Genomic DNA, 288,358 nt, shown 5'->3' with positions numbered 1-288,358 from the left:
TAAGAAGTCAAATTTTCAGCTATTTATTTTTCAACATGTTAACTACTAAACCAAAATGAGGGGAAAGCATTGACTGGAATTTCTAATCTGCCCTTTCCTTTCTGTTTGCATGGTTTAGTTCAACGTCCTTCTGGATGCTTTAATTCAAAATCCAGTGACTAATACATAAGCTAGAACTTCTGGGATGCTAATGGAATATATTATGTACACCTAGACTTAAATAAAATCAGTATACTATTTTAAGATGTGTCCCATGTGAAGTTAAAATGGAGGCTAGTATGAAATAGGGATGTAATGGGAGACAGACATTGCAGAATTGAGGAATGTGTCCAGGCCTAGAAGTTTCCTTTGAAGATATTCCCAGAGTCCTGAGTTTGGCTTTCAGGGGAGAAAAGGTGATGTCACCTAAAAGAGACTGAGGGTTTTGTTTACACTTTTGTCACAATGGTATTTTCTATCCCCCATCCCTCTAACACACACACACACACACACACATACAACATTTCATCCAGATTCATCTCATCTGATAAGCCTTTCCCCACCCATTAAGGGGTTGAATTCACCACTTTCTTCTGGGGTCTCACAAGATTGGGCTTAGCTGGACTACAGTATCATATAGTAAGCAAGTGCTAGAAATATCACTGTTTGTCTTCACAGAGGTACTTTCTTTTCAATCGAGGCACTTACAAAAATGTACCAGTATCACCCGGTCTGTGGTTTATATTGAGATTCAACCTTGATGAATGTTTTGTTGGTTTGGGTATGAGTTGTACTTTCCAGTGTGGGATCTGGTGCTCCAAATCTCTCAGAATCAATGACCTTTTCTGCTTTTTCATAGTTTTCCCTTTTCTAGGATGTCTTATGCTTGAAATCACACAATTTTCATATTGCTTACTTTCCTTAGTAATATACATTTAAGACTCTTATGTGCCTTTTCAAGATGTGACAACCCATTTCTTTTTAGTGCTGAATAATATTTTGCTTTCTGCAAGTGACACAATATGCTTATTTTTTCATTTACATATTGATTATTTCTAAGCTTGGGTATTTATGAATAAAGATTTCGTAAATATTTGTGTACACTTTTTTGAGATGGACATAGGGAATCATCTAGCTTAGATAAGTTCCAAGGGATATAATTGTTTATTAAGAGTATATCATATGGTATACTATGATGGTATGTATATTAAGAGTATGCTTGGCAAACTATCTTTCATACATTATATTCATTTACCCAGCAATGTTAGAGAATCCTCTTCATATCCTCACAGGCCATTTAGTGCTCATTTTCAAGTTAAATTTTGGAGAGAACCAGAAGAAAGCAGATGATAATGAAAATTGGTCTGGCAACTTCTGTAGATATTGTTTATATTGAAGGAACATGTTGAATATTGAAAGATTTTGAGGTTCTGATGTGGAGGGCAATGTAGGTTCCCTGCAGGATAATGAAATATCAACCTGAATATTTGAGAGAAGTAATATGGTGTTTCATGAGGAGCCATGCTCAGAGCCTGTGAGTTGTTGAGATTCCAGGTTGGGTGTAACAAAATCAATGTTACTGATGTCAGAATCGTAGTTGAATTCACAAAATGTGTATGAGAGTTCACAGGAAAGGATTAACTTCTGCATTTGTCTCTAAATGCTAGGCTTAAAGGTATATATCACCACACCCAGCCTTATATCTAGATCTTTTTGTGTGTATATGTGTATATTTGTATGTATGTATATGGGCATGTGTTGTACATATGGGTGTGCATGTACAGGTGTGTTTACACATGCATATAGAAGCCTGAAGTTGATATTGAGTGTTCCCCTCGCCCTTCATAGCTGTCTGACTTTTTGAGATACAGTCTCTCACTGAACCTGAAGGTAATTAATTAGCTTGTCTGGATGGCCAATGGGATCCAGGAATCCACATATATCCATGTCCTCTATCTGGAAGCTTGAAGTAATAGACACAAGCTGCCATGCTTGACTTCTTATTTAGGTTCTTGGAATATGAATTCTGAGCCTCTGATTGTGTGAGGGGCACTGTATTAAGTGAGCCAGCTTCCCAGATTATGTCTAGACTCTTAATGAACTCACTATTTTACATTTATGGTAGAAGTGGAATTGTAGAAATAGAGTGCTGTCATTGAGTCACAGTTACGGGCTAGTTTCTGACCTTTTATTTGACATGTCTCACATGTCCCTCATGAAATGTGACATAGAGGGTATCATTTTTCTCATTTGATGAGATAGAATGAGAAGCTCAGAGAGTCCATCGCTTGCAGATGGACACACAATTTGGCAAATGATAGAACTGCAATGTGTATTATTGCAGATTCAGAGTCCATACTTTTGTCTCAGCTACTCACATTACCCTCCACAAATGGTCCGGGCAACACCATCAGCTGTATTCACAGAGCAGATTAAGCTTCCTTCGTGCTGCCAAGAAGGAATTGAGGCTATATTTGTTTTCTGTTGACCAGCTGGCTTTTTACAATGAATTTGCAAATCTCAGATAAAAATCACTGAATCTATTTAAAGTTTAGCTTGAGACTCACTGATACCATCAAATAAAACATGGGGTACTGGTCTTTATATATCGTGCATAGCAAATATGTCCCAGAGCACCCTTTGTAGAGGTCTCTAGAGATGGCTTATATTTGAAGGGCTCATTCTGTTTATATTTTATGTGCACTCACATAACGATTGGCTGAATTAAAATAGTAAAATCACAATTTGATGGAAACGTTTTCTTTCTTATATCAGTGCATTAAAATTTATGTGAACATGATTATCAGTTGGTCAGTAATATTTTTCTCCCTTATTTTGTCATTGTATATAAGTCCCTCTGGTGACAGGCTGATCTCTGGTAGCCTTTTGATGAGGTTGCAATATGTTATTCTTTGAGGCATCAAAGAGCTACCCTTGGCATCCAGATCGGCTTAAAGAACATGCTTTAAGAGATGCTGGTCAGAATCTGTCTGGAACATTTTAAGAAGGTTCATCTCCTCAAAAACAGAAGTGAGATGGCCACTGGAATTTAGAACTTCTCAAGGTATAGCCATGAGGTTTGTGATGGAAATACCAGGGCATTTATGTAGCTGAAAACACCAGAAGATACTATTGCTGGCACTGTGTATCTCAGGAGGATAACCAGCAAGAAACTTTTAGATTATACTTGGCATGTCCTGTAGATGCCTGGGTGTTCCTATGGGCTGAGCTGGACTGGGCTGGATGTTTGGTCAGTTCTGATGCTTAGTTTTAGGTCTCCCTTCTGTATCCAGCTGTCTGTCAAGAGCAGAGCTAGTCATGCAATCATCATACTCCTAGATGGAGCAAAAGGTGGAAGTGGTTTGAGTTTGAGGAGAATTTACCTGATCACTTTATTCCTGTGTTTCCAGAATGTGCTCATTCTAAGCTAAGAGTTGTGCTTCTGAGTATAGTTCATACTGTCTGTGTGTTCTGCCCAATGTAGGGCTTAAACAGGTTCCATTTATAATAAGCCATGTTCCCTTTGTCTTAGCAAGCCAGGCAGGTGGCTCTCTGGCTGCTCTAAAGCGGCATGAGCTGCTGAGGAAGGCATACCTCTACCCACTGCCTCCTCCAATGCTGTCAGCTAAAATCCATAGTCTTTCTATTATAAACTCATCATCATTCTTAATGTTGCCTTAAAACCTCTATAAACTGCTCTCAATTTCCCTTTTAAGAACCCAGGCTCTGCCACTTCATATCCCTATCCTCACACATGTTCTTTTCACAGCTACCTTGGTAAAATAGGATTCCCACTGAGGCCAGCCCCTCCTTGTATCTACTGGTTCTGCCTTAGAAAATAGCATAGAGGACATCTATCTATTGCTTATGACTTTATTTGTTTCTTCAAGGCAGACAAAGCTTCTTGACCCTGGTCTACAACTCAATAGTGTCTCCAAAGGATAGAAATTACTCTCCCTTTTCAAGAGACATGGCCCTGTGGTCATTCCTGGTGTGGAGTCTATGCTCTCATCTCAGCCAGTTTGTCTAAAGTGGCTATCCCCATCTCCTTACTTTTCATTACTCTTGTCTCACTAATACATGTCTAGTTTCTCCTTCATGGGGGACAGTTTGTTCTCTCTGTTTTTGGAAGGACTTGTCTTTGGGTGACTAAACTGAGCATTCTTTTCTTCTGTGAACTTCTTCATATATATATCCCTCCCAGATTTCATTCTTCCATCAATTGCTTCTGTCTGTCATGCAATAATTCTGTTTATCCTTATAAGCTGTCCTTTCTGATTCTGTGGTTAATTCCCAGATGCCATGTTCTTTTCTAGCATGTGAGCTGGCCCTTTGATATTTTAATGTGAATTAAAAAATCCTGAGGTCCTGATCCTTTCCAAAGGCTTTAATTACTGCAAACAATATTTTGACTCCCAAGTTCGGCTCAATTCCTATGCAGCCATACCAGTCTTCGCCAGGATGGTTTCTAAAACCATTTGAACTCAGTAAGGCCCAATCTTGCTCTTGATTTTCATGGCCCTTTTGCATTTCTGGATATCTGTTTGGTCAATGCACTTTGGCTTTGTCGATCTATTTCCATAAAGCAAATATGGGATCATCCTTCCCATATTTGACTCTCACACCATTCAACGTTTATCTTAAGTCCCTATAATTCTTCATCATAGCCCAGGAAAGGCCAGCATCCTCTTGCAGTTCTTTGAGGTTATAGTCTTCTATCTACCCATGTTGATGAATCTGTATATGTGGAATGCTGGCTGCAGTCGTGCTGAAATCCAAGGTAAAACTCACTGCCTTCTCCACAGTACCATAGGTATAATTAGTGTGATGCTTGACATAGGCTGCACATGCTCCTTTTGATGGCATAGTTGTTTTCCCATGAAACTTTGTCCAAAGACATGCAGCTTCCATGCTTGATTAAAGGGCCTCTGGCACTTTAAGTCCTTGGCCTTGGGGCTCTATGTCTATCTCTTGATGAAGTCCATTCTGTAGTTGCAACCTGTAGTTCTAATGATTTCTACATCCTTGAGCCTTTCCTTAGTACATGAACTTCCATAGTTTAAGTTCAGTACGTGATCCCTCCGGGCAGTCTTTATGTAAATTCTCTGAGCCCGAAGGCACTTGTGTCTGCTTAGAGAAAGACCAAGTCACAAGTTGCCTTGTAAAAAGTCCGTTATTTTCCCTGGGTCAAAAGTCATGTGGGTCAGACATAAGAGAAGCCAGGTGTCTCATATTTGATGGGCCAGCACGCAAATATCACATGTAAATTCCAACAGCCTGCCTGGAAAGTAAAAAGAAGGAAAAGCAAGAAGAGAGTAAAGACATTAGGTCCAGAGGGATTATAACAACAGTGAATGTTTCACTGTTGTGAGATGTGCAGGCTTTCTTCTGTCTGTGAATACGGAGTCACCGATAGCTAAAGGCTGATGGGTCATGAGACATCATTCTCTCTGTTTCCCTCTCATACACACGTATAAATAAGACAGTGTCAGAGGAATTGAAATATTACCTCACCAGGCCTGGCAAGCACAGGGGCTTTCACATACAAATGGGAGTTTTGACACTTATCAGCTCTGTAAATTCCACTGGGATGCTATGTCACAAAGATTTTCAAAGGAAAATTTTCAATCATGTAAAAAAAAAAAAAGCAACAGAAAGGTGGAATGAATTCCCAATTTTTTTTTCTACCCAGGTATTACAATTGTAAGCATTCTGTAATATTTTCTTTAGAAGAATAATAATATATTTATACTTTCTAGATTACTTAATAATAAATTAGTTGTCTGTCATGGCATATACCTGTTGTCTGAACATTCCAGATGCTAAGATAGTAAGTTTAAGCCCAGTACAGGCTATAAAGAAACAGAAATAGATAAAAAAGACTGTCTCAAAATAAATATGTAAATAAAAGAGGGAGGGGAGGAGAGAGAGTTGAGAAGTTATAGACTTCAGGGCATGACAACCCAAATTCTTCAGCAGACTTATCCTAAAAATTAAGTTTTCTTCAATAACAATCTAACAATATTCAGCATTAAAACAAATAAGCAATATTCTATGACATGTAACTATGTCAAAATCATGTGTATCATGTGTATCAACTAAAAGAGGTTGACTATAATAAATATGCCTTTGAAGTATTTTAAAGTATTACTCAACCAGTGTTAACATGGATTTTGATATGTTTATATTCTTTTCAGCTCTAGAATTATTTCCAAATTTCCCCCTTTAAAATCTTACCTGTGACCTTCACTCCTGCTTGATTTTAAAAAATCCTATTGGAATCTCCTGATTATATATTTTTTTTTTTGGTACAATTTACATTGACCTTCCTCCCCTGTATTTCAGAAACACTAGAAGTTAGGTCCAAGGGAATTCTGTCCCAAAGAACATTTTATATTGGTAAAAGTGTTCCTTCCATATACAAATCACTGTATGATAACAGTAGTTCCTGAGCTCTTAGAATGTGGCAAATATGAATTAGAAGATATTTGTAAAAAGAGTCTACCTAAATAATTCAAATGTAAGTAGCCACCAGTGGCCAGTGACTATCAATCTACCATGTAGGTCCAAGATTTTGATTAAATTTTGGTCAAATATTGCAGTGATTATGTCTCTGGTTGATTTACTCTTGGTTCCCTGATTTAGCAGGCTATAGCTCTGGCCACCCTCAGATAGACTTGCAGCAATCCCTCTAAAGTGGCAGGCTGTGAACTGTGAACTCCAGACTTTGTTTCCAATTCCCTTCTGCACATTCATAGAGCAGACTGGAAGTAATGTAGTCAACAACACTGGGGGAAGACAGTGATGGCAAGGAGTCTTGACTATCCTAATGATTCTTTGGAAAAGGCAATCAAATTGTGGGGAAGCAACCAGGAAGATGGTGATCACCATTAGCTCTGGGATCTGCTACTGTCTCTCCCACTTTGCTTCACTTCCTTAATAGACATTTGCATGCGACCATAAGCCTTTCAGTGGCAGCCCTGATGTCTGATCCTAAATCATCAAAGTGAAGTTAATGCAAATTTGCCACACCACTCTCATTAGGAAAAGAAAATCTTTAAGTGACTGGGGTGATACAAACCCATCATCTCCTGAAGGAGACATGAAATAAATTAAACAGAGCCCTGCTGCCTGACATATAGTTAACTAAAAGCTTTGAGAGTAGGGAAGTTTCCGATAAGCCATTCTCGCTGCAGTCTGCAGATATATTAATTTGCTTTTACCACTCATCTTGTAACAGGCTACATTATTCTTTCTTAGATTCTGCAGTTCAGTCATTAGTTCTGTCAGCAACTGCTGGTGAGCCAGCTCCTGTGCAGCCACTCTTCTATGCAGCCTCCTTTCCCGAACGCCATATTTTCTCTGCCCTGTGGACTCACCTGCCCATCCAGTCACCAGACCATACATTGAATCCTGTCCTTCCTACTTGTCTGCCATGATTCCCTTTCCATTATTGTCTCCAGGTTCTTGTCATGTTCATCCTCATGCTGACCTATTTCTCCCTCCTGATTGAGATTCTAACCCATCCTCTTTAACTGGGTCACAGGGCGTCTCTCTCACTTACACTATCCTGTCTCAATATCAGCACTACGCAAGCTGTGTCAGAAACAGACCCGTTTAGTCATTCACTGGTTGTCCAGGGGCTCAACTTGACCTTCTATTGTAGGTTTCTTTCCAGGCCCTCCGCCTATGGGGGCAAGGTTTGTCACTTATCCAACTAAAGGGAAAATAAACTTGGTCCTGGCTGACACTGATGGTCAAATTTAAGAGATCAAATGACTCATGTACCAAGCTGTGCACTTAGAAGTTGGCAGTGTGACATTAACACACTGAGCAGGAAGCTTGGAACCAGAGCAGGTTCAGGTGAGGAGAAGCTGTTGGCAGAGCAGCCTCCTGCAGCTCCCATTTGCTGCCTGCTGTACATTGGGAAGTGTAGGCTGCACTCAGGCTCCAGGTTAAAGCATGACCCCCCCCCCCCATCCCCTCCTCATGCTGAAGAATGGAGACTGAATTTGTTTGGGATTAGGAGAGATCTGTGGGCATCAGTGGGGTTGGGCAAGGCCCTTTGAACATGAAATAACCTGATATTTAGGAATGTACATCCCTCAGTCTCCCTTGTAGTACTACAGAACTTACTGTGTGATTTTAGGACAAAATAAGTGATTGACAACCAGGGTTGAATACTTCATCTGTACATTGGAGAGCACTGTTCATCTGCTGCTGAACCTGAGTTGGCTTGAGATGGTAAAATTACAGGATCTTACGCTTAGACTAGCACGAGGAGCACTCACACACCCACTAGGAAAGGATGATGGAGAGCATTTCACATATGGACCTGGTATGTAAAACATCCTACACACACAACTTCAGCACACACTGCTTCTGCCCCTCCCTCTACAACTGAGCTGTGTTTTGCTGTGGACTTGGAGACTGTAGGAAGATAGGGATCAGTTTATATTTGTTTTTCTCCTGCTTTTGACTTGACAGTTTGTCTCTTGAAACTGCAGCCTCTAATTTTCTTAATTGCTAAATTGTCCTGCAGCCTGGGATTCCAGCTTGTTGCTGTTTCCTCATTAATTGTTCTTTAAACAATGAATCCAGCCTGTCGATATCGATATCCCCACATATATTCTTTTCTTCTGTGGCCTCAAAGGTTCTAATACAGAGGTATAAGTTCTCTATGCCCAGGTATATAGGAAGGGAGGCTCTGTTGTTCTGACTGCTGGCCTTGGGGATGGTAGAGGGGGCATTACAGCAACTCTGCAGAGTATTAGATGCATCTCTCTGAGGATATACACTGCCTTGTTTTCAGTTCTGAGGATCTGGGCAGTGGGCCCACTGTCTTCCAGCAGGCATCTCTGCTGGGATCATGGCCGAGTATCCTGAAATCCTTCCATTCTGTTTTTTTCCATCTTGGAATTTCACTGTGGCTTCAGTAAACCTGTGTCTGCTTTATTTAAATATATGGTTAGCTCATCATCTGTTTGGAAGTCATGTAAGGGAGCTTATCTTGTGTACAATCTCTGAAGCCAGAGGGATCAGAGAAGCAAATTGAACTCTGCCCCAAGGACCATGTACTGATTTACTCTCTTTGAATATCTGGTCCACCACAGGAGTCATTAGAGATATGAAATAAGTTCAGGATCTCAGTGGAATATTATTTGGTGGGTGCTACCTTGAGATCAATATACAGACAAGAAAGGGCCCATCCTATCTCAGAAGGAGAAAGAATCAACCCTGATCACCTATCCACTGCAAAAACCATTTTTTGTAAACCTTCTTACAAAATATCTGTCATCTTTCCCTGATCCAGGCTGGATCATAACCAACTTGAAGTCAAGGTTGGCATCCACCTAAAGCTTTTCTCCAGATTTGATGTATAACAGTACCATGACCCGATGCCATGTTTTTAGTGTAAGAATGGGGGAATATGGTGGGTTATGTCTCTAACCCACAGTTTCTCTTTTCCTTAAAACAGGTGACAGTGTTTAGGTCACATGTTTAAAAGCTTGTTAAATAAGATCATACAATCATATAACTCAGAGACAAGGCAGATATTTAAGTGTCCTGTGACTGTTCAATATTTTAAAAGTTTGATGATGATGATGAGGATGATGATGGTGATGATGATGATGATTATCCCAAAATGAATTTGTCTGCCTGCCCTCCTTTATCTTAAAAGCATCATTCTAATGGTTCCTTAGTGGTACTCAGGTATCAGGCTTGAGTCTCCTCCTGAGTATGACTTGTGTTGCCTTGTGAATGTCCATCTTTCTGTTTGTCTTCACCGAGACTCTATTTTTATGAGTTTGTCTAAGTTGTCACTTGGTTTATGGATCTCAGTAATTTTATAATCCCTTGTATAGTCAGTCACTCAGGAAATCTGTGGCGAGAACCACGCTATGACTTCCTTAAAGCATCCTAAAAGACATTTTCATGCATTTACTGAGGTCTGACCATAAGGTAAGGAATCTCTCCCTTGTGTTTTCTTGTTTCACTATGGCTCACAAATTGTTTTTTTTTAAGTGTGTGTGTGTGTCCGTCCATATATGAGAGTGCTATGGAGTCCAGAGAGGGTATCAGATTCTCTCGAGCTGGAGTTAAAGCAGTTTTGAGTCACTGAACTGCTGGGAACTTAACTTGGATTCTTTAGAAGAGCAACAAACTCTTAGCCATCTTTCTGGTCCCAAAAGCCCATCTTGCAGTGGGCTTTTGATCTATGACAAAGCCAAATCCTGCTAGCTGTTGTGTCCTCTCTTATTTTGTTCAATTGCTTGGACAGAGTGGACTATCCCTGCTCTACCTACTAGCTGACTCCATTTTTTATAGTGAACTGACCCTGACACAGTTGTCCTGTCTTGAATTGTGTCTAGCTGATAGTTTTTTGCATGGTAAGGCAAAAAGGGTTTTTGGTTTTCCCATCTTTTTTACTAGTCTACTTAGCAAGAGAACCCGATGAAGCAACTACTCACACATGCTTTGTCACCAAAAATTCAGTTACAGAAACTATCTTTTCAGGGCTGAGAATTTTGATATCTTTTAGATTACTTATTGCCCTAGAGATGTTGGTGAACTGACAGTGCAGAACATTTGAGTTATGGTGTTCTCTTATTTTTTCTGTTTCAAAAACATTTCTAGCTTAATAGCTCTAAATAATATAAACAGAATCACAGAATTGTCCCCACTACCTAGAAAAAAAAAAAAACCAAACCATTTTCTGGGATTAAATTAGTGTTTCTAGATAAACAGGGATACACACACACACACAAACACACACACACACACACACACACACACACACACACAACTTCTCTCACTTCAGCATCCAGCATCCATATGATACTTACCTTGCATCTTTGCTTCCTAAGCTAGTTTTGTCTAATGGAAAACTCTTTACAGTTTTCTTGTTCTTATTTTTGAAAAGTCATCAGAAACTCGATGTATTTACAATGAAGTTGAGCTGAAACACCTTTTACAGGAGAAGAGAGGAGAGTAACTTGGGCTGTGTCATGGACTGGGGTCTTGAAGCTCAGATGAGTATCAAGCTTTCTCTTGAGTGCCTTCAGGCAGCTGCCAAAGGCCATCCTACTCTCAGGAGGAGGGTTGGAACCCCGCAGATTTGGGTCTCTCTTCTGACTTTCAATACAAATAGCTACTCAGCAGTAAAACTGCCTCCCTAGGAGCTTACTTTGTTTCCATCAGACCAATAAGGCCTTGATCCTGCCCTCTTACATCCTTGAAAAAAAACTTAGCTGTGTCTTGCTCTACTTGGAAAGATTCTTCTTCACCTTGGCAAAGCTACAGAAACAAAACTAAATGAAAAAACTGATGAAATAAAATATAAATAAAAGTAAGATCCACAGTGACCTTGGTGGAAGAAAAGGAAAACAAAATAATGCAAATGCCTATATATGTATAGAAACATATACTCATAGATATTTTCTTTTTGTGGTTTGAGTGTGAATCAGGAGGATTTGGTAATTATCGTCATCATCAGCGTCTTCGTTTATCAAGCCAACCTTGGATTAGTCATTCCGTTGATCATAACCTTGATTTGGGCTTCATGGGGGTTAGGGTGTGGGGGCTGACAGCTCCACAATGGCCTATACATCACTGAGCAAGATGACATACACATGAGTCATGGTACTGTACGTGGGTGGATATTAGCAACCCTCCCTTACCTTGGCAGGTTAGGTATAATGAACAGAATGTATCTTTGTTCATGACCTACTGTTTTTAAGAAGACATGGAGGTACTTCCAGTGTGGTCATGGATGGTGGAGAAAGCCAAGTCTGGGGTTAGATCCCAACAGTCACAGTTGGAGATGAGTTCCTATGGTGACTTATGTTGGCTCTGAGCTCTGGGCATTGGGCTCTTTTGTTAAATGGAATTCCATCTCACTCTATACTTTTCTTACAAGGCTTTAATGAGTTATGTCCTAAAAAATCTTGGTCATAAAAGGGTATCCATAAGGAATTTGTGTGTCCATTTAAAGTGCTTTGGCAAACTTCAATCTGAATTTGAAAATCAGGAGAAATTACATGCCAACACTGAGACCATGATTTTTTTTTAAAATTCTTGCATGTGTGTTGTCGGTATAATCTTCACAGTATTGCTCAGATACTTTGCAGAATTGATATCACAGATAGTGATTTTGCCCCTTAGGGTTCACTGCCTGATTGTCTCAGTAAGAAACTGATACCCCTGCAGATTTTGCAGTTTGGCCTTGTCAGTCAACTTTGCAATCAGCTCTAAAGAACAGTAAACTTCACTGATTATAGCTTTGACTGTTCACTAAATAATTCAGATATAGAGTTGCCAAGACTAGAAAAGTGAAGGACTTGCCTTTGTTCTTTGTTTTATGCTTATATAAAGGAACTGATCTCTGACTTATCAACTATAGCTGTCCCTTGTCATCCATTTGTTTGTAGCTCTTGATTGTCGTTTAATGACCAATACTATGATATCACCAAGCTAAGAAATGCTGAGAGGAGAATATGTGTCTTCTTTTCTCCAGTCTTTGCAGTCAGAACCTTGCACAAAAGGAAGAATTGAGAATGAATAGTCCCTGGGTTAGGCAGTAGCAGCCTACAGCAGCATCTGCCATGCCTAGATTAATATCTTCCAGGTTTGAACTGCCTTCAAAACTTCTGCCTTGACTCTTTTTCTCCTCTCCAAAGGATGACATGGGTGAGGTTCAGTCAAGGCTGGTGTTTGAGGTATGGGAGAAAGCTGAGACTGTGGTCTGTGGCTGTTTCAAGTGCTACAGCTTAGCACAGGGTTCCCTCTCTGCCTCCAATGCAAGTACTCCATGGAATCTTCCATTCCTGCCTCCTTTATCTGCTATGGGCAAATTATTTCCCTACAGGCATGGCTCTCAACATCCTAATCTGCAAAACCAGGATACTTAATCTCTTTTATAAGAACCAATGTGTCAGTGAATGGAAAGAACACGAATAATGAATGAAGTAGATTTGGTAAGGAATGGGTAATGAGCAGAAATCTTAGCACAAAGCATCACTTGCAGTAAGAGTTTGCACTGCAAGTTGAGCAAATGAACGGTTACACTCATTGCCTGACTCCATTAAAAGTGCTTGTGCATATATTACATCAGTTCCTACGAAAAGCTTAAGAGGAAACTTCTATTGTTATATTCATTCTGCAGTTGAAGGAACCCAGCAATGGCTTTCCAGGTCATTCACACTCATATGAAGACAGTCTGGACCCAGCAACCATGTCTAATCACGATAGAAAAACAAATTTTATATATTTCAAAGGGAGCATAGCTGTTATCCCTTTGTCTCCATTTCCTCTTGATTAGAAGGCAGCGAACCTGACATTTCAAAATGTGCAAGCTTTGGAGGCAGTATATTCCAAGATCTTGTTCTCGTCCTTAGTCTAAAAGCAAAATCTCTGAGATTGGTTTATGAACTGAGATTCAAGGTGGCGCTTTCTTTCAGGAGGGTGGGATAAGACTGAGCACTTGATTTATATTTCCCACCTGCAAATCAATGGATTCATTCTGTGTTTCATGACCTTTCTGATCCTCAATGATACTCTCAGTAAGGCAGTACATTCCCATGATGGTGTGGGTAGGTGATCATAACCCTCGCTCCACTAGACTGAGTAGGACTATTCTCATAGTCTCTGATTTTCTTGTCCAATTGTATGACTAAAATATCCTGAAGTTCAAGAAGTTTATTACCAACTCAGACACTGTTGCTCATCTCTCCTCCCAACCCCATCTTCAATTTCTGCCTCATTTACCTGGTTTTCATGTTGTGATGTTTTGGCAAGCAAGAGCAGGGGCTCTGGGTTAGTATATGTGGACTCCCTTGTGCCTAAGGATTGGCCCATATGGAGCCTTGGTGTTAGTGGCAACATGGTCCATGTCTTGTACCATCCCCCCTTTTCTCCATCATCAATGCCTCCTGCAGAATAATTATCCCTTCTGAGATAGATATCTTTGTCCATCTCTTCCCTGCCTCCAGGCAAATTCAGAATCATAGTCTCTACAACCTGGGCTTGTCTATGAAAGGAATATTTTACCCAGGCATGTTACCACTCAAACAAGCAATAAGTTTTATGTATCAGAAATTTCATGGCTCACTTTTCTTTGCTTAATGAACTATGTACCAGTTGAGAATCACTGTTTGTTCAATGTTATTGAACTTGCTCAATGTTATTGTTTAAACAGCACAAAAGTAAATGAGCCCCCAAATCAGGGGGATATGAAGATAATTCATATTTTAGGTTTTGCTGCCCATATGGCTTCTGTCACAACTCCTTAACTCTGCTTCTGGAGTGAGACATTGGTAGTCAACACATAAACAAACATCTATGAATATATTCCAATAAAGCTTTATGTACACAGATAGGCAAGGGGCCAGCTTTGCTGTAAGTTTGGTGCCAAAAAGCAAATAGGATATTCTCTGGCCACACCCAAATACTTTTTGCTTAATAGTTATCCCTTCCCTATCCAGACAGCCTTTTGAGGACTTTTCCCCCCTGTTCTTTTCTCTCTATACTAAAACTTGGCCATCTTTGCATTTGTTCATTTGGCTTATCCAAGAATTTGATGATTTTCCATAGATTTAACTCCAATTTAAAATTTTTTAATTTTCTTTCATTTTCCTTTAACTTGCCATTCAGACTCCCATATGCATCTTAACTTGAATCACTCAGCAAACGTTGGGTTCCTGTCACGTGGCAGGTATTTTTGTGTTGACTATGGATGCTGTGCAGAGGAATAGGTAGATGGCAACAACAACAGCAACAACACTTTCCTCCACCAGAGAGCTTAAACTTTAGTAATACAGAAACTAAACCATGGCAACTTACATATGAGATAGATGATTGATATAAATCCTATAATGCATGAAGGATATGGAATGCTTTGTAGTATTCAACTTAGGTAGCAAACTCCTTCTGAAAACACTTCCATATTTTTCTTGTGCCTGATGGAGGTTGCCTGTATCAGGCAGACAGAATCTCCTGGAGTAGCCCATACATGCAGTGTTGTGTCTATTGACTTAACCATGGGGATGCTCTATTTTCAGCAACCATCTGTGGTGGTGTTACGGCCATTGGCTTGGATACTGTGGTGTGAGAAACTCAGTTCTGGAAACCAGAAGGTTATGCCCTTGTTCTGAGTTTAAGTAACTTCCAGGATATGGTGAGTTATTCCCAGCTTTCCTTCTGCAACCTTCATGTTGGTTCAGTGATGGAGAAGTCCCGTGCCCTTCACCATCCCCATGTTGCCTAGCTTTTCTCTCCTTATGTTAGCAAACATAGATTCTGTATTCATGGCTTTTGTATGTGGTGCTCACAGGAAGATTTACCTAGAATGGCCTGTGTTTTATCTTTCCATGTCAGACATGAGAGAAATGGAGAACTCAAGGAAGGAAGGAAGGAAGGAAGGAAGGAAGGAAGGAAAGAAGGAAGGAAAGGAGTGTGAATTAGGTCTCTACTGTCCTGCCTCTCTCTATCTGTGAAGAAAGCATGCAGGACACAATGCTGAATTATTTTGCTTTCTCTACTGAGGCAGGAATATAATTTGATATGGAAAATACACTTCCAAAGAGCTACACGGGAACTTGGAAGATCCACAATTTGTCCTACATTCTAAAGACGAAGGCTAGAAATGCTTACAATGATTTTACTGGATACAGATTTATCATTAAGTGTAGCGGTAAACTGTTAATCTGATCTTTACTTCCCAGCTGGGGAAGGGCCAAGATTCCTTTTCCTCAATGCTCTGGACTCCTGAATGAAAAACACAAACTCACACAGTGTTATTTTTAATATGCCTTAGCTAGCTCAATGGTTGGGCCACTCCTGAACCTCTATGTGGCCAACACACTCCTCCAATATTCTTGAGTTATTGCTTTCTTTTGTTTCCTTTTTTATTAGATATTTTCTTTATTTACATTTCAAATGTCATCCCCTTTCCACATTTTCCCTCCAAAAAGCCCCTATCTCATGCTTTGTAGTATTCAACTTAGGTAGCAAACTCCTTCTGAAAACACTTCCATATTTTTCTTGTGCCTGATGGAGGTTGCCTGTATCAGGCAGACAAAAATCTCCTGGAGTAAGTAATCTCCTCACTAACACACCCACGCTGGCTTCCCTGACCTGGCATTCCACTACACTGGGGCAATGAGCCTTCACAGGTCCAAGGGCCTCTCTTCTCACTGATGTCTGACCAGGCCATCCTCTGCTACCCATACAGCTAGAGTCATGGGTCTTTCCATGCCTTCCATGTGTATTCTTTGGTTGGTGGTTACTTTCTAAAATCTGTACTTTATCTCAATTACCCTAGACTGCCACTTTTCCTGGTCTCTTACATGGTTGGTTCTCTGTATCCTCTTCCTTCTGCCCTGGCAATTCCTTTCTCCCCGTCCTGTGTTTCGTTTCTGGGAATCCTCAAAGTCCTGCATCTCTCCGTCTACCCAGCTATTGGCGGCTGGCTCTTTCTTGACTAGTCCAAAAGCCAACTGTTGGCAGGGACCTGCAGCAGACATGTGAATTCCCATGTAAACACAGATCAAATCCACAATAATTAGGAATTGGTGAAACTGTACATTGCAGACTGGGAGAGAATCACTACTCATCAGGGTTCATCAGCTCTTGAACTTGAGGGCAAGGACTTCCCACTAAAGCTAGGAGAAAGCCTCTTCCCCATATTGAACCTAAGCATTAACTATAAAAGGCAAACAAGGAAGCTGATAGGTTGTCTATATTTCTATACTTGCAATCTCCAGGTGACAAAAAAAAAAAAAAAAAAAAAAAAGAAAGAAAGAAAAAGAAAAAGAAAAAAGAAAACCTTGCCTAACTCCTCTTAACCTTTTCAGACATTCACTTGTTTTTAGAAAATTGTGAATCTCTAGTTCAAAGACAACCACAGATTAGGGAAATTATCTGGCTTTGTGGATCACAAAGTTCTTAATTTGGCTTGATGACTCCAATGTATGAGAGGGAGACTATTTCTACTATGCATTCAATAATATGTATGAGGGCTTAAAATGTGTCTGGGGATTTTGTAGTTAGGTCCTAGGGTGATTTTATAAAACACCCCAAATCCTGGCTTCTTTAGAGGTTACTTTCATGAGAGGAACAACATTTTGTTGTTGAGTCACTATTATTATTTCACCATATACTTGCTGAGCACCTACTGTGTGGCACTATACGATTGGATCCTCACATACTCTTATGACTATGTAATAGATATCTCTAATTTTTAATAGAAATTGAGACTTAAAGAAACTATTCAACAAGGCACATAGCTTCTGGGTAGAGATGGTTTTGGGAGTTCAGAGATTACCTACATAACCACCATTCCTGGCCTATCTTGAGATTAGTGTTACTGCATGCCAATCATGGGTATCTAGATTGTAGATTATGGGTTAAGCTTGATGCTTGTAGGCCAATTTTCCACACTAGACTCACTTCTTTAGTTAGCTCTGGTCTCTTTCAGTAACCCTTCTGTTTATTTGTCCATCTGCTCATACATACATCTACTTGCCCATTCACAAGGACAATAATTATAGCTAGTATAAGGAGAGCTGAGATTTTGTCACTGGGCCACCTCATCTGTACAAAGCATATTGAAGTAATAGTAGATACCTAAAAATTAAGTTATTATGATGATTAAATGAGATAACATATAATTTCCCAATATTATGTATTATTTTACCTACATTAATTATACATAGATGACTAGAATCATTTCTTTCGATGTTGGAGATTAAATCCAGGGTCTTGTGCAAAGAAAGTTCTCTAGGATGGGAGCAATCTTATTTCTACATTGGCATAGATATCCCAAGGAATTTTTTCACTTTCTGAAGGACATAAAATTACTTCAGGTGCTACATTTGTATCTGCCTAGGCTCTGAGAAAATCACTGAAGGCATCAGATCTTTTGTTTTCTGATTTGTAACTCAATACTCAGTAGTTATCTCAAATTTGGGTGAGATTTCCTGAGTTATTCAACATATTCATTGATTTCTGCTACGTGCCCAGCTGTGGGTTGCAGTGAGCAGAGTCTATACAGTCAGAGTCAGCAGTCTTGAGGAGAGTACAAAGGAGGGCAACAGACACAAGTATAGCACTCCATGGTCATCCTTCAATCCTGTCCCTTCTCAGTTCTGTGGTGCGCTCTGTGTGGAGTCAGAAAACACTGAAGGGACACTTCTCCATAGGAACTTAATATAATGTTGTGGTTACAGATGCCTGTCTGTCTTATTTAGTCCTGAGAGATAGGGGGAGTAAAGACCTGAAGCTTTACTCTAGCTCCTGTCCTGGTGTGGCAGTTACCTACTTTGTATTAAGGACAGCAATAGAGTTTGCTTGGCCTCAGTTTCTCCTTCTATTCAGTAGGTAGGTCAAACAGATAAACACCTGCTCTCTGTCAGAGAAGATGCTGGGATTTGGCAGCCATTTATAATCCCTGCCAGAGGCACTAAAACTCTAAATCTTTTAAAAGCCACCATAAAAGGGGGAGGATTTAGGACAGCTGTTTTACTTTTGATGCAAGGAGAACAAAATGGGCCATGGAAATGTGGCTATGGTCCAATAATCTGCTTACCTGTACCTGTGCCAGGATTTAGGCTTGAAGGATTGACCATTGGGAAGAACCTTAGCCAACTCAGTGGCTTAAACACTTAGGCTGTCTGCCAAAAAGACATTTTCAAAATTAAGTCTTTCAATTTTAAGAGCACTGGTCTTGAAGTTTTTGCCCAATGTCCATCCCTCTTTCCTGCATAATTCACTAGATGCCTTTCTGGACCAGTCAAGCACCCACACAGTCTTGGGAGTCAAAATACCAGAGATACAAACAGGACTACAATGTTTGCATAATCACAGGTTTCCTCACAGCTGTCCTGGGAATCAGATTCTACTTTAGAGATAGTAACAGCATGCAGCTGACTAGTATGTTGCAAAGATCCTAAAACCCCAGATAAAGTTAGTAGCTATTTAATATTATTGATAAGCTATATAGCCTTTGAAAGGCAGCACCGAGCAGAAATTATGTGACTGAGATATGCCTAAAATGGCATTATTGATGCCTTTCTGAGACTGGCTCTCTTTTTTGGCTACCATACAATGGGCAGCTTCTCCTGCCACATGTTTCTGCCATGATATAATATGCTGTCATAGCCATCCTCCCAAATAAGATGGTCAGTCACTTACAGACTAAGCCCCCCCCGAAGCTATGATGCAAATAAACACTTCCTTTCTTTAAATGGATTTGTTTCAAGTGTTTGCTATAATAATGGAAAGCTGATATCACAGTATCTAATTTACACCCTGCGTGATAGAACCAGAACAATTTTCTGTGTTAAACAGATTAACAAGTTGGAGGGTATGAAGGTTAAATATATTGTAAGAAGTCACAAGGATAACACTTGGTTCACGTGAACCAAGTGAGTGAATGTGAGTGGCTAAGTTCAGCGTTCTTTCAAGGACCACCACACTCTGTTGCTCCAGAAAGTGCTGAGAATAGCAAATGAGAATAGCGAGAGACCTTGGCGCTGGGCTCCATCCCTTACCCACAAGCTTCCTGGCTTTCTGTTCCTTCTATGCTCTGACTTCTCACCATTCTGCTCATTGAGCTGGGACACCTGCTCTTCCACAGTGAGGATCATGATTCTGCTGGAATGGTTTAATTGCTGTTTTTGTTTCTTTTGAACCTAAGTGGGATATGTTGAGGGTGTTAGACTAATCACAGCCTGTATAAGATCCCATGTGAGGGAGCAGCATTTGTCAATGTCTTCTTAACACTATCCCGAAGAAACACCTGTTCCTACGATGGGCTTTGTACATGACTGATTTCAAAAGAAGACTGGTATGCTGCAGTGGAGATAAAAGTAAGTGAAGTTTGACAGTTATTGCATATGACATATATGTAATCAGAGCAAATGTAGGGTCTTGAGACATGGCTTTAACCTTGCAAACTATTTATTTATTTATTTATTTATTTATTTATTTATTTATTTAATTTATATTCCCTTTATATCCTGATCGCTGACCCCACTCCTGGTCACCCCCTCCTATAACCTTCTTCCCTCCCCTTCTCCTCTGGTAATCCCCTCAACTTGGCACTTCAAGTTTCTACATGGCTAGGCACTCTCCCACTCAGTCCTCTCCCACTGAGGCCAGACAAGCTAGGAGAACATATGCCACCAACAGGCAACAGCTTTTGAGATAGCTCTTGCTCTAGTTGTTTGGTCTCCACATGGAGACCAAGCTGCACATCTTTGACTAAAGTGCTGTGGGTCGAGGTCCAGCCCAAGTATGCTCTTTGGTTGGGGGCTCAGTCTGTGAGACCCCCCAAGCAAGGATCCAGGCTAGTTGACTCTGTTGTATTTTCTGTTCCCTTCAGGGCACTCAATCCTTCCCCCTAACTTTTCCGTATGTATAAATCCTCCTCAAGCTACATCCACTGTTTGCTTGTGAATCTCTGAGTCAGCTGCTGAGTGGAGACTCGCAGAGGACAGCCCTGCTAGACTCCTATCTGCAAGCATAACAGAGAATCCTTAATAGTGTCACAGATTGGTGCTTGCCCATGGGATGGGGGATGTATCTCTAGTTGGGTCAGTAATTGCTTAGCTATTCCCTCATCTCTGCCCTAATTCCCATCCCTGTATTTCTTGTAAACAGGACAGCTTTGGGGTAGAAAGTTTTGTGGATAGGTTGGGATCCCTATATCTCCACTGGGGTTCCTGCCTGGCCATAGGGGTTGGCCTCTTCAAGTTCTATATCTCCAGTGCTCTGAGTCACAGATAAGGTCACCCCCACTGATTCTTGGGCACCTACCCTCTCCCAGGTCTCTGGGACATCCTCTAGATGCTCCCTTTCTCCACTTTCACCAGTTGCAGATTTTCATTCATTCTCATGGCCATTTGCCCATCCCTCTTGTCCTCCCCACACCTGATCCTGACCCCGCCCCCATTTCTCTCCCCGGTTCCCTCTTCCACCCGGTTCCCTCCCTCCTCTCCCTCCTATGACTATTTTATTCCCTCTTCAAAGTGAGATTCAAGCATCTACACTTGGGCTTTCCTTCTGTTTTAGCTTATTTTAAAAACATGTTCATTTGAATCTTATTGCTACTGTTTTTACAGGATATGGTGGTGAACAGGTGAATGCTTGAGTCTTTATTCTTTTCTTCTTTAGACTGAGGATATGACTGATGCCTTCCTTCAGAATTATAGAGAAGAGGACAAGGTTTTACAGACTGTTGTTAATGCTGTCTGTTTCTCAAGGCCCTTGCTGTTCGGTTCTCATATATCAATGCCCATGTATCACCTTTGCCTTTTTCTCTTCTTCATATTTTACTTTGAATCACTAGATCCTGTCAAATAGTCCATAAAATTTCATAAAATTCCAATTGATGTCCATTTGTTGCTACTAATATCTCTACTGTCATTTCATCCAGTTGCCTCCCATTGTAGGGTAAGCCACCATGATTTATCTTCTGAATTGCAAAGAAATCTTGCAAATGGGACTTCTAATACTCATTTTTGCTATCAACAAGTACCTTTGGCATATTATACCCAGAAGTAATCGTTTAGGATGCAATCTTGTACATTAGAGTTGAAACTTATAAGATTTATATATGAAGATCATGTTTTTTCCTATATACTAGTAGTGGAAAAATTGAAGTGAAAATTAAATATACATTAGCAATTATATTATCACATTTGAAAATCAAAAAATATATATGTAATATATATAAAAAGTATATATAAAATATCAAGATAAAAACATTGCAAACACAGGTGAAATCAAATAACTAATTAATGGAGAATTATTACATATTTATGGGCAAGAGGATTCAATATTGTTAGTATAATACTACATTCTCACATTGACTAAATACATTGCTAATAAAATGTCAGCAATGTGTTTAGTGAACACTTGCAAGGAGATCCTGTAGTTTATATGGAGAGACAAATAACTCAGTATAATCAACAAAACACCAAAGTTGAAGGACTGACATTAATAAATTTCAAGACTTGTTTAAAAACCTGTAATGATTATGACATGATTGTGATGAGTAAAGAACAGACAAATTGATTAATGTCATAGAATAGAGATACCAGGTGTAAGTCATATATAATATAGTCAATTAATATTTGATGTAAGAGCAAAGGTAGCACAGTGCAGGAAAGATAGTCAATAACAAATGATCCTCCAACAACTGGACGACCAACCACATGCAAAGAATGAAACTATAACAGACTATGCTGAGCAGTTCTGTCAAGGTGACCCAATCGATAATCACTTAGGAAGGGAGTTTCAATGCAAGATTGTCTAGGTCAGGATGGCCTGTGTATATGTTTGTGGGTGATTGCCTTGATTATATTAATCAAAATGGAAAAACCCAACTCCCTGTGAGTAGCATCTCCCCATGAGTTTGGGCCCTGAATTGGAGTAGAAAAAAGATTTGAGCAGTAAACATGCATTCATGCATTTTATTTGTTCTTGACTGTATGTGAATATATAATGTGGCTAGCTGCTTCAAGGTCCTGCCTTGACTTGCCCACAATGATAACCTGAAATTGAAATTTGGAAGACCAATAAATCATTTAACCCCTTGCTTTTGTCACAATAGTTCATCATAGAAATAGAGATAAAGCCAGAGCACAGCGCTTACATGCTCATAAAAATGAACTCAAAACAAATTATATGCCTAAATATTATATGAACAGAAGTAAAACTTTAAGAAAACAAGGGGAGAAAATTGGGATGACCTTGTGTCTAGATAAAGCATTTAGTTTGATACTAACAGAGAAGGAATAAGAAGCTGAAGTTGACTGAAATTAGAAACTTGGGTTCAATCAAAGGCACTTAACACTGTAAAAACAACGCAAAGACAGACACAACATGAAGGAAATATTTGAAGTGACACAGTTACCAAATGACTAGTACCTAAAATATGTCTAGAATTCTTACAGAATAATAACATTGATAAATAATGAAATTAAAAAGTACCACCATCTTTGCAGACATTTTACCAAGATAGTACTTATCTGGAGAATGAGTGAGGAGATACTCCAAGTTACCTGTTACTAGAGAATCACAAATAGGAAGTAAGTGCAATGTCCCCACAGTATAAAGGCTGGCAGCCATGGTATCTGGAAGGATCAGTGCTTCAGGCTGAATATGAATCTGGAGTAACCAACATCCCAGGTTGAAAGTCACAAAGGAGTGGCTCATCCTTACTCTGGGAAGAATTGGTCTTTCCTTCTATTCTGGTCTTTAACTGATTAGATTATTCCCACCCACATTAGTGAACTCAAATCAAAGTCTATCAAACTTAAATGTTAACCTCTCAAGGAATGGCTTCAGAGAAACCTTAACAATATGTTTAATGGCATATGCAGATACCCTATGACCCATGATAAGTTACTTTCCACTGTCTGTGAAATGAGTCAATTTAAGCAAGATTAGATTATATTAAAGGCAGGTTTATTGAGAAGTAGCACTCCAGTGGGTGAGTTCACTGGCTCCAAGGACTAAGGCTAGTAAAGCCATGGGGGAAGGGGATGGGTAGGGGAAGGAGAGGGAAAGAAAGAAGGGGAAGAGAAGAGAAGAAGAGAAGAGAAGAGAAGAGAAGAGAAGAGAAGAGAAGAGAAGAGAAGAGAAGAGAAGAGAAGAGAAGAGAGGAGAGAGTAGGTGAGAATGGGAGAGGAAGACGGAGGGGGGAGGGGGAGGGGGAGGGGCAAACTGTTTGGATTATATAGGAAAGATCCCCTGGAGAAGGGCAGCCCAGCCTCTGGACTGAAAAGTTCAGGGTTGGGGGCAGGGTATGCCAGGTACATACTAAGGGATATTGGGAGAACCTGGAATGCAGGTCTGCTTTGGTGTGAAAAAACATGTACCTCAGTCCCTTGTCCTGGGTCTGAAACCAAACAACCCGGTCAAGATAATTCTGAAAATTGTTCAACAAAAATCTATCTTAAGTATTTTCAATGTATTTCAGTCCTCTCTTCCCTCACTCTGGTCTGTGATATGTAGCTGTGATGGCTCATATTGGTGGTGGCACACTCAGGAAGAGGGAACCCTCAATTCAAGAATTGTTTCCATCAGATTGTTTAGTCAGGTTGTCTGGGGGGGGGGGTTCTTTTGATTGTTGTGTAATGAGTGGGAGGCCTCAGCAGTGTCAACCCTAGATAGGTAAACAGTACCAAGCCTAGATAGGTAGGCTAAGGCTGTATAAGAAAGTGTATATGAACCTGGCAATAAACAAGTGAAGTCCCTGTTTCAGTTTCCATCTCCAGGCCTTGAGTTCCTGACGTGACTTCTCTCAGTATATACTTTTTTTTAACTTCTTTTTTATTAGATTTTTCTTTATTTACATTTCAAATGTTATCATCCTCTTTCCTCATTTCCCCTCCGAAGATCCTCTGTCCCATACCCTCTACCCCTGCTCACCAACCCACCCACTTCCCCACTTCTGTGTCTTGGCATTCCCCTATACTGGGGCATAGAGCCTTCACAGGACCAAGGGCCTCTCCTCTCATTGATGTCCAACAAGGCCATTCTCTGCTACATATGGTACTGGAGACATGGGTCCCTCCGTATGTACTCTTTGGTTGATAGTTTAATCCCTGGGATCTCTGGGGGTACTGGTTGGTTCATATTGTTGTTCCTCCCATGAGAGGCTGAAAACCCCTTCAGCTCCTTGGTCCTTTGTCTAGCTCATCCATTGGGGACTCTGTGCTCAGTCCAATGGTTGGTTGAGAGCATCCACCTCTGTGTTTGTCATGCACTGGCAGATCCTCTCAGGAGATAGCTGTATCAGGCTCCTGTCAGCAAAGACTTGGTGTTATCTACACCAGTGTCTGGGTTTGGTGTCTGTATATGGGATGGATCCCCATGTGGGGCAGTCTCTGGATGGCCTTTCCTTCAGTCTCTGCTCCACACTTTGTATCTACTCCCATGGTTCCTCCTTCTAAGGAGGACTGAAATATCCACACTTTGGTCTTCCTTCTTCTTGAGCTTCAGTGTAAACTCTTAACTGAGGGTACAAGATGAGATAACCTCTTTCTACCCCAAGTTGATTTTGATTTGTGATACTGCTTATCACAGCAAAAGAAAAGTAGTCCAGAGAGCAGCTTTTCTTCTTTCTCATTTTTATCTTGGATTACCTTGAGACCTTGGTTCAGCTCACCAAACTGGAACACAGGAAGAAACCCTTTTCCTTTAGGTGTGAAGATAGATTATTTAAGTTTCAAAGACTGCAGTCAGTTGTGTTCCCTGGCTAATAACAATCAGAGGTGCATCTTCAGCTCTGTGTCTGATTAACTTGCATTCCTACTTAGGACCTGAATATTATGTGTAATGAGTATTTTTTGGTTTTATTTTGTCTCTCTAACAAAAGGCCATTAGGCCCCTGTGTTACCGGCATTCTCTCTCTATCTCCTCCCCTCAGTTTCTTGAGCACTGTTTAGTAAATACTAGCTGAATTAAGTAATTAATTAATGATAATTATGGAAGTAAAGCATGCCCTGGAATGCTAATTAGCAATTCTATTTGTGAATGCTGGCTTCTAGGTTTGATGCAAGATTTCAAAAGGCTTCGTACTGTCTTTGTTAGCTCTTCTATTTTCTGCTCTTATCTCTTATTGTTTAAGGCTGAGGTATCTAAGTGTAATATGTTTAATACCGAGGAAAGGTACTGAGCTTATGTTTTGTGCCTCCTTTTCAGGGAAGTTATTTAGAACCATAAAAGAAAAGGGGGCATTTGAATTGGATGGACAAGATTTCAATTTCTTTCTCAATCACTTATTTCTGGGACATTAGTTTCTCATTCTATTTTTGGTGTTTGACAAAATCTCCTTCACTCAGATGTGAAGAAAAATGAAGCTATTCCTGCTTGGCATTAGTGTAGATAATGGACCATATCACCTCACCACACAAGACTCCGTACACTGCCCTGGCTGGAGGTAGGACCTCATGGGGACCTCACCTGCTATTTAATTCAAGTCTTTGTGTGAACCCTAACTCCTCAGCAGGGAAAACTGCAGCGGTCTGTAATCCACTAACACAATGGGATGCAAACGGAACCAGGAGCCCTCTTAAGTAGGGACAAGGTGACTTAGCCCCATCCTCCCTGAGAAACACTATATAATTCTTTCAGACTGGTCAGTGTACTGCATTAAAATCAATGTATTTCCCAAACTCCATTGCTGTTCATGTCTTACTGAATTACAGACCCAGGCAGAGTACACCAGCTTCTTCCTCTGGGAGTGGGGACTTCCAGCACAGCAAGGCTTTTTGATGCAGCATTATGTGCTTGGAATTCATTACCCTGGGGACTTGTCGAATTGAAGATCTATTACTTTTTTACATTCCACTTGCTGTAGAGTGCCTGGCATAATGTGCTGGCTACTCTCCAGAATCTTTGATTGTTTTTATGTTTTTGTCTGCCTCTCCTCTTTGTTTTATTTTGCTTTGTGTTTGGTGGTTGAGACTAGCTAGAGATAATAGGGTGGCAAAATAACAACTTTAGAATGGGAAAGATAGAACTTAAATCATTTACATCCAGTGACTTGGCACTTTAAATATATTGACAGTGGATCATAAATGGTAAATAGCGTCTACGTAAAAGGATGTTCTATTGTCTTTAACAAAGTCTAAGTGCTCAATAAATATGCACTGAGAAAAAAATTAAACAAACAGAGTCATATAAATGAATTGTGATAATAAAGAGATGATCAAGTACTCTCTCCTGGTCCTCCCTCCTCTTCCCATTCTTTGCCACCTTGCTCTTCCTCCTCTTTCCCCCTCTTTCTTCTTCTGTTTTTCTTCTTCATTTTCTTTTCTTTGAGGTAAGACTAAAAGTGCTGAGAAGACAGATATGCACTATCACATTCAGTCAAGGTTTTTCTCATTGTTTAATTACCATTAGACTTCTATTTTCACAGTTTCCTAATCTATTGCTTTATCTAATTAGATGACAAATATATGAAAACAAAATTACTGGTCTGTATAAACCTGCATAGATCTTTTATTGTCTTAAATATTATGCTGTAACAAAAGCAAACGGTATTTATAGTATACTACATGCTATAAGCAATTCAGAGATGTTTTGAAATATTTAAGGGGAAGTGTGTATGTTATATTCAAATACTATATAATGTTGCATCAGACTCAAGTATCTCAGGCATTGGTACCCAAGGAAGGCCTTTAATGAATTTTCCAGTTACCAAGTAATAACTATATTTCTAAGCTGATGCCACTATATTAGGAAAATCTTGATTCTAGTCCTCTATTCATACTCCTTACAGAAGGCATGCAACATCTTAAGGCATGCAACCTCCTGGTTGGTTTTTTGTTTGTTTGTTTGTTTTGTTTGTTTGTTTTGTGTGTGTGTTAAATTGAGAGAGGAGTATGATAAGTAAATGAATTTTGGAGAAGTAAAATAATTGCTCTCTGCCCTCTGGAGGATACCTAGAAAATAGATTGCCCTGAATGAACGTTTACATTCTTTCTCTACAGCCTAACATCTTATCAGTTTAACTGGTTATAAAAAACTTTAACATATCTGTGTCAGTGTTTACATATATGCATATTTAGATATATACATTTAAATGTTTTATTGCCTGAGAATTTCATATAAGCATATAATATATTCTGATCAAATATGCTTCTCAATAACCTTCTCTAATTCCTCCACTCTTTCCCCTTCCCAATTAATACACCATTTTTAAAACTCAGTGAGTCCACTTATAGCTAGCTGTAGATCCATCTATTCAAACATGGGTAGCCTCTCAGTGGCTGCACCCCCAAAGAAAACTAACTTTCTTTTCCCTGGAAATATGTATTTTAAATAATGAAAGACCATAATTGTTGAACACTTCCTATTATACCCAGAAAAATTATTAAATTGATGGAGAGATAAAGATTAAACACAGTTTAAGGGAATTTATGATGATTAATTTGGCACTACAGAGAATCTTAGGAGTACTTAGGTCAGAAGAGAAATAGATAGTCCACATACATACATACAAAAATACATACATACATACATACATACATACATACATACAATCTCTCTCTTCTCTCTCTCTCTCGCTCTCTTGCTCTTTCTCTCTCTCTCTCTCTATCTCTCTCTCTCTCTCTCTCTCTCTCTCTCTCTCTCTCTCTCTCTCTGTGTATGTGCATGTGTGTGTATGTGTGTGTTATGTTACTGCCCAGGTGAGTGTGGTAGGACTACTAAGCTAATCAGGAACATCTCCTGATGCTTTATCCTAAGCCTGTCTCCACCTGTTTTCTCCTATCTACAGGTTTTCTCTTGCTGCCCTTCTGCTTTGTGGGGAAGCGTCATTATTCTATATTTCAAGAGCTGCAACCCAGAAATAGCACCTGGAGTGATCAAAAAGGTTGGTTGGATAGAGTCAAGAAAAACTAAGTTCTTTAAGCTCAGCTCTGCCATTTTAACTTAGAGTGTGATGATGAACAGTCTTATTTTCTGAGGGCCTGTTTCCTCCTTTGCCATCTGAGGTACACCACAGCATACTGAGGATTGCATTTGAGACTGTCTGTGAAGCACCACAGATGAACATCTGACTCAAGCAGAAAATGCTCTACCCCTTGGTTATTATGAGACATTACCATTCAGAAAAGCCTGGGATCCTTTAATTATTCTAGCATGCTCTCTCCTGTAGTGTTATATGGGTTAGTATATAATGTACTTCCCAAGCAGAGAGACAGCCTTGCTTGTGATTCAACATAGACTATTAGGTCACTTGGCTGTGGCTGAATTTAGAAGTTATTATCATGTACTCATTATTCAGAGTGATCTCTCATGTATCCTATCTTCTCTATCTCCATCCTCTCGTCTCCCTTCTCTCATCTTTCTTACCACCATTCTCCTCCCCCACTAGAATCTTTTCTTCTTGAGCCTGCTCCTGCTTCTGTGTACACGTATGTCTTTATGTATCTATATACACTAGAGGATTCACAAATGAAAGAAAAGTTGATATTTATCATTTGGAGTCTCTGCTATATTTCTATTACTATGATGACCTCCAGTTCTAGATTTTTTTTTCCCAGAGCATGCATTGTTTTGGTGGCTAACTAGTACTCCATTTTCTACATTTCTCTTTATCAATTTGTCTGTTGTTGGACACTTAGATCAATTCCATGTCCTGACTCTGTCAATATGAGAGCAATGAACATGATGTGCAAATGTCTCTGTGGTAGTTTGGTGTAGCATCCTGAGGTGAATCAGCAATGGACTAGTTGGCTCACAGGGTAATTATATTTTTAGTTTGCGAAGAAGTTGCATACTGATTTCCATAGTGGTTTGAATGGTTTACATCCCTAACAGCAGTGCATAAATGTTTTCTTTCTCTGCATTCTTATAAGTATTTATTGTTCCTTTTTCCTTTCCTTCCCTTCCCCCTTCCATTCCCTCCTCTTCCCTCCCCTCCCCTCCCTTCCCCTCCTTTCCCCTCCCATTCCCCTCCCTTCCCCTCCCTTCCCCTTCCTTCTTTTCCCTTCCTTTTTCCCTTCCCCCTTCCCTTCTCCCTTCCCTTTCCTTTCCCTTTCCTTCCCTTTCCAATTTGCTTTTTATAATTTTTTATTTCATCTTTTAAAAATTTTATAAATGTATAAAATATATCGATTATTAAGTACATCCCACAATTCTCTAACACCTCCTAATCCCTCCTCAACATATCTTCCTAACTTGTTCACATGGGTATACAGAACCCACTGAATCTGACTGATGCTGCAGCTGCAAATATGTGTACTGTTTTTCTGATGGTTGTCACTTTGACTAGGGCAAAATAAAATCTTAATCTAGCTTTATTTTCCCTTTCTTTGATTACTGGTAAAGCTGAACATTTTTTTATATATATATTTATGGTGTTTGCCCTTCTTTTTTTTTTTTTTTTTTTTTTTTTTTTTTTTTTTTTGAGACAGGTCTGTTCATCCTTAGCCTATTTGTTGGTTGTATTTTGTGGATTTGGGATATGTAGTTTGTTTGTTTGTTTTTTTATCTTGAGCATGGGATTTGGGACTCAGAATGTTGGGACTTGTGCATGATTAACTGTTTAGCCCTCGGTGTTCAGTCATTGCTTGATGTACTGTGATTTTTCCTTGTACCAACCATGTTGCCTCACTGTGAGATAATAGATCATTTGTGCACAGGTCTATAACTTGGAAAAACACTGTCTTTGTTGTGGGACCTTAGCAGAGATTTTCAAGTGTGTGCATACTAGAGCATGTGCCCTTATAAACTTCCCCATGGATAAATGGAGGCTTTAACTGGGCAGGAAACAATGCAATTTCCATGGACGTTAATTGCGATCTGTGTTTCCTTGGGGGCTAATGGCCTGGAGAGAGCTGTCCTGAGCCATGCTAATGGGATGACCCAGGCATTTGTTCAGGTACCAATTATGAATAGAAGTAACATCTGTCACTGTCAACCTGTTTGGAGAGTGGCCCATCTCACCCCACCCACAAAGTTACCATGGTAATTGCAGGGCAAGAAATTATGCCATGAAAAGACAAGAAACAGGAGTGAAATGCAGCCAGAGAAGTCCAGCTTTCAACACTGCGCACTGTGCCAACAACTGGAGAGGGTTTGTTTGAGGTGATTTTGTCCCAAGCACACAGGCTAGAGGGAAAGAAGCTATGGACCTTAGGCTCAAAAGACAGCCTGTCATAGCTTATAAAACAGGCTTCTTCATGGGAGAAAATGCTCAAACACTGAGCAGCTCATAACAATAAGACTGAGTTGGTGATAGCTGTTGGTGGTGTTAGAAGAATCTTTCAGTTTCTTCTGAGCCTTATCTCCTGTTTCTTGAGAATGCAGAACTCTAAGTATGGCATATTATATGTAACTGTCACAACAAAAAGTATTTATTTATTTGCTTATCTATTTATTTATGGTTTTGAGAAATATGACAAGATTCTTTGTAATTTAAAAATAAATAAATTTGTTCTCCAATGACTTCATACATGTATGGAAACTATTCTGACTGCTCTCACACCCCAGTTCCCTACCACCCCTTCTCAAGCCCTCTCTTAGGCTCTGTATTTTCTACGTGATTCTTTTCATCTTAAATGCATATGGCTCTTTTGTTTTCTGCTTCATGGACAAGACCTTACATTTCTTGTTCTTTGACTCTTGTTCTTGAGGCCACACTTCTGGCTGTCAAGTTTTTGGGCATTTATCTACGTATAATCACCTCCTACTCCTTATTCCAGTTTTACCTTTAACTTCAGACCTGTGTGTGTTCAGTATCCTTTTGTTTCAGGGTCTAGCATCACCTCATGATAGCATACCCCACACTCCCTGCTTGTTTTCCCTCTACTACATCTCTGATCACGATTCCAATTTTAGTGGATGACAATGGCCAAGAAATTTAGAAATAATCTCCATTCACCTTCCTCATCTGAATCCTCAGGAAGGGTAATGGCTTGGTCCTCAGAGCAACCTGCCCTCTGCATTGATACTTCACACAGACCCCCTGGTCCAAGCCACCTGCACTCTCTTGTTTTATTGTAATAGCCTTTTAGTGAGTTTTCTTCACTCCATAAGTACTCTGTTACCTGACAAGTAGTATAAGGCATCTCTCTCTCTTTTTTTAATTAGGTATATTCTTTATTTACATTTCAAATGTGGTCCCCTTTCCTGGTTCCCCCCTCACCCAAAAATCCCATAAGCCATCTCTCCTTCCCCAAGCAACCCTCCCCCGCTTCCCTGTCCTGGTATTCCTCTACACAAAGGCATCAAGTCTTTCCATAACCAATGGCCTCTCCTCCTTTCAGTGTCTAACAAGACCATCCTCTGCTGCCCATATGTCTGGAGCCGTGGGTAACTCCATGTGTGCTCTTTGGTTGATGGTTTTATCCCTGGGAGCTCTGGGAGTACTGGGTGATTCATTGTTGTTCCTTCTCCATCTCTTAAAATGTAAATGAGATCAAGTTGTGTCTGCTCAGAACCTTCCAGGGCTCATCCTTGAACCTAACTAGGTTTCATTCCCTGCCAAACCCCTTGTACTCTACACGGTCTAAATGGGTTGGAGTCTCTGTTTCTCAGATCCCCGTTTCCCACCTCTCTGTTACCTTCAGTCTGCTGGTTCTAGCCATTCTTGCCCTATGAGTAATTCTTTTTTAAAATGTCCTGCTAATCTAGGGCTTTATTGTTTTCTCTGTCTTTTCCCTACCAATCTCCGTAGATAACAGAAGGACTCATTCTTATTGATTCTATTCACTACTCAGATGACTTAGTTCTTCCTGACCTTTTCTCTAAAATTCCCTCCTCTCCCCTACACCTTACTTCCATTATCCAGTGTCCTACTTGTTTCCTTAAAACTCTCATAGTGGGGAGAAAGAAAGACTGTGAGTGTGTGTGTGTGTGTGTGTGTTGTGCACTGTGTTCAACAGATAATATTACATGAGAGAAATATGGGCAAGGTACAATGAGATATGTGTATGCAAATATAATTAAAATGCCTAACACATTCTGCAGTGGTATTTCCTTGTTTCATTGGACAGGAAACTTTGAGGGCTGAAAGTATGTCTAGTTCAGTCTATGGTTAAAGATGGTGCTGTTGTATGGTAAATGCCCCAGGCATATGTATTAAATGTGCAGTGCTTCTGCCAGCTTTCATGTTGCTGTTCTACGGTCTGAAATGTTACACCCAATCCACAGACTGGAGTTCTAGTATGTTCTTCATGACCTATCTCTTATGTTGCCTGATTCAGTAGCATTTTCAGACCTACTCAGAGTGGTAGAGAGAATGTGGCCTGACCTGCTCCCTTAATATCACTTGCCATTCTCCCATGTTATATAATAATATGCTTGATGTTCTCATGTATTTGGCCCTGAATTCCACAGGGGAGGACATAAATATTCTTATTTGTATAATCTTAGTATCTAGGACAGAACTTTACAAGTGTTCAATATGTGTATGGTGAAAAATAGCAGAGATTTTTCTCACATATACATGTTTTATATGATGTAACTTCTTAATATTACTATCAATAAATTAGAATTAGGGGGGAATTCCCAGTCTCTTTTGGAAAAATGTAAGGAGATGAAATAGGAAATCAAGCAATAAAAGATTTCAATAAAATGTCTTCATTGTCAAATATATAATATAAACTAATTTTGTTACCCGGGCGATTATAATTGAAGTTGAATGTAGAAAAAAACCAGTGATTTATTTGAGCCTATGTTCCTGAAATTAGCACAATGCTTGGAAGATGTGCAGTTGATACTTACTTGCTAATTTTTAATAACTATAATGAATCATTTTATTGGCTCCAAGTAGCTGGTTCATGACCAGATAAATTTAACATTTTAAACAGTAGAATCATGTTCTGATTAAAAAAAGCTTTTCAAAACTTTGTTTCTTTCTTATTTCCATTTTGAAACTGAGGGATACCAAGAGAGTATAGCTTGTTTTTATTTATTGTGATTTTATTATGAGTATATTTGTCATTATGTGATTGAATGCAGTTGCATATAATATAAATCTAGATCAGTGTAGTCTCATTTTGCATTAACACTTTTTACAGAGTCAAATTCTTCTAACGTTAAGCAATTTTGAATTGTATCCTAGATTCTGTGAATATTTTGCTTTGAGACTGTTTTATTTTTCTCATGTAATTAGAACTATAGTTTATTGCCGTTGCTTGCTCGTGTTATTTCTGGCCTTTGTTATAGTGGACAATTAACATAGCTGAAGTCAAAGACTGCCAGCGATACAAGTTTTCTTTTGGTTGTTTGTCTTTTACATAAGCAATGAAACTTCCTTGCATGAATCACAAAGTCACTAAGATCTTGGAAATGTTTGTCATAATAGGTTAATGTATTCTAGTGACTATATGGGAAGGGTTTTGTAGCCCATGGGTTTAAGCAGTGTATCACCTTTACCTTTGTATTCACCTAGTTCAATCCTAGTTGTCCTTCAACATCCTCAACATCTTTTCTTCCCTATGCTATAGCGAGGCTTATCTCTCATCTCTCCCAGGATGCTACTGAGTTCTGATCTTTCATCTTTAGGCCATGTAATTGGAATTTGCCCTCATACATGCAGTCTGGATTCAAGAGGTGTGCTTAGAATTTGTAAAAGAACACGCCCTCTCTTTTTGAAGTCTTTGTTGCATTTCTCCTTCATTTCGAAATCATCCTGAACCCTTGCTCTGGTGTTTGGGGTTTTTTCTTTTCTATCAATTGTCCCTGGCCTTGTGATAAACCCACACAAACAGTAACTTGTTCTATTACTTTTCTGAATCTGAAAAAGTCAGTTTTTCTTAAGAGCCTGTTTACTCTCAGCTATATTGCTTCACCTTCAAAGGAGTGTTTTGAGTTGTTTACTATTTGCACTGGAAGGTGAGCCTGACAAAAGCCCACCCAGTCACACTGGAAGTTAATTTCCATAGAACAATGCTGGTCATCCTTGAGCCTAATAAGGGTCAATTCTTCTACTTGTAATCTATAAACATGCTTTAAACAGTCTAGAATCAAGAATACAGTCATAAATACCTGCAGTTATTTTGCTATGGTTTAGAAAAAAATCATTCTTTACTCATGACAACCAATGGTGAAGATGCTAATATTAATAACTGACCCTCTCTGAGGTCCTATGTGCTGCCAATAAAATGGATACTTAGACTGAGAGGTGTGGTTTGATAGGAATTTCTGTGGATATAAAGACTTGAACCCAGGAGGATTTATAAATGAAATATTTAGCTACTTAAGACTTGTGGGCTCTCTCCAATGCTTGATTTATTTATAGTGTAGGAGGCAAGAGGGCTGGTGATGAGGGATGGGGTTGGTGGAATGATAAGATGGGAGTGAGGAGGGGCTGGGAAGCACATCATGGTAGCGAAGACCACAGAAATGCTTCAGCACAGTAGGACTTTACTTTGTGTATAAATTATGTACAATTTTTTTGTACATATTTATTTTGTGTTTGTGGAACTACCAAATTGTTTTCCTTGGCTAAGCTATAGTCAATTTTGGAATTTTCTCCTGGCCCTTGAGTATTGGCTTTTATAAAATATAGTTTTATTAAAATGCCCCAAGCTCTGCTAGTAGCATGCATATAATTTATTATTCTAAATTTTTAGTTTTTTAAAAATTAAAATATAATTATATAATGTTTTCCCCCTTTCTTCTTTTTAACCACCCCACATACTTCCCCTAGCTCTCTCAAATTCATGACCTCTTTTTCTTTGAATATATATATTTTCATAACTTGACTGCCCATGTTCTCCTTAATAGTCATAGAATATCTAACAAAGGGCCAACTCCAGGCATGATAAGCCCCGTTTTGAATTTGAAGGGCACCTCAGACTTTGCTATTGCTGTTACTCTTGCTTACCCATGAGAGGTGGAAGTTAAGTCCCTGTTGCTGAAGACCTAATGCATTTCAAACACTGGACCCAAAGGACCAAAGCAGGAGATGATCTGAAAAACTCACTCTCGAGATCTGCCTTTTCGTTTTCTGTCTTCTCTCAGTTATTTCTGTTCTCCATGATCTGTATTCAGCATGAAGTCTGCTAGGTCTGTTTATGTGGCAAACCCTATTCTTTTTTTTTTTTGACCATTTTTTTTAATTTATTGATATATTTATTTACATTTCAAATGATTTCCCCTTTTCTGGACCCCCGCAAACCCTATTCTTAATGGACATTCTCAGTAAATAGCTCTCTTCTTCCTGACTCTGTTCCTACAACATAGATAACATAGATCCCTGTTTGTTCATATTGTATTCAGAATGGAATTCAATTTATTTTGTATTATCCTTTCTCCTGTCAGCAATGGTTCAGAAAATATTTTTAAATTAATTTATTATTTCTTTCTGTTTTTTTCCTGATAACTCTTATAAATGTATCCAAATGTGATGTGCAGTTTTAGAAGAACCCATCATTTAGCTGATATTTGAAGGGCAAGAATTCTATCTCCACTTAATCTTAACTGTTTTATTAAAATATCTAATAATATCTTTCTGTGAAGAAGTGGTACCTTATCCTTAAGTGGGCACCACAGGGCAGCCTCCTGATGAGAAGCAAGAAACTCCAGAGACTCTGCATTGCTCAAGAGCTCCTTGAGGAATAACTGTAAAAATGCTGTTGTAATAAAACTTCATATTCAAATTGCCTCTTATTCTTAGGGTGTCAAAGTGCTTTATCAACATGAATTGCTAGAAACCTTTTAGGTTAATTAAAATGAACAGGTTTCCTAGACACAGAAGGTGACTGCTTTTATACTTGGGGATGTTTCTCCATGTGAACAACTTTAAGTACAAATAAGTCCTTTGACTAATCCGAGACATTTTAAGAACCAGTGAATTCAACATTACCATGCAAACAAATTGCCAAATCTCCTTGCTCTTCAGAATAATGATAATAATTCTGTGGTTTATAAGTAGAGGCATTCATAGGCTTATTTGTACTACTATATACTCAGTGGTTGCAGGCAGTCCTGTGTTGTGGTTGGCACCTTACTTGAAACAGTGCATTGTTTGCTTACAAGAACACTGCAATGCAGGTTTTATGCTACAGCAGTATAGGTTTTATCTACACTTGGCAGCCCAGGAAAACAAGGTTTAAGGAAGTTGAGTAGCTTACCACCTTCATGGCTTAAACAAGTGCTGGAGTTAGGATGGTAATCTAAGTTTGTGAGCTAGTTGTCCATATTATTCTCTACCAACTGCATTGTGAATTCCTTCATTTCTATACTCCAGGACAATATAACACATCTCCACCAGAAATAGAAGTGTATTGTCGAGAGGATTTAGAATTGGAGTTATACAATGGCAGGAAGAGGAGGTGAAGCCAGACTGCTGGTAGAAGTCAGAACATGGAGTGGAGGTGGGGCCTTGCCAAACAAGCCAAGGCATTTGGACTTTTTCTCCATATGTCACCCTGCTTATCAATATTCATGCAGCACTCAAAGATCCAATTAGCAAGGGAAGGAAATTTTGCTCTCTAAGGATATAATGTGACTGTCACTACAGCAAAGACATTACCAAATTGTATTCTCATAGAAACCCTCTGAGGTAAATCCTCATGTTCTTTTCACAGAGCTTGAAATTAAGACCCAGAAAGGTTAAAGGATATGTGTAAGGTTGTACAGCCCTTAAAATACCACCAGTTCATTAAACCCCAATGGTTTGTCTTATCATTTCCACAATGTTTGACGGTTCTACACTACTCGTATTTAATGGTCACGTTAGACTGCACATATTGTGTCCTTTACTGGACTGCTATACATAGATTTCACATCACATCCTGGCCCTTTGGCTAAGTCGGGTGTAGGATTCCTGTTCATAGAGAGCATACCATTGGTAAATTTGCATTTACAGACAATTGTAATTTTTCCAAATGGTCAGATACCCAGCATACAAGATCATTAAAAAATAGCAGTATTCGGTGTCTGTAACTTTTGTTACAAACAGGCTTGCTCAGATTTAAGTCCAAGCAGGGGCACTCCATTCATGTTGTGATTTGTGTTGTGTTCACAGAATTGGTTATGATGCTCAGATTCCCCTTAGGTACCTAGGATTGATTATCAGGTCTGCAGGATATGGGCTATCGCTGCATCATGCAGCAGGCTGTGCCCTGTGCCCTGTGACTGTCCACTGCCAAAGCAAGCAGGCATGTTAATGGAAGCTGTGTGTCTAGAATGAATACAATTCCCTACAGAATCAGGCACTTCTATACCATGAAGGAATTCTCTTGTAGCATACTTTATATTTAAGTATTTTGGTAGTGTTTTCCAGCGAAATGGGATATATCGGCATGAAAATATGACCTTTGCACTCATTTATGGGTCTTGGCGCTACAAAGTTATTTCCTAATTATTACCTCCTTTTCTAAGTTCAGGTTCTCTTAGTACTGATTTACCATGCATGTTGCTTATTTCTGTTTTCCCTCTGCTGCAAAAGATAAACATTGTCTATTGTGCTCCCTGAATGTCACTTTGCATGAAGGAAAAGAAACCATGTCTTTAATGACACTATTGAAAAATGAGTGTATATGAACCCTCAGCACCCAGGTCATCATGGAGAGTGAAAGGGACGAGTCAGGGAATGAAACATTGTAGAAAACTAGAATATCCCTGATCAGCTGGGAGAGCACAGCAAGCTAGTTTCTAAGTGCATGCTGAATCTAGATCGCTAATCTTTAGCTTAATTTATTTAGTTCTATTGAGCAATCAGATTTGAAATCTCCACAAAATTTTTAATCAAAATGAGCATGTGATTTAAAAAAAACTATACTTCAGAGCTATCACATGCACAACAGGATAGAAGGTTAATTGTATATTTGTTAATTTTAAAAGCCTTTTTATTTAAATTTTACAGACAACATTTCTCTGTCCTGGAACTGCTCTGCAGACTATGCTGGTCTAGAACTCATAGAGATCTGCCTGCCTCTGCCTTCCAAGTGTTGGGATTAGAAGTGTGCACCACCATGCTACAGCATTTGAAAAGCTTATTTGTGACATAAGTTTTAAAATATTTTGAGCCCCAATGATGCTGTCATTGAAAATACATAGAGTTTTTAAAACTCTGCAATAGAGTATTTATAGATATTACTGCTGTATTTGAAAATGTTGAGAGAAATATTATTATGTTATTGATAAGAAGTATGGTTTAGTGTAATGAAATTATTCCTGTAATACAGTAGTAATAAAGGGGAACTCAGCAGTTGTCTATGGACAGTGCAAGTTTCAGAGCTTTGGTTTCCTTGTCAGAAAGATGAAGAAAATACTCTAGGCTTCTTCTGTGCTTAGGGGTTTCAGAGACAGGACATTTGGTGAGTTGTCCTGAGTAGAAGCTGGTATGTAGCTTTAGTTCCACTGGGAAGACTGAAAGTGAAGGCGAAGTATACCAAAGGGGAAGTGTAAATATACCATAAGTTGTTTGTGACTGGTGCCAGAAAGGTGGTTCTTTTCTGCCCATGTCTGACTTGTGTTGAACAACACTAGCTAGCACCAGTACCTATGCCCCTGGACCATATCCTTCAGATCAACCAGATTGATATTTATTGATTTCTCACATAGATTCAAAAGAAGCAGAGCAATTAAGACAAGGATCCTAAGATGTTGGTAGACAAGAAACAACACGGACTAGTGGAGAGAGTAGAAAGCCATCTCTAAATGAGATTTTAAAAAAAATTACTCATTTGGTCTTTGTCTGTCTGCTTTCATCTCTTACTCTAGAAGCAAGAAAGGCAAGCAGTGCTGATGACAGCAAAGGATTTTGTGTATAGCACAATTAAGTGGAATCCTAGCTCCATCTGACTGTGACACTCTGGATCAATAAACTGGTCGCATGAGTCTCAGGTTCCTGTTCTACAAAATGGAAATACTTACATCTACCTCACCTTTAAACTGTAAAGTAGAATCCTGGATGGAATACATAAAAAAGTCACCTTTTTCTTTTTAAAACTTTGCTAATTATTCTCAGTCTTTCCCAAAAGGAAGGTTCGAAATTGAATAAATCAACAAGATTCAGAGACAACAGTAGAGTCATATTTAGGCAGCAATTGATTTTTTTCCGTGGATAAGAAAAATTATACATCTGCTTCTAAAATATGAAGAGCGGTGGCTGTGATTCATGCACACATGATTCACGGAGAAATCTGGAGCTGAAACACAGCGAAACTAATAATATTCCACCCTTGTGACTACAGCTTGCCTAAGCTTAGAATGTGTACCCAGAGTCAGGGCTGTCATCTCCAGGACAAGTATGGTGCTTTCTTGATTTAGCAACAGCGGTACAAGCAGAAAAGATTGTGATTTCCCCATAGCATACTTCCCAAAGACGGGTGCATCTACAGCAGCTGCAGGACCTCTTTCCTCCACTTGTTCAGTTCTTATTTATACTGACATCTGGTCCTTTTGCAGAACCAGAATAGCAGCTTCTTATTGGTGTCTACATCTTTATTTTCAAGAAATCCATTCTTTCTCTTCTCCCTGGAATGAATTTATTTGTTGGTTAGAGGTCTACTGTAAGGCTGGTAATACAATCATCAATTCAAGTATCAGTGAAATACAGGGTGAGTCCTACAACTATCATCTTCTCACCACCTCATCTTTACTTGGTCTTATCTTTACATAAATTTGCCCACCAACAAAATAATTTACCACTATTTTATGATATTTTGAGGATTATATGCACATACATATAGTATACATTCCATGAGATAAAACTGCCATTGATAATTGTTCTTAGGTTGCTTTTTTTTTTTTTTTTTTAAACAGGGCTGAGGACCGAACCCAGGGCCTTGCGCTTGCTAGGCAAGCGCTCTACCCCTGAGCTAAATCCCCAACCCCTTAGGTTGCTTTTTATTGTTGGAATATCATAAGTAATTTTTGTTGGCACCTGCTATGAACTCTTTGTGTTTATCATTCATCTTTTATTACAATGTATGTTTCCCTTTTCCTTCTGACACTATCTTTTTCCCATCAGAATCTTCTAAGAACCAATTACTTCATAGATCCATAATACAGGGTCACTCTTGGTCATGCATACTTCTGTTGGATAGCTTAATTATTGCAGGAAATAGGAAGGTTTTCTAGGAAATCATCACCCTGAATACACTGAAGATGTATAACTCTGGCTACCATGCTGAAATCAGTGGGTCTGTATACTCTGCACATTGCTTCAGTAGAGCAGTATTGCACTGTGCATACACTGTGCTTGATAATGCCACTGTAAATGTGCGTGTGACCTCTCCTCTCATTGAACTAGTAGAGTTCATATCCTAATCCACCTACACATACATACTTAGCAGAATTAGAAAAGTACAAAGTCAGGCTGGGATAGAAAGTCTTCATGAATTAGGAAAGGTACATCTTAGACTGGAAAACACCAGGACACCAACCTGGCAGCCTCAAGGTTTTACCTAGTGAAGTGCCTGAGGAACTGAGTGAACCTCTGAATTTGTTTAATTTTCAAGGTCTAACATAAGTATCATCAGAAGGTGAACACAAATCCCTATATAACCGCATTCTCATAGTTAAATTACACCACACGATGGCTTCTGTTCCCCTCTTTCAGCGCTCTCCAGATTTGGATAACACATTGCAAGAACACTACAATGACAGCAGCTTTGTAGGGTATTTTTCAGTGTAGAGCAAGTTGTCTCATAATGGGTTCTGTGAGGTAGCTGCTATATTAGATCCTCTTTAGGAGAAGGAATGAGGCTCAGAGAAAGAAATCATCCTGTCTACGGACACATGGTTGATGGCAACACAGACATGTCAGAGTTATGAAAACACAGTCCTCACAAATGTACTCTAGTAGCTGTTGTTTCTAAAGGTATCTGAAATAATATTGGCAGCATTGTCCCACATAGTGGGACACCATAGAGTGGTGTGACCTCTCACTGAGGGGCAGAACCTTTCTCCACTTCCTAGAAGTTGAGCCAGCTCTGTCACATGACTTGAAGAGCAGAGCATGGCCAGAGGGATGCTGTTTGCTTGTCAAAGTAAAGGCTTAAAAGAGCCAGTGCATCTGCTCTTTGTCCTGGCTTTTGTTCTCCTGGAGACCAATGAGATCAGGAACTCTGACTTCAGAGAGAAATAGGGTGGGGGTGGGGGACCTTGTCAATGGAATTTTACCCATTCACTCACATTCTAAAGCTGACCTTGGGCTGGGCTGTGGTGGTGCATGCCTTTAATCCCTGCACTTGGGAGGCAGAGGCAGGCAGATTTCTGAGTTCAAGGCCAGCCTGGTCTACAGAGTGAGTTCTAGGACTACAGAGAAACCCTGTTTCAAAAAACAAAACAAAAACAAAACAAACAAACAAAAAACAAACAAAGCTGACCTAGAGTTGACAGATGAGTTCTTAAATAATTTTGTTTTTGTTTGTTTTTTTTAGTTAGCAATAATTTTATTAATTATTTGAGAATTTCGTATAGTGAAATCCATATATTTCAATCAGTTTCTGCTTTCAGCTACCTAGTTTCAGGGTAAATGCATGCATTATTTGATATTTGGGCTGCATACTAAATATCTTAAGTAGCCATGCCATCTTTTTCTGGAAGAATTGTAAACCAAGGAGCCTGCTGGGTGTAGCTCATAGTAAATGATCAATAAATAGGGACACATGTTATCAGATGAAAAAGTAGACAAAGTTCAGGAAGCTGGCTGCCAAGCAGCTAAGAGCATCAGTTCATTGCAGAGCCAGCTACCTAGAGTGATGTGGACTGGAAGGACTGAAGGCATCAAGTGCTATGCTAGGATGAAAATCCACACTAATTAATCCATACTGAATCCACACTAACCAGGTACCTGGCTAGGAGCTAGGGGTGGGGGGTCGCTTCTAATGCTGAAGATTCCACCTTGGTTTGAAACTCATGATTTCCTTTGTCCTATCAAAATCACTGAGTATATTTCAAGCAGTCTTTTACCTCTCCCCTGTTCCCCTCCCAAACACACACAAATACATACACAGAGCTAAACACACCCACATATACAAACACACACACACACACACACACACACACACACACATCACCACAGGACCAAGATGCTGGGAACCAGAATTTCAATTTTGTTTCAATCTTCCTGCATCACCTGACATTTATCTTCTCAGGCTTGGGGTTTGTCTCAGTTTCTTCTCCACTGTGGTGGTTTGGCAGGGTTTCTGAAGGAGAACTTGAACAGATGGCACAAACACAAACACCACTCCTTCAAACACACACACACACACACACACACACACACACACACACACACACACAGAAAAATGGCTCTAAGACATTAACTCTTAAGGATGGATTTCTTTTGCCAAGACAGCTTATTTGATCTCTGCTCTGGACTGGCTAGTAACACTCTTTTCTCTGCTCCTATTTGCAAGCTGCTGTTTTAACCAGGCTTAGTACAAAACATAATCATCAAATTGGATTTGCAGGCACTCATTAGCATAAGCCACCAGCTTTTGTAATTGCCATCAAAGAACCAGAGAGAGGCTGTGAACAAAGTCGCTTGCTTTGCAGCGCATGGGGTCCTCAGCTTACTTATTTCTTTTGTCATCAGCAAATGGTTGTTTTTGTCCTTGAAGTACCAGGGTGCAGCAAGAACACAGGTTGTCATGTGCATCTTGCTTTTGTGTAGACATCTTTGCTATTTTTCTCTAGTAGTAATGATGTACTACTTCTAGTCCACAAGAATGGCAGGAATAAATGTGGTGCTAATAAAAGACACTTTAAGAAAGATCTATCAGCCTCCTATAATATGCCACCTTGTCAGTTTTCTAGGGCAGGAGATCAAGGTGTTGATAAAGCATGGTCCTGTCCTTATGTCACACATGACTAGAGAAATAAATACTACATACAATGCAATAAGTTCTAGCATAGAACACAGGCAGTGCCAAGCTAATTACCAGTACCTGAGCACTAGGCAACCTTCCCTGACCTCAATAACTGGTTCCAATGTCCCGATATACTTTTGAAAGCCCAAGTACTCTGCATTTGTAGCATTTACCACAGCTGGAAATTGCATTTGCAAGTGATGCATGTGCTTCCTACCATGCAATCTTTAGAAGAGCCAAGAGCAAGAGTTTAATCACCACTGAGTCCTGGAGCCTTTCTATCTGCCTCCTACCTATTAGTAGGTCCTTAGCTGGTTGAATGAAACAGTGGATGTAAGGTTTACGAAATCTTCCCAGAAAAGAGAATTGGGTTTTGAAAGATGAATGGAAAACTGCCTTCAAAATAGCAAAGAAAAAAAAAACAAGCTTAAAAATAATAACTTTAGGGGGCTGGTGAGTTGGCTCAGTAGTTAAGAGCACTGACTGCTCTTCCGAAGGTCCTGAGTTCAAATTCCAGCAACCACATGGTAGCTCACAACTGTCCGTAATGAGATCTCATGCCCTCTTCTGGTGTGTCTGAAGATAGCTACAGAGTAGCTAAATATATTAATAAATAAATCTTAAAAAAATAACAAAAGGAAAGGATGCTTTCATTGGACATTGGTTCAGGCATCTGGATCTTTAAGAAGCTAAGTTTTTCAGTATAAAGAGCCTGGCATAAAAGCACAAAGGGTCTGTGGATTTTAAGAGCAGTGCAGTTCCTATCACTCTCTGATGTCTTTGAATACATTGCTTGACTTCTTTGGGTACATTAGATAGCAATTGCAGATGTCATCCTGAGTTACATGCCTCTTTTATGATTCCCATATAGCATACACAGGATCTCCCCAGTTATTGACATAGACCTCTCTGTCTTGGTCCCCTACACCCCACTGTAAATATACACCATGTCAATCATGTACCCTACTGTTGGTCCATGATTTAGAATGCCTGGTTTGCTTGCAAGCCATTTAATTCCCAACAGTGTGGGTAGACCTAAGCCACACTTAATTGTTTTCTAGGGTCTATTTGAAAATAAGGTATTACTGTGAAACTCATGGCTCTTGCGCGTATGTTTCCTTACTTGGGTATTAAAAAGTCAAAGGCACATCCATCCATACTGTTTTAGAAATTACGGGATCTCAAATTTTCATAAAATATTTATCTCAGAGCTTTGCACATGATTGACACCTACATGATGGGAAGGGTCTTACAATGGTGCTATTAAAGCTCCTGGAAAAGCTGACAAAACATAAAGGAATCTTAGAGGATTCTAAGGGGGTTGCATGTATTGCAGGTTTGTAGAAAAATAGGTATTTTGGACAGATCTTTAGGGAGATTAAGTATGCAAGACATCCTGGGTTAACAGACACAGAAAAGTATAGAGTGTTTCAGGTGAGTTGAGCTGCTTCTGATAGGCAGAAAGTGGATGTCATGAATACAATATAGGTGGAAATATGGGAAATTGTCAGAGCAGGATGTAATATCTATTTTGATACAATGATTTCTAGAGCTAAATGAATAGGATACATGTGTACACATCTGGATTTAATGGGTATTGCCACGCTATTTAATGGACGGTAGATTGATGTATTAAAGTAAAAACACTGATCTGACTTATTTACTTATTAAATTCATTCACTTAGACTCACTACTCACTCACTAACTCACTCACTCACTCACTCACTCACTCACTCACTGTCATACACTCACTAACTCATTCACAAAACTCACTGTCACTTATTCAAACCTCTCTCTCTCTCTCTCTCTCTCTCTCTCTCAATGAATTAATTTATTTTATGTGTATGAGTACACTCTGGCTGCCTTCAGACATTTCAGAAGCAGGCATTGGATCTCATTACAGATAGTTGTGAACCTCCATGTGGTTTCTGGGAATTCAATTCAGGAGCTCTGGAAGAACAGTCAGTGCTCTTAACTGCTGAGCCATCTCTCCAGCCCTAGACTTACCCTCTCTCACTCATTCATCAACATGTTGAAGGTTAAGTTTTCCACCATTATTTCCATAACTGTTTTGTCAAAATGAACCTCATACTTCTCATTTCACAAATAGAAGATTAAGTATTTATTATTTATTAGATTTTAAATTATATTATACTGAGCTACATGCAAGTATATAATGAGTACTCAAAATAAAGTATGTATCCTCACTCCTCGCTGACCTTTGCCCCATCTTTTCCTAACCCATTATTCCTTCTGTCTACCTAGGAAGTTTCGATTTTATGTTTGCATCTTATATACACATATGCTTTGATGAGGCTCTAAAGGCTAGAATCCTAAAATGAGGGTAAATAAGACCCTTTTTTGAGACTTAATGATAATAGCTTAATAGATAATATTCACATAATATGATCATGTCCAGTTGCATGTATTTTTCTTCAAATGATATAATGACATCTTCTTTAGGAATGAGAACTATTCTGCTGTGTATATATACAACCTTTTCTGTACTCATTACTCTACTGGCAGATACCTAGGTTGGGTTCCATAATTTATTGATCATGACTAGTATTGGCATAAACTATGACAGAGAAGCATCTCTGTGATATATTGACTTAGAGTCATTTGGGTAAATATCCAGGGGTAGTATTGCAGGGTCATAGGGTGTTTTTTTTAAATTATCATTTTGAGGATCCTTCATGACTTACTGAGCTCCATGATGACTGGACTAGTTTCCACCAGCAGTATGTAAAGTGTCTGTTTGTCAATGTTCTTAACAGTATTTGTTTGTTTTTTTCCCTTGATGGCTGTCATTCTGACTGGGGTGAAATGGAAACTCAATGTAGTTTCTATTTGCATGTCTCTAATGTCTCCTGATGTTGAGGGTTTTCATGTTTATTAGACATTTGTGTGTCATCAATTAAGAACTACCTACTCATCATATTAGCCCATGTACTGACTGCACTATTTGTTTGTTTTCATTGTGTAGTTTTTGAGTGATTATGTGCTAGATAGTAATCCTCTGTCAGATATGTAGTTAGAAAGATTCTCTCCCATTTCATAGGCTGTATCTTCCCTTGATTCTTTTTCCTTTGATACAAAGAAGTCTTTTAGTATTATGAAATGTTTTAGTCAACTATTGGCCCTGTTTGCTTAGTATCTGGAGTCCCATCTGAAGTATTTTCTCTCTATTGGTTTAGAGTTCCAGGTCTTATATTAATGGATTTTAAATATCATTCAAATTCAGTTTGTTTCAAGACAATAGTTTTGTAAAAATCAAACTGAAAGACATACGTTAGCCAATATATCATTAATACTATGAACTAAACTTATGTTTTATTATGGTAATTATAATAAAATGCATATTCATGACCTGTATTTGCTGACTCATGCCTATAATTCCAGCACTTAGGAGGTTGAGAAAGTAAGACTGATATAAGTTTCAAACTAGTCTGAGCTAAATAAGTTCCTGGTTCGCCTGGGCTACAGAGTGATATCTTGTTTCAAAAATGAAACAAACTAACAAACTCGAAATGTGTATACATGTATATGATCTTTTTTTTTTTCCTGAGACAGGGTTTCTCTGTATATCCCTGGTTGTCCTGGCACTCACTTTGTAGACCTGGCTGGCCTTGAACTCAGAAATCCACCTGCCTCTATACATGTATATGATCTTGAAAAAGTTTCCCAAACACAGACTAATTTAACCAGTCCCTAGATCCAGATTCAGAAAACCATTCCCAGGAATGGACCCTGCTCCTTGCTAGTCATTTTCACAAATTAATAGTTACTCTGTTGATACCCAACAGCATAGATTACTTTTACTTGGTTTTGAATAGATTTATGCCAATATCATCAGGAATTATGGTTCTTTCATGACTGACTTTTAATTTTACCTAAACATAATATGCACATTTGCAAATTAGGCATATTGCTATGTAGAAAGAGCCCAGAGAAGTGCTTCATATTCTGCCATATTGTATCCAAAGCATGGATATGCCACAATTCATTTATACCTTTTGATGAGATCTTCCATCAGTGGAACACTGCAAGAAATGATGGTGGCACCAAGTCCATATATGTACAAAGGGCTCAGCTGTGGTCCTTTCCCAAAGTGGCCCCATCAATGTAGACTGAAATGCATATATGCTCTCACTTAGTGTTGTCTGCATCTTTTCTTGGAATTCTAGTCATTGTGACATCACATGTTATGATTGTAATTTGCATTTACTTGATGACAAGTAATACTGATTTGGCACCATAACTTGGTGTGTGATCTGAGGTTTCAATGCTTCTCTTACCATGTTCATCTTCTAATACTTTCCAGTTCTCATGAAAAGCAGCTGTTAGGACTCAGGTTCTGAGTCCACACCAAGGAAGAATGGGTTGAAGCTCTGGGAGATAGGGATCTCTATGCTCCATCTGTTTTCTCTCTACCTTGGAGGTTGGCTTAGGCTGATCTCACACTGCAGTCTTTATTGTGCACAAACAATTCCCAACAGAATGTTTGATGCAGCCAATGAGTGAGAGTATTGTGAACAATGAACATTCTAATAAGGCCTCTCTGGAGAACATACCAACAAGGACTAGAACTGTACTTTCTCTGGATGCCTTTATGGATACCTGAAGATGTTCTGCTCCTACCTGCCTCCTACCCACCTCTTATGGATGAGACACCCTCCCCGGATACTAACCTTGTCGGTGGTAATTAATGTTTCCAAGTAAGTGTTCATGATTGAAATATAGTACCAAAAGTAAGTGCTTTGGGATTAAGCCCTGCTTCTCATTAATCACGTTTGAATCTTGGTCAAACTGTTTTTCATGTGAGTACTTTCCTGGTAGAGAAATATCATCCACCTTCAAGGACATCAGAAGGATCGGGTGTATACAGGTAAAATTCTGTGACATGCTCTTAGATATTACTAGAGCAGTTATTCTGTGCTGGCTCTTGAGTTCTTCATCAGTTCTTGAAGGGTAGAGTTTTGAAATTAGTAAAATAATAATAATTACAATATTATTGGCTCAGTATGACTTTGGGATACCTTTGTGACAGCTAGAGTTTGATAAGAGACTAATAAGCGAAGTAGAAGATATTATCTGAACCCTGCAGAGATTTTATTGTATATATGCACTCTTTGTTACTATGAAAACAACCTGAGTAAGTGGCTCACCATGATGCATGTCTTACAGGTTAGTGGAGGGTCCAATTATAAAGCACTTTTGAAATGGAGTGCTAAAAACTCCTTTCCATATTTTACTTTACATTATTTATTTATTTGGTCACTAAGTAGCCAATAAATCAAAGCACTGAAGTCAAGGGAAGGATTTTGAAGTCCACAAATTTAAATATGAATATTGATGCCTTAATTCTTATCTGAGAATACTTTTACACATTATTTAATCCAACAGAGCTAGATTTTCCAATATAGAAATCATAAATGTTTGTAAACAGTGTACAGAAATTGTTTAGTGTAATACTTAAATGTAAGAAATTATTTCCTAAAGGTATATCTTGTAAAAATAACCATTTTGTGTAGGCCGATGAGGTAGACTTGACAATAGAATTGAAGATAAGGATGCCTACATGACTGTCTCTGCAGATATGAAGTGTGATTGCTAAGAGTAGAAATCACGTTTGACAGTTCACTATCTTCAGTGCCTAAGGCAATATCTGCCATATATTGGTGTTTAATAATTTATGAATGTGTAAGCAAACAAGACTTATGTATGAAACATGTAGCTTACTTCATGAGGAGAAAAGGGAAAGACAGACAAAATAAAAGACAATAGGAGATTCAAATATAACCATGCATACTCTTGTATTAACCAGCATGGAATAACAAGGACCAGCCATGGTCAAATCATATTATAGGTATTGTGTGCTATGTAGTCAGTTATCCTTAGAAGATAGACTGCTTGCATGTCTTATTTTGAAAGTTAAACATTCAGGACTTCTAAGGAACTTGCCCAGGATCACACATCTATCATGCATCATGTCTGTTTTGACCTAAGTTCAAAGGCTCTCACCTTTCTACTTTTCCACCACATGCTTTTTAGTTATTTACTCTAGAATTATAAGGGGCAAAGAAGGGCTATGTTATGGCTATTCTGATCTTACAAGCTAAGGTGAACTTGAGGAGTGAGGGAATGGAAACATTGCAGCCTGGGTAAAAGGTTGAAGACATGGGTGTCTCAGGAGAAAGGAGAGGAGGATGGGACATTCAGTGAAGCCACATGGAGGGACTTTGAATGTCATATTTGGGAACTGGACTTCAGTTTCTAAACATGGGGATGCCAGTGGAAATGTCTGATGAGAGATAAAGATGGAGGCAGTCATATTTCAAATGAGGAATCTACTAAAAGACTTGTGATCAGAGCAAATAAAGTTACTATTTCCACTACCTTCACTTAGGTATGAAAGATGTCTTATGAATGAAACAAATAGCTTACTTCATGAAGAGAAAGGGGAAAGACAGACAAAAAGTCAGACAGACAAAGAGAGGGAAGGAGAGAAGGAGAGAGGTAGAGAGAGCATGGGGGAGAGAGATTTTCAAATATAACCCTAGGAGCCATAGCCCCTGGAAAGGTACACAATGCTAACCAACTATCTCTTGCCTCTCTGTCTTCAACTACTTTCATCACTTGAGATATAAAATAACAGTGCATGGTTCTTTTTAGGAGGATGACGGGGAGGCAGAGGAAGGATGCTATGTATCCAATAAGATTTACATAGGCTATGACGTATTCAGGGCTGTCATTTTACTCCCAGCATCTCAGCTACCAAACTAAATTGAGAGAGCTGCCCTGCAAAGTTCCCTCTTTGGCAAAGATTCCATAATTAAATCTTTCATCATTGTCACTAGCAGCAGCTAAATTTGGATCTAAAGGAGCACTTTGTGACAGCCAACATCAGTTCTGCATCAGAGAGGGCGAGTTTACTCATTCAACACCTGTAGCACACTGGGTACTGAGGCAGATTCCTTTGCTCATGGTGACACAGCTCAGTAATCTAGAACTAGAAAAATGTAGTTCCTTACTTGTAGGGAACCGTCACTTCCATTCTAACCACCCAACCTGGCATGAAAACAGCAAAATCAAGTTTCTCCTTATTTTTTTCTATGAGTTTAAGGTAAAGATGAGGTTAAAAAAACGAGAGTGTGTGTCCTGTCCCTGAGCATCTATAGCTTTAGAAGTATTCTTAAATTTCTTCACTGTTTTTGCAATGACCAATAAAGATTGAGTCCAATGCCTTATATATGTTAGAGAAAACTTCTTCCACCCCAGAGCCATGCCCTGCTCCATCTCATATTTTCTCATGGAACATTGACCATTAGTTTCTCAGTCCTTATCCTGTGGTTTCTGTTTCCAGCTCCATGAAAACTTGAAGATCCTTTGATAGGGCACCAGTTGGTGCTGCTGGGAGTCTGAAGACCTCACGTTCCCCAAACATGATTCTGGGAGAAAGATACAGTATTGTTTGCACAGCGATTCCTTTAAGCCATTTCATTCGTTAAATGTGTCATACAGGACAGGTGGGAGGTGGCCAGAGAGCTGAGTACCTCAATACTAATAAATAAAAATTCCCTTTACTCATCTTGGCGAATTTTCATAATATTGCTCTAATCTAATAAAAATGTCCTCATTTTAAGGTTAACATAGTGGCCAGTTTTACCTGTCAGCTTGACACAAGCTAGAATCATTGGTGAAGAGAGTATTAATAAGAAATTAGCTAGGTAAACTTGGCCAATGAACATGTCTGTAGTGATCATCATAATCACTGAGGCGTGAAGAACTACCACGAACATAGGTAGCATCATTTTATAGGCTGAGCCCTGAACTGAAGAGGAGTGAAGAGAGCTAGCTAAACATAGGTATCATGCAGGCAAGTATAGAAGGATGTATTGTCTCTTAGCTCTTAATTGTGGGGTGTGACATGAGCAACTGCTTGAATTTTTTGCCTTGGCTTCTCTTGAAGAATAAACTGTACCTTGGAATTGTAATCCAAATCTTTCTCCCTACCATTACCTTTGGCCAGGATATTTTTATCAGAGCCACAAGAGTGAATGTAGAACAGGCGTGTCTAGGTAATGTACTAGTTGTTTAGGGAGATGATGAAATTGGTATTCGCGCTCACATCCGAACACCGTGAAGCTCTAATCTAAATGACTTGCTATTAAGTAGTTTTCATCCAATTCAAAAGTTCATTTTAAAGTTTGAAATCAAGGACCACCTCTTGTTTTTTTAATGTCTTAATTCTAGCATGCCAGATGTCCTGGTGACATGGGAGATTAAAGTGCCTGTTTATTCCATGAACTAGAGTATAGAAATAAAAAAGTCTGCATTGGAAAAACTAATCACCTCTTACTCAGGAATTTCCATTGCATACTAATTCTCTACCAGTGTTACTACCACCTTTCCCATGAGACCTGGAGGCCCTACTGTGGTTTCAGTTTTGCATATGAGAAAACTTTGAGTCAAGAACATTAGATTCTCTCTCTACTAGGTAGCTGGAAAATTACTAAGCCATCTCAGATAATAATGTGGTTTTCATATATTTTGTGTGCCTATGTGTATCTTCATGTGTGTATGTGAGTATGTGTGTATGCACATGTGTATGTGTGTTGATGTGCGTATATGTGTACATAGTATGTATATGTGTGTGTGCCTAACCAAGGTTTATCAGTGCCTTGCATTATCAAATATCCTAGATATCCTTCACTCTATTGAGGTCATTGATCACTAGAGTTTTCTAAAATTATAGAATATTGAGTTCATTGTGTTCTTGCTTTTGAAAGTAGAGTCAGCAATATTAGTGGGGGATTTGGCGGGTGAAAGGGAGGTGAAACACAGTTGCTAGCAGGTTTTCCCAGGTTCGCTCTCTTTGATTTACTTTGCCACTCTCATAAGCTCTTTGAAAGCTTCATGAGGATGGCTAGATGGCTTGCTGTACTGCACCAATGACACCAAACTCAGGGCTCGTTGGGGACCCTGTAGAATGAGTATGTGAGATTTTTCTCTGACCACTTCCTCTTCCAATACAGAAGTGAATGGGTGTCAGATTTAGATAGAAATTGTTAGCATTATATTCATAGAGAATTATTTTACCATTGTTCTTCCTTTATTGGGTTTACTCATTCAGTCAGGGAGATTAACTCAGCTCTTTGGAAGAAGGATGAACACAGTGTGGGCCCTGTCCTAGGTGTGTTCAGTCTTCTAAAGAAAAATAAATCAGTTAAAAGCTCTTATAGGTCTAAGGACCTTCATAAGAGACAGAAAGCATGGGTGCCTACATCAATGGGGGGTGGTCATAGGGAAGATTTTTTTCTATTGCTAGATAACATATGACACGTTTAAGATATGACATCTTAAATAAACATGATACTTAACCAGATGGTGGGGAGTTTGTCAAATCAAGGGCACAAATAAGCAAATACTTAGAAGCATGAAATAATTGATGAGACAGGGAGACTATGAGGTGGAAAGGAGAAATAGAAGACACCATGAATGTGGGGAAGGGGAGAGACAGAGAAAAAGAAAGGAAAAGAGAGAAATGTCTCTTAATGTAATTCAAAACATGTTAAATGAGCAACTGCTTTGTGTTCTCAATTTTGTTATATTCTCAGATGAAAATGAGAGGCTATTAAAAGAAATTATATATTTATGTGCTTTCAGACTAACAAAAGACATTGTAGTGGTCTCCCAGTCCAAGAGAGCAAGAGCTGGGTCCCCTGGGAATCCTCCCATCCTAGTTGCCATTGATGAGTGCCTCTGATGTCTTAGACATGTATTCTGAAGCCCATAGACTGTCTAGGAAGCATAGTTAGATATGAAGCTTTGTATGAATAATCCTGGATATTGTGTTCTTAGGGAGCAGGAGCCAGAGTCAAGGAGCAGAGATCCAAAAAAATTTTTTTGTTTTTAATTTCTATCTATCTATCTATCTATCTATCTGTCTATCTATCTATCTATCTATCATCTATCTATCTGTCTATCTGTCTATCTATCTATCTATCTATCTATCTATCTATCTATCTATCTATCTATCTATCTATCTACATCCCAGATGCTGCCCACACACTCACAGATCTGCTCTCTCCTCCCTTCCCCTTCTTTTCTGAGAGGGTGGGTCCCCTGGGTATCCTCCCACCCTAGTGTATCAAGATTAGGCACATCTTCTCCTACTGAGACTAGAAAAAGCAGCCCTGGTGGGGAATGGAGCCTAACAGTGGAGACATGGAAGCAGAAGAGGCCACCTCCTATAGCCAGGCAGGAACCCTAGTGGAGAGATAAAGACACCAACCCACCCACAAAACATTCCACCCAAAATGTGTCTTATCTATAAGAAATGCAGGGACAAAGATGGAGCAAAGGAGAAAATGTTAACGCAGGTATCACCCTGGTGGGGGCCACCTGGAAGGCTTTTGGCCACACTCCGTACGTGGAGCAGTCCCTGGTGAGTGGGATCTCAGGACAGTATTTCCAGATAGCATAGAGAAGGAGAGTATATATTCTTTCTTTCTCCTTATGGCCTGAGATTTGTTTTACAATAACTTGACTGCTTTGTATGCCCTGGCATTGGGGCAGGGGTAGGGGAGGTGTGTTAGGGAGGGGAATCAGTGTGGAGGAGGGGCCTGTGGGCTGAAACAGAGGCACCTTTATGAGGTGACTGGAACCCAAGAGCACTCACAGTGAAAACTAGGATCAGAACCAGGAAAAGACATGGGCTATGATACAATTGTGCCTCAGAGACATCTGCTATGCTGAGTTCTAATTATCTCTGTATTTGAGCAAACTACCAGTGTGGTTAGCAGCTCCAGAGAAGGAACATCTTTGATTGAGGACTCTGGTTTTTGGTTGGTTAAGTCAGATGATCTGGCCTGTCTGACATTAAGGAGTTGCTTTGGCTGTCATCTTCTTGAGGATGCTCCATGTCCAGGTTCTCTCAGTCATTAGGATTCAGTTAAAGCAGGCTGTTATCCCAAACCTTTCCTTGTCTCCTTTCCATAGCACAGTTTGCAAAATGGAACCCGATTTCTTTCCTTTTAACATCAGGACCAGTAAGAAGCAGCAAGCAAAGCAGAAGCAGAAAGCTTATATGGTGTCTTATCTCAGGAGAGGATTACACAAGGGCTTCTCTACAGGGTTAGGGTCACTGGAGTTATCTCAGCATCAGCTTATCACAGTACACTTTGCATTCAGTAATCACTCAAGTCCTAGGGCGGGATCCTCTTGTGCTACTAAGATCAGCTCTTTTAAACTTTCTTTTTTCCTGGAGCACTTCCAGGTAGCATCTGAGCCCCACATACAGAGAAGGGCTTGGTTCTTGCTCTTTCCTTCTGCTATGCACTTTGAGATAGCTCTGTGTAGTACCCAGGAGCTTCTGGCCATGGTTCTTGTACCATAGAGATGCCCATGCCCACCACCAGCATAAAATACCATACAGCACTACTAAGCTGTTGAGGGCAGACTTTCATGTCAGCTGGGCTATGAAGGCTTATGTGAACTCTGCTGTTGGGGTTTTCATTGAGAGCACTTGGGAACAGCATCTTGGGACATCAAGCTTCAAGTGTGGAGTTTTAACCCTGTCTTTTCCTGCCATGGGGTCTAGGACACATGTCTGAGGTTCCTTGTGTCTTGGTTTCCTCATCTTTGATAAAGAATATTTTCTTCCTTTGTGAAGGGTACTTAAGGAGGGTATGGCTGATAAGCAACAAGATGTGCTCTGTGGTGAGTGTCCTGAACATGCTCACTATCATTGTTACTTGAAGATATTTCATCTTCTAAGAAAAAAAAAACAAGGTATTCCTTATTGCTAAGTATCATGACTTTGTAAGACCGAGTTGAGTACCACAAATCTCTGTGTTGAGTACCACAAATCTCTGTGTTCCTAGGAATACCAGTTCGGGTCTAACTGGCAGCAGGTATTTAAGACTCCAGCAATTTAGCTGTGGAGACTTGGTTCTTTGTTTCCCTCATTTTCTATTGTCTGTACAGAAGAACGCTATTGCTGGAAGAAGAATGCTACACTCCCCTCCTCTTTCCTGGAGACAGGGACAACGAATACAATTGGCAACTGTTAGTGACTAGATATCTTGGGTACCTTATGCAGGTCTGTGGGGGGGCATATCTCCAAGTCAACACAGCAAAAATTCCCACAGTGCAGGCTTGCCTTGAGGAAATCCACCACTGAAGCCCCACAATTCTCAGAATGGATGTTGTGACATGGTGGCTCTGCCTTGAGATATATTATCCACAGTGGCATCTTTTACTTGTCAATTTTATTCATCACATGGCTCCAAAGAAAGGAGATATGCTGCTTCCTGTCTCTACTGGAAAACACTGGATTAAACAGTAGACCCATCCTTTGCTGTCCCAGACCAGGCTGTGTCAGTATGGGGCCAAAGGCTGTTTTTCTCTCCACTGTTAAAGAGTAAAAAGAACAAATGGCAAACATACCTGAGACTGGCATTTGGCTTAGAGCCTGAGCCAGTCAATATAGGGGATCCTCCTAGGCTTGTAGGTATCTATCTCTCTTGGGAGATGAATAAAGAACTGTGTAGCTCTTAGGTAGTTACACTTCTACTGTTATTAGCTATGGCATATGCTTGTGGTGCAGGCAGCTAAGACTCAGAACATTTTAATTATTTTCTTTCAAAGTCACAGAGCTGTCCCATCAGTCTTTTTCAGGGTGTAATATGGACAGGTGATATCCTGCATAATAGTTCCACTATCCCAGAAGACAATAGTGGATTCTGCTCTATGTCTGCTTTGTAGTGTCTTATAGGAAAATACCATGCCAAAAGTTTTGAGAAGCCCTGAAATCCAGAACTGGATTCAATCCAATATCCCCCAAGTCTAGCTGAGCACAGCAGCCCTTTAATTTTTATCTGCTAAACTGTATTTTAGTTTACAATATATCAGATTGACAGCAGTATAAATGAGTACTCAGTTAGGGGATCCTTGGGGCTCTGCTTGGGCCCCGTTTTATGAACTTCCAAGTTGTTCATTAACATACTGTCTATAGAATTCTGTCAGAGGTTGTTGGCTCAGCTCCTGTAAAGTCACCATCAATAGAAAATAAACTGAAAAATAGAAAGTTGGCCCTTATGCTAGTACTTCTCATACATTGTGGAAGTTTGGAATAAGACACAGGACTGTGAGAATTATTTGTTTAAAATTAGGGGGAGTATGCCCCTTCCTTTGAGACTGGAATAAGTCTTGATATAGCCCAGGGATGCCAGCCTCCTGAAGGTCGGAAGCTCCCATACTTAGGCAGGCTTATATAAAGACTGGGTAGCATGAATGAAGAAACTAAAGGGGTTTCCACACAGGCAGCTAGCTCCCTCTCCCCATCTATCTGGAGTGGGTGTCTGACCTACTTGCTCTTCACCCATCTCCTCCTTTTCTCCCATTCTTCCTTTCCTCCCACTTGCTTCCAGTAGAGGTGGGAGGGGGGTGAGGTTGGGATAAACTAGGCAGGTACTGAGGCCTAGCCTAGGGGAATGACACTCAATCTCTGTTCTTAAGCTGACTCTGGGTGCTTCACTCTCCTGTTGTCAGCACATAGAAGTCTGCAGCACTCCACCCCAGTAAGGCTCCAGGTCAGTGTAGGACTGTCTGCTCTGTGGTTCCTTTCCTTGGACATTGACTTTCCCCACCCAGTTTGCCTTTGTCCATTTAGCATGGCTATAATTAAATATACAAACCATAGGAATGATAAACAAAAGGGCTCTATTTAGTTCACAGTTCCATAGCCTGTAAAAGTCAGTATTGAGGTGCAATATTTTTCAAGAGTCTTCCTGTTGTGTTACAATATGGTAGAAGACCTCACATAGTGAAACAGAAAGAAACTTGCATTTGTAGAAACTTGCATTTCTTGTCTTCCAAAATGCTCTAATTTCATTTTAGTCTCCACTTCCACTAATATATCCAATCCTAATTACTCCAAAGGCTCCATCTCCAAATGCCCCTGCAAGCAATTTTGTGGATTAGGCTTCCAACACGTGAACTTTGGGGGACATATTCAAGCCATGGCTTCCCTGCGAGTCAGGAATAAGCCTAGCCAAGTACTGCTTTTTTTTTTTTTCTGGTATTAAGTCCAGCATTGAGATCCCCACTCCCTCAGAACCTGTGCATCCACTTGAGATGTACTGGGCTGTTACACAGTGCTAAACATGCTGCAGGAACTCTAGAACATAGATTTGTATGGAAGCTATCAACTGAAGGCTGACTCTGCTTAGAACAGTGCTAATGGAGGCACTCAGGCTTTGGGGAAGTAATTGAAACTGTACTTGTGATTGACAGATTCACTTTGAGGGGAAATTAAAAGTTCATGTTTACCTAGACAATTTCAGATGATGGTGATATGTGTTGGCATCTATTTACAACCTTCCAAGACTATGTCTTTGACTCCAAGGAGACCAACGGACTTCTTGTGAGAGGATAGGCTTGCCTTCTATTTCCATGTGATGTGTTCTGGAGTTGGGGTTGGTTTGATCTGACATGGATATTTTGGTTATGAATTTTGACACGAATGGAATTGTACACCAGAAAACTGAGTCAGTTAATTGCAAATTATTTGTCATCCTAGGGAGTTCGTAAGTGCTGAAGAGAGCCTATTCTTTTATCCAAGAGGCATTCACTGTAGACTCTGTATTGGCATTGCTCTAGACATTTCTATAACAGAAGGAAACTTATTTTGTTCAGGATTTTAGACACTGGTATTTTTCCCCCAAGCAAACTATTACAGAGGTCTCTGCTTGTAATCTGTGGAATCCACAGAGAGGATTTGGTGGTGAAAACTTAATACTCTATCCTCCTAATGAACCATACCACAAAGCAACTTTTATAAGGTCAAGTTTCTCAACCTGTGGGTCCTGACCTCTTTGGTAGTTGAAAGACTATCCCTGTGAATACAGGGGTTACCTAAGATCATCAAAACCACAATTATTTACAGTATGATTCATAGCAGGGGCAATATTATAGTTAAGAAGTAACAATGAAAATAATTTTATGGTTGGGATGGTAACCACAATGTGAGAAACTGTGTTAAATGGTTGCAGCATTTGGAAGGGTAAGAAACACTGCCCTTAGGGAAGCCACTGATTTATGTGTCCTGGGCCTCAAGAAGGAATTTAAGCATTCTATGTTTTGCAAGGAGTGGTTGGATAGTGAAGGTAGCTTAGTCCTACTTTATATGGATTGGATTTGAACACTACTCTAGTGCTCTAATAACTAAATTCCCTGTCAGAGCTTTTATTGTCTTGTTTGTTAAAGGAGATCAACAATAGTGTACTCCTCATAGTGCAAAGTATAAGAGGATCATGTGCCAAAATGCTTCTGAAACAGAAGGAGGATGGGATGTACAAATCTGCTGGAATCTAGACCTTGACTAACACTATGATAGGGCAATAAGGACATATACTCCATTTAAAATGATGCTCTACAACAAGAATTACAACTCCTGTTATTAGTTGGGAGATTGGGGGTTGATAGTCACAAGCAACATATGACTATGGAACATGTTTTGATTTAGAATCCTGAACATCTGTTACTCAAGTTCAACTGACAATGTTCTTCCAGTTAATCTTTGAGCAACAAGCTGTCAGAGAATGTACCGATTACACAGTAGAGGAAAGAGAGGCTCAGATTGGAGATGCATAAGTATGGGTGCTAAACACTTCTAAAAAGCAAAGCAAAGTGACCCATTACTTTCTCTAACGGTCACTCATGTGACAGTGGTCACTCCTGTGCTATTGGATACTGCAAGCATCTTTCTGTCAGAGGTTTAAAACCAGGATGTAAACATGCTGCCTTGAAAGAAATGAAAAATGTCCCTCAGTGTGCAGAATGTATTTTACACATTTTGTGCTCCCCATCAGCCTCTTCCTTTGCCTTCAGGAGCTTCTGGCTACATTTTGCTCATATCTGATCTGTCCTAGATAACATTTATTGACTACTTGACACTACCTAAACTCACTTGGGATGAGGGAAACTCCATAGAAGAATTGCCTTGATTAGATTGTCCTGTAGCTCCATTCGTCAGATATTATCATGACTGATGACTGATGTGGAAAGGTCTAGATCACTGTGGGGGGCATCATATACAAAAGTTATGTGAGCAAGCCAATGATCCCACAATCATCTTCCCTCTATGGTATCTGTTCCAGGTCCTTGTCTTGAGTTCTTATCTTCACATAGCTCAGTGATGGATTGTGACCTTGAAGGGTAAGATGTAATAAACCCTTTTCTCCAGGTTGCATTTATTTACTTATTTATTTAATGTTTGAGTGCTGTGCTACATGTATACATACCCACATGTCAGGAGAGGGCTTCAGATCCCCCTATGATCCACCATGTAGTTGCTGGCAATTGAACTCTGGAAAAGCAGCCAGTGTTCTTAACTGCTGAGCAATCTTACTAGCCCTCCAGGCTACTTTTGGTCACAGGGCTTATCACAGCTTCAGAATGACAAGAACAAAATTTGTGTTCCACTCTCAGGTTGAATTGAGGTGGATAAACCCTAACCTTTTTCTCTGGGGTTACTGAGTAGGGATGATCTTTGTTCATGTCTGTGTCTCACCCATATGAGCACCTGCATACTCTGTTTTCTGGGGCTTGCAGAACAGAGAAGGGAGGTAAGTTTTTGATTTTTTAAATTGAGCAGATTTGTATGACATCACCCATAGAAACCCTGCTATTTTTAACAGCATCCTTTTGACTACAGACACACATAAAAATCCTTGAAAATCCATTCAGTCCTTGCTTTCTCCATGTGGTTGTTTCTTGAATAGGGTCAGAAGGGGACCTGCCAAGTGTTAGATGCCAGGCTCAGAGCTCATATATTGGGCCATGATCCACTGGCCTCTGATGAGCTCATTGTAGTACAAAATCCCATTTCACAGATGCCATGAAACAAACTGTCACAGGGTCAGTGGGCCATGAATTGAAAAGTAAAGATGAAGAACTGCTGTTCCCCTCTGAGTTTGCATTACTGGGGGAAGAGGGAGAGAAGCCAGCTGAAATTGACATCTGGTGAACTCTAGTGCCCTGTCCAAAGAGTGTTCAGGGTCTTGGGGCAGCTATCGCTTCTTCAGGCCATAAGGATAGATCTCATTTTCTAAGGGTGTGGTTGCCACCGTGGCTAAACAGAAGAACTTGTGCAGGGGGACGGGATCCTTTCTTCCAAGCATAACAAATTGTGAAAGGTCAGGAATCCCAGAATCGTATTTTTCTGAGATTAGAAGATGCGTGTCTGGTCTGTATATAGACAAAAATGCATGGACATTAACTTTGAACTTCAAACCCTTGGAGTTCCATCAATGGAAAAGATGTTTGATTTGTGAAGTTTTAGCCAGGCCAAAGAACACAACACCAGGTAGTCCCGAATTCAGGGCCAAGTAATCATATGAAATGATGGTAACTTGTTCTCTGAGGAATTAGTAGCCATATACTCATTTTTACTGGGCTTTGAGTTATGAGTACTTGTTAGTTTTATTTTTTTTTCTGTCTGTTGTAATAAAGCACTCAGGCAAAAGCAACTCAATGAAAAAGGTTTACCTGCTTCATTTCCACCATGGTGGGAAAGTCAAAACAGCAGGAGCTTAAGGCAGCTGATCAGATCATAGCCACAGTCAGAAGGTGGAAACTGATAAATGCAGGCTTCTGTTCAGCTCTGTTGGTTCACTTATACCATGCAGGATTCCAGCCAGAAAAAAAAGGGCTATGTGACAGTGGATGGGTCTTTCCACTTCAAATAACAGATCAAGACAATTCCCCATGGTATGCCCATGCCATTCCAGATTCTGTTAATCACTGCAGTGTACAATAGGCCACGCAAACATGATGATCCATATTGCATTTTAAGTTGAGAGAAAAATCATGAAGCTATAGTAACCATGTCTAACTGCATAATGTATTGACATTGAGCATAGCTGCATGGTTGTGCATTCATGTCCTCTGGCTTCCAGTCATTTTCATTGTTTCACGTAGAATCTCACAGCCATGAAGTGATGTCTTTGTTTGCTTTACTTTTTCTATGATCAAACATTGACCAAAAACAACTTGGAGAGGAAAGGGTTTTTGTATCTTACATAGCCCAGGTCACACTCACTGAAGGAAGCCAATGTGGGACAAGAACTGTGCCCAAGTCTTATCCCAAGGCCAGGAAGCAGAGTAAGCCTAAACCCTTTCCTTGCATGGATCAGTAAACTGAGACACCTATAGAGAAAACATGATATTATTCATTGCAAGAAATTCTAAGGTTTAGGATTACATCTCCATTATCTTTTGAAAGGCATCAACAAATAATTGCTTGAATTTGTTGAACTCGAGTGTCCCAGTTTCCTTTCTTGTCTGTGTGATAAAAATGTCCTGACAAAAGCAACTTTAATGTAGGAACTTTAATTTTACTTGGCTCACAGCTCCAGCTTACAGTCTGTCCTTGCAGGCAAGTCAAGTCCCGATTAAAAGGAACCAGTCACATGTATGGTAAAGAGTAGAAAGTGAATACATGCATGCACACTCGTACTTCTAGGCTCTTTCTCTTTATACATTTCTGGAACCAAGCCCAGAGAATGATTCTATATGCTTTTAGTCTGGGTCTTTCCAAATCAATTAACAAAGTCAAACAATCCCCATAGACATGTCCCAATGCCTACTTGATCCATACAATTCCTCATTGAGACTTTCTTCCCAGGTGATTCTAGGTTGTCAAGTTGACAAAGCTAACTGTTACAAAGGACTAAAACTGTTACAAAAGACTAAGAGACTTTTTTTTTTTTTTTTTTTTTTTTACATTATGGTAGTTAGCACAGATATAGAGAAAGCAACTCAGTTTCATTTTTCAGGCAATCAAAGTAAAGGACTACAGTGGTTGGTTACTGTTCTGCCTGACATCATATCTGTTAAGCAACAGTGAAGTGCTTCAAGCTAGACTTTAGGAGTACAGACCTTTTCTGCTTTCTCTTCCCATAGTGCAGGTAGAACTTTTTCTTTCATATGTAAAGACCCAGAGTGAAGCATTTCATTTGGTTCATATTATGTGTTCAAGAAACAGTTGCTACATGGGACAGACTCCTAGAGATGCTAACCTGGGACTTGAAATGGTCAAAACTATCCAATTTGGGTCTAACCTCTATAGTTCTGAGAGTTTGGATGAAGGAACCCAGGTGGTCAGTAGCAGAGCATAGGTGTAAGCCAAGTATTCCTGACCCTCATTTTCCCCCTTCCCCAGAGTTCTTTTGGCTTTCCAACATTCTATGTTGGCTCAGGGATGAGGGCATTTGCAATGCAAAAGAGGAGAAGACCTTCGGGCTACCCAGGCAGGTGCATATCTGAGCTGTGTTCCTTCTATTTTGGGGCTGGCACATCTGCTAGAAATTTCTCAGAGATGCACATGCTGTGAAAGGGCCTAGAGAGCAGCGATAATGGCAGGGCTGTGCAGGCAAATTTATTGTGTAAGTGGAAACATTAAATATAATTAATGTAACTGCCATCTCATTAGGTAAATCACTCTTGGGTTCAGGACATATTTTTTCATATAGGCTAAAGCTACAAGGAGGAAGGTGAAACATTAACTCAATGTCCTGGCAACATGCCACAGGGCCAGTCAGGGGTTAGCTTAAAAAGAGCAGTGTGGAAAGGGGTAGAAGCAGAGGTCAAGAGGAAGTGCAGGAAGCAAGTGGCCTAATTGTATCTGAAAAATAATTGGCTTTGATTGGCTATGTGTTCTCCAACCCCTTTCCTTTTAATGTTTCAAGGTATATCCTGATATGAATGCTTCCTTGTATGTATAATGTCGGAGTCCGGGCTTCCAGCACTGCTAAGTTTCCTAGACAAATCTATGTTGAAGTTAATTTACCATGGTCAGTAGCAATGAGTTCTAGGACATCGTGGCTAATCTGAGTCTCTATCTCTCTGTCCTTTATTCTCTCCAGGACTCCGATATACCCATCTCAAACCAGTCAGATGGTTCCCAGCTGAGAAATCAGATGCTCATCAAACGTTGGTTACTTGTCCAAGGTCACAAAGCTGAAAGTGGAGAGGAGTGGGTCTATTTCTAAAATATTTGATTCCTGTGGATTCAGAAATACCCCACAGGAGTAGCAAGGCTTTGTGTTATACAGGAGAAACTTTGGGGACTGTGAGGAAAATAGGCAGCCTGACTAGCAGTGCTCACCTCATGGTTCAAAAAGAACTCCAATGATATTGGGTACATGCAATTTATTCAGCAACTGTGCAGAATTGCCGCCTTCCTTCTTCCTGTTCAATTACTGTCTTCATTCTCACTTTAGTGTGAATTACTCTAATTAGCTAATATCTTCACAGGTAGCAAAGTACCACTTATACTTACAGCCTGCAGAGTTCCTTCATGCAGGCCCAGAGAAACAAGTAGGGAGAGAGAACTCTTAACTTCATGGGAGGGGCTCCTGGGCCAGGGGCCAGGAGATTGATGAACAGTTCTGTAAAGGCAATCATTATTCAAACGAGATGGATCAATTCCAAGCCTGATTTAAATGTGTGACTTTCAACATACTAGGTGTTTTTCTCGTATTACTATATTCTATTCAGTTAAGGATTTAATGTTGAATTCCAGTGATTTCCTTTGGCTGTGTCCTTCAGGGATAGGCACCACTGTGGAGACCTGAAGTAAAAGTGCTAACTTGGAGACGTCTCCTAGTTTCAGGAAGAACCAAGGTCATAGGCAGACTGTCCCAGATCTGTGCTTTGTGAGACTTTTTCTGGGGAATTTGGAGTAAAGTCTATTTTCTCCAGATAGGGATTCCACAAAAGTATTAAGTACACCAGTATCCATCTAGCCTGGGGTAGCAATCAATGACTTACTTGATTGGTGTTACTTTCAGGAGCGTGAGCAACTCAAAGGCAGCTGCATCAGTGAAAAACCCTTGTCAGCATTGGTGATGGCTCAGTAAAACTGCATCCCTAGAGCTCGTCACAAGCCAGAACTTCTCTTTCAGGAAACTTGGCTGGTCAGAGAATTACTCCTTGTCCTAGGATTTGTTTACTGTTTCCATAACCTTGCAGAGGAGCCCAAATGAATCTCGTTAGTTTCTGCTTCCAGTGTTTGTGAGGTTTGCTTATTTCCTACATCTCCTTTCTTCCTCCTGTCATGAAAGAATATTTCTATTCAGATGAGAAGATCACTACACAATGGCTCCAATCTAGCTTTTCTTCTGATTTAGTAAGTGACATTCAAGCAAATGGCTCAACTTGTATACATCAGTAAAAGGTATAATGACAACATCTGCTGCTGCCAGACAGTTGGAGGGTAACAGAATCATAGAAAAATCTTTAGACTTCCTCTGTTCAAATATACCTCAGACAATGGGTTCTTTCTTTATAATGGGAACGACTTAACTGATGGTTGGCAGTCCTGAAATTGATGTTCTACCAATTCATCTCCGTAGTCTCAAGGGTAGATTGACAAAAGAAGCTGGAGGGAAAAGTGGGTCCTTTCCATGATAGAGATGTTAGATCCAATCAGCAGATGCTATATCCAGCGTTGGGAAGATGAGAGTTATATCTGGGCTAAAAATTGACTCCAGTGTGCTCTGACCAGTAGAGGTTTTGTGAGTTAGCCAGTGACTAGAAGACAATAAAGGGGATATAGAAGAAATGGTACTGCAGAGGGTAGAGGAGAACTTGTCCTGGAGGCTTCAAAATTCTCACATGTGGTGTAGGAATCATAGTGTGCATAGACAGCTGTGCTACCTGTGAGATAAGCTAACAATTCATCAACCCATAAGGTCTAAGAGCAAAAATAGAGATCCCAGCATTGAAAGGAAGGGACTTCAGCTACAAGGAGAGAGAGACTGGAGAGAAGGTGGACCAGCAGCTTGGGGGAAGGATTACTCTTAGGTTTGGGAGTCTACTGCTGCTACTAAACTCCTACCCCACATGTGTCCTTCTCAAGCACTTGGAAGGTCAAAGGGAAACAGAACAAACACATTAATGTTGTATGCTGCTTCATATGTTCTTCTGTCTTCTTCATGGTCTGTCCACATGGCCTGTTTTCATGTCTATGAAAAATAGAGAGTCATTCTGAAACATTTACCGAATGACTAGTCACTTATTAGTGAGCCCTAAGATATTGTATTGGTTGTCCTTTATCCATGAAATTTCCCATAAATATTTATAATGCACCTACTCTCATCTTATGGAATAAGGTTTATGATGGGTGGATAGATAAACTACACCATGTCCACTTAAATTTGATTTTCATGCAGGAATATTGAATATACTTTGCTACAAATATGTCTCTGAATTTGCATTATTAGATTTCTTTTTGTTGGGTCTTGTAATGTTACTGGTCAGCAAGTGAACTAGGGGTCAGTTTAGCTGCATATATCTTGGTCTTGAGGGGAATGAATGGCAACACAGAGCTGCCAGGAACAGTGAAAGTAATTACAGACATGATCATACCAGCAGCTGCTTGATAGGTCCCAACAAGGGTCTAGTTGTTGATTTGTCTAAGAGGAGAACTTTCAGATTAGTACAGAAGGAAGGGCTTTGGGCTTTTCTTTTTCTTCGAGAGTAAATACGTATGTGACAAAATTCACATAGTCCAACAGATTCAGATATTTTCATAATCATGGCAGTGGCCACAACTCTCTAGCTCAAAGAAACTTCTGGAACATCAAAAGAAAATCTCATATCCATTAGCAGTCACTGCCATCATTGTTTCTGCAGACTTTGGCTTCAACTGTGTGTTTTGTTTTGTTTTTCTGTGCAGATTTGTCCCAGTCTACATTTTTCTTATAAATGGTACCATACAACATATTTTACAATTGTGTATGGGTGTATGGTTTCCTTCACGCATCATTGTGTTGCATGTACTTGCACATATTTGCAGCATAAAGTATAGCTAAATGAGCTAGAGAGAGGGGGGGGAAGGGAGAGGAGAGACTACATGAAGAGTTGGGAAGGAAAGGCAGCGTGAGGATAAAGGATGAATTGGAAGAATGGGAAGCAATAGAAGTGTATTTAATCACAACATACTGTATGTATCTATGAAATTCAAAATTCTCAAACAATAAATAATTATGAGAGTATGGAAACAAAGGGAAAATGATACTCCCTTGTGTGTACCTGCTGTGCATATTCTAGCACAGCTAATGAATATCAGTTACTTTTTTTTTTTAAATTTATTATATGTAAGTACACTGTAGCTATCTTCAGACACCAGAAGAGGGTGTCAAATCTCTTTACGAGATGGTTGTGAGTTACCATGTGGGTGCTGGGATTTGAACTCATGACCTTCAGAAGAACAGTCAGTGCTCTTACCCACTGAGCCATCTCTACAGCCCAAATATCAGTTTCTTTCATCCTTTGTATGTTGTGTACAATGTGTTGCTGAACATTCACACATGAAATTTTGTTTGATCAACTGTTTTCATTTCTCTTCAGTAAATACCAGGTTTGGAATTGCCGGGTCATGTGCAAATTCTGTGTCTAAGTCATTGGATCTTTTAAATGCTTTGTGTCACTTTACATTTCCATGATCAATGGATAAAAGCCCCAGTTTTCTCTACTTCCTTGTTAGAAATTATTGGTTTTCAAATTTTCTAAAGTACATAGGTATCCTTGTTGCTGAAAGTCAGGTACTGTATCATTTTTATATATATATGTTAACAGGAGAGTGTTTTGTTCAGATTATGACATAATGGAAGGGATAAAGATTTTCCATTTCTACTTTGACAAAACACATGCCTAATTTCCCTCTTCATTAATAACTCCCCACATAGTAGTATGCTGTTTTTAAATTATGGCTATATATTGTCGCTGCTATAACATAAATTCCATGGTTTACATTAGGGCTCATCTTTGATGCTGTATACTGAATGGATCTAGACAGATGTCTAATGATACCCACCTACAATTGGTGTATTACTACCCTAAAAAATATCTTTCACATTCCATATGTTCATGGCTTACTATTCCAAACCTATGACAACTACAGGTTTTATTTTTCAGCTTCGACAATTTTACCTGTTACAGAATGCAATAGTTAAAATTTTATAGTAAGTACCCATGCATCTCAGTGTCATTCACACCTTCAACATGTAAGGTTCTCCCATAAACTTTCATGGGATATGAAAGCGTTAAATACCATCCCACTATCTACATACATATATGCTCATTTAGTTTTTCCCTGGTTGAAGTATATCTTACTTGCTTCCATATTTTGTTTAATTATGATCAGCATGCTTTAACCATCTGTGTGAGGGTTTTTGTGAGGACACTAGTTCTAGACCTCTTTTTATATTTACTTAAGAAATATAATTCCAGTATCTTGTGTTAAGGATATGTTTAATTTTGTATCAAAATTCAAACCCTTTTCCAAAGTGACCAAATTATTTACATTCCTACCAGGAATGAATAAGAGTTTCTGCCTCTCTTGCTCCTCTTTGCCATTTGGTACTTTGGTGTTGTGGCTTTGAGCCATTGTGGTAGATGTGCAGTGGTGTGTCTTTGTCTTACTTTGTATTTCCTTGATAACACATGGTAAGGGGTATGTTCTCCTCTGTATCTGTCTCTTCTGGGTGTCTTCTTTGTTGAGGTATCTGTTGAGGCTGTTGGCCCATATTTAATTGGTGTGGTTCACTTTGGTTTGAGTTGGCATCTCTCTAATGAGTAAGGATCTTGAATCTCTTTTCATGGATGTGTTGGCCATCTGTGTTTCCTCTTTTGAGGGTTTTTAATATGTTTGAAGTGTCATAAAGAGCCAACAAGATTAGATATCTAGGGAATTCTGTGACTTGATTTTTGTATTAAAAGACCCTCTGACCTTCTAGATGGAGAAGTAAAAAAATCATGGAGTACATGCAGGCATATTTTAGGAGTGGGGGAAGATGACTGGGCTTTGGGCTTTGGGAAACAGTATTTCATAACTCTGTCAATTTCTTTTGGGTACTGTTTCTACATACACATTGCATCCCCGAGTCTAAATTAGCACTGCTAACAGCAGCACCATTCTATCAGAAGTAGATAGAGACTAAGTGGAAAGCTGAGCTGGAGAACTCACCCTGGGATGATCATGTATAAGGAGCCCTCAGAAGTGAAAACCTTCCCAGAAGCATCCAGATTGACTACCAAGACCTGCAGGTCTATAACAGAAATCTGAAATGTTGTTTTCTTGTTTGACTCTGTAGTATTTTATTTTTTCTAAGTTTTCATAAGGTAAATGAAAAATTATAAATAAGTTGGGTTGAGAGAGATATATTTATCAGAGACAAAACTATAGCTCCTGGAATTTACATAGGGATATAAATAGGGGGTTTGGGTAGTAGAAGCAAGAGATGCTTATCCCTGGTGGGTAATAAGTCAATTCAGATGTGATATTTCTGACTCATGACTTAGCAAAGTTGGTCTACTTTCACATTTTCTCTACCCATTCAAGTATCCATAGATATATGTATCTGTAATGCTAATTATCATAATTTAGCTGATTGTTTATCAGTTTTAATCCTCAGAAGTTTAAATAACACTATATATACATATATATGCATATATAGTGTGTGTATGTGTGTGTGTTCATGTTCATACATGTGTGTGAGTGTGCCCAGGTGTGTGTGTGTGTGTGTGTGTGTGTGTGTTTGTTAGGTTAAGTAGATGATAAGATTGATTTGTACTCTGCTTTGGAACAAGTCTTGGAGGGCAATCTTCATTCCTTTAACCTCTTCACTTGATTGTATCACAGGATACAGAGAGATGATCATGTTAATCTCTTAAGATGCAATGAAATGGCTGGGTGACATCTGCCATCTTGATACAGGATTCCTGAATGCCCTGCATAGTCCTTCCTTCTACCTCTCATCCATCCCATGGTCTTATGATTATCTGATGCAATTCCTCCAAGTTTTGAGATTCTGTTGTCTCCCTTACATCTCTGATACCAAGCTTAGTTGCTGATATAACATAGGCTTTAATTAATATGAATGTTTGCTAAATGAGTGTACTAACTGGTTTTGTGTGTCAACTTGACACAGGCTGGAATTATCACAGAGAAAGGAGCTTCAGTTAGGGAAGTGCCTCCATGAGATCCAGCTGTGGGGCATTTTCTCAATTAGTGATCAAGGGGGGGATCACAGTGAATTGTGGGTGATGCCATCCCTGGGCTGGTAGTCTTGGGTTCTATAAGAGAGCAGGCTGAGCAAGACAGGGGAAGCAAACCAGTAAGAAACATCCCATTCTGGCCTCTGCATTAGCTCCTGCTTCCTGACTTGCTTGAGTTCCAGTCCTGCCTTCTTTAGTGATGAACAGCAATGTGGAAGTGTAAGCTCAATAAACTCGTTCCTTCATAACTTACTTCTTGGTCATGATGTTTGTGCAGAAATAGAAACCCTGACTAAGACAATGAGTGAGCAGATTCATCATCTCTTCATGCCTAGGCAAGAGGTCTACATAGTCTTTGTGGGGACATATATTAAAGAAGATTGTCTTTAAAAAGTAATAAGGCCATAATTAATTAATGCCAAAAATAGATTGACCATTGTCATATAATGATTAATAGCTAAGTCAGTATGAAGTTCTTAACTTTAAGTACATCTGATTCACAGTTGAAGGAAGCTACCAAGATCTTTAAGGTTGGCATTTTTTAAATACTGACCTTATCTTTTCTTTTCCTCTGAATGCTTCTTACCTTATCCCTAGGTCCCTTGCACACTTCTGACTCCTGTCTTCTGGGATGTTCATCATCTTCTTTCTTCTTTGCCTAAAAAAAATTGTGACTCAGTCAATCCATTTGAATACCATGAAGCCATTTATTAGCTGGTTTGTCTTGAGCAGCTGTGGCTGCCTGCCTCTACTTAAATATCCTTTCATAAAGACATGAACGTGTTCATAGTGATCTGTTAGATTGTATTTTGAGCTGGGCTGAAGTAAAATTCGAACTGCATAGTATTATAGGGATTGGTGGTTCCTTTTGCTAAAAATATAGCCTTTCTTAGCATCTGAGTTATCTGTGTTTTCAGACTGTTCTTCCTTTAGTGCACCCAGTGTTTATGGAATGCATTGTCTGTCCTGAGCTTTATGCTCTCCTCTTGGGACACAGCAGTTCAGGAACAAAGGGAATTGCTCTTTTCCAGGAATGGCATTTCCTGACATGACTTAGGAAACAAGCCAATGGTTAATTTTATAGAAGCATTGTTCCTCCAAAAAAAAAAAAAAGCCAAAAAACCCCAACCAATCAAGGTGACTTACTAGAAGAGAAGAACTGGAAACAGGCAAAATTTGGGGGAAATTGGCCCTGGATTAAGACCAGAAGACACTTGAGAGCCACCTTGGAGAGAACATCAGAGATATAAGAAAGGTTCAGTTTAAAAGCCTTGGTTACATCTGGTACAGGCACAGTTCCTGTCCAGCAACATTAGGGTCATCATTCTAGGAAGGTATTATCTACAGTAGAGCTAGGTGGTGATCATTTAGACCATTCTGGCCAAGGTAAGGTTATAGACCTTCATGACCAAGGGAGTAGGAAGTCAACAAGGAGTTGCTCTTAATTGTTAAAGTGATTAAAATCACTTCTTAGAAAGGGTGTTTGTTACTTACTTAAAAGGGGACCATAGATTGAGGGTTAAGGAAAACAGATGATCAATACACCTTACATAAAACCTTATGATGACAGAGGGAAGTGGGTGATGAGTTGCCTGTCTCTAAATAGAAGTTTTAAAATATTTTTGTGTAGGAGGATTTTTCTGTTTGTAGGTCTATGCATCACAGGTCTTCCTGCTGCTGAAAGAGGCCAGAAGATGGCATTCTATCCGCTGGAATTGACTGGAGCTATAGAGCATTGTGACCTGCCATATGGGTGCTAGGAATCAAGCATTAGGTCTTCTATACTGGTAGTCAGTGTTTTAGCTAATGAATCCTTCTACCCAGCTCTAGGAATTATGGAGTCTGAAAACCTCTTGTCTCTGTTCTCTTCATTTACCCATTATTCTAATACCATAACATCTATAGAGAAATTAATAATGTGCCTAAATGATGTTACCATTGAGGAAATGAAAACACAGGTGGAATTTTAGGATCCTACTATGTCGGTCCATAGCTGATATGAAAGTTCTCTGGGTAAGGACTCAGTCTATCTACACAGAGCACTTTTTAGTAGTGCCTTGATATTTCAAACAGGGACAAGTCACTGAAGTAAGCTGGAGTGGTCAGGCTTTATAGATTTCTATTTAATATTCACTCTAAAATAAAAACAGAATGAAAAGTTGACTCAAGTCAACTTTTGGACTTGGAAGTTTGAATTCAAGTCCTTTGAAGATGTAGGTTCACTACCTAGCACACACATGGTGGTTTTAAAACATCTATATCTTCTGTTCCAGGAGATCTGACCTCCTCTTCTGACTTCTGTTGGCATTAGGCACATATGTGGTACATATACATACATGAGGGCAAAACATTCATATAAGTAAATAAAAATAAATAAAATGTAAATTTTAAAGAATACAGCTAAACCCTTCCATTTACTGTCGGAGTCCAGTATCTCTAACCCTGACTGTAAAGTTTGTTACTTTTTTAAATCACTATTGTCTTTGGTCACAAATATAATGCTAACAATGACTATGTCAAGTGTTTTCTGTCTATGAGATCCTAAGCTGTTTATTTTAAATAAAAGTTATTTGGCTTTTCTCACAGTCATGGATAGAGAGTGTTAGCACCTATGCACAGATGAGAATATTGAGAAGCACATCTACCTTTACATATTTCACTAGGTAGTAAGGAGTGAGATTTGTGGTCTTGGCAGTTTGGCACTAAACTCTTTCTCCCTCTATACCAAGCTGCTCTTCAAACCAACAATTGCTGAAGTTTTCCTTCTGAGAAGCAGAGTTGGGTTTGCTTCTGTCCAAAGTCCCACAAACATTGTTACCCTGTGAGTCAACAACTGAAGCCCCAAGGGATACCTGGACATCTGTATAAATGAAATGTGTGTTCCAGAAATAGGATACCTGGTGCACACATGATATCAACTACAGTGATCCCAGTAAAGACTTATCCTATATTCTGTTTGGATCCCAGGAACTTCCAGAAAACATCCCTGGGGAACCCCTGTCTATGATATCTATCCTTTGATTCAGTTTCTTCTTGAGTGGAGCCTACCTAAAAGTGTGTGAGAAGGCTGGGATCAAAGCCCAGGAATCTTGTGGGTGGTCAGCGTGGGAATGAGATGATGCCAGCTGAGTCATGGTGCACTTACAAAGCTGTGGCAGATGCTAAATGAAATGAAAGTGCAAATCACTAAATCCAGGGCACAACCAGAGCTCAACGAAACCATTAACCTCATCTCATCAGCAATGTGTAGGTTCTGGTTTTTTTTTTTTTTTTTTTTTTTTTTTTTTTTTTTTTTTTTTTTTTTTTTTTGGTCAGGTACTCTAATGTTCACAGTGCACCACTGGAGCAAGATGTATGACCCTCTCTGGAGCATGCGCACAGTATCCTCTACATCCCTCCTCTAGGCAGACTGTGCAATGAGGTGTTCCCAGGCACAATGGATTGTATTTGCCTTCCCATCTACTCATAGACATATGCACAGGACAAAATAATCCAAAGGTTGAGTTCTTATGGTCTCTCTAAGACCTGCATGGATACAGGTTCTAAGTGAACAGGGACAAGCTGTATGTAATGGCCAAGAACAACAGCAAACTGGCTCATTCATTCACCAGCACATTTGTTTTGTTCTCTATTCATTCCTTCTCTTGCTTACCCCAAGTACTATTCTAAGATCATACTTTCCCATGATTCTGGTAAATTTGGTTATAGTCCTCTTTTCATAGTTCTATGGTTCCAGGTGGATGTGACTTCACTTTATGCAATAGGCAGAAGCTTGTGTTGGGGAGAGTGGTCTATAGGCAGTCTAGGAAGCAGGGGAGGGCTCCCAAAGATAGGTAGCCTATGAGTTAGAGAGGTGAGAGTTAGCCTTACATTGCTGTCATTGATGCCTTGGGCAAAAACACAGAAATGTTCTGAGGAGGTAGAATGCTCAAGTGAAAGGGATTGGAGGGGATTTTTTTTTTTTTGTAGTATTGATACTGAGGTAGTGAGAGAATAAGAGAGTAAGACTGAAGTCCTGGTTTTTATGATAAGGATTCATGTGTTACTTGGAATAGATGCCCAGCAGTGCTAGGAATGGCCCAGTAGCATAGATGAGAATGTCTTCACATCCTAATATAACACACAATCTGAAGACCAAGATATTAAAATTACATTCATGATTTTTCTCTGAGTCTGTCTATGTGATAGATCCTCAAGACACCCAGCAGGAAGGGGCCAATCTCTCTTCTCCTTGAATTTTCTAGAGTCTCTAAAAATCCTTAGTTCCTGATACAGTTCACTTCATCTGCTTCTTGTCCTGTTAGCAGTGTGGATTTGGGGCTGTTTTTTATTCTTGATTTGATCTTTTTGAGTTCTTTCTCTAGCCAAATGAAGTTGTGTATCTGAAAACTTTGGCTACCAAGAATGATAACATTCTGGAATGAAAATTAAGAGTCAGGATCCCTGAGGGAGCCTGGACATAGTTCATGTGTCTCTATATAAGATGGGATGGAAACATGAACCAAAGTCCACTGAATCTCCATATTTAGTGTATGATGAATTAGTGACTGTAAAGTGAAGGTGAACTCAAAGGGTTAAATAAAGAAGCAACAATTCTAAGCCCACTGACGTCTTCCCGTGATTCAACTTGAATTGGGTGTGCTGTGGTTATGCAAAGGAAATGCTTCTGAAACATTTATAGCCATTAATGAATGCAGAACCTTAAAATTAGATGGTGTGATATTCATAGACTCTCAAAGCTGTCAGGAAGTGTAGAGGATGTCGACTTGAGACTCTGTCCTATACAAGGAATCCCCTCTTTAGCTTCTGGGCAGACAACATCTGCTGATATTCTTCTGGAGAGTGCAAATCTGTGTCTTCTGAGCAGGCGTGTCTGTGCTTTTCTCTCCAACCTGGGTCATTTTTATCATTGCTTTGAGACATTCCCCCCTTCTTACATATTAACTATAATGATGTGGGTCTTACCACCTCACTGTCCCAAGTTCCTTCAGAAAAATGGAAGAAACTTCTATCTTCTTTAAGACTCAGAGAGACAGGAAGTCAAAGCAGACCAAGTCCCTGTTTGTTACTTGAATACCCAGTATGCCTTTCCCTGGTTTAGGGTCCTAAGATCCTCTCCAAGCACCTCAGCTCTGCCCAGCACTCCTGGTGCTTTAGACAACCCTCCAGCCAGATCGGTTTGGAGACTGACGCTTACCTTTCATTATGTTTAAATGTTATTGCATAAAGCATGCATAATTAACTTTTCTAATAATATAATTATTAACGGCTATTATATACTATTACTAAAATATGCATTAATCTTAATTTTCAGAGCTAAATCACTGCCACATACATATTATTATTTGTATGATTTTAGATGAGAAAATATGGGAGATCTGAAGCATCATTTAGGTAGCTTGTGAAGTCAGAACATGATCATCAGATTTGGAAAATGTATAACCACTTCTATTTCCATGAACCGAGATTCTTTGTGGGTAGGGGTTCATTCATGGGGAGCTTTGGGTATGTGTGAATCCACACTTAGGTACCTTGGTGTGTATTTCTTTTTGTTGGTATCAGGAGCAATGACTTGTGCCTACTGCAGTTCAAACTCGGAAGTGAGTGCCTCTGAATTATCTAGCATTATCTGAGGAGAAGCTCTGTGAATGTGTCAGTATAGGTTCCATCTCGTGGTGTGGGCCTTACATCCTATTAAAAAGTGAATGTTTACTTGCATTATATTTGTGCCGCTACTGCAGCAGAGGTTATATCTTACATCTTGCAGGCAGGTCCTTATTGTAGTTCTAAATATTAGTAGCTGAGTGAGATTGATGATTACTTTTTGTTCTCTAGTAGTATGTATAGAAAAGTCATGGAAGTAGTTTCTTTCACAATAACTTCACAAATATCTTGGGATATCTTTGAACAATAAAAGGCAGTTGCATTCAAAACAAAGATATTGAAGAAAGAAACTTGTGAAGACACCAGAACATGGTAAGACTTCCCATACTCATGGATTTGCAGAATTAATAATGTGAAATTGTATATATATCCTATCAAAAAACAAGGTACAAAATTCAGCTAAATCCACATCAAAGTTTCAACATAAATTTTCAGAATAATTTTAAATTTTAAGAATAACAATCTTAAACTTCATATCGAAACACACATACACACCAAGAAAGAAAATCATGATGTGGACAAATCTGAATAATAAAAGAACTGTTGGAGGTATTACCTCCCAGATTTCAAGTTGTATTACAGAGCTTTAGTAACAAAAACAATATGATACCAGCATAATAACAGACACATTGATCAATGGGAATATCTTTAAAGATCTGAACATAATTGCATATGCCTACAGACACTTGATTTTTTTTTTTAATAAGAAGTAAAAAATACATTCTGGAGAAAATTCAGCATCTCAACAAATGGTGCATCTCAACTTTCATTCTCAGTAAGATTGTTTGTTGGGGTATTAAGCCAATTCTCTCACAGCACCCATGAAATCTGGTAAGTTGTCATAGAATACTTCATTACAGTGATTACTTAGAATAATTCTCTAGGGTAGGTTGAAAAGCATAGACCTCAAGGTTGGGTAGCTGCCAACCATCTTTTCCTGGAGTGTAGGGACAGGTGGATAGCACCTATGTTTGTTTGGAGTATTGAGTCAGATGTCAGGAAATCATTTCTGCATGGAGTACAGGTACTGGTCCCCCAGAACAATCTTTTCATGAAATGCAAGTGTAGATGTCTGTGAAGCATTTCCCTGTGGAATGCAGGTGCACATATTTTAGAACCATCTTTTCATGAAGTACAGGTGCATATGTGTAAATGTTGCTTTTATTTTCACAGATGATGGGATGAGACGAGAGCCATACTCAAGCTGTATGAATACATGGTTTGGACTAAGCCCAGAGTGTTTCTTTCTCTGTTCCTATTGTCCCCCAGCCTAGGCCTGGAAGCTTCTAGCCTTCATACAATCTAATCTTCCAAGCCGACTGATTCTAACATTTTTGTTTCCTGATTGAATTGCTATGCCTGGCCTCATTCTAAATCTGATAATATGTTATAATCTTCTGGCCCCTTCTTATTCTCTGGCTCATTCTATCTTCACTGTGTCTATCTTGTTCTCTCTGCAACCTGTCTCTGTAAAACTGTGCCATAAACCCTCCATACACATCCATTACCCACTACTTTTTCTCTCTCTTGTTGCTCTTGAGAGTAGCCTCTCTTTTGCAAGCTTTTTTCATGTGAATTGGGTGCATCCTATTTCTGACTCACCCTGACAAATCTTTCTTTGATTCATCACTTTGTCTGCCCCTCAATTAGATGTCACTTTTAAACATGGCTACTTCTTTCTATAAGAAAACCTTGCTTTTATTGTTAGGGATTAAAGGGTGTATACTAAGGAAGTGTCTGTATTACAGCCAGATCATATAGACCTAGAACATCTTGTATGTGATCCTTTGCCAGAGCAGCCATGTTGCTGGATTAAAATTCCTCTCTCTCTATGTCAGAGTTCCATTTCTGCATGTGGTACATAAGCAGGTTTCAGGGAGGCAGCTGCACATGTAGCAGAGGGGCAGATGTCAGGGAACCATCTTTCTCATTAATCTCAGTGATGGCAGCTTATACTGACACTGTGTTCCTTGTCTTAGTACTTGGCTCTCCATTGCAGTTGCTACATTGTCCTCAGGTGACTCTCCCTGTCCTCACTCTTTCTTGATGTTTGCCCACCTTCCTTTTTCAGCTACTGTCTTTTTAGCACACTGATTCTCTGTGCCCTTTTCATAAAGTAAATGTATATAAAGGTCAACATGCTTTTGTGTTAGTTTAAAAATATCAAAGGCTTCACAAATTACATATTGAGATTTTGGATAAAAACCATACTTTAATGGAATGTATGCTTGTTAAAGAAGTCTTCCCTAGGTAATATCTAGTAAGATGCTGGAATCATAATACTTTAATGTGCGTATGTGTGTATTTTTAAGTCAGATTTCCCCAGAAGGTAACTGAGAACATTTTAAAACTTTTTAGAAAATGTAAATTGATAATTATGCAGTTTAGACAGATTGTAAAAGTCCAAACAATCATGAACATTTAACTGACATGCACCTCTGTATTCCAGGCGTTCCAGAACCTCTAAGCTAAGGCAATCTGGTTATTTTGGAATAGATTAGCTGACAGACTTTTGAGATCTTGCTGAAGAAAGGAATCCTACTGAACTTCCTTTCTTCATGTTGAAGAAAGAAATAAAAACAGTAATTTCTATGTCTGATTGGATGCAATTTGGTAGCAATAGATGAAACCCTTGAATGTATGACATCATTAGTCATGAGCACTAACCTTCTGGGCTAAGATTTCATTCCCAGAGCCTGTATAAAAATATAATGCTCAGAAGAGCTCACACTGTAGAACTTAGGAGAGAGATTAAAGTCAGATACAGCATGGGAATGAAGGTAAGAATCACTGTGTGTTAAGAATAAGAAATCTGCAGCTATAAAGTATATCTTATGTCACACTGAGGAGTCACTTTACAGCTTTGGAAACTGTTGTTTGTTTTAGAAAGATCGTCACTGTAGTGTGAGTGTGAGTGTGTCCTAATAGAAGCATAGATTGGGCCAGATGCCTGTGCCCAGGAAGCAGGCCTAATGTAGGAAGACGATGGTGACCATATTCCCATGGCAGTGCTATAGAAATGAAGATTAGGGATTGTATGTGAAGAACTAAAGGTGGTGAGAACTGAAAACTAAGTTTGAGTGGATGAAAGACCAATATCCAGTTGATCTGGACACCTTTGTGGGGAGTGACAATCTTACATAACTTATGTAACTTACAAACTTACATCCTTCTGATACCTCTGCTGGAATATTCTCTTGGCATCATCTTTGGAGGAGGGAGTTGTTGACCACAGTTGTAGAGGGAAATGAGCTCATTCTTCCTCCCCCTCCATGTTGCTCAGTTTCAATACCTTTGACTACACCCTCCTGGATAATGATGACAAAACCAACCAACAAACCAGTCAACTAACCAACCAACCCACCAATCAACCAAACAAGCAAGCAAACAAACAAATGAACAAACAACTTAAGGAGACTTACACACACAAATGGATCTAAAGATGAGTATAAAAGGAAAGCTCAGATGAAGCATCATGAGGAGGCTTAGATTAGCATGTGCCAACAACCTTCTTCTTCATGTTAGGCTAACTATCTTCTTTATACCTAGAAGGAGACCAAGGCTTGAAAGTTAAGTCAAATGGTAAAAGTAGGTATGTACATCCACGATCATTTATTTACAAACTTTAGACACGCATACTTATTATATTCACATACACACACATGCACATACACTCTCTCACACACACCTCTTAACACTCACATGCCTTACTTGCCTTTCAACTACAAAGACCCCTGATTGCTGCCCAAACTGTCTGCTTTTTACACAACAGTGCATAAATGGAGCTTGACTTGAGCTTGCAAAGAGAAAGGTTTAGTAATTTTTCCTGCTGCCACTTTTTTTTTTTTTTTGTCTTTCTTTGGTTGTACAAATAGGAAACTGATGCTGTCATCTGGGCTCTAGCTTCTCTCTTAGCTCCAGTGTTCCCTTGTCCCAGTTGGATTTTGAATCAGGTACAGTGGCTGCAAACTTTACCATGAAAATGTTATTAGATATCTTCTAGTGTTAAGGAAATCTGGAAGTTTGACCCAATAATCTGTTTTTTGTTTGTTGGTTAGATTTGTTTGTACATTTATAGATGGTTCTTTTGTGGGAGGGACTGGGACCAATGATGATGAAAAAACTGTATTGGAAAGACCAGGTCTGCTCTCCTGAACAATGAAACCTCTCTGAAACCTTGCATTACATCTTGAGGATTTTCCCTCTCCTAGTAGACTCTGTAAGGCCAAACTGACTTCATGCAGCTGAAAGCTTTTAGTAACCAGGCAGGGAATGAAGCTATATGCCAGAAGCCTCACATATAGTGGAATTATGTATCAAGGATAAGTGTGCCTACTCCAAGTGAGCTCAGATGGGCAAATACCTAATGATCCTCTGCACTTTAAAAAGAGAGTTTGTCATTGATTACCCTGGACAAATGCTTAGCAAAGACTTCTCACTCAAAGGTTATCTCTTTAGAGAAATTTTGGGTCTTAAGGGAAAATACTTTTCTTCCTTTTGAACTCCCTGAGTCAGTGTTATGGTCACTAGAACACTCTTGTTCAGTCTGAACATTTTGGGGGAACAGAATTCCTTTAAGCTCAGTAATTTTAGGATATAGCTTCTATGAAATGTGGTTTTAGAGACAAATGTGGTAAAAATCAAATCTAAAAGGATGTTTGCAGCTATCAGTTATGGATAGCAATTGGTTGCATCAGGCAGCACAATGACTTTGTGTTGTGTACAAGGTAAGTTTTGTGAGTGTGTGATTCATGGTGACTTTGGTGTTTTGCTATGGGCATCTTTTATGTGTATGTTGAGTGTGAGTGGCTGTGTCATCGTTAGTGTGTGTACTAGATGTTGTAGGCATCATATAAGTGCCATGGATTTTTTTTACATGTAGCTATGACATGGTTTATATATTGCATGTATTTGTGTGATTGGTGAGTATTGGATTAGGTGAAGTTGGTTGTGTTGGGCATGTGCCTTGTAACTGCCATGTGTACATATAATTCATGTATATATTTTACAGTCTACCTAACAATGTATTAAACTGTTAACATACTTTAATCCAAACCAGTCATTAAGGATGTCTTTTAGGGTAAATGTAAGCTATGTGGGAAACAGTGAACAGGAAGTTCAAACATGATCCAGAATTACATGACTCACAATGTACTGGGTCAACTCAAGTCTAGTCAACTCCAAACATAGTATCCGGGGCAGTGGTTCTGAAATGAGTGTGTACATCAGAATTCCCAGAGGATGGGTGAGTAAGGCCTTACTCAGTAGATCTAGGTTAGGACTTAAAGTTGTTGCTTTCATCACTGAAGCTGCTAGTCTGAGAACCACATTCAAAAGCCACCAGTCTAAGATCCTCATTAATTTTCAAATGGGAAGATCTAGAGAGAAGGTTGGGAATCAATGTAGATAGTGTTGAATTATTGAGCATAAATTTCATATCATGACCAAAATGGAAATTTAACATGGATTTTGTAAAATTTGAACTTAGCGTCTTTATTTAATGATATCTGCTGGTTATAATTAAACACATGATATTAAAGAAAAAGGCCCCAGTGTTTGTGTTTCCAAATTCCAGAACTCTGACTTCTTAATATGTTGTAAATCATGGGATGGTAAAATTTCCACAGAGAAAATGATAGCATCACATTTCCATCTAGTAAACTTTTTTTCCTTCTTGATATTTGTTTCATAGTGCCTTACTGCCTCAGAAAACATGCATATAAGTACAAGAGCTGTAAAAGCAAGGTCTTTGGAATCCTGGGTCACTACTGTTTCCAAAACAGGAGCAGTGTTTTATGTAAATCAGAATGTCTAAAACCCTTGGCTGCATTTAACATGTGCCAATCAATACTAGCATGCTCCCTACCTCTTGCTCTCCCTCCTCCTCCCTCCTCCTTTTTCTTACCTACCTTCCTTCCTTTCCTCCTCCTTTCCTCTCTCTGTTTTTTTCTGTCTCTGTGTCTATGTATGTCTGTCTGTCTGTCTGTCTGTCTGTCTGTCTGTCTATATTTCTCTCCCTCTGTGTCTATCTGTCTCTGTCTCTGTGTGTCTGTGTCTCTGTGTCTGTGTCTATTCCACCCCCCCTCTGTACATATTCTAGCTCCCAGGGATAATAGGTTAGGGGAGACAACAGAGTAATTAAAGGCTGGCACACACAGTCAAATAGTCAGATGGTTGAACCAGTGCTACAGATTTTTGATCATTGCAACTGTGGGATGGTAAGAAAATAGGGACCATGCAGTGCTTCTTTCAATATGATAAAGTGAATCACAGAGAGAGCTTTTTGGCCTTTCCTGGACACATCTTGAGACTGGTTTTAAGAGGGTAGGTTTTTACCTAAGCTGGTTCTATTGTGTTGGTCAAGACCATAGCTCATTATGGAGTGCCTAGCACAATTAAAAATAGTCTAGTTGGTTTTGTTTAGTTTCGTTTGTTTTTGTAAGTGAATTCTGAGTTTCAGCCTTTATATAGATGGGTTAAAAGATGTGCAGCACTCTCATTTGATATGTAGCCTTCTATATTATCAGAAGTATTCCCTGGGAAGGAGCACTTATCAGTACTGAAACACAGGATGAAAGCTTACTTAATCCTGTGCAGTGTATTCCTGTTCTTGGGAGATGGCCTAGCATTAAGCTGGATAGTTGACTCTGGACCAGCAGGTCTAGGGGAGACCTTCAGAGAAGAACCACAGGTCCATCACCTTTGCCAGCTATGAAAGTCTACATATCCTCTGATTTTATTTCTTCTCCTCTCAATCTCTCTCAGGACATACCAGCTACCAAGGACACTAGTTGGGCCACAGGTACATTACAAGAAATACATTCTATATTACCCAGAATCCTACTGGGTAGCTGACATTGTCATCATGATACATAGTAGTAAACTGGCCCTTGGAAAATGAGACTTTCCAAAGAGTGCAATATTTTATTGTAGGATGCAAGGAAGAACTTCCTTTATCTTTTTTGTTCATCTGAAAAAAATAAGAATCTTTATCACAAAACTATCATTGTCAAAAAACAGGTAGTATGTATAATATGATATACAGGACTGTGAGTACACCAGGTGTTCTATTAATTCATTTTCTCTTCTTTGTTCAAATATCTCATATCTAGTTGATTTCACATACTCAAAAGATTTAGTCTGTCTGGGGTCCTTTTCCTGATTTGCTTGCAATATGAGATTGTAATTCTATTTCTTTCCATGTGTCTCACCCACCTTCTTATCAGCTTTTGCATCCATCTGTCAAGTTGGATAGCATCTGTCTGTCACAACACCCATGTGTTCTGTTGCTACTTTAGTCACCTGACCCTTCAATATTGATAATAGAGTGACATTCTGTGATTAATATTCATTGTCATCACCACTGGCTAGCATTTATTGAGATTTGCTACATGCCAGGGTGTGTGCAAAATGATCAATGGGGAATGTTCATATCATCCTCTTATAATTTAGCCAAACCAAATGCAGTTACCAGTCCACACTCACAGATGACACAGCATCAAAGAACAGGGGAGTTAAGTGAGTTGCCTAAGGTCTCCTGTAAGAAAACAGGTGAGCTCCTGGTAGTAATGGGATATGTGGCCTCCATATTGTAGATGGATGAAAGGACCATAGACCAGAACTTAGTTTCAGCCATAAGGTCTCTCTCTCTCTCTCTCTCTCTCTCTCTCTCTCTCTCTCTCTCTCTCTCTCTCCCACACACTCCCTCCCCCTCCCTCTCCTCTCTTTCTCACCTTCTCTTTCTTTCCTTCTCTCCTTCCTTCCTTCCTTCTCTCTGTCCTTCCTCTCTCTCTCTCTCTCTCTCTCTCTCTCTCTCTCTCCCACACTCCCTCCCCCTCCCTCTCCTCTCTTTCTCACCTTCTCTTTCTTTCCTTCTCTCCTTCCTTCCTTCCTTCTCTCTGTCCTTCCTCTCTCTCTCTCTCTCTCTCTCTCTCTCTCTCTCTCTCAGAAGAAGAACCTTTTAACAGACCATGAAGCAGATATATGGTCTTGTCCATCTAATCTTTGCAAAGTTGCTGGCTTTTGAAACCATCATATGTTTGACTAAAGTCATCTTATACAAGTAACTTATTTCTTTGTTTTTCAGGTAATGAACCAAAAAGATCATGTCTGAAGTACAAGGAACAGTTGAGTTTTCTGTGGAGCTACATAAATTTTATAATGTGGATCTCTTTCAGAGGGGGTAAGTATAATTCACTTTGTGAATGAGTGTAGTATGTCTGTGTGTGTCTGTGTGGTCAGATAATAAGACATTTTGGATTAATGAAGAACGTTCATTATTTTCCTGTCCAATGGAAAATTCAAACTGTTAGTTCATTTGAGAGTAAATGATGCGTTGACTAAGAACTAATTTAGTTCATCCTTCCCACATTTTTTTCTACATTTCCTCTTCTCTGTTGATATTTTCATTGCATTTTAAAGGAATCGAGTTTGGGGATGTAAGGATTATATGCACATGTTCTTTGTATCAGCTCCTGCCTTCAGGTTCCTGCCATGTCTGAGGTCCTGCCTGACTTCCTTTTTATGATGAACTGTGAAGTAGAAGAGTAAGCCAAATAAACCCTTTCTTTTGCAAGTTGTTTTTGGTCATGGCATTTTACCATAGCAATAGCAACCCTAAGATAGTGCTGTTCTCTCTTTCTATACAATTATCATTTTCACTCTTATAAAACAGAAGCAATATGTAGCATTTATCATTATATGATTAATTTAACCAAATACAATATCCTCCCACATGAAAAAAGATATATTACATGCAAACACACAGACATATAATATGGTCATGTAACATATGGTGATGTATATATCACCATACCACTATCACCAACATACTGGTGATTTTTCCTTTGTATACACACACACACATACACACACACACACACACACACACACACACACTCAGGGTGGGTTTGCAAGATCATTCTGTCATTTTTTTGTAACCTCTAATCAGATTTCCATAATTGTTGTTCTATCTTATAATACTGTCTACATGTGTGAGAGTTCTCTTTCTGAAAATCCTTGCCAACATTTATTTGTTATTTTGATAATAGCTTTTCTAATTAAGGCTACATGAGATTTCCTTGTAGTCTTAATGATCATTTACTTACTAATTAGTAATATTAGGCTGGTTTTTCAAATGTTTGCTGGTCATTTGGGTATCTTCCTTTGAGAAACGTGTAATTAGGTCATTGGACTAAACCTCTTGGTGCCCATTCTTGACACTGCATAGCCTATTTTTAATGACTCTGCTTGATAAAGTAAATTATAAGGCCAGCATAGTCTCAGAGCAGAGACATAGATAGAAGCTGTCTTTGGGTGGAAGAACCTATGCACAATTTCAACCACTGAAGCAATACTCCACTTTTAGAAGCCTGCATATGAAATTAATGCTATTTTGTATACCATGACTGCCCCTTTTTTATAATGTTTTCTGTACAATATTTCCATTATTTACACCCTAATCTTTACTTTCTCTAAATTCTCTTCTCTTCTCCTCTCTCTCTCTCTCTCTCTCTCTCTCTCTCTCTCTCTCTCTCTCTCTCTCTCTGTGTGTGTGTGTGTGTGTGTGTGTGTTTAGGGCCCACTACTTGGGATTGGCTAATCAGGGATTTCATCCATGGAGAAGGCTTAATTTCCCTCTAAGCAGTCATTGCCTATTACCCTTCAACTAGGAGTGGGGCCTTGTGATATTTCCCACATCCTTGCTGGCATGTCAGCTAGTGTTGTCATTGTACATGTCTTGTTTAGGTGACTGCACAGTTAAGATTTCAGGGACACAACTTCCTTTCATATAGGGAAGATACTATCTCATAGCAGACATTGTTGTTTTCTGGCTCTTCCAATATTTCCACCTCTTGTTCAACAATGTTCTTTGAACCTTAGGTGTAGAGATTCTATTGTATATTTGTCAGCTAGGGATGGACACCTCATGATCAGTTTTCTCAGTATTTTGACCAAATGTGGCTTGGATGTAATGTTCTGTGTATGCTGAAAGAGGAAGCATTCTTTGATGAGGGTAAGAGCTATATTGGACTAATACTAAATACATAAGTATTTAGACTGCAGTTAGAAATTATAATATTTTATGAAGTGGCAGAGGTAGGTTTTTAGGGGCCACAAATTCACCAACCACGCTAGGGTTACAGTATAAGGTATATATCTCATAATGAGTAAGCCTTAAATCCAATCAGATAACTGCTTGTTACTCCCAAGATAAAAGTGTCATTATTATACCATGTGGGAACATGTGGGGACATCTTGTCATGCTAGTCATTATTGTGATTTATGGGATTTGCAAGTGTTTAGGATCACTGATTGTTTATCTCCATTCCACTCCCTTATTACTTAGAATGAAATACAGTAGGTTTGGCAGGCTTCATTTGTGCTGCTGATGCTTTATTCATACTCAGATCTTCAAATTTCACATTTGTTAGAAAAGGAAGCAGTTTTGCTAATTTCACCCCCCATTAGACACTTTTGTATTTGTTACCAATCTCTAGAAAAGTAGCGCCTTGTGAACTTTTTAATATAGGCCTCTTTGGAGCTGGGAATATAAATAGCATAGTCTTAGCATAGCTACGGGGACTGGGGAATTTAAAACTCTCTGACTCACAATCCTGAATTCCTTTTTTATTGATTAAGCTTGTTGTCTAAGTGGTCTACGTTCTTTCCAAAGTACACTGGATAAGATGATATTACTTGTTCAATTTGCAGTGATTTTATTCAAGGGGTATAAATACAGCAAGGTACTCTAATAATTAAGGTCTACATTAACTCTGAAGCACTTGCTTTGTTCGTATATCTAACAGTCCCGAGTCTTGTTCAGCAGCTCAGATGTCAGTAATAAGGAGGGCTCCACAGAATAGTAAGGCTCCTGGCACGTGATACTCTAGTTTATGGTTAGATACAGTTATAAACGTCATTCTAGTTTTAACTCTCTGAACTCTTAAAGAATTCTAGCATTATGAATGTAGGATGATACTGATAGTTGAATAATAGCACCACCAGGAAATGCTTGAACATTACTTACCCGACTCCTACTAAAAGTTAGTTGATGTCCACAGTGGAATATAAAATGACAGTTTAATCAGGTCCATAAATAAATAGACTTGAGTTTATTTTAAACATGATTTGATCTATAGACCCATGAGGAATATTCATCACACAGCTTATCCTAACAGTAAATTTCGCTGGAGGTATTGAGAGTTTTATATGAACAACACAGAGAGTTCACCTTAACCAAGTCTTGTAGAACCACACGTGCCAGGTATGAGCAGATTTTTGTGAAGTTGTTCAAGGGCTTGAAAAATAAGTGTGAAAAATCATAACTTCTTTAGCTTGTCTGGAATGTTCCTCTTATATATGAATGTTTGGGATCCATTGTGTAGACAAGCTCATCAATAGAGGGTAGCATAAAATGAGGCTAAATTAAAACCAAAATATGTAGGAGACATAACTTATAGGATTCATAAGAAGAAAATAATATTAGAAGAAAAATCTATTTTAAATGATGGGTTATTGCTACCTCATTTTGTGTTTACACATTCCTTTTCTACATTCTGGTTTATGATCTATGCCATATAGGAATACTTATTTAAGATTATATAGATGTATATATATGTGTGTGTGTGTATGTATATATATGTATATATATGCATGCTTGGTACCAGAAGAGCATTTTCTTTTACAGACTTTCAATTCTGTTATTAAAATTTTAATACATACATAATACAGATACGTAGTGGATTTTGATTACATATACCACCCATTGCCCCTTCTCAGTCTTTATAAACTTGTTCTTTCTCCCAACATATTGACTTATTAATTTTCTGTTTTCTTTCTTTGAATTATAGTCTGTATTCCTGGGGTTTTCTAGAGAAATAGAATTGATAGAACATATTAATATATCTATTGCTTTTATGTATTTACCTGTACGAATCTGTAACATCTCTATATAATTATAAGAATGGCTTAAAACCTGTGGTCCAACTATTCCAACAATAATTGTGTCTTGACAAAAAGTTTCAAGGATCCAATAGTTGTTCAGTCTACCTGTCTTAGGTTCAGTCTACCAGTCTTAGCTGGTCTTCAGTATATTACAGAATCCTGAAGTAGTAGGCTCTAATACCAGGAAAGAAATGAACTGGCCAGTGAGAGTAAGAGCGTTCAGGCAAAGAGAAAGAGCTTCTTTCTTCCATGCTCTTCATATAGGCTGCCAGGTTTAGGGTGGATCATTCCACTTCAAATGATCCAATCAAGAAAAAAAAAAATCTCTCACAGGTGTTCCCAGAAGCTTGGATTTTAGCTAATTTTAGGTGCAGTCATGGTGCTAACCAAGAATAGCCATTACAAACACTAAGTTTGATTAGTGTTACTTGCACGGGTGCTGGAGAGGTATATTAACTGGGGAGTAAGCAATTAAACAGTGTCTACACCACTGAAGAAAAGTAATTCCCCTTTTCTAGTACAGTTAACTCTCAGTGAAACCTTGGGCCTCATGAGCTCCAAGCCCCACATTCATGATTAAATGTTGATGCTATACAAGTTCCTTGCAGATAAGTATGACCACTGTGATTTCATTTTATGTACAGAAGGCAAATCACAATACTTCTACCTACTCTTTGTATCTTACATTTTATTTTCTGCAGTTTCTTCAACAGTATTGTCTCAGTCTTGGGCGGTGTGATATAGATGTCTCATATAGGACTGGTCACACTGAATAGTCACTTAATCTCAACTCTTTCACCTCTCATCAGTTTCTTATTTAAGTAGCAACAAAAGTATGAGAAGAAGTACTCTGAAGTGAGGTGGGTCCCAGAAGTCATATCTTCTTAAAAGAAAATCCCAAGGCCAAGTGTGGGTACATCTCTGAGTTGTCGGTCTTAGGGAAGAAGGAGGCTTCCAGACAATAGAGACCCTTGCTGTGCTCTTAGTTACCCACCAGAGTTGAGCACAAAGTTTCTACTTCTTAATGCTAGAATATTTTGGTTAATGGCTCCACTCTTCATATATGGATAATGACAGTAAAGTCTAAAGGAAAGGAATTATACCTCTTGCAAAAATGAGCTCTAGAATCCCATAGTGTTAAATCAGCAGTAAAACTCTACAATAATGCCCTGGAGTCCCCTGAATTCTTGCCTTCAGTAAGTTACAGATGGGCTGGGCATGATGCCAACCAGAATTCTGCATCTGTCAGGAGATGGGTACAGTCCCCCAAGGCTCAATAGGTGAGGATGCTTTCAGTGTGAATCTCAAAGGAGCCACACTTCCAGTGAAGCTTCATGGAAGATGGATGACTTGCATCTCAAACATAGTGGGCAAGATAAGGCCCTTGGGTACCCTCAGATAAAAAAAAGTTAATGGATTTCTGCTGTCAGTGAAGAGAACAAAATGTTTCCCAAACTTGGTGGTTTAGGGAAATGAAAAGATTGATGACTATATGATACAACAAATCCTCCATACATGGTCACTGGGAAGGCCTGCCAGTCAGAGCTCCATCAGTTAAGCAACTTACAAAATTTTTAGAAAAGTTTGATCTTGGTGAACTTGTTTGGAAGATTCTGTCCAAGATATGTTAGCTCCAGTGCCTTGGATCTAGGACAAAGTGGCACATGACAGATGTGTGTATAGTGGAGCAAAATCAGCTTTATTAAGGTGAAAAATAAAGAATAAAGATAGAGATTAGATCGTTAGCTGGATGATAGATAGATAGATAGATAGATAGATAGATAGATAGATAGATAGATAGATAAGTATGTGGGTGGATGGGGAGAGAGAGAGAGAGAGAGAGAGAGAGAGAGAGAGAGAGAGAGAGAGAGAGAGAAGATATGGAGGGGGAGAGAGAAATGGAGAAGAGTGATGGAGAGGGGGTCAGATAGACAGTTTTAAGAATCTCCCAAAGTATTCTCCCAATGATATGACAATGGCCCAAGAGTTTCTGTGTCTCAATCATATATACCCAAGCATTAACATGCAATTATTAAGTAAACATACCTAATATAAATCCTCCTCTGACCACAAAAGGTGAGGAGTGTGTGTGTGTGTGTGTGTTTATGTGTGTATTCACTTTACCACTAAAGTCCCATAGTCTTACTTGCCCCATTATTGCTAAGAATTCTTGTTTTAAAGCCTTCTTTGAGATTCAAGGCAAAATTGAAATTCAAAGGAATTTGAATGTTTATTCTATAGTTGTGCCAGCCTGACAGTTTCTGATTAGTGAAAATAGGAAGAATGAAGGGATTAGCACAGCAAATATTCCTATTTAAAGGTAGATGAATAAGGAGATGAATAACATAGGCTGTTGTGGTACTAGTCCTATCATCATTGATTTGTAGTGTCCTGTTGCTAAAGATATCACATACGTTGGTTGCAGGACACAGACAGCTCACTCTTGAACTGACTAGGAAACTCTTCTCACTGATTAGTTTTCATTGTGCTGGAAGATGCCATCCAGGTTGCTAGATAAGAAAAAGCACTAATGGTCTTAAACAGAGCTGGATTCGGCATGTTATTATACCAACCTCCCTGAAAAAGTGTCCCAAGTGGTGCAATAGTGAAGACTGTTCTGGAGTAGCCAATAACTTTCCTGATTGGATTTCAAGCTGTTCCACAGGAGTACAGTATTGCCCTGTCCTTGAAAGAGACAAGTAGGAGATGATAAGGATGTGATGACGGAGGGCTTATTGTTGTTTTAATAAATTGTCATGTTGTGAAACTGTCTTCTAAAAGTTTACATTTATATCCATAGAACCATGTTGCTTCCAACTTTGATCAGAGATGTTTTTTTTTTTTAAAAAAAGTGGGTAATGGTTAATGCAAACACTCACTTTTTATCTATGTATGAGACATCTATATCAATCCTTCTCTCCTAAGACTCAAGCAATATTTAGGAAGAGGGGGGCTGAGAGAGTATAAGAGTGAGAAGATGGTAGGGGAAAACAGAAATGCAGCAGGTTGTCTGAGGACTGTTCCTACTAACTTGCTTTCAGCACATTCATGTTTGAGGATGGCTTTTGCAGTTCCAGGAGACAGGATGTCTTCTGATGATGTTTGTTTTGAGCAAACAGTCAGCTTGCATTTATTCAAAGTCTATATTGACTGAGGCAAATTCTCAAAGGGGAACATGTCTTCGCCATAGTAAACAAATGTCACAAGGTGCCACACCCACATTCATCACTAAGACACGTGGAAGGGAGACAGAGTCTACTGGGAACCCTGAGTTTGGAAGTTAGAGCTTGATTTGGACTCCTGTTCTGCCATGCACGAATGTAGAGGATTTTGGATGATCTTTAATTAAGCAAACAAAACAAGGCAAATAAAAATGCATGAATCAGGAAGAGGACTTGCTGGTGAGAACAGATTTGTCAAGAGTGAGAGAAGGATAAGAGAGGAAGGAGGGTATGAAAACGATCAGTATACATTTTATAAATGTCTGAATTGTCCGACGATCAAAAACACATAAAGAATCACATCAACTGGAGAAGCTTCATGGTTAAGAACAATGGAAGACTCAATTTTGATTTCTAGTACCCTCATGGTAGCACACAAGTGTCTGCAATTCCAAATTCAGGAGATCTAATGCCCTCTACTGGTCTTAGTGGGCACCATACTTATATGTGGTTAGTAGACATTCTTATAGATAAGACATTACTACACACTCATGACAGAGTTTATAAGATAAAAGTGGGAGGGGAAAAAGGTGTGGTGATGGAACACATGTGACATTAAAGCAGTCAAAGGACCATCTCTAGAGAAGAAGGTCACTTCAGGCAGGAACAGGGTGGTGGTGGTGGGGGGGCTTTAAGGGCAGTGGAGGCTGGGTAAGAACAAAGTATATTGACAGAAGTGTATATAAAATCTTCATAAGGAAACATATAACTGTGCTAATTAAAAACAAAAATCAACAATATAGAATATATTTATGGAGCCAATATCTTATAGTCTGTAATAGCTAACCTTCTAACAGTGACAAGCTAAAAATGACAGCAAAACAAGTAAACAAACAAACAAAAAACATGTGGGGGGCCAGCATGGTGGCCAGTGTCAGATGTGGTTTACACATTTGTTTCCAGTCTGTTAGTAATAACATTCAGGAAGTAACAAACCACAGGGTTATCATAACCCTTTCTCTTTCTGCTGAGAACCCTCTGTTCCTTTTCCTTTTATGCTCTAGTTTTCAAATCTTGTATAATTTAATCTTAAACTTCTTGCTTCTCTGATGCCTAGTATTGCCTTGAAAATTCTACCCTAGGCAAGTTCTAGCTGAAATATTTTCCTCAAACTAATTTTTAATGTCTGATAAAGGTTGTAATTTTCTCTTGAAGCTGATGTTTTAGCAAATGATGTATAAATGCTTCTTTTTCGTTTTTTACCCTTTGAAATTTTCATATATGAATAGGATATATCTTGATCCTATGAACTCAGACTTCAGTTCCACTTCATTGCCCTTCTAACAACCCCAGGAACTTAACAATGTTTCCTTTCCAACTTATGTCTTCTCTATCTATCTATCTATCTATCTATCTATCTATCTATCTATCTATCTATCTAAATGTTGGGTATTTGTTTTTAACTCACTGAGTTCAATTTGTTTTTCTCCCTATTACCTGAGTGTGTGAATGGAGAACCAAGTTCACAATCAAAGAGTAATGATTCTCCAGCAGAAGCCATCAGCTAACGATTGCTCTTCAGCTAGCAATGAGGAATTGGAATATTCCAAACCTCCAATGCTGGCTTGATCTTTGAAAGATCTTGTGCAGATGACATAGCTGCTTTGAATTCATGTATGCAATAGACATTTCATATATAGAATACAGCATTTCACAGTGTTTCCCATAATATTTCAGCTCTTATATTCTTTCCTTCCCTTTCCCCAGATGTCTCCTTAGCACTGGGGATGGGCGTGGGGTTGGGGTGGGGTTGGGAATGATACTGATGTCCCATTTATTATTGTTGAGCACTCATAGTTGTTTATTCTCAGAACTTTGAACAGCAATGCCTCTCTATATTAAGCCTTACCCACTACAATAAAAAGCATTTCTTACCAAAGTTAGGAGAAGACTAAATCTATTAGTTTAAATACAAATGTTTATAAGGCATCTTGATGACATGACATTTTAGAAAAAGAAACTACTAGAAGCTTCTTCTTTGGGGCCCATGAATTCTATAGCCATGAGTTTTGACTCACTTTGTAGAACCAGGCTTGGACGTAGAGGTCTCAATTTCTTTTTCTTTCTTTCTTTTTTTTTTTTGTCTTTTTTTTTATTTGATATATTTTTTATTTACATTTCAAATGATTTCCCCTTTTTTAGCCCCCCACTTCCCGAAAGTCCCATGAGCCCCCTTTTCTCCCCCTGTCATCCCACCCACCCCTTCCCACTTCCCCGTTCTGGTTTTGCCCTATACTTCTTCACTGAGTCTTTCTAGAACAAGGGGCCACTCCTCCTTTCTTCTTGTACCTCATTTGATGTATGGATTATGTTTGGGGTATTCCAGTTTTCTAGGTTAATATCCACTTATTAGTGAGTGCATACCATGAGTCACCTTTTGAGTCTGGGTTACCTCACTTAGTATGATGTTTTCTAGCTCCATCCATTTGCCTAAGAATTTCATGAATTCATTGTTTCTAATGGCTGAATAGTACTCCATTGTGTAGATATACCACATTTTTTGCATCCACTCTTCTGTTGAGGGATACCTGGGTTCTTTCCAGCATCTGGCAATTATAAATAGGGCTGCTATGAACATAGTAGAGCATGTATCCTTATTACATGGTGGGGAATCCTCTGGGTATATGCCCAGGAGTGGTATAGCAGGATCTTCTGGAAGTGAGGTGCCCAGTTTTCGGAGGAACCGCCAGACTGATTTCCAGAGTGGTTGTACCAATTTGCAACCCCACCAGCAGTGGAGGAGTGTTCCTCTTTCTCCACATCCTCTCCAACACCTGCTGTCTCCTGAATTTTTAATCTTAGCCATTCTGACTGGTGTAAGGTGAAATCTCAGGGTTGTTTTGATTTGCATTTCCCTAATGACTAATGAAGTTGAGCATTTTTTAAGATGCTTCTCCGCCATCCGAAGTTCTTCAGGTGAGAATTCCCTGTTTAACTCTGTACCCCATTTTTTAATAGGGTTGTTTGGTTTTCTGGAGTCTAACTTCTTAAGTTCTTTATATATATTGGATATTAGCCCTCTATCTGATGTAGGATTGGTGAAGATCTTTTCCCAATTTGTTGGTTGCCGATTTGTCCTTTTGATGGTGTCCTTTGCCATACAGAAACTTTGTAATTTTATGAGGTCCCATTTGTCAATTCTTGATCTTAGAGCATACGCTATTGGTGTTCTGTTCAGAAATTTTCTCCCTGTACCAATGTCCTCAAGGATCTTCCCCAGTTTCTTTTCTATTAGCTTCAGAGTGTCTGGCTTTATGTGGAGGTCCTTGATCCATTTGGATTTGAGCTTAGTACAAGGCGATAAAGATGGATCAATTCGCATTCTTCTGCATGCTGGAGGTCTCAATTTCTTAATCCATTTTGGTGGATCAATACTACAGTATTTAATCATGTTTTTATAACTTATACCATTCCCACATTCCTATCACTTAGCTCATTTGTAAGATATCTTTTGAGGACCTAGACTCAGACACTGTTATATTTACTATGACACATGTGGAAACACTATCAATCAAATTTTCTATGCTTGACCTTAGGTTGTTTTCCACCTAAAGAGACAAATACATATATGATATGTGATAAGTTATCAACAAAACAGACAGGTTGGGTACTAGGAAGGGATGCAAAAAGGGTAATCTAATCTGTATGCAGAGAGAAACCAGCGTGAAGTAAATTATATCAGACTGTCACTTGAGGCGTGACTGGGGTTAGTATCAAAGAGGATCTAACAAGGCAGGAGCAGATCGGCTCTGATGTCAAGTGGATGAGCCAGCCCAAGACTAATGATGACAATTTCTGAAGAAGGAAAACAGGGAATGACCTATGGAGGAGGTGAAAGGAGTTTCTACTTCCTCCTTTTCCTCCTTCTCCTCCTCTTCATCTTCTTCCTCCTCCTCCTTTCTTTCTTCTTCCTTCCCTTCTCCTCTTCCTCCATTTTCATCTTTGCCTTCATCTTCTTCTTCAACTTAGGATATAGGGAACAGGTAGTAGGTATGAGTAGCTTCTCTTATCTGATAATTGTAAAATTTTAAACAGTGAGGATCTGATTTTGCAATCTTTAAGTATCCCATTTTCCAGGAATGCCTGATGGCACAGGAGGAATGAAGTTCTAGCTTATGCTTAATGAGTTTGAACTTCATGTTGCTCCTTTTTTTTTTCTCCTTCAATTATAGACAGAGTCTTTTGGATCTTCATTAAATAATGCTAATATAGGGAGGATGATCCTTATTTCTCTCCTGCTGTTTTAATCACTGGCACCCAAAGTGTGGCTTTTGGGCTGCAGTGCCACCTACCTCTGAGCACTTCTTTAAAAATGCATTTCATAACTGTTGTCTTAGACCTCCTGAGCCTAAATCACAGGTAACCACAATACAGCCTGAGTGGTTTTGCTTGGAACGGGCAGGGGGTACTGTTAATAGCCTATTAATGAAAAATCTTTGCCCTGGACATTGACCCAGGAATAGAATTGCCCGAGGAGCTTAAAGTGACCCCTCCCAAGGCTAACTAAACCCAACATTTCCACAGTAGTACTGAGCAGTTCACAGTTTTTAAAGGTCCCCAGATAAATCCTTGGTTTTCAGATGGTTGATTGGATTCGAAGGAAGAATCTACTTACCTTTCTTGCTATACTCTGTGCTCTAAAGACTATGATGCTTCATCTTCCAAATGTCTTTTCATATCCCTTGGCTGTAGAAACCACAGAGACTCTTCCGCTTGCTTTCAGAATGGTGCTGGGTTGAGCAGTGGTGGCGCATGCCTTTAATCCCAGCACTTAGGAGGCAGAGGCAGGTGGATTTCTGAGTTCAAGGCCAGCCTGGTTTGCAGAGTAAGTTTCAGGACAGCCAGGGCTACACAGAGAAACCCTGTCTTGAAAAAAACAAAAACAATAACAACAACAACAACAAAAAACCAGATACAAACAAAAAGAGCACATCCTGGCACTTCCATTAAATCCTAAACAAAACAAAACAGAAAACAAAAAACAGAATTGTGCTGGGCACAAGAAGGCAGTGGGCAAGCTCTCATTTTATAGAGAGGAGCAATGTTCTCCTAAGGAAATAATTTATATAGATAATAGCAAAGGAATGGTTAATTACAAGACCCACCCTCTTCATATCTGCTTATCATGTAGGTACGTTTCTAGCCCATTTGTACCTGAAAGAGAGCAAAACATTCACTATTTTTATTTTAATGTTTCAAAATACTTATTTTCAAAACAGATCATAACACTTAAGCCTTTGGACACTCTGTTGTTGGATGAACCTCAAATGCTTGCTCAGCGTCTCAGACACACTTAAATATCCTGTTTGAAAGGTGAAGAAAGTGCATATGAAACAAATATACAAAGTTTCCATAGAAACACAGATAAGCATGACCACTATTGTCTTGCCTTCCATATGGTTGCATTTGTGCCAAAGTTATTCTAACAGACATTTTCAAAACTAGTAGTAATTAAGTTAAAAGTCTCCATATCGTGCTTCCCTAATGCAAGATAAACTTGCATGTAAGAGTTGCAACAAATGCAAACCCTCATTTAGAATATTGACAATTGAGATGGAGCTAACATTTACTATTTCAAAGAAATTCAAACATCATTTCTAAGTCTCATTTCTCAAAGGTTTTAAGCCAGACTGGTTTTCCTTCTGAGTGATGTTTTTCATCATTTGATGTTCAGGTTCATCTCTTGTCTTTCCTCAACCCCTTTGCTTTATCTTATTTTAAAGATATCTCTTCAGAGGTTTTAGATGAATAACTTCACACAAAAGATATATAATCAGTTTTGTCAGATCTGGCATAGATGTTCAATTGCTCCTAGCCTATTAGGATAGAAATCCCCTTTGAACAAAGACACCTGCCACTTTTATTCTGAACTCAAATGTTTGAGTTTATAGGTCTAGTGATCCTAGGAAGAAAATGCCATCTTGTGTTTCTGCCCGATGTTTCTCACTGCTGCCTAATGCCCAGCGACAGCCAGTTCCCCTGTGAAATTAGCTAACTGGCCTTGATGTGCTTTAATAGACTTTGAAATACAATTATCTTTGCTTGCCAGAGATCATCTAATTGATTTGTCTGGTTCTGTCAGAAACAATCTTGTTTTAACTTCCTTTATTAATCTGTATTGAGATTCTTTTCATTGTGTCCCACACTTTTGAGAGGGTATGAGGATTATTCAGATTTGAAAATCCCTTGAATACCCATGTCTTTTTAGGAAACAGGGCAGTGCTAGGAGCATAGTGGAGGTAACCCAGAGTAAAGTTCCCAGGCTTCCTCACAGTAAGACACTGCAGAAGCTTGGAAGCTCCTGCACAAGGTCAGACAATCTGCAGAAGTGATGGACTTAATACCTCATTCCAGTTGAGTCTGTGGTTTTCAGTTTAAGAAAAAAAAAATACATTTCCCCAATTTGTTTTAATGCAGTTTGATTTTGAGTATGTATTACTCTTGTTCAGGCACAAAGAGTCAAAATCTCTGATTTTTGTTGTTGTTGTTGTTACTAAAATAAAAAGTTTGCTAAAATAATTTTGTATAATTATTATTTTAATAAAGTTTTATCAACCTCCATGAAATGTTAATTATCTCTGTGAAGACTGTCCTGAATTCAGTCACTTGAGTTCTTAAGCACATGGGCTTTGTGGATTATTTCTTTAACAGCAAATCCACATGGATAATAATAATAATGCCCCAGTCTTGATTTTACCTTATTTGCCTTTTAATCTGTGACTTCATGGACCTACTGCTTTGAGCCTTTTATCCTCTTAACCCCTGGTGAGGACATACTCAGCAGGCGTGTAGAGCAAAGAGTTCTGCAGGGGAGGAAGTGTTGAACCACAGGGGTGGAGAAAGCTGCCTGTGAGCTCAGAGCCACCCAGAGGGCCCAATTATCCCCTGGTGGAATCAAAGAAAAGCAGAATGTCCCTGGGACTTTCACTGGCACTCAGTGAGTCTCCCCCACTTCTCTCTTTTTAACATCTCATTCTTACATATTAATTGTGTATGTGTTATATATGTGGGTATGTGCATGCATCAGATAATACATGTAGAGAACAGAGGATAACTTAAGAGTGAGTCTCTCCTTGCACATTGTTGAGGCAAGGTCCCTGTATTTGTTTCTACCATGCTGTGTACTCCACATTAGCTGGTCCATGAGTTTCCTGATGATTCTCCTGTCTCTGCTTCCATCTCCAGCCCTTGATTACAGATGCACACCATAGCATCCAGATTTTTATGAGGACCAAACTCAGGTTATTAGGTTATTAGGCTTGTGTCCAACTACATTCACCCTCTGGGCCATCTTGCAAGCCCTCAACTAGGTCTATTAAGTAGAATGAAAAGCATACGGCCTTGTGGACAGTGAAGCACAGAAGAAGACATTTCAGAATAGGAGTGTTGGCTATAGTTCCTTTAATCTCTAGTAGCTGGGACCTGTGGTCAAGCTGCTTATTTCTCTGATTTGATTTCATCCTTACCCATCCTTATTATATGCTAATAACACATATTATAAAACTGAGGTCAGGTTTTGCAGAACTAGCCAAGAGAGCCTTCCCTACCAATAGTTCCCATTTAATTCTGAACCAAGCCTTCCCTACCAATAGTTCCCATTTAATTCTGAACCAAGCATCTTCACTCGAGTGTTACAGGTGGAAACCACACCGTTCTGTTCATGCTCTGAGCCTAGTTTTGCTCCAGCATCTAAAGTAGATGCTTCCTACCTAGAAATAGCAATTCCTCAGAAAAGGCATTCTTATCTGTGGAAGACCCAACAACCTGATGCGGATTCTCTTCTGTAGGAGACATCACATTCTTTGTTCTTTAATTAGTCCATATCCTAGGGATTCTGGCCGTAATAAAGAGAAAGAACCAGGTTCAAATGCAAGTTGTTTAGAAGGTTCTATGGGGGAGAGAGATAAGAAAGACAGATCAGAAATGGAAGTCCAAGCTAAAATGTTGAAGGTACACAGGGATACCTGTAACCCAGGAGATAGCAGGATATGTTACTTGAATGAGCGATGTCACTAGCCAGGTAAGAGTGGAAAGGGACCTCAGTCCTTGAGAATATATTGTAAAAAGGTCTAGACAAGGAAAAGGCCTGGGATCTTATGAATAAGACCATTCTACTGAAGAGAATGACAGAGAAGTGGTGTTTTTGATAGAATGGGAGGGATAGGATTGGCCAAGCTGCAGGGGCATTGATTGTGAAGGGCATAAGTGTCCTGCTTTGAGTTAAAAGTGCATCTCATAGATAAGGAGGGCTAAAAACAGTGTAAGAGAGCTGATCAGGTGGGTTACATAATGTCACTTTGAAGACAATAATTATGACAGTTGGCTTGAGGACAAGTTGTAAAAGGTGGGGATAGCTCAGAGGGAGGAGTTAAAGAAGGCTGGGATATTAGACCGGAGAACTAGTGTTTTTCATTGCAGTGACAGGGGATTGTAAAGTCAGAACAGTTCTCCCTTGGGCGAATTACACAATAAAGCTGAGGAGAAGAATCACGTTGTGGTAGTAGTAGCTGATGTGAGTCCAGATGCTTTCAGGCCAAATGGCATTTGGATGCCTGCTGGAATCTGGATTGAGTTGTCTCAGTTCAGGGGCATTGCTGAATCTAACCAAAATCACTCAGTCACCATGGCTCTAGTAAAAGCTTTGTGAGCTCAAACCATCTTCCCATATCTTCACTGCACCCACTCCGGAGATGCTATGCCACCAACAGCCCTAGGAAACAGATAATACAATTTTCATCTTGTGATCAGAACAAAGATAAAGCCAAATACACCTTTTCCTCTTGAATCTACTTTTGCTCACAGTGTTCAGTACAGCAGCAGATACCAAATAAGAATGTGAGTAGAACCCTCTTGGTACTACAGGTACTGCTGGACTTAGAGGAGGCTTTGAGAGAGAGGTTCTTAGGTATTTGAGCTGTGCTTACAAAGAGGATTTGGAGATTTAGGCATGGCATTTCTTGGTCGCTCCCTGGATTCTGAGGTAAGCAATCTGCTGTCCTATTAAATTTCACTACTGTCATGGAACATCCCAGCCACAGAGTCACTGGAACTTGAAAAAGAATGTCCAGAACTGTTATCAAAATATTTCCTTTTCTTTACAAGGTTATTATTTCAATTATGAGTTATAGTGACAGAAAGCTGACTATCACAATGTGTGTTAAGTAGAGGGTAATGGGTTCATATTGGCCTACAGTCTAGTTTGTCTGGAGGGTGGAAAGGCGATCTTGGTAGAGTCAGTGTCTACCTGGAGCATACCAGGCACAGGCACTCTTATCCTGATTCATTTGTTGGGTATTGTTAATGTCAGCTGGATGAGAGTCATGATGAAGGCATTCACTGAACAGTGTAAGAAAGAGGCCTCTTCTGTATGAACTTCAGTTCCATTGAATGACTTTTGAAAAGTTGGGAAAAGTTTGGAAAAGTTGCAGGAAGTTTACTTTTTCTTATATCTTTCTTTCTATGACTTGGTGAGAATGAAACCATAGGAAAAAGTACTGAAATGAAAGCAGTATGCTTAGTTTATAGTTAAAAAAGTTTCTGTCACTCTCTTAACTTAGAACAGCAAGGTTAAACAAACAAACAAAAGCAATAAACCTAAAACATATTGGGTAATGAAGTAATGAAGATGAGACAGATTTAACAATAACTATATAGGATGATGGGTCCTCTCAACCTGATTGACATAAACCTTTAGATTTCAGACTTAAAAGTTTTGAGACTAAGCCGGGCGGTGGTGGCGCACACCTGTAATCCCAGCACTCTGGGAGGCAGAGGCAGGTGGATTTCTGAGTTCGAGGCCAGCCTTGTCTACAGAGTGAGTTCCAGGACAGCCAGGGCTATACAGAGAAACCCTGTCTGGGGGGTGGGCGGGGGGGGGGGAGGAAAAAAAAGTTTTGAGACTACAACAGAGGGAGGGGAAGAAGGGGGAGGAAACAGGGAAGGAGGGTTTGAGAAATTAAATGGGACTTGATTCATTGATGCCTTAGATCTGGGAACTGTATTTACTGAATATGGAAAACATCTTGCTGATTTAAGATTGCATTGTTTGACACTTAAAGCAATGGAATACTATTAAGAGCTTTTCAAGGAATATGGTGTGTGTGGGGTGTGTGTGTGGGTGTGTGTGTGTGTACATGTACTCTCTAATGGTTCTGAAGACCACATCATAAGGAATGGTTACCACACTCATGTTGGCAGCTCCCCCATTTGCATGATCTATTTGCAAAGCTGCACTGTATTTGATTTGGTTACAGGACACTCAGTTGGTGGACACTATGCTTTCTTCTTGTCTATCTGCCTTGATTTGAATACTGAAGACAGGAATGTTGACAGAATTCAATCAATACTTTGTGTTGAATATTATAGTTTTCTATTTTGAAATATGAACAACAACTTATCAAGTGAAGACAATGAGGTTTGATCTGTGGCTGGGACTTAGGCATCACATTTTCTGTCCAGGGTCTGTCCAAAGCCTCTGAAGAATGTTAACATACTTGGGCAAGTGACTATGCTTTTCTGCCGTCATAACAAAGAGACAATGCTAGATCTACCAAGTGTGTGGGGGTTAAGTTTCTGAACAAGGCAAAAGTGTGTGTGTGTGTATGCATTGTTACTTGGCTGGTATATGCCCTGTCCTCTACATTACTTTCTGCAGTGCATGTGGGGAAATACCACTAACTGGTAAGTCAGTGTCAGCCTACATCTAATCACTGAGAAGCCTGTGCTTTCTCACACATTTGAATTTCTGACTTTGCTTGGCTCATCTTAGATAGGAGAGGATGCCTATATAAGCCACAGAATGGCCTCTAGTAGAAGATTATCTATCCATACCTATCCAACCATTCCTTTGTTCATGTGTTCAAGCTTATGGCATAAATCTGGCATGACCCCCCTGCAATCATGTTTAAAGTGTTCTGTCTCCAGCTTACATCACTGTTTCAAAAGATGTAGATCCTTGATGGAAGTGTGTCTCTATAGGTCAGCTTTTGAATGGCTTCTGTTTCATTCTTTGCTTCCTGTGTACAGTCATATGAACAAGAAGCTGCTTCCTTACACTTCCTTTGCCTCAAGTTTCTCCACATTTTGTTTACTGCAACAGACCCAGACTGGCATTTTGGGTACAAGTCCTTCCTCTTTAACTTCTCTGAGCTATTTTGTTACAGCAATGTAAAGGTAACTTATCAATTCATCATATACCCAGCCTGCCTTTCTTCATGCATCTGTGAACAGCTCTGCCTATTAATGTAGTATTGAAAGATAAAGAAGAAAGGAAGGAAGAAAAAAGGAACCAGAGGTTTGTCCTCTGCTGTATCCTAGGGCTTGGCCAGCATTATATCTGCATCATTTAATCATAGGGTTTCTTTCTATTTTACACAGGAACAAATAGCATTCAACAGAGAGGGAATTGATCTCTCTTGAGGGATATATGTCATTTTTCTTCTAATGCTTATTCATAAACACCTCCAAAAGTGGGTAGGCAGTCCCAAGTGAGGAGGCATGGACATGCATCCCTTTGCTCCCGTGGCAGCTAATTTACATACCTGTGAGCAGGACTGAGAGTGTCCATTTGACTGTTTAATGCTAGAGCCAAGGGATTGGACATGAACTTTTTTCTAGTCAGGGCTCTGCTGGTCTTCTACATATCAAGTTCAGGCTCCTATGAAGTATGCTGCTAAGTCTGAAAATTAAGTCTAGAATCTTGAGCCATGATTGTGCCTTTCAATCAATGTTAAATATGAAATAGATCTGTAAGTGCCTCATCAGCAACGGCCTTCCGAGAAAGAAAAGCATTTGGGGCTTAATTTCTAGCACCAGGAAATGTGCTCGAATGAGAGTGTCTTCAGTACATATGGTTCCTCTCAACAGAGTGTCCTTACTCTGGAGAAAATGGGGTTCTGATGGGTGACAACCAGGAAAGCTACCCTTTCTGATGTAAGATGGTGGTGAGTTATTAGACCAAAGTCTTCCATCCTAGTTTTAAAGTTCATTTTCTTTTGTCTTGTTGACTCTTACAGAAAAGCTTGCTCTGTAATAGGAGTCAGGTCTCATTCCTAAAACATGGTGACTTGACTGGATGTATTCAAACCATGGGATATAGTAGTAAAAATAGTAGCAATAGTACTGCTTAAAAGCTACTGAGGATTGCATACCATGCATGATATTCATATAGGACAGTCTACTCATTCAGTGGTGCCACCAACAGTGGCAAGTCTTCTTATACCAATTAACACAATCAAAATAATCTCCCAAGCACATGCAGCAGGACACCCCAAGGTAGGCATTCTCTTACTAAGATCCTTGGATTTGAATATACAGATTCCATGGGAACGACTTGAGGGGCCTTGCTTCAAGCTCAGTTACCTCCCGCCCCTCCAACTCTGGTCTAGGATGCTCTCTTCAATTCCCAAGTCAGATCAGGATTAATATTTGCTGCAGTTATCTTGTCTCTGCCATCCACTTTTCTTCTTTATGGTATTCCAAAAGCATAGAAGTATTAGGCATTGATGCTTCTGACTAATGTGTCTTTGGTATGCCATCTGTCTTTGGGGTAGAGGGATAAGAGTAGTGAGAACAGCAAGAAGAGAAGAATCCATTCAGTGAGGCAGTCTGCATCGCTGATTTTGAGGACTGTGTCTCTTGTTTCTTATATTTGATGATTCACTTTATCAGATATGAATACATGTTCCCCAGCCAGCTAATATGTGTATAATTAATTAGGTGTGAAATATTTGATTTACATGAAGAAGAGAGTAAGAAGATGCTGAGGAGACTCTGGACTCTAAGCCATTCAAGTCTGCATGCACATGCTGATAGTCTTCATTTTTCATGTTCTGTCATTGTGAGGGAGGGCAGTGAGAATGCCCTCTTGGCTCACTGACTGCTAGAAAATGCCTAGAGGGGACATTTCCCTTTATCACAATCCCATTTGTGAACCATGACACAAATCCATAAATGCAGGGCAGCTCAAATACTAGTAGAGCTGGCCTTTACAAACAAAGGAACAGATCCCTCTTCACACCCCTGCCCTCTAGGTCATGTTAAGTATTGTACATGGGCTGCTTGGAAAGAAGACATTTATTCTGTTGAACAAAAATGTATGTCCATTTAAATGAATTTTAAAAAATGTAGAACCAGAAAAACCGAATTGTTCAAAGGCATCACTAACCATGTTAAAAATGTATGTCTACTGCATGAATGGACTTTATACACACCTGAGTGAGCATGTAAGACATAATTAGGTTAAATTGTGCATATTGAGCCTTTTCTTCTGATTCTTTACTAGTATATGAATTAATAGATATTTGTTAAGGAGTTCTTTAGGCTCTTATGTTAGGGCAAAATGTGAATGACATGCAAACACAAATCTATTTCCAGAACAAGAGTTTCTAGATCCTCCCTGGTATGATGGGTCAATCAGAGAGTAATGGATATTAGAATCAAAGTGAACAAATTTTGACCACTGGACTTGGGTTATAGCTGAATTATCTACTCAGTCCACAAACAAGGAGAGGGAATCTGCAGATATTAATCAGTAAGGCAAGTTCTCTCCAAATAGACAGCACATTCTGACTCAGGGTAACATACCAAGAAGATATTAACTCTTAATATTGTATCACTCTTTTCCTAATCTATGCCCTGAAGAAGTAGCTAGGCATTAGTCATTAGGTTGAATTTTAAGACAGAAACAGGAAGGACGAAACAGTTTGCACCATGTCTAGGCACTGCTATCAAGAAAGCAAGGGGGATGATGTAAATAGAGCTGAGCACCGGGGATTTAGATGATGGAGATCAGATAATCTACACTAACTTGAAAGTCAAGAATGGAACATTTTCTCAAGGGATCAAGAAAGGTGCCTTTAAGGTGAATGGTAAGTACAAAGGTAAAAATGCCTCAGCAAAAGGCCATATTGAAATACAGGAGAAGGGCATACCACTACCAGGTATGGGGTATGCTTTCATGTCAATGTCAAAAGAAAGACTTGTCCTATGTGAGAAAGAGAGATCTGGAAGGGAGAATATTCCTCATTTATTGCTCTGTGAAATTATCTTTGTCCCAGGAAGTGATTTTGAAGGAAATCCCTACATAACACATATATTCATAGCTGTTTCTTTGTCCTTTTTATTTGATTGTGTTCCTATTACCCTTTGATTCAATGACATTCTAAGTAAGTGAGTTTTTCATTGATTGTTTTAAAATTTGGTGAATTACTGTTTCTCTAAGACATAAAACCACAACAACTCCTTCTCTGTATGCTGTTGTTTCCCTAATCTCAGCTTAAAGCTGTGATAGGGCAGCTTCTGCTCAGCATCCATTTATATGTCACAAGGTTCCCACCCTGTCTCATTAAAGGTCATCATACCATGCAATATCTATTAAAAGACATTTCCAGTTAGCTGAATAACACTGCTCTCAGTCTTTGGAAATTGTTCAACAATGATGTAATTTTATGTGACAGTGTCCATCAAGCTAATAATAGTATCATAGAAAGTGTAAACTTTTTTTTTTCTCAGAGACAAAAGTCTTACTGGGCTTCTGAAAGTAGCATAACTTTGCAGTTACACACTTCTTAGAAATGTGGGCCACATAGATTGTTCCATTGAAAAGCAGGTACACTTCGACCACCATCCAGACTCATTCACAATATTTATATGCCCCTCTTTTCAACCTAGATAACCAGTCTTGGACTAAGACTACAGTGTCTTATGGACTTCTAGGAATGGAGTCTTAAGTCTTGTACTCAGAGACAGCTCTCCAAGTACAAACTTGAGCATGGGTGCAGCACAGAACTCACAGGGGTTTACAATAGCCAGAGAATGGCCTATAATACCTCTTAGAATAGGATCTTGTGCTGTTTGTCGATTTATATAGTCAAACTACTCATTTTAGAATCTACCCAGAGAAGCCCTGAGTGACTGACTTGCCTAAGGTCATTTGTCAGTATGTAGTAAAGGTAGCTTTGACCATACCATAATATAGCTATCTTTTTTTCCAAGGACTATCTCCTCATGTCATACCAGGACTGCTTACCTGTGATAATGCTCTTCTCTAAGTTCTTTTGTTTTTTTATTCAATATATTTCTTATTTACATTTCAAATGATTTCCCCTTTTCTGGCTTCCCACTCCCCAAAAGTCCCATAAGCCCTCTTCCCTCCCCCTACTCCCCCATCCACCCCTTTCTACTTCCCTGTTCTGGTATTGCCCTATACTACTACACTGAATCTTTCCATATCCAGGGGCCACCCCTCCATTCTTCTTGGACACCATTTGATGTGTAGATTATGTTTTGGATATTCCATTTTTATCCCAGGGATGCCGGGATGATTCAATATACAGAAATCCATCAATGCAATCCACTACATAAACAAACTCAAAGAAAAAAACCCACATGATCATTTCATTAGATGCTGAAAAAGCATTTGACAAAATTCAGCATCCTTTCATGCTTAAAGTCTTGGAAAGAACTGGAATTCAAGGCCCATACCTAAACATAGTAAAAGCAATATACAGCAAACCGGTAGCCAGCATCAAACTAAATGGAGAGAAACTTGAAGCAATCCCACTAAAATCAGGGACTAGACAAGGCTGCCCCCTTTCTCCTTATCTTTTCAATATTGTACTTGGGGTACTAGCTAGGGCAATTAGACAACATAAGGAGGTCAAATGGATACAAATTGGAAAGGAAGAAGTCAAACTATCACTATTTGCAGATGATATGATAGTCTACCTAAGTGACCCAAAAAACTCCACTAGAGAACTCCTACAGCTGATAAACAACTTCAGCAAAGTTGCAGGTTATAAAATCAACCCAAGCAAATAAGTTGCCTTCCTATACTCAAAGGATAAGCAGGCTGGGAAAGAAATTAGGGAAATGACACCCTTCACAATAGCCACAAACAATATAAAGTTCCTTGGTTTGAATCTGACCAAACAAGTGAAAGATCTGTATGACAAGAACTTCACGTTTCTGAAGAAGAAAATGGAAGAAGACCTCAGAAAATGGAAAAATCTCCCATGCTCATGAATTGGCAGGATTAATATAGTTAAAATGACCATTCTGCCAAAAGCAATATACAGATTCAATGCAATACCCATCAAAATCCCAACTCAGTTCTTCATAGAGTTAAAAAGAGCAATTCTCAAATTCATCTGGAATAACAAAAAACCCAGGATAGCTAAAACTATTCTCAACAACAAAAGAAATTCTGGGGGAATCAGTATCCCTGACCTCAAGCAATACTACATAGCAATAGTGTTAAAAACTGCATGGTATTGGTACAGTGACAGGCAGGTGGATCAATGGAACAGGATTGAAGATCCAGAAATGAGCCCACCTTCTCTAAGTTCTTAAAGGATCCTTATCTGCGTTCTGTTAGGTTTCTTTTATTTCAGCTTCAATTAGCCTTTTGTAGAAGTGGAAATAAAACCAACACAAAAAATCATACAAAATATAAAGGGGCTGATGCTACTATAGATTACTTAAATTCAAATATATTAATTTCCCCTTTTTTCCACATTGTCCTGCAGTTATTGTAACTTGATTGTGTGTTCTTGGGTTTGACCATTCGTTCAAGAAAGGTATGCTGGTCAAAGTCTGAAATGTTTTAAATCCTGGTGAACCATTTCTTTGTTGTGAAACCTTGGGAAGTCTTTTGCCTTCACTGTGCTTCTTTCCTTGTCTATAATCTGAGATAAGAAGAGTGAGAGTTTGGGTGTCACCAGTGTGAAGCAGTATCTTCTGGATATGATCCATGAACTCGCAGCAGATATAAGTTACCTACATAAGAATTTCATAAGATCAAGTCAGTCATTATCCCTTTGTGGAATGGAGAGAGGTATAGGCCCTATTCCTAGCTGGGGGACAATTGGTCTCTAATGACTGCTGAGAGTAGTGCAACCCTTTGTTCTTTGATGTGCCCCTCATAGGTTTTCTGTTCTCCACTAGATGTGCAGATAGGAAGCACTAATTGGACTCCATGGTGCTTGGCGTCTCCTCTAATCATTCACCTTTCCACACCATTCACAATGCTGACTATACTTCGAAAAGCAAGAACATGATATACTCAGTGTTAAACAATTTGAGAAAAGCCTAGAGATTAATGACTCTAGTCATTAGACTGAAACGTATCTGGGATATTTGTGAATACAAGGTACTGATAAACCTTGACCCCTTCATCCACATCCACATATGATGTACACACACACACACACATGTGTACACATGCAAGTATACATACACATGTACACATGGACAGATATCTATCCATACGCATACACATATACATATCAACACACATGCACACATGCACACACATGCTCACATACACATCCAACCCCCCCCCCCCCAGACAGAAATAAAGACACACAGAGAGAAACTGAGGGAAGAAAAGCAATGAGAGAGGTCTGGGTGGAATTGCAGTGGAAGAAGTAGTAGGGTTAATTATAAGCAATATACTTTATGTATAGGAATGAGACTCTTGGAGAAAAATAAAACTGTCTTAAGAAAATAAATCTATTTTCTGACATCCCCAAAACTGGTGAACTATTTTACTTGTTGCAAACTATAAACTCAAGGCTTATATATTATTGATTTAAAAAATGCTCCTCAACAGAAGAGTGGATGCAAAAAATGTGGTATATCTACACAATGGAGTACTATTCAGCCATTAGAAACAATGAATTCATGAAATTCTGAGGCAAATGGATGGAGCTAGAAAACATCATACTAAGTGAGGTAACCCAGACTCAAAAGGTGACTCATGGTATGCACTCACTAATAAGTGGATATTAACCTAGAAAACTGGAATACCCCAAACATAATCCATACATCAAATGAGGTACAAGAAGAAAGGAGGAGTGGCCCCTTGTTCTAGAAAGACTCAGTGAAGAAGTATAGGGCAAAACCAGAACGGGGAAGTGGGAAGGGGTGGGTGGGAGGACAGGGGGAGAAAAGGGGGCTTATGGGACTTTCGGGGAGTGGGGGGCTAGAAAAGGGGAAATCATTTGAAATGTAAATAAAAAATATATTGAATAAAAAAAAATGCTCCAGACTCCCCTCTGATTCTCTCTCCTCTCTCTCTCTCTCTCTCTCTCTCTCTCTCTCTCTCTCTGTCTCCCCTCTCTCCTCTCTCTCTCACCTTGTATGTGTGAGCGAGATGACAAATGTATGCCCAAAGTATATCTTTTTATTATAAGCCATTCATGTCTACCACTGCAGGCTCTGGTGGTTCTGTTAAGTGAGGTAGTATTTCCTGACACCTACTCTGTGTTGAATGGGCTGACCTCATGAGAGAGCAATGACTGCTTTCTTTTGAGAATATTCTTTAGAACTTGGCAGAAGCACAGTATCCAAGTCTTGCTCAGGAATCATGGAGAACCCATAAGTTAGTGACGATGGAAGAACTCCATTATATCCTGACTGCATTAATTGTCAGACCAGACCCTAGGGAAGTCATATAGGCTATGGACATCTCTGAGTTTCACACAAAAGTTGCCCTCACCATGTTCAGGGGTTCCTAGAACCTTAAATTAATGAATCATAGTGTCTCAAAGGGTGTCATGTTGCTGTGTGTTCATGGATTGCCAAAAGCTGAGCGGGATAGGGTCTTCCCAGGCTCTGCTTTTATAGGATTTGGTGTTTACTCTTCTTCAACACAAGATCAGGGAAGGTACAGATGTAGGTTATCATTACTGGAGACTGTCTCAGACAGAACCTTAAACTCATGACACCTGAACATTTGGTTAAGGGAGAAATGCAATTAAAGACAATTGACTAATGATAAGAATTGGTTACTTGAACCTGGTATAAAGCTGAGAGTCAGAATGTCACTGTCAGAGAAGTGTGTGTGTGTGTGTGTGTGTGTGTGTGTGTGTGTGAGAGAGAGAGAGAGAGAGAGAGAGAGAGAGAGAGAGAGAGAGAGAGAGAGGGAGAGAGAAAGAGAAAATCAGCTCCCTCCCAAACAGTGAATGATAAATCCAGATTTAAGGTGATTCAATTTTTTATGTTTGGTCCATCTTAGCTTGATTCAGAGGTGTCAGTCTCATGATTCTCATAGTATCTGTAGGGAATCCATCTGTTAAAACTCCTTACTGAGTCTTTTCACACCAATCCCAGGGCTTTTTCGGCACTGCTATAATGATCTGATTAGTCTAAGTGTGACTGAAGTGCAGTCGTGTTGCTTGGTGTTGAGCTGTCCTCACACATATGTTGCCTTGTTAATCCTCACAGTGAGACTGTTGAGGTCCCTGCAACTCCCCACTGCTGAGTGACCCCAGAATTGCTTCTCTATCCTGCCCATCACTTTAGCAGCAGAATGTCATTCTGCAGGATCATTTGTCTCATAGTGTATGTTATTTTGGTTCAAAGACCCTTCTTCATTGGAATGAAAAAGTATGTCTATCAGTCACATACAGCTAAGGGAATTTTGCTATTCTATTTGAACAACTTTCTGGAAATAAAAATTTGATGAGGTAATGGAAATTTCTACACATACTAGAATAGCCATTGAAATTTGTAGAATGGCTTCAGGCCATTCTGATAGATTTTATATGCACAGGAAATGAATAAGAGACTTGGGAGTACACATGGAGAAGATGTGACAGTGATGTGTTTTTCTCAGAAGAGAAACATTCTAGTGGAAATGAAGAATGGCAAGGACCATTTATTCTTTTTTAAATTCATTTATTTCCTTATTATCTGGTCACTCACCTACCCACTAAGCATTAAATCACTGGTTTATCCATCTACCCACATACCCACTTACCTGTGCATCCTGTACTCCATCCATGATCAATATCCCATCTATTAGTTTACATAGATTTTAATCATAGCTCATATGTGAACTGAGTAGGTATTATTAGGTAATTTTTTCTTAATGTTTGTATAAGCATGAGTATATACATGAATATATTTGTGTGCATGTGAGTGTGTGTTTGTGTGTGTGTGTGTGTGTGTGTGTGTGAGAGAGAGAGAGAGAGAGAGAGAGAGAGAGGCAGAGTTGATGCCATCATCCAAAAGGAAGTTTAGGTCACCCTGTATTTTCTAAGTACACCAGTCATATCTGTCCTTTTCACATATAATATACTTACTTCTTGGGACACAGACCAATCATGTGGACATTATTGTTTATCTGTAATAAATGAGGAAACTGGTAGTCTGACAAGAGAAATGACACCCCTAATCTAACACACATTGTAGATGACGCAGCCAAAATTCACAGGCCGTATCTTCCTATCACCATGATTCTCCTTATTAGGATAATAATGATTACAATATTAATATAGCTAACAATTATCAATATTTTACTCTGGATTATACTAAATTTTCTCAAAAGCAGTCCCAGTCAAGCTTGTGATTTTGATTTGTTTATGTGTTTGTTACATGGGGAAAATTACAGTTTATAGAAGCTGTCTTAGTTAGGGTTTTATTGCTGTGAATAGACACCATGCCCAACACAACTCTTTTATAAGACAACTTTTAATTGGGTTTGATTTACAGATTCTGAGGTTCAATGTATTATTGTCATGGAAGGAAGAATGGCAGTGTCTAGGATGACATAGTGCTGGGGGAGCTGAGAGTTCTACATCTTTTTCCAAAGGCAAATAGGAGAAAACTGACCTACAAGCAGCTAGGGGGAGGGTCGCAAAGCCCATCCCTACAGTGGCACACTTGCTCCAACAAGGCCACACCTCCTAATAGTGCCACTCCCTCAGTCAAGCATATTCAAACCACCAAAGAGGCTGAGCAATTTTCCAAAAGTAAAATCTGAAAGATGGTTCATCAGGTTATCAAATAAAGCTGTGTGATTTCAGTTAGTGTCAATACTCTATACATTAATATTCTGTAGTAGAAGTTGTATTTTGTCATAGGTTTATATGGAAATGGTATAATTATTTTTGAGAAAGGACTAACCATTGGTCTTTCCTCATTCCCCACCCTGTTCTCTATGCTCAACTTGTCCGCATTTTTACAGTTTCTCTACTGAGCAGGAGAGCCAAGATGACATGTAAGCTCCGCCTATATTAATTTATGTCTGTGACATTTGTCCAGCAGTGAGTCAGGGGAACTCAGGTCTAAAGAATTGCAACATGGGTTCAATTTCATTATAGAGCACCATTGATCTGTCACATCTCAATGTCTGCAGGTCAGTGTCTACATTTTAGCTCCATGGCCCACTGGGGGATGTAGAAATACGGAACGCACTCAGATCCTTCTCCCCTGAGATAGCATGCAGTATGTAGCTCATGAAAACAACACTGAAAAGAGTGATACTTGCTCCAGATCCCCTGGTTTTTGGTGTTTATTTTGTTTGTTTTTTGTTTTTCATTGCCCCTGAGGTTTTGGATAATGTTGCTACTTTGTGTAATGTGAAGTCTGTCCTTCTTTCCCATGACGTTTTAGTGCCTTTTAACCTTGTAATCTCTTCTAAATTGGGCCAATCCTACCTCTTCTGAAGTTGTATCTTCCCATTCTACCACTGCTTTGGACTTCCTGTCTTCTGCAACCATAATGGTACAACACTGAACACCACTATCGATATTATGCATGTAGAATCTGAACTGTGTGCCTAAGACATATGGAATGGTCCCTGTCACAGGCTGATTCTGATAATATAGCTTTTCTTATTATTTGTGGAGTATCTGAGAAGAAAGCAACAGCACAATCACTGATCTGCAAAGTGATAGGAGTTTTGTTGTTATCTAATGTACCGTGTATATTCTAAATTTGAGTTGTATCCAAATACAGTGGGGTGATAGACTGAATGGTGGGGCAAGAATAGTAACCCTGAGTTCTCACTCAGACCCCACAGATCTTTAAGGCATTCTTTCACCTTTCTGTGTCTTTCTCATAAGCAAACACAGAAGTGTGTCTTATTTCATAAAAGAATAAGTGTAATTATAGTTTCTAAAGGAATTGATACAGATGGTGTCTCACACATAGTGCCAGGTGTTCCATCTTTATTACTTCATTTGTTTCTTGGAGCAATTGATTTTTAATGTGAGAAAAACCAATGCTCCGAGGCACAATATGAATCACCCAAGGTCGTGTTGCATTAGTCACTGACAAATGTAGCATTTAACACGGGTCTGTGTGGGTCAATGCTAGAACCACGGGTTCTGTCATATGCTTCCATTTTATTCTTTGGAACCTGCTCTCTGTTAAATATATGTGAACTGTGTTTACCCTCACTGCACTTTCTGCTTGGAACTGGTTGTACATTCTGGATTTGTCAATTAAAAAAAAATCCTCCCTGCAGAGACCTCTATCACAGTATGAGATTGCAAGGCAGATTTTCTGGTCTGAGGTTTTAAATTACCCGTGTCATCTCAAGCTGTGCAAGTTACTTGAAGGTCTGCTTCTACTGCGGCTCATTTTATTTTCAGAGTGAAATAAATTTATTGAGAATTTCACACATGCAAATCCAACTCCCCATTCCCTCTTCTTTAATTCCTGACCTACCCCTCTCCACTTTTCTCGTTTTTTTTTTTTTGTATTTTTCTTTCTTTTAGAAACTGTTCTCTTAATTGAAAATTTCATACAATGTATTTTGATCATATTCACCCCTAACTTTTCCCATACTTGCTTCTATTGTTTGCTTCCTCAACTTTGTATCCTCACTTTAGAAATTCTGATTTTGGTTAAATTGCCAGTCAATTTAGTGAGGACTGTGTGTGCATGAGTATGAAACTATCTACTAGAGCCTAGGTAACCTCTCAGGGGCCACATTACTGGAGAAAATTGTCTGTCTCTCCTTCAGTATCTATCAGTTGACAATAGTTCCTCAGACAGGTCTGAGAGTTCATGAGTTTCTTCCACCCATTTGGGCTAGTTTTGTTTTGTGCAAGTCTTGTGCATGCAGTTGTAGGTATTGTGAGCTGTGACTTCATATATACAATTGCACTGTCAGGTCCAGAAAAATCCTGTTACAATTCAGATGTCTAATCCTTCTCTTACAAACTTTGAGCCTTCTCTTTTTGGAGGGTGCCTGAGTCTGTCACCATGTACCCAGAGAAAATCACAATCCTCCTTTCTGAGAACAAGCAAGCAGGATCTTTTGAGCATATGTCATGTGCCAGCATATTGGAAGGGAGACACTCATACCTGCAAATATTGCCTCTTTGATAGAAAGTGGAAAGGGAGCAGCCACTGCCCCAGAGCAACATCAACAAATGCCCACTCACACAATTTAGAACTCCCATCTGGCTGACTCATTAGATAGGAACAACAGGTCCCCCAGGCAACAGGAATGAAAACAGCAGAGGGAGATGTGTGGTGGGAAGCTCTTCTCAATTTCCCAGCACTGAGCAACATTTATATATATAGTCACTCCCAACCTTTTTAAAGTGAAAACCACTAAAAATGTACTGATGCTCATGTAATGAGTATCTTCCTCTCCAGCCCTTGTTATCTTTTATTTATTTTAAATACATTTTTAATTAAAATAGAATTATATCACTTCCCCCTTTCTCCCCCCCAACCCTTCCCATGTTCCTTCCTTCCAATTGCTCCCATGCCCCCCACTATCAAGTTGATAGTCTTCTTTTCTTTATTACTGTTACATATGTTTGTGCATATACACACACATATATGTATACACACATATATACATATGCACATCAGTTCCAGGTGCTGGCTGATGTGAGTTCCTTGCAGGATCTACTTTTACAAATACACACATTTGTTTCAGCCCAAACTGGATTTAAAAGCAAAACTAACAGTAATGATAATATCCAATATTTGCTGAAACTCAGTTTTGATTTACATATTTATTTCAACTTCAGTATCAGCTCAAAAAAGTAACTGATGCTTATTTGCAGAAGAATCAAAGTTCATAGTTCAGATAGTCTCAAGTTGCCAAGAATACAAGAAAAAATGAAGCACACAATGACTGTCATTGCTGTGGTTGTTTTAATTTATCATGAATGAGGAAGGAGGCTTTAAGTAAACAGTCCAAAGAGACATATTGGTGTGGTCTTTCTTCCATATAGCTCATAGGAGAAGTATCTCAAGAGTCCAATTTGTATCATTGTATTCAATCACTTTTTTTCTGAGTAATAAAATATTTTCTCTAAAGGCTCAACAATGGATTTCTTAGAATCATTCTAGTCATTTACTCTGTGAGTTCAAATTTATTTCATTAGAAGAGGATGTAGTGGTTGCCCTGATGGGGGTGCAGAAGGAGTATTGTGTAGATAAATGGTCAAAACTTGTCAGGATATATAGTGTGTCAGTTTCCATACTGTGCACCCTCTTCCCACCACAGTCCATTTCAACATATCCACTGGAAGTCAAAGACCATGAAGTTGTACCAAATCAATAAACTATTTCCTGGCAAGGGGAAAGCCACTTAAAAATGCAATAACTGTGCTAATGAGATTCTATAGACATCCAATTAAAAAGACAACTGAATTGAACAAATGTTTATTTATTGTCAACAACTCAAATCTCCCACTAACAGCTATAAACTTACATTTGTAGGCTGTTTTATTTCTTCCATTTTTTTTGTGGTTTGTGAGTGGTAATTATGTGTGTCTGGTGTATGGATGTGTGTTATATGTCTCTGTGTGCATACACCTGTGCATGCATATATATATATGTAGAGGTCAGAGAAGAAGATCAAGTATCCTGCTCTCTCATTGTCTTTTTTTCTTAGATATTTAATTTGTTTATGTTTCAAATGTTAAACCCCTTTCTTCATTACCCCTCCAAATCCCTCTATCCCATCCCCTCTCCCACTGTTTACCAACCCTCCCCCACTTTGCCTAGCATTCCCTTATACTCCGGCATCAAGCCTTCACAGGACCAATGTCCTCCCCTCTCATTGATGTCTGAAAAGGTCATTCCTCTGCTACATATGTAGATGGATATGCTACATGGGTCCCTCCATCTGTACTCTTTGGTTGGTGGTTTAGTCCCTGAGAGCTGTGGGGAAACCATTTGGTACATATTACTGTTCCTCCTATGGGGCTGCAAACCTCTTCAGCTCTTTGGGTCCTTTCTCTAGCTCCTCCATTGGGGACCCTATGCTCAGTCTATTGGTTGGCGGTGAGCCACCAGTATTTTGATCCCCCTTCTAAGAAGGATTAAAGTATACACACTTTGGTCTTCCTTATTCTTGAGCTTCATGTGGCCTGTAAATTGTATGTTGGATATTCTGAGCTTTTGGGCTATAATATGCATTTATCAGCGAGTACATACCATGTGTGTTCTTTTGTGACTGGGTTACCTCACTCAGGATGATATTTTTCTATTCCATCTATTTGCCTAAGAATTTCATGAATTCATTGTTTTTAATAGCTGAGTAGTACTCCATTGTATAAATATACCACATTTTCTGTATCCATTCCTCTGTTGAGAGACAGCTGGGTTCTTATTCTTATCTCCTTGAACAAAGCTCAAGTCCAAGTGGATCAAGGACCTCCACAAAAAATCAGATACACTGAATCTAATAGAAGAGAAAGTGGGAAAGCCTAGAGCACATGGGCACAGGGGAAATTTTTCTGAACAGAACACCAATAGCTTATGCTCTAAGATCAACAATAGACAATGGGACCTCATAAAATTGCAAAGCTTCTGTAAGGCAAAGGACACTGTCAATAGGACAAAACGGCAACCAACAGATTGAGAAAATATCTTTACCAATCCTACATCTGGCAGAGGGCTAATATCCAATATATACAAAGAATTCAAGAAGTTAGACTCTAGAGAACCAAATAACCCTATTAAAAATGGAGTACAGAGCTAAACAAAGAATTCTCAACTGAGGAATACCAGATGGCTGAGAAATACCTAAAGAAATGTTCAACATCCTTAATCATCAAGGAAATACAAATCAAAACAACCCTGAGATTCTACCTCACACCAGTCAGAATGGCTAAGATCAAAGACTTAGCCATGGACAGCAGTGCTGGAGAGGATGAAGAGAAAGAGGAACATTTCTCCATTGCTGGTGGGATTGGAAGCTGGTAAAACTACTCTGGAAATCAGTTTTACAGTTCCTCAGAAAATTGGATATAGTACTACCTGAGGACCCAGCTATACCACTCCTGGGCATATACCTAGAAGATGCTCCAACATGTAATAAGGACACATACTCCACTATGTTCATAGCAGTCTTATTTATAATAGTATTCTCTGTCTTATTCTCTTAAAACTGAAGCTCACACATTGTGGGCTTGTCTAGCTGGTCCACAGTTCCCATTATCATCTCTGCCCCTCACAACTAGGGTTACAGATGTACCTGGCCACACCCAGGTTTTATGTGAATTCTGGGGCTCCAACTTGGGCCCTTAATGTTTTCTCAGCAAGCCACCTCACCCCATGAGTATCTTTCTCCTGAGCCCTTCTTTTTCTCTTTTATTTCATAATATTTTTAATCAAAATGGAATTACATCATTTTCTCCCTCCCTTTTCTCATTCCAGCTTCCCTTGGGTACAATTTCTCTTCAATTGCTCCCATTCCCTGATATTCTCAACTTAATATACTTCTCTTATTTATTTGTGTTACATATGTGTACATGAATATATAAATATAACTCAAAGATTATGTTTTTGTTGTTTGTATATATATGGTTTCAGGGCTCACCATGTTGCATTGGACAGTCCATACAGAGGCTCATCACTGTGAAAGGCTCTTCTCCTTCTAATTAATTACCTGCCTGAAAATATCTTTGTCTGTGAATGAGACTCCATAAAATTTCCCCTTCTGTGTTGTGACTATGCCTAGTGATAGTACCATTGTTCCAGTCTTGTTCATGCAGCCATTTCTGGAAGAGAATTTTTCACAGCTGACTTCCTGGTATACTGGCTCTTACAATCTTTTCTGCCCATTTCTCTACAATGTTCTTTGAGCCATAGATGCAGGAACTGTGATGTAGATGTATTTATTTTATCTCCCCATGATTTGTTGATATCAGTACTATGTCCATTTGTCGTTCTATGTATTGGTCTCAATTTGCTACCAAGAGAGACTTATTTCATGAGGGGAAGTATCTACACTTACCTGCGGGTATAAGGATAAGATTTAGAATGTATAAGGAGGTATACTGGTCTAGGAAAGTGGTGGCAGTAAATTCATTTTTTTCTATTTTTCTTTTATTGATAACAGATTCTTTTTCACACAATATAGTCTGACTACAGTTTTCCCTGTCCCCATTCCTTCAAGATCCTCCCTATCTTCCATCGCATGTGAATCTATTCCCTATTTCTTATTTCAAAATAAACAGGTATCTAAAGGATAATGATGAATAAAATAAAATAAAAGTATTTTCTCCTTAGTCCTGGAAAGCGGACTAGGTTTCCAGTCCCAGTCATGATTTTCTTCCTATGGAGTGGGCCTTCAGTCCAACTAGACAGCTGTTGGTTGCTGTCAATGAGTATCACATATTGCACATATTGTAAATTATAAAGATAGAAAATAACACGCAGGATTCACTCTTGTAAGTGCAACTAACTCTTTTAGTAATACGACATTTGAGAATAGAGGATAACTCCGTGCAAAGATTTGAGAGCCAAGCAAGATAGAAAAGTCAAGAAATGTGGAGGAGTTAGAGTTTGGATGAAGATTTGATAGATAGCAGTGTAGATTGACATAGAGACTTAACTTGGTCCTTTCTCAGGACTTGATACCTACTTAAGTGTGCACTGCATAGGAGAGAAACTGTGAACTACTACTGGATTCCAAACTTTTATTTTTCAACTACCTTTATCTTTATATGGAAAGTAGGTTTGTGCATCAGAGCTTCTGGGCTAATTAATATCCACTTATCAATGACTCCATGTGTATTCTTTTGTGATTGGGTTACCTCACTTAGGATGATATTTTCCAGTTCCAACCATTTGCCTAAAAATTTCATGAATTCATTGTTTTTAATTGCTGAGTAGTATTCCATTGTGTAAATATAACACGTTTTCTGTATTCATTCCTCTATTGAGGGACATCTGGGTTCTTTCCAGCTTTTGACCATTATAAATAAGGCTGCTATGAACATAGTGGAACACGTGTCCTTATTGCATGGTGGGGAGAAGAAGGAAGGAGAGGTCCCTGCTCCTGGAAAGGCTTGATCAGGCATTGTAGGGGAGTACTAGGACAGAGAAATGGGGGGGGGGGTGTGATTGGGGAATGAGCGGAGGAAAGAGGGCTTATGGGACTTATGGGGAGGAGGGAACCAGGAACTGGGAAAGGGGAAAGTATTTGGAATGTAAACAAAGAATATAGAAAATAAAAAAAAAGAAAATAAAGAAAAAAGAAAGTATGTTTGCTTTCCTTTGCTTACCTTCTGATGAGGACTTGTCCACACAGTCTGAGTACACTCTCTTTACCTGACATATGTGTGCAACATGGCTTTCAGTGTGACTGAGTTTAGCTCTGCCCTCCTGCTATTTTCATATTTAAGTGGATTCCTTTTCCTCCCCATATTTTCCTGATTTTGCTAGGGTGCTGAGACAGAAGTGCATGGGCAGGTGGGGCAACACCCTCATATAGGCAGGGGGAGGGGGAGGGAATAGGGGGTTCATGGAGACTAGGAAGGGGAGAACATTTGAAATGTAAATAAAATAAACAATAAAAATATTTAATTATAATTCATTTTATCTTCATGGTTGACTTACTTATTAGCCTTTTCTTGGCTTGAGTCTGCTGTTAGTAGTTATTCATACATTTGTCACTCTTTATTGTCTGGAGCAAATCTTTACAACAGGAGCTGTTACCACAGTACATGCGTACTTTGTTTCCACTCCTAAGTGTTCTCTGTGATTATTTCTAAAATGTATTATTCTTCAACTATGAAAGTCAGCCACTTTTAAAGATATTTAAAAACAAATACCTACCAACTCCTTCTGTCTTTCTCTATTTCTTCAAGTTGATTCCAGTTTCCATCCTGTACCTTTTCATTTCCCATCCGACAAGCTTCCTTTAATGCCTCTAGATATGGCCTAATATTTGAGTGCACGAGACTTCTTGATAGAACATGCTTGCAGGTAACAGATTCTGCTCACTTTTGTTGCTCTGAAAGAATCATTTTGTTTTTGCTCCTGGAAGATATTTTCATTGTGTACAAAACTTCCTATAAGTACTCCCCTGTACCCTTTTATATAATGCATTTAGTATCCTCTACATTTGTGTGGGTGTGTGTAATTATTTTTGATGAGATTTCTACTATTATTCTTACTTTGTTTTTCTGTATTATATGAAATATTTCACGGTTTTGAAGTTATACTGTTTATTTATTTGTCTATGTATTTATTTTGTCACTTACATTTTTTAAAACTAGTAATAGAGTTTGAATGAATAATGCCCCCTATAGGCATAAATAGTAAAACACTTGATCCCTAACATGTTGGACTTGCTTGGGAATATAGCTGAGCTTTTAGCAGGTAGAGCCTTAGGAAAAATGTTACTGAAGGTGGGCTTTGAAAAAGCCAGATGTCCCTCAACAGAGGAATGGATACTGAAAAATGTGTAACATTTATACAATGGAGTACTACTCAGCTATTAAAAACAATGAATTCATGAAATTCTTAGGCAAATGGATGGAACTAGAAAATACCATCCTGAGTGAGGTAACCCAATTATAAAAGAACATATATGGTATATACTCACTGATAAGTAGATATTAGCCCAGAAGCTTGGAATACCCAAGATACAATTCACAGACCACATTAAGCTCAAGAAGAAGGAAGAACAAAGTATGGAAACTCTGATTCTTCTTAGAAGGAGTAACAAAATATCCATAGGAGGAGATACAGAGACAAAGTGTGGAGCAAAGACTGAGTGAAAGACCATCCAGAGACTGTTCCCCGTAGGGATACATCCCATATACAGTCACCAAGGCCAGACACTATTTTGGATGCCAACAAGTACTTGCTGACAGGAACCTGATAAAACTGTCACCTGAGAGGCTCTGCCAGTGCATGACAAATACAGAGGGGAACACTCTCAGCCAATCATTGAACTGAGCATAGGGTCCCCAATGGAGGAGCTAGAGAATGGACTCAAGGAGCTAAAGGGGTTTGTAGCACCATAGGAGGAACAACAATATGAACCATCTAGTGCCCCCAGAACTCCCAGGGACTAAACCACTAACCAAAGAGTGCACATGGAGGGATCCATGGCTTCAGATGCCTATTCAACAGAGGATGGCCTTGTTGGACATCAAAGGGAGGAGAGGCCCTTGGTCCTGAGAAGGCTAGATGCCCCAGTATAGGGGAATGCCAGGGCAGGGAAGGTGGAATGGGTGGATTTGTGAGGAGGGGAAGGGGAGATGGGTTAGGTGGCTTTCGGAGGGGGGGAACCAGGAAAGGGGACAACATTTGAAGTGAAAATAAAGGATATATCTAATGAAAAATGTAGAAAAAGAGGGATTATAACCACATACTATTTCTGCTTCCTGTCCTTTGCTGCTGAATTATAGTTGAAGATGTAGGCTTTCAGCATCCTCTCAGCCTACCTTCTTCCCTGTCCTCCATGCTGTTATGGACTCCCCCCTAGAATCCTAAGCCCCAGTTGACACTTTCTTCTGTGGTTTGCCCTGGTCCTGTTATTTTCTCACAGCTAAGGTAAAGTAGATATCATTATCAGCTGTGTGCTTTATTCTTAGGTGTGTTTGCTTCATTCCTTTTGCTTGAGGTCTATAAGGGTCTAGAATTCATGAAGTTATGAAAATCATCAAGTTTGACATTATGTCTGGCTTCTGTCTATGAAAATAATTAGTTTTGCATTGTTAGATTTTCATTTCTCTTTTCGTTGAAAATTTTTTCATACAATATATTCTCATCACAGTTTCCCTTTCTCATCTTCTCCCAGGCCCTCCCTACCTTCCCACCCTCCTAACATCACCTCTTATTTTCTCCCTCTCTTAAGAAACCTAGCAGGAAAACAAACAATGAAACAGGAATAAAACAAAGCAAGTCAACAACAACAAAAGTACAAGAAACACACATACTCAGGGAGGGATCCCCTCCATAAACACACAAACAAACCCATTAAAAACACAAAACCTGAAATGACAATATACAAGCAAAAGACCAGTAGGGTAAAAGATATCCAAAACAAAATGATGTGAGAGAAAAACCCTCAAGAAATATCTTTGAGTTTGTTTTGTACTGGTCCATCTACTGATGGGCTCACTTCCCTTAAGAGTGACTTGTATACCCACTGAGAGTCTATTGAAGAAATTAATTTTTGTGTTGCTTGTAGCTGTCAGTTGGAGATTGCTTCTTGGTTATGGATGGGAACTCATATCCACTTTTCCACTGAAACTCCATTTGTAGATATATTGGCATGTTTCATGTTATCCTTCATCTTCTTCCTCTCTCTCCTTCCCTTCCTCTTTCTCTTTCTCTCTTTCACTCTCTCAATCTTTCCTGCACTTAATTCTTCCTTCATTTTCATTAGCTTTCATTGTAAAATTATCTATCTGCAAAGATCTGTTTTCTATCGTACGTGATTTGTTGATATTAATGTCATGTAATTCAAACAATCCAGTCTTTGTATCTTTTATCTTTGATAGTTTATCTTGAACCACATATATATATATATATATATATATGTATGTGTATATATATATGTATATGTATGTGTATATATATGTATATGTATGTGCATATATATATGTATATATATATGTGTGTATGTGTATTTGTATATGTCATATATATGTTAAGTACACATACACACACACATATAGTCATGATATTTAGGATCAGATTTACCTTCTTTGATATATATCCTATATTTAGACTTGCTCTTTGTTTGGGGGAGGGGAAATTGGAGGTTAAACCCGGGGTCTCTAGAATGGTTCTTTTTGGGGAAACAGCAGAGTGCCCTACCCCTACCTAGAGGAAATAACTCAGATGTTGAGTTGTTAAGCCATCCATTTGCTATGTGTGCTTAAGAAATTTTCTCTGTTGTGAGGAATGAGGTGATAGAGGTTATCATGAGTCTCATATAAACATACACTTGTAGGGGTATCTATATAGGATATCTTTATAGGATGTGATAGTGCTGTCCTCCTTGCAAGAGCCTTGCCACATGCAATCTTATGAATTTGTGAATTAAAAAATCACACTCATATCTTTTATTATTTCAAATTAAAGATAGAGTCTCTGTAAATTTGGAGTCATTAGAAAATTGAAGTGAGTATCTCTCTTACCAAAAGATCTTTCTATTCTTCCTTCTTGGGGCTCATGTTGAGCAGCCAAGAACATATGAGACATGTTCTTATGCTTTCCACTTACCTTGTGAACAGTAAGTTTATACAATATATTTGGTTCTCTTATTATCACCGAGACACCCACAAAACCATCATGACACCTGTTCAACAAAAATCTTGTTATCAACAGGAACAGACAGAAAGGGAAGGGCATCTGTTCTGTCTGTCATCACAGGAAAAGTGTATAGCCAAGTATCTAAATGCATCCACTGAAGCATCTCTCTCATTGTCATTATCATTCTAGAGAACCATAAATACGCTCCGCTATGCTTAAAATTTGACAGCCACCTGAATCACTTTGTATTTTGTTCGCTAATCATGAGCACTAAAGGTAACTTAATATTGTGTTTGTCCATTTTACAGGTGAGAAAGTCAGGCAGGGCATTAGATAAATTACCCAAGGTCATAAAGACAGAAGTAAGGTCAGCATCAGAGTTTGCACTTGCCAAAACTTGGTACCAATGCGAGTATGCAGAAAAGAGATTTCTAGCCATCTCATCAGTCAGATCACAGCAAAGAATCTCTATCTTGACTCTTTTGTCTGTATTATTAAGAACTAAATACTATGGGCACCTTTGAGTCTTGTCCTACCCAGGACCCCCACCCCCTCTGATTTACCCTAGCTGTGCAACTGGAAGCAAGATAGGAATTATAGATATGGGAAGTGTGTTTCACCCCTGTGACAGAGACATCAGTCACACATGGGCTAACCGTTCAGGCCTTGAAATGTTCTGTGTTTCTGTGATCCTGGTACATGCATCTTTCACCATGAATAAGTCAGTGCTTAGATCAAAAAGCTACATGTTGAAGCCTATTTGACTTTCAGAACTAGTAGTTCCATTGTAAGCTTTTGATATTTTCATTACAGTGATTTTAATTTCAGGTCATACCATAGGGTCAGAGGGTCATTTCATAATATAAAAAATGAAAATGATTATTGCAAAATGTTTTACATCTCTGCATTCCAACTATATGCTACAACTTCTAGATTTATGAAAAATAATTTGTGACTTCTAGGTCACTTGCAGAACTATAGATATTGATATCTATAGTTGAGTTGTATAGCTCTGCTGTTTACCAGAGGACTCCGTATCACATGGATTTTCTTCTATGCATCCATTCCTCTTTTCATGTAATCATCCATCCTTCCATCCAGCCACCACCCCTCCATCTAGCCACGTCTAGTAACTGCTCTGACCTTTATTGACATTTAACCATGTTAGGTTGTGGGGGATTTGGAGAAGGATAGAACAAGATTTGTCTTCTTCAGCAACTGGTAATGAAGGGAATTCTTCATTCAGATGATGAGAGATGGGTATTATATGCACTCCTTCCTTGGGAGTGCATTTCTTAGAGCTCTAAGAAAGCAAAGGAGGAACATAAACCATTCCTATTCTCAAGTTACTTCTGAGAAGGCAGAATGCATAGAAGATGATATTAGAAAATTAGTCATCAGAGAAAGTAAGTGTTGGGTTCCTAATAATGAAAGACTGATTAAAAAAAAAAAAAAGACAAGCTTTGATACTTAACACATCAGGCTTTGTTTTCCCTAAAGTAAGATTCAGCATACTCACATAGTTTAGAATTTTAATACCAAAAACTTTCATTAACTACTAGGCTGCTCACTTTCTGTTGCTGTATGTAATTAATATTTGTGTTAAATTAGCTTTGTCTTAGTCACTGTTCTAGTTCTGTGGAGAGACATGAGGACCAAGTTAACAGAGGTTTAGTCCATAATTATCCTAACAGGAAGCATGCCAGTATGCGTGGCTCTGGAGCACTAGCCGAGAGCTGCATCCTGGTCCTCAGTCTGAGAGACAGATGGAAAACCCCAGTGACACATTTCCAACAGGGCCATATCTATTCCAACAAGAACATACCTCCTATTCTGAAATATTGTCATTCCCTGGTGACTAAGCAATGACTGAACTATGGGGCCATTCTTATTCTACCACAGACTTATACAGGCAAAAATTTCATTGTGGCACATGATATTAAAAGTTTTAGGATATATGAACCAATGGAAGTCATTCTTAAACTACCACAGACTTATAAAGGCAAAAGTTTAATTAATATTAAACATGCTGGTCCATGGAATCTTGGCCATAGTGTTACAGTCCATTGTGACTGATATGTGTGCCAGAAGAGATCTGTTTATCTTATGTTAGCTAGAGGACAAAGAGAAGAAGGAAGGGCTGAGGTCCCAATATTGCTCCAATCTCATGCCCTAAATGACTTAAATTTCCTCCACTAGATCCCACCTACTAAAACTTTCCCATGTCCTAGTAGTACTGTAAAGTGATAGCCAAGTCTTCAATACATGGGTCTACAGTGGATATTAGGATCCAAACCAGAGCACATATTGCTGTACCTATGAACAGATCACACAACTTCTCTGAACCACATCTTGTATATGGTAATTTCATTATTCATATTGGTTTTGTTATGACTAAGAAAGCTGAAAGTTTGTTCATGTCATCTGGTTATCATTGTTGCAATTGTGTCTCTATAACCTTAGTTGTTGAAGAAGTACATATAAGTTGTATGACGATTATAGAGGCTGGAGATCTGAAATGTTTTTCATTGAGCTAACATAGGAGGCCAGTAGGGCTGCTTGCATTTTCTTTGGAGTTTCTAAGAAATTTTTTAGATATTCACAGAGTCTAGAAACTCCAGCATCCCTTGGAAGCAGATAGCTTTATCTTTCAAAGCTATCAATGCAAGGTGGAACCTTTCTTTCACTGTGTTTCTCTTTGTTTCTCTCTCTCTCTCTTTGTCCTGTCTCACTGTCTCTCTGTAAGTGTTTCTCTCTGTCTCTGTGCCTGTCTTTCTCTGTGTCTGTGTTTCTGTATCTCCATCTCTGTCTGTCTCTGTCTTTGAGTCTCTGTCTCTGTCTCCATCTCCGTCTCCCTCTCCCTCTCCCACCTCCAGAATGCTTAATGGATGGGCTATAGCCTGGTTACCCAAAATAATCTCTAGACTTCAAAGCCAATCATTCTTTTTACCAGCTTGATTTTCATCTGAAATCTTAATTCTTTTGTGACTAATGTATTTTCAGGTTCTGAAAATTAGAATCAAATTAAGGAAAGGAGTAGAGCTTAGCCCCAATCTTACTGACGGAACCTGGTGAAAATGACTGTTAATATCATTGTTTCTAAAAGGAGCTCTGCAAATTAGGCTGCTTCAACAACAGCGTAATGTCTGATTTTACACCTTATGAGGTCTTCACACCTCTCTTCATGCTCAGTCGAGCCTCCTACTCCATTGTTCTTCAAGAGTTTGATTTAGTGCACAGTCCTTCAACATCTTTAAATTATCCTCTTTAGAAAATTTGCCTCTGAGATCATTTGATGATTTATACACAAAAATAATGTCCTTCTTAAAAGTTTGCATACATTATTTACCATGTGAATGTCGGTGAATTTATTCATCTCTTGATGTTAATTTTCTCATACCTAGTATACTAATCATGGTAAGTTCATTAAATAAACCCTAATGGATATGAAAGGTCACCTGCTGTGTTATATATGAAGGTGTCATTTATGGGCTGTTCACCTGGCAGAGAGTTCAAATGAAACAAAAGAGAATTGCCAAAACAAATATTTTTTTAAAACATTCTTTTTCATCAGGATAGAGATAAACAGGGAAACTTAACTAAAACTTCTTTATCAACTGATACATTCAAATCATTTGGTATTAAAAATGATGGTTGATTACCTAAAAGGAAAGTCATTAAGACCAAATGCTTTTAAGAAACTATAACTCAGCCAGGTGATGGTGGAGCATGCCTTTAATCCCAGCACTTGGGAGGCAGAGGCAGGCGGAATTTCTGTGTTTGAGGCTAGCCTGATCTACAGAGTGATTTTCAGGACTGCTAGGGCTATACAGAGAAACCCTGTGTTGAAAAACCAAAATAATATTAATAAATAATAAATAAAAAATAAAAAAAGGAAGAAAAAAAGAAAAAAAAAGAAATGATAACTCAGAGTGGCTTGAAACCAGTTATTAAAGAAGCCTAATTTATACAACAAATGGCACTGCTCTAGATGTTGAAGAAGAAGAAGAGAAAGCTGTGAGTTCTTCCTTGAGTAGAGAGTCCTGGTTGGCCTCCTCTAGTTCCATGACTTTGACAAGGGGCCAAACCTTTCTAATAGCTCAGCCTTTGAGATGGTGCCATTTTCCACAGAGGATTTGTAGGAAGTCAAACAGGACTGCATACATGAAAGATCTTAGTACTGTCCATTCCTAGGATGGCAGTTGTTAATAAATCTTGACTTTGCTGTTTTCCTGCAAGTACAGTGTGATAGGAAATTGATGCATAGCTCCTGGTAATGACTGACATGTCATGTGCTCAGAGAAGTGGTCATTAGAATATGCCAGTCGGATATGGTGCTGGTGGGATTGATGCCAGCTCCCTCGATGATGGAGTTTCTGAAATGTGGGTAAAGGTATTTGTGTCAAGGAGAGGCTGCAATGCATGGTCTCTAGGGAGTTACCTTGCAAATGTGTTCTGCCTGTTGTCAGTGCTTTACTGTGAGTGCTAGGGCTATAAGTGATGCTGCTACAGTTTTTATATTGATGCTGCTCCTGTTGTAATTGATTTATAAACAAATCTCTAAGATTTTAAAGATGAGTCATGAAGAGATCAAATGTCCTCTGACAAACAGGAAGATCTTGGAACAGAGTGATGTTTCTACATTGTAGTGATTGCTTGCTGTGACATCCCACATACCCTGTAGATGTGATACCTTTTATTTATCAATTTGATGCAACCAGAATCACCTGGGAAGAGAGTCTTAATGAACAGTCATCTAGATCAAGTAGGCCTCCATGGCCTGTCTGTGGAGGATTGTCTCAACTGTTAATTGAGGTGGGAAGACCCACCTTTGTACTATTTCTTGGACTCAGTCCTGAATGGTATAAGAAGGAACAAAGCTACTGTGCATCAGTATATTTAATGATCCAAGGATGTTTGTAGTCTCTTTCTCCTCTTTATCATGGGTATGACTAGTTCCTGTCCTAGCTTACTCACAGTGATGGATGGTAACCTGGAATTGGAAATCAAATAAACTCTTTCTGCCTCTATATTGCTTTTTTGTTAGGCTATTTGTCATAGCAACAGAAATGAACCTAGGACATTGGATGAGAGAGGCATTTTTCTGTGATGGTAATTTGTTATTGTTCCTTCATTTACATTTCTTAACAGCTATTTTGGTCTATTTTCTTTGGTATAACAGAATACCTGATTTTTGAGCATTTTTAAGCAATACAATTATTTCTTAGCATCTTTTGAACATTAGAGAAATTCTACCACCAAGGAGCCATATTTAGTGAGAGATTTTATGTGGTGAGGGCATTGCTGAGTTCTGGGTCATGCAAAGCATTACTTCACAGGATAATACATAAAAGAGGGAGAACCGAGCTGGATTTCTTTTTTCAGAACCAATCTCAAACCACCAGTATCTAAACCCAAAAATTTATTAATAGTTCAGTTCATTCATGATAACTAAGATTTCTTGACAGAATCACCTACTTTTTTATTTTATTTTTTATTGCTGTTGGCTTTTTAAGACAGGGACCAGACTAGTCTCAAAGTTAGCAATCCTCTAGTCTCATCTCTCCTAGTGCTGGGATGCACATGCACTAACAACCATTTCTGGTTCCCTGATCACCTCTAAAATGTCCCACACAACCACACTTCTTTATAGATAATAATCAGGATTCAATATCAACATGACTCAGAATAGTGACATGAAGGTATATTGTTTCTATGACCATTTCTGTCAAAAGTGGAAAAAGAAAATCTACCTTTAGAGGACTCAAGTTTCCTAAATTTGTTTGAATCATCAACCTGTCCCCTGTGACTCCTGACTTTACTCCAGTTGTTGTAGCTTCCTTTGAGTTCAAACACATTCAGTCACTGTGGCTGCCATATTGAACAGGATTTCCTTCACCCATTTGTGTGTGTGTGTGTGTGTGTGTGTGTGTGTGTGTGTCTGTGTGTGCTCATGCATTTTTGCATGTGTATGGGTCCAGGTATGCAATTTGCTTTCATGTAGAGGGCTAACCAGTCAGGAATAGTCTTCAGTTGTTTTTCTACCTTATTCTTGAAGAATGGCCTCTTTGTCAAACCCAGAGTTTACAGTTGTGGTTAGTCTGGCCACCCAGCTTGTTCTCTGGAATTCCTTGGCTTAGCCATTTGGGGCTTTAATCATAGGCAGACTGTTATATCTATGGACATTTAAGTTTGTTTCTGGAAGTCTGAAATCCAGTCCTAATGTTTGCATAGAAAATTATTCACTAATGATTCATTTCCCCAGCCAATTGTATCATCTTGGAATGGGCTTCTTTAGCTCAGCCCAGTTGTCTAGAGATTCATCTAGGTTGTTCTTGGCTTTGATTTGGTTTTTGACACTTGAGTCTTTTCATGTATGCAAAGCTCTGTTTGAACTCTTTCCTCTTCTCTTCTTTCCCCTCTCCTCCCATTCTCCCATCTTCCTTCTTCTCTTCCTCTTCTCCTGCTTCCATAGTCAGGGTGATAGGATTATTGTTACAAGTCAGTGTTACCAGCACACACACACTGTTGAATGAATCAGTATGTACAGACCTCAAGGCAATTCTTGGTTATTTATACTTATATTTTGACCACTCTCCTTGTATTACATAGTGGGTGTTACAATTTGATTTCTTACCAACAGTACACAAGGGTTCTCTTTGCAAATCCTCATTCACAGCTATCTGCCTTTTCTGCAATCAACAGCTTGGGATGTGAGATGCCATCTTCCTTATTTCCATGACAATTCCTACGTTTGGGAAACGTGTTTCTTTGTTTCCTTCGAGAAAATGTCTCTTCACCTCTTTTGCCTAGATTTTGTTGATGTTCCTTACTTTTTAAATTTTCATTAAGTGGACAGAATAATGGCTTTTGAGATTCACTGTGACATTTTTAAGCATAGGAATCACTGTACCTTGCCCACATTTAATTTGATTGTTTTGTTGTTTTGTTATTGTTATTGAGTTGTATATGCTCTTTACATGTTGTTTTTATGGGCCTATTACCAGACATGCAAGTATATGATTTCCGATATTTTCTTCCATATGATGTACATTCTGATTATTATTTCCTCTGCTGTCCAGCAGCCTCTTTGTTTGGTGTGAAGCTTGTTTATATATCTATCATCTGTGCCTTTGATGTCAGAGTAATGACCAAATCATTGCCCATACCAAATTTGTTTTGATTTAGAATTTCCAAGTTTTGAGATGTTGTGTTTAATTCTTTACTACACTAAGAGTTATTTGTGTGAATGATGTTGAATGGATTTCTGATTTCATTATACCCCTCATGAATTTACAATCTCCCCACATTTTTTCATATACAAGCGTTTCTTGTATATGAGTAATTTATAGTTTTGTTTTATTTAATTGGATATTCTCTTTATTCATATTTCAAATATTATCCCCTTTCCCAGTTTCCTCCCTCCCCCTGCTTTTATGAGAGTGTTCCTCTACCTACCCCACTCCTCCCTTCCCAACCTTCATAGGACCAAGGACCCCTCCTCCCACTGATGCCTGACAAGGCAATCCTCTGCTACATATGCAGCTGGAGACATGTATACTCCTTGGTTGATGGCTTAGTCCTTGGGAGTTATGGGGGCTCTGGTTGGATGATATTGTTGTTCTTCCTATGAGGTTGCCAACCCCTTCAGCTCCTTCCGTGCTTTCTCTAACTCCTTCATTGGGGACCCTGCACATAGTCCAATGATTGGCTGTAAGCATCCATCTTTGTATTTGTAAGACTCCGGCAGGACCACTCAGGAGACAGCCATATCAGGCTCCTTTCAACAATCATTTCTTGGCATACACAATAGTGTCAGGTTTTGGTAACTATAGATGGGATGAATCCCTTAGTTATCAGGGAAATGCAAATCAAAACAACCCTGAGAGTCCACTTCACACCAGTCAGGATGTAGAGAAAGAGGAACACTCCTCTATTGCTGGTGGGATTGCAAGCTGGTACAATCATGTAGTGGGTAATTATTAAGAAAAATTACTGCCCTGCCAGGCCTCTGCACCGCTATTTCCAAGTATCCGGTAAAGCATGACTCTTAAACTTGAAGAGTTAACCAAATATCTTTATGTATATAAAACTCCCAATTACATAATGCCAATTTACAATGATAAAGTCTTATCCCAATTATCTAACCTCTACAAAACACCAGAAATATGTCTGAAGCCGTCTGGATATCCGTGTCTCCTTCTCTGCTCCCCTCGTCTCATTCACCGAGGCCTTTCTCTCCGCACCCCCAATTCCCTTAGCTGTTCCTCCCCTCCAATCACTGGCCTCTCACTGCCTCAATGTGAATGGATAGGAACTATCTTGCAACATTTCACCCTTTCTGTTTAATTAAAAAAAAAAAAAAACTTTCTCTCCAAATATAAATTGAGCACAACTCTTACCTTTTCATAAATTATAAGGTATAAGATAGACCTAATACCCAGTCCATCATCTCTGTTAATCAAACAGAACCTCTGTCATCTATTTAGAACTTAAAAGACTATAATAATTAACACTTGACTCATGTCTTGGCTATAAATTGTATGTCAACTGAAAACCATCTATTTAAATCTGTATCAGCTTTCTCAATGTTAAACAACTTGGGCTGGCTATGAGACTAACAGTCTTCAACCCCGTCAGAAATCTAGGAGTGACCAATAATAACTGAAAAGATATAGGAAGCCTAACACAGCTTCCAACACTTAGCCAAATGATAGAGACTGCTGAAAACCTGGACAGTCCTTCTTAAATGTTGGAGCATTGGTCTTCAGCCTCCTGCCAGGATCATCTGACAGACCTTGGTAATGTAGAATTTTGAAGGGCTGATTCCTCTGCTTGGTTCAGATTATCAGTTGACTATTCCACATAGTGTGTCCTTTTTTGGACAGTATTTGTCTGTAGATGAAATGAGGCAATTCTTGCCTGGTGGCCGTCTCACTACAATGGAAACAACTCTATTGATGCTCAGTTTCTTCTTTGAATCCAAGAAACGGAAGCTGTCAGGAGCAGAATAGTCTCAACAAGTGAAATAAATAACATTAAATGTCACATTTTGTGGATTACTGATATTTTTGAAAACCAACTATCTATGTAAAGTAATGTAGACTGTTGTCTGTTAACTAGTTTCAGCTGTTCCTGATTAAAATCTTGAAAACATCCTAATAATAAATCAGAGCCTTATATTTGTATTTGGCCTTAAACTCAGAGGCTTAAACATCTCAGATCTATTATAATAACAGCAAAGGACTGGGTCTAAACCCTGTACTTTTAAATTTTTGGTATAAATAGAAGAAATTTATACCAATGAAAACCTTGATTTTTGTATCAAAATAAATTCTGTACTAAATAAGAACTTATGACTTGAACTTGGTAAAAACTAAAAGGATTTTTACCAAATGAAATTATGCTTATATAGTTAATTCTATTTCCTCCCTGTTTCAAATCTGAATATTTCTACATTAGTTGTCCCCCAGAAAGACAACTTAATAATAATAACAATCCTCTCCAGCCCCAAATCCCAGGGAACTGGGTCAATGACTCTTCGTAACTTCTTCAAGCTGAGTATGGACATTGTGGAATTAATAAGGGAATGGGGAAGCGTAGGGAAAATGGGGGAGTTCGTTGGTCTCTGATTTCTGTGTCTTGACTGAATCTAACTGAAGTCCAGGACCTCAGGAGTTCAAGCAGGTTAGTTGAGCATGTTTTACCAGGAGACTCAACTTGGCTATATTTTCTGTAATATATAAATCTCAAAACAAAATTTTAGTGCCACAAAGATAGATTTTCTGTTTGATATTCTGTAATCTAGTCCTCTGGAGATCTCCTTCTATCATTTCTGTTCCAAATAGCTCTGGAAGATGTCCAGAGCCTAAATCATCCTTTCTAAAAACACAAAGACAAAACCTTTTTCTCAAATTAGCATATCCTTGAGCCAGTAATCAGAAAAACCTTCATTTTGACCTCTCTCCCAGGGCAATAATATAATCACAAAACTTAACATCACATCCATTATGAAAATCAAAACAATCTAAAACAAATAAAATAAGCTAAAATACTGTATGAGTCTCTACTTAGGCATTTTCTATATTGCCAAGCAGGAAGAGACACCCAAAATTCCACATGTAGGCCACATTAAAAGGAATATGAGCTTCCTCTGGCTAGGGAAACAAGCTTTATTATCTTTTGTTTGACTCTTTATCCAAGCCACAGACTTTTAGTAATTAATACCTGTGCTAAGCAGGCAATTGTTGTCATTATAATCTTTACTCTAGAGTCAGTGACTACTTCCCTATCATAGTTCAACTTGAAATAACCTAAAACCAGTGAAATAAACTATCTTTATTCTTATATAAAATTGATTTACCATTTTATCTGTACTCGTTTATAAGCAAGCAGCTAGTCAAAGCAGAATTTAAACCCAGAATTCCCATGGCGCCCATGTTTGAATTTGAGTATCTTGTTAAAACCTAGTTTCCTCACTAGGAGTCCTTAGTATTCTTAGTTTTTCCTTTGTTGCAACTTGTCTAGCTTGAATCACATGACCTGATTTTGGCACTCTTAGTTACTCACTTAATAACAACAAAGAACTAAAAAAATAAAACTTTAACTTTTAGACTAATAATCTCAGGTTTCTACTAGAAACATGCCCCATGTTAGTTTGCCAAATGTGGTGGGTAATTATTAAGAAAGTGTACCACCCTGCCAGGCCTCTGCATCACTCCTTCCAAGTATCCAGTAAAGCATGACTCTTAAACTTGAATAGTTAACCAAATATCTTTATGTATATAAAACTCCCAATTACATAATGCCAATTTACAACGATAAAGTCTTATCCCAATTATCTAACCTCTTCAAAACACCAGAAATATGTCTGAAGCTATCTGGATATCTGTGCTCCCCCACCTTGTCTCATTCACTGAGCACTGTCTCTTGCCCCTCATTTCCCTTAGCTCCTCCTCCTCCTCTCTCCTCTCCAATCACTGGCCTGTCACTGCCTCTATGTAAATGGATAGGCAATATCTTGCACTACTAGCACTCTGGAAATCAGTATGGTGGCTTCTCAGAAAATTAGACATAGTACTACCTGAGGACACAGGTCAGGGCAAACACCCAGAAGATGCTTTAACATGTAATAAGGATATATGCTCCAATATGTTCATAGCAGCCTTATTTATAACAGCCAGAAGCTGGAAAGAACTCTTCAACAGAGAAATGTATACAGAAAATGTGGAATATTTACATAATTGCTTAGTACTCAGCTATTAAAAATGATGAATTCGTGAAATTCTTAAACAAATGGATAGAACTAGAAAATATCATCCTGAGTGAGGTAATGCAATCACAAAATAACACACATGGTATGCCCTCACTGATAATTGGATATTAGTTCAAAAGCTCCAAATACCCAAGACACAATTTCTCACATTTTTTTTATCATATCTTTCTCTTTTTCTTCTGTGAGTTCCCCATGACCTTGGTTAAGAACAAGCTGAACTTACTCAGTATTCTTGATTTTCCCTCTTGAACATATTCTACTGGTCAATGATTTTTTTTTATATTAGTACCATTTAAGTGTCTATTACTATAAATGTGTGATGTAATTTGAAAACAGGAAATCTGATTTCTGCACCTACCAGACCTATTTTAATCCTTTAGTGTGTGAGAGAGTTTTATGTCTATTTTAGCTTTGTTTTGTTCATACCAATAAAAAGGGGTTTTGTGTTCTTTCCTGGATTATTTTGAATCTATATGTTGTTTTGAGTAAGATTGAACAGAAATCAAAACATATTTCTAGTCATTTCTCTATCCAATGCATCTACTTCCTTTGGTGAAATGTTGGTTTTTATTTTTGATTTATAACTTTTTTAACTGTTCATTTGTGCAAATACTTTAGCCTAGGCAATAAACCTTTTGTCAGTTAGTCAAGGTAAAGTATTGTTGTAGCTGCCTTATACAAATTTATGACAAAGTAGCAAATATGGAGTAATCCTTCCCAGGGGAAATGGCTCTTATGAACCTCTCCTTACACTTCCTTCAACAGTTTATCTACCCTGGACCAGGGAGATGGCTTGGTCAGGAAAATGTTTTCCCTGAAAGGACTTGAGTTTGATCTCCAGAACTAAAACCTAACTCCAGAATTGGGGAGAAAGAGACAGGAGTTCCTAGCCTGTTCCCACACTTTTTCTTAATAGTATTAAGGACATACCTCTAGAGCACTGGCCAGCCACACAGCACCACCCTGGGGTGGGCATGTTTAATAGCAAAGAAATCAAAAGCACAATATCATCAAATGCAAGTGTGTCTGCAAGGTCATCTCCTCAGTCTTCACTGCAGCTGGAATGTTAGATGGGTCTATTGATTGCAGCTAGATACGGGTCTGTGAATAAGCACAAAGGAGACAGGAGCTGGGGATCCAAGATTAACAAATGCTAACATGTAGGTCAGCCTGTGAGGATGGCATTCACAAATCACAAATGCAATTTAAATGAGACTTGCAGTTTTCTCCTGAGGCTTCAACTGTGATCCTCAACTGCATCTGCCATGGCACAATAGGGTTTAATTTTAATGAAATCAGATTCACCCTTGTTTACCTTTATAGGCCATGCTTGGGGTTCATGTCTAAGAACTCTACTTAGTATTGTGTTTAGAATGTATTTAAAGCTGGAGAGATGGCTCAGCAGTTAAAAGCACTGACTGCTCTTCTGAAGGTCCTGAGTTCAAATCCCAGCAACCACATGGTGGCTCACAACCATCCGTAATGAAATCTGATACCCTCTTCTGGTGTGTCTAAAGACAGCTACAGTGTGTGTGTGTGTGTGTGTGTATAAAACAATAAATAAATAAATCACATCTCTATTATTAGCCGGGCAGTGGTGGCACATGCCTGTAATCGTAGTACTCTGGGAGGCAGAGGCAGGTGGATTTCTGAGCTCGAGGCCAGCCTGGTCTACAGAGTGAGTTCCAGGACAGCCAGTACACAGAGAAATCCTGTCTCGAAAAAGCCAAATCCAAAAAAAAAAAAAAAAAAAAAAAAAAAAAAGAATGTATTTAAAATATTTTCTAATTTTTCTAAATGCATTATAGACTTATATATTATTTTTAATTAGAAAGGGTTTTATTTTCCATATGACATAGTCCAATTATGGTTTTCTTTCTCTCCAGTCTTCCCAATTCTTCCTTCCCATCCTTCCCAGCCAGATCCATCCCATTTCATCTCTCATTAGAAAATAAAAACAGACTTCAAAGGGATAATAATAATATATAATAAAGTAAAATGAACAAATTAGAATAGGACAAAACAAACAAACAGGAAGAGAGAGCCTAAGAAAAGGCACAGGACATAGAGAGAGATGCAGAGACTGACTTTTTTGCATGCTCAAGAATCGCATAAAAGCTGGGAAATTGTATATATATATATATATATATATATATATATATATATATGCATATATATGCAAAGCCTATAGTGTAATAAATAAGTAAGCAAATAAATAAATGGGAAAATTGATATTAAACCTGAAAAGAGAGCCCTGATAAGACACTATGAGACAAGAAACCTCAACCCGGGCGCTAAGCATTCTCTGTAGACCAACTACTGCTGGGCGTGCACACTCCCTTTAGAGTAGTTCGTTTCCCCTAGCAAGACTAAATTGGATAAAACTAAGTTTTCCTTTGTAGATGTTTAACAAAATGGCTTCTGGGTTAGGAATGGGAGCATGTGTCCATGTCTCCTTTTAGTTCTAGGATGCCACCTGGCACAGACCCATACGGGCGATGTGCATGCCCCTGGTGCTCTGCACACTCTCTCAGTCTCTGCGAGGTCATGTGTGTAGTCGTCCTGTTGTATTTAGGTCTTGATTCCTTTGCATGTTTCATTTCTCCTGGCCCTTACAATATTTCATCTCCTGCCTCTTTCTTCGATTTCCCTGAGCACTAGGAGAGTGTTTAATGTAGACATCCATTTAGGGCCGAGTGTTTCAAAATCTGTCACTTTGTGGCTCTCTGAATTTATTTCCATCTGCTGCAGTAGGAAGCTTCTCTGTTGATGGTTAAGCAAGGTTTTTATCTATGAAACATAACAGAATGTCATTAAGTTTCATTTTATTGCTATGTTCTCTTTGTATAGCAGTAGTAAATGTTTTTCTCTTTGTTCCTGCGCTATCTAATCTCATTTTCTTGTCACTCATGCAGTGTCATATATAGGTACCATCTCAGGAACTAGGTCTTAAATCAAATCAGATATGGGTTGGTTGCTTCTATAGGTTTGTGCCACCATTGCCCTAGAGCTTCTTGCAAGGAGTAAATCATTGTAGATGGAAGAGTTTGTAGCTGGGTTGGGGTTTTCATTTCTCCTTTTGGTAGTGTGCAATGTACTTTCCAATCCCAAGATCACTAGCCAGTAGGGGGAAAAGCTCTAGATAGTTACCAGCTAGACTTCTCCATGTTAAAATTAGTTGTATAGATGTTATCTTCATAGGCTTATATTTTTCATTTAAGTGAAAGACCAGCTTAGAGACAGACTTCATGTGAGGTGAGAGATTTAATTTGAGGTTTGTTTGTAATTATCGTTTGCCTGCAGGTGTCCAAAGGCTTCAAGAAAATATGTTGAGAAAATGTTTTTTGTAGTGTACAAGTTGTGTGTGTGTGTGTGTGTGTGTGGTGTGTGTGTGTGTGTAACAATTGTGAAGGAGCTGAGGGAGGAGTACAGGAGGAGTTGGAAGGGGGATAGATGATGCAAACTTATTATCTATGTATGAAATTCTCAAAAACAAACAAAAAGCCCAAATGTTGCTTATGCATTTATATTCCTATTAGTGTGGGCTAGAAGGTGAAATTCCAGCATCCCCTCTAAAACTAGGCTCACTACCATCTGCCAAGGATGTAAGTCTGGATCCCAGTGGAGATGGAATTCTGCTTTCAGCTAAGGATCAAGGCGGAGCTTTGTTACAACCTGGAACCTGTGGATGGCGGCACTGCTGTTTTTTGGTGCCACTGGTATGAGGCAGACAGCTGTTACCTAAGGATTTTCTGTTTTGTTATGTTCTCATTTTGTGTGTGTGTATGTGTGTGTGTGTGTGTGTGTGTGCGTGCGCGTGCGTGCGCACACACATGCGTGTGTCTAATCAGTATTGTTTCCGGTTTGATGGATAAGAAACTCCCAAATACCTAAGTTGTGATACAAGAGGTAAAAGTGGAAGGCTGGAAAGGTACCACCATTGCTTTCCTTTTCCCAGAGTGCCTAGACTGTGTGTCTCTTAATCTTTGCTTCCTTGTGTTTCTTTTGTGCCCTTACAGTTTTCCGAAAAGAATAGGAAAACATAAACATGGAATAGTCATGGAGTAGTCCTTTCTTTAGAGGCAAAATCAATCCAGCTAGTGACTTTTTTTTTCATTTGTTATATTCCCCCCCCCCCTCATTTAGGGGACTTCTCTGATGCTTTAATTCTCATTTTACAGATTCAGGATAGGTTCACCCCATAGGCTCAAAGTCACTCAGCTCACACATTTCAGAGAAATTTCATAAATTACATGACAGAGGCAGAGTTGGCCAGCTCAAAACTATCACCCAGACTCTAGTCATTTGGCCATGGCCAGTGCTCTGAGGACTGCATGTCCTTTGTTCATTGTGTATATATCAAAATCACACCTAAGGCCTTTATCAGCAACATTTTGTCATTATTCATGATACCACTGACATAGTGGTACAAAACTCCTGAGCTTACAGCACAGTGATCCACAGGGCGCTGAAGTGGCCCATAGTCCATTTACTTATGGTTCACCTTGTCTGATTTACAGTTCAGTTCACTCCGGGTTTGAGATATGTGACAAGAGAGGACAGGCATGCCAGAAATGGCTTCCAGTGCTTACACATGCAAAGATCATTAATAGCAAAGCACCAAGGGGGACACAGGAAAGGTTACCAAGAGCCTCGGTGCCTGCATAGGAGCACCAAATGTAGATGTGGTGAAACAAAACAACATGGTAAGACAAGAAAAGCAGTTATCAATATACACAAAATGACAACCCATCTTCTACATGCCTCAAGGATGTGTGCAAGAGGAATGCACATGTACAAGCACATGTGAGTATTTTATAATTCATCGAGTCAGATCATATATGGATTTCCAGCCCTACTTTGTGCTATCTTCTTGTAACATTTGATTTTTCTAGACTAAAACAATAACAACAACAACAACATATCTATAATACTGATTGTCATATGACCCATTTGTTTCTTTTCTTATTGGCATCAACGCAGTCAACTCAAACCTTGCTCAATCTTATGTGATTTGAAGTGATGAAGTTTCCTGCTTCCCTCTTCATCCTGTCTTTGCTCCTTCAACTGCTCCAATAAAATGTAATCTTTTTTTTTTCTTCCAGATAACTGCATGGCATCTCAGACCATCAGTGGTTTCCTATGGCTTTCTGTAATTAAGTCTAGATAGTTTTAGGAGCCACCTTAAGTAGCCATATCATCATGGCCTGGTCTCTGTTCTCTTTGTAGGTATTACCAGATCCGGGTGACCTTGAAAGTGTCCTCAAGGATCCCTCACAGACTGAGTGCTTCCATCGTTGGGCAGTCAGGTGAGTGTAAAGCAGGACTTCTGCCTCAGAGGTAAACCATTATGTGTACTCGTGTGACATGGTCTGGCAAAATAGGGCACTGGTCAGTGTCAACCATTGGACCAGTGAATTCTGTAAAGGCAGAGCCACTATTGGAAGTGGCTCTGTGTGAATAGCATTGTTAAGGACACTTGGCTAAAGAAAAAACATTCTCAGGAGTATCTGGTAGCTGGCAGAAACTGGCTGCAGCAGGTTGGCTAAAGTCATATCTGGGATGAAATTGATAAGAAGCATTACCCAGCAGATAGGTAAGGGGAAGCCTGTTGCTATAGGGTCAGGGGACCAAGTCAGTGAGCAGTCATGCTGGAACTTCCTAGGTACAAGAGTGATTTTTAGCAAGGGAGAGGAAAAGGGGAGAAAGGGCAAATCCTGTCATTGCCATGTTAGCTGTGCTCAGGCCTGCTAGAGAACCTTTCATACCCAGTGTAAAAAGGCTATCAACAAAGCCCAGGTCCTAATTTTGAGCTAGAGAGCTAAATGGAAACCCATGATTTAAGGAGTTAGTCTGTTAGGGCTGAGTGGGAAAAAGGTTAAGTGGGAAACAGAGTATCCTGTGAACAAGAAAATCATGTAAGAGCTTAACTAGTTGAAGTATAGGGTAATTCACAAGCAAATCTGGCAGAACCACATATTATAGTAAGTCTTAAAGGAAATGATTCTGCCTTCAGGGCAGAGGAAAGGAAAACTGCCAAGTACCCATTCAGCATTAGAAGTGGGAGTGACCCTGATTGTCACAAATGAGATGTGGAATAGTGCTGGTCACAGGGCCACTTCATACAACCCATTTTGAATGGGCAACAGCATCAGGGTAACAGCATCAACATCAAAGCATATGCAGTTGAGACCCCACAAATAACATACATAGTTACCTAGTGAAGGCTTGCGATTATTCCCCTAACACAAAGCCTATAGAGAGACTCGGCTGGCCACCTGCCATTTTCTCAAGTCTGAGCAGAAGAGGTGTTAGTTTATCAATTAGTTCACCATGTTCCCAAGATATTTATCTTGTCCAGGAGCAAATCATGCATTTTAGATGAGGAAAGGAGGTTTCATACTCTAATACTAGCTATACTTCCTTCAGTAGACTCAGTGTAATTGAGGAATCATTTCCCTCTTTCCCATCCTATGCTGTTTCTTCCTTTCCTGTCCATGGCATCTACTACAATGGTAGGATACTGGGGTCCTGCTTTGGAGAAACTGACTATATGAACTGAGGTAAATGATCACATTTTGACTTCATTTCTTCACTTGAAATATGAAGACAGAAATTCACCTCCACAGAGTCTTCCTATGTTTACAGAGATGATATACAACAAATATGTTTTATAGAGATGATAAATACAAGTGTGTTGTGATGGGCCATAAAGCAAGGGTCCAGGGGTCTGCTCTGTGAGAGGTCATAAGTCAGAGTTACGAGCCAAGGTCTTGTTCTTAAAATCAAAGCTAAATTTTGGATGAGAGGTGGGAGAGTCAGCTGATTGATAAATGCCATCTGTAGGCCAATGTGGACTTGGTCTTTTTCCTCTCTTATGTTTTTGGCAGCAGAAACTCAGTTCTTTTCATTGGTAATTCCTTCTCTGGAATGGGCAATCCTGCCTGTGAGAGCCAGAGGCTAGGTATGCAGGCACTTTTGGAGCCCATAGAGAAGGAGGCAGTTGAGATTGTGCTGCAAAGACAAAAGAAACCCGTAAGATATGCAATTTTAGGTTAAAGCTCTTTTCCTTCCTGGTCTAGTTTGACAAAGTAATGACTGTGCTGCAGTTCTCATGCCCTTGAGCTCTGCACTCAAATGCTATGTAGACCAGAATGCCAGATATGCTAGCAGGAACTTAAAATCAGATGGTTTCATGGGCAAGAGATACAGTGCAGATTTATTTCTCCTTCAATGAGAATTTTCTAATTATAACACATTCTTCTGTTTGACTATTGTATATGATTCAAAAATTGGTGCTAAAAACAATGGGCTATTCTGCCTGATTATTTTTTCAAGTGAGCTGAGCTTGCTACCCTCGGTGATGGGGGCTAGTGCTACCTGAGGCCTCAGCTAGAAGGGAGTACTCAGGACTTCTTCAGCCATAGTTCAGATCTGTCATCTCATTTCTTGAAGGACAGCTAAGTTCTGCATCTAGTTGAAGTATCAAACTACTTTACTTGTTAGTTCTATTGCTCTGAGATAAAACAAAAATGATTCTACATTGCTTCCTTGCTCTGTGTGGGACTGATAAAGGGTTTTTTCCCTGTATCCCATTGGTCAAATCTAGGACAAGGCTGTCCATTTTTACCTGGAAAGGAAATCTACCCCATCTCTTCCTGCAATGCACTCCCTTCTATCCTGTGTTGGGAGGACACTGACAGCCATGTATATAGGCAATCATCCAAATATACTCCCTATCACTTATAAGTATTTTTGCATAGAAAATAATAAATATGGATATTTTGGAAGCAAAGTATGAGGGAACTAAAAAAAAAATTTAGGAATTTCAAAGCAGGGCCAATGGTATCTTCAACACTCCCTATTGAGTTTTCACTGTAGTATATTCAATTTGTTTTTCTTTCTTTCTTTGTTTGTTCTTTTCAGTTGTCTTTAATGTCATAAACAAAGCTTATTGAGTCTAGAAAAGCAGGATTCAATGGAGGAGAGTGACATGGGCACGGAGATGCTCATATTCCAATCCTTCCTATCCACCCCCAAGCCATATGAAATCAGACGTTATTTTAAAATTTCATTTCTAGGTCCTTATCTATAAGTTGGGCTCAGTGGGTGGTACTCACTTCCCAGGTTTGTGGTATGGACGAAAATTCTGCAAGGAAGATAGTTAGAAAGTACCTGGGCTCAGAGAATGATTAGAATAATTAATTGTTCACTAGGCTAAGTGCAGCTATGATACACAGTGTAGCTATCTATTTAACAATATTTTGCTTTGTGTAGAGTCTTGGTCTTACCCCTGTGGATACAGGTGTTCACATCATGTAGTCTCACAGACCTCTCATAAAATAAATGTCATGATAATGATACAGTAGGGAGATAGTTTGCAGACTCCTGATGTAGCAAATAATTAAGCAGGAACAGAACAGCTTGTTGGAGGTCTCACAGTGGGGCCTAGAAGGTCAAGAACCTGGCCAAAGATGAGGGGTCTGACTGAATGATCTGGCAGAGGCCATGATATGAACCCAACCACTGGAAGCTGGATTCCTCTGTGTTATAATTCTACTCACTACTACTCAGACAGATTGAATCTATTATATTCTTAAGAACTTGAACAGTCCAAGTGAAAAGGTAGACCTGCTGGATTTGTGCCATATGATGGAGAGACGTTTTATCTAAAAAGCAAATAGAGAAATAAAGGGAAGTGCCTTGACCACACAAAACCATTGCTGTTCACATACACAATGTTTTCAGCAGTTCAACAATAGGTATGCTTTCTCTCCTCTTCCACCATGCTGGTTTTTTAGTATCATATAGTATCACATCCCCATGGTTCAGATGGCTTCAATACAGATCCTCTAGGAACAGAACAATGTCACTGAGTTTTACAAGAGAGAATTTTCATGAGTAGATTCTGTATTGCATGGGCATAACCCATGTGTCCCCTTGCTATCTGTCATATTAGTTTTTAAAAAATAATTTGAGGAAATGTTTCTCTGGAAACTGACTATTTTCATTTGGCTTAGCCGAACATCTCCTTGAGTGGATTGTGACAAGCTCTGAGCTTTCACTGGTTAGGAATAATCCTTCCCTTGGGCATTTTAAGAGATCCCAGTATCAGAGAAGGAGCAGGTATTTTATTAGGTGTCAACTGTGACCATAATAGACATGTTCACAGGCATGAGTGTAGGGTACAAAGTGGGACACTTCTATGTGAATGGAGGGACTCTTGGAAGTTTAGCCCTAGCATTAAGGTCTCTGTTATCACCAGAATCAATCAGAATAGAACCAGAACAGGTGATTGTCTTGGGCATCCCTTCACTGTTCTAAAACCTAAGAGAGATTAAAGACTCATCATGCTATATTTCTTTTCTAAATTGATGTAAAACTGGGAAATGATTCAGTGAAGGGATATGGCTATCTGAGAGGCAGGTCATACTCTCTTCAGACCCTAGATTCATCTGTGTTAAAATTCCTTTCACCCAACTCAAAGTCTTCAACCTTCAAGTCAGCTAACTAAGGATTCTCAAGCTTGATGGTGGGACTATTGTACCATGATTAACATGTGATATAAAAGGGCCAGGCAGATTTTAGTCTATTATCAATGAAGCACTTTGCCATGGGTTTAACAAAAACTCATTAATGTAGGAACATAAGTGTTCCCAAGGCAGAGCTGAATCAGGTATGAGACAGTAAGAACTGCGATGTGGTTGAAGAGAGGAAAAGGTTTGACAGGGGTATTTGTAATGTGGGCATCTATTCTGGTAGTTGTGTTGCCACGAATTCCTTAAGATGTTTAACCATCCATGTGCCATGCTGTGTAATTGTGTCTCATTCCTTCCATAATAAGGCTTAATAGCAGGGTGTGCTTTGGCTGTGGCTAACTGGCTAAGCAGAAAGGCAATGGAATACACCCTGGATGCCATTCTGTTTCTCATGCAATTGGGTTGCTTGAAATTCTCATTGTTTTCTGCATTACTCTAAAGGAATACTAATTTCTCTATTCTTAGTAGGTAAGAAGACATAGCATGTATATACTCCTCATATCAATTGATTTTAGGTTGCATTTGTGTGTGTGTGTGTGTGTGTGTGTGTATATATATATATATATATATATATATATATATATATATATATATACACATCAATAGAATAAACATGTATTGTAAAGGAAATTTACTAGATTGGTTTACATGATACATAGTAGTTCAACAATGGCTGTCTGTATATTAGAAATCCTGAGAACTTAGTAACTACAAAATCCATAAGGCTGGATCAATATATATGGCACTAAAGGCCAGGAGGATCTCTGAAGAGCCATGGGTCTTGAGTCTACTTTCTTAGCTAAAACAGCTGGTATCCAGTGGCAGTAGCACCTGGCAACAGTAGGGACAACCATGTAGTGAATATCATCACCATCAAGGAGCAAAGGCATAAGACAAAAGCAAAGTTTTCCTCTCATGACTGTTTATATCTGTCCTGATACCAAGATTGATCGTCCCTGTCTCAGTTAATCCTTCCTGGAAATGTCTCACAGCTCCACCCAGAGACACACTGATCCCATATCCAGTTAAACAGACAACCAGAATTAAACACATCTATACATAAACATTTGCACCCTTGGGAGTGCTTGGATTTGTGTATATAGGAAGGGCTAATCATACCACATCTGTTTAAAAATACTACCCGAATCTATAAGGCCAAATCAACATTTTTTTCTGCATCCAATAAAATGCTCAGATTCCTCTTAGAAACCAGGAAACCTAAACAATTAGGAAAGGCCCAAATGGAAATTAATTGAAATGTGAGGATTAAGGTATTCCAACCAGGAAGCCTAGATTTAAGGCACTTCAAAATCTAATTATGTGACTTCAAAGCATCCTCACTCCCTCTTCTTCTGATTTCAGGGCCTCAGTTAGCATGCGTATGACAATGGAAAGACATTTAAAAATAGTTACCTTGGGTATCTACCTCCATAAAAAGGTTCTGTTTAATAAAGTCTGTCATTTCTTCCTCCTCCTGAGATAGTAAAGAAAAGCAGAAAGTCATTTCCCCAGGGAAGGATCAATTAGGGCAGACATGGCAGGGAGGTGCCCATCAAAGTGTACTGAGGCTGTAGGAAATGATTAGGTTAAGAGCAGGCATCTGCTTGTGTCTGCTCATCAAAGCAAAGGAAAAGATAGCAGAGTAAATTGTGGAAATGTATAAAATTCACAGTGATTAGTTTTCGTAATGTTTTGAGAGGTAATTTCCATTTCCACTAAGTGAAAGCACTTAAGAGCTTCACTGTGTAGGGGCGGGGAGAGACATTTATTTCTCAAATGAATCAATCTAATTTCTTTTCATGGTCCATTAAAGTGCACCTAAATATCAAATATGCCTGTTTTCCTGGAGAATGCTAAGCAGGTAAAACACTCATCTCTTAGGCTGTGATCCAGCTAAGGTCTGAGGACTGGCAGCTCAAGGTTGACAAAGTGGCTGCCTGCTTTAATCCTTGGAAACTCAAAGAGGTATTACAGTCCATTACAATACAATCTGCTCAGCTGCAGCCAAGTCAAAGGAGCTGCTTGGGAATAACAATGGCCAGAGTTTCCTTACCTCTGCCCCTATTCACTCTAAAAACCTTCTCTGTCAGCTGCCCAGGGACTCAGCTTTTGTGTCAAGTTAGGATCCCTTTGCTCCTGAGATGACATCTTAAAGCTGCCTGGGTTCAGAGTCTGCTTCAAGAATTTCATTACATCATCTGTTATGTCCGCTGCTTTGATTGACAGATGCCCCTGCTCCTGGTGTCCATTCTATTCTGGATGCCTGTCTCTTCATTCCAGTGTTCTATTTTGCTGCACTAGATAGGCAGAAATACTGCTTGTGGTCCCCATGAGTAGATTGTACAAGGGTGATCATCCCTGTTAGCATAAATGGCCCTTACCTCAGTGTCCTTTAAACAATTTGTAAAAGCAGGCTTGATCCCTCCCAATGTGACTTTGTCTACTTCTGTACCACATCTATCCTACTGAAGCTTGTTTCCTCTAACTAGAATCCATGTCTTTACTATGGAGGACTACATGCAAGGCACAACATTTGTTCTAAGCACCGATCTTTCCAGGAAATTTGAATATCACTTTCTTGCTTCCCCAATACAAGTTCTGTCCTGGGCTAGTAGTTATTAATGTAGAAGCTTGGAGGCTCAGCTCCCCAGCCTCTAGAAGACAGAAAGGTGACACGAAGCACATGCTGAAAGCTTATGGGATATGCTAGCCCTGCTTTTCTTTCTTTCCACCCAGCTTCCCACTGCCCCTGTAACCTCACTGAAGCTAAAACCCTTACTTAATAAATAACTGATATCCACAGCTTTGTCAAACTTAGAATCTTCTAGGTACAGAGAGCTGGGAGTTGCCAGATTATGATTAAACTAACTCTTTCTAACCCTATGACTTTCATATAGCTCTCTCTATATTCAATAATCATTAGGAAAGAGCCTACCTAGCCAAAGATTGATTACGTTGGTATATGTCATTGATAGATTTCTTGGGAGTCCAAATATTCACAAGAACATATCTGCATAACATACAAGATACCATATCTGCATATCACCACCATACTTCAAACATGGACAATTTCTCTCTCCCTGACACAGTTGTTGTTCATTCTTTTAAGGTGCCTGCTAGACCTCAAATTTCTAGTTCCTCAAAATTGGATGAGTATGAGGCACTGTTAATACACAACACAGAGACACTTGGGCATATGCTATGAATGGGAAGGAAAGTGGTAATCATTGTTAGAAATGGGGTTCAGGAAGAGAGACCCAAGGTCTAGGGTTCAAGGAAAGACCATCTGGGAAAGTTTCTGTCAGGCATACCTGGGTTGCCCAGGGTCAGCAGTACAAACTCCCTCTATTTGGAAAATGAGCAAGGTCCCTAAGTGCATCTCCATGACATTTGACAGCACCTCTCTGTCCATGTCCTCACAGTTGGAGCCTACTAAGCTTCTAGGATAAGATCTAATCCTCTCCTGGGGAGTATCACCTTGACTTATAGGAGAAAAGACTACATAAGCTACATTGCATTTACCAAAGGGACCTAGAAGAAGAAGAAGAAGAAGAAGAAGAAGAAAAAGAAGAAGAAGAAGATTAAGAAGAAGAAGAGGAGGAGACATTGAAATAATTGGCACATGCATCCAGAGATTTTAGCATAGAGCTTCAGAGAGCTTATTTCAGTGACAGGTATGAACAATCAACGACAGTGTCTCCAGAAATAAATACTTGGTTCTGTTCAACTTACCTAAGCGGTCTTGAACTCCTCATTACCTTCTCTGGGCCTCAGTTTTTTACCTCTATACAATGTTATCAACTATACTCTCTGTGAGTGTAGAAGTACACACAGCATTGCTATCCTAAGACTTTGATAGGCTTACTGGCTACTGATAACTTCCTTTTAGGAATTTAGTTTTTCATGCATAGCAAGCAAGCAAGCAAGTAAAGAAAAAATGCTCCAGGGGCCAAAGTAATAGTGCAGATTGTTTGTGTGTGCATGCACATATGTGTGTGCATACATGTGTGCTTAAAGACCTTGGACCAGGCACTAAGTGCTTGAACTCTCTAAATACACATGGGCTCAGCTGAAGGTGCCATTGACAGTGGGGGAAGTTTGGAAGATTCCACCACAGTATTCTCTATTTTACTAGATGGTGGTTAGCGGGACTGTGTGCCTGTCCAAGGTCGTTATAGATATAAATCTATGCTCAGTAAGCCGGCACATTACATTATCTATCTAGGGATTTCTGTTTCCTGAAAGATCAAGCAAAAAGGGCACTCTTGGGTTTTTGTTTGTTTGTTTGTTTTATAGAATGCCTTTGATCCATTGTTTTACATATGGGTACCTAGTACAAATTAGGACCATATTACTTCAGAAAATCTAATGAAGCCAACTGTTTTACCATACAGGCACAGCCATGTGAACAAGATGCATTTTAAATGGGAACAGGGATGCCTTAGTGAAATCAACTGGGAGACTAGAGTTCCCACAGTCTGGCTTTCATTCCAACTGTATATACTCCTTCCTGTTGATGTCAAAGAAAGAATGTGGCTTATGTCAAAGTTCAGGAATGAAAACTAGGCCAACATACCACCTGCACTGCCTTATATATATAGGACGTTCTGAAGTTCTAGAATTATGCATTTTTGAGAGTAGGTTTCAGCTAATTAGAAATATCTCAGAAGTGTAGTGAATCTTTGAAGCTGTTGCTTTTACATGGGATGCTCTTGAAGTAAGAGAATGCATTTGGTTTTCTTTTTTGTTGCTTTGGAATAGTGCATTCACTTTTTGAAGATCTTACTTATTTCAATGCAGGGCACATACATTCTTAAGGAAACTGAATCTTGGGGAAATTGAAATGTAGAAATGAAATCTCCATGCCTAAACCATCCAGCCTGGGACATCAGCTCCTTTTTGATGTGGTCACATGTTCTTACTGCAGTTGGAAGTAATGAATTTGAAGCCACTGATTCTTATGTGGTTACAGGTAAATAAAGTCTCACAAAGAAACCACACTGGAATTTGGATGGGCAGTGTCAATTATCTTGAACTCCTGCTAAATATAGGATCCATTTCCTGCTTCTCTTCTATTCCTTCTCTTCCTCTTCCTCCCCACTTTTCTTCTTTGCTTCTATTTCCTTTTGTCATCTTCACTTGATCCTGCCCTCTTTCTCTTCCTGTTTTCCTCTCCTGTACTTTCAACCCATTATGATAGTGACAGCAGTAGGTATTGGTTACAAAAAGATCTCTCTCCCCCAGACACTCTTCTATGTTCTTTGAACTTATCATGCATTGATTAGCAATAGGAATTTTTGTGAGAAATCAACTATTATATGATTTTGTCTTTATGGAACCATCAAAGCATCATGTCATCTTAGGGGGTAGTCATCAGATATGAAATCTATCCATGACTGAAATGTCTTTAGATGATGTTTAAATGCATTTGGGATAGGTACTATTGCTGTCTTTATTGTGAAGAGAAAATCCTGATGTTCTCACAGTAATTGGGAGCCAGGATTCTAACCTAGGAATTCTGGATCCAAACAGAGCACAACTGTTGCTGCTTGCCCACTCTAGAGCAATTGTAAGTGCGTTATTGGGTCGCAGTGTGCTCTGCACCATCAGCTTTAACGTTTGCTTGGAGTCATGTCTAATTCCTCTTCATTGGGTTCATTCTTAGGTCAGAGCTTTAAAACTTGGATATCCCTTTACCTGGAACTTGACTCCTTCACAACATTTGTTTAGTGTCCCATCAATTAATACAGGTTGGGTTCAAATATTTCATTTTGAGAGAGGCATTCTTGCATGGACATATTTTAAATTGATTTCTATTTACCTATTGTCACCTGATCCTTTGTTTTTTAGTTTGATCCATTTTCCTAAGAATTTCATGAATTCATCATTTCGAATAGCAGAGTAGTACTCCATTGTGTAAATGTACCACATTTTCTGTATCCATTCCTATGTTGAGGGACATCTGGGTTCTTTCCAACTTCTGGCTATTATAAACTAGGCTGCTATGAATATTGTGGAGCATGTGTCCTTATTACATGTTGGAGCATCTTCTGGGTATATGCCCAGGAGTGGTATAGCTGGGTCCACAGGTAGTACTATGTCTAATTTTCTGAGGAATCACCAAACTGATTTCCAGAGTGGTTGTACCAGCTTGCAATCTCACCAGCAATGGAGGAGTATTCCTCTTTCTCCATATCCTTGCCAGCATCTGCTGTTCCCTGAGTTTTTGATCTTAGCCATTCTGATTGGTATGAGGTGAAATCTCAGGGTTGTTTTGATTTGTATTTCCCTGATGACTAAGGATGTTGAATAGTGCTTCTCAGCTATTTGGTATTCCTCAGTTAAGAATTCTTTGTTTAGCTCTGTACCCCATTTTTAATAGGGTTATTTGGTTCTTTGGAGTCTAACTTCTTGAGTTCTTTGTATATATTGGATATTAGTGCTCTATGGGATGTAGGGTTAGTAAAAATCTTTTCCCAATCTGTTGGTTGCTGCTTTGTCCTTTTGACAGTGTCCTTTGCCTTATAGAAGCTTTGCAATTTTAAGAGGTCCCATTTGTCAATTCTTGATCTTGTTGGTGTTCTGTTCAGGAAAATTTCCCCTCTCCTCAAGGGTCTTCCCCATTTTCTTTTCTATTAGTTTCATTATCTGATTTTATGTGGAGGTCCTTGATCCACTTGGACTCGAGCTTTGTACAAGGAAATAGGAATGGGTTGATTTGCATTATCCTCCATTCTGACCACCAGTTAAATGAGCACCATTTGTTGAAAATGCTATCTTTTTTCCACTGGATGGTTTAGCTCCTTTTTCAAAGATCAAGTGACCAGAGGTGTGTGGGTTCATTTCTGGGTCTTCAATTCTATTTTATTGATCTACCTTCCTATCACTGTACCAATACCATGCAGTTTTTAATCACAATTGCTCTGTAGTATTGCTTGAGGTCAGGGATGGTGATTCATCCAGAAGTTCTTTTATGGTTGAGAATAGTTTTTGCTATCCTGGGTTTTTTGTTATTCCAGATGAACTTGCAAATTGCTCCTTCTACCTCTATGAAGAATTGATTTGGAATTTTGATTGGGGTTGCACTGAATTTGTAGCCAGCAAGATGGCCATTTTTGCTATATTCAATCTGCTAATCTATGAGCATGGGAGATCTTTCCATCTTCTGAGATATTCAATTTCTTTCTTCAGAGACTTGAAGTTCTTGTTATACAGATCTTTCACTTGCTTACTTAGAATCACATCAAGGTGTTTTATATTATTTGTGACTATATTGTTTATATTAATATATTAAATATTAATTAATTAATTAAATATTTATATTATTTGTGAAGGATGTTGTTTCTCTAATTTCTTATCCTGTTTATCCTTTGAGTAGAGGAAAGCCATTGATTTGTTTGCGTTAATGTTACATCCAGCCACTTTGCTGAAATTGATTATCAGTTTTAGGAGTTCTCTGGTGGAATTTTTGGGGTCACTTAAGTATATTATCATATTATCTACAAATAGCGATATTTTGACTTCTTCCTTTCCAATTTGTAACCCTTTGACCTCCTTTTGTTTTCTAATTGCTCTGGTTAGGACTTCAAGTACTATAGATATGGAGACTTTTCTAGTTCCTGATTTTAGTGGGATTGCTTCCAGTTTCTCTCCATTTAGTTTGATTTTGGCTACTGGTTTACTCTGCATTGCTTTTACTCCATTTAGGTATGGACCTTGAATTCCTGATCTTTCCAAAACTTTTAACATGAATGGGTGTTGGATTTTGTCAAATGCTTTCTCAGGATCTAATGAAATGATTATTTTTTTTCTTTGAGTTCGTTTATATAGTGGATTATGGTGATGGATTTCCATATATTAAACCATCCCTGCATCTCTGGGATGAAGCCTATTTTATCATGACGATGACGGATGATCATTTTGATGTGTTCTTGGATCCTGTTTGCAAGAATTTTATTGAGTATTTTTGCATTGATATTCATAAGGGAAATTGGTCTGAGGTTCTTCTTCTTTGTTAGGTGTTCTTGTAGTTTAGGTTTCAGAGTAATTGTGGCTTCATAGAACAAATTGGGTAGTGTTCCTTCTGTTTCTAGTTTCTAGTTTGAAGAGTATTGGTATTAGGTCTTCTTTGAAGGTCTGATAGAATTCTGCACTAAACCCATTTGGTCCTGAGCTTTTTTTGGTTGGAAGACTACTAATGACTGTTTCTATTTCATTAGGGGTTATGGGACTGTTGATATTGTTTATCTGATTCTGATTTATCCTTGGTACCTGTATCAGCTTAGAAAATTGTCCATTTTGCCCAAATTTTCCAGTTTTGTTGAGTATAGGCTTTTGTAGTAGGATCTGATGATTTTTTTAATTTCCTCAGTTTCTGTTGTTATGTCTCCCTTTTCCTTTCTGATTTTGTTAATTTGGATACTAGCTCTGTGCCCTCTGGTTAATCTGGCTGAGTGTTGTTGATTTTCTCAAAGAACCGGGTCTTGGTTTGGTTGAATCTTTGTATAGTTGAATCTTTTCATTTTTACTTAGTTGATTTCAGCCATGAGTTTTATTATTTCCTGCCTTCTATTCCTCTTAGGTGTATTTGCTTCTTTTTGTTTTAGACCTTTCAATGTGCTGTCAAGCTGATAGTGTATGTACTCTCCAGTTTCCTTTTCTTTTCTTCAGGAGGCACTCAGAGCTAGGAGTTTTCCTCTTAGCACTGCTTTCATTGTGTTCCATAAGTTTGGGCATATTGTATCTTCATTTTCATTAAAATCTAAAATGTCCTTAATTTATTTCTTTCTTTATTCCTTGACCAAGTCATCATTGAGTATAGTGTTATTCAGTTTCCATATTATGTGGGCTATCTATTGTTTTTGTTGTTGTTGAAGACCAGCCTTAGTCTGTGGTGATCTGATAAGATGCATGGGATTATTTCAATCTTCTTGTATCTGTTGAGGCCTTTTTTGTGACTGATTATATGGTCAATTTTGGAGAAGGTGCCATGTGGTGCTGAGAAGATATAGTCCTTTGTTTTAGCATAAAATATTCTATAGATATTTGTTAAATCCATTTGTTTTATAACTTCTGATAGTTTCACTGTGTGAGGTGCAATGTGTACTTTGAGCTTTAGTAAAATTTCTTTTATTAATGTCGGTGCCCTTCCATTTGGAGCATAGATGTTCATAATTGAGAGTTCTTCTTGGTAGATTTTTCCTTTGATTAGTATGAAGTATCTTTCCTTATCTTTTTTGATAAATTTAGGTTGAAAGTCGATTTTATTCAGTATTTGAATGGCTACTCCAGCTTGTTTCTTGGGACCATTTGCTTGGAAAATTATTTTTCTATCTTTTCCTTTGAGGTAGCATCTGTTTTTGTCACTGAGGTGGGTTTCTTGTATGCAGCAAAATGTTGGGTCCTGTTTATATATTTAGTCTGCATTGATATTAAGAGATATTAAGGAAAAGTGATTGTTGCTTCCTGGTATTTTTGTTGTTAGAGGTGGAATTATGGTTGTGTGGCTATGTTCTTTTTGGTTTGTTAAAAGATTATTTTCTTTCTTTTTCTACAGTATAGCTTGCCTCCTTGTATTGGAGTTTATTTATTATCCTTTGATGATCTGGATATGCGGAAATATATTGTGTAAATTTGTTTTTGTCATGGAATATCTTGGTTTCTCCATCTATGGAAATTTAGAGATTTGCTGGGTATAGTGGCCTGGGCTGGCATTTGTGTTCTCTTAGGGTCTGCATGACACCTACCCAGGATCTTTTATAGTATCCTGCCCAGGATCTTTTATAGTCTTTTATAGTATCTGGTGAGAAGTCTGGTGTAAATCTGATAGTCCTACCTTTATATGTTACGTGACCTTTTCCCCTTACTGCTTTTAATGTTCTTTCTTTTTTTTTGTGCATTTGATGTTTTGATTATTATGTGATGGGAGGAATTTCTTTTCTGCTTTAATCCATTTGGAATTCTGTAGACTTCTTGTTTGTCCATGAGTATCTCTTTCTTTAGGTTAGGGAAGTTTTCTTTTATAATTTTGTGGAAGATATTTACTGACTCCTTAAGTTGGGGATCGTCACTTTTTCCATACCTATTATTTTTAGGTTTGGTCTTCTCATTGTGCCATGGATTTCCTGGATATTTTGGATTAGAAACTTTTTGCATTTTTCATTTTCTTTGACTGTTGTGTCCATGTTTTCTATCATATCCTCTACACTTGTGATTCCTTCTTGTATCTCGTACTCTGTTGGTGATACTTGCATCTATGACTACTGATCTCTTTTCTAGGATTCCTATCCTATCTCCAGGATTGTCTCCCTTTGTGATTTCTTTATTAATTCTATTTCCATTTTGAGATCCTGTATGATTTTGTTCAATTCCTTTACTGTTCAGTTATTTTCCTGTAATTGTTTAAAGGATTTTTGTGTATTTTTTTCCTTAAGTGGTTCTACCTGTTTACCTGTATTTTCCTGTATTTCTTTAAAGGGCTTATGTCCTTAATGTCCTCTATCAGCATCATGAGATGTGATTTTAAATCCAAATCTTGCTTTTCCAATGTGTTGGGGTGTCCTGGACTTGCTGTGGTGGGAGACCTGGGTTCTGATGATGCCAAATAGCCTTGGTTTCTGTTGGTAAGGTTCTTTCCCTTGCCTTTCACCATCTGGTTATCTCTGGTGTTAGTTGGACTTGCTTTCTCTGGCTGAAGCTTGTCGTTCCTATGGGCCTGTAAGACTGTGTCAGCACTCCTGGGAGACCACCTCTCTTCTGGTGGGACCTGTGTACAGAGAGCTCTTGAGCGGACCCAGCTCCTGGGTATAGATGGAGACTGAAATCGTCCTGTCTCAGCTTCTCTACCTTTCCTGTGCCCTGTGAGCTCCTGGCCAGTCCTACTCTGGACAGCTTTAGAAAGTGGCAAGCTTACCTCTGAGCCTGGAAATAAGAACACTCCTGGGATACCAGCTCTCTCCTGGCAGAATTCATGCACAGAGAGCTGTGGAGTAGTCCCAACTTCCAGGTGCAGATTGAGACAGACTCACCTTTCCTCTTAAATTTAATAATAATCCTGCATTCAGAAAATAATGAACATTTTTAATGTGGAGGAAAATTTTTAGTTTTTCCTCCATGTACATTCTGCATGATGGATCCAGAGAATAGGATGCTATGCCATTAGAAGTCATAAGACCAAGACTCTTATTAAGACAAGCAGACTTCCCGCAATGTAGATATCAACTCATGTTATCAACTGAAGCTAAAAGAAGCTATCCCTGCCCAGCGGTCATATAACGAAACCACTTGGCTTTTGTTGATTTACTTTTGGAAACAGTATTGTTTGGTGATTGTCCATTAGTCATGGGCACAGTATCCAAAGAGGTTTTTACTGTGTACACAAATATTTTTGACTTTGTGCTTGGTAGGCTATTGAGTCATGCCAGCATCCAGGAAATGTTGAGTCTCTCCTATTGTTGATGTCATCAACTTACATAAATGTCCTGATCTTACTGGTTGATTTTAACAGTAGACTGAAGGATTTATCTTTTTAAGCTACTGACAAAGGAGTGGGGCTGGGTAGAACACCCATATACTCCAACAAGCAGAATAGGTCAAGGTAACTCTGTGCTATAGTTGTGGGCAAATCATTCTTCGGGAGATTGACTTACCTCTACATAGAAAGAGCACTGTCTTACTCAAGAGAAAAGACAGCAAATGGAACAGATACAATATGAATGTAGACATGCCAAGCCTCTGATTTTGTTTGAATCACCCATCAGATAGCTTCATGTGCTAATTGACTTGATGTTTTTATCAAAAGTCTTCCAAAGAGCCTGAGCAAATGCTGTCATAATGCATATGTCAGAATTGCTATCAGAGATGAAAGGTTGCTTACAATCTATGGCTTAGCTTTGTGTCCTTGAAATGGAAATTCTTCAGTCAACTAAAAGCAAGTAAATCCATAACAGTATTCATTCTTGTCTCTCTTTGTCACTTACATAGTCCCCTCAAAGCCCACTGATGTTAGTCTGGTTTAGTCATGAACAGCTGTAATCATTCTGTATTTGTGGCCTGACCTGGTATTATATCACAAATTTGATGAGAGACTACAAGGATGGGCACATGCTTTAATGGGAAACAGTAATGGCCCAATGACTATTGGTTTTTTGTCCTACTGTAGTGATCTCTATCAATGTAGTAAGGAAGGTCTGTGCCTGTCTTGTTTAATCCTCAAATTGCCCCTGGAGCAGTAAAGGGACCCACAGTACAGTACATGTGAGATGTGAATTTGTCGTCTGGTTACCTGACAATCCCCACTATGAACCTGGACTTCACGTAGAGCTTCTCACTGGCACCCTGTCCATATAGAGCAGAATTTCAGGTCTTATCAATGGGCCTTTTTTTTCCACTTTCTTGGATCACTTGCCTCCCAGCATGCCTAGGGGGAAGGCTCTGCTTTCCGGTGTTCAGCTTACTAGATAATTATTATCTGCATCTCTTACCAGATATCATACTGACCCGAGAAACTCCTTAATAGTTTTGTGTATGAGCATCCAGAACAATGCACTCACTGTAGCATTGTGATTTCACTTTTTAAAATGTGCAACAATGAAAGAACTAGGAGGTTCCTACTGTTATTTACATAGGGATTTGTACATGGATGATTTTTGTAAAGTACAACTAGTGTCTATCTGAATTCAAGCCCTAGTTGTTACCTGGCAACCCATTTGGTGAATATTTGCTTTACTTTTTTTTTTTTAATCATTTTGTACTTTTAGATTGTTCAGCTGTTCCTTGTATATATTGTAAAATGAAGATAAGAATAATTCTATTCTGTATATGATTGTTTGTGTTTCCCAAACCATTTACTAAAGAGGCTGTCCTTTCCTCTTTCCTACTTTTCACATCTCTGTGGAAACTCAACTGAAAAGCACCCAGATATATTTCTGGCCTTCCAACTTTGCTCTATTATGTGCCAGGCTACTTAGATGCCTATAGCTTTATGCATAGTTTGAATTTAGATACTGTAATGGCTCTAGTATTCCTTTACTAAAGATGAATTTTAAGACATTTAAGGTGAAAATGGTATTTGTAACTGGATAAGCATCTCACTGAGTCATTGGATTACTCTGTGCAGTGTTATATGTATATTTTAATGATTAATTATTAATTCCTTCAACTCATAAGCATGTAGTATGTTTGCTTTTATGTTTATTGTTTTTAGTACTTTTCTTCTGTGTCTTATAGAAAGTAGACCATTTCCCTCTTTGTTTGAATTGTTTAATTTTGTGTGTGTGTGTGTGTGTGTGCGCGCGCGCGCACGCGTGTGTGTGTGTGTGTGTGTTTTGGTAGGAATTATTAATAACATTGTTTTCTTGATGTCATTTTCAACATTTTGTCATTTTTGTTGAGGCACTATTGATTTACAAATATTGATTTTGTAAAATGAAGTTTTGCACTGTTAGTTTTAACAATATATGGTTGAAGGTTTTAGAGATTGTTTATATAAAATCATGATATCTACAAAGGAAGACTACTAACTGATATCAGAATCTTTCTGATCTTTTTGTTATATTTCTTGTGAAAAACTTGCAAATCCAAAATTATCACAGACTGAACCTAAGGAGATCAAAACTCTATACATGTCAATGAACTTCTATATGTTAAAGTGGTGATTTTGAGGCTCTGAAGTTCAACAATGGATTTTGCATTTTCGGTATCAAATATATTTCTTTGCAGTCATCCACTATCAAATTCAATTTTTGAACATCTCCTTTTTTTCCTTTTCCCAGTTGCTGTTGCTAGCATTTTCAGAACTATGTTTAGTTGAACTGGTAAGACTGAACACTCTCTTTTTTCCTGGTGTGTGAGGGAGTGCTTTTGGTTTCTTGCTGCTTAGTACAACATTAATGATGGCCTTATATACAGAGTCTTCTAGGTTAAACTCTTTTATTTCTATATTCCATTGATAATGGCTGTTTTGAGTCACCTACGTGAGTACTGAGAACTGAACTCTGGTCTTCTTGGAGAGCAGCAAGTGTTCTTAACCATTGAGTCATTGTTCCAATCCCTAAAAATGATAACCAGAGGCTGTTTATAAGAATTTAATAAGATGCTTTGTTCTGTCCCTTAGGGAAAGCATCTGACCCACTCCTAGGATAACTGGGATTGTATTGAACTAAGAGATCCATGCCATACAGCTACAGATGGCTTAGCTTCCTGACTGAGATGTAACTCACCTAAATGTTAAAGTATAATAACTGGAACCTGAGAGTAGGTTTCCAAAGGAGACCTATCATAGAGGATGTAGATTTGAAGACTGCATGTGTGTGTAGGATATAGAAGGAAGGGCTAACTCCAGAATATTCAAGACACTAGAAAAGTCAGGTTTCTGCTTTACCCTGAGGACTTTGTGAAAGTCATCACACAGCTATCTTCCTTTGCCAAGTCATTCATTCTGTCAGGTTAGCTCCTTTGACAGAATGCTCCTTTAGAGTATTATATAAAGACTAGAACTGTCTTAGACTTCTACTCAAATCTGAGTGGATAAGTCATAGTTTAACTTGCTGGTGTGTATTTTCTGTGTGTCTAGTAATCTGACTATAGAGAGATCACAGTGCAGACTTTGGTGTCCCTTCCTCTGAAGAAAACAACTTGCGTGAGCTGTACATTCAGTCAGCTTATGCAAGCTATGGCAACTGAAGATGGACAAGGTTGCTTCCACTGTTGTTTATCTTTCTTTAAGGAACTATGTGGGTTCCCCCTCCCCCCCCCCCCCGTTGCCTACTGCCAAACACACTTTTGACAGTCATTCTTTAACATATTATATAGAATACATTTGTAATTTATCTTTTAACTCTTTAGGTATTTTTTATCATATGAACTTTAAACTTTTAAGTTTAATATGCTAGAGGTTTGCTCCTCAGGCTAAGAGTGGGTTTCATATCTTTATAATTCGATTTGCAAAGAGCATGATGCTAGAAACTCGTAGTGTTTTTCTTTGATGGCTGGAGAAGAGGAGATAGTGGGAGGTAGGGATATGCTGATTTGTGCCCACACTTGTTTGGTTCTATCATTATAATATTTTTGAGCCAATTCCATGTGGCTACTCTGGTATACCCCTGGAGGGTCCCCATGAGTCCTCATGTTTGCTTGGCAACCACTCTACCAATTTATTCATACCTCACCTTCTTTCTTCTGTTTCTCTTTACATGTGGGGTTATAAGATATTCTGGATTCTGTCAAGTTTCAATTGAAATAATGCAGGAAAATAGTCATTTTCCTTTCTAGACAAGTTTCTCTGTCCTCAAGTTAAGAATGCTGTATTTCCTCTAAGTTTTAATTTTGTAACACTTACTGCCTTACAACTGAGCAAATTCTTACTCTGTTCTTTGTAGAGAGTGTTTGTTTTGTATTGAAGCCTATGGGATCTGAAATTACCCTCCTTGTAGTCAGGACTGAGTGCTTGGGAAGTGTAGCACTAGTTCATACTTAGATTTCAGTGAATACTTGGAGTCTGAATAACTGAAATATGCACATGCATGATAAGGATAGTCTCCAAACTTCATTGAGCTACATCTTCCCTTTTAAGTAAGCCCTGTCATAAACCTCAGCCCAGGTGTTTCACTGTCATTGGCTTTGGTTTAAAACAGTTCAGGTCGACACTGTTAAAGTTTAGGGTGCAGTAAAAGCCATGAGCCCTGGAAATGAATGTGTTCTAGTATATCTCCCCTGAATCAATGTTATTTGCGTCAGCCTTCTGAGTTATGTACCAACAACTGACCCCCCACTACAATCAATTCAGGGATTGAGAGTACTAATAAATTTCTGTTGACTGCGCAGCTACATACACCAAGCAAAGTATTTTGTAAATATTGTTGTACACATAACCAGCCCCATAATTATCTTGAAGAATAGCCTGTGTTCTGATTTGTCCAAAGAAGCCCTGGAATCTGGAATCTGAGATCTCTTTCATGTATGAAGTCTCTGGTATTAGCATGTTAAATGTAATTTGTTTGTATTAAATCCACTGCATATGCAAGATTTGGAGAATGGGGACACTTTTTTTTCTATCAAAATTTGCATTCTGGTCAAAAGAGAAGTCAGTCAATATGAACCAAGAGGTATTATGCTTTATGGACAGAAATGCAGATCTGTTAAGGGGCAAGCACATGAATTTATAGACTCATGCCAGACAAGGAGGCAGAGGAATGCTACCTGAGACTAGAGAAGTTAGTGAAGTTCAATGTCAAGGTTACAGAGTATCCCAAGGAAAGACTGGATAACCTTGCAGCTCAGTATTGACTGGAGGATACATTGGTTATTTGAAAAGCTCTAGGGTACTAATGATTTGGATAGAAAACTATTTAGGCAATGAAGAGACAGAAGTTAGATTTGGGGGTGCTGCAGAGTGTGTGGCATGCTGAAGGAAAGAAAAGACAGTAGAGACATCCTTATAGCCAACTACTATTTCCTAAGAGAGGAAATGGGGATAGGATGAACAACTTGGTTTTATTGTGTTTTTTTTTTCTTTCTAATGAGAGATCATAGAGAGAGAGAGTACACTTAACATCACTGAAACAAGACTTTATCTAGTAGGGATAATTTCTTTTTTGTTTTTTCATTTATATTTTTTTATTCGATATATTTTTTATTTACATTTCAAATGATTTCCTGTTTTCTGGCTCCCCACTCCCCAAAAGTCACATAAACCCCTTTCCATCCCCCTGTTCTCCCACCCACCCCTTCCCACTTACCTGTTCTGGTTTTGCCCTATACGGCTACACTGAGTCTTTCCAGAACCAGGGGCCACGCCTCTGTTCTTCTTATACCTCATTTGATGTGTGGATTATGTTTTGGGTATTCCAGTTTTCCAGGCTAATATCCACTTATTAGTGACTGCATACCATGATTGATATTTTGAGACTGGGTTACCTCACTTAGTATGATGTTCTCCAGCTCCATCCATTTGCCTAAGAATTTCATGAATTCATTGTTTCTAATGGCTGAATAGTACTCCATTGTGTATATATACCACATTTTTTGCATCCATTCTTCTGTTGAGGGATACCTGGGTACTTTCCAGATTCTGGCTATTATAAAAAGGGCTGCTATAAACATAGTGGAACATGTATCCTTATTACATGGTGGGGAATCCTCTGGGTATATGCCCAGGAGTGGTATAGCAGTATCTTTTGGAAGTGGCGTGCCCAGTTTTCTGAGGTACCGCCAGACTGATTTCCAGAGGGGTTGTACCAATTTGCAACCCCACCAGCAGTGGAGGAGTGTTCCTCTTTCTCCACATCCTCATAGGGGGGATTTCATATGTAATATTAGACATGAAAAATAGGAAGGACATTTTAATCAATTAAGCACATACATTTTCTCAGTCTCATGGGCAGGTGTAATGAGCAACATGACTCATGCAGACATATATATAGATAATTACAAGATGCTGGAGCCCACGAGAAAATATGCATCATGTCTAGAAGCTTAGTTCCTGATAGCCTTGAAATAGCATAGAGAAATGGGAAGACATCAAGCCCTGCATTGACCCCTCAAATTTCTGCTATTGAAGTGGGAACAGAGTGAATGGACATTGGAAAGCATTCAGCTGTTCCCAAAGACTATTACACCTTCTTGGGGCTAAGATAGGAAGTGCAGGAGTTGAGAACAAGGGTTCCAGAGTGGACAGCATGAGTAGTAGAAACTTCCCTTCTGTGCCAATCGTGTCCAATGGAAAAATAATGGTTTGACTCAACCAAGGATAGGGCTGAGAATCATGACTTTAGAATCTAGGTCACATCCTGTGTCAGGTTTCTAAGACATGTAAGCTGACAAGAAAGGCTGAAGACATCAATAACTCAGAAAGGTCTGACCCTAGAGTAACTCCAAAAGTCTACATTCAGAGAAACAACATATCAAAACTGTCATTTAGCACCTCGTGTGAGTAGTGGGAATAAATGCTGGTGGCCCCTCCACTGTATTGAAGGTCAAGTGACTAAGGACACCTTGTAATTTAGAATGACAGCCTAAAAAGTTGAGATGAAGCCATACTAGGCGGCATTTGGGCAGTGAGGTTGAATGGCCTTGGTTTGGGAATACCTTTCTTATTTTTAACAAGGCGGACTGTTCAGCAGGTAGGGACAATTGTGGTAATGGATGCCTTTTTGTATCTCTCTCTCTACTACAGCCAAATCTCTCTCTCTCTCTCTCTCTCTCTCTCTCTCTCTCTCTCTCTCTCTCTCTCTCTCTGGGCTTTCAGGTTTCCTGGAACTCATAAAGGATTTGTGCCTAGCTGGATGACAGGCTATAAGACTGTTCATTGCCATGCCTGCCTTGCATTATGATGAATAATGCTATAGGTAGTGCCATATCTTTTGACCATTCGTTTTTACTCTGTACTATACAAAAAAAGCTGGGTATATACACTATTTCTCAAGGTGGGAGGGGCAATTGAGGGAAAAATGAGGCACTGGAGGAGAGGCTGGGTAAATACAGTGATGGGCCAGCTCATCCAAGGCTTAGGTTGTGCAGGACTATGCTCAGCCTCTACAGGAAACCTTTGGGATACTGATAGCCACATGATTCTTCCTGCTCAGCAGTAGCTGTGGGAAACCCAGCTATTTGTGTAATAATCCATGATTTATTGTGGGATTCTGTGACCTAGGCCAAAGTCACCGTGTGCTGGAGAGCAACATTGTGCTCCTTATAACAATCATGATCAGGCAGGGACACTGCAGCACTTACAAATGTTTGATTAGCTGCAATGCAGCTAAACTTAGTTCTCCTTGGGAAGCATATGGCTGCAACAGATGGTCCAGGAAGGCCCAAATCACATAAGCAGGCTCTTTGTTTCATATTTGCTGAGTTTCCTAATGACTTATTAACAGGAATGGTTCTCTCTCTCTCTCTCTCTCTCTCTCTCTCTCTGCACTTGAGCATGTGTGTGCATGCATGTGTGTATATATGCATGCCTGTCTGTGTACATGTGTGTGCATGTATATATGTGCATGTGTGCATGTGTGTAAATATGCGTGTATTTAGAATTATGAGTTGGGATTTTAGTTATATCATCCTTAGAGAGTCTCATGCTGTGGTTTTAGACATATTTCATACCTATTGTATTGTTTATAAAGGAATATGTATTGATGTGGAGTATAGGTCAGCATGACAACTTAACTGGATAGACAGATTGCATCACTAGCTAGCTTCTTCACTGGACATGTAGCTCACTCCCACAGATTTGGTGAAACATAATGGGAGGATCTGCCTTAGACACAGTAGGCTTATGCTCTGACATTGACAAAAAGGCTAAGAACACATAGCATCATCCCTGAACAGAAAGAGGTGAGGCTACAATTCTTATCTCATGAATAAAATATGGATTAATTCTTGGAACCAGCTCAGATTCCTCACAGAAGAGAGTGTAGTTCATAAAGTATAAATAAATAGGTCAAGGAACGGTGTGGTATCTGGAACACTGAGGGTAAGGGGTTGTTGAAGAAGCCAAAGGGGGCCTGAATGGAAGGAGGGAGACAACGTGATCTTAAATGCTTTCTGTATAGAATTAAAAAGAGTCTATGCATGTGTATGTGTATGAGGTAGGGGGAGGCACTGACTGCTATGGAGAGTTGAAATATCCCTAGTGTTGTTTGTCCCTGTGAAGGAACTAAAGATGAGAGATTTAAATTTTTTCCCTAGAGTCAGTCTCCAGGTTCAATTAGAGAGCTTTTCTGTGCTCCATCTGAGCAAAGCCCACTGTGGATTCAGTCATTTCTTTGCAGTATAAACAAATGAGCAAATAAGCAAAAAAATCCAAAGATCTCTACCATACCACCTCCATTCTCCCATGATAGTTCTATTGATAAAATCCTGTAGTTGACCATTTTTATAACCTCACTGTTTGCTAATTTCATGAAATAGCATGTCTGGTCAACCATTTTGTCTTTCCACCGCATGTTACATCCCACACCAGCACTTTTCATAGACCTGTCCTGAGATGGTGTTACTCTCCTGGTCACAGATAACAACTGAGAAAAACTGAGGCTCAGAGTAGAAGAGGCTTAATAATGCACATGTACACACTATATAGATCACAATGCCAAGAGGAAACCCACATTTTTCAACTCAAATCAGTACTATTTTCTTAAAAAAAAAAAGGTGTAAGACTATTCACTAAACTATGTTGCTGAAATGCAAATTGAAATACTTGAGATTGCTGAGCACTGGGAACAAATTTGGAAAGCTCAGCTGGTGGGCTGGCGGAGGACTAGAGTGTGTTGCAGGCTTCATGCTAGCCTTTTACCTTTGTGAATACAAAGCAGTGCATATTATTGACCAATAAAGTGTTATCAAGTGCTGGACTGACTGGGCTCAATCTAATAGGCAGGTCACTGTGGCTTATAATTAAGTAATTAAACCCACTTAGTGTTGATGGGCGAACACTCCCTAGCAAATTGCAGCAACAGCTCTTGCTTATTGCCAGATGTTAAAACCCTGTCTTAATTCGGCTCTTGTGGTTCAGTTACCCTCTTGTAAGGATGAATTTGTGCCAGAATGTAGAACCTGCTTTCCAACTTGAAGTTTCCTTGCAGAGTAAGTTAGGAGTGAGAAACTCTCAACATTAGAACCATGGCAATGATTTGGGAAGGCTTTGTCAATTTGTTCTCCTTTTGCCTTGTGCCCATTAATAACTGATGGAGTTATTGACTGAGAATGTGTAGTGCTGTGTAGCTCTGATAACTAGAGCCTATTCTTATACTATTTTAGAATTTTGATAAAACAGAATAGAGGCAAAAGATCATCAGAAGTGAAATATAAGAGAATGCAGTTAGGAATCATCATGCAAAGTGTTGGAGAACATCCCTTCCCATTATATTCTCAGCAACAAGAGGAAAAGGTCTAGCATCTTGCCAATTATATAGCTGAAATTGTGGAAGATCAAATAAATATGTAAAGGAATAGGAGAACTTGAAACAACAACAAAATTGAGCCACCCTGCTACTAACATTTGGCATTCAATACATAATAAAATACATATTCATGAATTTCCTTATGAATAAAGTTAAAAGTTCATATAATTAATGTCTTAGTTAGGGTTTTGTTGCTGCTAACATTTGACATTGATCACATAATAAAGTACATGTTCATGAATTTCCTTATGAATAAATTAAAAACTCATATAATTAATGTCTTAGTTTTTGTTGCACCTCTCAAAAAGGAAAACATTAAATTGGGGCTTGTTTACAGTTTTAGATGTTTAGTCCATTATTGTGATGTCTGGAACCAAGGCAGCAGGTAGACAGATGTGGTGCTGGAGTAGGAGCTGAGAGTTCTGTATCTTTTTCCATAGGAAGTAAAAGGAGACTGTGCCACACTGAGTGTAGCTTGAGTATAGGAGATCTCAAAGCCTGTCCCCACAGTGACAGATTTCCTATAATACAGCCATGGCTACTCCAACAAGGTCACACATCCTAATAGTGTCACTCCCAGTAGGCCAAGCATTCAAGCACATGTATGTGTCTTTGGAGGCCATTCCTATTCAAACCACCACAATCAAGGAGATACATAATCGATGCAAACAAAGCATGTAAAAAGCTAGACTGTGGTTGACCAATCCAAAGCTAGCTTCAAGCAGTGTTTTTGAACCTGTGAACATACAATCATAAATAGGGAGTCTATCCTGGCTGCTCCTACCCACCAAGTTGAGCTAATTGAAATCGCCATTTTCAGTGATGAGGCTCATGTGCATGGACATTCACACTTCATATCCATGTCTATAGAAGTGACCCTGTGACCCTGGTGGGGAGCAGGTGGAAGGAGCTGAGAGGGATTGCCACCCCATGGGAAGAACGACATCAGCAGGTCAGACCATCCAGTGCTCTCAGGGACTACTAGAACACCAAGCAAGGAATGTGTAGGGAGGGATCTATGGCACAGAAGTAGCAGAGAATGGCCTTGTCTGATGTCAATGGGAAGGGAGGCCCTTGGTCCTTTGGAGGTTTGATGCCTCAGGGTAAGGGGATGCTGGAGGGGTAAGGTGGGAGAGGGTGGGTGAAAGAGCACCCTCACAGAGGAAAAGGGGAGGAAGGAGAGGGATGTTGTGGGATGGGAGGTCTTGTGGAGGGCTAACCAGGAAGTGTGATATCATTTGAGATGTAAATAAATGGAGGGATTAATTATATTAATGATTTACATCTAAATACATAATAATTAATATAATTAATCCCTCCATTTATTTACATATATACATACATATCCAACTACTCCATTACAAAAACAATACAAATGTTGGTATTTGTGAATAAAGAGTTTTGGGCTGGTTGTGGTGGTGCACACTGGTAGGATTTGCTGTCGGAGTCAGAAGCAGGAGGATCACGAGATTGAGGCCAGCCTGGGCTATACATTTTGGAGGCTGGAGGGATGGCCCAGTGTAACCATCCCTCCAGTCTCCAAGAGCACTGACTGCTATTCCAGAGGTCTTGAGTTCAATTCCCAGCAACCACATGGTGGCTCACAACCATCTCCAGTGTGCTCCGATGCCCTCTTCTGGTGTGTCTGGAGACAGACACAGCATGAAAAGAGACATGAAAAAGAATGGAATGGGCACTTGGTGGGAGGAGAGAGAAGAGCAATGGAGCAATGGAGCAATGGGAGGAGAATAAGAGAGAGTTGAATGTGACAGAAGGTATCATCTATGAAAGTATCAAATTATAAATTAATAAAAAAAAAACTTTCTGAGAACATGCTGTATACCATGCACTGTAAACTAAAGCTATCATTTAAAAAAAAGAGGAAGGAAAATAGACTTCGTGGGAAAATTACAAAATTGTCATTTCTTTATAACATATTGTAGTATTAGTTTTGTAACCATAGAGTTATTAAAAATGTCTGCTTTCCAACTCAATTTGGTGTTCATAAAGGGCCACCTTTATTAACAGTTTCCAATTATGCTTCCATGCAATGTTGCAAATAATGTAACATCATAGATAATGGGGCTTTCTTTAAAGGGAAAAGATCCACTGAGTTGAATCACAGATCTCATTCACAAGCAGTAAGTAGTGTGAAACCAACACACACCACAAGGAACCCTGTAAGCAATCCCAGAAAGTGTATGCAAGAATGGATCTAATTTATTAAGTCATAAAACATATTAACCTGGGAATATATGAAAGGCATAAACTTATTTCCATACCTATAAATGTAAAATACTCAATATCACATCCACAGTCGGGTATTTTAAATGGATAGCAATAAAAAATGTTCAATAGTCACTGAATTATAGTAAAGCTTATGCTATGAAGTATACCCATGGAAGTATAATATAATGGAAGTCCATTATTGATATGTCACTAATTAGGTGTGCTTCCAAACTGCAAGCACCCATAGAACCACATGGCTTCAGGATTCCAAATGAGCACTTGTTATAAATTCCCTGTTATCAGAAATACTTTTTCCCCATCCCACATTGTGCAGAAAGCTCTGAGTTTACAGAGGTAAATTAGCCCCTTTCCAGATGCTGGACCTGATCAGCTTCTCATTGCTATGCACTGGGCTGGCAACCACATCTATAGACATGAAGATCATTAGAACTCATGGGGAGGTTCATGAGTTAGTGGTAAACTCCTTGCTAGTCCCAGCAGCTAGAACTCTGGAGCCCATCTTTAGATATCTGTGCTTTGACTGTTTATCACCTCCAAAACTGACAACAAACTTTAGTTATCATAACAGTGTTATACCATGGGACCTAAGAAGAGATTAGGGCTAAGACTCTACTATATAGGAATGATAGTGATCAGTAAAAAAGGTCAAGTTCATGTGCCATGTATCATGAACTCTGAGCCAATAAATTACTGTGCACTCTAAACCTTCCAATCTGTGGTAATATGTAATCATAGCACAAAATATACAGAAACATCTTCATATATACAGCTGTGGCTCTACACAGGGCAAACTTTCTAGCAAATGGAGACAGGTCCTAGTGCAGTGGCACCAGCCTTTTATCCAGGAGGGCCTGGGCCACAGAGTATTGGGAGTTTCTCATGTTTCTCTTTACTTTCTTTGCTTACTTGCACTTCTGGGAACAAATAGCCCCTCCTGTCTCCACATAGTATGTGGGTATTGTTTGGATGGGAACTGTTTTAGTCAGGGTTTCTATTCCTGCACAAACATCATGACCAAGAAGCAAGTTGGGGAGGAAAGGGTTTATTCTGCTTACACTTCCACACAGCTGTTCATCACCAAAGAAGTCAGGACTGGAACTCAAGCAGGTCAGGAAGCAGGAGCTGATACAGAGGCCATGGAGGGATGTTCCTTACTGGCTTGCTTCCACTGGCTTGCTCAGCCTGCTCTTTTATAGAACCAAGAATACCAGCCCAAAGGTGGTACCACCCACAAGGGGCTCTCTCCCTTGATCACTAATTGAGAAAATGCCTCACAACTGGATCTCATGGAGGTACTTCTCCAACTAAAGCTCCTTTCTCTGTAATAACTCCAGCCTGTGTCAAGTTGACACACAAAACTTGCCAGTACAGGAACATTTGCCCTTCCTAATGTTTCTGCAGATTTCATACACAGAGAAAGAAAAATCAAGGCACAAAACAAAAACAAATCAGAAAACAAAAAGAAAACTCCAACAAGCAAATTAATAAACAAAAACCACCAACAACAAAAGCAAACAAACAAACAAACAAAAAACCCTCAAAACTCAAATTCTGTGTTCTTCATGAGTTCTCTACCCGGGTTGTCCCTAGTTCAGTAATCAAATGGGCAGCTATATCATTTGTAGCGGCAGAGTCTGTGCCCCAATCCCACCAGTCAGCAGCATGTGAATCATATTTTGAATTTACTTTTCAATGTCGTTTTGCTTTGTCTCTTCTTTGAAATGTTTGGGGGGAGGAAACGTAGTCTTCTGGTTTCATAGCATCTTTCCATCTTTCTTGGAAGCAAGCTGAAAACGAACAGACTCCAGTCATTATTGTGCTTACCTTCCTCCTACTTGGAAATCAGAGTTTCGAGAATTTTACAGTCAAAAACTTTATTCCTTATTCACCATTTCCTGGAAACTAGAAAGGACAGTTTCTTGTGTTGTTTGAGCTTAGATTAAGTTATCCACCAGAGGCCAAAAATTCAGAAAAGTAGTAGGTGAGGGTGTAGAAATAACTCCCTGTTCTGAGCAGTCTTCTGAAATCCTGGAGGGACTCATACTCAGCTGGGCATTTTCTAAAGCAGTGTTTTCTAATGGGAGTAGGCAAGATTCTTTTATAGTGTGTGGGTTGAATTCAAGAAAATTCAGGAGGCCAAGTCTGGGAATTTTATTTAGTGCATGTCATAGTGACCACTTAGCTGGTTTCAAGCCTGGGGATCTGGTGGGTGTCTGACTTTTTGATCATTTCTCACAACCTGATTGTTTACATACGTTTTATGTTCGAGCAGAGCCAAGGCCATCTTCCTTAAATGAGTTTGGGGCTCTCAGGCCATAAGTAAATAATTAGTGAGTGTCCTTTTGGCATTGAGTTCTGTTAGATGAATGGCAGCTCTAGCTTGTTGTCACCCAGGCTCACAGAGCCCCTCCCCTGATTGTGTGTGTATGATATGGGTGTGAAGGCTGTCTCAGCAGAGGAAGACCATCACCTGAATTTTAAATATTAAAAGGGCTATAGATATAATTATTCATCTCACTTATAATAGGGAGAATGAGAATTATCAAGTTATAAATGGGAAAGAAATATCAAGTTATAAAACTTTGTGCCCCTCCTCCTCTTCCTTCTCCTTCTCCTTTTTCTAGTACTTCTTTTCACCTGTCCTTTTATTAATTAAAGCCCCCATGCTTCTCATACATGGTGCAAATCCATGACATGATGAAGGAGAGAATTATTTGGGCAGACTTGAGTGTTTATCTCTTCATAGCCTATTCAGAATAGGTCCCTTGTGTGATGAATTTTCAGTTTTCATAAATACAGCCAAAGTGATGATAGAAGACAACTCTCTAACATGGGCATCAGTTTTCTTTTTAATCTGGTGGTATTATAGTTTGATCTTTTATATAGACTTTGTAACTCTTCTATAATTCAGACACTTTTCTAGTCCTTGTTGAACTTTTGATTTCAGATGGGTTTTAAACAAGTTAACCAAGTTACCCAGACTGGTCTTAAACTACCTGTAGCTCAGACAGATGTACAATTATCCTGCTTTTGCCTCCTAAGTAGCTGAGATTATGGACCTTTGTCACCAGATCAGGCTGCTGTGCATTACGTCTCTGTATTTATACAGACCATATACTTTACACAATTCTGTGTTTTGTGTGCCTGATCATGAGAGTAAGAAGATGCATACATGATGTGAATGGATCCCTCCAGTCTTATTGGGAAGCATCCGCAAAAAGAGCATGAGATTGAGGGGGAAATATTTTAGGAAGTACCTTTGCTGAGAAGAGAGTTGTCGTCCCTTCATGATTTCAAGGTGAGCAAGCAAGTTGAGATATCTACACATGGACTGTCATCACTGGAGGAGAGAGAATCCCAATGGGGATACAGTCTCAATAGTGTTCACCACCAGGGAGAATGTCCTGTGATCAGTGTACCTTCCCTTATAAAAGAACATACAATCCCCTGTTGAGTGATGATGGAAAAGAACACAGAGTCCCATGCAGCATGCTAAATTTCTGTCTTGCAATGAAGAGGGTGTCGTGGGGCTTTGTGATCTTTGATGATGACAAAGAGGATCCTCTAATCTAGTTTGCCAATCTCACCTGTGTCAGGGGACATTTGTCCTTAATGCTATGTGTAATGTCACTGAATTCAACTGAAACTATCCAGAAAGCCAATTCTTAAGATAGTTAAAATCTCATCACTGTGTACCCAAAAGCCCCTGGATGTTCCAGATCACAGGCTCCTGGTCTGATTGGTTGTCTCTACATACACAGTACTCCCCCTTGATCAGTGTGGATATGCCAATTTTTCACAAGAAAAGCTGCTCTTATGAGAAATGATGTCACCTCCTCAGAAAAGAAATAGATTGTGTTTCTTTGCCAAGTGTCCCCCCCTGGTAGAAAATGGCTCATGCTGCTCTGACCTTCAAGGTAGTTACTCCATCCATCCAACTTTCAAGTTGTTGGTTTGACTTATAAATTAGCCAGGCTCTGACGGGAAGAAAAGCAAAAAGAAGTAGGACAGGAAATAAAAACAGAGGAATCTATACACAGAGGAAATGCTATTTAAAAGTGCTATCATCTTGAATCCAACTTAGTCTCAGTGGAATTTAGAACACAAAGAAGAATAAATTTATTTTGCCTTACAATCCTGAAGGGCTAAATGGTGGAACAGAGTGGCAGAAGGCAGCAGGCATGATGGCTAGAGCAGGAACCAGAGAGTTCGCATCCTCAATTGCAACTTCAAAACAGAGAAAGTGGAAAAATGAATGTAGGCGAGGGTCTTTTCTTTCAAAGCCTGACTCCAGTGACATTTCCTCCACCAAGAATTCCTAAACCTCCCCAAAACAGTGCTACCAACTGAGATCACATGTTCAAAAGTCAGAGACTATGGGTAACTACTCACATTCAGTCTCACACAATGCTATTTCATTTTTCCTCAGTGCACTTTGTAGAGTACTAACACATTACCAGGAATATAGTAAATTTCATCATTTGCCTGGAGCTTCATTTTCTATTTAGTAGACAGATATGAGGATAATCTTACATGGTGACTTCCCATGGGAGATATTTCAGCTAAGGAAGCTGCAACAAAATAATGTAAACTAGGCATCCGACAAGTGACTGATACATATTTCTCAATGGATGTTTGAAACTAGGATACCTGAATGGCTGGATTCTTAGAACTCAGAATTGACAGGTTGAAGACTTCTCTGCTCTGCCACACTGTAGAAGAAATGAGTGGTTCATTCTTTGGCCTTGTCCTAGAAGTAAAAGTATCTCATTCATTAGGACATATACTTTGTAACCTTGCTATAAAACTTGGAGGGGAAGGGTCACAATGTCTGTCTTGTGTCAGGTCCAGGCCCCCATTATTAATAAGCCAAACAAAAGAACCTAATTAAGAGTTGAAAGAATAAGGAGAAGTATTCAATGCATCCACACCAGAAAAGAAAATAATGATAAGCAAAGACCCTTAGTCTATCTTATCTTGGAGTCCTGAAGTGAGATCAACATTTTAATAGAAGGCAAGAAATGTGCTTCTGTGTTCCTTATCTAAGCACCCTTTCTAGGTGTGGCCCTACCCACCATGGATCCATCATTATCTGGGTTTCAATCTCACCCTATCAAATGGTTTGACAAGTTGTAAGAACTGAGTGAACTATCTTTTTGGGAGACAGATTCTCCAGACTGGGTGGTGCTCTTTCCTTCTTCCAGCATGTTATTCCCAAGAAAATTCCCAGTTTGTCGAGGACCATTGTTACAATACTTGGCTAGCCAGATTGAGGGCCACATCTGTTTCTTTAAGATATCATCATTTCTGCCAGGCCATTTACAACCTTATCTTTCAAGGACCACTATCTTCGAGTGGTATAACATGAAGTTTATGTTTGACCCTGTAAATATGGGATGAACATGACAATTTAATCCCCAATAAGCAAATTGGGAGGTACCAGCCTCTAATTTGGGAGTATACTTATAAGAATTTTTCTTGGGGCCCGGAGAGATGGCTCAGCGGTTAAGAACACTGACTGCTCTTCAAGATGTCCTGAGTTCAATTCCCAGCAACTACATGGTAGCTCACAACCATCTGTAATGGGATCTGACACCCTCTTCTGGTGTGCCTGAAGACAGTGATAGTGTGCTCACATACATAAGATAAATAATTTAAAAAAAAGAATTTTTCTTGGGGACTACAAAAAACACTTTTAAATTGCTTTGGAAGCTATTAAGTTTGCTTTATAGCTTTATAGTATGCTAGTATGAATAAAAATTATTGCCTTGCATAAATATTAACATTATTTTAAATTATTACATGCTTCCCCCCTCTGAAATTTATATGGTAAGCATAGGCATGTAGCTATTTCATGCCCATGATGATCCTGGACAGTGGGTGCAAAAAGTTCTTTTAACATTGCTATTCACTTGAATTAAGCTTAACATTGAAAATTTTTTTTTTAGGAATTATGAAATAGAAAAAAGAAAGCACTGAAGCTCCAACATGTGCTTGATGAGAAGTGCAATTAGAATCTGACAATTGTCTAAATTTCTCTACAGAACATTTCTCATATCATACAGGCTACAGCAGCATTTGTATGTGTAGAGGGGGAGGTAGTGGGTAGGTTCTGTAAGCACTGGGGAGTCTTTGTAGACAGGGCATGGTATATCTATATCATAAAACATACTTGTTTCCTGGATGGAGGTGAAAGGATACATGTGATTAGGTGCTAGGTTGTGAAGGCACTAATTTCAAGACAGTGATAATGCTCACAGCAAGAGTCACTTTCCCAGAATCATGTGGCTTATAAGGCACTGATGAAGGTTCTTTTGAGAGACAGTTTATTCCAGTAAACACAAATGTTCCTGTGATAGAGTCTTATTCATTTGCAATCTTTAGCATCAGTATTTGCAAGGCCAGAAAGACACCTGATGGCACTGCGGTTTCAGCATGTTTCTCAAGTTCTTGGCCTCCTATTGATTTCCTGTTTTGCAGAGAGCAGCAGCCTGCATTCAGCCTGTGTCCATGAGAGTGCTGTACACAGTCGCGTCTTCCAGATCTTATACAGAAATGAAGAAGTTGTTATCAATGATGCCATGCTTTTCCGGGTTCATTTGCTCCTAGATGGTGAGAGGGTAAGTCTTGATCTGTCAGCCACCAGAGATTTTCTTTCTTGACTAAACCATTCCCTCTCATTGCTGGACCCGAGGTGAGTGAAGGAGAGGCTACAGATTGATTCTGAAATCTGGTAAGAATTTATGGTTCAGATATTCACCTACTTTTGATGTGTTTGTTGGTCTTCTCATTCACATGCCCGCTCAGTCCATCAAGCCTCAGTTTCACGAAGTAACTCCCCTCTTGCTCCAATGTGTCTCTGCTCAAGCACGGTGCCCAGGAATCCCTCAAAAGATGTCTTTGATTATCTGCTCTTCTCCAGCTCTGGGTTAGGTTATTGAACAAGAAACAAGTTGAAGAAGGCTACAAGGGCCCCCATCTTCAAGAGGCTGATAGCTAGCTCAGTTAGCAAGCAAATGTAGAAGCATTATATCTTGCTTAGCAATACTGGCCATAGCTGGTAGAAAAATTAAGGGCCCCATGAATGGAGAAAGAATTCTGAGATGATCAAGCATCGGGCTGGATCATTCACAGAGGAGCTTCCTTTCAGAAGTAAGCAGTAGAGTCCATCAGACAGAGAAAAGGAAAAAACACAGCAGAGAGGAGGGAAAGGAGCACTGAGCTTAGAGACTTGGCATATTGTTCTTTTTGATAGGAGCTTGACTAAAATGTTAACCTTTGTTAAATTAATATAATTTGAAGGCCTCTAGAGCCTATTGTTCTTATCCCCTGGGTCAACAACTTGAATCTTTGCTGCCATATTCTGCCTGATTATTTGATAATGAAAGAATTTATGCTGTAAAGAATGCCATTACTTTACATTACATTAGTAAACTAAGAGCACTCTGGCTAACACCCCCCTGCTATGTAGCAGACACCCATTGAGTACCTGAAAACTGTGCCTGTACTCTAACCCTTGGCTTCCTGTACACATCTCTAACCCTTGGCTTCCTGTACACATCTTTTATGTTATATGTAGTGAGGTAGGTCCTGATGTACAGTTGAAAGCAAAAGCTGCTACACATTAACCCAATCACTGTACTATATACTAGAGACAAAGTATCAAAAGGGAACATGTGCCTGGTGCTTTGTTGCTGCTCTTTACCTATGAATTAACATGTTATCTATGCAACTTTTCATCTCAGTTGCATCATAATCTACCCTCATCCTTAACAGTTTAGAAGCCCTCAGCTTCAAACTTGTGAGTTATAGCACACTGACACTGAATAGAGAATGTGTTTCTGAGGACATATTGTTTTCTTCTGCATGTCAACTTACTTTTCTCTATAAACTAATATTTATTATTTTCTTAAGGATAATTCATATGATATCAAGAAATGTTTCAACTAATCACTATATCTAGAGCTGTCATGACTCAAGTGAACAGGACATGTCTGAAATGTTGCATTTGAGATGAACATATGAACATACTAGTTCTTTTCAAATGCATATTTATTGATTTATGGAAGTCAAAGTGCTGCTTACAGCTAGTGGCCAGAAAATCTACTAACAGGTACATGTAGCAATATACTGAACAACAGTCATTTGAATAATAGGTGTCTATCCAACAAGCACATTGTAGAAGATAAGATCCAGTCTCTCTAGTAAGGTAATGGATAATAACCAGTATGGAATATGAGGAGAATTAACTTGAAGTCAAAGAATCTGATAGAATGTTTCACGGTGACTATGGAAGCCCTTGGATATTTTATTTATATACATTGTAATATCGTAGAAGATTTAGGGAAACTTATAAAACATATAAAATTATAAGATAGAGGATTAGAAGAATGAGCCAGAGAAAAGAGCAAACGCAGAAATAGAAGGGAAGTCATTGTCAGGGTAAATCTAACAGAAAAATATACATGAGCATCTCCTGGACATTGCCTAATGGTAGTTTATAAGTGGAGAATTTTGTTCTCAGCAGCCAAGGCAGAGAAGATGTATAGATTAAACAAGAAGATGCTTAGCCCTATGAAGAAGAGGGAAAGATTATAACAAAAAGTGCTAATGAACAAAATTATAGTATATAGCAGAGTTCTTATCCTGTGGGTTGCAACCCCTTTGGAGGTCAAATGACCCATTCACTGGGGTGACCTAAGACTATCAGAAAACACAGATAATTACACTGATTCTTACCGGCAGCAAAATTACAGTTACAAAGTAGGAACAAAAATAATTTTATGGTTGGAGGTCACCACAATATGAGGAACTGTATTTAAAGGCCCACAGCATTAAGAAAGTTGAGAAACAGTTTTATAGGTTTGGGAAATCTCTAGAAGGAGATTCTTTTGTTTACCCATAGGACAGAAGCTAGGCAATGCTTGTGCAAAATGTTCGTTCCCAAGCCCATCACAGATCTAGTGAGTGCTTCAGAGACTAGGAGCATGTGGGGTAAGTTAATTCAGAGCAAGTAGGCTTTGGTGGTCTTCCCACAGGAAACATTTGGAAACTTTAGGACCTGGGACAATAGTACATTGGAAAGTGATAGATGAGTCAACGGTAAATTTGGGGTAAAGGGGATTGGGTTGGAAAATTTTTATCAAGTGGCACAGGAAAGGCACAGAGATGAACATCAAAAAGAAAGCTCAGGATGCATTGTGGGGAACCATAGTTATCTCACTGAATGCGGCTTGTTTACGTTGTTCTAGAGGCAATAATCTTGGAGACTTACTCCAAAGGAAGAGAGATGAGATTGAGCAAGGTAAAAGTATTGTAAATTAGACCAGAGGCATGAAGGTAGTTGCTACTGTTGGGTACTGATGAACCTCAAGGCAAAGATAGCAACAGCCGAACAGAAACAGAGGAAGTCAAAAGTTGATGCACATGCCAGCCAGAGGTAGCTTAGAGAACTGACTTCAGTTATGGGAGATGGAGGACACTATGTATAAAAGACAGACAAGAGAAATAAACTATTAGGATGTGTCATACTCCTGAAGATACCAGTGACAGTACAAGGTAGTTGAGTGAAGCAATGTTCCTTTTGGATAGTGATAGGAATGGGGTCTAGTTGTACTGGCTGTCCACCAATCAGGAGACCAGGAGAATCTTCATATTTGTTAGATGAATTCTGTTGGGATTTTTGCTGAGTGTAATTTCTCATTGAGTCATTGCAGTGTGATGAGGGGCTTTCATACCACTAGAGGTGTGGTAATGCCATGGTTTAAACAAAGAGTTTCCAAACCACATTGTATGCCAGACCACCTTGTAGATGTGTTGGGAGAACTGATGCTCTGGATTTCAAGCTCAGTAGTAAAGTAGAAATAGCAACAACCATAACAAATTGCATTATTTGACACTAGTCAACTCTTTTGTACACTCGCTTATTTAGTTCACTGAGTATAGTACTATAGAGTAGATGGAATTATTTTACTCCCATGTTATGAAGGAAAAAACAATAGATAGTCAATAAATAGTAGATTCAGGATTTGTACTTGTGAATTCTGATTTTAAAAGATGCCCCCCTCAGCCTTCAGGCTACAGTGGATCTGGGGGGGGGGGGGTAAGGGAAGAGTCCCTGTGATAAATGTACACATGTAGGGATGTTTTGATCACAATATGTAGGCTTCTATTAACATATATGTGTAGGTATTTTGCAAGTAAGGTTTATCAAGAAACGAGTGAAAGTCATAAACAGGCTCAGTCTAGTCTTAGGTAGTGCAGATTGCAGCCTTTAAAATCTAGTATTCACAGGAAGTTCTCAATACTCAATGCTTGCTCAGAAGGTGGTTGGAGGATTTATGTCTCCCATCTTATATCCTGGAAACCTGTGGAAAAAGCCTGAGTCCCTTTGGTTGTGTATGAAGCAGGATTTGTGGTTATGGGAAAGAAACAGAAGTTGTTATTTATAGCCCTTGGATTCAGTAAAATGTTAACTTTTAAATAATTTTTAAAATAACATTTTTTAAACCACAAAGGCCTAAAGATAAATTCTATCTGTGTGTCTTTGCTTGAATTATGCTTATCCAAGAAGACATTTACAAAGAAGCCCTTGGATGGGTGATGTCTGTCCCTGTCAGATGAGGGTATTTTAATAAAAAAAAAAGGAAAGAAAAGAAAAAAAAGCAAAATCAAAATATGCAAGTGTGAGAGAACAGTTTTATTCCTCACAGACACATCAACACAGCCTCTGCAGGTGGATACTATTCCTGGAATTTAGAGTCCACAATGAATAGGAACTAATGTATTCCTTTATGATGAGGAGATTAGGGGGGACATATAGCAAGAAAATAGCCAGGGTGTTTTACCTCAAGAACAGAAGCACCTCCAGTGAGTGTGTAAACCCATGGTATTTGAAGGATTTGCCTGATCCAAACAGAGCTAACAAATGTCAGCCCTGCCTTGCCAGATCGAAGAGATTTTTTCCCCCAGAAGCTATAAACCCACAATATGAATGTGAATGTGAAATTACCTGAATTTTCAACATTTGCAACTTGTTCAAAACAGTTTTAAAAATACGTTGGGGACTAAACAAAACATGCCTGGTTCACGGATTTAGCTCTTGGGCTTCCAATTTATGAGCTCAAAACTAGCTATTATAATCAGAAGTGCTGAATGTGATGACACAAAGGAAGCCAGTCTCTGAGTTGCAGAGGAAGGCTTCAACCAGGCAGAAGGAAGACAGAAATATAAGCCCTACAGCATTGGGGCAGTGCCGATACTGAGTCAATCCACAGAGTACAGATCATGAAGACTGGTCGATAACATATAATTCCCCTATAAATGTGAGAAAAGACCAAACGAGGACACCATTTTGGGGACACATAAGGGAACAAATAACTTTTTTGCCTCCTTTTTCTTTCTTAATGTAAGAATAAATACATTGATAAAACATAAACAATGAGGGAATGAGTTCATAAAGTTGAAAGTGTTTGAGTCACCTTGGAAATTACTTAAGCAGACTAAATGCCAGCTTCTTCTCTGCAACATTAGATGGTGCTGCCAGTCACGTGGGGACATTTGAGTGTACATGGTAATGCCATGCATCACGGCCCAAGTTTTGTTTCACTGACAGGTTACTCCATCATTTTTCCTATAGTTGGGGCTATTCAGTCTCCTAATCATGCCTGGAACCCATGTCAAACCCGTTTGAAAATGAAACTTAAAATGCTTGCAAGAATGACAGTGTTAGTTCATTTTTCAATTTCTGTGATAAAAATAAGCTGACAAAAACAACTGAAAGAAGAAAGAAGGACTTATCCGAGTGCACAGTTCAAATATAGCAGGGAAGTCAAGGTGACAGGAACTTGAAGCAGCTTTATATCTACAAACAGGAATCAGGGTGCAATCAGTACATGCAAATTCTCAACCTGCCTTTCCATTTTATATAGTTCAGGATACTTGTCTAGGGAAAGTTCCATCTCACATTTATGATGGGTCTTTCCATATCAATTAACTGAACCAGGATGATCTCTCATTTACATGCCTGAGATTAACTAAACCCTGATAGATATGCCTAGAGGCTTACCTTTTAGGTGATTCTATATTTCAACCTCACAATTGAGATTAAGTTTACAAGGATGACTGTTTAATAATGATTGAAAATAGACTTTTACCAAGATGGCTGTATGAATCTATTCCTTCCATTTTCCATCAAATATTCTTAAGGACCCTGCTTATCTAGAACTCCACATGATATGCAGAAAGATTCTCACAACACATCCATAGCATTTTATACCAAGATACTTTTTTTCCTGTTTAATAAAACAGTGAAATTTCCCAATCAGACTACTAGCTGGATGCTGAACTGTCTTGGTCTTTTTCTTTCAGGTAGAAGATGCACTGAGCGAGGTTGAGTTTCAGCTCAAGGTGGACCTGCACTTTACGGATAGTGAGCAGCAGTGAGTCTTACGGGCATCCTTGGGCTGTGTTTCTGCCTCCGCCAGTATCTCACACATGGTGTTTCCTCAAAGACAGTGTCCTTATAATTTCTCTACAGTAACCAGTTTCTAGTAATCTGTGATGTCCTTCAGTTGTCCCAGTCTTCTTGATTCAAGTAAACTGATAAAGAAAAGCCCTCAGAGGTGTGCCCAATAGTTTGGGTATCAGTTGATTCTTGATGCTGCAAAATTGACAGCCAAGATTAGCCATTACAACCTGTCTTCCAGAGCCTGGAAATGCTCACTCATTTGGAGCCAGGTTGTTCAGGTTCTACACATAGAAAACTGCCAACTTTGTGCTTTATTAATGGGTATATTCTACTAGAAGCATTTTTTCCCATGTGGTACTGATTTGGGTGGATTTAGAGCAATGTCTCTGCAAGGCTAGACAATCAAAATCCCTTTCATATCATTCTTGCTGCATTACCATGTGTTCATACTGAACATCTGCTATTGTTCTTCAGTTCTCTGAGAACTGAAATTCTATTTATGTAAAACTAGCTAAGAAAATAAGCATAGGGCAGGTCTCCTTTTTATAACCGCATCATTCAAGTTTGTTCTGTGACTTCTACAGTCTGCCCTGGGCTGACCTCTACCCTCTGCCCTCTGCCCTCTGCCCTCTGCCCTCTGCCCTCTGCCCTCTGCCCTCTGCCCTCTCTCCTCTACCCTATACACTCTACTGTCTACTCTGGGCTGCACTATTAGCTTCTTCTCCTTCCTGTATTCTTTCAGGAATTAAACAAACAGTATTTCTCTAGTTTATTAAAACATGTGGCACAAAAACCTTTAAGCTCTTCTCTCATTTAATGCTTTTTAAAAAAAATCAGACCTTCTTTGTGTAGATATTCTCAACATACACATACACACAAACACATACACACACACACAACACACACACACACACACACACATACACACACCTGTTTCTTTCTTGACAATATGGGATTTCCCTGGGATGGTGGAAGTCCATCCATCTACCCCTCAGATTCAAAGCCCCAGTTTCTTCTTCACATACCCCCTACCATCATCTGAGATCTTTGTCTTCGCCCCTCCAGCAATAATCCAGTCTGAGGCCCCAATTCTCTTGGCTTCATAAACTTCCATTCTTTGTGCCACATGTCCAGTTGCCTATAGAACCATACTGTCAATCATAAAATTATACCAGAAATTATTGTCTAACAAGGTCTTCTAATAGATTAAATGACATATCACAGTGGATGCTATTAATGAGTTTTCCTTGCTAGCAGAAGAACAGTTAATGGAGAGCAAGATACAGGAAACTGGTTGTGTAAAGCATGTGAAACATAATAAATTAGGCTCAGTATTCTTCAACTAGGACATGGGCAAAATCCTACATTTTTTCCAAATTTCAATAGCTTATAAGATGGGTATCAGGCTTTGAATCATTATTAATCAAGTATATTGTTTTGCTTTTCTTTTTCCCCATTTTCTTAGCAGCATGTAGAAAACAAACAAACAAAATAGGGAGGCTATTGTTCAGACCACATTAGACCAGCTAGTGAAGTCCCTCTAATATATTACTAGAGCAATGATGGTCATTGTAATAGTGGTGCTGTCATCTAATGGGAGGAAACCAGTCATGCTGATAAATAGTAAAACACACAGGACATCTCTGTTTTCCACCAAAGCACTATTCAGTTCTTAAAGTCAGAATTACTGAAGTGGAGCCACATGTTCTAGATCATCATCCTATCTGCGCTTTCCGATTTGGAAGGGTCCATCAGTACCTGCTTACTCAGGGCCATGGTTTATGAGTTCTTTCTTATACATGGCCAGGATACTCATACCCACATAGCCCTTCCAGGCCCTGCACAGCTCAGCAGATAGGAAATTCATTAATACTTAAAGGGATGTTGTGTTCTCTCAGTTAACTTTAAATTTATTCATTACAAGTGTGGAGAATAATTCTGTTGGGAAGGTTGTTCTTCCTGGGAGATATTGACTTTTGCTGAGTTTAATTATTTTTTTTTGTTTAGGTCCTTTATAAGAACTTCATTCTCCTGTCTCCACTCTCCAAGTTCACCTACATCTTCTCTACACTGAGTTCCCTAGAAAGTGTGCTTCTTCTCCATGAATGGGTGCTGTCCATTGAACAGCATAGAACAATGGTTATTTTTCTCTTTAGTTCTTCCTTATGAAGGAGGTGTCTGTTGTGCTTAACTTCTTGCTGCCAGGAGTTGATGTCTAAATGAACTTAAAGCAATACTGTGCAGTAACTCAGTACATAAGACAAAAAGTCCTGGTCTGGCATGTCTGTTTTCCTTGTGGCTATGAACAAGTTAAACAATTCACATTAGTTTCATATATTCTTTTATTGGTAGAATATGACTAGCAACCATGTTATATGAGTGTCAAAGCAGAATGCCCAATCCATAGTCAAGACTCAGATCATTGTCATACACATAAATGTGAGACTAAAGCCAACAATTCCTGACACCCATGGCTGGATTCTCTCCCTCTCTTTATCAAGTTTCTTTCTGGTCCAAACAGGAAGTGTGAGTTGCCTGTAGTTACATTTAGCACTCAGGGTTCATTAGCTAGTGATCCTTTGCACACAAGCAGCAAGGGCCACAAGGAAAGTCTCTTGGTTGGCAGTGAGAACCTACTCCCTCAACCTCCCCCTCTTTGTTCTCTATTTACCCATCCTCTGTTACACTCCTGGAAGATACTTTAAATGGCATACCTCAATCAAGCTCTGGCTTAATACAACTTGCAGACACAGAGACTGTTTTTCAGCACTTTTGTTTAAAAAAAAAAAAAAAACTCTTCCCTTTTTTCAACAAAAGGAACTTCTGGGCTTGACTGACTGTGAACCTGTCTCTTAGAATTGGCTATCTACTGATTTCAGCAGTGTATTATAGGGACCATTTAGCCTTTGGCCATTCAGTCAGTCAGTAGTCATTTCCACAAGCAGAGGCTTGCTCACCTCCTCCATTTTGCCCTGTACCAGGGAAATGCTAGAGCTGTAAAGATGCGTTAATTGCAGCTCCTGCCCTCTGAGTTAGAAATCTAGCAGAAAGTACAACTTCAAAAATCCATGCAGCATTCTAAGAACAATGGACAGTCAGTCTATGAGTAGGAGAAGATGGGCAAAGGTCCAAGAGAATTGTGCTTTTGAGAGAAGCCTGGGAAAGATCTGGTCATCTTCACCATCTCTGGGGTGAAGGTTTAGTGGTGCTGACAACAGAGCTGAAGCCCACAGCTGCTATGTGAACTTCTTCATCCTGCTTTTGCCAATTGAGGAACAAATTCTTTCAACCAGATAGGATATTGCAGTAAGATATTGAGTTAGACATTGAGGCTGCAAAGTGAAGTTGCTTGAATGACAACAGAACTGTCCAACTATGCTCATTTGAGCTCATTCACTTGCCTTTCAGGCTGAGAGATGTGATTGGGACACCGATGATCAGCAGTCGCACACTTGGCCTACACTTCCACCCCAGGAGGGGTCTGCACCACCAGGTCCCTGTCATGTTTGACTACTTCCACCTGTCAGTGATCTCAGTGGCCATCCATGCTTCGTTGGTGGCTCTGCAACAGCCCCTGATCAGGTATGGAGTTAGAAGTAGCCCTACCATTCATAAGGATTATCACTGAGAGACGGTTTGCTGAAGTGATCAGCACAAGCTAGAGATGCTTGTCTTTGGTTGCTTGGCTTAGGCTTGGGTCTCACTGTGTCCCATAGAAGAGGTGGGAGAAAGTTGGAGAGAGCTTTGAGCTCCCAGCAGACATTGGGGGATTGAAGGGATGACTGACTTACAAACTGTAACCCACACCTCAAAGACATGGATTCTTCCCCTGGTTTCATGTTTACCTAGCTGTGGCTTAAGAAGCTCCTTGTGTGTCTGAGCTACATAATATCTTGTCAGTAAAATTGGGAACATTCACATGTATCTGAAGTTGCTTTTTTTTTTTTCAATTCATTTGATATTTTTTAGGATCTTCCAGGTTCCCAGTTATTTCTTTTTAGTATTCAATTTAAGTCTAAATTATATTTGATACTTTATATTGTATTTGACACTTTCATATGTATATGTTTTGCATTCTGATTATTCTTATTCCTTTCTTTTGGTCTCTGTTCCACTCCTGCCAATCCCCTTTCTTCCCTACCAGTCCTTTTAAAAACATTCACATCTTTCATTATTTTGTGACCCACTGAGTTTAATGGGGGCCATTCATGTGAAGATTTAGTGAATCCCAGTGGAGGACAGGGATACATTACAGAGGTCCACATCTATTCTTTTCTGCAGTTACTGTTTTCTCAAGAGCACATTTGCTGGTAATATATTTTGCCTTTGCCCTTCATTGATTCGCCCTAAATTATGTCTAAGGTGCATAGGAGAACTTAGGTTTTCTTCACTGTATAAATGGAGGTACAAAGCTCATAAGAGCTGTTGTAGTAGGATTGGCATGGCCATTCAGTAATGTCCCAGAAAGTCTGAATATGCTCATTTAGATAATTTTAAAACACTGAGGACTCATGGCTAGAGATACATAAATGTGTAGTGGGATATTTTGTGTAAATTCTTTTCATACAAAGGAAGGGGATTTGTTTAGTTCTCTGTTCTAGACAGCTTCTAAGAATTTTCCTGTGTGTGAGAAAACCAGGGTCCTTGATGATTTCAATGGCCATGGTCTAAAAGCTCTGATCTCTATTAGGATCTGAGAACAGAGAATGAGATATCTGCCCTTGGACATGAGATGTGACTGTGTCCCTTGACTCAGTTCTACTCATCTGCTTAAGACTGTTCTATGCTCTCCTGACCAACAGTCAGTTCAGAATCTCAGTAAGACTGAGTGAGGTGATGTATATTGAGTAACTAGGGTGAAAAGCATCACCCAAAGATCGAGTAGTGTGGCTGATGGGCAAGGTAAAGTGATTCTGAAAGGCAAACTTAGATTTCAGGGAGGAAAGTTGGGGGAAATGGTAGTAGCACTTAGGAGTATAAAAGTCTGCAAAGAGTTAAGTCAGAGCATACAGCAAAGAGCAGAAGAAAGGGAAATTCAGAGGATCAGACAGCCAGTGAACAGCAGTTGTGAGCATGGAGCTAAAAGCCAAGGTCAAAAAGTCATGGCCTTCTGGATCTAATATTCTTCTACCCAAAACTTTTCTGACTCCTAGATTAAAGGTCCTGGATTGAGGGAAAAGGGGGGACATGCATCAGGGGTCTATGGTTTTCTTTCACTTGTAATGAGTGTATAAAGAGGAACTGCCATACTTTAGTAGAGGCATCAGCACACATAGAAACAGACATATACAGAAACAGACACACACAGTAACACACACACACACACACACACACACACACACAGTGAATCTGCAAAGGACACACTGATTTCTAAGAACAGACCTTTCCTTCAGAGGGTCCTCAGAGCTCTGATAGAGATATGCTGAATTAGATAGGGTATTAGAGCAGAATGATATAGAAATGGTATAATCTAGGTCTATGGGAAAGCAACCCAGACCTTGGGAAGCTGCCATTCTAGAAATAGAAAGCAAAGTACTGTTCTCCTGCAAGACATGTTCCCCAGCTGGGTGATTTCCTCAGATCAGGAAACACTACTTCTATGAATGTCTCTGGTGGGATCTGTGTGCCAAGGGTGAGACAGAGCAGATGTGCCCTAAGATCAGCAGAGACTGCTCCACTGGAGGCTACGCAACAGCCTAGATAGAAAAGGAAGTGACCTTAAGGGGTTCTGGGTCCCAGAGTCAGGAGCATCTGGTTGCTTAATTCCATCACTTACTGGGGGATCTTTGAATAGCTTATGTCACATCTCTAATTATATGTTTTACCATATAGACACATAAATTTACATATAAAACAAAAATGTTTATGATAACAAACCAACAGAAATTATGGTATATAATAAAACCATGTGGACTGTCTCACATGACAAATATGTGTATAAGTAAAGGTTCTTGAAGCAATTGTAGGAATACAGAAACTAGAAGTTCTGAGAGCACATATTGTGGCCCTGGCCTTAAGATACTTGAGTCTGTAAGCCATCCAGATACTCAGCTTCTAAACTGAGTGCTATGCAAAGTAGTGAGAAGACCTGAGTAGGATAGGTGTTTAAAGGATGGGTTTCAGGACTGGGGGGCCCTCAGTGACAAACTGAGTCCCTACTTTCTAACTCTATTCAGTTGAGCATATAGAATTTAGTTTTACTCAACAGAAGGAGAATGTTAGAAGGCTTCAGTGACAGCACACAGGGAAGCCCTTCGGTATGTATGTATCTGATTGATGATGATGACAATGATTTGTAAAGCCTCTATTATATTCTGGACCACTCAGTACTGATTAGCTCTTGATAAATGACAGGTAACTCTTTGCACGGGGAGGTTCCCCTCTCCTTGTGACTAAAAGAAAAGCTTTACTGAAGGCACATGGATTCTGATTTTGTTCCACCCAGGGGACAGGAGAGTGTGACATTGAAAATTGAATTGGGGAAAGTAAATTGAAGTCAGATTTTGACAGTTTAATTAATGATGCATCCAGGGGATGAATGTAAATCAGTTGAGCATCAGGGGCACTGAAGACTTGTGCCTGAGAAAAATCCTCAAGATTTACCCTCCTCAAAACTCCTTAAAGCAGGAGGGTCAGTAGTGCAGGCAGGAGTTCAACTGAGCAGTCCAAAGGGTCCCCAGCACCTGAAATCACCTTTTGGCTCTAGTGTTGCTAAGAGCTCTGATACCGTCGAACCATGGGTTTGGAGCCAGGATGTCTCAGAAGAAGCCTTAACCTTTTGATAGGAGCACACTTTGCATATTTTTCAGCAGCAGCCTTCCAGATGGGAACATATATAGTTGCTGGAGAGTTAAACTTCACAGATGGGGTAAAAATAGAACCACCTTCCACTCTCTGGGTTTTGCAAGAAGAATTTCTGTCTTGGCACAAGGTAGCTGAAACAAAAGGAACTCTTTTAGCTTGTGGGAAATACCTGTCAAATAGGGCAAGCACCAGCTTTTCCAGAAAAAAAAAAAAAAAAACAACTCATAGCATCAGTGAGATCCAACAATAATGCAGCAGGTGTGGAACCAAACTTTAACCTCAGAAGACTTTTAACTTTCACCGAGAAAGAAAAGAAAATCTAATTTTGTTATCTTCAAATAGGTAAAACTGAGTCTTTCCCAGGGGGTCCCTTCAGTATAAAAAGCTACAATTAAATAACAAGTATTTTAGTTCTGTATTGCCATATATCTTAAAGAAGGGGTCATGATTATTTATGTATACATATTTTTTATTCTACCCTATTCATACTGGTTCTGCCTGGTTGAATGGTAAACTTACTTTATCTCTTGGTTCAATCCAAATCCAAAGGCAGATGTGCTAGCACATGCTTATAACCTCAGCACATGGGAAGTAGGGGCAGGGGGACCAGGAACTTGACCAAGCTGGCGTGTATAAATAAAACCTCGTCTTAAAAACAACCAAAACCAAAGCAAGTTCAAATAGTATTTGTATTATATAATGCAACTGTCCCTCAAGTACCCAGAAGCTCAAGATAATAATATGAAACAATATGTTTTCCTGTAGCCTATGTATATACTACTGCTGCATGTTTTAGATTACCCCCAAATTACTTACGATAGCAATTAAAAGAAGGGGATTAAATTAAGTCTGGCATCCCAATGCCATTACATGTGTAGATGTTAGTGAGCAACTGAGTGATTTTGATACCAATTATATCACCAAGGATAGTCATTAGCTTTTACTAATTTCATCATTTGCTAGACCTTACATTTAACACTTATTTTCACCAATGATAGGAGTCTCTGTGATGCCCCATGGCTCAAGCGCACTATTAACCCTTCAAACAGGTAATGAAATAGGAGGTCCAAACTTAGGCCAGATCCTAATATGTAGGTGCTGTTGGCTTGTAACTCCTGCTAGCAGGTGTCTGTCCTCATAGTCATAGCTGTCCATGGTGTCATATCCTATCTGAGTACTCGGTCATTCCCCCGGTTTACTTCAGGTACAAGGGGAAGGGATTGGGGTGCATGATGTAAAATTCACACCAAAAACAAAACAAAACCAAATAATAAAAAGTAAAAAATCCAAGCCATTTTTGATTTTTAATTTTTTAAAGAATTTCATACATAAGTACTATATTTACATTATTTAACTCCACTCCCTTTTCCAACTTCTCCTGTGTCCTTTCTGCTCCCTCATATTCATGACCATTTATTTGATTATTATATTACTATATATATACACACACACATATATATATAGGTACATATATGAATTACACACACACACACACACACACACACACACACACACACACACACACATATATATATATATATATATATATATATATATATATATATATTGTTTGTGCATACACATGCACCTGTATGTATATACATACAATTAAATACTCATTTAATATAGCTCATAAATATGTGTTTGGGGCTGACCACTTGGTACTGCATAACCTATCAGGTGGCTTGTCCCTTCTGAAGGCTGGTTCTTTTCCTCTCTTGGCAGACATTAGTTGCCTGTAGATCTTCAGCTAGGGTCAGAACCTTGTGCAGTTTCCCCCATGCTCAGTTTTAGCCTCCCTACAGGGGGCTACATTGACACATGGCCACTTACCTCCTGTTTTCCCCCCTTCTTTCTAGTTTCACTCGCCCAGGAAGAGGCTCCTGGTTAGGCAAAGCTGGCCCAGACACAGGATCAGAACAGTCCACCATTTCTCTGGAAAACTTGGTCTTTGGAGCTGGATACTGCAAGCCAACTTCCTCAGAGGTAAAGTCTGTATGGGGCCAAGCTCCCATGACTGGTAATTCTCACCTTGTATGAGGTTCCTTCTTCATTCAAGTGTTTCTTTAGGGTGTTTGGCCATTTCCTTCAAGGGCCATCCATCCTTTCACTTCTGACTAATCTTCTCTCAGACAGTAAAAATCTCTGTAGCTGTTGTAGGAGTATCTTATCTTATGGTTCCTCTAACTTGTGGTTCTTTGGGAAATAAGAGGTCTCTAGGAGGTTGTACTATTGTAAGGAAGTTTCCTTCACACTATGTGGTACTAAGAAGTTTCTGTTGGCATTGAGTAATGCCTGATTTCAAAACCTGGTTCCACCTTCTGTTTACTCACTTTCTGTGATTCTGTCTCTTCACCCATAGAGTGGCATCACTAAGAACCACTAATCTCATGTGCAATTATATAAACTCAATGTCGTCCCAACTGAAAGTTCTTAGTCTAGTACCTAGGGCTTAGTGGCTGCTTAATAAATAAATGTGTGTACCTTTCCATTCTCTTTTCTTCTTCTCAGGAGGTACCTGGCATTTCTGTTCTTTCATCACTGCCTGTATTGCTCTTTAACACATGAGACATTTTTGGGCATGCTCAGAAATGACTAGCCAGTATTACTCAGGGTTGCCCAGAGACACAGAACCAACATGAATGATTCCTTCCTTGTTTTTATTTTCATTTATATTCTTTTTTTTTTATTCGATGTATTTTTACTTTATTTGATATATTTTTTATTTACATTTCAAATGATTTCCCCTTTTCTGGTCCCCCACTTCCAGAAAGTCACATAAGCCCCCTTCCCTCCCCCTGTTCTCCCACCCACCCCTTCCCACTTCCCTGTTCTGGTTTTGCCTTATACTGCTACACTGAGTCTTTCCAGAACCAGGGGCCAATCCTCCGATCTTCTTGTACTTCATTTGATATGTGGATTATGTTTTGGGTATTCCAGAGTTCCAGGCTAATATCCACTTATTGGTGAGTGCATACCATGATTGATCTTTTGAGACTGGGTTACCTCACTTAGTATGATGTTCTCCAGCTTCATCCATTTGCCTAAGAATTTCATGAATTCATTGTTTCTAATGGCTGAATAGTACTCCACTGTGTATATATACCACATTTTTTGCATCCATTCTTCTGTTGAGGGATACCTGGGCTCTTTCCAGATTCTGGCTATTATAAATAGGGCTGCTATGAACATAGTGGAGCATATGTCCTTATTACATGCTGGGGAATCCTCTGGGTATTGACAAATGGGACCTCATAAAATTACAAAGTTTCTGTAAAGCAAAGGACACCATCAAAAGGACAAATTGGCAACCAACAAATTGGGAAAAGATCTTCACCAACCCTCCATCAGATCGAGGGCTAATATCCAATATATACAAAGAACTCAAGAAGTTAGACCCCAGAAAACCAAATAACCCTATTAAAAATGGGGTACAGAGTTAAACAAAGAATTCTCACCTGAAGAACTTCGGATGGTGGAGAAACATCTTAAAAAATGTTCAACTTCATTAGTCATCAAGGAAATGCAAATCAAAACAACCCTGAGATTTCACCTTACACCAGTTAGAATGGCTAAGATTAAAAACTCAGGAGACAGCAGGTGTTGGCGAGGATGTGGAGAAAGAGGAACACTCCTTCCTTGTTTTAATGAGTTGACTTGAATGATTCTGGAGATTGAGGAGTTTACAAATATGCATTCAACAAGCTGGAGACCCAGAACAGCTCATAGCAGAGAGCAGAGTTTTCGACAAAATCTAAGTCCAGAAGATGGATGATGCTGTCATGTATGAGAAACAACTGCTTGTTTTGTTGAAGCCAGAAAGTGAGTGGTTAGGACTAGCCTTGTTGCAATGGGGAGGGAGATCTCTTTCACTCAGGCAGGTCTTTTGTTTGGTTCAAAAACAATCATTCTCAGTTAGAAACATCCATCCTGACAGTTGCAGCAATGATTAACCAAACATCTGCATACCCCACGGCCCATACAAATAAACACAACAGATTTATCTTGGTAAAGCCAATAACAGGAGTGTGTAAGACTGTGTCTAGCCAGCCCTGTCCTCCTCTGCTGTAGCAGACTCTTTGGTCAGACTGTTCAGGATACACAGTAAAACATTCACCTTCCTTCTCTGGACTTTTCCCTCATTTGAAATCTAGCCAGGAGATTCGGCTGCAAATGTCACATCAGTATCTGGGTCAAGCTGCTGAGTCACTTGTTTCCTGAGGACTCCAAAGGGGGATAACCACAATTCTCCTGGAAGGGTGAGAAACTGAGTCCATGGTCGGGCTTGGTCTCATGCATGAGCTGGCTTTGGCGAACAATAAGAACAGAATGAATACACACCCACAATACCTCTGACACTTACCAAGATTCCCGGAAACTGGTGTGCTTACCCTCCCACAGAGGAACCTCAAATGAGTGAGGGAGAGCGAGAGAAGGCTGAGTCTGCTAGCATAACATGGGTGTCTCACTTACCCACTATGCATGGCTAAATTCAAGATTCAGCATGGGGGGTGGCTAGGATAGAGGGCACTCTACCCTCCTACAGTAGATGTGTGGTGTACCCCCAAGTCATTTGCTAATTGGCTACTGAGACATTGACAGCTGATTCCTACTCTGGAACAATCACTCTGTCCAGCTTTCTATCACCACTCAACTTTCCTTGTGCCAAGATCTGCTACTCTCACAGCACTATGTGGTAGCTTCAAGAGTCTCCCTGATAGACGTACTACCTAAACACCTTCAGCTCAGACTCCTCCTAAGGGAATATGGCCAGAGACATTAGTAATTGGCAGCATGCACAGCCCAAGGCGGAACATTTACAGCAGGTGTCTTACATGCTGAGGTTCTTAGCTGATGCCACTGAAGAGTGTGAAATGGTCCTAATGTTCCATCAACTTGGGAGATGCTCTGGTGCTCACATCATTTGCACCAGTCAAGATCATTTGTACTAGCACTGTTGAGATGCCTTCTTTGATTTCTGAAATGCCCTAAGTATCTCTGGCTCACCTATGCAGGAGCTTTGAAGAGCTCCAAGTAGGGAACATCTCATTTAGCTTCTTCTCATGGGACCTAACATGTTACCTACCCTTTAAAATCAGTGTTCAAGTAATATGTGTTGAATGGATGGTTGGCAAAACTGTGTGCATCATGCTGGTACAGACTGGACAGCTAGAGACTCAGAAGAGAAGTTAGTCACTGTAGCAGCTAGAAAGTAGGGGCGAGCCACAGTATGATGGGCCATGTTTGGAGATTGCAAAGAGCCTAGTCCAGCACAGGGTAGGATTGCAAACACTTTAGAACATTCTGGCCCACTGGCCTTGTGCACGTGACCTAGCACACTGCCTATTGTAATGTGTCACCTTCTGTGACTCTTTACAATGTAGGGAAATTGGTGCTTATAGAAACTCAGTTTGCATAGTCGTTAAATGGGTACGATCTTTTAGGAACATTTCAGAGGTTTTTATGCATAGATACTTTATGGAGCAGACATTGGCAGGCACATGAAGAAGTAGAGTAGGGCTTGTTTGTTTGTTTTCTGTTTTTATTGGTTGTTTCTGGGGCTCTGTGTCAAATTAAATGTAACTGTCTTTCATATGTTCAGGGAGAAAGGCTGATTTGTGAGTCTTGGCATCGAGCTTGCTCCAAAACTTGGCTCAGTAAGTTGTTTTCAGGGTTTGGTTCTTTTTCTGTATGTTTTCCACTTGGGTCCCATCCAATTATGTGGAGTCAGCGCTGTGTACCCACCCTGTACCTTCCCACCAGGCAAGTCTGCCAAGCCAAGAATCCAATCTTAGTTCCACATCCCCTTGGGGGCTTTGCATGCAAATCTCAAGAAGCCCAGAGCATCAGCAGATAGAATTGGAATCTTCCTGGTCTGATGAATCAAGTTGATGCATCAGAGAACACGTGCTCCTCCCAGTAAGCCCTTCCCAACAGAGACATGTCAAAATACAGAGACTAGTGGGAAAATGAGCTTTTGGAACATACAGCATTCCAGGAAGGTGAGAGATGATGATGCAACTGGGTCTGCCCCATTTCTCAGATCCCTATGTTCTATGGCTCATTTTCCTCCTATGGCAACTTTGAAATTTGACCTTTGCATTTAGAGCTGTGGCCTGAGGTTTTGTGTATCTTCCTGTTACAAATCATATGAGCACTAGAGAAGTTATTTAGCCTTTTTAAGATGACATTCTTCTTGGGGGTGGTTACTACTAGCACAGCCTCACTGACTTCTATGTAGATAAAATGGTGCTCCAGAACAGAGTTTGGGAGAAAATTTCCTGAGAAAAGCCTCTGCTGATATGTATGTATGTATGTATGTATGTATGTATGTATGTATGTATGTGTATATATGTGTGTGTGTGTACATATATACATATTTATATGTATGTATGTCTATATATATATAAAATTTTTGTCTGCATGATTAAATCAGTATAAGTCTAACAGTTATTACTGTGCTGTGCTGTATGTGAGAGTTTTATTCTTGGCTGCAGTACTAAACTTCTGTGTGACTTTGAACCTGTCATTTGCCTTTTCTTGATATATTTCCCAGAAACTAGAAAAAAACATGAATCTTCCAGGAAAAACCTCTTCAGGGCTTCTCTGCTGTGTTGACTATTTTATCCCTGTCAGTGCTAAAAGCAGTTGGGGCAGTTGAGACACACTTGAGTCTATAGAGAAAAAAAAAATCTGATGCTGATTTCTGGCCTCCATGTGTGCAAACACACACACACACACACACAGAGAGAGAGAGAGAGAGAGAGAGAGAGAGAGAGAGAGAGAGAGAGAGAGAGAGAGAGAGAGAGAGAGAGGGACAGACAGACAGCAGAGATACAGAGAGAGAAAGAGAGAGAGATGCACACCCACACACATACACTATCACTGACGCCATCACCACGATGCCTTACTTTCACTAGAAGAAGTGCAGTCCTGGTCATTTTAGTTTACACCTATGGTCATCTGCTCTCCCTTATAATATCCAGCAAAGACAGAGAGGCCTCCAAATGATTTAATATATGAAATAGCCAGGTCATATTTCTTTTTAGAGATAAAGACTCTAGGACAGAAAGAAGTTAAGATATACATCCTGCCCTGTCCCCCCAGCATCATCCAACTAGGCAGCAGCTAAGCTTAAGATTTAATTGGATGAACATCTTATCATTTCCCAGTTGCCCCCTGACTCCAGGTGAATGGATTTTCAGACAATATATATCTGGAGGTGTTCCATGGACTCAGTTCCCCTGTGCAAGCCTTGTTTCTCTTTTTATGCCTGTGGGTATCTGGTTCCTAAAGTGTTTTCCGAAAGCATTTGTTCAGTTGCTATCTTGTTGTGCTTTTACTATCTCAGTGAAGGTTAGTAGTGCTATCTTAGTAACCTTAAACTTAAACTTAAAACTATCTTAGTTTTGCATCTCAGTGAAGGTTACTAGTGCTGAACCATTTTCCTATGGAGATTGGCTCCTCCTACATCCCCTCTGGAGAAATGTCCATTTAAGCAATTTGCCTATTTGTAAATTTGCTTATATTCGGTATTTAGCTTTGGTTTTTGTTAGTTTTAGGAGTTCCCTATACGTGTTGGATATTAGCTCTTTATCAGATCACACCCAAGACTGTTTCCTCAATTTCATCCAGTGTACCTGTATGCCCTGTCCCTTTGTAGGGCAGGAGTCTGTTTGACACGGCCCCACTTCTGGCTATTGCATAGCATCACCAATATAAATGTCTTCAAGTCTTCCATTACATTTTCTACAAGGCTTTTATAGTTTCAGGTCTGACATTACATTCTTTAATACATTTAGAATGATTAGAGTGTATAAGGTAAGGAATGAGTTTATTATTTCTATACATAAGGATATTCAGTTTTCTAATACCATGTGAATAACTATCCTTGCCCCATTATGTAGCCTTGGCACCATGTAGTGAATTTATTGTTGAGACTTCTCTTTTTTAAAAAAGGTGCATTATAGTGATATGAGTTCTTTGAAATAATGGAGCATATTTAATGATCTTTGGTGGGCTTACCCTTCTGTTTGCTTACTTTATATGCCAGTGACTGTAGCTGTAACTCACCATGTTAATCTTTGTAATTCCATTATGAAATCAATGGCTGTGAGACTTCCTGCTTTATCCTCTTCTCACAGTTTCTTTGGATGTACATAGTCCTTAGTGTCTTTTAGGATTATGCTCAATGACTTAAGTCATAGAACAGAGATAAAAGTACTATGCAAAATACCTACAGACCAACACACAAAAAAGACTGGAAGAGTAGCAGTCACCAGGGCGTGGGGAGAGAGAGAAGAGGTGGCAATTTTGATCCTATGTGGTAAGAGAGGTCTTTTTTTTTTTTTTTGATCCGATTCTTTTTTTTTAATTGATATATTTTTTATTTACATTTCAAATGATTTCCCCTTTTCTGGGTCCCCACTCCCCACAAGTCCCATAAGCCCTCTTCCGTCCCCCTGTTCTTCCATCCACCCCTTCCCACTTCCCTGTTCTGGAATTCCCCTATACTCTTGCACTGAGTCTTTCCAGAACCAGGGGCCACTCCTCCATTCTTTTTGGACATCATTTAATTTGTGGATTATGTCCTGGGTATTCAAAGTTTCTAGGCTAATATCCACTTATCAGTGAGTGCATACCATGATTGATCTTTTGAGACTGGGTTACCTCACTTAGTATGATGTTCTCCAGCTCCATACATTTGTCTAAGAATTTCATGAATTCATTGTTTCTAATGGCTGAATAGTACTCCATTATGTAAATATACCACATTTTTTGTATCCATTCCTCCATTGAAGGACACCTAGGTTCTTTCCAGTTTCTGGCTACTACAAATAGGGCTGCTATGAACATAGTGGAGCATGTGTCCTTATTGCATGCTGAAGAATTCTCTAGATATATGACCAGGAGTGGTATAACAGGGTCCTCAGGAAGTGTCATGCCCAGTTTTCTGAGGAACCGCCATGCCCAGTTTTCTGAGGAACCGCCAGACTGATTTCCAAAGTGGTTGCACCATCTTGCAATCCCACCAGCAGTGGAGGAGTGTTCCTCTTTCTCCACATCCTCGCCGACACCTGCTGTCTCCTGAATTTTTTACCTTAGCCATTCTGACTGGTGTGAGGTGAAATCTCAGGGTTGTTTTGATTTGCATTTCGCTAATGATTAATGATGTTGAACATTTCTTAAGGTGTTTCTCAGCTCTCCGAAGTTCTTCATGTGAAAATTCTTTGTTTAGATCCGTACCCCACTTTTTAATGGGGTTATTTGGTTCTCTGGGTTCTACTTTCTTGAGTTCTTTGTATATATTAGATATTAGCTCTCTGTCAGATTTAGGGTTGGTGAAGATCCTTTCCTAGTCTGTTGGTTGATGTTTTGTCCTTTTGATGGTGTCCTTTGCCTTACAGAAACTTTGTAGTTTTATGAGGTCCCAATTGTCGATTCTTGATCTTAGAGCATAAGCTATTGGTGTTCTATTCAGGAACTTTCCCCCTGTGTCCATGTCCTCCAGGGTCTTCCCCAGTTTCTTTTCGATTAGTTTCAGTGTGTCAGGTTTTATGTGGAGGTCCTTGATCCATTTGGAGTTGAGCTTGGTACAAGGAGATAAGAATGGATCGATGCGCATTATTCTGCATGTTGACCTCCAGTTGAATCAGCACCATTTGTTGAGAAGACTATCTTTTTTCCACTGGATGCTTTCAGCTCCTTTGTCAAAGACCAGGTGACCATAGGTGTGTTGGTTCATTTCTGGGTCTTCAATCCTATTCCATTGATGTACTTGCCTGATATTGTACCAATACCATGCAGTTTTTATCACTATTGCTCTGAAGTAGAGTTTAAAGTCTGGGATACTGAATCCCCCTGAAGTTCTTTTACTGTTGAGAATAGTTTTAGCTATCCTGGGTTTTTTGTTATTACAGATGAATTTGAGAATTGCTCTTTCTAGTTCTATGAAGAACTGGGTTGGGATTTTTATGGGGATAGCATTGAATCTGTAGATTGCCTTTGGCAAGATGGCCATTTTAACTATATTAATCCTGCCAATCCCCGAGCATGGAAGATTTTTCCATTTTCTGAGATCATCTTCGATTTCCTTCTTCAGAAATCTGAAGTTCTTGTCATATAGGTCTTTCACTTGTTTGGTTAGAGTCACCCCAAGATACTTTATGCTGTTTGTAGCTATTGTGAAGGGGGTCATTTCCCTAATTTCTTTCTCAGTCTGCTTATCCTTTGAATATATAAAGACTACTGATTTGCTTGTGTTGATTTTGTAGCCAGCCACTTTGCTGAAGTTGTTTATCAGCTGTAGGAGTTAAGAGAGGTCTTTTGAGACCTGTTTTACAACCCTGCCTTGCCCTGCCCTGCCCTGCTCTGCCCTGCATCCTGCTCTGTGTGAACACTTGAATTATAAAAGTGTGAGAAAAATGTCATGATCAGAAAGACCAGGAAAAAAAACCAACAAATCACAGTTATCTTAAAAATCATTTATAGTTAAAAAGATAATGGATTTTAATATTTTCAGAATTAAAATGGAAGCCACTGTTATGTTTCCCTTATTGATATGAATAGGTTGGCATTTTTTCTTGTTTAAATGACTGTCTGGGTTAATTAAATCATACAGAAAAAGTTTCAAGTTGTTGTATGGGATAGAGTCAGCTCTGTGTCTGTGGATGACTTAATTAAGTATGATTCTTAGTTCATTTCTAAAGGAGTATATACATCTTTGAGAGCAGGTTTTGCATCTAAACTGTAAGGTATGGCTTGTTAAGTGTAATACTTCTGTTAGCAGAGGCAACCCTGGTTTCACAAGGCTGCCCCAGGATGCCTTGTTCCTGACTAGTACATATCACAAAACACAAGGAGGAAACTACAACCTTCACAAACCATCCAGTATTCCCCAACATCTCACTGGCACCCAGCATATCTCCTGATACATGTCAAGCACTTAGCAAAATGGTGACGAATGAATGCAAGGCAAAAGATCAACAAGGGTATAGGTAAGTGCAGCAGACTTGGAGTGAGCTCCAGGTGGGAGTGAATATTACATTTTCCCTGTACCTGTACAGTACAAAAACCTGTAGGTGTTTCCCCCAGTCCTGCCACTGCTTGAAGTCTCTGTTTCTCTCTGGAGAGGATGTAATCTGCTTGCTATGTGAGGTTTGTCTGCAATCCATGATGGTAAAGCATTTCCACCTCTCCCTAACCTCTACCCTATATGACTACTACAAGGCAGTGTGTGATGCTAATACCCCCAATCCATCTACCTGTTCACCGAGAAGTCTCTTTAGTAAGAGACAGTTATTCAGATCACCTGGACTGAAGGGACTAACAATCTAATAACAGAAGCAAACCAGCTAGAGTGAGGATGCCCTTGAATTGTGCAGAGCTCTTCTTACCTTCTCTGTATTTAGACTCATTTATCCCAGCTCTTCACAGTCCCTAGCTCAGTCCATGCTATCACATTCTCCATTCAAGACTGATTGGTCAGCAACAGGCACCTCCTGAATAAGTAGCCATGTCAGTGCTTAATCCTCATTGCTATCGGATGAAGCTGCATTTTAGCCCAACAGTCAGATGGTGTGCAGTCAGCTGGACAATGTTCATGTTTAATGCTTCATTTAGAATCTCTGAGGATGTATGGCTAGTCATAGGGCTGAGAATGTCACTAGTGGCTCTGTTATATGTATGTACCTGAGCCTGCTGATATGCCCAGTTTCTTGGGCCTCACAGCATGTAATTGGATCAGGGACACATGCTAGAAATAGAAACAAGGGCAATTTATTAATAAAGATAAAATACCCAGGAGAAGGCGGTAGGGTAGTCAGCTGAGGGAAAAGCAGGTGCCGAAAGTACTGAGCTTGGGATGGCCTGGCACTTTACAGAGCATTTACATAGTACCTGACTTTGTATATTTGGGCTTTTCTCGAACATGCTGTTTGTTCTCTGAAGGTCTGGTGGCGATGGGCTTCTAGGCTTTGTATACCTACTGGCTTCTTTCATATTTTATTCGTTATGTAGCATCCCCAGCCTTTGCTCTCTTGCCAAAGCCTGATAGTTTGGGGCCATTAGGCTAGCACAGATTGATCACAAACAGTCTATAATCAGGACTCTCAAGATACTCTTTATTATTATTCATGCTTGCAGAGGACTGATTGGTGGTGACTACAGTTTAGGGCAGAGCTGTGGGGATGGGGGCTGCTGCAGTAATTCCAGAAAAAGGTGGAGTGGTAGCCAGGGGCAGAGCACAAAATGAATAACTAAAGCACAATAGAGGAAGACATGGATGATAGAAGGATGATTTCAGAGGAAGGGGGAAAAAGCTGCAATGAAGATGTGAAACTTTTCTGTAGTACAGGTAGTATCCACAGGCACTTCCTGCCACACGCGTGCATTCATGTGTGTGCATACACATAGACACAATCAGGGAGCTCTCACAGGTCACAAGGCATTGATCATGAGCTCACTCTTTACTGAGGGAATTTGATTTAGCAGGCTTGATTTACATTGATGTGTGAATAGCTTAAACTATTATTCCTTTTGAATTACCTTAATCTACTTATTTAATCTCTGTTTCTGTCTCTCTGTCTTTCTCTGTCTGTCTGTTTCTCTCTATCTTTTATTTTTGGTTGTGAGCCTAGCCTTTAATGGCTGAACTCTCTCCAGCCCATGTATCTATCTATCTATCTATCTATCTATCTATCTATCTATCTATCTATAGATATGCATTTTCATGACTCATCCAGAATTTATTTTTTAAGTTGTTTTATTTATTTATATTCCAAATGTTGCCCCCCTGCTCAGCCCTCCCTCCAAGAGTTCTACACCCCATTCCCATTTCCCTTTGTCTCTGGGGGTCCCCTCTGACCTTCCCACTCACCCACCTAAGTATAAAATAATCTCTTTTGATGACTTTTCAGCCATATTTAGTCTTTCATTCCTCTCCTTCTGGATGGTTCTCCATCCTAGCTCCCCAATAAAGCACGGCATTCCCATTATTTTGGTAGATAGAGTAGCAACTGTGCCCTACACTCTGCCTTTCTGATGCTCCTTCTCACCTCCCATGGTGTCTTTTTACTTTCCTGGTGTGTACGGTTACTCCAGCTTGTATACTCCCATCTAAAAGTCTAGCATCCACAAATGTAAGAGATGTGATATTTGGTTTCTGTGTCATAGTTCCCTCACTCATTATGATCCTTTGAAATTTCATCTACTTGCCTAAAAATTTCGTTTTTCTTTGCAGGTTAATAGTGTTATGCTGTGTATGGGTACAACTCTTCATTACCTATTTAACAGCTGAGGGAAGTTTATGTTTTTTCCCAATTCCTAGGCATTGTTAATAAAGTAGCAATGAATATGCCTGTCTAGGTATCTGCAGAGCAGGATATTACGTTCTTTGGCCTTATGCCAAGAAGTGGTATAGTTGGGTCATATTTATGCTTTTGAATTTTTAAAAATTGGTTTTAATTGATACAGAATTACAACTCATTTCACTTCCCCTTTCCTCTCTCCAGGCCCTTAGGTATCCTGTTTCCATGTCTTCCCCTCCTCTCTCAAGTTGATAACCTCTTTTTTTGATGATGATGATGATGATGATGATGGTGATGATGTATGTACAAATATGTAAACACAACCTGATGAGTCTGTTTTATTGTTTTTACGGAAATGGTTTCAGATTCTGTATTGGAAGACCTACATGGGGCTCATCCCTGAGAGAGGCTAATTTTTCTTCACCCAGGAGCCATTAGTTGTTTGTAGTTCTCTGTCTAAATGTGAGACCCTGGGCAAAAACTGCCCCTTTCACATTAGCAGATTTATTAGTATTACCATTGTTCCAGTCTTGTTTATACATGCATTTCTGGAAAGACTGCTTACAGCTGACTTCTTGGTATTATGATTCTTACAATCTCTACACCCCCTTTCCCGCAATGTTCCCTGAGACAGATTCAGGAGCTGTAATGTAGGTGTATCCATGGAGGCTGGGCTACCACATAAAATGTTTTCTCTGAATTGTGTCCAACTTTCTTCTGTGATGGTTTCCATTTGCTTTAAAGAGGAGATTCTTTGATAAAGGGTACTAGTACACTTGCTTACAGATATAATGATATGATTTAGAATGTACTAAGGAATTATAAATATAAGCCAGCTGATAATGTTCCTCAAAAGAGATATAGATAAAAACAGAACAGAAAAAAACAAACAAAATACTCAGTGCCAGGCTTAAGAAACCTTCTTTTCAATGACTGATCAGGATAGCCCACATGACTCCTAAAGGAATAAATATTACTGATGGAGCCTTTGGATGACACTCATGGGTTAAGGGTGGAGTTTTATGGCTGATGACAACACACCCTTACATTATGTGACTGGGATGACTATAGCTGACTCTGACCCTAAAGCCTGTTTCCTGTCATCTAGCTTCCATGGTTCCAGAAAATACTGTGCAAAGGGAGGGAAGCCATTAAAGGGAAGGAAGCAATTAAAGAATCCTACCCAGCTGCAGCACCTATGAATCTCAACAATGCTCAGCATGAAATAAATGCATAAAGTTGAAAGAAATGGCACTCACAGGTTTGTGCAACCAGCAACTCCTAATTGGACTTAAAGCCCACTCAAGAGGAGGGAAATCATGCCTCATACTAGAAATATAGCCAGCTTCTCAGATACAGTGAGGTTATATACGTTAGAAAAGAATCTCACAGTGCCACTTCACTTTCAGCCTTTTGAAAAATTCCACAAACTGATTTCCAGACTGGTTGCAGCACTAACTGGGTGATGAACCTGCCAACAGTGATGAGGATTGCCCTTTCCTTCACAGCATTTGTTGTTAGTTTTCTTGATCTTCTGCCTTAAACTGCATGTCCTTTGTACGTTTGCAGTCCCAACCCAGCACTTTCAGTTTACAATATTTACAATATTTATAGCTTATGCTGAGTGATGGTTGAATTCGTGAGGGTTCTGGACACTGGTACCTGCTGAACTTGTGTTCAGTGATTGAGGTCAGGATGTCAATTCTGTGATGAAAGCTGTGAAGGTCATGTTCCTAGCTGAACAATCCTAGCAGTACTGAACTTATGATATACAGTCTCCAAATGTCAGCCATTCCCCTCACCAATGTTCCCTTTTGTCCCTGAAAAATCAGCAGGGCTAAAGAAACATTGACCACCTATGCTTTCTATCTCCATTGTTATGAATAATTGACTATATGTGATAGTTTCTATCACTTTGAAAAATCCCCTTTCAAAGATTGAAATAATAAAAGATCCATCTAGTAACAGGGATGGGATATTACCTTCTGTTTCTATGGAGACCAAATTGCTAGTGTTCTCTCTGTGATTTTTATTGGCAGTTACCGAGTCCACATGTGCTGGGTTAGCCCAGTCAGTAAATTCGGGATATTTATCACTGCCTGTTAATTTATGGAAATCATCTCAACTATCTCAACTTGCATTTACTCTTGGAGTATTAGAAGTGGTCTTTCCCCCATAATTTGTTTCAACTTATCTTTTTCAAAGGGTGTACTTCCTGTGCTAGATAATAAATTTCTTAAGCTGAGTAGCCTGGTTGGTTGTAGTGTGTGTGTGAGTGTGTGTGTGTGTGTGTGAGTGTGTGTGTGTGTGTGTGTGTGTACATTTGTAGGGAAGCACAGCATTGAATCAGGTCTTTATAAAGTAACCCCTCATCTTACAAGTCAAGAAGCTCAATGTCTAGGAAAAATAAAAGATAACCTTTAGGAAGGACAGTTATTAATTAAATTGCATGTGTTACCCAGTACTCAGGTTCTGCACACAGTATCTCTTCTGAGTTTTGTTTTTGTTTGTTTCATTTTGATTGCAAGTTTGGGATGTTTTAATTAATTTATTTTTTATACTGTGTAGGGAAGGAATAGACCAGGCGTTTCATTGTAGCACAAGCTGGCTTTGAACTCACAGCAATCATCTTTTCTAAACCTCCTGAGTACTGCCATTGCAAGCACACACCATCAAGCTTGGCTTTTCTGGGTCCTATAGCTTCCATGGATGTCTGTCTATACATGAGAAAACTAAGACTCTGAGAAGTAAGTGCCATTTTTGTCTAGGGACCATGACTTGAGCTTAGTTGCTCACGAACTCCACAAAACTCAAATGTCTGCTCCTTTTGTATAGGTACCCAATTGATCTGTGATGGTAAAGAAGACACATTGCCAGACTTGAGATTTTCATGATTGTCCTCATGGTTAATGCCATTATGGTGACTGACACAAAGTAAACTTTGAAGATATCACAGCTCCTTTCTCCTGCTTCTCCTGCTGTTTTTAATTTTCTTGTTAATTTTAGTAATCTATAATTAGAAGCACTAGAAATAAAAAATACTACTACTTTTTTTTCATGTGCACAAATGACATTAACTCAAGAACTACACTTACATGGATTCAGTTTTATTTTCCCCTAAAGTCTCTTTTCTCATGTATTTGGAAGTAATGAAGATATAACATCACCACAAACACTAAATATTCCTCTATTACAATATGATTATGCTTAATATGGAGGTTAGATGTGCCTTCATTACCAGATTCACAATTTGAAATGGAGTGGTAATATTCAGTATATGATTTGAATTACTTACACTTAATAGGCTACCAAGAGGGAACTACCAAGCACTGTGAGTCTCTCTCATGGGTGTTTAAAAGCAGCATCCATCTTCTTGTGTCCCATTGTATCTCCCTTGTTTTCATGCTTTATAAAGGAAGGAACTGTAGATTTTCAGAGTCGTTCAAACTTTGCAGTTTTAATTATGTTCCAGCATCACAGACATCATAAAACTGCATTTGTAGATACCACAGCTCAAGAACCTGAGGAAGCTACTAAGTTATGTGGCGTACGCCTCAGCTTTATCCTTGATGATGTAATTAGGACTGTAACTCTTTTCTGATAGGATAGTATATGTGATTTGAACATTCTATTGGGAAGACGACTTTGTCAAACTCCGTGTGGAAGAATCAGAATTTGAAAGGCTGATTTTCCCTTCTGAACATCACCTGTTCTTTATCTTAGACCAGAAACAGCCAAGCTCCCAGTTGCCATGAGCCCAACATGAGTGTTACTAATTCCTGTGTTTACTTTGTAACACATGAGATAATTCCTTCGTCTTACTACTACTTCTCCTTGGTGAGAATCTGGGATTCAGGATATGTACTATTTGTCCACAGAGGCATTGCCTGTATCCCTTTCCTTTCTACCTAGTTTAAAGTTTATCTCCCTGCAAAAGTTGTTTACTTCAATGCAGACTAAAGATCTCTCTCATTATAATGATCATTGTCTCCCTGAACATGTATTTATCATTCAAGAAATACTATGTATTTGAATGACACTGGTTCTCTGAAAGTTCCTAGCCCTAAATTCATGAGATAGGTCAACTCTTACTTAAATTTCTCCTGGCCTCTAATAGCCATAAATCTTGTTACTTATAACTTTATAGATTTTGGTTGTAGCCATATTTTATCTCATGGAAAGTATGTTTTTAATGACGAATGTTACTTATATAGAAATATATTATGACATTTTCATATATTTTTTTTCTTGCTTCTTTTTTTTATTCGATATAATTTATTTACATTTCAAATGATTTCCCCTTTTCTAGCCCCCCACTCCCCGAAAGTCCCGTAAGCCCCCTTCTCTTCCCCTGTCCTCCCACCCACCCCTTCCCACTTCCCCGTTCTGGTTTTGCCGAATACTGTTTCACTGAGACATTTTCATATATTTATATAGAGTACATTTGTTAGATTCATGCCTCTCCCCCCCATAACTTTGTGGCTCCCACTGTAGACAGTCTCCTACTCCCCAGGAGATTTTGTTTCTGGTTAGTTTTAATTAAACTGGATTTTTAAATTTATTTTTATTATTAATTTTTAGTGTCTTAGTCATTCTTCTACTACTGTAAAGAGTCACCATGACCAAGACAAATTCCATAAAAGAAAGTATTTAATTGGGCCTTGTTTACTGTTTCAGAGCACTGGTTCATTATCTTTATTGCAGGGAGCGTGGCAGCAAGCATGGTGGTGGAAAGGAAGCAAGTTATATCCTGCTCTGCAAACAGAGAGGGAGAAAGAAACTGGGCCTAGCATGAGCTTTTGAAAAAAAATCTCAAAGCTGACCCCTAGTAACACACTTCTTCCAACAAGGCCACACCTATTCCAACAAGGCCACCACCTTCTTATCAAATAGTGCCATTCCCTGATTACTAGGCATTCGCAAATATAAGAGCATATGTGGGCCATTCTTATTCAAACCACCAAAATTAGCTAATGTTTCACTATGATATTTGAGCATCTATGCATAGTTTATAATTTTCTCATAAATGACTCCTTTGAATCATCTAGTTTAATTTGCACCAAATACCTTGTGGTCATTTTTCCACTCAAGACCTCCTATTTCTAGAATAGGCATGAAGTGTGACCTTCTTGGATTCATGCATTTAAATCATTCCCAGTGCAAACTCTGGAGTATGTCAACTATGCCATTCATTTTCACAGTCTGCGCCAGCATTTATCACTAGAAAGTGGTCTCCTTACTCACTGTTAAGAATTAACCCTGCTTCCTTGAATTGCCTATCAGGGTAGACCATAGAATCATGCTCCATATTGAGTTCATTTTTATTCCCAAGAGAACTTTCACAAATCAGTGCTCTGAGAAGTACTTTGAGGCTCTGTGGAATTACTCTGGATTTCTATTCGCATGTGTTTTAGGACCCGAGTCATTGTTAGAAAGGAGGCTGGGTAAGAAGGTGGGGAGTCCAGACACCTCACCAAAGTGCATCAGTGAACCTTTCTGCAAATTAACAAGTAAGGATGACATGTGACTTGGGTTCTATAGTGTGCTCTTGGTCCCAAAGTGTTTGCATCCTCTTGCTTTATTTAACTGCCATAGCCTTCCCTGCACACATTGAGGGCCTGAGAATACAACACTGAGATAAGTTGCTGAGGACTGTCCTTTATACTAAAGAATAGTATTAGCTAAAACATAGTATCAAATCTTAACTGTCTTTTGACCTCTACCATGTTAAGCCTGTTTAGACATATTCTGATTTATCTTGCTGTAGAACTCTGCTGGGAGGCTATTAGTAATTTTTTCTATTTTACAGATAGGAAAAAATAAAATTGAGTAAGATCTATTATATGTGGATTTGGATTGGGGCTGCTAGACTAGAGATTTTTGTAGCTGGGAAAATCTTGGATCCTGAATTTTTCTGTAGGTGGTTTATTAACTGCTTCTCCAGAAACCTCAGAACCATCCCCAATCCATTTTCTCTCACATCTGCGGGATTGATTGCTACTGACATACATACTTGTTTTCCCACCTCATCCTTTCCCCCCTCCACTGCCTGGGCTCTGTCCTAATTCTTACTTATTGACTAACTCAGCAGCTGTTTCAGCTTACTTCTTTGCTTCTGTCTCTGTACTTATACTCCACTCCATTGCCACTATGGCTAACTTGAGGTGAAAACTCTTATATTTTTCATCAGACCAGACAATGGAGACCTCTATTCTGTCTTATACCTCTAAAGCTAGCTTCAATTCATCATCAATGTATCAAGACGTGCTTCCTCCTAACCCAACATTGCCGTGGTCTTTCACTTCCTCAGAGGCTTTCATCTCCATTATAAATACTTGTTCTTTCCCATGTGATGACAATTTTTCTAGTCTTGTCAATGCCCACCTATTTCTTCTAAACTGTTCTTAGCACTTTTCTTGCTGTCCCCAGTATGGCATGAGTGTGTCTAGCTGAGCTACAGTAGAGTGTGCGTATCACATTGTTCCAGAATTTACCAAACTGTACTGAAATTTATGTGCTGCTTGGAAAACTAGATAGACTAAATGAACTGGAATGAAGAAATCATGGAAAAATAATTTTTCCATTTCTTTTTCCCCTTAGTACCTTTAGAGAAATGATATTGGATAAATTATTCCTGCACAGACACAGATGAGACATATATTTTCTACTTAATTCTGAAATATGACTGCATTAGCTAAAATGACTCATGGCCTAAAAGAAGATATTAGTGAGTGCAGCCTTTGAGGGAGGGAAGCAACAGAGCCATTTGGTATGAGATAAACGCACATATTCTGAGGTCTGTCTATATGGAGGAGCACTGTAGGGCTAACACCTACCCACTTGGAATCTGATGAGATAGGGCAAAAGTTCAGAGTATTGGTGCCCAGTAAGGAAAAGACAACTGATTCCAGGGCAGAACGTGCTTATTCCAGGAAAAGTAAGGTCATAGCAAGGCAGAAAAAAAAATAGGAAGGATGTCCAGATTTAGATTTTTGTTGTTGGTAGAAACACCTCCAAACAAAGACACTGTAGTGTATAGGAAAGTCACTTTAAGGCAGGATGAGACCAGACCTAAAACTCTGATCTCAAGTGCTGCCGAAGGTACAGAGAGTCTATCTCTCCCTCCTGTTTATAGTGAGTTTTAACCCACTGAATATTGCTGCCTCTTCCCTGCTATTAAGATAGCTAGTTAAGTGGACTTCCATGATTTACAGGCTTCCGTTGTATTTATATATTGTCTCTTTTCTCTGTTTTAAGTTGATCTTTCTTCAATTTAAATACATAAATGGAAATTTGTAAGGGAAATGAAATTCCTCCACTCCTCATCATTAGTAAGCTAAATTCCAATTCTCAGCTTTTCTGTTGGATGTGAGAGATAATAATACCTAGAGCAATAAAAGACATCAAATAAGGTTGATGCTTCAACTCATTGTAAAGAATGAGGTGCACTAGAAGGCAGAGGAGAAAGATGAGAAGGGGAGAAGGAAAAGAGAAGAAAAGGGGAGAAAAGAAGGAGAACTAGATTACAAAGAAGAGAAGGGAGAAAGAAGGAGGGTTATCAGGGCAGGAGTGGAGGAAGGGTTAGAAGAGGGGGAGGAGAAGAAGAATCGGTTAGACAATTGAAAATGACAAGTATGACAGGTGTCATTGTCTCCTGCTCCACCTTGTGCCTACTTCCTCTTACTTTTAAGTATACTCTTAGTGTAAGAGAATATAAGACTGTGTACTAAGACTATTATTAAGAGCTTAATTAAAAGAATACAATGGATTATGACAGTCCTCGTTATTGTTACCAATTCATTTTAGTTCTATTATGTTAGACTCTAATATGTATGTATGTATGTAGGTATGTATGTATGAGGCATCTGACATATTGTGTAATGTTTCAGTGGTCATATGTATATATATATTGCATGTGGTTTTGTAGAGTCAGCATTTCCACACAAAGAATTCATCTGGGAGGAATCACTTCTCTTGCCCTTGCCTTTGCCCTTGATCTCAATTTCACGAAATGAATTTCCAAAGTTTTCATGTTAATCTAGGTGGAGGCCTAGTTCATTGCACTGAACACTCAGGTCTTGGATCTCTTACACATCCTTTGTGGTGACTCTTTGATTATATATACATATATATATTTCAGATTTAATCAGAGACTTATAATATTTTCCCTTAAAATCAAAACCTTCCTTCAAGCAAGGATGTAAATAAAACGACATTCATCAAAATGTTGTTTGTGGTCTTAGGATGATCTGACAACTAAATTACTTGTTCGAGTTGTAGTCATTTTCACTTAAATTGAATATTAAGAATACAGTTTTTAACAGTTAATAAAAAGCCGAAAGGTATGCGGTTTGGGAAATTGCTTCTAATGAACAAATGAAAAAATACTAGAGAATCAAAGTGAGGAAGCTGTAAATGTTTTGATAGGTAGATTCAGTTCTTTCACAGTAGATTGTTAATTATTTTCTGTACTACATTGTTGTAATGTCATTAGTCTCCTTAATCAAGGCATTTACTGTCCTAGGGTCTCTATCAATATGTTTGTAAAATGGTATGTATGTAAAATGGTATAGAGATAGATATAGATAGATATTTCAATTTGTAGTTCTTTGTATTAGAATTTGTCTGATGAGGGATCTGTCTTCAGTAATGAAAATAACTAAGTATAAGGCAGAAATATTTACCAGACTATGGAAACTTGGTCCCAGTTCTTCCTTACTTTCTTCTCCTGGGTCAATCCACAGCAGGACAAAGGAGAAATGTGGTCTCTAGTACTAGTACATCACGGTCACATAAGAGTTGCATCCATTCTGGAAACCAGTTTGGAGACAGACAGTCTCCTTTTGCTTCCCCTTCCCACAGTCAAATAAACTCTCCATAGTCTATGTGTGTCAAGTCAGGAGACATGAGAATTCATCTGAGTGTGTGTCTGTGTGGTATCAGAATGCATATTATGTTTTCAATGCTGGTTAGCTCTTATCTTCTTTTCAGTTTCCCTGCAGAATCGGTCACATGTCCAAAGTCCATCAAGGGTGTCAAGGAGAGAGATTCATACAACAGGCCATAGAGCTCATCATTAGGCAGCAATTGTGGATGTTAATTGTTTCCTTGTATAAGTCATATAAATTCTCAAAAGTATACAATTTTGACTCATTAAGTCACTGGACTGACCTGTGGTAATTGTCTAGTATGAAGAAACACAATGGCCACAGTGTTTTTAGGGATAGGCCCTCTGTTCTGTAGAGATATCTGGGATTATGTTATCGGAAGGAACCCCTGAGGCTTGGACTGGCCTTTGTTGGGACTTTCATATGGTTCATAATTAATCATGCTGTTCTGGTGGCTATTTCTTCTTGTTGCTGCTATTTTTAATTATCTCTGGTCACACTGTCTTGCTTCTCAATTCAGAAGCTAACAGTCAACTTCAGAACTGTGATTTTAGGTGAACACAGAATACTACCTTGTGGGAAAACTTTTGGCTTTAAGCTAGGCTTTGATTTGGAAGTCCAGATGTGTCTCTCAGTAATTATGAAACTGGGGGTATTTTAATCAATGTCTCTAGACCTATTATACCTCTGTAAATATACTTCATAATTACACCTGTCTTAAGCATTGAAAAGAGAAGCAGCAATACTGGTGGAAAACCAAAGTCACAAATGAGAAAAACTGAAGATTTTTAGCTAACATTCTTGGTTAAGGTAATACATGGATATTAATCCCAATATCTTACTATAGAGACGCCTCAGTAGTGGGTACTATGGTCTCCACTGAAGAATGCTTTCACCTGCAGGATAGGGAATTGCCCAGTTTCTTTTTCAAAGCTCATCCTTTCTTCTATTTAATAAATAGAAGAAAGAGGCTAGGATTATTATTTAATGTTATTTCCTTGTTGGAAACTTATTAAGACTGGAGAACTGGTGTTTTGTCCACTGGCTTCTTCCCCTGGTGATAACTCCACTCAGGGCTATAGGTCATAAGTACACAAGAACTAGTAGAAAGCTGAAGATGTCACACATAGTCCACTGAGGACTCATTCTTTTAAAGTCTGCTTCAACCAACCACAGATAATCACAGGGTGCAGCAATGTATAATCCATATATAAAAGAAGATGGACACAGAACCAGTACTGCTTTGGCCAGAGCCATCTGTATGACTTCTTAGTAGTCATTCATATGATGATTCATAAAAGGAAAGATCTCAATATAAGTAGAAAGGCATCAGGAATATATTTTAATTTGGGGTTAATAAATAGATTTTTAAGTCATGGACAGTCAATCATGCCTAGTGATGATAATGAGTCATAGGACTGAGGAAGTGTGAAATGAGTTGTCTTTATCTCTTTTCTATTGCTGATTTAAAAAAAAAAAAAAAACAACTTGAGAGAAATGCCGTATTTTAACTCACAGTTCAAGGCACAGCCTATCATGGACAGGGGGAGAAGTCATAGCAACAAGAGCTTGAAGCAGCTGCTGAATCACATCTAGTCAATATGCAGAGAGCAAATGAACTCTAGTATACAGCTCACGTTCTCCATTTTATACAAGCCAGGATCCCACACGTTACATGGTTACGGTCTTGCTCATATTTCAGATGAATGTGCCCCATCTGTTCATGTGATCAATGCGCACACAGGCACACCCAGAGGCCCTTCTCCCAGGTGATTCTGGGAGAATCAATTAGCAGTAATAGTTAGACTGTCCAGGTGTGTCTGGCAGAGAAGGCACTGGAAGCTGGACAGGGAGACTTATTTGCCCCAACTACAGCTGGTTAGTAACAAAGACAAAGGTAGCAAGAGGGAGCTTTATTCTTTTTGCCACTGATGGAACAGGTTTCCTCTTTAAACCTAAGCTCCGACTTGGTAAGAAAGTCAATTGAACTGCATCTTGTGAACACAGATGACTGTTCAAATTGATCAAACTACTGCAATAGACAGTTCAGAGTCAGAACACAAAGCTCTTAGAGCCAGCTCAGTCCTGAGTTCTTCACCTGCCATGTGCCTGGCCTGAGAGCTGCAAGAGTTACTTGTAAGTTACTTTCCACACTACAAATGGGGTATAAATGGCAAGACTTATTTTATTGCATTGTTAAGTGTTAAGCCAAGCTCCAGTTCCAGACAAAGAGGAAAGCTAAGAGATGAGATACACTTTATTCACTCCAGACAAAGGCCATGGCATAAACCACGAGTCAGGCAGCCACGTGTTGGCACATGCTGGTGCACAGTCTTAATAGAGGTAAGGCACATGCACCCTCATGGAGGTAGACACATGGCGGTGTATACACATGCACACACACACACACACAAAGAAAGAGAGAGAGAGAGAGAGAGAGAGAGAGAGAGAGAGAGAGAGAGAGAGGCAGAGAGACAGAGAGAGGGGGGAGGGAGAGAGGGAGAGAGGGAGAGAGGGGAGGGTTTGGCTGGTAAATGCAAAAACATCCAATTTCTAAATTCCTGGCCACATTTATGCAAAAGTCATACAAATGTGGAATTACTCTGAAAATAGTTACACAATGCATAACGTCACTATTTATATTGGAGTTTCTCAGACATCCAGTGTTGGCCATTTAATGCTAACTCACAACCCTATAATGTGCAGAATTATCCATGTTGGCCCATGCTGGATATTCATATCAGCACCATGTTTTCCAGTATAGCCCTCTGTTCCCCTTACCATGAGAACTGAAACTCTTACATTCGATAAATCTATTAAATAATACAGGACATTTGATAAAGGTCCAACAATAAATAACTATTTAGTAATGTTTTGCACAGCATTAATTGTGTTTTCATCAGTTCAAATAGAATAGCAGTAGAAGTCACTGAATTATCAGAAATGGAGCATAGGCCTTAAAGGTCTTACTGCAGTTGGGTGAGGAATGCTCATGAAGCAACTATTCATAGCTTTTTTTTGCTAACCAAACTTAATTTTGATGACAAAACTCAAGGTTAAGGACATAATGAAGGACTTGTGTTAGTTCATAGTTTCAGTTTGTCTTTCTATCCTAGGATATATGAGATAGAACTTCAGAGTGAAGGAGCATGGTAGAACACAGTTGCTCCATTCACAGCAGCAGGAAACAGAGTTAGAAAAGGGCCTTCACCATATGCCTCCAGCACTACTGCCTCCACCCAGGCCCCAGCTTCCACAGCTATATCCCCTCTCAACTGTCCATCAACTTTTGAATCCATCATGAGTGGACCACTAATTAGGTCAAGGCACTGCTGACTGAGACACCTTGGAGCACAGCCTTAGAGAACACTCAGAAGCCTGCTCTCTTAATCTCATAGATGTTCTCAATCCTGTGAATTTGACAACCACGGTCAACTATCACACCATTCTAGACTGAAATCTGATTGAACACACATATGTTTTAAATAAATACCTAGAACATTAATACCAATCCACATATCTAGTTTCACATAATTGTAGCAGCAAATATGTTGGTATATCTTGACAGAAAACCTTACTTTTGTGGAAATGCTTATTTCAGAAATTACAAATAGTTAATATGAGCTAGTCAAGTTTAAAAAAGAAAATAATAACGATACATAAAGAACACTACTAAAGGGTAACTTATGAAAGTATACATGCAATTCATATTAAGCCTGGCCAAGTAGTATTTTCTTTGCATAGTATTTTCTTTGCAGTGGTAAATTCTAGTTCACGTCCATGAGTTCAGAATGTCCCAGGATTCTGAAGAAGGACACAGCTCGGGTAAATTGGATAAGCCATAGCTGTGTGCTAAACAGCTCATGATGTCTTGAGCCTCAATACCCCATAGAGGATGCTGTAGTCTCTCATTTGGCTATTCTATGTATTCATTGACTATGAGTGGGTTGGATTATATCCAGTCCAGAGATGACTAGCATAGCATTTTTACCCTGGAAGTGTCTAGGCAATGTAGAGAGAGGTCAATATGGATTAGTCAACGAAGGTACATATGAGGGACTAAAGAAGGCTTGCAATGCAGGTGACCTTGAATGCCTCACCAGAGAATTTGTAGTTTGACTTGTAAATGAGTGAGGAAGAAAACTAGTGTGTAGTCTGTGGCTGCAGACAATGGGAAGCACAGAGCAATGAGCCCTTCTGTGGGACTTTCTTTTAGCAATTTGGTTGAAAGAGCTGAAACTAGAGCAGAACGCTGCAAATGCCACACGTAAAATCCTAGAGTAGCAGATTCTTGAAGTCATAAAGGTACTCGTATCCTAGAACTTTTTGGCTTTCCTGAGTGTTGGACCAAGAGGGATCCAGTGGCAAAGGCCAGGGGGAAATAAGCAAAGTTACATAAGGAAGAGACAATCAGCTAGTTTCAGATGTCTCTGTGAACCTGGCAAGATGCCCAATCATAAGTATGCAATTCAAAGATCTGGAGCCCAGCCTTATACTTAGATGAAGCAGTATATATTTGAGAAGTATGTATATACATAGAAGTGGTATCCAGAGCATGCAAAATGGTTTGACTTTTGTATATTCTGGCAACTAATAAATGTAATACAAAGTAAAGCTTAACTAACATCAGATCAGTTAACTATATGCCTCACCCTGTCGCAATCCCCACTTCCTACATCAGCAAACTGCCTCTCTAAAAAAAGTACTATGTGGTTAATGAGGGGCTAATTCAGGAGGAGAGACCTATTTGCATCCAGAATCTGTGTCTAAACTATAGCACATGGCTGCAAGTTACCAATAGCTGTTAAGTAGGCCATAGTTATGCAGTTTTTAGTGGGTTGATTGTTAGGGTTCACTATTGGCAGGCATGTGTTCACTATTGGCAGTCTATCAGGGACTGTGGCTGTGAGTGTGTACAATTACCCTTTCAACAGGCAGCTGCTTCTAGGGTCCCCAATGGAGGAGCTAGAGAAAGGACCCAAAGAGCTGAAGAGGTTTGCAGCCCCATAGGAGGAACAATAATAGGTACCAACCAGTGTCTCCAGAGCTCTCAGGAACTAAACCACCAACCAAAAAAGTACATATAGAGGGACCCATGCCTCTAGTTACATATGTAGCAGAGGATGGCCTTTTCAGACATTAGAGAAAGGAGAGGCTTTGGTCCTGTGAAGGCTCGATGCTCCAGTGTAAGGGGATGCCAGGTCAGGAAAGTGGGGGTGTGTGTTGAAATGCAGGGGGAGGGGGAATGGGATAGGAGGCTTTTGGAGGGGTAATGAGGAAAAGGGGATACCATTTGAAATGTAAATAAAGCAAATATCTAATAAAATAAAAAAATGTATTAAAACAACAACAACAAAAAGCCAAAAACAAAAACAAAAAATAAAAAACAGGCACTGCTTCAACATGTTACCTGAATGGCCTCCCTTATGCTAATAGCAGTCCTGTGGTGCCTGCCTTCTGTGTGACCACTCTTTGTAGATAAAGTGCCTGCAGTATACTCAGATTAAAGGATCTCTGTCCAATGTGACAGTAGCACTGAATCAAACCAAACACATAGACAACAAAACTGTCTTCTGTGTTGCCTTGACCTAGGACTCCATTTCACCTTTATCTACCTGTATGACTATTTCCTATCCACACGCGATTTAGTTCATCCACAGTAAGGAAGAGACAGCTGTCTTTTGTTGTGTATCTGCTTGTGGACTGAGCCAATTCCAGAATAAGTCACCATTTATGAGCTTATGTGCTCCCTGACAGTGTCCCTGTTCTGTTTGATTCCTCTTTTGCTAGTAAAGATTTCATTCCAGACTTTGAAAAGTTGGCTTCTAAGTGCTTTTTCCTTATACGTTTTAGTACTTCATGCTACTCTGATGGATAAGTATTGGCTTCTGAAGATACACATGGGCTCTGTGGGCATGCATTGCTGGCTAATGTGATTTTTCTACACTGTATTAACCAATTCCAAAAAGTTACACCCTTGCATAAATTAGGGACAGTGGGATTTATTTTTAAATAATGTTCTCCAGCCACTTTTAAGGAGAGCAGCTTAGGATAGCATTTAATCTCCTTACCCACCTCTGTAATGATAATGAATCAGCCTTATAAAGATTCACCAAAAAATTTTTATGTCTTTCTTAAAACATCCATATGACATCGAGGCCTATTTTTAAAATTCAAATTTCATTACAATTGCCATGTCATATCTAGAAAACAGAAACTGCCACATTCTTCCCCAAAGCCCATTCTACTCCCTCTTCTGAAATGGCATGTAACACAGATGACACATTTGTGGTCGTGAAGTCTGTTCAGTAGTTGTGACTACCTGTATGGGGCTTGCAACAACCCCCAATCAAAGCAAAACAAACTAAAAAACCACCACAAGGACAGAGAGAGAGGGGAGGGGGAGGGGAGGAGGAGAGGGGGGAGAGGGGGAGAGAGAGAGAGAGAGAGAGAGAGAGAGAGAGAGAGAGAGGAGAGAGAGAGAGAAAAGAAAGAGAAGAGAAGAAAGAGAAGAGGAGAGGAGAGGAGAGGGAGAGGAGAGGGAGAGGAGAGGGAGAGGAGAGGGAGAGGAGAGGGAGAGGAGAGGGAGAGGAGAGGGAGAGGAGAGGGAGAGGAGAGGGAGAGGAGAGGGAGAGGAGAGGGAGAGAAGAGAGAGAAAGGGGAGAGGAGAGGAGAGAAGAGAGAGAAGAGAGAGAAGAGGAGAGAAGAGAGAGAAGAGAGAGAAAGAGAAGAGAAGAGGAGGGAGGAAAATTAACTCGGGTAGGGGGATATGTGAGAGAATCAGGGTATCTGTGTGTGTGTGTGTGTGTGTGTGTGTGTGTGTGTGTGTGTCTGTCTGTCTGTCTGTCTGTATGTATGTATGTATGTATGTATGTATGTGTATGTGATAGTAGAATTAAAATATAATGTAGAAGTTAATTTAAACAAATTTTAAGGATTCTTTACTCTCCTCATTAGTTTCTGGCTTACTTTCCAAAAGAAGGCCATGGAGGTAAGAGGATGGAATTTTGAGAAGGAGAAAGGACAGGAAAACAGCTTTTCAGGACTGCCGGAAGCATTGTGGCTGCTGGACTTGATGCCTTTATAATCCTCTTTCAGCTTTTACTGCTACTTAGTCACAGTAAATGGAGACACTGCAGGAGTTACTGTTAATGCCTCTGTCACAGCAAGCAGACCACTGCTGAGCATCTGTTCTCTCATAGCCAGCGCTCTCTCTCTCTCTCTCTCTCTCTCTCTCTCTCTCTCTCTCTCTCTCTCTCTCTGTCTCTCTCCCTCCCTCCCTCCCTCCCTCCCTCCACATCCCCTCTCTCTGAGCATGTGCCTTTTCAGAGAGCCCTTGCCTCAACATAAACTCAAAGAGCCATTTCTTTCACTAGAAAGCAGAATCACCTTGTCTGGCTCTTTTAATTCATTGAGAGCCCCAGTCTTTTGATCCGTGAAGTGAAAATGGGTGTTCTTTTGTCTTAGTCTTGGTCTAATCTGAAAGATCTCCAAGTCACATTGTTATAAAAGAAAACCCAGAAACATTTGAGATCATTCTCCATCTTTTGGTCATGTCTCTACATGTTGTAAAATATACATACATGCAGTAAATGCACACCTATACATATGCGTTTTCTAGAAAAATCTGCAACAAAATCCTGAACTCAGAGCTGCATATTATGTTTGGTGATACTAAATTTTATTTTCCTCTTTCTATAGCTCTATTCAACATTGAAAAGAGAAATGGGAGTACCTACTTTCCCACAGTACTTGGAAGTCAAATGAGATCAATATAATGGAGCTATCTTTAGGTTCATCAAACAGGATTTCCTACTGTTCCTGGGGCGTCTCACATAATCACTGCGATATATAAGTTCTGCTAGTCTTTACTCAATCTTAATATAATAAGAGAAAACAAACCAAAGCAAATCAGTGATTCTGACAGCTAGGCAAATGGACACAAAGGCATATGGAGTCTGAATTTTATGGTAAAACTCTTGACTCCAATTATTTTAAATTATTCTTTAACAAAATCGTTTTGTGATACTGTTATTCTCTGACAATATAAGAAACATAATTAAGGGTATATAGCATTTATACCAGGCAAACAATAACTAGAACACTTTAAGTTTTTCTGTATAGTATTACAGGCAATCCACTTAGCATTCTGTAAGTTCTTTCCAAGATGAGTTACTTTTCAAAAGTATATGCCAAAGTTAACCCTGTACAGTGAGGAGAGAGGCTCACCTGAGGAAAACTGCAGTGATATAATGGCTGAATATAGACTCAGGGGGAAGGACCCAACTACCTGAACCAGTTTAGTCAATTCCATCCTCTTTAGCTCAGTGTCACCCCATAGTCTAAGCTAGTTTGCACTGAGGAATTAAGACTCCCTTCAATTTGATTCTTCATTTTCGTTATAGTTTTTAGAATACCATATTGTCCACATGGTATTTTTAACTCTTTGAAAGATGTCAATCAATACATTTTAATCCCTTGTTGCAAACCTTTGGCAATTTAAATTAATTTTTAAAATCTCATTATTCTTGGACTGATTTTATTAGGCTATCATCTCCTTAGCTTCAAATTTCATCTACCTTTTCCTACTCTATACTGCGACATCCTTATAAATTACTCTCAAGGTTTCCTGTCTTCACTATGTGATGTTTCTGTTAAGTTCAAGTTGGAAAGACCAGACAACATCATAACATAACATAAGAGTTCTCAACCTCCCTAATGCTATGACCTGTTAGTACAGTTCTTCATGGTGCAGTGATTCCCTAGCCATAAATTATTTCATTGCTATTTCATAACTGTAATTTGCTGTTATGATTTATAATATAAATATCTGATAACAGATTATCTGCTATTGGACCTCTGTGAAAGGTCATTTGACCTCCGAAGGCTCTCCACCCATATAAGGCTTATATCACCCATATAAGTGATATAAGGCAAGGTTAATAGAGCTCAGAAAACAAAGGCATTGTGAAGTAGATACTATAAATGCAGCTATTTGTAATGGGCATGAGATATATTGCCCAGGTGTTTCCTCAATCCTAAGCCAACCCTTCCATGTTGGGGATTTTATAGCCAACTACTGATGACTTTTCTGGAAAGACTTGCTTACCCAAGGTCTCTTTCCCTAGGGTGACTCATACAGAAGAGTGTTGATCCCATTAAATATGTCATACCCTTACGAGACCAATTCAACTCACTCAGTTAGCAACAAGAACAGAGACTTGAAAGGGTTCTCAAATGTATCCAGCAAAGGACTCTGAGTCATTTCCTTCAAATATTTTCCTTCTCTACCTACAGATTAAACCAGGGCTTGCTTGTTTTCTCTTTTCTTTCTTTCTTTCTTTCTTTCTTTCTTTCTTTCTTTCTTTCTTTCTTTCTTTCTTTCTTTCTTTCTTTCTTTCTCTCCCCCTCCCTCCCCCCTCCTTCCTTTCCTTCCTTCCTTCCTTCCTTCCTTCCTTCCTTCCTTCCTTCCTTCCTTCCTTCCTTCCTTCCTTCCTTCCTTCCTTCCTTCCTTCCTTCCTTTTTAACTGAATTTAGTTTTATTTATTTACTTATTTACCTAACATCCTGCTCACTACCTCCTCCCAGTCACCCCCCCCACTTCCTCCATTCCTCTCCTTCTTGTTTGAGAAGGTAGGGGTGTCTTACATATTCCCCTACCTTGGCACATCAAGTCTCTGTGAGGTTAGGTGCTTCCTGTCCTACTGCCAAGGCAGGGCAGCTAGAAGAACATATATCACAGACAGGTAACATCTTTTGGAATAGCCCCTGTTCTAGTTGTTCAGGACCCACATGAAGGTCAATCTGTACATCTGCTATATATGAGAGGGGTTGATTAGGTCCAGCCTGTGTATATTCTTAGATTGGTGGTTCAGACTCTTGAGAGCCTGGAGGGTCCAGGTCAGTTGACCTGTTGGTCTTCTTGTGTAGTTTCTATCCCCTGAGGAGCCTGCAATCCTTCCTCCTATTTTTCCATGTGAATATCATGCTCTATCCTCTGTTTGGCTGTGGGTATCTATTTGTCTGATTAGATGCTTGGTGAAGCCTCTCAGAGGACAATATGCTCTTATCTGCAATATTATGAAAAGGCTAAAATCTCTTTTGTTTGTTTGTTTGATTTGGTTTTTGTAGAGATAGAGTTTCATGTGTATTCTTTTGTGATTTTGGGTCACTGATAAGTGGATATTAATTAGGCCAGAAGCACTGAATATGCAAGACACAATTAGCATATCAAATGATTCCCAAGAAGGAAGGAAGGAGACAGCCCTGGTCCTGGAAAGGCTTGATCTAGCAGCATAGGGGAGTACCAGGACAGAGAAATAGGAGGGGGTGATTGGGGAATGGGTGGAAAGAAGAGAGTTTATGGGACATATGGGAAGGGGGGAACTGGGAAAGGGGAAAGCATCTGGAATGCAAACAAAGAATATAGAAAATAAAAAAAAAATACAAAAACTTAAAAAAAAAAAGAGTTTCTTTGTGTAGTCTTGGCTCTTCTGGATCTTGATCTGTAGACCAGGCTGACCTTGAACCCAACTACCTCTGCCTCTTGAGTGCATACCACTAAGTGCCATGTCTGGGTCCATATTCCCACTGTAGCCATGGTCTCTGTTGATGTGCCTGGCCCATATGGCCACCGATAGTCAGGCAGATGACCATGGTCTTTGCTGCAACCTGAAGCCATGTTGATGTCCATGGGCTCTGCTGCCACCAGGGGCCTGATAGATGTGAGTGACCTGTACTGACACCTGAAGCCATGTTTATGTCTATGTGGTCTAGGCTATCAATGAGGGCCTTGTCTGGGTCTGTGCTCCTACTGTAGTCAGGGCCATGTTTGTGCTCTTTACTGTCACCAGAAAGCATGGGGAAGCCCATGATCAGTGCTCCTGCTAATGGTAAAGAAGAGGAAAGCTTACTTGTCAATGATGTTGATGACTACAGATGTTCATTTGAGACAGAGGGACATGCAAGGCTTCTGTGACCACACCATTCCTACCACAAACTCCCACCCCTCAAAAAATAAGTATCAACCTAGACAGGATGGGAATCCTTAAAAAGTGTGATAAGGATGCTGAAGAATAGCTTTCCACAGTTGATGGCTGCGAGCAGGGATGCTCAAGCAGAAGGGCTCAGTTCTATTTAAGGCGCATGCTCCAGAGATTTATAAACACAAATTAGACTTCTTTGTTCTCTTTTGCTTGGGAAGGAGGTCACAAGGGCAGAGAGTTGAGATGCAAGGACATAGAAGGCCTGGGAAACTAGTGTGATTTGGGGATATGAAATGGAATTCTCAATGAAGCAATGAAAATATTATGTTGAATAAAACAAAACAGAGACTGTATGAGGTAGGATACTGCCATAATCACCAACCATTCAGATCCACACATGGAAGTGTCCATCCTCCAAGCTGCATCTGTACCCAAAATAGACAAGGGAGCAGCAGGGAACCACGAAGAGCCAGTGCTTGCTCCCATATGACCAAACAGGAAGTAGATGAATACAGAGGTGTAAAATACCACTAAATATTCCTATCACTCCTCCATATCTCTAAATTTTCACTATCCACAACCTACCCCAATGATTCCTTTCTCTGTTCTTAGAGCATATTTCTCTTTTAATTTGCTCTGGAACATCCTTCTCTCTTAGGTTGGAAAGGCAACTTGTCTTATTAAAGATGAACAAAATTGTCTTGTTTATACTTTCACTCCACTGAGTCTACTGTGGACTTAAGCATTTTCTCTTGGTTGCACAAACCTCATTGTTTTTCTACCAGTTCTATAGCTGCAAACAAATGTCACCATGTACCATTCTGAAACCATGCTCATATATGAGTTCAGATTAGGCACATCAGCACAAAGAACTATACTACATGCTTCCTTACTATTATATATATGATAGTTTTAGCTTCCTTTTGTAGCACAATCTGCTGCTCACACAATAGTCTTTCTAATCTTCACTACACCCACATAAAAGATTCCACTTCTTTTGTTCCTTTACTACTTCTTCTACAGTACATTCTATGAGAACCAGGAAAAGTGACTTCTAAGTGGACAGCAGTCACTGCTGACAAACCTTGGTGGGGCCGTCAGCCTTATCAGCTTCTGATTCATTATTTTCTACAATTGTTTTTAATATTGCAATTATTGATATCTTAAATTGAACATGGTATAGCAGTGGCATGGCTTGACCATGGTTTTTCCTATTTGGAGGGGTACAGAAGAGACTCAGACAGCTTTCTTCCCGGAGTCTTCCTATTTGCTATGAATTAGACATAAAGCTTGAAATATTCTGTGAATGCCAAGTGGAGGAGAGGAACTTTGTGATTTCAGGGAAAAGGCATAAATTTCTCAGCTTTGTTCTTCTGTCTCTTCAGGGAAGCTTCTATGTTCCCTCAGAGAACTGCATACAACATGCACACAAGTGGCACCGGGATCTCTGTCTATTGCTCCTTCATGCCTATCGGGGCCTCCGACTCTACTTCCTGGTCATCATGAGAGACATTCCTGAGCTGCCCACCATGGAGCTGGGTAAGAGGTTAGGAGTGGAAAAGTTCCCTTCCAGGAGCTGACATTCCTTATTGGAGTGTGAATGCAGAAAAGGTGGTATGTTTTTGCAAAGATCATGGAGAAAATGTGATTGGTCATTGAAGGTGTTCTGGGATCTACTTCATTGTATTAAGAGAAACTCTTTGGAAGGACAAACAGAGTGAGAATATATATGAGTACTCCAAAACACCCACTCATTCATTTATGTATCAAATATTTCTTAAAACACCTACCATATACCTGGCATCCCATCTAATAATATTTAGCTGCTTTTGTTAGAAATAATCTTGGTTTCACACAAAGGAACATACAAACAAAGTCAAAGTATCCCCAAAAGGCAATTATTTTTGCAAAAACATTGTGGCAGAACCCACACTGGGCTAGCAGCACACCAAGGCTTCCATGGCTCTGGTATTTCATCACTGAAATAAGTAGAGAATGAATTTTGCATTGTTGGTGAGAGCTCGACTTCATAATCTAAAGTGATTGTCCAATCAAGTAAAAGAGGAAAATCCTTGAGTCCTACATTCCTCTCTAGGCCATCAACTACCATTGATTAAAATACACACACACACACACACACACACACACACACACACACACACACCTTTTTGAGAATAATTTGCAAGTTTAAAGTCTCTTATAAATTAATATGATTATAGAATTACAACTAATAAACATGTATAACAGCTTTACAAAAGAACACTATTTACAGAAAGGAATCACGCATATACATATATAAACACACATAGCCATTTATATCTATTATATTGGTATGTATCTAATTTCCCTTCTCCTATTTTATAAAGGATTTAAGAACCTGTAATGACATGCCAAGTTTGGTTATGGGGGCAAATATATGTTTTTCAAAACTAAATATCATGGAGATTAATGAGCCTAAATCCCTCTTGAGTGATAAATAAGAGAAGTGAAAAATGAGAAGTAAAATTATTACATATAGCAATATGTAGCCATGAGAGAAGCATGGAGATCCTGCACTGACTGCCTGGAGAAGGGAACTTCAATCCCCACTCCATCAAATACCATATATTGAGGTTCCTCTCAAAGTCCTTTGGACCAGAGGCTCAACCCAGAGCCCAGGATTCAAGGATAATGCATGCTTCAATGTCTGAATCCCACTGAATGCATATTCTCTTTCTTTTCCTCTGGATAACTTCTGTGAGAACCATGTAATTGGCAATGCCTATGGCACTGTATTATACGGAGGCTGCATAACAATGTTATATTTACAAGTTGCTCTTTACCATCAGACTATGGGGGTCTGAGAGAGCTGGTTATGCCTCAGATTCTTTATCATCTGTCTCTAGTCTACAGAGCACAGGTGTGTTTGTGGTACTTACACTGGATTTCAGAGTCCAGTGAATGTTTTGTTTCATCAGCCCTGACAGCTGGTCAAGCCAGTGCCTGGACTTTAAATCAAACACTTTTTGACTTGTATTTTTTCCCGAAAGCCAATCTTACACAGGTTGTAAAGATGTATCTTGGAGACTCAGGCTGTGACCCTTTAGTAGAGCACTTTTTTGCATATATCAAATCCAAGATTAGACCTACAGCTCCACAAAAACAAAATAAAAGACAATACAGAATCAGAGCCCAGTTATATTGCCCAAAAGAAAACCAATTTATTCAGTGCATTTAGCAATAGAACCTTTTGTTACTAAGAACAAAGTTTATTTACTGAAATATTTTCAACATATTTTTGTTGAGCATAGTTTATACACTGGCCATTGTGCTGGACATGTAGGATATAGCTCTGTTCAATGGATATAAAGTCTATTATACTGGTGAGTCATGGGCCTGAGTTCACTGGTCAGAGGGAGGGTCAACAGGACACAGAGATGCTAAGAGATTACTCACGTTGCCCTTTGCAGTATAACTGCATGCAAATGACTCACTTTGGCACTGGGGAGCTAGGAGACAGTTCAAAAACCATCAAAACTCTGACTGTAAAATCACAAATAGCTGGAGAGCACTGGTTCAGGCTGACAAACTGGTGCATAGCAAGCTGTACCATGTCTAGCCTCGATGACTATGATGCCCATGAGTGTCATTTTCCCTGCAGCTTACAATCTACTCAATTCTGCCACTCCTCTTTCTTGAGATTCTGACTTTTGGCTCCAAGACCAAGATACAAATCTGTTTTCTATTTGTTAGAAATTATATATATTTGTGAGTCTCTCTCTCTCTCTCTCTCTCTCTCTCTCTCTCTTTCTCTCTCTCTCTCTCTCTCTCTCTTTCTCTCTCTCTCTCTCTCTCTCTCCCTCTCTCTCTTTCCTCTCTCTCTGTGTGCATGCACACACAAGCACATGCATACTACACATATATATCTGAAAAGACATAAATAAATGTACTCTCATTTTGGGCACATAAATTGCTAGAGACACAAAATGATCAATTGTACCTTATAATTCCACTATGGGTTTCTTCTTACATTCAATCCGTGGTGCCAAATGAGGTTGATTCACTTCAAAGTTTGATTAGGAGAGCCCTTTGGAGTTTCCTTTGTCTCTCTTTCTCTGACTTTCCCATTTAGAGCATGAAATCCAGGCCTTTCTCTTTAGTTAGCAAGTACAGCATTTAAGTGGGGTCTGTTTAATTATGTGGTCTTTTTCTTCCTTCCCAGAGGCTCTTGCTGTTGAAGAAACCCTTTCTCAGCTGTGCTCAGAGTTACAGGTAATTATAGTGCAGACCCTGAGTCTGAACAGATGGAAGTATTTACAGTCCTGGACCAAGCAGGTCTTGCTGGCCACACAGCATGTCAGTCACTGAAGCCACAATTTTCCCTAAAGGGAATAAGTGAATTCACAGATTCTAATGTGTGGAGATATGGGATGTGTCTGTCCACAAATCTGCCTATCTGAGGAAAGGGCTGAGAGGCTTCTATGACATAAGCAAAGAGGGGGTTCTGAGGCCAAGCTAGGAAAATGATTGGCAATGAGGAAAACTAATCAGGTTTTGAACATAGGTCAGGGGATTGTCTGGAGCGAAGCTGGTCATGAGTGTGTCAGCTCACTGTTTACTCTTAACATTTTATCCTTGGATTTTACGCTTTAGCTAGGGATGGAGAATGACTCAAGAAACTTGAAACAGGAAAAAAAAAATAAGTTTATATTAGGGACTTGGTTCCAGCTTTGTAAAGAAAACAATAGTTTGAATGTTTTGCAGAATGAGTGCAAGGCTGTTGGGTCACCTCCTGTGATTTACAACCCCAAGGTCACCTGCCTTGGTAGAGTGGGACAGCCACACTTCAGAAATGAGGGTGAGGACCACTGTCCCTTTAAATGGAGAAGAGTTTAGTATTGTAAAGAAGTTGTTTAACTTGGAGAGTTTTACAGCTCTTCATTGCTAGGAGCCAGCCTCAAAGCAGACCTTTGAGCCAGTGGTGACAAGTTGTTGAATCTTTATGTATCTTGGTTTTCACATCTGTCAAAAAGGAACAGAGGCTGGGGTTGGTAGTTCCGTGAATAAGGTGCTTACCTCCCAAGCATGAAGAAGACACTTCAGATCTGTAGAACTCACTTGAAAGAATGGCAAGGCCAGGCCTGGTGGCTGCCTGTAATTAATGGGACCCTAGGAGAAAGGTGACAAGCTAGACTATTCAAAGTGCCATGCTTAGGGTTCAGGAAGAGATCCTGTCTCAAGAAATAAAGTGGAAAGCCCATGAGAAAGATACTTAGTGTCAACTTTGGGTTTCCATAAGCAAAAAAATGCATGGGCACTTCTTCACTTGTGCACCTATACACATGCCTACATGTAAACACCACAGATATAGACAGATCCAATACATCTGGTTTTCTTTGGCCTCTCTTTCTTATAGCTGCGAACAAAGCATGGGCCCGCCAGTAACTGGCTGCTATTTAATGTTCACTGTATGAAACTTCATCATTTAATCAACAGAATTTTCTGGAAGACAAATCCTTCCTATGTTCTGTGGAGGGGGAAGTGGGGAGACAGCCGTTTTCTCTTTGATGCCTTCATGAATGTCTCCTTAGGAACTACGCATCTCTAGACCAGGTGAAATTTCATTCATTTCAGTCAGTAGTTTTGAGTTCCTGTTAATTGTGAGTACCCAGGTCAGTTCTGAGGACTTAGTGGTGATGCCTTCTCCTAGAGCACAGGCTTATGGGAGGAGTCTAGTCATTCTTGGCCTTTCACGACTGAATTGCACACAAATGAAACAGTGTCTGGACTGCAAGCAGCAGCAGGACCCCAGAGAGTGTTTCAGTAATTCTTTTCAGGAGCAAGCAAGATTGTAGAAGGCTCTAAAGAATCAAGAATTGAGAGAAGACCACAGCCTTGTGATGCTGAACTAGGGCAGTGATAGAGATGTATACTGGGAGGATCCTTGGAGCAGGGATACTGGAGGGAGCAGAAGCATGAGCTCTCTGAGGATGAGATTGAGGCCCTAGGGAGTAAGCTGAGGCTCCCAATCAAGAAGCCTGAATGTCCTGTTCACCATGTGGTCTGGATGAGTTCTCCATGTCACTAGGAGTCATGAAGTAGGAAGAGAATGCATCCTTTGGAGCATGTGAAGAAGAATGAACTTCCAACCTATATCCATGAGGAATCTTCTCATCTCCATCTGTTCTCAGATATGGAGAAAGGATGCATAAATAGGACATCTAACTGCATGCCCAACCATGTAGTTTCCAACAGTGTCTCCATACAGTCAGGTCCCACAGGCTAAATGTTCAGTCTTACAACCTTTTCTCTCCAGAATTGGTTTCTGGAACTATCCTAATTTGACCAAGAGCTATGAGATAGAGATTTGTAATCATACATTTTAAAGCTAGATGATCACATTTAATGGCTCATAAAATTCAGGAAACACTTTCCTAAACATCACCCATCTCTTATAAGAATAGGAAAAAGGGTGTGAGTGAATAGCTAGATGAAGGGTACATAGGTCAAAGTTGGAAAAGGAGGCTGAGAGTAGACATCCTTTTCCTTGAGTTGATCTAGAGCAAGTATAGGCAAGTGGGAACGTTCACTATTCTGGTTGCTCTCCAATCCCTGACTTGGAAGGTTTCTATGTATTAGAAGCAGATCTGGGATCCCTAGGAAATTATCACACAGTCCAACTTATTCCAGCAAGGTAAAACATTCCCCTTCTGAAAAGGGTTCATATCCATAATACATCAAACAGGCAAACACACAGAGTGGGGTCCTATTGTTCTTTTCCTAATGTAAATTGGTCGTTTCTCTCACTGAGTAGTCAGAGCTTGACCTCACTTTAACAAGACTCTATAAATCAATCCAGAGTGCTGGCAGGCAAAATGCCGTTCTGAGGAGACTATGAAACTATGGATATGCATTTTGATTCCAAGAAGTGATGGCCCTGGAGGAATTTGAATTTCTGCCAAATCCCTTCTTCATAATTTTAAGTGATTTTTTATATACCCCTTTGATAGAAAAGACAGTATTAATTTTCCACACATGGAAGTGCCAGTAAAGAAATAGGATTGATTAGCTCCTGGGTGCTGGTAATTCATTCTACCTCTAACACTTCTCCCTCTCTTGATATCTAGGAACAGCATCCACTACCTAACCATCAGCTTATTTTCTTGTCATCAGCCTCTAACATGTAGCTGGCTAGGGTCCAGTAGGATCCACATCATGTGTTAGTTAGAAAAGATTTAATAACAAAAGTCACACATGCTATGTATGCGTTTGCAGGGAGTTGAGGTGCTCCTCTCCAGGAATTCAAGACTGAAATGCACCTATGATCTGTAGCAGAAACCCGAGTTGGAAAGTGTGACAATGGTTTTATCCAGTGAGGTTCCCAGGGCAACCTCCTCACAGCATAGTAAAGGATTGCTCATGCACATTCACAGTGGCAAGTGGATACAAAGAAGTGGTGCCTCCTTAAAGTTTCTGAGCCATGAGCAGCCATTGGATGAGATTATCAAATTTGGCAAAAGGCAGTGGTAGCCTCTACTTGATAGTAGTGAATGCTGTGGCCCTGGCCCCTGGGACTCCTTTACATTTGACAATTTGTCACCTCTGATGACTACAGTGATTTCTGTAAGAGATTTGAAGGACAGAGTTTTCAATAACTTTAACAGCCATATTTCCCAAGAGCCCTACTGTTCACCTCCAGTCCTTGTAGCAGAGTTCTAGAGTCCCACTCTGTGGGAAGGCTTTCTTGGTTTTACTGGTTTTCCCCTCTGATAATCTCATATGTATATATAATTGATATTTATTTTTAACTCTCTACTACCTTCTTTCATGTCACCTCCTTCTCTAGCTGAAACTCTTCTTTTCAATCTGCTCTTGTACTTTCATTCCCTGTGTGCATATGTGTGTTTGTGATTATGTATGTGTGTGTGCCATTGAGTTCTATGGTTCTCCTGAAGCTACAGGAATTTTCTAACCATGTTTTCTTGCAGAATCTTATTGTGTAAGACATACAGAGAGGTAATAGGGTGCAAATTACTGAGGGTGAAGAGGGTGGGTCTTATTCTGCTCCTGACTCTTGCTCTTGTTCTTAATGGATGGACTGGCCTGAGGATTGAATGGTAGAAATACTGCTGGATACTCAGTAAAGGGTCCAAATCACAGAGCTGGGACCTGGTTAGAGATGAAACAGTGCCACCTCCTGGCAAATGGTGAGCAGCAGTGAATGTGTTCTCCAGCATTGCTAAGGTAGAAGAGCAGCATGATTCTAGGTGATTACTCAGAGGTCTCTAGCAGCAGAATGTTCCTGGGCATCTTTCCTTAGTGTGAGAAACTTACAAATTAAAAAAAACAAACAGAAAACAACACACACACACACATACACACACACATACACACACACACACACACACACACACACACACACACACACACACACCACTTGTCTTGTGTTGGCCACTCAGCTATCCCCTCTATCCAATCAAGGAAGAGTCGACCTAGCACTTGAAGCCTAGTAAGAAACTACTTTGTTTTGAGATAAATCAGACTCTGCCCACATGGCCAGCGCAAGAGTTGGGGAGTATAAACAAAAGGTAGCAGAGGATGGAAGAGTAGAGGTCCTGGCTCTGTCCGGGAAGTTAAAATGTCATCAAGGAACAGAGAAGAGTGTGTCAGACACCTTGGAGGGAAGGGTACTCCTCCACGCAAAGGTAACAGCAGTGTGAAGCACAGGTCAATACATGAGTAGCAGCATGTGCACATGTATCAACCTACTGTAGCATGGAGATTGTGAAACCCAAATATAAATAATAGACTGGAAATCTGGGAGCAGGGGTGCTGAGGGTCTTCCCAGAATCAATCAAATAGTGTAGTTTGCCCCCTTAGCAAGACACTGACGGGTCACACCTGCTGAGTGGTACTGGAAAGTATGTTTCCTTATTAGGATTAGCTTTGGTTTTTAGTATAGCAACTTAAGATTTTTCTAACTTACAAAAGATTGTTTTGTACTTATCCCTATGTACTTTTGGGAATTATTCAACTACTTAATAGTTGTTTTCAGAACTGCTCCTTTCTATTGACAAATACCCAAATTAAGGACTTAGCAAGAATGTGAAAGCTGGGCTTTGTTTTGTCTTAGCCAACTTTTTTTGTCAGAGAGCAAACTTATCTGCTTTTTCTGTTACCCTAATAAATCACCCCCATCAAGAGCAACTCAAAGGAGAAAATGTCTGTTTTGGCCCATATTTCCAGGAAAACAAAACAAAGAACAAAACACACACACACACACACACACACACACACACACACACACGAACATGTGCACACACACACGCATACACACACACACACACACACATGTGCACACACCATTTCATTCGCTTTCTAGCTTCCCGCAATGTAACTTTCCCTGCAGCACAAAATGACCATGGAATAAACAAAGGGAGCAGAGAAATGATTGTGGTTCAAGTCCAGTTAGTCAAGATTCTTGGTAGTGGTCAAGGAGGTAGCTGAGCCTTGTTTCAGTGAATCTACCTGTGAAAGCAGTGGGCCAAGATTGCTGGCTTATTACCAGATAAAGCCCATCCCTCGCCTGCTACAAAAAGCTATCCATACCTGTCATGTGTAATTATACATGTCCATGTGTCTGCAATGATAGGAAAATGCTCCTATGGGTTAACTAGACACCTCTGTAACCTCAGATGAAGCTGTTTCTATAATCAACTAGGGAGGAAATAATTCTCCCAAAGACTTACTTAATGAATACATTTCTTTTTTCTCTCTTCTTTGGTAGTTGAGCTCAGAATTCATACTGTGCTTGCCAGCAGGACTCTGGTGGAAGAGGTGCATAGAGGGTGGGATCAGAAGCCCAGAAAGGCAAGGGTACATAATTGAGGCATCTGGGATCTCTCAAGGATGTGAATCCACCTATCTCTGAACCAAAGTTTTACTGAGTTCACATTATCAATTACCTACTGTGCTGGAAGTAAGGATGCTGAGAGGTTAAACTCAAAATGCAGACAAATTGGGACAGTGGTGGTAAAGTAAGCCACAGTTGTTAAAAGGATCACAAGTAAGGAAGGCCTGAGATAGTCCAGGGAACCTTTTTGAGAAGAAGTCAAAAGAGAGGGATGAACCTTAGATTGATAGCATAGAGTAGTGTTGCCATAAATGAGGAGAAATAGAATTGATTCCTAGTTGTTTCCTGGCTGATGTAAGAGCATGCCAAAGGGATGGAAAGGAGAATAAAGGGAATCAGAAGATGAGAGGGGAGGACAAGGCATTCCAAAGAGAAGATGCTTTCTGAACAATGTGTTACAAATAGACAGGGCTATGCATGGTGCTAGGTAGCTCAGCCCAGCTGAGACAATGATTGTAAATTGGATAAGAGGTGTGGTAATCTTGGATAAGGTGGGGAAGAATTTCCAGTTGCAAAAGAGGGCTGAGTGTTGATACAGTAGATTGGCTGTCATTAGTAAAGATTCTGGTTAAATAATCTAAATATGAGCTACTTGGATTGCATTGCAAAACTCCACTTTCAATCTGGAGTTTGCCCAGTGATGCATCCTATCTCTTAGGTAAACTTCTGTGCACCATTCCTTCTCTGTCTCTGACCACTTATGATGCAATATGCATATCAGCAGTAAACTGTCATGAAAGGGAACATGCACCTCTTAGAAGATGTTATGTTTAACTGGAGCCTTGAATCTGGAAGCCACTCATAATAATGAAGCAAGAATTTCTGAGTTCTAAGAACGTCACAGCAAACATCTCCTTCACTTACTGTTAGATACATCACGTGCTCTACCTTCATCCAGAATCAAACCCCCAGTCCAATAAGAACAATGACTGTGACTGGACACTGTTGTTTCCATTCTTTATTTAGTGAAGTAACCGAGGCACAGGATAAAGGATGGAGATATAGTGGGTTTGATTGGCTTTGACTTTGTGACAGATCTATACCACTGGTGCTGGTATGTACTTGATATGCCATTCTAACTTAACACATATCCTTTTGTTTAAAATGTCCTTGGGACAAGGAAGAGGCTCTGTCTTTGCTTGTTGTATATTGATGAGGCCTGGAGCTCAGTGGGCGGGCTTCTTTTTATTCCTCAGAAGAACATTCTATCTTCTCATTTTCCTCACAAGTAAAGTTGCACACTTAGAATGTGATTCTCCCCATTCTAAACCACAGTTAGCTGTCCAACATGTTCTCCAAAGTCTTCAGGCCCACTGTGGTCTGACTGGCTCACTTTGTAAATAAGGCATCCTGGGATCCTCCTTAAGAAGTGGGAAGTGATGATTATGAAGATAATGATGGGTCAAAGCCCTTGAAAGCCTGCCTAGTGACGTGGCTAATTAAGCATTCTGGGGTTATGAGAACTATATTACCTCTGGAGATATTTTTAGATATCTACTGAGGTAAAGCATATGCTTTCCTCGTTGATAGTACTTCAGTTAAATCCTGGCTGGGTGAGATTTTAGATGCTCTATTAATTCACTGTCAGCTTATTTTCTGTGAAAGGATGGCTCTAATATTCTACCTAAAAGATGGTTGTATGAGCTGAATATGAAGCATGTATAAAATTTCTAGTCCTCCACCTGGCAAATGATCAGTAATGGTGAGTGGAGCCATTGTCCTTACAAGGCACTGGGTTCAGAGTTTAATCAAGTACAGAGTAGATTCTAGCACCGAGATCTCTGCTAACTGTGTGGGTTTGAGGGAGGATGTTATGGGTGATTCCCCTTTAGTGTGATAAAAGAAAGGCCACGAAGAAGGAATATCAGACTTGGATGCTAATATTTGGGAAAATTGGCTTCTAAGGTCAGGAGACTAGAAATTGAGGCAGAGAGGTAAAAATAGATAGCAACTGCATATAAAATGTTAGAAGACATATTAGACAAGACATTTCTGGAAATATAGAAATAGTCTTACTTGAGACAGGCATGAAGAGGGAAGACATAGCCTGGGGAGAGATCCTGGCTTATGGGTGAGACCATGGGACCTGAATGTTAAATCTATACATAGATACTGCCAATCAGCTTACTCTTCTCATGACTGACTCTCTTTTAACTCCCACATTCAAAGTTACAGTATTACATACACATACACACACACATACAATTTTGCACACACACATATGTGTATATAAATCATGAGACATGCTACAATACTCTGTTATATAATAATGTGATATAATAGCATGGGTGTGAATGGATAGAAGAACAAAGAATTTAGTAAAGATCCCATGAGGAGGACCAAAGCATCTCAATAGAACTGCATCTTTGGATGATTTTTTTTTTAACCTCTTCAGATGCTGAACAACCCGGAGAAGATAGCAGAGCAAATCAGTAAAGATCTTGCCTGGCTGGCTTCCCATCTGATGGCTCTGTGGACCCAATTCCTGGACACAGTAACCCTGCACTCCCAAGTGACCACTTATCTCACCCAGGAGCATCACACTTTGAGGGTAAATTGTAAAATGCTCCAAATTCTCTGGCTGCATGCTTTTATACTTAAGGAGAATCTTTGCAAAAGTTGGTTCATTGAGTGGAATAGGATTGGGCATGGTGCTGAACTGTAGATGTCAACACTGGTCCCACTCAACTGTGAATGTGGCATCAAACAACCCACTTAGCTACTCAGTCCTATTGTGTCATTTGTAAAACATCTCCTTTGTCTATGTCTGATGATAGCTGAACTTAAAAAATTGACTATTACAAGTGTCTCAATGTACTTAAGAAAAACACTTTCAAGTGAAAAGTGTTGCCCTCATCCTGGCTATATATGTACTCAGCAATGTGGATCTTCTTACTTTGGGCAAGAGAAATATGGGTGTGAGGATCAGAGTCCAGGAAGCACATAGCAAGTGCCACTAATTTTAGGAATTCTCTACATTGTACATTTATTTATAATGCCAGCTTGGAAAGATCTCACATTCTATTAGAATAAAATTTAAGTTTAAATATAAATCAGAACAGGACTGGGTTTATAAACATACACTATGTTGTTTGGGTTATTAGCTATAAAGATGTGGAGGGGGCAGCTGTGGGGGGTGGAAAGCCTCTTGTTTTAGGCCTCTGTGTAGGTACAGTTTTCTCTCCATTAAAACGTGACACTTAATCTCCAGACTCTCGAGTTTAGAACATGGCGGTCATATGCACCTGAAGAATTAAGCTGTTTATATTGTCATCCCTCAGGTCCGAAGGTTTTCTGAAGCTTTCTTTTATATGGAGCACCAAAAACTTGCAGTCTTGACCTTTCAGGAGAACCTGTGAGTAATACAGTGCACACCCACTTCACGCTGTGAAAGTGGCCACCCAAGGCACGTCAACTCTCTTCCTTTGTTCCAACTTCCCTTTCCTTTCATTTCGTGCTGTGAATCAGACACTCTGCTTCCCTCTGCACACTGTCTACAATCCTGTGCAGGCAAAGAAAGTATTCATACTGGGGAAGTGGCAGCTGCAGGTAGCAGGGGAGGGCAATAGTCAAAGGTTTCTTTTGTTCCATGCCATTATGTTTCTATAGAGAAAAAATTATAAGGTTTTCTAAGTCTCTGCAGACATCTGTGCAGAGTCTTCTGCAAAATGAATGGAAGCAGATGGTGTAGCCACAGACTAGGTCAGAAAAGCCCTATGATGCAGTAGCTAAAACATATATTTAACATAAAGCCCATGATCTCTAATCAGGACTGATGCCTTTCTAAAACTGCCTTCTTCCAGAAAGAACTGAAAAGCACTCCACAAAGTTAGAGGGGTGATGCGAGGTGAGGTTTCCTAGGTACCTCAGGGAAGATGAGCAGAGACCCCACTGAGATCTTTCGGCCAGCAGTATTTTGTGTCTTAGTAATCTGTCTATCTAAGGAATGATCATGTCTGAGAGGCCACTTTGTGTCTGTCAGAAGAGGCTCATGGAATATTTGTGGTGCTTAGGACAGACCTGGAATTCTTTCATCTTTGTCAGGTAACCCTGGAACTTGCACAGGGTTTGTTCTCTATGCAGACAGTACAATACAATGTTTGCTCTTGTGATCTGAAAGTGAGTAAGACAGCAAGAAAAATGCATGTGGTTGTGAAAATTGCTTGTTCCTACTTCACTGGTGTCTACAGGCATATCCATCCATCCATCCATTCATTCATTTTAGCATCAGGATAGAACTGACTGACTAATTTTAAAACTAGTACTAGAAAGAGAAATCTGCCAACATTAAAAATAACCTTGAAGCCTCTGAGCAAAATACAGAAACCTAGAACTATAAGGGGGAAAGCATTACTGCATGTCTCAACAAAACAAGGAAAGCTTGGAGTTTGTGCTATGTGTGAACCATGTTTCTCAGGGAGTATAAACACAGGTGGAGGGCTAAAGAGCAAGCTAAGTAGTTGAGGGCACTGAATGATCATCCAGATGCCCTAAGTTCAATTTCAAGCAACCATGTAGTGCCTCACAACCATCTGTTATGGGATTCAGTTGCCTTCTTCTGATGTGTCTGAAGACAGCTACAGTCTATGCAGACATACACACACACACACACACACACACACACACACACACACACACACTTTGAAGGGTCATGCTGGTAGGAAGTCATGGCTGCAGGAGGCAGCTGGTCACATTGCATCTAAGTCAAGTAGAGCAAGAAATGAGTGTACTCAGCTCAGTACCTCTTTGTGGACCATCTTATTCAGTATACGATCCCATCGTATTGAGTGGTCCACATTCAGAGGGGATTGCCCCTCAGCAGCTTTGCTTTGGAAAATTGCTCGCAGACATGTCCAGAGGTTTGCCTTCTAGGTGATTCTAAATCCAGTTGAGTTACAATAAAAATTAACCATCATACTCCCAGGACACTGTTTGGTTTGAGTGCCATCTATGAAAAGTACTCATAACACAGGGTATCTAGTGATATATAAAGACTGAGTAATTGAAAATATTATCTTAACTGGATCTAGCTGTAATTATTTTTGTCAAGTTGTATCAAATTTAGAATCACCTTGGATGGGAGTGCTGATAACAGATTGTCTAGATTTCTTTGGCCTAAGAGGATATCTATGGAGATTATCTTGATCACAAAATGACCCATGTGGCCTGCCTGCTCACTATGGGTGACACCATTCCCTGGACAGGACATCCTATACGATGGAAGAGTGGAGAAAGCAAAATGAGTGCAGAGTGCACTCTGACCTCATCTGTGACTGAACAGTTGCTTTCATCTGCTGCTGTGATTTCTCAGCCACAATGGGCAACAACCTAGAAATAATATCCCAATAAACTATTTCTCCCCGAAGCGGCTTTTGGCAGGGAATTTTTATCATAGCAGCAAGAAAGGAAATCAATGAATATATCACGCTCGCTTTCCTTTACCATAAAATGGTCAAAAGTCAAAATTGAAAAGATAAAGTGGGACCATCCATACACATGGTAAAAACAGTGCAAGCCACAGACCCTCCTGTGTAAATAGTTATGTAAACATATTGATGAGTGCTCATTAATTGTCCAGGTGGACTGCAGATGTGGTAAACAATAATGCTGATTTATAGGTTTTACATTCTACCTGACAAGTAGGGGACAAAAATTCACTCAGTCAGTTACAAGTATCAAAGAAAATAAGCAAGGAAAAGGTATATGAAATGAGGGAAGGCTGTGGCTAGTGTTCTTATAAATGACTAACCGCTAGCTTTCAGAATCCCCAAACCAGACATTTATTGATTTTAGTTCGGTGAAGTTCCCCCAATTATATTTCAAGTTGTTTCTGAGTTATCATGAAGTATGAAGCAACATACTTCTTACAGACACGGGTTGCATCTGCTAGCCCCAACATCAATTATCCTTTAAGCAAAATTGTGTGTGGATCATGGACTGATTTTAATAAAGTGATGAGAGAAAAATAAATTGTGGGTGTTACATCTGACCTAAGTCTGGGGTTATAGCAACTCTGACTGTGAAAGTTGTTTGCAGAGCAGAAGGAGCTTCCATTAATGATCTGAGTTTTAAGAAGGGGATGGGTGTAGGCAGGAACAGGAAGTTAAGAGTGAGGGGCAGAAGAATTAATCCATGCAGTGTCTCATGCATCACAAAATAATTCAGTCATGAAAATTCCAGTGCCTGCATTATCAGCCTGAAAAATAAGTTGGACATCAGCATTTCCAATCTCACTTGTCTGTTTTAGCTTCTTCTTGAGTCTACTTATATGATGCATGCATTCCTGAACCACTCTCTTAGCTAGTTTCTTAGATGTAAAAGAGATTCTATCTTTCAGTAAGTATGCATATATTGTTGTCTGTGTTCTAGATACCATTTCAGTTGTGGAATATTCAGCACTGAAGTAAACACAAAACTTCTCTGTACAAATAAATAGACATACGGACAAAATGGTGATGAGAAGCATCTGTTTGTTTAAGAGGAGTTGATTATGATGTGTTTGTCAGAGATGGTCTCCCTGGGCCCCTCACTGAGGAGTGGAGGTCTGAATTAGGTTGAAGTTCTCTCAGAGATATGTCCAGTGAGATACAGTAAATAGATTGGACAACATTTTTAGCATTCAATTGACCACCAATATCAACACAAAGACTCAAGTAGAGAACAAGTTATCAGAGAGATTCTGCTTAATAGGAAATAAACTGTTGTCCAGCTCATCAAAAATCATAGAAAGATTTCATTTCAGAATGAGGAAATTACAGGAAAGGTGATAATTGCTGCCATTGGAGTGAGTCTTAGGCTAGCATATTGAACAGGGGCTATGTAAGGCTAGCAGCCACTCCTAGACACGGGTATGCTCATGGGTGCATTGTGGCTAGGCAGACAAGAGAAATCACCTGTTCACATGGGAGGCAGAAGTATACTCCAACATTAAGACTTAAGATGCAACATTCAAAGGCATGGATGAGCTCCTCTGTAAAGATCCATCACAGTCTGGCCTGGAAGAGATTTTATGTCAGAGATGAATTTTAACCACATTTAAGTAGGCTGTGAATCAGAGGATGTATTTGGGACAGATTTTTATGGACAGATATTTATGGGTGAGATTGTCTGGGATAGCACAGGAATAGATATAATGTGTGATGGAGGGGATGCACTTACTTAGGCTTGTCAGTGAACATGGGTCTGAGAATGTATGTTTGTCATGAAAGTGACTGGCCATCCATCAGTTATCTTAGGGGAAAGTGATTAAGTTGTTACACACAAACACTAATTAGTTTTTCTTTCAAAAGATAATAAGAATTTACCTTCTTCTGAATAAGTAATTAAAAATAGCATGTCTCTCCCTACTTTTAGATTATAAAGGGTAATTACTTCAGACTCTGCAATCACATTCTTATTGACAGAATGTTTATGTTATAGAGAATAAATACTAGCTTTTACAATTGCCTACAGAGAAACAAAACATATATTATCCTTCCTGATTTATATTAGCTTACATACTAATAAACATCAGTAAAGCCATACTATTTTATTTATTTATTTATTTATTTACACTCCAGATTTTATTCCCCCATCCACCCTCTGACTGTTCCACATCCCATACCTCCTCCTCAACCCTCTGTCTCGATGAGGATGTACCCACCCACTCTCCTCACCTCCAACTTCCCTGGGGCCTCCAGTCTCTTGAGGATTATATGCATCATCTTTGATTGAACGCTGACCAGGCAGTCCTCTGCTGTAAATGTTTTGGGGGCCTCATACCAGTTGGTGTTTGCTGCCTTTTTTGGTGCACCAGTGTTTGAGAGATCTCAGGGACCCAGAAAATTTGAGACTGCTGGTCCTCGTACAGGGTTACCTTCTATCTCAGCTTCTTTCAGCCTCCCCTAATTCAACCACAGGGGTCAACAGCTTCTGTCCATTAGTTGGGTACAAATATCTGCATCTAACTTTTTAAGCTGCTTGTTGGATCTTCTGGAGGGCAGCCATGATAGGTCCCTTTTTTGTGAGCACTCCAAAGCCTCAGAAATAGTGTCAGGCCTTGGGACCTCCCCTTGAGCCGGATCCCACTTTGGAACTTCTTTTTCTCAGGTTCCTCTCCTTTTCCATCCCTGTAGTTCTTTCAGAAAGGAACAATTATGGGTCAGAGTTTAGACTGTGGCATGGCAACCTCCTCCCTCATTTGATGCCCTGTCTTCCTGTTGGAAATGGGCTCTACAAGTTTCTTCTCCCTGCTGTTGGGCATTGCATCCAAGGTCCCTCTTTTTGAGTCCTGAGAGTCTCTCATGTCCCAGGTATCTGGTGCATTCTGGAGGGGTCCCCCAACCTCCTACAACCTACGTTGCCTGTTTCTATTCTTCTGGATCTCAGGGCTTCAGTCCTCTTCCCTCACCCAATACCAGATCAGGTTCCCATCTCTCCCCCATCCTCATCCACTTTCCCTCCCAAGTCCTTCTTTCCCTCCCAACTTGTGATTGCTTTCTTCTCTCTCCCAAATGGGACTGAGGCATCCTCACTTGGGCCCTTCAGCTTGTTGACCTTTTTTTAATTCTGTGGACTATATCTTGGGTATTCTGTACATTTTTTTGGGCTAATATCCACTTGTTAGTGAGTACATACCACGCATGTCCTTTTGTGTCTGAGTTACTTCACTCAGGATGATATTTTCTAGTTCCATCCATTTGCCTGCAAAACTCAGGATATCCTTGTTCTTAATAGCTGAGTTGTAATCCATTATGTAAATTAACCACATTTTCTGTATCCATTCTTCTGTCCTGGGACATCTGGGTTGTTTCCAGCTTCTGAATATCACAAATAAGGCTGCTATGAACATAGTGGATCATGTGCCCCTGTGGCATAGTAGGGCATCTTTTGGTTATATTCCCAAGAGTGTTATTGCTGGGTCTTCAGGTAAATCCATTTGCAATTTTCTGAGGAACCTCCAGATTGATTTCCAGAGTGGTTATACCAGTTTGCAATCCCACCAGCAATGTAGGAGTGATCCTCTTTCTACACATCCACTCTAACATGTGTTGTCACCTGAGGTTTGATCTTAGCCATTCTGATTGGTGTAAGGTGGAATCTCAGGGTCGTTTTGATTTGCATTTCTCTGTTAACTAAGGACTTTTTAACATTTCTTTAGGTGCTTCTCGGCCATTTGAGATTCCTTAGTCATGAAATCTCAGTTTAGTTCTATATCCCATTTTTTCATTTGGTTGTTTGGTTTTTGTTTTTTAGTGGTTAACTTCTTGATTTCTTTATCTTTTTTGAATATTAGCCCTCTATCAGATGTGGGGTTGGTGAAGATATTTTCCCAATCTGTAGGTTGCCGATTTGTCTTATTGACTATGTCCTTTGCCTTTCAGAAGCTTTCCAATATCATGAGGTCCCATTTATTAATTCTTGATCTTAGCACTTGGCTGAGTAGTGGTGGCACATGCCTTTAATCCCAGTACCTCGGAGGCAGAGACAGGTGGATTTCTGAGTTTGAGGCCAGCCTGGTCTACAGAGTGAGCTCTAGGACCTCCAGGTTTACACAGAGAAACCCTGTCTAGAAAAACAAAACAAAACAAAACAAAAAAAGCTAATTCAGGTGGCTCTTACTTGAGTTATATCAAAATATGACTCAGACTCTTAAGTTGTTTAAAAAGTTAAAGATGCTAGAGCAATCAATGAGTAAATTTAACTTTCTTCCCCAAAGCACTAATTTTAGATCTGTAGCCATTTCTTAGCTAGTTTTTCAGTCTCATAGCATTTATTATTTTCCAGTAACTGTCAGATGTAACCTAGTCTATAATCCACTGCATCAGTACTAGTACCTGGATCAGTTCCTCAGTAAAGCAGACTACTGCACTGGGGGATATCTTAGATGGATGGGAGGGTGGGAGATGGTCATTGCCTGCATCTGCTAAGAGCACTGGTAATGCTTTTGCGGGGTTAGAATGGTAAGATTTTATTGAAAATGTCCACCCTGTTTAGTTGACTACCTTTCTGTGTGTTCTCCAGGATACAGACTCACAGCCAGCTGTCCCTGGACATCCGGAACTCAGAGTACCTCACCAGCATGCCTCCATTGCCCGCAGAGTGCCTGGACATCGATGGTGACTGGAACACCCTGCCTGTTATCTTTGAGGACAGATATGTGGACTGCCCTGTCTCAGGTTTGTCTTTCTCTGTTTTTTTTTTTTGAAGGAATTAGTACTTGTGCATTAGCAGATTGTACCACTGGAGCTGGGGTGTTCACTCTTGTATTTTTTTGTTTTTGTTTTGTTTACTTTTTAATATAATTTTAAAAAATTTCTTCAATTAATCATTCCATTTGTTTACATCTTTGGTTTTGTGTTTGTTTTGTTGTTTTATTTAATGTGAAGAGTTAGAATTAATGTCTATCTGGCCTCTTCTGGATCAAAATGTTCCTGGTGTTAGTGTTTTTACCTATAGGATAAGATACAGACACAGACATAAACAAGCACTGGTTTCCTTGGGGCTTGCATTTTTTACCTATAGAATAAGACACAAGACAGACAGATACAGACACAGACATACAGATATATACAGATACACACATACACACACACACACACACACACACAGAGAGAGAGAGAGAGAGAGAGAGAGAGAGAGAGAGAGAGAGAGAACATACACACACACCCAAGAACAATCAAAGGTGGTATTCTTTTGTTATTTAAAGTGTATATTTTAACTACAGTCATTTCTGTTTTAGCTTTAATGCTACTGTGTTAGTGTCTGTCTCTCTTGTGGTGGGGACTATGGATGGTCTATTCAGGTGGGGTTTTGCTATATCATTCAGGCTGGCCAGTTACTATATAATCCAAGATCCTGTTTAATGCCACAAGGCAGGTCAAGGACATGAGAAAATGGGCTGTGTAACTCATGATGAAATAAACTGCTTCAGGGAGTAAAAAGAACAAGATTGTACACATTGTTTGTGTACCAGTGTTCAGCCTGGCTCTACTGTTTGTCAGTGAACTCACAGGTCAACTGCAGAATGACCAGAAATGAATAAAGGAATGTCCCCTTTCTGTTTGCTCCTGCAGCTTGACCACAGAAACCCAACAGCTGTGACCAGAAAATGTCAAGTCCCTTGTTGGTGGCTTAATCAAATGGATTATTTCTTTATTCCTTTAGATTATATATATATATATATATATATATATATATATATATATATATATATATATATATATATTTCACATAGGGAAACTGAGGCATAGGTAGAAATATGTATGAAAGACCAGATGTGAATAAGCAACCAAACCTAACCCCTCAACTCCAGAGTCCAGGCTCTGCTCTATCATCTCCCTGAGGTGGTTTAAGCCGGGATAGTTTGCTTGTTGCTGTTTATAATGGATCAAATTGGCTACATTTCAGAGAATCAACTCTGCAACTGGAGAGTTGTAGTCTGGACTCTAGGTGACTTGTAGGGACAGTCAGTTTGCAAGCATGAATTTGGTTTTTAGTTCTACTCTGACATCTAGTGTAAAGTTAGTGTATAACAAGTGTAGTGTGTACTCAATTATACTGAATCTTCAACCCAACTGGTGAATTTTCAGTGTGCAAGTGTTCATTTGGGTGTGTGCATATGTATATGTGTGTGTGTGTGTGTGTGCATGTGTGTGTATAAATGCTTATATTTTGAATAATTCATACCTCTTATATCATTTCCAGTACAGCGGAACAGTTGAAGATATTAAACACCAATGATAATAACCTCTGATATTTTCATTTAATAATAGGATGTATATCATTTCCCAATCTTTTTAATTGCAGATATTGATAAATATCAGTCTTTATATGTGCGATTCTATTGTGGTCTTTAATTTTTTTTTTTATAAATCAACTTCATTTTTTTTCTAGGCCCATAGAATTGGCTAAAAAATAATATTCCCCCCCCCCTGGGAGATTTCCCTGCCTTCTGCATTCTATTCATGTAATTCATCTGGGCCTCAAATCTTAACAGGATGAGATATGTATAGCAGAGAGGTTTTATTTTTTTTTCTTCTTTTTTTTTTTTCTGGGGAAATTTGCTCATCCAGGTTCTTGTAAGCCATCAATTGCTCAAATTTCATTTCTGGTGCCATGATAATATACCCTGACAAAAGCAATGGGTTGGGGTGATTGCTTCAGATTACAATTCTAGGCTGAAGTACATCATTGTGAAAGAGCCGAAGTAGGAACTTTAAGGAGCCGGTCTTATCATACCCACAGTCAAGGAAAATGAAAATTGCATGCTGTACTTGCTTGCTTGGTTGCATCTCCATTTCTCCATTCGTACTTCAGAGTATGATATACATCCTATTATTAAATGAATGTAATTAAATGTATGTCAGAGATGATATGCATCCTATTATTAAATGAAAATATCAGAGGTTATTATCATTGGTGTTTAATATCTTCAACTGTTCAGGTTTACTGGAAATGATATAAGAGGTATGCATTGTTCAAAATATAAGCATTTACACACACACACACACACACACATGCACAAACTCCACTCAGGGTTCAGAAACCCCTGCCTAGGAAATAATGTGCTGAGTTTCCCATATCAATTAACCTAATTAAAACAACTCTCCATAGACACACACATAGGTCAACCCAATGAAGAAAACTATCATTACGACTCTTCCCAGGTGATTCTAAGTTGTATCAACTTGACAATTAATACCAATTGTCACACATAAGTAATATTTTAGTATATCTTCTCTGTGTATTGTTGGTCATATGCTGTGGGCTAAGAGTTGTAGAAATTATTTTATCCCAATATAGGGTTTCTACCCCATTTTAGAACATTTAGTTTCCAGGTAAAAGTCACCCTCAGGGCCACATTCTCTTGACTCTTACCGCATGGCAGTTTCTCCTCTCTCTTCCTCTACCTTCTCCTCTGGTTCTCTTCTGAAATCTCAACCTCACCTGTGTCTCTTCAGCCCAGCTATTAGCTGTTAGCAACTTTATTCACTAATCTGAAATAACTTGGGGCCATGGGTGCAGACTCTCATCTCTGGGACAAGTAGGTTCTGGGGCCTGCACTTAGCTTTACTGCCACAGACTGACCCAGTCGGGGGAGTCATGACCAAGGGAAAATCAGGGCTTTGGTATTCAGGAAGGCACAGGTGCAGCGAAATGACAGACAGACATTCCAGAGAGCGGTTTGAATCTGCTGCAACTTTACTTTTTAGTCAGGCGTATTTATAATACATTGAGGAACAGATCGAGGTTGGCACACCTCCAGAAACACTCAAACAATTGCTAAACAAGGTACATTTCCATCTTAATTAGAACAGCAAGTAGACATAAGATGATGCCCACAGGAACTCTTACTCTGTGAACCATGATCAAAAGCAAGCTATGATCATGAACCTCAGACATATAGTGTTCGATTCTAACTTGTGGTTACTTATTAAAGTTGTGTTAATAATCAACAGGAGAACTTGGGCCTTCAGACCAATTTCTTTGCTGAAAGCCTTCTTCTGTCATCAAAAGTCAAAATGCTTTAAAAATGAACACATATACGTTACAAGAGCCTTCTCTACTGCCTGGGACAGCAAACACCATGGTGGTCTGGCTCAAGCTAATCTATGTCCATAATCTCAAGAAAATTATAGGACCTTCTAACCTACAATGTTTTTATCCATCTATTACCTTCTTATCATAAGTCCCTGTATAAAGCAATGGCTCATCAGTAATCCTATACTTTTTCATATTGTTTTGCTTTTTGCTACAAACTATTCATCATTACCTTTACTAAGGCTAGCAATAAAGACGGACCCTGTTAAAAAGCATTCCAAGACTTTCTTTCACTAAGGTTCAACGTGAGTTCATTGAGTTTAGGACTGGAAGCAGTAGGCATAAACACCACATCCTCTTTTTCCTTCCACCGGAATACCAAGTTCTCTTTTATCAATTAACCAGCTTGTAGGCTGGGATCGTGCTGTATAAAGAATTAAGAATGTGAAGAAGAAAGACACAGTGCAGAACCCATAACCCTGGAAGTGCAATACCCTTAGAGAACATCAAGGCCCTTTCTTAGGCCAGAGGTGGGCACACTGCCAGGGACCTTCAGGGAGCCTAGCCCTGAGGGGCATTTTTCTCCTGTCTGCCTTAATGACATACTGTCATGTCACACAGATGACACTGGAGTTGGTGTGGCACTTTACAGTAGATAACAAAGGACCAAACCTCAACAGATGAGTGCCAGTTTTGTAGTCTCAACTTTCAAGAACAGTAAACATTTACTCTTAAATGTCTGTCTGTCTCCTCTCTCTGTCCACAAAAAAGCTCTGACCTGATGTGTAATTACTGTCTCATAATCATTACTGGGTTGCCCACTTAAAACTAAAGCCTTTTCTTGACAGATTTGTTCTGTTACAAAGTATTTTTGATGATTCTTTAATCCAAGATAAAATATCTTAGTACAACAATGCACTAGTTCTTCATTCTGCAACAGTGTGGTGAACTAAATAGCTTTATGGTGCCAACAGGTTATCAAACACATTCTTACTATACCATTTCTGTGTAGCATTAAATGGAGTGTACATGAGATTTGTTTTCATCTACACTATTTGGGTGCACTTGTGGTTCATGCCAAGGCATGAATCTGTGCTGTATCAGAAATTGTAGTTGCTTTCCTGGGAGGCCATACCCTGTTGCAAGACAATTGAGTTGGTCATACTGTCAAGATTTAAATATTTTCCCCAAAACTTGTGTGTAAAGTTGAAGAAAATGCTCTCTTATACAGGGTTACTATGGGCGGCTGGGCAGACAAGTTTGTAAGACATTGAAGGACTAACAGGCAATGGTCAATGTGTATTAACATCAGTCACCAATGTCTGACTCTCTGTCTCTCTGAGTGAGATGCTTTGTTCTGCTCATTCTCTCACAGTTTTAATGAAAAACCCAAATTGTGATGTAGGTAACAGTTTTGTCAATGCCCTTCTTGCATCTGGTCTCATGGTTGAGGATGGGTTTCATAAATGTTTTGGTTCCTGAGAATCGACAATTTGTTGCCTATGACAGTCAACACATACTCATCCATGGCTTGCAAGTTGAATCATATTCCAGATTATCTTTGCCTGTTCATAGTTATTACCCTCTGTTTATTCTCACTTCATCCACTTAGGGGATTACAAAGGTCTATCTAGACTGTAAACCCAGGATCTAGTCTTTGCTTGTAATGGCCCTTTGTCTACCACGACTCAGTGCCTACTATTCTGAGGAAGATCTATAAACATCCCCCAGAATATTGCCTTCCATGTTTCCTTTCTTACTTCTGTTTACTTTGTGATTCTTTATAAAGTGATTTTTAGATTCACAGCATTGGAAATATAAAGAGTAAGACTCAGAGGTAGACCATGTGCTCCTTGGCCCTGCACATGAATATCCTCCCCCTACACCACCACCAATATCCTCCACCAAAGGGGTACTTGTGTTACAGTCCATGTCTCAGTATTAGATTAGTAATTATTGTCTAAAGGAGATTTAGTACTAGCACTGTTCTGAGTTACTTTTGTGATATGTGTTGGTCATTATAGCATGTAGATTGTTTTCACCCGCATTAAATCCACTCTGTGCTTTGCTCATTATTTTCTTTCCTTGCTTGCCCGGTCTTTGGAAAGCACTCATTCTACCTTTGCTACAGAAGACAACTTGTTTCGGCAAAGTTGTTGTACCTTTGAGTGCTTTGCAATATTTTGAAAAGTACATCAAGGCAAAAGCTCCTTGGTGCTTATAACAAATGTTCACCTTGTTGACTCTTACAAAAAAAATGCCAACTTCCATCTTACCAACCCACTGCTTAGTATGGAGGTATTTTTCACCCAATTCATGCTAGTATAATCGTTGCAATAATTCTATTCCAGCCAATACAAGCGATCAATGAAGATGATATTCTTTGTTTTGCTAGATTTCTATCCTTGGCTTAGTTCCTTCCAGGAACACAGTTCATCAAATATGTACTTAACAGGATGTCAGCCTGTGGGCTATAGAAATAAAACACAAGCTGTCTCCTTCAGGGAGACAAGTGCTTACAAGTGGATCATTACATGGTGGTAGGAGTACCCAAACTACATGTATGTTAGGGAATTCTCAAATGAGTAAATGCTATTCTTGCTGAAGACTGAGGGAGGATCTTCAGAGTTAAGCAAATGCCCCCCCCCCAGTATCTCCAGGTCCATTGAATGCACCCAGGTAAAAGAAGAGTTCATTCCTCCTTCAATCTGATTACACATTACACTGAAACTTATTAGATAATCATGTATCAAAGGCTTATGAGGTTTTCAAGTAGTCTATATATGGCTTACATTTGTGGTAATGTTTAAGAGAAGTTATATTGATGTAGCTTTTGAAAAACCACATGAATCCTTTTAAATTTTAGCTTGAATTTTAAGACTATTAAAATATGAGGTAATGTATTTCCTTATTTCATTTAATATCTATTATTTTATAAATTCTTTGAAAATTTTAAAGTTTTTTTCATAATATTTACTTTCTCCCAACTTCTCCCTATTGCCCTACACATTTCACTTTCCATTATGCTAAAAACAACAATAATCCAAATTTGTCAAGTCTTATTATGTTGCACAAATGCTCCTGGATGGATGTAGGGCTTATCTGGAAGCATGGTTGACCTCTTTTGCCTCTATTTCCCTCCCGTGTACGCCTGCTCCTCTGTGCATCTCCTTTACCTTTCTATTTGCCTCTGGTTTCTAGGTACATAAACTGATACAGCTACTACAGGGATTAAAATTAAAGTCTCTTATAAAACTGAAACCAGAAGCATATGACCTACATGGTCATAATCATGGACATGCACCCAAAGAAGTTTAAATCCTACCACATATATATGTGTTTAAAGACACACTGTTCACAGTACTCAGGGAATGGAGCCAGTGTAGATGTCTTTAACAAGGGGCCTCCTTATACTTATTAAAGGATACACAAACAAAAGATCCTCATATTTATATGGTATATATGGGAAATGCCACCTGCCATATCTCAGATCTTGAGTTATTACAGGCACAAGTGGAGAAAGAGAATGGTCTATGGAAAGCAACTAAACAAAAACAAGGTGAAAATTTATACTTTCATTCCTTGATATTAGCCTCTGAAAATGCCTATGATCATGGAAGCTTCAGTGTGGTGTTACTATCACACAGGACAATTCACTTGATGATAGAGCTTACACATAACACTCTTTATTCTGCTGAAATTAGTACTCTTTGTCTCCATGCATGACATCAACTCCCACAGTGATTTATGACTGAGTGAAAGACTCACAGGTTCCTCTGGATCTGCCCATGCTACAGTTTAGGAAGGTCAAAAATCTTATTGAAGTCTGCAGTTCACTAGCGTGCCTGTGAATGGCAATGTTGGAGGTCACAATTAGACGTGTGAAGAACCAAAGTCGCCTTCTTATTTTTACTCTGTAACCACAGGGCTTATGATTGACTTTGTCACACTGGCAAATAAGAGATGCTAATTGTACTTTGGTAAATGAGCCGTAAGGGGTATGATGAGATAAAATAGATGCTTGTTCTCTGAACCTTTTTCTCTCTTTTTTATTTTATATAATTCAAGTCAGGCACTAACATTTCTCCACCAAAATTTCATCTTAGATTCTGCAGGCAACTGGCAGTCTGCAATTCTGGCTACCAGATACAAATTCTTTTTTTTTATTTTATATATTTTTATTTTCTATATTCTTTGTTTACATTCCAAAAGCTTTCCCCTTTCCCAGTTCCCCCCTCCCCATATGTCCCATAAGTCCTCTTCTCATAAGTTCCATTCTCCTATCTTTCCCCCTCCCTTTTCTCTGTCCTGGTACTCCCCTACAATGCTGGATCAAGCCTTTCCAGGATTAGGGCCCTCTTCTTCCTTCTTCATGGGAATCATTTGATATGCTAATTGTATCTTCAGTATTCAGAGCTTCAGGGCTAATTAATATCTACTTATCAATGATTGTATTCTATGTGTATTCTTTTGTGATTGCTTGTTACCTCATTTAGGATGATATTTTCCAGTTCCAACCATTTGCCTAAAAAAATTCATGAATTTATTGTTTTTATTTGCTGAATACATCTGGAGGAGGTAGGTAGCTGGCTTCATTCTGCTAGTGACCTCTGGTAGGTTCTGTTTCCATGTGTATAAAACATGGACACACAAGTACCTATAAGTGCAATACACACACACACACACACACACACACACACACGTTTACAGACTCAAGCACACTGCTATATAGATCCCAATGCCGCCAGGGAACACACGCCAGCAACCTTAGGTTGTGGAGGCAGGGAAGTCAGGGGTTCAAGCTCTTCTTCAGCTACATATAGAATCTGAGGCCAGCCTGGTCCCTTTTCTTCCAGTTTCTCATGTCTAAGGATTTGTCTGGGTGACTCATAGAACTCAAGAAGGAACTGTGCTCATAACTGAAGTTTTATTGAAGTTTTATCTCCCTAAAATAAGAACTGGAGGTGAGGGAAGAGGAGAGAAAAAGAGAGGGGAGGGCTTAGACAGAGACACACAGAGATAAAGAAAGAGGCAACAAAATAGATGAGAAACAGAGATATAGATGAGAGACAGAGGAGGCATGAGCCATACGTTGAAGCTTAGCTGTGTTCTCAGGATTTTTTTCTTCTCTTGGAGCATCCATCTGTGCTGTCAATCTGTCAATCTGAGGGGTTAATTGAGTCATAGGATCTTGAGTGTGTATTGGTGTTTTCTTATGTGGACAAAATACAGTGAGCCACTGGCCTCACATTGAGATGTATGGGCATTTCTTTCCCCTCACCTAACCCTCTAATCACAAGTTCTGTGATGTTCATATCCTCATTTGTCTCATCAACATAAAACATTTGACATTTTGACATGAGTCACCTGATTAACATAAAATATCTGTACATTCCCAAGTAAAAAAATGTTTTTCTGTAACGTAAGAACTTTCACAACTCTGAAGGTCATTCCCCTTCAAAACATACTAATAAAGAATGGTAAAATTATTTTCATACAATTAGACATCTGAATACTTTATTATATTGATATGTAAACTATAATACAATTTTCTTCTTTTGTTATAGGGCATAACTTGAGTGTTTATCCTAATTTTGATGTCCCAGTGACAAGTCCTGCAATAATGAATCTAAAGGGGAAAGAAAAGAATCTTATAAAACAAAAGTCATCTTCAAGAGAGGACAGTTCCTTATCTACTACAGAAGCACCGCAGCTGAACTCTGATGAAGATGTTATTAAGTGTCCAGAGATGGAGGAGAATGTCTCCACCCGGAATCCTATGGATGTGTGCTCAGAATCTCAGGTGTACCTGACCATTGGTGAATTTCAAAACAGAGCAGGCATGCCTGAAGATGAATGCTGGACTGGTCCGAGGCCTGATGCTGTAAAAGATTCACTAACAGATGTGGACGTATGCAGGAGAAGTCCAGGCCCTGAGGAAGGGCAGACCCCAGCATTGACCTACATTGATGTGCAATCTAGCAATAAGAACTACCCTAGAGCCGAGCCTTTGCCAGGCCTTAATGCTCAGCATGAACACAGGAGCTCTAGGGACAGCTATGGTATTGTTAAGACTATACCAAGCAAAGTTGTAGCAGGAACAAGCCAGAATAATTCCATCTCTTTAAACCAAACAGCTGCTTTTGAGTTGAGGACTCTAGGGAAGGGAGTCGACCAGGAGGGAAAGCCTATCCTGCTAAGCCTGAGGCTCACTCCTGCTGAGCCCTGTGACCCACCCAACACTGCTCTGAGGGAAGCTTTGGACACCAAGCCTTCCCTGCCTGACCATGCGGAAGAGCCGGAAGATCTTTCAGTGCTCTCTGGCATTATAAAGAGGTCAGCCTCCATAATATCTGACTCAGGCATTGAAAGTGAACCAAGCTCGGTTGCCTGGTCCGAGGCCCGAAGCAGAGCCCTGGAGTTACCCAGTGATCGTGACATTTTACATCAGGTGGTTCGAAGGCATGCCCACCACAGGAACTCTTTGGAGGGTGGACACACGGAGAGTAACACCAGTCTGCCCAGTGGCATTCAGGCTTCTCTTTCTTCCATCAGTTCCTTGCCTTTTGAAGACGAGGAGCGTGAGTTGGCACTTACCAAGCTAACCAAGTCTGTGTCTGCACCCCAGATCAGCAGCCCTGAGGATTCTGCTGAAGGTACAGACACCATAAAGAACACAGCAGGATTTTCTGAAGATCTGGATCTTTCTAGCAAAGACAACAATTCACCCAAACAAACTTCTTATGGTGGGTCTAGGGACCAGGATGTTAGGGCAGGACATTCCCTTGCAGATATAGCTTTAGATTCTGACAGACCCCAGGGCCCTGGGTACATGGACATCCCCAAAGGCAAAGAGAATCACCCCGATCTTCAAGAACCCTGTTGCCCAGATGGCATGGCTGAGAACACATTACATGTTGAAACCAAAGGTCTTAACTTAAAAACACCATGTACTATAGTGCTTGAAAATTCTAAGACCAGGTCTTTTCCTAGAGCAGCAGTGGAAACTGCAAAAGGTAAACCTAAAGAATTGAGCATGAGTAAACACATGCTCTCCAACAACAGCATCTCAGAAGTCAGGGCTGCGTCTCACCACAGGGTGCCTGGAATCAGTTGTGCACCAGCTGTTGAAGCTGTCGACCTGAATTCTACAGGTGTACAAAATGGTTCGCTAAGTGTCAGTGATACCATGACATTGAACAGAAGACATAATGCCTCTCTGGAGGCCAAACATGAAGCAGGCACTGTGTGCCCCACTGTGACTCACACTATTCCCTCCCAAGTGTCACGAAACCAAGAGCTGAAGACAGGAACTTCCATCCCTGGGTCCCACTTGAACTCCACAGAGGCCTTTACTCTGGATAGCCTGAAGGCAGTGGAAGTTGTTAACTTGTCTGTGTCTTGCACTGCCACGTGTCTCCCTTTCTCATCTGTACCCAAGGAGACCCCTGCTAGGGCTGGACTCTCTTCCAAACAAAACCCAGCTCCTATTACTCATCAGCCTTTGGGTTCCTTTGGCGTTGTTTCTACTTACTCCAGCAAGCTGGAAGAAGAAGTCAGTGAACGGATGTTCAGGTAAGCTTTGTGGATAGGTTATAGGTCCTTTAACAGTCATTTAAATATTCCCAAAGTTTCCTTAGCTTCATGCATACTATTTGAACATGGAGGTGTTTGTTTTTTTATTCACTTAAACAAAACAATCATGTGTATATCTCATGCAATTCAGAATGTCTAAGTAATATACAAAGAATTACAAATAAGCCCATCTCCCAAAATAACAGCTGAGTAGAAATTTTCTATGCTGATGTTTGTCCCCTAAATATGTTTACCTTTTTAATAAAAATATGATTATTGTGACACTTCTTGATGATTTTTTCCGTTTTAAAATATTAGAAAGATCTTTGTATATAATTCTATGTTCATGGAGTATTTTAGTGCTTCCATGGTAGTCCATTGTATGGATGTACCATGACTTATTAACGAAATTCTTAATTGGTATATATGAACATTTTGATTGATTTTATTGTGACATACAATTTTATGAATACTATTGAGACTCAATCTTTTCATATTTTGAAAAGGAGATTTTAGGACTTTGAGGGAATAGGACTCCATCAGATTTGCCTTCTGAGTTTCCTTTAAGAATGTGGGCTTCTCAAAGCCACTACTCTTTTTGCGGTAGCAGAATATATAGCTTGATCATTGGCTTGCACTTTATGTATTTGCATCCTCGATTATCAGGATATCTTTCATTGGGCACATAATAGTAGTATTTTGTCAGAGTACCTTATAATCATTCTTCTCTTGCCAACAGCTAATAGTTACTGATTTTCACATAAAGAAATACCCAGGCATATAAACATTGGAATTCTTTGTAATAAATAATACTAAATACCTATCATATTATGCTATTCACCAATTCAAGAAGTCAAGATAGACACTGTCCAAAACTGGTTTAGACTTGCCCTATCTCAAACTATACTCATAATTTTGCAGGAAATCTGGCAGATAACAAAACAGGAATTAAGGACAGTGTTGAACAAATGTGATAATTACTGTATGCTCAATGGAGCTAAAGGTTTTATCTGGGAGCAATGACTATGCATTAGAGAAAGGGGGCAAAAGATACACTTTAGAAGAGAGAATTTCTTCACTAATGGGAAATAGATGAGGATGCTGATTGTAATACTAGAACATCATTAACTTGAAAATCCACAATTGTACATTATTTAAGATCCATAATTTTACATGTTTTATTGCTCTAGATCAAAATTAGGATCTTGCTTATGTTGGGCAAGAAATCTACAATTAGACTGTACTAACATCCTATTGAAATCTAAAATACTTTTGAAATCTGGTGTGACAAAATCTATGGAGAATTTAGTAACATGAAATTGCCTCATGTTCAGGCCTAATAAAACTATTACATTAAAAAGTATTACCATTACTTTATGTAATGGACTTAGGCCATACAGAAAACAAAACTTAATTTGGTATATAGGCATGATTTCAGCCTCAAGTTATCTCACTATGTACAGCTATATCTCTAAATCTTAAAACACTGAAACTTGAAATCGTTTGATCATTAGCTTCATTATATTCATTTACGCATAAAATTCTTCTAGCCCCAAGCATTTAGATAGTCAGCAGTTATCAGAAGTATTAAAACAAAGACCCTAACCTTGGTAAACTCAATGTTGTTAACTACCCCATCTTGTCATGTGAGCACACAAGCAACATCTTGGCAGTGAGGTAACCCAGTCTCAAAAGATGAATCATGGTATGCACTCACTAATAAGTGGATATTAACCTAGAAAACTGGAATACCCAAAACATAATCCATACATCAAATGAGGTACAAGAAGAATAGAGGAGTGGCCCCTTGTTCTGGAAAGACTCAGTGAAGCAGTATAGAACAAAATCAGAACAGGGAAGTGGGAAGGGTTGGGTGGGAAAACGGGGAGGGAAAGGGACTGATGGGACTTTCGGGGAGTGGGGGTCCAGAAAAGGGGAAATCATTTGAAATGTAAATAAATATATCAATAAAAAAATTCATTTCAGAATGCTAAAATACACATAGGCACCAAGAAACCAAGCCCTGCCAAAACAGTTTATAATACTGACTAGAAAACAAGCACACAAAAACAGAACAAAAGGAAGAAATCCCAAACCCCCAAAACATGCATTGCTCTTAGGAATGCTGGGAGATAGTACTTGAATAGCAGGCAGAAGCTAAGCCATGCTAGGCCTGTATGACAGAAAAGGTACTTCTATCAGGAGAGAATTTTGAAGGTATTCACATCCTGTAACTGCACAGATTCTTGTCTCTTTACACAGCCTCCTATTCAATTCAGGAATAAAATAAAGATCTGCAGAATCAAAAATCTTGGGATATCTTGTTTGTTTACTTAGGGATATTTTCCTGCCCTATTATTAAGAACAGCATCTCCCTTAAGATACATTTAATTTTAATGTTAAGAAGACAAGATGCTTGTGAATAACCATTAGTACTACACACCAGTCCAACTCATTCCCTGCTCAACATGGAATAAACAGTATGGCTTGTGATTAATTGGTATATTCTCCAGTTTTTATCAGGCCAAAGAAAAGTTTAAAAAAGAACTGAAGATTGAAGGATTTCTGTACAGTGACTTATCTGTACTAGCTTCTGACATACCATATTTCCCACCAGAGGAAGAGGAGGAAAACTTGGAAGATGGGATTCACCTGGTGGTCTGTGTCCATGGCCTGGATGGTAAGTTCTAAAGAAGTTTACTTCTCAGATTACTATCTTACATTAAGGTTAGTTTTCTGAAGTAATTTAGACAGGCATTTAATATAAAAGCAACTAAATATGAAAAAATTACAATCTAGGGAAAGACATGGCACAAGAATACATATGTATATATACATATGGAATAAACATATATATATATATGTGTGCATATGTGTATATTTATATATACATATATATGTATGTGTATGCATATGTGTGTATATTATGAATCTGAATTAGTTCATGAATTAATTAAATCAGTGATGGAAATTCTATTAATAGAATGAACTAAGCAATTGTATAATTAATGGAATGAATGTGGTATATATAAATGAAGAAATGGATGCATTGGAATGAATATCTCAATAGAATGCAGGAATGGGTTGAACTTGTGAATCAGCAGAGACTGGTTCTAGAAGAAAAAATGGAGAGGAAGTATTGCAGGATTTTCCCTGTTTAATCACATTAGGGCAGTGTGAGTCCTGTAATTGGACAGGAAAAAGAGCCCTCTTAGGGGAACTAAGAGTCCAGGAGAGAGGAACTTCTCAGGATAGGACAAGGAAGGAAGGTGGCTGCTGACATGTGCCTATGTGGCATTTTACAGCCACAAGTAGCTATGATTTCACAAGGTTAGAAATATTGGGATAAAGCTTTTATCATTATCAATTGGCTCTGAAATTATTGTATTGGCATCTTGTAAATTGTGATTTTATTGATATATAAATCTGACTGGTTAATTAACCTTTAAGAGTCTCCTTTTTACTGGGTAATTAGGTGTTGAGATGGCTGGCCATGAGGTGTGTGGAGCTTTGCATGGTAGCGAGAGGAACTTGGGGTGGTGGTGGTGGGGTAATTCCAGAGAGATGGCTAGCAGAAGAACTGCCAAGAGAGATGGCCCAGTGGGAGCCCTGCGGCCCCAAATGGCTGGAGACCATGCTAGTGAGATCACGTGATGGGAGCCCTGTGGCCTGTTGATTGCCAGCATTAGTGTGGGAATGTGCCACTTCTTTTTTTAATATTCCTACAAGGAAGGAATAAAGGATACATTTTAAGGACCCTAGACTTAGCGTTGGCAACTATTTGGTTATTGTTTTCATCTCTTACTTATGTGCCACCATTTTTTTTTTTTACTAGACATTACCATGCTCTAGGATTTGTAAAGATAAAAATGACCTTTATATTCATCAGTTCAATCTGATTAAAGAATGATTCCCACCTATTATTTTGAAAACTCTAAAATTCTTTGCAAGTAAGGAATCTGGGGACCCAGAGAAAAGCTCAACGGTTAAGAACACTTGGTGCTCTTACAGAGGACATGAGCTTGCGTCTGAGTGCCTATAATGAATAAAGGAGTGGCAGACAAAGCCTAACTCTAGCACCAAAATAGTCTAATACCTTTTTCTGATCTCTGAGACTACCAGGATACCTGTGGAAATCACTCCTCTAGACATACACATAAATAACAATAATAAAAATAAATATTTAAAGCAAGAGCTCTGGTTAGGTAATAGGCCTTTGTTTATTTTTTAACCTCATGCATATTGAAACAGAGTTGTACAACAGAGGTAGAGATGATTTGCCAGTATTGTACTAACTCAGAGAGCTGGGATGCCCATGACAGCATCACCCAGGCTACAGGTCAAAAGAAATAACAAGTGATAACAAAGAGAGCTTTCATAATATTTCTTCAGTAGTTCATGCTGCATGTGTATAACTTTTTCAGAATATTATAAGATATATTCTTTAAATCTGTTCAATAACATATTTATATCAAGAACTGAATACACTAAGATAAATTATGAATATTTTACAGGTTCTCTTTTGTGCCAAAAGCCTAAAATATATCTTCTTATAAATGTTCTCAGTTTAGCACATTATTAAATAAAATAGTTTTAGAAAGTTTAAGGTTCAGCAACTATTTTTTATTCTTAGTATCTTGAGTAGAGAAGGATATTTTATTCCCAAACTCTTCATGTTAAATACAAACATCATCAACTTTTAAAAATACAGCTACCAAAATATAATTATGGAAATTTAAGCCATAATGTGAGTGAATCCAAAGAACATATATTTATTGACATAAACAGCGTGGTGAAATTTAACTTCATAAAAAATGCATCTCTTAAAAGATGACTTAGGTCCTGTTACGGGTTTGTTGGTGTCAATCATTTAGTTCTTTCCACATTTCATGTTATTCATTTTTACACCTTTGAATCATTGGAGAAATGTATAATGAATGCTATAAAATTATATAAAATACATTTACAGTGTATAAGTTTTCTAAAACCATGATTTATAGGATTGGCCTACATGGAAAAGTACACTACCAAAATATCAAATAGGTAGCAACTCCTTTTTTTTTTTTTTTAACTCTATCGGGATCCAGAAGAGAAATAAGCCACACATTAATATAGATGCAATGAAATCCCCATGGTCCAAGTGAAATGGATAGCTAACGTAGTCTGTTATACCAAATTCACTTTTTGTGTGACTTTTTTATGCCAACAACACGTTCCATATGCTGTTTGTGCCTTTCATCCTAGCATCTTCCTGGAACTGCCAACCTTTCATTCGTTGACCCTTGATGGTATGCTTGAACAACTGCAAGCTTACTACTAATACATTATCCCTTGGCCTGTGGGTAATCCTTCCTCTGTTTAGTCAATGGAACTGTAGTTTGCTATTCATCTTCTTCTATTTACCTATCAGTGATAGGCAAATAATTTAAGAGGGGACTGGCACACTGTGCCATTAGGTAGCCTCTTCCAAAAAGCTAGCAAGAGAATAGCTTTCTGGGGAAGAAAAAAAGGTGCTATGACAGGTCAAGGAATAATTCCACGAAAGAAGAGCCATTTAAAAGAGCACACCTTTGTGTGTGTACATGGATTCGGATAGCAAGATAACATGGGGAATTACTCCAGTTACTTTTTGTTCTCTGTTTAAATTCAAAGGAAAATCCAATTGTAAACTGAGAAAGGGAGAGAAAGAAAACCTTTTGTGACTTATTATGATTAATTAAATGACCAGGGTTATCTGTCATTTTCAGGGAACAGTGCAGACCTCCGGCTGGTGAAGACATTCATAGAACTGGGGCTCCCTGGGGGAAAACTGGACTTCTTAATGTCTGAAAAGAATCAGGTATGAGGACAGAAATGTTAGGTTGAGAGAACATTGGATTTGAAGGAGCTGCATAAAGGCACCAAGACACATGAGTTAAGGGGCCCGTTGAAGAAGAATATCAACTGCTTGGGTGGCTTGAAGGGAAAGAACCCCTTACTGTGTTACTTTGGAAGTTTGAGGAAAAAGTATGAAATGATCGATAGAAGTCGGTGTGTTTCTACTGAGTGGAAGCCTCTGGCTTCAATGCAATTGTGGTACAGAGTACCAACTGTTTGGGCATCCATGTAGTTACATTAGGGACAGGGTACTGTCACACGCCACTAAGAGCCAGGTGATGATGATTGCTTTACAATCAGATGTGGTAGATAGAGTCTGTGACTCTAAAGAAGTGTTGTCAAAGAGACATTAGGGAATCTATGAACAAGAGATAGGGATGGGCAGAGACTGAGACAAATGAGTCACAGACATCCTTCAGAAGAATATAGTTACTAAGAATCAAGAAAGAGGTCACATGATTAATGTAAGTGGTAATTATACAGAGAACTATCAGAACCCAAGAAGGCATTTTCTGCCAAGCCTAATAGTCTTATAGTTCAATCTCTGAGGCTTACATACTAGGAAGTAAGGACCAACACTCCCAAGTTGTCTATTGACTTTCATGCACACATAAATTAATAAATGTTCAAGAGCTGAAAAGACCTAGGCATCCCTCAACAGCCTGCTTAATTAGTCCCTTTGCCTGCTTTTGGCACTCTCATGTTCTAGGCCATGAGTCAGGCAGTAACATGTGAAGGGAATAGGAGAACCATCATTCAAGGACCTTTTGTTTTTATGTTAACTGTTATAGTTTCCCCATTCTACCTTCAAAGCAGTTCAATTGCTAACTACTAGCACCAGTTCTTTACAGCACAGGACATGGAGCCCACGAATTCTGCAGAAAATCTTCCCTCCAACCTGAAGAACAGGTTGTCATGCAAAATTTCCAGTCCTTTACATGGCTGTGTCTTGAGGTAAATGGCCCAAATCAATCAGAGAAGAGGGCTGAAAAGTCAGTGATCAATGTTCTTTGAACTTGTGTTGACTTTATCCTAGTGAAGTTTACTTTTCAGGGAAGATGGATGTGGTTAGTAACAGAGATCCCTCCAGGATCTCTTCATTGGATATCCCTCCATGTACTCTGTGATGTGTCCCAGGACATCTGGGTGCCACATAGTTTTTAAGAGCTTGTTTGAACCAGGTCTTTCTGCAGTTCATTAAAGTAGAGGGACCTCTCTCAGTACCAGTTAAGTACTATTGTTCTATTTCACTGAAAGTCTTGAAAAGAACTCAGAATGCCTAGGTCCTTTTAAAGTGCCCTAACTGTGGAGGTCCTGGGATGCTTTTGCACCTTACTGTGCTTTTCAGAGCATTTTTCATCATAGTGAGACTAGCTTCACTATGATATAATTGTAAAATAAGGAATAAGCTAACTGGTAATTTCAAAGGGGGCAAAGGGGCGCTCTGAGACTAGAAGGTCAGGATGAGGGCAGCACCAGTCTTAGGTGTGTTAACGTTTTCAAGAGTCTTTAAAAGATGATGAGGGATATGTTGCATTCTCCACTTTTAAAGGCCAAGGAGATACAGATTCAGGCTGTGGAAGCCACAGAATCCAGGCAGCCCCTCAGGGGAAGCAGAGCTTCAGATAAGATCGTCTTGTATGAAGTCTAGCAGAAGCACCACTGTACTGTGTCCCTCTCATGCTGCAAGCCTTGGGTGACCATAGATGTAAGGGTCATCTATCTCTTTGTAGCTCCTTCCTCAGGTATACTCAGTTCTTCTACATCAACATGAATATTCATGAGGATCTTTGGCTGCAAGCTCGGGTATCCCAAGATACTGTTGCTCCGGAACTGTTTATGATGGATGTTTTGCTGAAATAAGTGTCTCTGTTGCTCTCAACCATATTCCTAAAATTTAGTTCTGTAGACCAATTTGTTATGCCTGCAAGTTGCTAGACATGTGTGGAATTTCCCACTCTTCGATCATTTGGCCATCCTTCATAAGACATGAATGGCTTTTAAATCTTTCCCAATGCTGATGTCTGGGCATTGTATAATAACCTGAAGGACGTGCTAGGTGAAAAAGCAGCAGCTTTAAAAGTCTGCCCATTTCCCTTTCTATTGTTATGATAAACACCATGAACAAAATGTCATTTGTAGTGGAAAGGATTTATCTCTTATATTTCCACCTCACAGTCCATCACTGAGGGAAGTTGGGGTGGAAACTCAAGGCAGGAACTTGGAAGCAGGAAGTGAAGCAGAAGTCTTAGAAGAACAGTGTTTATTGGCTTGTTCTTCATGGCTTGCTTACCCTGCATGCTTAAGGGTAGGTAGCACAGCTCACAACCAGCTGTGCCTTCCCACTACAATTACCAGTCAAGAAAATACACTATAGGTTTGCAAACAGGGCAAATGCTAGTGGGAACATTTTCTCAAATGGGATTTCTTTTTCCCAAGTATCCTTAGCTTTTGTCAAGATGACAAAAATAATCAATCAAACAAACAAATAGACAATAACAACAACAACAAAACTCAACCACACAACACAAGGGTCAAGCATATCTTGGTGTGAATCCTGGCTCATACACAGTGAGCAAGAAAGCAGGGCCTGCTTTCTCTTCTTGGAAGTAATACCAACAGACAGTGAGCTCAAGTTTTGACAGCAGGCACCACATGCCAAGAACATATATTCAGATCTTCCACTGAATTCCCTTAACTAAAGACTTTTTAGCATGTAGCCAGTTTCTTCATTAGAGCCCCAGTGGATATTTTTCTTGATATTACATCTCAAACTATAACCCCTATAAGAGGCTTACACGCCTTTCCAGAAAATATCATGCTGTTCAATGAGAGAATTTCTTTATGCAGAGTCCATAATTTCTCTAAATACCTTCTCCTTTCTCTTCTTTCAGATGGACACATTTGCAGATTTTGATACCATGACAGATCGATTGTTGGATGAGATTATTCAACACATCCAGTTGTACAACCTCTCCATATCCCGAATTAGGTAAAAGAAAACCACAGGTAGCTAATGCTGAGGGAAGACAGGTGATCTGTTTTTGAGTGTTATTCATATATAAAACTTCAGAGACTCCTCTAAGCCACTGTGATAACTGAACTTTTGGCTCTTAATAAATTTGGTTACTTTGAGGCAGGAGCAAACATGTGAGTACCAAGTCTGGTTTATCACCTACATATCTCTCATAATATGGGTGATAAGAATAAGTATGTTGCTACTCATCAGTAAGACTCTCAAAATTAATATAACAGTCACTAGGCTTGAATTCATGTTGAAATTTGCACAAGTTTAGGCTTTGCCATGTACTGAGTGTGTAACTTTTTGGAAACTTTTCAAATCTTTGAACCTGCACATTTTGATATCTTAATTGGTTTATCAGGAAATAGACATACTAGAATCCCAAAGGTATCTCTTGTCCAATTAAAGGGTTTAGCCAGTGCCAACTGTATCCTTACAATATGAAATAAACATTTGTCTAAATACATAGAAAACTCAGGATAAAAGAAGGAGCTTGAATTTTTCTTATTATATAGATGCATCAACATAGGACTAAGGTCAGGGTATTATTCTTTTTAGTCTCCAGAGGTAGCATATAATATATTCATTTCACAAATAAGGAGTTTCTTTTTAGAGGTTTGGTTTTAATGATGGGGTACAGTTCAGTCAATCCAATTGTGCCGACTAATACCTGTATCTTTATTTTGTTGGTTTTATACTTATTGTGAAAGGAGATAAGGCAGCATACCTGTCACACTATAGGGCTTTGATAAATAATTAATTAAAATATGAATGGCATATTGAATTTATGGGTCTGAAGGAAGCGAGCAGCTTGAACAGAACACATAGGAGGATAGCTAGTCAGTCTAAGTGGGAGCAGGCAGCTCAATGCATGTGCAGAGAAATGAGGGGATGGGCGGAGTTAGAGCAGTAATTGGAGCTGAGATTAATAGCCTCCTAGGAAAGTGTAAGAAACTTGGATTTTAGTTTGCAAATGACCAGGAGAGTACAATATTTAGATATATGGACTTGAGTAAGGACTCCATGCTATCACCAGATGGGCTTAGAGGAGGCCTAGGGACCAGAAATCAGGAGGGACTGCTCTAGTAATAGAGATCTGAGATAAACACAGCAACTCTCCCACAGCTCCCCATACTGGTGTAGAGCTCCCATTCCTAAGTGACAGATGAAAATGAATCCATGGTCATCATGGATTGTGTCAGGGCCTCTGTACCAGGGGAGGTGAATGATGCTAAGACCTTGGTATTTCTCATCCCAACCTGTCCCTGTTGTCATTGACATGTGTTATTCCTGCCTCTAAACAGCTTCATCGGCCATTCTCTTGGCAACATTATCATCAGATCGGTCCTCACAAGGCCCCGGTTCCGGTATTACCTCAACAAACTCCACACATTCCTCTCATTGTCTGGGCCTCACCTGGGGACTCTGTACAACAATAGTACCCTGGTTAGTACTGGTAAGTCTTCTACATCCTCATTACTCTCCAAAATTTATCAGAGGCATCAGAAATTTAGACTGGAGACAAAAGTTATTGATGGAATGTTATAACTCACAAATGGAGGATGGGGGGTTGTAGATTTTGTATGAAAATGTGGTACATGTACACAATGTAGATTTTATTCAAATACAAAGGAAAATAAAATTATGAAATTTACAAATATAATCTGACAGAACTGAAAAATATCATGTGCAAGGCCAGATGGACAAATACTGTATGTTTGCTCTTACATGTAGAACCTATTTTCTAATTGTTAAATTTGACTAAGGCCTCTTACCCTATAGTATTCATTAATTTTCTCTGAAATCAAGATGTTTGTCGACATGCATATTGTCATATGAATATATGTGTTTCCAGTGTGTATATTATATGTATGTATATAAATACATTATATATGTTTTGCATGTATGTGTAAAATTCATGGAAATATGTTTGTATTCATACTTTTCCCAGTATCTATTGCTGATTTCTTCTATGACACTCACAGATACAAAAAGTTATAAATTCTTAATGTAAATGCCCATACTTTCTACATGTAAACTAGACAAACCTTTTTCATACTTTATATTATCTCCAGACTGATTTTAGTTTCTAATAAATTACAAATGTTATATAAGAAATCAAAACACAATGATGTCTATGGGTAATATCTAGAAAAAAATCTACACATGTTCAGTCAATACAACTATTGAAAATACTTTTAATCTTTGGTGTGTTGACCCTGAAGATGGGTGACTTACCTGCACAGAGATCTGACTCATGTGGGTGTGTGCATGCCGAATGCATTCATGGTTGTGTAAATGGGTGAATGCATATCGATAATTGCAAAGGAAAGTCACAAGGGAAACTCACCAACCCTTATTCTGGGTCATATTTAATTGAAAGACATTCTATACTTCTTGCTTGCCCTCTCTTCAGAGGTCCTCACAACTTCAACTCTATTATAAGAGAAGTTGAAGGTACAGAGGGAAAAGAAGCAAGCCTAGGAAGGTATCTTAGGGTACAGTGCTTGCCTAGTATTCACAAGACCCTGGGTTTTATCCCAAGTACCACAGAAAAGGAAGAAGAAGGAACAAATGTGTAAATGGAAGGAAGAGGAGGGATGAGAAGAGGGAAGAGAAGGAAGGAACAATGTATTTTGGAACATGAATAGGGTTTCTAAGGCAGTTGATGATAGGAAGGTTTTCTGTATAGAATGTCTGGTGTATGTAATGTCCTAGAAGTGTGCTTTAATCAGAAATGTGATAGAAACTCTCTGGGATAGAACCACAGCACTCCATAGGGTAAGGAGGATTCAGTGCTAGACAACAGCCAACTGATGACTGGCCTTACATGATGCAGCAAGATGGAAGGCAAATATGCACACCACATAGACAGTATTTGTTCATCTACAGTAATGGTTAGTGTGTTAAAGTATGCCTTTTAATGTAATGTTTTCATTGATTATTTGAAAATTTCATACATACAAAAATGTATTTTGATCCTATTCACCTCCCTCCTCTCTTTGAGATCCACCCTGACACCTCTTATAGAGTGGGAGGAAAATATTTCTTAGCTGTACGTCTGACAGAGGACTGATTTCTAGAACATACAAAGACCTAAAAGCACTGAACAAGAAACCAAACAATCCAATTTAAAAATAAAGACAGGCTTTAGAACTGAACAAAGATTTCGCAAAAGATGGATCAGGACGATGTATTCACTGATTATCAAGATCCATTCTGTGGCATTCGCATCATCTATAAGGAGGTCTCTCCCCTCTAATTCTTCAGTCCTCTCCATAGTTGCCAGCCACCCTGGGACTTTCTTCAAGATGGGATTCAGATTCATGATCATTCTCTCAAATATCTGAAGGATGATGCTTTTGCTCATGGCATATTTGGTACTTTTATATGTAACAAATATAAAGTCTTTTTGGCACAAACACAAAGGAATCTTTAAACAAAGATAAATTAGTTTAGTCGCCCCACTTCATAATTATAAGCTTAAAACAGAAAAGGTATTAAAAAGATACATTACCCAATTCATCTAATCTAGAATACCTAAAGTAATTCCATGTGGTTCATATTACTTTATATATATATATATATATATATATGTGTGTGTGGGTGTGGGTGTGTGTGTGTGGGTGTGTATGTATGTATATGTATATATACATATTATATATTATGTATACATATGTATATATGTATATATACATATTATATATTATATGTTATATGTCATATATTATGTATTATATGTTATATGTTATATATAATATATATTGCATGTGTTTCATAGTATATTATTAATTACACATTATATATTTAATTATATGTTATATGTGTATTAATATATTATTAATATATTTATCTAATTATAAGTATATTAATATAACTATTACATGGTTGTATTTGTTACATAAATATAATACATTATCTAAAATTATATTGTAATTTTAAATATATATTATATAAAATAATATAATATAAATTATACATTTCACCCTATAGTCTTCATGTTTTTATGGCATTCATCCATTGGTTGTTGATACATAGTGTACTCTTATATTCTGCTTAAGCATTGCATTGCCTCTGTAAGACATCTATTCTAGTTTTCCAGTCTGTGGACCTTTATTGGGTACTATTTCCGTTGGCTTTCTTCACTGAAGGAGCCCAAACAGAGATCACAAAATACCTGGTTTCATGGACAAAGAAGACTGCTGCTGTATCATTTTTCAGGGCAATTTCATACTTCTATTACCACCACTAAGAGTGTAAGTTTGGCGACTGGGACATGAATCAGTAGATAAGAACCTTGGCTGCATACATGTAAGGATGTAGATTCAAATCTCTAGAACTCTTGAAGAAATTTGTGTGTGCTCCTCCACAGCTGTAACCCCAATGCTCTGGGGAGAGGAAATGGAGATGGAAAGGGCTCTAGGGCTTGCTGCCCTCAGACTCCCTCAGTGTTCAGTGAAATAAGGGTGGTAGAACAGACAACTGGTATTCATTAGACACATGATATTCTTGATTCTGTGCACACTCAAACATAACACCCATACAACTCCAAATTAAAACAAACTATACAAATTTAACCCTTAATTTTCTGATAAAATTTGCATTGCTCTCTTTATCTAAAGCTAGCTGAAAAATACCTTCTCTGGCTTCGTTTCACCTTGCTTTTTAAATCTTCATTTCCATTTTCCCAGGCTTGTGGCTCATGCAGAAACTGAAGAAATCTGGCTCCCTTTTGCAACTGACCTTCAGGGATAATGCTGATCTGCGCAAATGTTTCCTTTACCAACTTAGCCAAAAAACAGGTGTGTGGCTTGCTTGGCACCTAAGGTTGAGACTTGAAAACAGAATAGTCCTGATGCTGTGTTCATTTGCTCCTGTGAGGTATAGTGAAATGTCTAGCAGTGTCTCTTCAACTTGTTGAGGGCCCAACATGTCAGTATGTCTCAACCACATCCTGTGTAGCACAGTATGTATAGGGTCAATGTGGTGTTCAGAAGCTGTGGCTTCTATTTCCTGTCAGTCATGTAGTATACTATGTTGGCAGGTCCAGGACTGAGTTTTCCCCTACATCTGGGTGGATCCATCCTCAAAAAGAGTGAGTAGAGCATTGTATGTATTCCCACAATAGCTGCCTTTTATATTTTCTCCCACCCTGTGATGATAATGCAAAGAATAATATAAAAACAGCCTAGATCATAGAGACCACAGCACAGGAAAGCATCAATCATGGACCAGTTGTCCATGTCTGGGAAGGGAGCAGAGTCACCATTTGATTGGCCTCCACACTACTGCTATACAAGCAAGCCTGCCCAGATGCATTATATAAGCACATATTGATACCCCTGGATCCAATTCATTTACAGGCTCAAGCCTGTACTTTTATACTTGTGTCTCCCTGCTCCAAGAGGACATATTCAGTTAAGTCCTGTGAGAATAAAGAGAGATAGAACTAGGCATACAAATATGGAGAATTACAATGATGTCAACAAAGAGGTCTCAGTTTTTTTTTCAGCTGTGGGGAGGTAAAGAGCTCAGGTGTTGTTACAATGCAGTACTGAAGAAGTTTATGGGGTTTCCTTGATCCTTCCTTGGCCCATATAAGCCAGCCATTTGCCCTGGATTCGGCCCCAGTGTGTGATGCTGGGCTGTTATCTTGGATATGGATGTGGGGACCTACAGAGAGAGAGTCAGCCCTGAGCTGTCAGCCAATATCTTATTCAGCTAAGGGTAAGGTAGATGAGTTAGTAGAATAGGCAAATGGAGGGCAAGAAGAAGAGTTCCATCTGGAGGCAAGGGTTGCATAAAGTATGCTATGCTCTGTTCCCAAATGTTCATGATGAATACTAAAGACTGCATCACTGTGCTGAGCTGATATTTGGGCTGGAAGATCTTGTATTCTCCCTCTGGGAACAATGTAGGAAGGCAATACTGGAGGAAACAAGGCTGGAGGGATTAAAGTTCAAGGAAGCAAGGCTGGAGCAGGCAAGGCAGGAAGCAGGCAAGGGGACTGGAGGCTGCTTTGCTGTTGCATATGACAGTAAGATTAAGGAGTCAAGAAGAAGGGGAAATAATAAAACTTTTTCTCATGGGATTTATAATTTTCCAGCCCATGGAGGGATATTTTTTTCCTCAGGGCTAGGGACCCTTCCGTGCTTTTGACGGAACAAACCCTCCCTGTTTGTTCACAGTGAAACTCCTACGAGACTCCTTGGCTTCTATTACTCTTGAGGTCAAGAAAATTATCTTATGTCCAAACCACAAAAGCCCTAATATACTGAGTTTCTTTCTTAGCTTCCCACAGCTGCCTAGTATGCCTCCTTCCGAATTGAATTTGGTAGTACTCAGTTCAACAGCCTTGAGCAAAGGCACAACACACTGTTGGGTAACTTATTCTCTGGGAAAGACCTCAATATACAATCCAGAGACTGTATCAGTGTAATGGACATGGGTATAAAGTGTTCACCTTCCTTCTTGTTACAGGGCTGCAGTATTTTAAAAACGTTGTTCTGGTTGCTTCTCCCCAAGACCGCTATGTGCCATTTCATTCAGCCAGGATTGAAATGTGTAAAACTGCCCTCAAAGACAGACACACAGGTAAGCTACAGTTCCTTTTGACAGGGACTTTCTAATTTTCAAAGTGAAAGTACAATTATGAAATCCTGAGTACATTTATTAGCAACAGTTGGGCTCTTGCTCAGGTTAGCACACTGCTGTACTGATTCTAGAATGGAATAGTGGTATGAGTAGGACACAGCCTGGGTACACACACACACACACACACACACACACACACCTCACATTCCTTTTAACAGTACAGATTATTTTATTCATGTTATATGAGCGTCATTTGCTTGTCAGATGCCTGGAAATGGTAAGCTCTGTTTGTGTGTTATCCATGAAAAATAGAATGAACATAGACTTGGGAAATGGGCTCTGCCCTCTATGCCCTCTACACCCTCTATGACTTCTATGAATTCTATGGGCTTATTTTCAAAGTAGAGCACTGGCGAAGCAGGAGTGCTGAGAGCAAAGATCAATAGATAAAGAAATTAAATAGTGTGTAATACATTCAGGTGCATGGGAGGGAAATGAGGCAAAGGGTGGAGTCTATTGTGGTTCCACAGAGAAGGCAACTGACTAGGCTGTCCAGTTCCCTAAGCAACCAGGACCAGGAGATGGGCTAACATTTCTTGTTTCCTTTCCTTGATTAGTTTATACATATATTTTGCTGTCTCCAAGCAAATGTGGTTTTTGTTATATTCTTTTTTTTCTAGACCTGTCAGAGATCTAGATATTCATGTAAACATTCAAAGTTTCTTTTGAAACCAACAAAATACTAACAGGGACATGGATGTAAATTTACCTAATGATTTAGTGCAGAAAATAGGACTGTGGTTTTTGCATTCATATGTAGTGTTCTAGAAAGTAATCTAAGCATGTCGCAGAAAGATTTTCTATGTTGTTTGCTCATTTATTTTTAAAGACAGAGTCTCAGTATGTGGCCCTAGATGGCCTGAAGACATTTTGTAGACAAGACTGGACTTGAATTCATAGATATTCCTGCCTCTGCTACCACATATAGCCAGAAAATTATTATTAAAAATAGAAAACTATTAAAAATAAAACTTTCCAAAAATTTGGAGAGATAGCTAAGTCATTAAGGGAGAGGTCTTAACAATGATAACAATGTTTTCTTGATCCTGAAAATGCTTGTTCCAGCATTGTAGAGGAATACCAAGACGGAGAAGTAAGAGGGGGTTGACAGGAGAATGGGCAGAGGGAAGAGGGCTTAGGGAACTTATGGGGAGTGGGGGAACTGGGAAAGGGAAAATCATTTGGAATGTAAACATAGAGTATAGAAAATAAAAAAATTATATATATAAAAGAGCATGTACTGCTCTTGCAGAAGACCTGAGTTCTAGTACAATACACATATCAGATAGCTACTGACTACCTGTAATTCTAGTTTTAAGGAATCCAATTTCCACTTCTGCCCTCAGAAGGCACTAAGACACATATATCATAAACACACACACACACACACACACACACACACACACACCTGAACAAACTATATATAAAAGTACCAATTTGTAGAATATTTGAAAAAGTCAAACCTAGTTTATCCAATTGTGATCATAACAATTCTTCCTCCACTCTCCCTTACCTCCTGTACATTTTCTTCTGTTCACTTTGTCACCATGTGTCAATTGGCAAGTTGTAGATTTCCAGGGCTTCCATAATGGTTTGTGGCTAAAGTGCTTATCATAAAAGCTTGAAGACCAATGGTAGGAATATATGTCTTAGCTTGTGGTTATGACCTTCACCACTGAGTCAACAAGCCACTTTGGCCAACAAGATTATCCCAGCAGTTGTTCCTGTACAGCAGTGGTTCTCAACTTTCCTAATGCTGCAGTCGCTTGTATTCTGATAACTCCAACCATAAAATTATTTTCATTGCTACTTCCTAACTCTAATTTTACTACTCTTATGAATTGTAATGTAAATATCAGTATGCAGATGGTCTTTGATGACCCTTGGGAAAGGGTCCTTCAATCCTCCCACCAAGGTTATGACACACAGGTTGAGAACCAATTCTGTAAGTTTGTCATGAAGATGCTTCAGAAAGAAAGCAGATAGAGGAGATGTGAACTGTAGACTCTGGTGTACACATTGCTCATTGCTCAATAATTTCTGTTCCAGAATGCCTCTATGTCCCTACTATCTAAAGCAAATCTGCAACTGAGTCACTTTTAACATAGAAGCACCATCAACTAAGACCTTTTGTTGTTAAAAGTAAAGCAACTTAATAGCAACAAAGCTGCATCTCCCCCTCATTTCTGTCAGAATTGAAATGAACTTCACTTCTGTCAGAAGTGAAATGCTGTTTGTCTTGAACAAATAGTGATAATAGGAAATGTCTGCTTTTATGATTTATATACATATGGATCTAGCCTCCATGGTCATCGAAAGCAGAAGCCAAATCTCTGTTGACAATTTTTTGAGTCTTCTTTCTCTTAATACCTTGCTGAGAGAAAGCATTCCTCTAGGTATCTTCTCCTTTGGGGTGTAGATTCTGTAGCTTCTGACACCAGGCCACTATGTCCTTGCTCTTAACCCTCCAAAAAAGGCTTGGTAACCTACCAATTGTAATCTCCTTATTTATTTTCATATTTTCATCCACCAGTATGAGGATGGAACCCAGTCTATTATATGCTCTGCCCCCACACAAGCAAAGTTATTCTCTAGATTATACTGCTAAATTCTACTCTTATTTCCTTTATTTGTTTTCCTCTCTCCAGGGCCAGTGTATGCAGAAATGATTAACAACCTCCTCGGACCTCTGGTAGAAGCCAAGGACTGCACTTTGATCAGACATAATGTGTTCCATGCTCTACCCAACACTGCCAACACCCTGATTGGCCGTGCAGCTCATATAGCTGTGCTGGACTCGGAACTCTTCCTTGAGAAGTTTTTCTTGGTGGCAGGACTCAACTATTTCAAGTAGTAGCCTCCAGGGAACATCTGGGGTGACTGGCAAGAGCTATTTAAGATCAGTTGAGTTCTTAGCTAGGCCATGCTTTTCCACACCTCTGTATTCCAGAGTGGAGTAGAAGGAGAGTGGAGGGTGTAGAGGGATGAAGCTGGGCTGGTTGGGACTGGACACTAGAGATGCTTGTATTTGAGGCATTGGGGAAGCTGAACAAACAGTGTAAAAGATAACAATGTTTTCTTGAATCTGTCTAGCTTCCTAGAGTCTCATTCAAGATGCTTCTAGGGACAATATAAGAAAATAAGAAACAGACACTTGCCATTGGTGAGCCCAGCTTTGTAACTACTCTGGCTCAAGGGAATTGGTTCAACTTAACTAGAGTTTCCCAATTTGTCACTAAGTCATAGCTTTATCATGTGTTGATTCAATTAAGTGCACACAAACATTTCAGAACTCAGGTTAACTTCTGTGTGGAAGTGAGGCATCTTCCTGTAAATAGAACCTTAATAGATCAAACATACTATTTGATCAAAAAATTATTCTATTCATGTTCCCATCCTATCTGTATTTTCTAAAGAAGCGACAAAGGCAAGCGTGATAAATCCACATCTTATCTTCTAGCAGCAGTAGGTAGGGTGACTTAGGGAAAAGAGGGGAAAAGGTAGCACTGTCAATAAATACAGGTTTGGTATAAACAGAAAGAGCTGTAAGGAGCATACTGAACTAATTGCTCCACCTACTTCCTTAAACTTTTTCTATGCATCGTTCAGTCCACAAGTTGTTTTTTTTTTTTTTTGAATGCTTAAATTCCTTTCTGAAGTGGGGAAGACTGAGAGAAACTCCTCCCTAGCAGAAGGAGGCAGTCAGATGAATGTATTCATGTGTGAAACTCCTGCAGATGCACTTCCAAAGAAATGCTGGATTAGCCTTGAATGCAAGAGCAAATAATTAATAATAATAATAATAATAAAAACCATTAACATGGCCAGCTGCTGCTCCTCTCCTTAGAAGGAAAATGGCATCCTAAGAGAGGCATGCTGGATAAAGAACCTCAGGGGAGCTCTAAGAAGGGTGCTGTTATCTTTCAATAGTGATGTCTTTATGCCTTAGGAAAATAAAGGGCTAGGAAAGACCACATTTTAGAAACTAACAGACAGCAAAGACAAAAGTAAGATCAGAATGGAAAACAAAAGCCACACTGAAGACCTGACTTAAAGTCTAATTGGTGACTGGTACAGAAATTTTAAAAATAACCAGGATATTTAAAATGGTCCCTAAGTCTATTCACTACGTAGGCTAAAAGGCAGAAAGAAGAAAATTTATCTGTATAGAAGCAATGCATGAACCAGGTCAGCACAGATGATTCCACTGGAGATAAAGCTCATAATTTTTGCAGAAGTACCCTGCACTATATAGAAACCTTGCTCACTGATCCCATGAGAAGAAAGCTATGGGAGCATGGGTGCATGTGACAACCATAAACCCACATACATGCAGTAAATTCAAACCATGAGAAATACATCCAGACTAGTAGTCTGCAAGACAATGAACCTGTGAGTGGTATTGAGAGGGAACTGACAGCTTTGCAAAGGCAGACCCCTCTACAGTGAGTTCAGGGTTTCTCCATGGATCATTTCTGCATTTCTTTAGATCCTGGTCTTACTGTATGCATTTATCATTGGGCATATTCCTGAGATCCTGAGTCAGGGTTAGGCACAGACTCTACATACTCAGTGGCACTGACATGTTGGCTTTGTTTCTTGGAGAGCACTTTATTTCCTAGTCATACAACCCAGGATCTTTTGACTCCGGCAAGTGCTGCTTCTTAGAGCAGCATGGTCATACTGTAGCAAATTCTTCTTCTTCTTCTTTTTTTTTTTTTTTTTTTTTTTTTTTTTTTTTTTTTTTTTTTTGCTATGTATGGAGCCTTGCCTGTCTGGTCTGATATGCCTGTTTTGTCTCGTGTTTCTAACCCTCATTTGCAGCATTTCTCCACCTCTTGCCATTTGAAAGACCATATAGTATTTATGGAGCCAGAATGAATTTGATGATCATTGTCCTTTCCAATAACCAAATGCCATTTTTAACTTCAATATTCTGTCTGGACATAGTGAGAACTAAAGGCAATAACTGTCCAGCTGCATGGCACACCTCTTTCAGGTGTCCTGCTGTCTTTGTAAGCCCTAACTGGCCTCTGAGAATCCATTATCATCATGTAGAAAGTGTATTCATGTATTGTAAATAAGAGTGTCAAGTACTGAGTGTCATGCCTCATTTGAAAAGGCTTTTTTATGTCTCTTTCTATATAAAATAAGACTATTTAAAGACTATATATATCAATATACATAAATAATATATGTCTACTGTAAACATGGACATTCTATTATTGGCTATAAAATGATAAACAAAATGCCTGCCAAGGTAATGATCCAGTATGTTTCCATCCTCAGTTCTACTTTTGGGGTTTGTTTGTATGATTAGCAGTTTCCCCAAACTAGTCAGAAATAAACATTACTAACCTTGAGATGATTTGGAATTTGTTGCTTGTGAACCAAATTTAGAGAAAGATATAGGAACCTAAAGCAGTCTGGAGTCAAGTAGGGACCTCAGTGACAGCAGAAATCAGGTGCAGTGCTGAGAACATGGGAAATGATAAAGGAAAGACATGTCTTACAAACATCTATAATTTCATGACATTGTGATCTTCTATGTCAGACGGAAGCCCACAGACAATGTGTGAAGTATGGCTCTTGGGAATTCAAGAACAGACCTTTTTATTACAATCTTTTCAAGAAGAGCTATGCTACAGCTACAACCGGGAGCGGGGTGTTATAGAATTTTGATCTCCATTGTCTCAGTAAAAGCAAGCAGATAACCTTGAAAGTGAGACTATAAAGAACAGATCATTCATCCACATACCCAGATACCATTGCCCTCTTTCATAATGGCATCCCTCAACTAAATACATCTTTATGAGAGCCAACTCTGTGCTGAGATTCATTGGTAAATCTGGTAGCTCTTGGCTTAGCAAAAAAAAAAAAAAAAAAAAAAAAAACAACAACAACAACAACAAAAAAGGCAGTGAAAAGTAAGGCCCTACAGATACTGGAGGGCTATTGTAAATGCCCAGAGGCAGGACTCTTGCCTATACCAGAAAGGTGCCTGCTCTTAGGAATTCTTCCCTGGGAGGGCATTTGATGTTTGAGGGTTAATATGAAGGCTGAACAAAGGGTAGGTCTGGTGAACATCTGTTTGAGGTAATCTCTAACAAAGTGAAGAGAATAACCAAAGAAATCAAGGGACATGGAATGGTGTGTATAAAGGCGAGCAGGCACATTAAAGGACAGACGGAGAATCTGAGTAATAGTGACAAAAGAAGGTGTGAGAAGTTTCCATTCATTGCAACATTCTCTTCTCATGTCAGGAGAAAATTACCATCACTTCCATGTTAGGAAAGAGAGATTCTACTTGGAAATGAGATGCCCTGGTGACAAGCCTGCCCCTTTCTGTTATCATACCCATCTCCCATGTCTGTATTAAAGACCCTTGACCCCCCTGCTGTGGCCATGTTCTACCCACCACTCATTATTGAGCTTGTATCTCTGGAGATACATAGCAGAAATATCTGCTGTATTTCCTAATGAGTAATCTGAGAAGATGATATCTGAAAGGGTAAGACAAAACATGGAATAGCTGCTTGAAAAAATTAGATTCTTTTATTAATTCTTTAAGAATTTCATACCTGCATACAAGGAACTATGACCATATCCCATCTCCAATCGCCCTTCACACTTATCTCAAATCATCCTGCAGTTCATCTCCTCCTAGCCTCATGAAGTACAGTTGATAGTAGTACCCATATATGCCTGAATGCGCTGCCATCCATTGGAGCATGGGAAACACATGAGTAGTCACACATTTACAGAAGAAAAACAATCTTTTCCCAAGAAGTTAGCAACTTCCCGTAGCTCTTTGGTAAGGAGTTGGGGTCAAGACATCAGTTGCTCCATGTAAGTGGGAGGTTTGGTTGGCTTATGTAGGTCTTGCAGCAATGACCATAAATGATGTGAACACATGAACATGATATATCCCAAAGACATTTAACAACATCTTTCCTATTCCCCAGCTCTTATATTCTTGTTTCCCTGCATTTCTGCAATTCCCCTTAATCCTGGTCAGGTTGGAGTATTGATATAGATATTCCATCTTGGTTGGGCACTCTAACCAGTTACGCATCTCTCCAATGACTGCCGCCCACTGCAGAAAGAAGCTTCTCTTACTGAGGTTGAGAGCAGGCCCTGTCTATGGGTATAACATTAATATCTAGACAGGCAATTTGAAAAATAAGACCCGGCTGGAGAGATGGCTCAGAGATTGAGAGCACTGACTGCTCTTCCAGAGGTCCTGAGTTCAATTCCTAGCAACCACATGGCGGCTCACAAACATCTGTAATGGGATCTGATACCTTCTTGTGGTGTGTCCAACAGCTACAGTGTACTCATATCATAAAATAAATAAATCATTTAAAAGAAAAGAAGAAAAATATGACCATTTACTAAAACAAACATGTAGATTCTATCCTAGTGCCCATGATCTCTCCTGACATCAGCTTTTGATTAGAATTGCATTACTAGGTACAGAATTCCTTTCTGTGGAGAAGGTCCAGAACCCAGTCATGATATTATGCAGTGTTGCATGTTCAAATTATATTCGGGGTACAGTTAAGTATTTCTATAGCTATTCTGGACTTAGTTAAGGCTTGAACACTGAGCCTTCATTCTATTCTTTGGCCATGGTACCTTTAATCCAGAGTCAATGGAAAAGACATAGTTAAAAAAAATCAAAACTAGACTACTCCTTAGTCATGCATAACCTTGTGATAGTCTATTATAACATTCTGTGTAAAACACCTACTTAATAAACAGGTTGGGTGACAATTAAAATATTTTCATTAACAAAGATGGTATCACAAATCACTGTTAGTGAGAGCAGCTGGAGGATAGTTGGAGTGTTCCATTATTGGTACATCATCTGTGTTGCACCATTTCTCTGCCTCTAGGTTCTCTTTTCTCCTTCAACTTACAATACCATTCCTGAAACCATGATGTCTGTGCTTTTGGCCATTTACATACCAGGTTAGCAGATATGTTTTCATCCACTTAATAAGTCCTTTTACAAAGAGGCTTGAACCACCACTCAACTATTCACAGAAGAGATTTCCCTCTGCATAATAAATCCAAACCCCAATATATTGCCATTAGCTTTGTTTTCTTATAAATTCATCCACTCTTGAGATTTCCATCACATTAATATATTTCTCTTATGTACCTTAGGGCAAGCATCATGTGTAATCCATTCATGAAAACCTGAGGTTCAACCCCTTGCTTGGAACAGAATAGGGAGGGGATAAGGGTGGTTTTCTGGAATGTTTGGTATGTAAAAGATCATTTTTTGAAAGTCCACACTTTTTTTCTTCAGTTTTTAATCTTATACAGAACAACTGAAAGTGATGTAGGAACAACTCAGTACTAGGTATGTCAAGGCTCCAAGCTTCAGAATTTGCAGGAACAGTAGCATCATGAGATAATAAATTACAATAGAGTTCTGTGTCATGAGAAGAGTCTATCTTCTCACTTATTAAACAGGTTTTGAAAATGAGTATTGAAAAACAATTCAGAAATAGATGATACAGGAGAAATGGATCTGCAACAGAAATTGTTGTTAGAAAGCTTGGAAATATTTTGTAGCAAAAAGGTTACTAGGGGGGTGCAATTTTGTTGGAATCAGAAATGTGCTATGTGACTTAGAAGTGATTTATAGGATGGCTTGATGGACAGTCCTGTGTCTGAAACTTTAGGCTTAGGTTTTTATCCGTGGAAATATTCCATCTTTACTCCCAAGTGTTTCTACCCTGCACATTTGTAGGTAATTCAGTGTGCGATTGATTAGATTTTCTGTAATTTTTCTACTCAGGGCATATCACCAGCCATTACTAAAAGTTGAGGAAAGTTTTTAATTTTGACACATATTTAGAAAAAGAATTATACCTAAGAGTATTTGGAAACTGAAATCTGTAAATGTCAGTCTGATTCCTTTATACTGATCCCAACTGCAGAGATATTTTTAAATGTCTTCTAGCTCAAGGCAAAAATTACTAAATATGGAAAACAATTTTTCTCATTTTCATACCCTAAGAAAATTCAATAATAAGGTGCATAACTCTCTGCATATATATATATATATATATATATATATATATATATATATATACATAGAAACAAAGGAAAATGCATTATTTTGCATCTCAAAAGCATTGCTCATGTGGTAATAATCATTTTCTATGTCTTACTAATAAGTCTATGACTTTTACCCATTATTTTCCCATAATTTACTCTCAAATATATTTCTCTTAGAAACAACATTTATTTGATAGTTACTTGGCTCTTTGCTAAATGCAGTTGGCTACAGAAGGTATTGTGTTAGGGTGCTTTCTTTAATCTGGTGGGAGGAAAATATGGCTACAAGAGTAGCCCAGGTTAGACTGAACTAATAGTGCTAGGGTTAAAATGAGAATATGATCCTGTGGATCTAACATTGGACCATACTCTTGATCTTGGGCTTTAAGTGGCCTACTTGGGTCTGGATACAGATGACTGATCATCCAAGAGATGTCACAGTGATGTCAAGTCTGCCTCTCAAGTAGGATTGCAATGTTTCCTTGCACATTGTCAGCATTTCTTCATCACTGTCGCGGAATGAGATTTTTAAGAGGTGAATGGTTCATGTTAAAATCCAGTCTACCAAGGAGCTCTTCCTGCCCAGAGGCATAATAGGTGGCTGCAATGTATAGTCTTTGAATGCTTTAAAGACTCTAAGGGATGCTTTTGCATTTTTTTTTTTTCACTTAGAAGATAAATATAGCTGTGTGAACAAATAAGAGGCACATAATGGCTTCCACAAGCATGGCCATGCGTAGACAAGGAACTGCTTTGGACTAATGTTCACTGATAGCATAAGATAAGGCTATGAGATTACTTATTTTAACTTTTATTTATTTTTGAAAATATTACCTACTTTCAGATGATGAAGAGAGACAAGGTATTTTGTCATGGTCTCAAAGAGGGGACTTGTATGTATAGCCTGATGCCACTGTGATTTCTAACTCATATTTACTCTGCTGAAAAAATATATAGAATAATCGATTTCCTGAACAACATTGCAAATTGTCTGTGACACAAAAAACCTTAGTCATAACTCCAGTCATTTGTGCCAATAAGTTTCACTATTTTTCTACATTTGCTTCTTGGTTGGCATTTTGTGTAACATGTGATGTGTACAAATGATAATCAAAATAACAATAATAAACCCTTTAATTCTTTTATCAGAACTTGTGTGTATGAGATATATTAATATAACTAGTCTTTTGAAGCATAGACGGGCTTTGTGTATGTCAACATTCCAATGCTGTAACAAAGAATTGGAAACAATTAGTTTAAAATGAGGAAAAGCTTTTCTATTGTGCAGTTTCAGGTGTTTGAGTCTATGTCCCCCTTGCCCGACTGTTTTGAGACTACGGTGATATTATGTAGTGTTTCAAAGCAGAAAGAAGGGCAACTGGTACTCTAATAGTCACTTTAACTATTTTATTATTAATATTTTAAGATATAAAATTTAAATATTATATATTATATAGTGACCTAAAGAAACTTCTTTCACTAATCCTCATCTGCAGAAGGCTATATTACTTCTCAAATAATCTCAAAGATGTCCTTTGACAGATGGCCATTTAAAATGTACATAATTTTAAAGCTGAAGAATTTCTTTTCATAGTTGGTCAAAGAACAAGTGCAGCGTGGATGCTATTGGGGATACCCACCATACAAAAGACTTGGGGTATTCCGGTGTGGCTGGTAGTACAGTTAAGAGACCTCCTAGTTGGGCCCCAGGAGGATCTGGCTGGGGAATAGAACATGGCATCCAGTTACTGAAGATTCTGGTATATACATCTCTGTTCAAATAACTCAATTATGCTGAAAATTTCACATTCAGAGATGCTTATAAGACTCCTTGTAGCAGTGCCCCTGTCCCTGGCTGGTCACTATTGAATGCACCATGTAGTAGGAGCAAGGATATCTACTGTTCTTACCCTACTGATGGCGAGCAGGGCATTTTCATTCCTAGGAGAAATTACCCAAAGCAATAGCTTTGGTATACTCTTTGTGCCTCTTGCTTATAGCATCTCCATCTTAGCTTAGAGGACCACAGCTGAACAACTGAGGTAAAGACAGGGGTTCTATGACCTAGATTAGTAGGTTGTTCTTCAGTAATAGGGTCCTAATGGGAAGGTGCCAGAGGATGATCAAGAGAGAATGGTAGATGATAGGGAAGATAAGACCAAGAGCCAGAGGAGCTTACATAAACTGTCTTATGACAAACCAATTTATTAAAAATTACAAAAAAGGATATAACATCTTATATCTCAAAAGGTCCAAATACCTAGGGAATAACATGTTTTAATTCCCAGCAGACTGGGCTCCTTAGAAGGAGCCATTGACAGTGGATCTTTAGTCAGTGAGGATCCTGAACAAGAAAGGGTAGCTCAAGACTGAGTCAGCTCCTGGGACTCCTGGTCAGAGGAGATAACAAGGCCAGAATAGAGCTTGTTTCTGAAGTTCTCAAAGGTCTCACCAAATATGGAGAAACTAACATAGTAGCCAATCAAAATTGTACTAATGTCATGGCTTTGCCCTCTACAAATCATATTAGAGGTTACCTAACCCTTCTGGAAAATGCCCCCTGGCTCTGCATAAAAGGGGGACTGTGACCCCCCTCAGTGGGTTGACATTTTGAAGAATGGTTGACCCTTGCATGTTGATAATTTCTGCAGAATAAACTCTCTTTGCCTTTGCATACTATATGGGTGTGGGGTTCTTATTCGGTGATTCTTGGACACTAACAGTATTATTTGCAGAGGAAACCCAGCCATGGTCAGCAGAGAGCTAAGTCAGACAATGTTGGCAAAGAGAGAAAGGTATACCTCAGACACAGCTTCCAAATGCGATTTCAAAATGCAATGATACAGATAGATATGGGCTTAAACTATCAGAGTAATCCTGCGCTCTGAATGTTTTATGGCTTTGTGTCCAAAGATCTTTTACATGTATTTCTCCAGACAAGGATGCAGACATTATCCACCTTAGAGAAAATGAAGCTGAAGATTCTGGAAAAATGAACAAATGGTTCCCTGTTCCCCAAATCAGACAAAGTCAAGACAGAGCTAGCTCTAATCCCATCCAAACATTCTAAGGCTCTCTTAAACCTGACATTGTAAAAATAATCTATGAAAGCCACATTGGTTTATAATCCCAGGTAACAAATGGCAATCCTATGCATTCTTGTCTAGGAACTCAAATCCTGTGAGATGCATGAATGCTAGCACCCCAGGGTGGGGTCTGGTGGACAATAAGATAGGCTGCTAACCTGCCCTAAAAATATGAGTGCCCAGAGGAGAGAAGAAGAAAAGAGGAGAAAGATACAGGCTTTTGGACAGGGACAGTGAGAGGACAAGATGTAGCCACAAGTGGCCCCTGGTTTAGATGGCAAATCTGCCAGGATTCTTTACTCCAGAGAATTGCTATTTAATATAGCTTAAAAGATTAGGATTCTAGTTGTTGTGCCCAGTGATTGAATTACCTCTTGATCCTGAACTAAGTTTGTATAGTGTTTTCCTTCATGCAGTAACTCAGAGAGAAAGGTACAGTGGTAAAGTGTGGATTTGCGAGAGTGTACCTCAAAAGACCGTGCAAATTTGAAAAAGGGACTGGCCTGGTAGGGAACCTCCGTGGGAGCTTCACAAGTTTCACAAAATCACAAGATTTTGGAGCTTCTGGCATGGGTGTGGATTAATTTTTTTAAATTCATACTACACCCATGTCTGTGGGCATACTGCTTGACAGAAGATATGGGATCCTAGGAAACTAGTAGAACCTCAGAATGGGCTCAGAACAGGGTGGTGGCTATTTCCCTCTCAAGTCCCTTTCAATGCTGGCCGTCTGGCACCTCCCCATAGTGACAGTGGTTGATTGGCTACTCCAGAGCTCTTATTTCCCATTGGTCCAAAGGTTGTATTAAACAAAAAACAAGCAAGCAGGCAAGCAAACAAATAAACAAACAACAACAACCGCTTACTGCTGTACACTACACTAGATCTGCACCTCCATGCTGGTCTCAGGAGTCTGTTTACCCAGGGTTGGTCACTGCCTCCTTCATCTCCCCTGGATCTTAGTTCCCACAGAGATGGACTCATTGAGCCAATGAGGAGCAGTGAGGCCCCTGCCTCACACATCAGTTCATCTCCAGTCTCACCACTGTCTCTAGCTACTTGAGATGGAATGGATCATGTCTCTATAAACAGCACCTCTGTTGCAGAGAGGCAGACAGTGAGAACCATGGAAGTAATTTCACATTTTTTTTTCTGAGACAGAATTATTTCCTAAATCCTTCAGTCATTTTAAAGGCATGGTAACTAGAGGTAGATGTAAATGCAACTAGGAAAGACATTGCTCATTGGACTATGGCCAAGTGGCTCGCATGAGTTCACAGTGGATGAGTTCTTCATCTCATTCCATAATAGCATGCAATGTTTTGCTGCTTCTGAAGCCTCCTCAGCTTTCCCAGCAATCTCCTCCCCTACCCCTGCATACCTCCAACTTTCCTTCTTGTTTTCTCCTGCTCTTCATGCAGGTTTCTTTGTAGTTGTACCCGAGTCCACAGGTATGCTATGCTCTGGGGCCTCTGAACATGCATGCCTAGTGTTGTGTCCCTGGGTAGCTGAGGACTTCCTATCTACCTTTCATCTGGATATCTTTACAAAGTCAAAAGCTTACCAAAACCTTTCTAGGGCACCTGTTCTCAAATTTCATGGTTTCTTACCCAAGTTCTTGAATATCTCCGTCTCCTACATTTTTTTCCTCAGCATTTACCATGGTACAGTTTATTACCTATTCCACTAATTCCATAGTACAGATCCTCTTTTCCTCACTAGACTGCTACCTTCATCATGGCGCAAGGTCTGTTTTGAGGACTACTTTGACTTTTGAATTCCTGTGTCAGGCTGCACAATAGGCCCCTAATGAAAATGGGGAGGCACATGGGCGAGTTTCTATCTGCTGCATATTTAAGGATTAATGCATTCTGAATAAGAAATCCCCAAGCCCACCAGAAAGACTTAAGCATTGTCTTTCTGTTAAGTAACAAGAGTTGCCAGGACATCTGTAACTATCTGTGTTCTGGTATAAGGATTCATTTCGACACTCTCTCATAAGTCAACTTTCCCTCACTACAGGAAAACTCACACCTGTGGGCTTTAAGTACAGTGCACCAGCAGTAGTTTCTCTGAACTTCATATGCCATGCAGGCATCAGAGGCATGGCCAACTCTGACCTGCAGAGGGCTCTCCAAGCCTGGAAACTAGCAAAACATTCCCAGGAAGGCAGTGTCCTGCTGAATCTGTACAAAAAAAGGATAAAAAGACAAGTAGTTTTAAAAACAAAGAGTCTATCATTATTGGTATTATTATTGGTCCTAATAATATCATGGAAGCTGGGTTCATTTATTAAGACACATTCTTTCTCCCTATTAGATGATTAGGGGCAGGGAGGTCAGATTTGTGAGAGCCCGTGACTGATGAGGGTGTGCAGCTGTTACTGGCATAATGAGTGAATTCTAATTCAGGCCACAGACTGACTCAGAAGTATTTAGTGAAAGCCATAATCTGAGCTAGCAGGAACACCTGCATCAATCATATGCGTTTCCTTCTAGAGGCTGGCTTCTTGTTGCTATTAGGTCGCCCATAGTCCTACCAGAAAATTATACCTATGTATCCCTTAAAGGAAGGTGTGCTTGCTGATCTTGTTGGGAAGGGAATCATGCCCATGGGATGAGTAAAGCCCATTTCTTTCTTTTTTTTAATTTTTTTTTATTCGATATAATTTATTTACATTTCAAATGATTTCCCCTTTCCTAGCCCCCCACTCCCCGAAAGTCCCATAAGCCCCCTTCTCTTCCCCTGTCCTCCCACCCACCCCTTCCCACTTCCCCATTCTGGTTTTGCCGAATACTGCTTTACTGAGTCTTTCCAGAACAAGGGGCCACTCCTCCTTTCTTCTTGTACCTCATTTGATGTATGGATTATGTTTGGGGTATTCCAGTTTTCTAGGTTAATATCCACTTATTAGTGAGTGCATACCATGAGTCACCTTTTGAGTCTGGGTTACCTCACTTAGTATGATGTTCTCTAGCTCCATCCATTTGCCTAAGAATTTCATGAATTCATTGTTTCTAATGGCTGAATAGTACTCCATTGTGTAGATATACCACATTTTTTGCATCCACTCTTCTGTTGAGGGATACCTGGGTTCTTTCCAGCATCTGGCAATTATAAATAGGGCAGCTATGAACATAGTAGAGCATGTATCCTTATTACATGGTGGGGAATCCTCTGGGTATATGCCCAGGAGTGGTATAGCAGGATCTTCTGGAAGTGAGGTGCCCATTTTTCGGAGGAACCGCCAGTTTGATTTCCAGAGTGGTTGTACCAATTTGCAACCCCACCAGCAGTGGAGGAGTGTTCCTCTTTCTCCACACCCTCTCCAACACCTGCTGTCTCCTGAATTTTTAATCTTAGCCATTCTGACTGGTGTAAGATGAAATCTCAGGGTTGTTTTGATTTGCATTTCCCTAATGACTAATGAAGTTGAGCATTTTTTAAGATGCTTCTCCGCCATCCGAAGTTATAAAGCCCATTCCTAAGGAAGCCTCTGAGTACATTTTAATTATTAAGACCTGCCTTAAAGGAGGTCAGCACCATCCAAGAGTCTGGGCTCTAGACAGAAGAAAACTGTGCCGGCATGGGAGAGGGGAGCCTACAAATGTACGTACTTACTTCTTTCTTGTTGATATTTCTCTGCCACATGCTCCCCTCCATGCTGGAGTGACACCTCTGAAGTTCTACTTTTTACGTTATCTTTTAGGTATGCAGTTATAGTGATATACAACTAAGGAACGATATCAGTTCATTTCATTTCAAGGGATTCCTATCAGCAAAGGTAGAATTCTAATGAGATGGGTTGGGATTCATTCGTTATTTCACATAATAAATAGGTGTTGTGTACTAGTAATGCTCTGGATTATGATTCAAGCACTTAGCCATTCATAATCAGCAGCCTAAATAGGCACGCTACCAGGCTCTCTGCAGCTTTTATCCTAATGAGGCATTGTACAATGGTGGCCACCATGAAAGCTGAAGAAAATGGTGGTTTTCCTATTAACACTCCCACTTTTTTGGTTAATTTTTGAGTTAGAATTATTTATCCCTCATTATTCTCTGTGGTGTATTCTACCTTTCATTGGTCCTATTAATATCATCAAAGCAAGCTTTCCATATTAAGATACAGTCTTTCTCCCTATTAGATGATTAGAACTGTCAAACTGCGGCAGTGGCTAGGCCTTTACTGAGAATGTAATAGACATTGGTCAGCTTTCTACTTCCCTGGCATGTACAACAGTGGCAGTGTTTGGATGAACAAGATGCCAGGCAGATTCATATTTCTTCCATGTAAGTAGAGGAACCTGGTCACTATTATCCTTCACTTTTCTCAAATTGCCCAAACACATTGTTCCTGGAACATTGATAGGGGTAGAGAATAAAAAGAAATGGAAAAAATTCTGCATAGAAATAAGCTAGGAAGGTAAATCATTCCCTAAATCTCCTCTGTTTAAATTTTCACTTCTAAGAATACTGAAGCAAGTACTATTTCATGTAAACCTTAGGGAAAGCTTTCGATGTCTTATTTCTGCATTTATTTCCACTGAGGCAGAGCAAGCATCAGCTGGCATGGAGTCTGATTGTAAAACAAGAAAGTAATCTCCTTTGCTTTTATTCTCCATGCCACTGAGCCTAGAGTCTCTAACATGAGATTTAGAAAACTTACAACATATTCCAAAGCCCCAAGAGCATCCTGAGCTACTATACTCTTTCTCTGCTAGTTCTTAGAATCCTTAAACTGTAAAGCTTTGCCATTCTTTCTTCTTGAAAGACTCTATAAAGGTGTGCTTTCCAATTAAGACTGAGATATACCCAGCTTCATGGGTCATACAAGGTTGTGTAATGTGCCATGGACTGCAGAAACACAGTCACTTTTAAGACATGTGATGATTCTCAGGCACATGGGTGATGATGGAATGTCTTTGCTGGCATGGAGCTTTGGAGGGTTGTTGACAAAGGTCCAGAGATTGCCGGATGGAGGATGGAGAAAGGGTGAGCAGACATGGAGGAAGGAGCCTTACAAAGGCGCAGATATGTCAGAATGTTGGTCTGGAGATTTGCTCAGAATGTCTCATGCCTTTGAAGATGAGTTAGTTTGGGCTATGTAATGTCTAGAAGTAAAATACGAAAACCATCATAAATACAGTATCCTCACTAGAAGAGGGAATGTACTGCTACTATGGGCAATAGATCCACAAGGGGGCAGATCTTGCAATGTGATTCCTGGATACTAAACAGAGCTCTAAAGAATACAACAAATAGTTGCAGAAAACATTATAAATGGTATATCTACCCAGTGGTGCTGATGACCAAGTACTGAATAAGCTTCAATCTTGGCGACATTGCAGGGGCCAGGTCCTTTGTTCCTTTATGTACGAAAATCTCAGCATCTTCAAAGCTTAAAAGTTCCCCTTGAAATATTTAATCAGTATGTAACTAGTGAGAAAACAAAGTAAAACAAACAATAACAGCAACAACAACAAAAACAAGTTTTAGAAGAGGTAGCACAAAAGCTCCAGGATACAGCTCCCTGCGAAACTGTGGAAGTCAAGAAAACTTTGCTCATGCTAGAGCCCTACAGTCATTGATGCCTATGCTCCGTGCTCACTGACTGTGTCTTAGCCTGGATTACACACCTGCTCCTTCATTACTGGGAAGTCCCATGGTAGGCAGGGTTTTCATAAATTTCTTCACCAAAATTTATTTTTTCCATCTCATATATTAAAAAAATAAAAACAAGCAAAAAAATGAAACCCACACCTGGCTGAAGAGCAGGTTTTTTTTTTTCTTCTTCATATTTTAATCACCAGGCTCCTCTCTGCCCTTTGGATATGAGAATCCATGTTGTAGTCATAGAATCACAAGTCATTAAGTTACAGGATTACAGGCTCAGCATTATGTTTGCTTAGCTTTTTACTACCCTCAGGCCTGCTGTCATGTGTTTTCCAATAAAAGAGATGAGAAGCCTTTGGCCAATTCTCTCCTTTTCCTCTGTTCCCTAGTCTAGGCTCAACAAACCACTCTCTCTTCAGTCTGACTTTTTTTTCTCAGCAAAGGATAATCATTGACAATGAGTCCAAATATTTGAAAATAGATGCTGGACTCAGAATGTCACAGGGGAAAAATTCAACCCTTACATTTGTAAAATGTTCATTTCATATTTTATATTTTATAAAAATGTGAAACATTTTCAAGAAAAAATACAATGTAGCATTTTCTACTTAAGAATGATTTTTCAATGGGCTCCCCATTGCTTTTTTGTAACAAAGTCACTTGCACAATAACCCATTAATCCACAAGTGAATCTAGGTATGACACTAGCTAGTTAAAGTAAAACACTCACTGTTCTCTGTCCTACTTTGTAATACTTGTCAAATTCAGTGTGCAAGTGTTTCTATAAAAGATTCAAACAAAATCTGTCTTATGATGGTTTGAATGTGTTTTTTGAATTTTCCAAGCCTTTAGATGTTGAACTCAACATCTCATGTGAGGCATTAGGAAGATGAAAACTTTAGCAAATGATGGCAATAGAGAGAGACAGGGAGGTGGTTAGAATTAGGAAGGACTATCAGGTTGACTGAATGTAGATACAGGAAGAGGCAGAAGGACAAATGAGATATAATTATCTTCCTTGTCTCTTACCCTGTACTACTTTGTGACTCTACCAGCAATGATATCCCCACCAAATGAGTCTCTCAACTCTGGAACTTCAAAATTATAAGCTGGAATAAATTTTTCTTTTATAAATTATTCCTGGCTACAACACAAAGGGCCTATGAATGGCCTTAAACTCTGTCCAAACATTTCCTTAATAATCTTATATATAAGAGAGATTTTCTTAGCAATAAAATATTTAAAATAATGTTGCCACAGTTCTAGTGGGATGAAATAATGCATACTTATAGGCCTGAATTATTTTCTAGAGTCATCAGAGAAAGGGTTTCTAATTCAGGAAGACAAGTTAAATGGAGATAAATATAAACCCACAACATTACTAACCTGCTATAGCAATACCAGTTAGGGAAGGGTAAGAGGAGGCACACAACTATCATCCAATATGTAGTGCAAATGCTCAACACCTTAAAGATGAATCCATGCTGATTAAAGCAGGGAAAAGTTATCTTAGTTGGCATAAGAGCATCCTATGCTGAAGGGAAAATACACTCAGAATTAATTCAGATAGTCTATAAAAATAAGACCAATCAAAGAGCTACCATGAATCTAGAAAGAGGGAGCAGCATATAGAGTGGCTAAAGTATATTATTTAATAAAAAGATTTTAATAAGGTATAGGAAAGTGGAGGAAAAGATGAGTGATGTACTGGGAGGAGAAAGGGAAAAATAAACTCCCTTTGAATGGTCTTCATATTAGCTGGCAGAGCACTTACTAACAAGTACAAGATCCTGGGTTTGATCCTCAAATGCATCAAAGCAGATGTGGTAGTGTTTAGTTATAATTTTAACACATGGGGGTAGAGAAAAGGGGATCATAGTTCAAAGAAGTTCTTGGCTACACGGTAAGTTCAAGGTCAGTGTGGGCTGAATGAGAACTCTACGGTACTTCCAAGAGAGGCGATGAGTAAAGTATCAGGGGTTCCCTGGACATGCAGCTCTTACCAACCCTCTTACCACAGGATATACTATATAGAAAAGGCAGTCCAATGTGAAGATATCTTAAATATCTTTAAGGAAGCATCCATGTGGGTGGGTGCTCTAGTTTCCTTTCTGTGACTGTGATAAAACACTCTGTCTAAAAGCAACTTGGGTGGAAGGTTTTGTGATTTTTTACTTCCAGGTTCATAATAGAGTGAATTCATGGCAAGAACTTAAGCAGCAGCTGGAAGCAGAAACCATGGAAGAACTTTGTATGCTGGCTCACATTCAGACCATGCTAACCTAGTGAGCCTATTAGTATAAGCTCCTGCCCAGGAAATGATGCCACCCAAAATGAGCTGAACTCTCCTACATCAAATAATACTAATACTTATACTAATATTAAAAATACAACTCTTCCAAAAACATTCCTGCAGGCCAATCTTACCTGGGAAATCCTTCAAGTGAGACTATCTACTCAGGTAACTAACTCAAGGTTGTTCATAAGAGATCACTTGGACATTAGTGATAGCAAATATTTATTTATCCATCTACCAGTGCAGATTTTTAAGATGAAATGTACTATGAAATAAGCACTTTAGGAACTTAGGGTCAGAAGGTTATGAGTTCATAAATTCTTTGAACTTCAAGGTCCAAATTCTATCAAGAAATCTGAGCTAGCTAAGAACATTAGAATGAATGTTTCCACTAAATGTTTCAAACATTGTGGTCCATCCTCAGAGAATATGATAGATGAGTGAGTTTTTCCTTAAGGCCACTCCTAGATTGGATTCCTGAGCAAAGAGGGAAGCACTGCCATAACTGTGTGGACCACTACCCATCATGTCCATTGTCATAACTGTGTGGACCACTACCCATCATGTCCACTGCCATAACTGTGTGGACCACTATCCATCATGTCCACTGCCATAACTGTGTGGACCACTACCCATCATGTCCACTGCCATAACTGTGTGGACCACTACCCATCATGTCCACTGCCATAACTGTGTGGACCACTACCCATCATGTCCACTGCCATAACTGTGTGGACCACTACCCATCATGTCTACTGTCATAACTGTGTGGAGCACTACCAATCATGTCCACTGCCATAACTGTGTGGACCACTACCCATCATGTCCACTGCCATAACTGTGTGGACCACTACCCATCATGTCCACTGCCATAACTGTGTGGAGCACTACCCATCATGTCCACTGTCATAACTGTGTGGACCACTACCCATCATGTCCACTGTCATAACTGTGTGGACCACTACCCATCATGTCCACTGTCATAACTGTGTGGACCACTACCCATCATGTCCACTGTCATAACTGTGTGGACCCCTGCCCATCATGTCCACTGCCATAACTGTGTGGACCACTACCCATCATGTCCACTGCCATAACTGTGTGGACCACTACCCATCATGTCCACTGTCATAACTGTGTGGACCACTACCTATCATGTCCAGAGAGGAGGCTTTCTTTCCTCCTTCACTCATGGAAGCATTTGGGATCCTGACCATGAGCATCTCCTTTCCTAAAGCCATACAGGAGCAAGTGCCTTTGCAATACCAGAGATCATTTTCTGTAATTTCTCAACAGAATTTTCTGAATGGAAATCACAGATATTTCTAAATAGAAATTACAAAAATTATTTAAGTCATCTAAGTCAATTAAGACATTCCTATGCTAGCATTCTTTACTTGAACACTCCCACAAACCATGGATCTGGATTTTTTTTTTTCAGTGAGAAGGCTAATTTTGTTTGTTTCAAACTAATTAAGGCTAATTTTGCTGACAAAATCAGGAAAAGGGAATCTTAGTTGAGGACCTGCCTTCGTCTGATTTGCCTGTGGACATTTCTGTGAGACACTTTGCTGGATACTACCTGATAGAGGAGGGCCCATCCCATTGTGTGAGATGTAGTCACTAGGCTGGTAGGCCTGGACTGCATAAGAATAGCAACTAAATATGAATATGGCAGCAAAGGAGTTAGCAGCATTCCTCCATGGTATCTCATCCAGGTTTCTGCTATGACTCCCCTTAGTTATTAAGTAGTACCTAGAAGTATAGGATGAAATAAATTCTTTCCTCCTCAAGCAGATTTTGTCATAACGTTTATCATAGAAACAGAAACCTAACTAGGACATTCAGTAAGAGACTCCAAGTACTCTCAGCTGGCTCGGCAAGAAAAGCATTGAAAAAGACGTGTTTTTGTCTCAAATTAGATAAATTCTCCCTCTTTATTACCAGGGTGATCTTTGCTCAGACTCTTTCCTGTTGACTTCCATCCCAGCTGACCCTCTATGGGGCTCCATGTTAAATTCTATCAAGTGCAAACAGTAAATATGACAACCTTTCTCCATGACTGTCTAAATGTCACCCTCAACTCTTCCTCCTCTAAAGAAGCAAATCTTCTCTGAGGAAAGTATGGACCTTAGCAACTGCTCCAATGCATTTCTGAATATGCTCTTGATGCCCATTTCTCTAGTCCTCACAACTCTACACTAAATGGCATTTCTGTTGTTAAAAGCTTGGCTTATGTCTGCAGTACACCAGTGGGTAGGCCACATCACAAGAGCTCATTCAGACCCCTTGACTATGAGGAGTTGAGACATGAGCATACAGGGAAAGCAGATGGTGAGTAGTGGGTTCCATTCATTAAATAATTAAATATGAGCGAATAAAGTACTCATAGGACCATGTTCTCTCATTGCTTAGTCATGAGTTAGGCATGCGTGAAGTCATTCATCAGTTCATTCAAATTTGCCTTGTTAATACCATGTTCTCTAGGATATGCTATAACAAGTGCTGGGGATATCACATAATGTATAACCCCTGATTTAAAGGGGCTTGGGGTTTTGTAAAGTAGTTGGATATATAGGAAGATAAAATAACAGTGTTGTGTGATGCAAATAAAGGGAAGGAGTAAGTTAGAGGAAATGGTGCTACGAGAGGTCAGCCCTCTGTGTGGGAGAAAGAAAGCTACTTTCACAAGGCTCCAGTGTTAAGTGCCAAGGGTTTGATTGGATCCAGGGATCCAGAGATGAAAATGGAAGGTCCTTAGAAGGGGTTGCAACCCACTCAAACACTTATTCACTCTACAATTATCTACTGGGTACCCAAGGATACAGCAGAGAACCAAACAGAAAGAATATTCTAATCTAATGAAATTCACCTAATCATAATG

General features: G+C 39.3%; 1 protein-coding gene across 1 annotated transcript; it reads left to right on the top strand.

Moving 5' to 3' along the window:
• The first annotated feature begins 83,122 nt into the window (after positions 1 to 83,122).
• Fam135b (family with sequence similarity 135 member B) lies at positions 83,123 to 268,255 on the top strand. Its single transcript, XM_052160989.1, has 19 exons — positions 83,123 to 83,199; positions 138,954 to 139,033; positions 172,888 to 173,027; positions 178,777 to 178,847; positions 182,285 to 182,458; positions 187,540 to 187,666; positions 220,246 to 220,399; positions 223,062 to 223,111; positions 231,148 to 231,303; positions 232,034 to 232,107; positions 238,755 to 238,909; positions 247,841 to 249,848; positions 252,362 to 252,528; positions 255,596 to 255,687; positions 258,620 to 258,717; positions 260,052 to 260,203; positions 263,439 to 263,549; positions 265,228 to 265,341; positions 268,050 to 268,255. Exons 1-19 carry the CDS (start codon positions 83,123 to 83,125, stop codon positions 268,253 to 268,255), a joined length of 4,206 nt encoding a protein of 1,401 aa, XP_052016949.1.
• Positions 268,256 to 288,358: the final 20,103 nt, after the last annotated feature.

This window comes from Apodemus sylvaticus, chromosome 17 (assembly GCF_947179515.1).
Source record: "Apodemus sylvaticus chromosome 17, mApoSyl1.1, whole genome shotgun sequence".
NCBI lineage: Eukaryota > Metazoa > Chordata > Mammalia > Rodentia > Muridae > Apodemus > Apodemus sylvaticus.
Note: the sequence above shows the minus strand (reverse complement) of the source record. Positions and strands in the feature narration are given on the sequence as shown.

Excerpts from the sequence above, each read along its gene's own strand:
- Fam135b (XM_052160989.1), top strand. The coding sequence starts at position 83,123 with ATGTCTGAAGTACAAGGAACAGTTGAGTTTTCTGTGGAGCTACATAAA. Across the intron at positions 187,667-220,245 it reads GCAAGCCAACTTCCTCAGAG|GGAAGCTTCTATGTTCCCTC; the intron begins GTAAAGTCTGTA and ends CTGTCTCTTCAG. Across the intron at positions 238,910-247,840 it reads TGTGGACTGCCCTGTCTCAG|GGCATAACTTGAGTGTTTAT; the intron begins GTTTGTCTTTCT and ends CTTTTGTTATAG.